The 231,174-nt window shown below is 28.8% G+C and overlaps 14 protein-coding genes, 1 long non-coding RNA gene, 1 other non-coding gene and 3 pseudogenes across 29 annotated transcripts; 11 read left to right on the top strand and 8 right to left on the bottom strand.

The window, feature by feature from the left end:
* Positions 1–13,231: 13,231 nt before the first annotated feature.
* LOC107169804 (sodium channel protein Nach-like) lies at positions 13,232–23,376 on the top strand. The gene is made up of 11 exons (XM_089220668.1): positions 13,232–13,317; positions 19,094–19,288; positions 19,904–20,048; positions 21,641–21,774; positions 21,998–22,082; positions 22,149–22,247; positions 22,329–22,512; positions 22,597–22,650; positions 22,804–22,915; positions 22,988–23,112; positions 23,180–23,376. Exons 1-11 carry the CDS (start codon positions 13,232–13,234, stop codon positions 23,359–23,361), a joined length of 1,401 nt encoding a protein of 466 aa, XP_089076794.1. The 3' UTR covers positions 23,362–23,376.
* A 23-nt stretch (positions 23,377–23,399) lies between these two features.
* On the bottom strand, positions 23,400–38,769 carry LOC149059052 (uncharacterized). Of its 2 annotated transcripts, none has more exons than XM_089220666.1 (10): positions 38,617–38,769; positions 37,454–37,594; positions 36,511–36,699; positions 26,527–26,694; positions 26,205–26,372; positions 25,909–26,153; positions 25,761–25,851; positions 25,535–25,651; positions 23,862–25,184; positions 23,400–23,714 (listed from the first exon to the last, which is right to left on the bottom strand). In XM_089220666.1, the coding sequence occupies exons 2-10, from the start codon at positions 37,506–37,508 to the stop codon at positions 23,500–23,502; spliced, it is 2,571 nt and encodes an 856-aa protein (XP_089076792.1). In that variant the 5' UTR covers positions 37,509–37,594; positions 38,617–38,769; the 3' UTR covers positions 23,400–23,499. The 2 variants fall into 2 exon arrangements, with proteins under 2 accessions (XP_089076792.1, XP_089076791.1); XM_089220665.1 differs by having other exon boundaries at positions 23,862–25,187; positions 38,617–38,768.
* A 1,113-nt stretch (positions 38,770–39,882) lies between these two features.
* LOC107169809 (uncharacterized) lies at positions 39,883–54,420 on the bottom strand. The gene is made up of 12 exons (XM_015519693.2): positions 54,300–54,420; positions 51,222–51,416; positions 46,912–47,079; positions 43,405–43,649; positions 43,246–43,336; positions 43,023–43,142; positions 42,706–42,951; positions 42,399–42,649; positions 42,247–42,337; positions 40,914–41,033; positions 40,355–40,822; positions 39,883–40,276 (listed from the first exon to the last, which is right to left on the bottom strand). The coding sequence occupies exons 1-12, from the start codon at positions 54,352–54,354 to the stop codon at positions 40,107–40,109; spliced, it is 2,220 nt and encodes a 739-aa protein (XP_015375179.2). The 5' UTR covers positions 54,355–54,420; the 3' UTR covers positions 39,883–40,106.
* A 210-nt stretch (positions 54,421–54,630) lies between these two features.
* On the bottom strand, positions 54,631–66,787 carry LOC149059051 (uncharacterized). Its single transcript, XM_089221327.1, has 11 exons — positions 66,701–66,787; positions 66,444–66,527; positions 66,312–66,374; positions 66,181–66,232; positions 64,897–65,071; positions 64,742–64,828; positions 64,436–64,644; positions 64,301–64,349; positions 64,024–64,178; positions 60,510–60,754; positions 54,631–54,772 (listed from the first exon to the last, which is right to left on the bottom strand). Exons 1-11 carry the CDS (start codon positions 66,785–66,787, stop codon positions 54,692–54,694), a joined length of 1,287 nt encoding a protein of 428 aa, XP_089077453.1. The 3' UTR covers positions 54,631–54,691.
* A 6,977-nt stretch (positions 66,788–73,764) lies between these two features.
* On the top strand, positions 73,765–74,595 carry LOC107172774 (zinc finger MYM-type protein 1-like). Its single transcript, XM_015523071.2, has one exon. The coding sequence runs from the start codon at positions 73,765–73,767 to the stop codon at positions 74,593–74,595; it is 831 nt and encodes a 276-aa protein (XP_015378557.2).
* Positions 74,595–76,064, top strand: LOC149059050 (zinc finger MYM-type protein 1-like). Its single transcript, XM_089218533.1, has one exon. The coding sequence runs from the start codon at positions 74,595–74,597 to the stop codon at positions 76,062–76,064; it is 1,470 nt and encodes a 489-aa protein (XP_089074659.1).
* Positions 76,065–80,515: 4,451 nt separating this feature from the next.
* Positions 80,516–81,934, bottom strand: LOC149059049 (uncharacterized; annotated as a pseudogene).
* A 1,890-nt stretch (positions 81,935–83,824) lies between these two features.
* Positions 83,825–86,981, top strand: Dus4 (Dihydrouridine synthase 4). Of its 2 annotated transcripts, none has more exons than XM_015519689.2 (6): positions 83,825–84,105; positions 84,226–84,347; positions 84,421–84,496; positions 84,558–84,741; positions 86,052–86,256; positions 86,328–86,981. In XM_015519689.2, the coding sequence occupies exons 1-6, from the start codon at positions 84,020–84,022 to the stop codon at positions 86,705–86,707; spliced, it is 1,053 nt and encodes a 350-aa protein (XP_015375175.1). In that variant the 5' UTR covers positions 83,825–84,019; the 3' UTR covers positions 86,708–86,981. The 2 variants fall into 2 exon arrangements, with proteins under 2 accessions (XP_015375175.1, XP_015375176.1); XM_015519690.2 differs by having other exon boundaries at positions 83,826–84,105; positions 84,558–84,737; positions 86,048–86,256.
* Positions 86,982–90,532: 3,551 nt separating this feature from the next.
* On the top strand, positions 90,533–92,907 carry LOC107169808 (heat shock protein 68 pseudogene; annotated as a pseudogene).
* A 1,484-nt stretch (positions 92,908–94,391) lies between these two features.
* LOC149059048 (uncharacterized) lies at positions 94,392–98,538 on the top strand. The gene is made up of 3 exons (XR_016190519.1): positions 94,392–94,768; positions 95,024–95,232; positions 95,930–98,538. It is a non-coding gene; the product is annotated as an uncharacterized LOC149059048 (long non-coding RNA).
* A 1,860-nt stretch (positions 98,539–100,398) lies between these two features.
* On the top strand, positions 100,399–100,810 carry LOC149059047 (uncharacterized; annotated as a pseudogene).
* Positions 100,811–103,929: 3,119 nt separating this feature from the next.
* On the bottom strand, positions 103,930–104,002 carry TRNAN-GUU (transfer RNA asparagine (anticodon GUU)). The gene has a single exon. It is a non-coding gene; the product is annotated as a tRNA-Asn (tRNA).
* Positions 104,003–119,421: 15,419 nt separating this feature from the next.
* LOC107169806 (uncharacterized) lies at positions 119,422–123,711 on the top strand. 2 transcript variants are annotated; one of them, XM_089220514.1, is made up of 4 exons: positions 119,422–119,627; positions 122,469–122,572; positions 122,649–122,807; positions 122,878–123,711. In XM_089220514.1, the coding sequence occupies exons 2-4, from the start codon at positions 122,510–122,512 to the stop codon at positions 122,983–122,985; spliced, it is 330 nt and encodes a 109-aa protein (XP_089076640.1). In that variant the 5' UTR covers positions 119,422–119,627; positions 122,469–122,509; the 3' UTR covers positions 122,986–123,711. The 2 variants fall into 2 exon arrangements, with proteins under 2 accessions (XP_089076640.1, XP_089076641.1); XM_089220515.1 differs by lacking the exon at positions 119,422–119,627 and adding an exon at positions 121,616–121,637.
* Positions 123,712–132,073: 8,362 nt separating this feature from the next.
* On the bottom strand, positions 132,074–135,687 carry LOC107169805 (uncharacterized). Of its 5 annotated transcripts, none has more exons than XM_015519684.2 (5): positions 135,210–135,686; positions 134,988–135,143; positions 134,789–134,929; positions 133,820–133,890; positions 132,074–133,064 (listed from the first exon to the last, which is right to left on the bottom strand). In XM_015519684.2, the coding sequence occupies exons 2-5, from the start codon at positions 135,141–135,143 to the stop codon at positions 133,043–133,045; spliced, it is 390 nt and encodes a 129-aa protein (XP_015375170.2). In that variant the 5' UTR covers positions 135,210–135,686; the 3' UTR covers positions 132,074–133,042. The 5 variants fall into 5 exon arrangements, with proteins under 5 accessions (XP_015375170.2, XP_015375171.2, XP_089076484.1 ...); XM_015519685.2 differs by having other exon boundaries at positions 133,820–133,887; positions 135,210–135,685; XM_089220358.1 differs by having other exon boundaries at positions 132,074–133,890; positions 135,210–135,687.
* Positions 135,688–137,447: 1,760 nt separating this feature from the next.
* LOC149059045 (uncharacterized) lies at positions 137,448–138,995 on the bottom strand. Of its 2 annotated transcripts, none has more exons than XM_089219938.1 (6): positions 138,690–138,995; positions 138,408–138,626; positions 138,247–138,342; positions 137,962–138,172; positions 137,713–137,866; positions 137,448–137,614 (listed from the first exon to the last, which is right to left on the bottom strand). In XM_089219938.1, the coding sequence occupies exons 1-3, from the start codon at positions 138,727–138,729 to the stop codon at positions 138,263–138,265; spliced, it is 339 nt and encodes a 112-aa protein (XP_089076064.1). In that variant the 5' UTR covers positions 138,730–138,995; the 3' UTR covers positions 137,448–137,614; positions 137,713–137,866; positions 137,962–138,172; positions 138,247–138,262. The 2 variants fall into 2 exon arrangements, with proteins under 2 accessions (XP_089076064.1, XP_089076065.1); XM_089219939.1 differs by having other exon boundaries at positions 137,449–137,614; positions 137,962–138,141; positions 138,690–138,994.
* Positions 138,996–145,857: 6,862 nt separating this feature from the next.
* On the top strand, positions 145,858–156,409 carry Gmer (GDP-L-fucose synthase-like protein). Of its 2 annotated transcripts, XM_089218251.1 has the most exons (7): positions 145,858–146,009; positions 146,144–146,278; positions 146,335–146,449; positions 149,514–149,642; positions 154,446–154,659; positions 155,683–155,811; positions 155,927–156,409. In XM_089218251.1, exons 2-7 carry the CDS (start codon positions 146,145–146,147, stop codon positions 156,169–156,171), a joined length of 966 nt encoding a protein of 321 aa, XP_089074377.1. In that variant the 5' UTR covers positions 145,858–146,009; position 146,144; the 3' UTR covers positions 156,172–156,409. The 2 variants fall into 2 exon arrangements, with proteins under 2 accessions (XP_089074377.1, XP_089074378.1); XM_089218252.1 differs by lacking the exon at positions 155,683–155,811.
* On the bottom strand, positions 150,226–205,836 carry LOC149059043 (uncharacterized). 2 transcript variants are annotated; one of them, XR_016190068.1, is made up of 2 exons: positions 173,292–173,410; positions 150,226–150,549 (listed from the first exon to the last, which is right to left on the bottom strand). XR_016190068.1 is itself a non-coding variant. In XM_089218253.1 (2 exons), the coding sequence occupies exons 1-2, from the start codon at positions 205,742–205,744 to the stop codon at positions 150,263–150,265; spliced, it is 327 nt and encodes a 108-aa protein (XP_089074379.1). In that variant the 5' UTR covers positions 205,745–205,836; the 3' UTR covers positions 150,226–150,262. The 2 variants fall into 2 exon arrangements, 1 of the variants encoding a protein (XP_089074379.1); XM_089218253.1 differs by lacking the exon at positions 173,292–173,410 and adding an exon at positions 205,705–205,836.
* LOC107163348 (serine/threonine-protein kinase NIM1-like) lies at positions 168,844–229,249 on the top strand. Of its 4 annotated transcripts, none has more exons than XM_089218249.1 (9): positions 168,844–169,300; positions 169,447–169,588; positions 220,173–220,248; positions 220,398–220,550; positions 221,685–221,796; positions 222,109–222,265; positions 222,353–222,458; positions 224,584–224,823; positions 227,608–229,249. In XM_089218249.1, exons 3-9 carry the CDS (start codon positions 220,197–220,199, stop codon positions 228,024–228,026), a joined length of 1,239 nt encoding a protein of 412 aa, XP_089074375.1. In that variant the 5' UTR covers positions 168,844–169,300; positions 169,447–169,588; positions 220,173–220,196; the 3' UTR covers positions 228,027–229,249. The 4 variants fall into 4 exon arrangements, with proteins under 4 accessions (XP_089074375.1, XP_089074374.1, XP_015366214.2 ...); XM_089218250.1 differs by lacking the exons at positions 168,844–169,300; positions 169,447–169,588 and adding exons at positions 211,757–212,090; positions 217,156–217,243; XM_089218248.1 differs by lacking the exon at positions 169,447–169,588.
* On the top strand, positions 182,847–186,606 carry LOC149059044 (uncharacterized). Its single transcript, XM_089220041.1, has 2 exons — positions 182,847–184,387; positions 185,434–186,606. The coding sequence occupies exons 1-2, from the start codon at positions 184,034–184,036 to the stop codon at positions 185,965–185,967; spliced, it is 888 nt and encodes a 295-aa protein (XP_089076167.1). The 5' UTR covers positions 182,847–184,033; the 3' UTR covers positions 185,968–186,606.
* Positions 229,250–231,174: the final 1,925 nt, after the last annotated feature.

Raw genomic sequence — 231,174 nt, 5'->3', positions numbered from 1 at the left:
ACTTTTGATTGTTATTTTTGCCTTGGTTTCCTCCTTTAAGTATTCGTTGAGTCTCTTTTGATGATTGGTAAATTTTCTGCTCTTCAAGACTTGCCTTCATTGCATCTTCCAGTGTTTCAAAGTTTCTTGATTTAATCACTGTTCTTAAATGAGGTAATAATCCTTCTACGTACGTCGTTAATGTAATTTCTCTTTTTTATATGTACGTATTGCTGTGGCATCTGTGGTTGGTTTTCCCTTTGTGCTCACATTACATAATTCATTGAGTAGATTTTCAACCTTTGTAGAATATTCATGAATTGACTCTCCTTGAGACTGTCTTGTTGATGTAAGTTCAAGTTGTAGATACCCTGGTGTACGTTTAGCACAAAAATTTGATTCGAGTAAATGTTTAAGTCCTGCCCAATCTTCTACATCGCGATGTTGAGTTATCGCAAAAGCTTTTTTACTTAATTTTGTACGAATAGCTTGTAACAAAACTGGCTTTATATTGTTATCGACATTAGACATTACGAAATCACATGCGCTAAGATAAGGATAGATATCAGCTGAATCTTCACCATTGAAAAAAGGAACCAATTTAATGGCTGTTTATAATGAAAGAACTGTATTGTTCATTTTGGAAATGGTACACGAATTATCCACCCCCAAAATTTTTAAACCTAGTAGTTCGGTATTTTTATTTAATTGTTTTGGTGGGTTATCTTCACCTATTTGATCCGAAGGTACTGAAGTTGAAATATTACCTCTAGTATCCGAGAATAATGATTCTACACTTCTAGTTTTTCTATGGTATCTTTTATTTTGGTGTGTTCGCGACCTAGTATTTGGGCCAGTATATATTAAATTATTGTCAAAGTTATTTGGTATAGGAGTATTATAATCTTTATTTACTGTAGATGTATCTGGGCTCCTATCAGTGCTACTATTACCACTACTTGATTGAGTAGACATACATTAAAAGTGTCAGTTTGTTATTATAATGTATAATAAAAACAAAACAAAACGATAATAATAATAAAAAAAAATTACAATTATGTTACTATGTCAGTAGGTTAATAATAAAAAAAAATAAAGAAATTTTATTCTATTATTCAAGTTAGTGATAATAATATTATTATAACATAAAAATATTTATATTTTTTTATTATTATTATTATTTTTTTTTTTTTTTTACTTACAGTATGACGGTCTTTGTTATTACTCCGAACTGCATAATAATTGACTTCTTTGACAGACTATCTGGATCCCTTGTTGAACTCGCCACGTCTCTCGGTGTCGTTCCCACGTAGTTTTCAAGTTATTTCGTTTGAAGTTCTACGCTCCGAAACCGGTATGCGCGGAGACCACACTGGTGGGTTTTGTTTAATTTGAACGATTAATTAATTTATGTTTACTAATTAATCGATGTAGACGAGATGTAGTGTAAGTTATTGTACAAGTGTGCGTATTTGTATCGACAATACGTGTTGATTGTGTATTTATAATGAAATATTATGTTGATACCGTTTTTACATAGGTGATATAAAACAAGTAGCACCTCCTACGGTGTATTTGTAGATGCGTGTGGCGTAAATATCGGGGACTATAGAATAGTTTCCTCACCAATCTTTAGGTAAAAGCGCCTCCGTGTGAATTTATTCACTCGTGTTCACTTTTTTTTTTTTATTTATAAAAATTATTTGAATATATTACTCACTAGACAGAATTTCTTTCAAAAGAAATGAAAATTAAAACGGCTACCGCTGCCACCAATGTTATGAACGCCACCGCGTACGCCTGTGATGTCCCGTTATATTTTATATTGTGTCTCCGGTTGTATCCGAAGACGACAATTTGTTGAAACCGTTCTCTGTGTAGTGGATGATAATCAGATGTTATTAAATAATTTATTAATAAAAGAACACACGTTTTAGATTTAAATGATATTGATATTATATACTTTATTAGTTTTAAATTGACATGTAATTTATACTATAAGCAAGCACACTACTTAGCTCGAATGAGTCGAGTTTCAGACTGAACTGCCGACAGGACTGATACTATCGTCTTGTCGCGCAAAAGCAAAATAACTAAGATAAGACGCCTACTACATACAGGCGTTATTATATTCTGTAAAACAAACGTCTCTATAGTCTATAGTGTGGGCATATAACAATATTATAAATAAATACTTGGTATATATCTCTCTTAAACGATTATGTGATATTTCTCCTATTAACATATGTGAAACAATAACATACGAACTTGGTGGCGTGATAGCTTTCCGTCAGGGAAAATCAAAACTGAGACATCATACAACTTACGCAAAACGTGATTAAAAAAAAAAATGGGAGTTATTGATGACCTAAAAATTAAACCTGTACTAGTTAAGAATACAACTATAGTGCCATGTGAATTTTTATTATACATAACTTAAATCTAAATTTGTACAGTTATTATATATTTCAATATTCATGACAATGATTAAATAAGATATAAGTTATATGTTGAATAAGGATTTTGGTGATTATGTATAATATATTGGAAATATGTTTTCTATATTATTGTTTAATTACTATGACTACTTATTGGATATAATATAACACTAATATAATACCAATTATAATACCAACTTAAAATGTTAGCAATTGCGTGCGATGTACGATTTAAAATATGCATGCTAATCGTGTGCAATAGTCCTATTAAATGATGGATACACCTAGAATCTTAATAATAATTAGAATCCCTAATCTTTAATTTTGACATACGTCTCTGACTGTATTTTATTTCATGTTTCTATTACCTATAAGTATATAAAAAAAAATATATTTAATTTACTGAATTAATAATTAATAAAATGTTCGTACTTACCAAATTGAAGGATGAGTACTGTGAAATTGTGCATTATAATGTGAATAAAATGTTTTAAGTCTATAAATAGTTTTAGTTAGAGTTCATGGGATTTCTGCCCACATCTCTGGTGTAAATAAACAATTTTCTTAATAGCTTTTAAACGATCGATTTTCACAATGTATAATCCAAAAATCGAACGATGCCCAACCGGTCTATGAAAAAAGTCAAAGAAAACCATACGTCTAAGATCAAGATTTTTAGTAATTTTAATATTAATTTTATTTCTATTATTTTTTAATAACTATAAAGCGGAAACACCTTCAGTGTGTTGCTAGCTCCCGGAACTTTACATTTATTTTATGTGATCTAAATTAAAGTAAAAAATTTATAAACTCAATATAATTTTAAATATTAAAATTTGATTTTTAAAACAAATATTTTTGAAAATTTGATTTATTCAAGTACCTACTTTTTCAAAAGTATTAAAAATACATACTTGGCTACTTAATAAGTATTTGAATACTTTTGAAATTTATTTCAAGTACTTTACAAGATTGCTATGAGTGAATTTTACTTGTAAGTTTGTAAAAAAGTGATTATTTCCTTTTTGAGGGGGGCTGGGGTAATGCGGGAAAGTGAAAACCAGGTTTTCCCGGGAAATGGGAAAACTGTCGGTTCGGCGACTGTCATGCAAATGCGTGCTAATGGCGTGCTAAAGGTTGGTAAAAAAAAATTAGTAAAAAAGTGATTATTTCCTTTTTGAGGGGGGCTGGGGTAATGCGGGAAAGTGAAAACCAGGTTTTCCCGGGAAATGTGAAAACTGTTGGGTTCGGCGACTGTCGTGCAAATGCGTGCTAATGGCGTGCTAAAGGTTGGTAAAAAAAAATTAGTAAAAAAGTGATTATTTCACTTGGTAACGTTACGCCAGCCCCCTCTCATAGTTTTTTATAAATAACTCGTAAAAAAAAGTCGTGCAAATTCTAAATATAGTCATGCAAATACATGCTAATGGCGTGCTAATTCGTGACCTAGTTTTTTGGGTAAAAAGTTCAATGGGGGGGGGGGGGGGCAGGGTAATGTACGTGTATTTTATGATAAAAGAATCATCATGTATAATAATAATATTGTATAATTTTTTCTTAGTACCTTTGCCGCTTGTGGATAGACTAGGTACATTCATAATTGATAGCGCATGATGTTTTTTCCATCGCGGAAAATGCCCGTTTTTTAATGTTGGTAATAGCAATTTGTGTTTCAACTTTAGCAGCATCAGAACCATGCGGTTTTAAATTTTCAGATTTTTTTAAAATCGTTAAATTGTCAATACTTGTATGAATTCTTGCCAAACAATCATTCTTTTGACGACATTTCCTAAACTTTTTTTGTTTGTCAGCACTAAATTTATCAAAAATATACATGAAACCGTCATTTACAAGTATTTCTCGATGACGTTTCGATTGAATTTTCTCCATTTTTAAATTTGTTTAACTGTGTAGAGACTTTATTCACTTCACTAAACGCGTGCTTGTTTACTGTATTATACAAAAATGATACCGAACTCTCAGGTGAACATCAAATTTTACTTTTATTGTTATATTATTTTTATCATCACGATTTAGATAACGTGCTAACCTTTCTTTTCTAATTGACGTTTTAGATTCTGTGCTATATAATATGATTTAAGGGTTTTGCGTGTGAACACTGAACAGCATAATTTGCTTTTATCGTTATGCTTTATTACAGTCACAATAGATAACGTACGATCTTTATTGTAGATTGACATTTTATCGTCTTAGATTATATGCCAATCATTTATATTTATACATTATTAAAATATATAAAAATTCATGTTTAGCTACAATAACTATTTTAATGTTTTAACTATTTAATTTTATACTATATTATATTTACATTTATATTTTTACAATATCTTGTAGTCATTTTTAAGTACATTTTTATAACTAACTATTTACTATATTTTCATTTATTTATATTTCATTAATTGTAATATCTAACAAAATTGTAATCTAAAATACCTATTGGCTATTATATAGAAGTATTAGTTGGCGCCAAAACGTCCGTGTCCGGTATTATGGATTATGATGATGCCACTATTATAGTTATGAGTGGTTATCATTATATATATAATATATATATATATAATTAGTAAGTCGAATCCAATTTAAAATAATGATGGATAATTGATTGCATTAGGGTTGCATATATTATATAGTTGTATTTAATACATAATTTTATATAATAATATTAACAACAATAATATGCATGATTTTTTTTCAAATAAAATATTATTTTCATATCCAAATGAACACAATATATAGAGACATAGGGTTAATTAATTTAGAATTTGAACAAATACTGTGTAGGTATTTATGTCCCATTTTTCCACATAATTTTTAGGAGCTGATAAATTTGTGGTTCTAGGATCTGGAAAACCTTTTCGACAATTTATTTATTCACTGGATCTTGCCAAGCTGTTTGTTTGGGTGTTAAGGAATTACAATGATGTTGAACCTATCATCTTATCAGGTATTTAATGAAAATTGACCGTATCTTCCCACGTCGCCGAAAACCAATTTGCCGACACCCCAGTTCGCCGACTCTCAATTCGCCGACACCCCATTTCGCCGACTATTTTTTACATGTTCCCAATTTTCCGATCCCAATTCGTCGAACATAAATATTATATAAAAAAAATAAACATTATATTATACTAGGTATATGATAAAAGTCATCATAAATTAAATTTCTTGTAAATAAAAAAAATACATTACATTATTATACTAGTTATATAATAAAAGTCAATATAAATTAAAATAAACAATTATAAATTATTACAATAATTATTGTATGTATATACCTATATGATATTTTATTATATCTATGTAATCCAATGATGAAATTTCTTAATCATTGAACTTATCGACAACATACTGTGTATCGCTGTCATAAAATCCGTTTTTGATAAAAATTATTATCACCTGTCGGCAGGGTTCGAAACTGGTTTTTCAAAAACCGGTTAAAACCGGTTAGAACCGTGGTTTTTTCATTATTGAACACCGGAACCGGAACCGACACCAAAAGCTTTAAAACACCGGTTAAAAAATCATAACTGAAACCCGAGGCCTTTAAAAAACCGTTTATAAAACCCAAACCGAAACCATAGAATTGAAAAACCGTTCTTGATCAGTTCTTGAAAAACCGATTAAAATTTAAAATCAATATCGGTTTCTTCAAATTTTATAAAGTTAATTATATTATTTATAATTCTAGTTAAAACGAGTATTTTCATTCGAAGAAAATAATATAATGTTGGAATTTATTAATAAAAATCCCGATGCTCTCAGGTTCATATTACGAAATATTAATATCTATTGGTAATACGAATATTGTTCTATTTATATTTTATATTATTCCTATACTTATTGTATTGGTTCTAAATTAAAATATAATATAACTACTGTTATTTTGTCCGCTCCTATGCGGTTATACATGTGTGTAATCACTAATCAGTTATCTGTATTGTTGTTATATTATATTAATTGTAATATTATTATTTATTGCCTATTGAGTATTGGTAATAAAAACGACACATGTTATTAAAAAATAGAAATATGAAAATTTCTAACAATCTCTTGGATTAAAAATGTGTGTTAAACGTGTATTTATACCTTTTTAAATAACAGAATTGTCAATACTCCAATAACCTTTTTTAGCAACTATCCATTTAAATTTAAACTTAATATTTTGTTCAAATATCATAAGCATAACATGAGATGAGATTTAACATGACATATCATGAGATTTATTATACTGTAGTCTGTAATATAATGCAATATTATTGTGAATTACAATTAAATATTAATATAATGTAATCGAATAATGATCTCTATAATATGTTGTATGCAAAAGCAGAGGCACCTACTACCTACGTTGTTGAGAACACGAAATTAGTTCTGTTGATCATAACTTGGCATATTGTATGTACATTGTACATTCAACACATAATTCAACAAAGCATAGGCGCATCGTTGTAACCTATTAGCTGCGTAAATTTGGATACCTTTCTTATCACCGAAAATACATAACGGTTTGTGGTGGGTTTCTAATAGAAAATGCCTACCATGCATATAAATAGTCATACAATTTCGTAATACCGTAAATAATTGCTAAAGCTTCTTTTTCAATTTGTGGAAATTTACATTCTGACTCAGATAGAACTCTTGATACGTATGCTATAGGTTTTCCAGTACGATCTAGGTACACATGGGAAAGAACTGTGTCTAGTTCATAAGACGATGATGTGATGAGTCTACAACGAACTTAATCGGAATATTATGATCCTAATATGCCAATACTGGTTTCGAAATTAAAATTTGTTTGACTTTATTGAATGCTTGGTCACATTCTGGTGTCCAATTCCATTCACTGCCGTTACGTAAAAGAGTGTACAATGGTTTTAAAATCTTTGCAGCGATTGGAATAAATTGTATATAATACGTAACTAAACCTATTAATTATTTTAGCAATGTTTTATTTTCTGGGACAATGGCATTGTTTATAACATTTGTATGTTTTGTTAGTGTGTGTAAACCATTTTCGTCTAACCTGTGACCCAAATAATCAATTGACTTTTGTATAAATTTGCATTTATTCAACTTTACTCTTAAACCTGCATTTGACAATACATTTAGTAATTTGTCTAAACGAGCATTGTGCTTTGTGATAGTAGAACCTGCAACAATAATGTCATCTTGGAATATACCTATGCCCTCAAGACCTGCTGTGGAAGTTGCCATAGCTTTTTAAAAACTCCCCTGCTGACGACTTTATTCCAAGAGGGTTACGTGTATAGCTCAATAAACCTTTATGTGTGTTAATAGTAGTATATTTGCGATCAGATTCTTTAATAATCATTTATTGTTATGCGTCTTTTAAATCTATTTTCGAAAAATATTTTGAACCACTAATCTTTGCATATAAATGTTCTATTTTTGGAAGAGGGTATTCAGTCCCTTCTAATACCGGATTTATTGTTATTTTACAATTACCGCAAATTCTAACCATGCCGTCTGGTTTTAATATTGGTACTATTGGAGTAGCCCACATTCGCTATGGTCAACGGGAACTAAAATGTTGCTTTTGACTATTTTCCCTTTAATGCTAAAGGAATAGACCTATGTTTGTAAAATTTAGGTAGCGCCCCCACTGTGATATTTAATGAAAATTCGTATTTGTTAAAAATGCCTATTTCATTTTTAAAAACATTGTTATATTTTTTTATAACACTATCGACACGTCATTTTCAATACTAAACAAGGTAAAACATTTTATATTTTTTTATCATTTAGACCTATTATTGGAGGAATACCATTGTCGATAACATAAAGGCACATCGTAATTTTTTTATTTTGGTACACCGAATCGATAAATATTATTCCCATCGGTTTAATGTCGTTGCCGACGTAATCAGATAACGAAATGTCATTTTTTTTTAATTTGATATGACTTAACAACTGTGACAGTTAAAACGTCAACTTTAACAGTTGACGATATAATCTTTTTGAAATTACGCTGTGTTGTGAACCGGTATTAATTTCGAAGCTTACATTTTTGTTTTCTACTATTAAATTTACTGTAAACGGTTTCACCGCACTATTTTGAGAATTTTGATGAATTAGGTATGAAAAAAAAATTAGGTATTCAAAAGATCATATTAACTGTTTCGTCATCATCATTGTTATGATACAAAAATGTATTTTGTATTTTGTGTTTTGTTATTTTCCTTTCTTTTTACATACGGTGGACAAATGACCTTTATCACTGCAATTGTTGCATTCGAAGTCCTTGTATCTGCAGTCTTTTTGAAAGTGATTGGAACGGCCACAAATCCCGCATTTGATTTTTGATTCCTTGTATGACGTGTTAAACTTCTCCTTGGCACAATGTCCATTTTTTTTTTTTTTGGTACTTCAAGACTGCGTATTCTTTTTTTTTCAGCCACTCTTGTCATTTATTGCAGCTTCTTTGGCTGTCGCAATTTCTATTATAGGCTATCAGATTAATGTGTTAAGAACCCTAAATATTACATATATCTGTATAATAACACAGAAACATGGCGGAACATACAACACTCATCTTGTTAAACTTCAGATTACAATAAATGGATTAATTAAAATAATTTTACACAAGCCAAGCTTACATTCTACTGTAAACTTGTCTAATGAATTTAGAATATTTAATTTAAAATTACTTTACTTTAAGAATGCATTATATAATTATTTTATTATATAATTGTACTATAATTTCTCATTTAACTGACTGTTTTGAACTCACCCACCCTAAGAACAAGCTCTGCTTTTTGGGGAGGTGTCAAATTTTTTTATTGTATACTTTATAGTATATCTATTATTTTAATCTATGTTATTCTGTTATGTAAAAATAAACTATTATTATTATTAATAACATATATAGAAGTATTTAATTACAATCATAATGCAGAGTGTGTGTCGGATGATGCTGCGGCCGAGGGATCCACTGAATTAGCAGGTACAAGCAAAAAAGAAATTAGACGCCTATATACAAGCGTCTATCAATTTACTATATTGAGCTAATATAAATACTACATCTATTGTAAGTTTAACGTAGGTAGTGGTGTCTGGTGTATCACTATATCAGCGTGTGAGAAAAATGACAAAATATTCAATTAAAAACCTAAGAATAATTTTTCCTAAAAAATCTGAATAATGAATATATTATTTATATTAAACCATCCTTTTGATTTCCATGCATATTTTCTATGTAAAATAATTTCGATGTTTAACATCTGCTAAGCATTCATCTTCTGATCACTTTTTATTTCATTTTTAAATTCAAACAAATTTTTATTTATAATTTGCAGTTAGATTTGACTAGTTTTAGTTAATTTTACAATTGTCTATTGCCTATAGCGCCCATTAAAAGCTTAATTAATTTTTTAGTTAACTATGATAGTAGTAGGTACTAAACTCCACCACGTAGGTTAACATTTTTAAACGACATCGTACTCTATAATTACGACAAAAAGCTGCAGACGTGGGTGTCGCTTTCGGATCAAGAGTAAATCCGAAAACATAGGTCGTGTTTGTATTTAATTTTAGTTTTCAAGTTTAAGTATTAAATTGTAACTCTCTATCTTCGCTACAAGCATTGCTTACAGAAGATAAATAGTTTAAATGTGTGATGTATGATTATATATTTGTTTTTAAATAAATAATTCCTGTTGACTCAGGGGAGTCAGATCCTGAGTGCTGATAGAAAGTGGTCTCTGCACTGTGTCAGTGGTGCCCATAAACAGCGGGTAACGTACGTAACTTTTAAATGAAATTTTAAAGGTGCAGCTTGATGAGCGATGATACCGTGGAAATTGACTGTTGACAAATGATGTTCGCTCACAGGTGACGCCATACCCGGAAGTCATGGCCACTGAGTACTAACCTGTCAATAAATAAATAAAAATAATAACCAATATATCCTGTCGAATTCTGGTTGCACGTTTGTAAACCGTTGTGAAATTCGGATGTCCACCAGTGATGGATTATTCACAGAACTCGACTAACGGAACGGCTGCGCATGCACATTTTCGCTGGAGGTGTAGGTACGATTAATGTCAAAATCGACAAATCACCAACATCAATCATAAACGCCCACTATACACCTTAAGTTTATTTTTGTTTCCAGATACTTCATTGCTTTTAATAAAAACAACGTTTTTGACAAAACATTTGTATATTTATTTTTAATTACGACTACCCTATATATAGTGTTTGTAGTTTGCAATGAATAATATTGGTGTTGTTAAAACCGTTTTTCCGTTTTATTTAAATCGTATATGGTTACGCAAAGGTTTGACATGTAAAACATTTAAAAAAAAATAAACTTTATTTTCTCCTCTCATTACTGACTACTTGTAATAATCGTTACCTATAATTGTTATAAGAAGTATATCAAATACCGTTGCAAAAATTACAAAAACCGAATTCGGTTGTATAGTTGGTATATTAAATCGACTGTCAAAAAATATAAAATGATAAAATAAACATTTAATGAAAATATCATGTAACCCTGGTCGGTGTTCGTCAATTGCGCCGGAGCATTTGACAATGACACAGAATTAGTTAGTTTTAATTTTTATAATAATTATATTATATTATAATATATTAGTTAAATATTAATTTATATTATTATTAATATTAATTATATTATTTTTATAATAATTTGTACAACAATAAACAAAAATACAAGGCTGGGCATTAATGAGTTAAAAAGTTAAAGTTAAGTTACTTTTAACTAAGTTATTTAACGAGTTACTTTTATTTTCAAAAGTAACTTCCAGCTTAACGAGTTTCTTTTTTTTTAAAACAACTTCTAATTTAACGAGTTAATTTATTAATTTGTCCTAATATAAATTTTATATATTTAAAATTATATTTTGATTTTTATAACTTATTGATATTATATATATAAAAATAATAATTGTGGGAATAACCAAATACTTTACGATATGAATGGGAGTGTTTTGCATTATTTCTATATTTGAAATTTCAATAGATATTAGAATAACGTGTATAAGTACAACTATCTACCTATATAAAATTTGGGAAACGATTTACGAGCAATAATAATAGTATTAGATAATAATATTTTATTTTATTCTGCTTATTTGCAGAAAATATGTATATATATATATATATATATATATATAATATATTATTATAAAACAAAAATGTTACAGGACCATAATAGGGGTAATCATTATTTTGAGAAAAGAAAAACATATTATTTAATTTCCTTGTATGCAGAGATAATATACTCTTACTAATTTAATGTTAGATTTTATAATTGATTGAAGTATGTAAGTAGTACTTACTAAGTACCTACTGTAATTAATACAATTACATATGTTTATTGAAAATAGTTAGACTTCCATTATATTGTGTTATTTGTTAAGCTTTGATAAAAATGTATGATAATTTATTGTACATGAAAAAGAAAATTAACTTATTTTTTACTATGTTAAGTTACTTTTTTTTCAAATTAACTTTTAACTTTTAACGAGTTAAATAAATAAGAAAACTAACTTTTAACTTTAAACTTAACTTACATTTTTCTGTATTAACTTAACTTAACGAGTTAAAATAATTAGTTAACTTGCCCAGCCTTGCAAAAATATATATATTACACACAATTTAAACAATTTATAATCCAAAAGTCGATGACTGTAAAAGTTTTAAAACATTTAATATTATAAAAGTGACTTATCTGGCAACATCAGCTTCATCATATTGTGAGGCAATTAAAAATATGTCGAACAAAATATGGTCAAATATCATATTTCATTACACACGTAAAAACCATAGTTGCAAAACCTATCTGTAAGTTCCTTATTTACCAAATATACAACAATGCTAATCTTTAAGTTTTGTAATCAATAGAAATAATAGGTATTACACATGTTTATATAATGATGTATTTAAGAATCGATCGGCGCGATTGACGTACAAAATTTATAACATTGAAGTATTGATCGGCGCAATTGATGTATACCTTTTTCCTATCCCATAATTTTTCTTTTTTTACCTGTGATTTACGGCGCAATTGATATATGCCCACCCTAGTTATTCTTTTATGAATTAACAACAATTTACAAAAAAATTAAAAAATCAGTCGATGATAAATCGTTAATTTATGGGTGAATTTCCTACTCCACGAAGATTTTTTTTTATAAAACAATCGTTTCATAATCGTTAAAGAACAACATTTTAAGGTCTTACCATCAATTCACCGAGAATTAAATTTTAAAACTGATAAAGTGATTTTTGAATTAGCAAAGAAAAAAAACCTTAATTTTATTTTATATTATTTATTATACCTACACGACAAGAAAGAATAGATTTAATAAATTTTTCAACCCAAATATTTAACGATTTACGATTAATGCTTCTAATGTATACTATAAAGGTATACAATATATACTGGCGCGAAAACGTAAATACAATACACATAAACATTATACGATTATAGGTAACTATTCTAGATATTATATTATGATATTACGTATAAATAATAGTCTAAATCAGCATTAATGCCATTTAATATTCACAACGATTAAATTGCAGAGTTCTATTTAAATAAAACTACATTATACTTATTATATATAACAAAACGGTATTGGAAGGTAATGGAGCTGAAAGACAATTATATTTTTATTTGTACTCTGATAAAAAGCATCGATAGGCTACTAACCTAGATGTGCACTGTTATTATAGTACGAGTGGTTAACTATAATAATATATTATCCGATACGAAGGTAGTAAAAATGTATCATTGTACCACCACTATGCGTAGAATATGGACGTATTTCAGCAACAGCACGATACACGGCTTCAATTACATTGCCGACAAACGCCTTCACTGGACAGAGAGGTGAGTCATCAAAGGCTAGGTACTGTAATTAAAATTCAGTAAGCCAACATGCTCAGCATTTTTTGAATAAACAAGAGTGGAGGAGATATGAATTTATACTATTCTTGGTACACTCGTATTTCTCCGGACCGCACACAAATGCAACGTGATGAATTGCGAAACGTTTATTCCAAGCTTGAAGAGCGTAAAGCAAGGTGGAGAGACAGACTTAATCGTCAAGTTCCTAAAAGGTATCCCTACTATCTCAAAAAACTGGTTAACGGCCCTGTTTCTAATAGCTCAAATACCTACTATCAAAATGTCCGCAGAATAAATACTAAACTTAATGTCTTAATGCACAATGTATGTATCTGAGTATGATATTAGTCTTTCTGAAACTTTGTTATCGCAAAATGTTCTTACATAGAATACCGATAATTAGGTTTTAATAACTATACTACTTATCGCTATGATCGTAACTCAAATACAAGCAACTGTTCTATTATCTGTAAATAATAAATATTATTCTCGTATGTTATCTGTACCCGCCAGTCCTGTTGATTATTTATTTGTACTAATTCAAATTAATATTTCCTATATTCTAGTAAGTAATGTTTACTTTCCACCTCGTTCTAATATCGATAATTATAATATCCATTTTAATATCATTAGTTACCTACTATCTAGTTTACCATAATATATGTAAAAAATATAATAATGGTTGGTGACTACAATCTTCCAAAATTAACTTGGCTTCCTAGCCCTATAGGTTTTTCCTCTAACTTATCCAACTTAACTTTAACAGAGTCGGAATTTATGTCTAGATTATCTTTTTTAAATATTTTTCAATTTAAGCATATAGTAAATAACAATGGTTCAATTTAAGATTTAATTTTATCTGAAGCAAATAACTTATCAGTTAATAGATCGGATTACCCGCTCGTTCCTTGTGATAGCTATCATCCAGGCTTACTCATTTCTTTCCCTATTACCGTAATTAATCCTATTGATTATAATTTTTATAATTGTAACTACTTTGATATTAATTTCACCTTAACCTCGGTTAATTGGTGTAATCTGTCTAAAAACTTAACTATAAACGAGACTATAAATATTTTTATTGTATTATTTATGAAATTATTGATATATTTGTTCCTAAAATTATTAAACGTCATTCAAACTACCCTATTTGGTTTTCAAAAAATTTAAAGGCTCTAATTTTTTTAAAAAAAATTGCTCATAAAGTTCATAAGAGTACCGGTTTGGTGAATGACTACATATCTTTTTCAGAACTTCGTGCCAAGTGTAAGTTCTACTCAAAAGCAGACTATCACCTTTACATTAATAATTTACAAAAAACTTAAATGTCTATTTTAAACATTTTTGGAAATTTATAAATAATAAAGGCAAATCCAACTTTTTACCAAATTACATGTACTTGTATAACGAAAAATTTGATTCACCGAATGATATTGTCAATGCTTTCTGTAAATATTTTTCTAGCGTATATGAAAATAACAATGATATTAATTTAAATAATAACCTATTTAATCAACCTAATGTACTCCTATCTCCTTTGCACTCTTATACAATACAATTATTTGATATTTTTAATTCACTTAACTTACTTACTTCTAGCTCATGCCCAGGACCTGATTTAATTCCAAGTTTTTTTTTCAAAAACTGTACTTATGCTTTTTCTACTCCCTTATTATATCTGTTTAACCTGTCACTATCTTCTGATATTTTTCCCGATGCATGGGAAACTAGTATTATTCGACATGTACCAAAATTATCATCAGACCTGTTTAATGTCGCCAATTACCGACCAATCTCACTACCTTCTATTATACCCAAGGTATTCGAATCTATTATTGCTGCAAAAATCATACCTATTCTAGCAAATGTTATCGTTGATGACCAGCATGGTTTCCGGAGTAATAAGAGTACCATTACTAATTTGCTCGTCTTCCAAAATTTCTTATCTGATGCCCTTAAGACTTGTAGTAGTGTTGACGTTATCTACACTGATTTTGACAAAGCTTTTGATAAAGTGAACCACCAGATTTTATTTACAAAATTAGGACAAATCGGAGTATGCGGTCCCCTCCTAAACTGGTTAATTCTTTTACCCAAAATCGTTTTCATATTGTTTCTTACAAAGGTTATAGTTCTACCCCAACGCGAATTACATATGGAGTTCCGCAAGGATCCCACTTAGCTCCAATATTATTCAATATATTTATTAATGATTATATACAGTTTCAAAATTGCTCTACGCTAATGTTTGCAGATGATATTAAATTGTTTTGCATAGTTAATTCGCAATTTGATGCTGATTTACTTCAATCTGAATTAAATATCCTATTTGATTGGTGCACTCAAAATTATCTATCACTTAATATTAATAAATGTCAGATAATGACTTTACTAGATCTAGATCGATTACCAACTATAATTACTCTATAAATGGTTTAACTATTCTCCGTTCTACTGGTCCTATTAAAGACCTTGGTATATTATTTGACCCAAAGCTAAAATTTGATTGTCATATACTCGTAAACATGATTATTAATAAATCGCATCGACTTTTAGGTTTTATTAGTCGTAATTGTAGAGACTTCACTGAAAAACTTACTATCGTAATTAAATTACTTTGAGTACATTTCAATTTATTTATTTTTTAGTGAATTATACCAAACATAATTTTCATTATTTTACAGTATTTTCTTTTACAATACATTTATACTCAAAGAGTTTATAATCAATATAACGTTATCATGGGTTACATAAAAGGGTGGGAATCAAACATAGAACTCACGGTTGTGGTCCGGTAGTTGATCGAAGCGGTTCCCGACGTTGCGACAAAATGAGTGCTCGGTGGTACTTTGCGGCGTACAGATGTCGTCCTTCGACGGGTTGTATGGTGGCTATACTCCTCTGCGTAGCTGTGGCTACCCTCTCGGATAGTCTCACTGTCCTTATCCTCTGCGAGTCGATGTTGGTAGTGGCTCATCTCGGGTAGTCTCACTGTCCTGATCCTCTCGGACAGTCTCACTGTGTGGACGGGACAAAGCCTGTAGCACATCCGTATCTAACAGCAGTTGATTAACGTCCGGCTTGTGCAGGCTAGGGAAAGAGGCTGTGGTTAGTTCGGTAATTGCGTTCGTGTCTCTAACGGCAGTCGATTACCGTCCGGCCCGCAATATACCGCACTCAGCGGGGACGAAGGTAGTTGACCAGCGATTGCCGGCCTTGGTTTAATACGCAGTGTTTGATTTGTGATTTTTTTGGCGTTCGGTAGTTCTAAAAAAAAAAATAGTGCCGATTCTAAGCATTCCGTCGTTCGAGATATATATAGATTGACAGGCGCTGATTCCGAATCTGCATCTTTTAGGCTTCTATCTCCTCGGGTTTTCCGGTGAAAACATATTTCCCGGCGGTCGGCGCGCTTTCTGATATCGGGAGTGGTTAAGCGCTATCTATGTTGTATTGGGGTATGATTTGGTCGCGTTCCGTGGTGTCGTGAATTAATGGAGTAACGAGCAACGAGAGTGCGCCACCTCCGCCACACTCCGTTTTGTCTCGTTACACTACGAGTATTAAATCGATTTATTGTTCGTTAATACGACCGATCTGCGAATACGGTTCTATATGGTTAGTTATAATATAGTTATAATAGTCTATATGGTCTCCCTACCAGGCAGGGAAAAAAACAAGATTGGAAAAAGTACAGCACAAATTCTTACGCTACCTCTCATTTCAATGTTCCATACCTAGAGAACCTCACACATCTTACAATCCACTCCTATCTTTATTAAACCTCCAAACGTTGGAACATAGACGACTTTGTTTCCTATATAAGCTTTTGAATGGCAATGTAGACTGTCCAGATTTGATAAGCCGCTTAACCTTCTATACTCCCACTTTTAACACTCGCTCGACAAACACCTTTCGTTTAAGCATACAAGTTACGAACTATACAAATAACACTCCCTGCAATAGATTAATGAAAACTGTTAATAAATTTAAAACTGATATGTTCAGCTCACCAAATCTAGACTCATTCAAATCGTATTGTAGTTATTTAATTCTTAATACTTAAATATGTATAGCTATTGTACATTTGTTTATTGTTATTATTTTCAACCAATTTCCTTAGGCATATTTAATTATATGTCTATGATTATTACTATTAATACTATTATTTTTATTGTTATTATTATTATTATCATTATTAATTTTATATCCTTATTTTGTTATACATTATTATAATGATTGTAATTTGTAATGCTATTGTCTATTATTGTAACAGGGCCTTGCCCGTTTGATACTTAATAAATAAATAAATATAGCGATAAATAAACTTTCATACATTTTAATATTTTACAAAAATAATCCAAAGTGAATAAGACACATTTAGCACCCCCCCCCCCCCCACCACCCCAACAAGAATACTCCTGCAATATAAACACTATTCAATGAAGCATGTTATCGGTCATTATTTTCCTAATTTATAAATATAGTATATAGTACATATACTATGAACACACACCGCAGTATATGAACAATTTTGAATACCTCTGCTATAGCCTATAAGTAATGATAAGTATAATTTTTTCATCAGTATTGCGGTAGGTTGAACCAATTTTTGCAAAATCAGATCACACATATTGTTCGAACGCGGAACGAGTGCCGCCAAAAACAGAGATGTTCCAAGTTGTGTTCTATGTCGAAACTCCGAGCGACGTTTCCCCCCTCCGCGGACCCGTGCTGGCGTGCTGGCCCATCGGCCGTCGTGAACACTTTTTCGTAGAGCTGTCTTTTTCCAACGGCTGAACGTAACGCAACGTCCGCGTTACCGCTATCCGTGTCGTGTGTGTGTCCCAAAAAACCTCGTGTGAGCGCGAGATGTGTGAATCGGTACTGTGATCAGCGGCCACATTTAGTATCTACAAAAGCTTATATTTCGTTTTCTTTTTATTCGTTGTCGATATACGCGCCCAGTACGTTGCGTTAAGTAAAAGGTCGCGTGTAGACATGACTGTTTGTCCGTCGGTTCCGTCGTCCGACGCCGAGCGATGCATCGCGTGATCGCGAGTGGTGGCTAAGTACCGTGGCACTTAAATACATTGGTGTTCGTGTTCGCCACACTTCGCGCCCGGGACCAAATCACGTGCTATTTGCGCCAGAATACGAACTACGCCGTGTCACCGTTGAGCGACGAGCCGAAAATTATTGTCCGCCGTCGCCGTTTCGGCGAAGGACCCCCATTGGTCATCTACCCGGAGCATCGCCGAGCCTACAGTCGCCAAATCAGGTCAATCCTTTACTTAGTCCCCCACGTTGGTTGGCAGTGGGTTGTATAAATTAAAATATTGTTTCCCAGCTTTATATTTGTATTTATATTATACATACCTATAGTTTTTAAGTTTATAACTTTGGGCGCCCGCTATTATTATATCTATCATATGGTTATTGCAAATATACGTGTTTCCGACCCTAAATTGTGATCTGTGAGTATATATTGAGTAACCTGTCCCCGCTCCAGCCTTCAACACTTAACGCCAGTCGTTGCCGACAACCGCACAAATCGTTGGGATCGGCATCGACGTCAACACATATTCTACTCTAATACATAATAATAATAATAATAATAATATTAATACCTATTAATATTATTATTATATTAATTATCAATTCATAAATATCAATAGCTGTTATATATTAGTAACTATTATACAATTTATAACTAAATGTTCAATACGTATTTTAAAAATGTTTTGTTTTTCACAAGAGCGTTTTGGGTCTTGACATGTTTCATATCATGTCTTGCTACCAGAGAATATCTCCAAGCTACTTGGTATGCTTACAACAACAACGCTGTTAGTTTTGTTACCGACACCACATATCTGGATTGGAACACGAGTTTTCTCTCACTATCAATTTGCGAACAAGAATCGCCGGACAAGTTATATGACTTGGCTTCCAAGTGCGAATTTCATACAATTACAATATTGAATATTATACATAATACTTACATTTTCTAACAAAGAGGATCGGTGGTAGAGATTTTCAAGGAGTTAGATTTAGGCAATTTTAAATTGCATACCTACATGTAGATCTTGTAAATGTATGCGTAGTAAGTGATTAGTGTATGTGACTGGCGGCTGTGTACAAGTCACCTCCTGGGCGTAGTACGTGTGAACCATAAACAAATTATATTAATTTCTATGTATTTTTTGTCTATCCTACCGATCGACCTAATAATACGAAAAATATCAGACAATTAATCTGAATTTATTATGATGGCTACTTGAGATCGGTCAGTTCACATTTTAAAATGTCTGATTTAAATTGTGATGAAATAATCAACAATTCCAAAATCTCATAATATTCAAATTGGGAAAATCGTACTGACCGATCTCAAGTAGACATAATGATGAATTCAAATCAGTTTTAAAAAGTATAATTGCATTAGGTACTAGCTTGATCAGTATGAAGGAAAAAATATTAATATGTGTTGGTTGAAATAACTGCATGTCCATCACCGAACCTCTTTATAAACATTATTTTTTACAAAAATTATTCATAATCATAATTTCAGGATGTACGGCACTGATCGAGATTTAAACATTGATTTTTATCTACGGGACATAGCTTTCTACGATGGCGCATGTTACTCATGCGTCACGCACTGTCAAAAAGGAACGTTAAACTGCACTATAGACTACGACCAAATCATACGTGAAGTATATTTAAAACATAAACTTATATAAATTATGTTGCCGTCGAAGCCAGATTACTTAAATAGTCTTATATTCATCAATATAATGATCGGCAGTTAACGTCACATATCATGCAATTGATAACAATATCGTGGCTTATGTACCTATAGATACATAATATTTACGATGACACGTGAATATCGTAGAGAATATGACAATGTATAATTAGAACTTTTGAATTAATTCAACTACGGCGCTTATTTGTTATACCTATCTAATAATTTATAGATAGTATAAATTGTATAGCTTTGACAATAACTTCATGACCTTTTTTATTTTATCATAGGTATTCCTGTAATCATTTATCTATTTTATGAAAACTCCGTTCACAATATATTTTTAGAAGTTATTAGTTGATTAAATTAAAAAATAAAGATAAAATATTGTACATATGATTAATTAAACAATCGTATATCAAATAGCTTACATTAAGTTTTCAAATCATTAAGAGAACAGTGAAAATCAAAGTATGTTTAATACAAAAAAAAAAAAAAAATGGCAAATGTAGGTAACCACTCTACTGCATATTTATTAGGAGTGCTTCTCGTTATTGAGTATAAGCATTAGGCAGTTACCGTAATGGACGTGTTGAATTTCAATTCGTTGACAAATCATTATATACGATTAAAAATAACTTTATACAACGACAGTCTATGTGGTTGATACTTAACCAATATGTTACCAAGTAATTATTTTACTAATAATATTAAAATGTTATTAAATGTCTGTATTCTTAATTTGCGTGCCATTTTTAAAGGTACTTCAGAACTTTACGAAGTCTTATATCGAAAATGATTTATCAGAGCATTTTTTCTAGTATAATATAAAAATAATTTTAAAATTTTAAAATCAATACGTTCATCTTTCTGAGTTGAAAGCTTACATAAATGATGATAAAATCATATATAATTTTTCTTATAGGGGCAGTATATAGATAAGTTATAAAAAAACATTGAGTTATAATAAGCTTTATGTCATTTTATGTACACCATCTACTAAAACTATTTAAATACTTACTTATGAAGACACCATCGCCACAAGGGTCATCTTGTACCTAGTCATAATTATTTTAAAATTTACAAAAAAAAAGGTCATAACTTACTCAAAAATAATATCAATAAAATTCTTCGAAATGCCTTAGATAATTCATACCTTTAAAAGGTAAATTCACTCTAATTTTAAAAATTACAGACCAAAATGTATTATCGTGAACATAAAATGTATCATGTTGTACGTTAGTAACACGAGACAACAAATACTAGTTTAGCATCCTCTTAAGTGTGATAATAAATATATAAGGCATCTAAAGTTGAAATGTTTTATGCATTTTTGAGTCATCTGAAAGAACTAGGTAGTAATTTAAAATGTTCTAACTTTTAAGGAAGTGGACTTGTCGCTAATATTATATGTACAATAAAAATATTAAATACGACATATTGTTCAGTTGCATGTGTCCTTAAAAAATCTTCGCTTTCATGATAATCAGGCTAAGACGGTGGTAAGACCATTCATCATGTCCGAGAAAAATAAATTTGTATAACTCGTGTGATACATAGATTCGATCGGAATGTAAAGATCTGATTGGCGACTGTTATTGGAATAATGAACCATTCGAATGCTGCGATCAATTCTTACCGATAACAACTGAAAATGGTGTATGTTTTATTATAAACTCCTTACACACAAAAAAGTGAGTATAACAAAATGTTAATAGCCCGTAAATACCTATACTATGTATAATATTATATTATAATAATAATAGTATCATTTATTTTTTTATTATTATTTAAAGTTTTCCTGACAAAGTCATCTAACCTATTGATATCTACAATGTTTTTGTTACTAATTAAAACATACTCTTGAAGTAGTCTTAAATACCAAGTTTATATTATATTTTGATTATGTTTATATAGAGAAGATGGAGAAAAATTAAAAATGATATCAAACCGAAAATTGGGACCTGGCAGCCTTGCTTTTACGGCGTATGAATCTATAAAGGTAAACTTATTAATTATTTGAAACCATTCGCATATTATTTTACACACACCGTATATGTATGTACAGCTATTTATACACTCACCAGAAGATTTACCTTACGTAAATCATCCGCAAGAAGAAAAATTTTTACTGAGTTGGGGTGTATCGTTTCTAATGAAATATCAAGTAAAGTATACGTGTAAATTATGTCCAAATCTTAATTAGTTTCTTACACAACAACTTAACCATTACATTTAATTATACTAGATTAAAGAGATCGAGAATGACCCGCTGTTAAAACAGATAGATATCAAACAGAGAAATTGTCGGTTTCCTGACGAAAACAATTTAAAAGTGTACAACGTATACAGTAATTCCGCGTGCATTGTGAACTGTAGAGCTGAAGCGCAGCTCAGAATGTGTAATTGTACACCACATTATTTAAAAATTCGTACGTGTCTAAATAAATGAACTAATCAAATTTTTATACTCATTTATATATTTTATTTAATAATTTAAGTATGTGTGTTTATAGCGAGGACGCCAGTTTGTGGGATCGAAGGTCTTGGTTGTATAACTGAACATTCAGGTTTATATTTCGTATACATAACAATAACAACACTATACATTATTCAATAATATTTAAAATTAGAAATTGAAATTGAAGATTTGAAGCTCAATCCCAGTACAAAATAATAATATTATGTTATTTCATTTCAATAATATGAAAAAAAAATTGTAGAATATTTCAGAGCACTAAAAACTCAAGATTTCAATAAGTTGGGGTTGGTGTGTAATTGTATATCTAGTTGTACTGAACCAGAATATAATGTTTTAAGTAAAGAAATTGGCTCGTAAGTACAAAATTTAACTATAATATAATGTATTATAACATTTATGTTAAAAAACTTTCAATATACTGTTAGATTAACTAGTGAAGAGCAAGATAACGAAGGTGTTAAATATGGATCAAAAGTAATTATCGCATTAGATAGACTACCAAATGAGAGACTTAAAAGAAATGTAGTAAGATCTCGTATGGATCTCATTGGTAAGTTATAAAAAATAAACTATTTAAAATAATGATTTATACGTAATTAATGATTTGTTCAATATAGTATCAATCGGAGGAACTTTAGGTCTATTTCTTGGAGTGAGCCTGTTAAGTATTGTTGAAATAGTATACTTCTTCGGTGTTTGGACACACAAAAAACCACATAAAATCACTAATAACGTCAATAACAAAAAAAAAGTTCATCGACCAATTCAAAACATTAATAATTTATCATTTTTACAGTGAATTACTTTATGTACATCTAAAAATTAATTCACTGTATATATATTAGTCAAATATTAAACACAATTTATTAATTTGAGATAAACTTTACATCATTATGTATTAAAATAATCGATCAATAAACTTAAAAACATAAGTGATTCATTCCTTGTGATTACTAGTCAGTTCCATGTTACAAGAACTTTCATTATCTGTTCCAATAAAGCGTTCGTCCATTTCATCACTGGAAGTTTTATTGAAACGCAACAATATAAAAGACAAAGTGAACTTGAATGTAAGAAGTACGACACCGAGTGCAACGATGTATTTAATAATGGTAATGGTATTAAATATTGTGTAAGAAGATTTCGCATTTGCTGTAACATACAAGTTAAAAACACGTTTTAAATTAAAAATTATTTTATAATAATATCAACACATAGGTTTATTTATTTATTATTTACATATTATTTATCATTATAGTACCATTTATTAAAAATTAAATTTTTTTCGCTTTAACTTACCATTTTGTTTCACGTGCTCTGCCAACCGATTGTCAATGTTTTTCGATGAACGGTTATGAAATAACTTGCTTAAATCTGATTTCTCGTGAACTTTTAAAACTTTTGTTTGATTTTCATTTTTAATGGGCATACTAGCATTTATAAGATCCAAAATATTATAAGATTCGGTTGTTATATTAAGGAGATCTTTGTTGCTTAAAGTTCGATTGTATTCAAATTGTTTTAGGTTAGGATTTGAATCAGAGATGTCGAAAACGACCATTTTTTTTACAGGAACAATGGAGCCGTTTAAATATTTGACAGTACTCGGTATAAGAGTCGTTAAATTATTTATCGTTGTTTTATTTTCGTTAATTATCGTATTCTGTTTGGTTTGTTGAGTATTAAGTGATTTATTACTCAACTGTTCACCACTGTTTGCAAGTATACTTATTGGTTTAATTGGTAATTTATTAGAGTTATTAATTAATGCTGTAGTGGATGTGGAATTGACAGTTATACTTTTAGCCGTTGTACTAGATGAATTGAATTGTTTTCCGGTAGACAGTGTTGAATTCACGTCAAGTGATTTAACGGTTGAGTTAGACGAATGAACTAACGTTGAAGTCACTAAAGGAGTATTCTCCACTACAGATTTAGTAATTGTAGTAGGAATAATAACAACCTTCATAGAAGGATTCAGTTTATCTAGTCTGGAATATAAGCTAGAAATATTAGGAAATGTCGTAGTCATAGAAACAGTGGTATTTACCATCAAAGATTTAGTGATCACAGTAGGCGCAAGTGTAATATTTAACTTTTTGGTAGCCAAAGTTTTGTTTATTGTAACAGGTTCGATTGTTGAGCTAGAGATATTAGGGATTATCGTCATTAAAGGTGTACTGATTATTTTTGAATTATTATTTTGAATGTCCATCACTATTTTTGGAATAATCGATGAGACATTAGGACTCGTGATTATTACATGGGGGTTGATGGAACGAGAAGTCGTAGAATTCACAAATAAAGTACTTTTTGGAACTTCAGTAGACGTTGTTGTCAATGGGATTGATACAGCCATGGGTTTCGTTATTAAATTCGTCATAGATGCGGATGCAAATGTAGATGTGATGTTCGAAGGTTTATCAGTACTTGCTGTGGTGATATTCTCAACTATAATCGTATCATTTTGTCCGTTTTTGGGAGTTGTTATTACGGAACTAGAAGACGTTATATTCTTTCCAGTTACATTTAAAAATGTATTTTTTGCTGTAGTCGTCACCGTGGTTTTTGTGACAGTAGTTGCAGTAGTTAAGTATAATCTAGTGATATTATCCATTGAAACTACTGTAAATTAACAAATGTTATATTAATGAATACATAATAATAAGGACAGTGGTGCCCACGTAGGGTAGCTCAATTGTACTGATTCTATGTGGGTCTCAGGAACCGGGGCCAAATTTAAAATAAACACTATAAATGCATAACTACTCATCTGGATCATTAAATCGTTGGATGAAACGTTAACTGTTAGCAGTGACGCAGTGTGAAATATGTAAGCAAGTATATAAGATATAACTAATATAACCATATAAATTAAATAAATTTAGGGGCTCGAATATAACTAAACTGGTTTATAGAAAACCTGTGGGCACCACTGATAAGGATACAAATGAAACGCAGTTAATACTCACTATACGGACATTTGATTTGTATATCTGGGCAGCAGTTGTTATTATTAAAACAATCCCAATCGCATGAACACCTACCGGACGTTATTTTTCCACAATTATCATGACAACTGTTTGTCTCTATAAACAATTAAATATTACTTGTTATGATTATATTGTAAATTTATGTTTGGCTAATTCAAAATTTAAGTTGAATAGCTATAAATCATTATAGATACCATAAATATACCTTCTTCGTACGGTGAATTATTACAACTATCGCCTTCTGTAATAATTATATTATCAATGGCTGCTTTACAACTTTTCCCTTCAATTACGATCTACAAAATAATAATATTAAACATACTATTTAAAAAATACAATTTGAATCTACCCACTCTAGTTGTAATATTAAATTGATACAACCCAATTATAACTCTTCCTTCTCCTTCGTGAGATTCCCAGTGAGGTATGCCACCAAAAGTGACTTTTAGAATAGGAATACCGTTTGAATTTCCTGACATTACTCGATAAGCGAATATCAAACACCTTTGTTTATTTTTAACTGGGAGAAGTGTTGGTGATAATAATTTTCCTGTAGTAGTAGAACCGTAATTTCCAGCATCCAAAGATATATAATTACCTGATAAAAAGATTCTTACATTTTGTTCAAACTAGTCATATTCCTACTGACTTTTAAAATACTGAGAAGATCCGGGCGGTACGTGACGTCTGGTAGTAAACAAAATGAACGTCATTTTATCAGCCAACCAATCAACATCATTAAAAATATCGTTTTTCCAACCACAAAATCTTTCATCTGACGATTCAAAATCACAGGATAAAAATATTTGATCATGTTCTGTTCAAAACAATTTAATATTGGATTAATCAATAATATTTGTTACACATAATGGCATAATATATTAATATACATTGTATAGTAATGTATACAAGTTTTAAGTTGGGATGTGTTTAGGTAAATACTAATATTAAGTACACACAAGTTTGCTCACCTTTACATCCTTTTAATTCTTCATTCCATTCCAAATCTTCATTGCAATAAACATAACTTGGACCATCTATTGTATATCCAACATCACATATTACTTCTAATTTAGCACCTTGATAGAGAACATCTAATCTTCCATGAGGTACAAGATCCTGAATGGGACAACCTTCTCCTGTTATATTTAGAAATAAAAATTTAAATAAAAATTAATACTTAGATAGACTACAATTAATCACAGTTTAATCATTTAATGTCTATAGAAATTAAACTAATTATTTTATAATTAATATTAAGAGAAGAGGTTGGTAGATGCTAATTACTATTAAATATTTACTTCAGCTATGACGATAACAATCAGATTTGATTATTCTGTATTTTATGTACTACTTTTAGATTCTGAGTGGAACGATGAATGTATTGATTATACAACGATGTATATTTGTTTTTTATCCATGCACAATGAATGGGTAGTTTAATTATTACGCTTCGATTTTCAACATCAGTATCTTTTCTGATGGGTAAGTGGATCTAGTTGGTGCATTCGAGGGATAAAAATTTAGAATCATCAGTAGCTTTCAAAATCGTTGGGAAAAAACAATTTTGTTTTTGGTATGAAAAATAACCGTAGATAAATGTTTACATTAGAATTGCTTATACATCCTAAAATTTTTAAAATCTTTAAACCTTTTTTTAAACTATTTACGGCCATAAGAAATTTTGTAAAAGTAAACATTTTAAACATTTTCCAACAGTTTTCAAAAAAATCGATAAAAACAAAAAAAAATTGACAGAAAAACAGGAATTTTTACGCAAAATAAGTTTTCGACCAAATCGATTTTTTATATGGTTGTAATTCAAAAACTAATCACTGTAAATACTTGAAATTTTAACCAAATTTTAGTGTTATCTACATACAGTTTAATATTCAAAAATTGTTGACTTTTGTTGAGTTATTTATAGACCACTGAAATTTTCAATTTTTTTGAGAATTTTTTTTTGAATTGTCGGTAAAAAAATGTCGGACGACCAAAAAAACTTGAAAATTTAATACAAGGTTCCTTATGAATTGTTCTTATTGTAACTAAAAAAAATTAAAAATCGTAAGTCACAATTTTTTTAATAAGCGTTTAAAGTTTAAAATTTTACGAAATCTGTCGAAAACGCGAAAATTTGCAAGTAATTTTGAAGTTGAAATATCATAAAATTGTTTGCGTTTATAAATAAGGCAGAGATTCCCAACCAGGGTGCCGAAATTTTTTTAGGGTGCCGCGAAATTATTTGAAATATTTTTTTAGAAAAAACAATTTCATTAAAAATATAGCATTGTGAGTAATAAAACGGACTATAATAATATAAAACCTATCGTGTTTCATATATTTTGTAGAAATATTACGATGTTCGATCTATTTTTATGTTCATATACCAGTTTCATTGCTATCGCTTTGATGTCTTTTGCTTTTATCTTATATTAATTTTTGTAAAACATGTATCGACAATAGTAATTTAATAATATAGGCATACTAACAATTTCAGTACAATCAGTCTGGTTTTAGTCATCATTGCGAAGCATATATATTTCAGTCGTGTCTAGATATTTTATAATTTTATATAATTAAATTTTAGTTAAAATAATGGATAAATTTATTTGATAAAAACCTAACCCATTTGATAAAAATATATGTTTAACTGAATTTAGCCTTGAAGAAGAAGAAGAGCTCGCTGAAATACGAAACAATCGAACTCTTTTATTAAAATACAAAAATGTTTCATTAAATGAATTTTGGATTCAGGTTGAAAAAATTCACGCTGAAATTGGCAAAAAAGCTCTAAAAATATTACTGCAGTTTTCGACATCATATTTATGTGAACAAGGATTTTCCACTCTTGTTAACATAAAATCAAATAAACGAATGAAAATGGAGTTCATTGAAGAAGAAATGAGAGTATGTCTTTCAACTATTCGACCACAAATAAAAGATTTGTGTAAAAAAAAACAAGCCCAAGTGTCACATTAGTTCCAATAATAAATGAATAAATAAGTTCCCTAATTTTAAATTAATATTGTAAATTAAATAATAAATAAAAATAAATAATAATTAAAAATAAAAATCAATACAATGTAATAATTTGTTTATAAAATGTAATATGTATATACAGTCGATTCCGTTTAATAGAGACACCGGTTAATAAGGACAACCGCTTAATCGGGACAATTCTAAAATTACAAAAACAAATGTATACTTGTAATGAAAAAGTACGCCGCTTATCTGGGCCGCGAATCCGGATAATTGGGACATTTTTATCGAGTATAATATTAAATATTAATAGATCAATAGTCCGACAATCGCAAACGACTCGCGTAATCCGACTACAGGAGGCAAAGAAATCTTTGGAAACATTGAGATTATTTTTTCTTCAACAAGAAAATGAAGAAAGCCCGATAAGTGCTTTAAATACTTGTTCGGACTACATTCGTCAACAAACATTAAAATGTAAAAAACAAGGTAATATTCTTAATTTATTTAAATAAGATAAAATAATAAAAAAAATAAATAAGTGTGTAATTTTATAAATAATTAGGTTATACATAATATGTACTATGTTTTTCTTTTTGTACTTGTAATAATAAAAACAAAAAATCAGTTTTTCAATAAATTTATATGTTTTTTTTTCATTTCGGATTATTGGGACAACCGCTTTATTGGGACAAAATAACACGCAACCAATGTGTCCCAATAAAGCGGAATCGACTGTAGTATGCACCTACGTCCTACACCTTACTACTTTTGATTATAATTATGCACTAATAAATAGAAACGAAGTACTCTATAGTATAGTATAGACTATAGAGCATAGGGTGCCTCCAGATTTTTAGAAAATGTCCAAGGGTGCCACGAGTCAAAAAAGGTTGGGAACCTCTGAAATAAGGATTAAAAATACAACACTTATTTTCCATAAGTTTTCCTTCAAGTAGCTATAGAGAAAACTCGAAGCATCATTATAGGAAAAATTTTAAGTGCGTTTGAATTTTAATTTTTTACGAAATAGCGTAACGATAACGATTTATCCTTAAACGGTTTTAAATATTTGTAATTATTCAAAAAGTATAAGTCGTAGAAACTTGAAAATTTCACAAGTTATTTAAATTGGCATTTTCTTTACATGATTTTTTGAGATATTTATAGACGACTGAAATTTTCAATTTTTCTGAAAATTCTTTTTTGAAGTGTCGATAAAATTTTTTTGGCCCAATCAAAATACTTGAAAATTTAATACAAAGTTCCTCATAAGTTATTCTTAAGGTAATTAAAAAATTATAAAAATACATAGGCACAATTTTTTTTTATTAGCAATTGAAGTTTAAATATTGACTTAATACTTAAAAATTACGGCAATTTTCAAATTATCTTAGATAGAAATTCATAAAAGTTTTTCTTTTAAATCTAAGATTTGAAAATTTAATACAAGGCTCCTATAATATTTTTACAATAGCAGTTGAAAAATAAAAGAAATATATATGAATAATTTTTTTTTTAAAGCATTTAAAGTTTGAATTTTGACAAAATACATAAAAATCACGAAAATTCGCAAATTATTTTAAACTAGAAATTCATAAAGTATTTTACTTTTATATTTAAGATTTGAAAATTTAATACAAGGCTCCTAACATATTTTTACAATAGCAGTTGAAAAATAAAAGAAATATATAGTCACAAATTTTTTTTATAAGTATTTACAGTTCAAATTTTGACTAAATACATATAAACTACGGAAATGTTCAAATTATTTTAGATAGAAATTCATGAAAGTTTTTCTTTTTAATTCTAAGATTTTAGAATTTAATACAAGGTTCCAAAAATATTTTTACAATAGCAGTTAAAAAATAAAAGATATGCATAGTCATATTTTAGATTCTGAACGAAGTGAAGATTTTACAATGATGGGTGTTTTTTTTTTGTGTCTGTGTACAGCATAACTAGTCGAAATAATGCTTTTATTTCAAACTTTGGGGGTGGTTTCCGATGTAAAAGTGAAGATCCTTGGTGCATTATAGAGGTCAGAAGTAAACATTTTCCAACAGTTTTCAAAAAAAATCGAGAAAAACAACAAAAAAAATTACAGAAAAACGAGAATTTTTACGCAAAATCAGTTTTCGACCAAATCGGTTTTTTTATATGGTTGTAATTCAAAAACTAATCACTGCAAATACTTGAAATTTTAACCAAATGTTTATGTTAGTGTTATCTATATACAGTTTAATTTTAAAAAATTGTTGACTTTTGTTGAGTTATTTATAGACCACTGAAATTTTCAATTTTTTTGATAATTTTTTTTTGAAGTGTCGGTAAAAAAATGTTGGACGACCAAAAAACCTTGAAAATTTAATACAAGGTTCCTTATCAGTTGTTCTTATTGTAGCTAAAAAAAATTATTAAAATCGTAAGTCACAATTTTTTTTAATATGCGTTTATAGTTCAAAATTTTACGAAATCTGTCGAAAACGCGAAAATTTGCAAGTAATTTTGAAGTTGAATAATCATAAAATTGTTTGTGTTTATACCGAAGGGTTAAAAATACAACACTAAGTTTTCTATTAGCTTTTCTTCAAGTAGCTATAGAGAAAACTCGAAGCATCATTATAGGAAAAATTTTAAGTGCGTTTGAATTTTAAATTTTTACGAAATAGCGTAACGATAGCGATTTATCCTGAATCGATTTTAAACATTTGTTATTATTAAAAAAGTATAAGTCGTAAATACTTGAAAATTTCACACAAGTTATTAAGATTGGTATTTTCTTCACATGATTTAATTTTCAAAATATTGTGACTTTTTTGAGATAGGTATTTATAGACAACTGAAATTTTCAATTTTTCTGAAAATTTTCTTTTGAAGTGTCGATTAAATTTTTTTTTGGCCCAATCAAAATAGGTACTTGAAAATTTAATACAAAGTTCCTCATAAGTTATTCTTATAGTGAATAAAAAATTATAAGAATACATAGGCACAATTTTTTTTTATTAGCATTTGAAGTTCAAATATTGACAAAAATTCGTCAAAACCATGAATATTTTTGTCATTACGTTTTGGAGCAGTAAAAATGCTTTGACTTTTCTAACTTCAGTACCTTGTTAAATCAGAAATTAAATTTAGTTGATACTTTGGGGATCAAAAGTAAAAAATTCTTTATATTTTTCTAAATAATTGGGATAAACAAACTAAAAATTAACGGAAAAACAGGAAATTTTACGTACAACCAGTTTTCGACAAAATCAATTTTGATTTTTTATGTAACTTTAAAACGATGGACCATTGATACATGAAATTTCCCCCGAATGTTTATATAAGTACCTATGTTCTATCCACCATGAATTTTTTAAAAAAATTTTACTTAAATTGAACTATTCATAGGTATATTAAATTTTCGATCATTATTAGTTTTTTTTTTTAAATTAATATCGATAAAAATTTATTTTTTGAGTAGAAAATATTGAAAATTTAATAAAAGGCTCTTAACATATTATTACAATAGCAGTTGAAAAATAAAATAAATTCATAGTTACAATTTTTTTTAATAAGCATTCAAAGTTTGAATTTTGACAAAATACGTAAAATTCACAAATTATTTTAAGCAAGAAATTAATAAAAAATTTTCTTTTTTAAACTAAGATTTAATAATTTAATATAAGATTCCTTACCAGTTTTTCAATCTTTATCACAAAAAACATGTCAAACGGAAATTCAAATTAAATTTTTATTAGCATTTGAATTTCAAATATTGACAAATATTCGTCAAAACCATGAATATTTGCGAATTATTTTGTAGATCAAAATTCATAATATTGTTTGTTTTTTTATTTAAGGTTATAAAATTCAACAATAAGTTTTCCATAAGTTTTGTTTCAAATAGCTATAGAGAAAATTTGAAGCGTCATTATAGGAAAAATGTTTTGAGCGTTTGAGTTTTAAATTTTTATGAAATCGCGTAACGATAACGATTTATCCTCAAACCAGGTATATGTATATCTATGATAATATAAGGTATTATGAATTATGATAACTACATAATAACTACACTAATTGATTAACCATGCCTTATGCAAAATGCGTCTTAATTGAAAAATAAAATATTTGTTTCAAAATAGAATATATGACAATATTAAAATATAATATATCCTAGACTGACAAATCATCTCCGTTCAGAATCGTTTTTCGTATACAATGTTACCTATCATTGCATTCAAATTTAATCCCGCATCCATATCCATTACAGTAACCTACTGTACAGCAGAGCGACATCCACGACTTACCTGCTTTTTTTTTTTACAAGCATTTAAATTTTAATTTTGACAACATACGTAAAAATCACGAAAATTCGCAAATTATTTTAAGCTAGAAATTAATAAAAATTTTCTTTTTAAATCTAAGATTTGAAAAATTTTAATAATCTATAATATATCCTAGACAGATAACCTGTCTCCGTTCAGAATCGTTTTTCGTATACAATGATACCTATCATTGCATTCAAATTTAACCTACCCTAGTCAGAGGTCCACCCCACCCCCAATGTACAGCAGAGCGATACCCATTTACCCGCTTTTTTTTTATTATTGTCTGAAGTTAAAATGTTTATGAAATCCGTAAAATATCTAAGATTTGAAAATTTAATACAGAATTCCTCATAAGATTTCCTAAAACTAAATCTAAAATAAAAATTTACTAGAAAATCAAATTAAATGAAATATGAAAATTGAAAAAAAGAATTATAACAGTATAATATGATAGAAATATTGACTATTATAGTATAACAATAATTTATTATTAATTAATATTAATATAACAAAATATACTTTCGGCAAAAATGAAATAAACCATTCGTAATATCTACTCTAAAAGTGAAATAAGTTACGAGTACTTTAATAGCAATACCAAAAAACTTAAAAAAACTTATCATGAAAATATTATGTACTTGACATAGGCTGACACTCTGACAGAGCATTTCCGTTCAGAATTGTTTTTTGTACAAATACAAATACGATATATCATTGAATCCAAATTTAACACATTCATTTCATCAACCAATTGTACAGCAGAGTGGTATCTCGCAAATGGTTTATTGCAGCGGTTCCAAAACTGTGCACCTCGGTGCTCTGGAGGCACTGCGAGCACATTCTAAGGGTATCGCGGTCAACGATTCATAATATATAATTTAAAATTTGTACTTAAATTTTACAAAAATTCGTTATTAATGAGTATTTTTTTTTTCATCCTGACTTTCATGGTAGGTATTCACAGCAAAGCACCATATAATACGGCTATATTTGGGAACCACTGGTTTATTGTATATTCATCGCAATAAAAAAATACACGTAATAGGTATTTAGTTATTAATTTCCCAAATTATTTGCACTTGGCTTTCGGTAGTGAAAAAAAGCAGATTAAACATTAATCAATATAGAATTTATTTTGAAAGTGGATTGTAAAGTTACATGAATACAAAATTAAACGATGAATAAGATGAAAATATAATTAAATTTTTATACAAAAAAAAAAAAGCAAAATAGATCATAAATGCATATCATATTACACGAAATATTAATGTTTATGTTGATAAAAAAAAATTGAAAGTACTCTACTATACCTCATGTTATATCATGATAATATTTAAGTGCTAATTAATCAGTACCTATCCAATTGTCTTCTGTTATTTGTAATTATGTAAATGTCCATTAATGCCTGACTTCATACTTTGACCTTAATGTAACGAGCAATAAATTTATAATATTACATGATTTTTGGACTCACACATACCCATGTAATTATTATTGACACCGAATCTTTAGTTAGTGAATTATGAAAATAATAATTTTATTTTACAGAGTTAATGTGACTGTAATAAATACACTTATACACGCGTATTCTTGTTTTTTTTATAGTAATGTAAATAATATTTATAAATATTAATGTTTATAAATTGTTCAATATAATTCAAGAATTAATTCATTAGTAATTTTTTATCACGTGTTTTCTTTCCTCTCGTGGTCTATGACATATACTTTTAAAATATTTAAAACTAATAAATACTTTTAAAATAAATAAATGTACTGTCTAGTTCAGAGGTATTCAAACTGTGCGTCGTGGGAGTTGTCGAAGAAAGCCACGTTTTATATATGTCATATAATAAATAAATTATTATTACAACTACATAAATATAAATTATAAACATTGGTTTTTGTAATAAATTATAATTTCGGAGCCGTCAACATTTTGCGAAGACACAAAGGAGCCGTTGGATGATTATTTGTCTGGTTGTATAATTATTTGTTTAGTATCAAAGACTTATCTAATTAATGATTATTATTTTTTTTTACTTTTGTTTTTAATACATACAATCTATAAATAAATTTTACAATAAGCATATTTGAGGATTTACATAATATATTGGCATAGTTGACATGATGAAGTAATCACCCAGCGGCAACACTTTATACTGGATAGAGAGTTAGAGTTGTTTAATGATTATTTAAATAAGAATAATGATATAATAATATTATAATGTTATATATACACATGATAGTAACAAGTATAATTATTATGTCTGTTTATATTGAGATTTACCTATTGACTTGTTATTATATTATAAAGTATTATACATGTGCTATCAAGACATCAAAGTTATCTTCGGTTAATACATGATTAATATTATATAATATGTATATATTTTTTTTAATAATAACTTAACAACAACAATTGTTTTCAATCAATACACTATATTTGTATCGAAATATAATATTTCTGATTAATAACTATGCAAAAAAACTGCTAAAATCCAACTAAAACGATAAATACCTAGTTCTTAGTGAATGGTAAATCGGTTGGCATGTAACATTCTGATAATAATTTTATGACATCTGTATTCAGTATTATATACATTTGCAGTTTGTACTGTCGTCCTATTTATAGATAAAAAACGGAAATAATAATGTTCACTGTTCAGGAAGTATTTGTATATTACTCTAAAACTAAACACTTCTATAGATCTTACGCTATGAACACACGTTATGCCCTTCGAATCGAAATGATTGAAATACACTTGCTAAAAAGTAAAAACAACCCGCTATGAATTTTAAAAAGTTATACCTATATGAATGCATTGCGTAAGTACGTAAAGTGATTTATTAGTGTCTAATATCGGTATACCATTAAAACAGTTAAGTGACACATCACACTATCATGCAAGTAATTTGTGGCCACTGGCCATAGGTTGGGAAACCGGGGTATTTTTTTTTTATATTTCAATCAGTAAACTGTATTGTATTAATATAATTTATGCATTATAGACCTTCAGAAACGTCTGCAGGCTGAGCTTTTTATACAGTTTGCTGTGTAATCATGGTTAGTAAATAGTAAGAAAAACATATTTTAGTGAATTGTCGAATGACATTTGCAAAAAATATTTCTTATAATATAGAATAATCAAATTGTTATCATAAATATAAAAACTCAAGCGATTCAGCATTTTTAATTTTTTATCTCCACTAATTATTTTTTATTTATTTTTATTTTATTTTGACTAACTTAGGCCCAATTAGGCAATTATAGAAAGAGTACAGATAAATATACAATGTTAAGTACTTATGTAATAATTAACAGAATTAAGTAGTTTTAAAATGGACACAGACGATAAAAAATTAGATATATAAATATACATAAATGGCCCAAGAAGTAAGCAACAGTTACAACGCATTATTTAAATATCATCGAGTAATAGTTAAATATATTTTAATATTACCTACCTACTATTAACTTAAAAATAAATTAGGTACCACGATTAAAGTCTATTTGTTATTTGTACAGTCTTCTTTCATTATTCGTTAAATTACTAAATGTTTAGCTTGTACATTTTTGCTTCTGCGATTTGCATATACTTAATTTTTTATTCCTTGACTACTCTATACTATAATAGTGAATTGATTACGTCAACTTACTGGCACAAATAGGATTCTCGGTGTCCCATTGCCCTCGAACACAATTCGCCACCTCGTTACCACGAACCAGCTTGAACGACGGCAGGCAAGTAATCCTCGCTAACCGTCCAGACGACCGCAATCTTACTCGACCGTTGTCCAGTTCAATGGTCGGACACCGACTTCTCGATAGAGAATCGCATTCTAATACTGAAATCACACAAATAATTGTTATTTTTTACTTCGTCAAGTTCAAAACTTAATTGTTGCTGTAATTTACCACCCATATGCCATAATAATCACAAATAGCATAACATAGGTGATGATAGCTTACATTTTTATTAAATAATCTCAAAACCATAATTAAATCATAAAAATAATGTATATATATATTTTTAATAGTATTTAAATGATAGTAATAACTATGTGAACAATGCTAAGTAAAATAATTATATATACTATATTTAACTATCGATAAATCGATTATAATTTTATCATGGTGGAAAGATAACAAACTCGAGTGCCGAGGCATAACTAGGTAACTGGTATTGAACGTATTTGATAAAAAATAATCTAATTGTAATTAATTTGAAAATTCGTAAAAATATTAGGTTAAATATTTTTAATAATTACCAATAGAATGCCAAACAAGTTAAATTTAAATTAAGTTAGGAAACAAAAACAAAAGCAAATTATTGTTTCAGATTTATACGTTAAAATCGATTTATTAAGTACTAACAATAACTATAAGTATATAAAGCTTTGCTCAAAACTGATCAACCCGGTTGGCTCTGAGCAACAAACGTCGCAGGGTCGATATCGACTTTTTTACAAATATTTTGTGTATTTGCTGAGTTGTTATGTTTTCAGCAATTGTATATAGTGTATATCAACTCACAATTTATTCTTAAAATATATTATATTATATTGAAATAAGATCTGTTGCTAATTATATTATACTAACCTTTACTCAGATAGAAGTAAACGGAAAAGACAAAAATGACACTGAATTCGACCATCGTGAACAGCTAGGTTTGTGAACTGCTCACACGATAACTGAATTCAAAATTGTCGTGTATGTGTGCTGCGTACACCACTACATCCTCTTTATCACGGACCGGAACACCATCAGCGATAAACAAAAATAACATTAAAGGTCAATATTGTGGATTATACATACATTATGTTAATAACGAATTCCCATTCCGTGAAATTACACTTCTCGAATGATCGATGAAAAAATCTCAATGTTTTTCTTTTTTTACTTGTCTGGATGATAAGGTTTGCGTACGATTCACTTCTAATAATATATCATCAGTAATATAAAATTGTGTAAAATTTAACATTTTCACGCGACTCTCAATGAAATATGCGGTTTGACGTAATAGTATAGTGATTGTCAAACGCAGCGTGAGTTCATAATATTATTATTTTTTTAAGTTTTTTTTTTTACTTTAATTAGTTTACAACTTAGATAAACATTTCAATATAACGTAATATGGCATTATTTAAATATAATATATAGATATCAATAAGGTAACAAATCATATTTAATCTATAGATTCCATAAGTTATAACAATAATGATATTAAATTAATCAATTATGTGTTTTGCCGTAATTTTTATCGGTTGTAAAGGAGCTCGGGGTGGTCCATATCTTTTTATGTTAAACTTAAATTTAAAAAAGCAAAATATTATAATTTGCATGTTATGTAAAAACATGATCATTAATTATTATTTCTATTTTGTATGGGATATGCTAAATTTAATATGCGTATACCTAATACCTATATTTTGTGAGGAAAATTAAACTCATCCGATAAAATAACCTATAAAATTTTAGGTATACCTACATGAAAAAACATAATTACACTTGAACTGCGTAATGCATCAAAACAATCAACAAACTATTGATAGAAGTTGTTGTGGGATAGAATATTTGTATTAAAAAGACGATTTTGATGATTATTGCTAAAATATTATTTTGTACAACTCGTAAAATGCAGACAAACTATAATGTAGTGGACAAAAAGAAAAAATTTCCTTTTGGCTTGTCGTATCAGTTGTATCATTGTACACCATACTGTATAACTTTAAATTAGTTAATGACTCTCGTCGGACTCTCACCGGTTACCAAAGACGATTGGATCAGCGTTGTTCCTTATATAGACCGTCGAACGGTCTCAAATATAACTTGAACAAAATGTTGGTCAGAAATATTTATATCGATGTAAGTATAAAAACAATCATAAAACATAACAGTCCGCACTACGGCCGTCACTTCATTCGTATGATATAGTCGTCGTACCAACGAGTTTCCCAACAGTAGCAGGAATGTCCGTGCCTGTGCATGCGGCGATGTTCTATAGTCAAAAATGTGCCTCTGCACATTCTTTAATTGTTGGCCAGTTGGCCTGACCTAGTTATTTTTTTCAAACACAGTTCTACATAAATATTCCATATACAAATATAATATATATATATTATAATTTACAACTGTGATGGCTGTCTACAGTATACGATATACAAGTGGCATAATTAGGAATTTGGCTGGGGGGGTTATATGTTATTAGCAAAATTAGCCAAGCTATAAAAAACCCCACCAAATAAAAAATTTTAGCAGTAAAATAAAAATTTTTGGGTATCTATCACCCTTATCCCTCCCTTAATTACGCACCTGCGTTAGACTTTATTCGTTCATCAGACACTGCTAGGCGCAGGGACCAGAACGGTCTTTTAGTAAGCTAAGCCAAGTATAAAAAATTCAAAAATTAATTTTGTTTACCCAATGCATTGTAATATATTTGTATACTATATATTTAAAAACCAATTCGATAATGTAAGTATTTTTAAGAAAATTTAAAATAGAAATGATCAGTATAGAATATAAATGTATTTGCTGATCTGAAAACATAAAAAAAATTTGGCTAAAAGCAGTCATTCCGTTGATGACACTTTTTCTTTGCTAAGATATACTGGTTTAAAGACAGGTATAGACCTATTTTTGTAAAATTTTACTACACTACTCATTGCATTAGGTGAATTACGAAGACTACCAGGCTAGACTTTAGATCAAAGGAATTTTATGAGAGACTAGATAAAGCACTTTAATTAAAGCACTTATAAAATGATTTAGATTCTTTGTTAATTATTTTTATAAAATTTAAGTTAAATAATTTATAGAAATTAAACGAAAGACAATCAAAATGCGAGGTTTTTTCAACATAAATATTTTAAAATTCACAACTTCAGTGTTTGTTTTCTTATCAACATAATGTATTTTTATACTAATTTTTACTATTTCTTTTCAATTGATAATACTAACATAACATTATTTACAAGCGTAAAATAAATCTTTATTTGATTAAAAATAAATGTAAACTAAACCCAGGAAATCATGATATCTTAGGTGTGTATAATATATATACGTACGAAAGTTTATAAAATAAATAAAAATTTTGGATTATTAGATTGTTTAAAATTATTGACAAGTAGTTGAATACACACAGGTACTATAATAAATCAGAATAATCAATAATTTTTTTTAGAAAAAAGGCACCCAATAAAAATGTAAATATTCATTATTGTAAATTAAATATCAATTCAATATTTCTAGATCATTCATTCTTCGTCTCAACAAAAGTCTGGTCTTTCACATCTGTTTGTTTCTTGATAAATGACTTTATTAAGTAAAAAGAGTGCTTAACAATGAAAAGTATAAGACCTGCTGCAGCGAGGTATCCAATAATATAAATGGCATCATACACAGAAAAAAATCCCGCAATCTCTATACAAACAGAAATTTTTACAAGTTAATATCAAAACATGTAAAAAAATACGTTACATTGATTTTTGAAAAACTCACTTTTTACTTTCAGATTCTCTAAAAGATTAGTAGACTCATTGGCTAAGGTCGGTAGACCACTATAATTGTTTAACGAAAATGCGTTTGTTTTTAAACTTTGATTATGTTGTAAAGGTATTACCGAGTTTTCAGAATCTGGTTGAATTATACCAATCAAATTTTTATCGGAAAAAGTAGATATATTATTATTTGAAAAATTGACAATATTTGGTGAACGGCGGGTTATAAAGCCACTTAATGTTGGATTTGATTTGAGGTCAATGACAGTTGAATTAGAAGGGGTTTGATGCCTTAATACAGTAGAACCATAAACCAAAGTAAGTTTGCTAATTTTTATTGTTTTTTTAACTTTATTTTTGGGAATTGTAAAATTTAACATTTTATTTTTTTCTGAAGTCGTTATTATGGTTGGTTTGGTGCTAGTTGTAGTGGTTAAATATAATCTCACGATATTGTCCATTGATTTGACTGAAAATCAATACATGTTATGCATATAAATTCTTATTAATAAACCTTTTATAATATTATAATAAGAATATTAATGAAACGCAATACTCACTATACGGACATTTGATTTGTATATCTGGGCAGCAGTTATTATTATTATAACAGTACCAATCACAAGAACAACCTACACCATTTGATATTTTTCCACAGTTGTCATGACAACTGTCGATTTCTATAAAAATTAAATTAATAACTTTATGATAATCTTCTTCTATATATAAAAGAAAGTGTACTTTTTAATAATCAACGCTCAGACCAAACCACTGGGTCTAGAGACTTGAAATATTATATACGTGGTTATTCTTAAGGAATGTAGGAGCGCACTAAGAAAGGATTTTTGAAAATTCGACATCTAAAGGGAAAAATAAAAGGTTGTAAGAATACAACAGTGGCGCCATTTAATAAGCAAAATCAAATTGTAATATACAACATTAGTGTCAGGATATACAACCTACGAACTTGATATTTAGAATAGTGGTCGCCCTAATGTAAAATAATCTTAGAGTGCAACAAGAAAAGATTTTTCGATATTTGCATTTTAAAGAGGGGGTCAAACAGGGATCCTGAGATTTTTGTTTCTAAATGGTTGCCATCGGTTACTCGGGTAGATCAAGTACAAGCATGAATTAAATTGTCACATTTGTATGGCCTCGAATAAAGAAACTATAATATCTTAAAACCAAATGTATGTGTGTAGCTACCTACTCAAAAACTACTGAATTGAATTTTAAAAAATTTAAAGAGTAAAGTAGTTTAAGCCACGTAAAAAATTATAAGAAGTGCTAATTCCATTCTACGACTTGGAGTTGCATATCTATATAGATCGAATTATTTCACAAAGCTAGAAACACTGACGCCGATATGCTTGTGCACTTAAGCACACATATAGCGTATAAACCATATATGATTTGTCACAAAACAAAACTGCACAAAGTCGAAACCGGGATATAGATATAGATATAGATACTCAATAGAAAATCGTGAAAATACATAATATAATATTCAAAATTAAATGCATTTTTGAGTCTTTGTATTTATACTTATATTATATTTATAATATTATTGTCGATGTAAAAATCTTTATTTTGTCCTGAGGTGACTTTGCCCGGTGGGAAAGCTATCTATATATGCATATAGGAGATTGTACCAATTTAAAAATTAATTCAGTTTTACAAAGCTAAAAATACAATAAAATATTACGATTGAATATACTTTTAGTAGAATTAACCAAAATTTTGAATCATATTCATCATAATCAATACAATATTTTAACGGGCGACGAAGTTCACGGGAATCAGCTAGTATATTTTACTGTATGTGACTGATTCAAAGTTTTAGTTAAATACCTAACTATAAATCATTAACATTTAATGGCGTATATTTACCTTCTACGTACGGTTGTTTATTACAACTATTACCCTCTGTAATAATTATATTATCAATGGCTGCTTTACAACTTTTCCCTTCAATTACGATCTATGAAATAACAAAAGAATAATATTAAACATATGTTTATACACAATCTGATTCTACTCACTCTAGAAGAAATATTAAATCGATATAAGCCAATTATCGCTCTTCCTTCTCCCTCGTGAGTTTCCCAGTGAGGTATGCCACCGAAAGTGACTTTTAGAATAGGAATATCATTTGAATATCCTGACATTACTTTATATGCAAATATCAAACATCTTTGATTACTTCTAGCTGGGGAAATTGATGGAGATATTAATCGACCGGTGATAATTGACCCATTATTTCCATTTCCAGCATCCAAAGATATATAATTACCTGATAAAAATTAACTTTTACTTTATCACAAATCAATTGTATTCTTATTCACTTACTTGAAAAATGGTTAAAAGATCCAGGCATTACGTGATACTTAGAGAAAATGGATGAAACTTGATCAACCAACCAATTAGCGTTGTTAATAATATCATTTTTCCAACCACAAAATGTTTCAACATCCGATTCAAAAGTACAAGAGAAATTATACATGTTATTATTTTTTACTGTAGTTAACACCTTAATCGGTTTGGCAGTAGAACTAGAAGTTAAATATAATCTGGCGATATCGTCTATTGGTTTTACTGTAAATTAACGAATTTAAACTTGATAAATTATAAATATAATAAGAACACAAATGAAACGCAATACTCACTATACGGACATTTGGTTTTTATATCTGAGCAGCAGTTATTATTTTTATGACATGACCAATCACACGAACAACCAACACCATCTGATATTTTTCCACAATTATCATGACAACTGTCGATTTCTGTAAACAGTCAAAATATATGTCACTTTATGATATTATTAATGTTTGTGGTGAATTCAAAGTAGAGTTTTATATAAAATAAATATAAACTATATTTATTTACCTTCATCATAAGGTCGTTGAGTACAACTATTATCCTCTGTAATTATCAAATTATCAATAGCTGCTTTACAACTACTCCCTTCAATTACGATCTACAAAACAAAATGCATAAAATTTAACTTACGTTTTTAAAAACTGTTTGACAGTTGAATATTCTCACTTTATTAGACACGTTAAATCGATATAATCCAATTATAACTCTCCCTTCCCCTTCGTGAGTTTCCCAGTGAGGTATGCCACCAAGAATTACTTTCAATGTAGGACGACTGTGTGAATCGCCTGACATTACTTTGTACGAAAACTTTAAACACCTTTGTTTAGTTGCAACTGGAAGAAGTGATGGAGATAACAATTGTCCAGTAGTAGTGGAACCATAATCTCTCATGTCCAAGGATATATAATAATCTAATGAAGAAAAAAAACTTGTTACAAAAAACAGTTATAATTAAAAATTTTAGTGCCACGAGTCATGCTAAATTCTTAAATCGAATCATCCCGACAGTGTCTATTAAGGAACAGATATTTTTTTTATTGCTGCAGAAAAAATTCTAATTTAAGAATTATTGATGAGGTTTTAAATTTCATTTTAGATTAATATTGTCGAAATAATGATTTGATTTTCAACTTCAGTAGCTTTTACGTTTGGAAAGTTAATCTAGTTGGTGCGTGAGGGAAATCAAATTTTGAAATTCCCAGTAGTTTTCAAGTTTTCAAAAGCGCCGGAAAAACTAAACAAAAATTGAGGAAAAACGGGAATTCTTATGCAAAATCAATTTTTGAGAAAATCGAATTTTGATATTGGTGTAACTCTAAAACAAATAACGGCACATAAAATTTACACTTAATGTTTATATTGGCATTTGCTATACTTGATAAGATTTTCAAAACCTTTCAAATCTTTTTAAGTTGTTTATAGATATTTGAAATTTTCAAAATATTTTTATATATTTTTTTTATAACTGACAATAAAATTTATTTATTTGGTACAAAAACTCTAACATTTAATACAAGACTCCTAATATACTGTTATAACGACAGTTAAAAATCACGAAAATTTTTAGTTATAAATTCATAAAAAATTATCATTTTGAATCTAATGTTTAAAAACTCAATACAAGATTCTTCATGAAGAATAAATGTCAACCGGAAAATTAAATTAAATTTTATTATCATTTGAATTACAACATTAGATATTCACCCAATATATTTTGTATAGATATTCTTATTTTATTGTTATTTAAAAACGAATAACTGTAGAAACTTGAAATTTATAACATATGTTTATTTTATTAATTCCTATACTTGATAAAATTTTCAAAATAATTCAACAATTTTTAAAATATTTATCAACATTTAAAATTTTCTGTTTTTTAGTTTTTTATTCTACAAATGTCAATAAAATTGTATTCATTGGGTCAAAACACTCAAAACACTTGAAAATTTAATATAACGTTTCCTATCAATTGATATAATTGCAGTTGAAAGATATTAATAATACATAGACACATTTTAATTTTATAACCGTTTAAAGTTAGGTTAGAATTTTTTAAAACGAAATATATAAAACTTTTAACTTATATAACTAAATATTGAAAATTTAAAACAAGGTTCCACGTAAGTAGTTATTTCTGCAGTTAACAAAAAAAAACTAAAAACTATACAAACACAGTTTTTTTAATAGTTTTTTAAGTTCAAATTTGGATGAAATTACATATTAAATAACCAAGAATACCAATTATAGTTATATTGTTCAATTGTTGTAATTTAAAAATATTATTCATACTTGAAATTTATAGAGTAGGTATACTTTATATTCTAATTTCTAGTTAATGTTGTTAATGACTTATATTAATATTTTATAATAAATTGCATATACTATGAATTACTTAGTGAGTCGGGTACATGATGAATCTGATTTGATTAATTTGGATTTTATTTTATAGATAGGTGCCTACATTTTTTTTTTTTTTTTGAAAAAATAAAAATATAATTAAATATTAATATAGGTAGGTATTACAAAATATCCTAGACCGACAAACCATCTCCGCTCAGAATCGTTTTTTGTTATAAAATTATATTATATCATTGAATTCAAATATAATACCATCCATTAAAATAATAACCCACTTCACACTTGTAAACTACTGTACAGCAGAACGACATCAACCTACCCCCCTTTTTTTTGTTTTATGGTTTGATTTTAATTACTGTTATTATTAGCATGAACATAATAATATTATATATCAACAACAAAATAAATATTTAAATAATAAGACAACAATTTAAAATAACACTGTAATTTTATAGTTTTAAATGTTATAAATTATGAAACATTTTATTTTTATACTTATGTAGTAAAAATGTTTGCAAAATGTTCTATCTTCATGAATATACAATATATATTATTGAATAATAATTATTCCATATCAAAAGAAATTTAATATAGTATTTAAACTGATAAAACTTTAATTATAAATTATAAATAAATAAATAATTTAATAAAATAAATTATAATAATATTTAACAAAGCAAAAATGAAGACCAATGTATAAAATTGACCTAGAAATATTCAAAAAAACTTTAAAATGTATAGAGTAATGGATATTTTCTCTTCTCATGTGAACTCATGCCAAAAATTCTCCTCATCAAATTTTCTTATGATCTTATTAAATATAGATTGTTAGTAGTAAAAAATAAAATTTAAAAAAAAAACTTTAAAATAAATGTAATTTATAAGTTTAATTTGGGCAGTGGCAAGACAAGCTATTATTAGTATAAGTCATGAGGAGTAAAACATAGTCTACCCCTACCCAATATTTACTCAAATATATCAGAAAAAATGCATTTAACATATCTTTGTAGATAGGCGATAATGATTAAAAAATTAATTTAACAAATTACATTTATTTTACACTGCACAATGAGAACTTCTTTAATATTTTAAAATTTAAATGATCGAAAGTGAAGTGACAGGATATAACCATAAACCAGATTACCTGATGTTATATAATTCAAAATATAAATGATTTATATAACTAAGTACCTATTGTGTTACTTCTTATGTTTACATTTCAATGAAGTCAATTTTTTAGTCATAATACAAGATATAGGTCAAAACTGCTCCAACAAAAATGTTGTGGTTACAACATGGGTGTACTTGAAACACAAAATTTGTAACTTAGAAAGCATCGTGTAAGACATTCAAATAAAAAAAATTTAAAAATGCTAATGCATTAGAATTCGAGCATTACATATTAAATTAAATAAACATTTAACGATTGAACAACAACTCGCATTATGTTTATTATTTACTTATCACTTATTTAATAACAACATATTTCTTAAAACGTTTAATATTAACACATATTCATTGATAGCTTCTTCCAGATATCCAAATCATCTTGTTGATGGTTATTATTTTATTTACATAATATTTTTATAGTTTTTTTTTTTTTTTATATATTATATGCTAAATATTAATATCCACCCACCCAAAATTTGGAGGAGCTGTTGGTTCTTTAGACCCTTTCACCTTGTCACTGAAGTAGAGTATATTATAATAAGTTCTGAATTAATTACCTAATTCTGACTTGTCAAAAGATAATTCAGCATGCAATATTCAAAAGCCTTTTACTTTTTAAAATTTAAGGTATTGTTAAACACTTACTTGAAAAATATTGAGAAGAACCTGGTGTTACATGACTTCTTTTACTATTTGGCAAAACTGGAATTTTATCAGCTAACCACTCAATTTCGTTATACATGTAATTTCTCCATCCACAAAATCTTTGTTCTGGTGATTCAAAGTTACAAGGTAAATGTATTGGATCATACTCTATAAAAAAATATACATTCGTTTCAACTATTAAAACCGTAAGATATTATGTATTGGTACTCATTATTAAATTTTTAAATGGCTTATAAGTTGAAGTGTTAAAAATATATTTTAGAGGCTAAAACCTTTAAAGATTAAATCTTTTTAACCAAGCACCGACAACTCGCAGTCCCCGGAACTTTTTTATGCAGCTCTCTAAATAATATAAATCATGGTGTTTAAAATTTTTATTTTGTATCCTAAATTGTAATAAATACAATTGAATCGTGAGCGTGACTATTATATTTTTATTAATATAAGCGTCGAGTTCATCTCACCTTGTTCTCAAGTTAATCAATAGTATTTTTTTTAAATTTTGTAAATTTTCTCTGCTTATGAATTTAATTCAATGTTAATTTATAAGGACAATCTCGCAATGTGAAACTCGTAATATGATTGTTGATATCCATAAATATATAAGTATTATATGTTATAATTGTATTCTTAATATCCTCTATTTTAACTTTTGTATGTAAATGTAACCCTCAATGTAAAACTGATAAACTATATGGCTCACGTAATTAAAAATGTTACTGACTCCTACTTTTGATTATTAATTTCAATCTTAATATTAATTATAATACCTAAGACTAAAAGATGAACCCTCGTCCATAAAGATACGTCAACGTCACTTCTAAGTTTATCGTATAAGACTTGAAACATTCCACTATTACCTACATAATATAATGATATATGAATTAACCTAACCCAGTGGTTGGCAACCTTTTTTGACGGAAGAGCCAAAAGTTATAATATACAAAATTTTTCTGACTTTAAAGAGCCACTAAAAGTTTTCATAATATTTTTAAAATAATTTAATTTTTAAATTTTAATAGCTATAATAATACAATTTCACGGTTATTAATTAATCGGTTACATCAATAGCGATACATTAAGATCAAAATATATAAAGAGTTACATCAATGGGAATATTGGCTTTGCATGTCTTTTGAAAGTTTTGTTCTGGCTCATAAGTTATTGTTTTAAGTATCAAATTATTGTTATGCATTATTTCATATTTTCAAAAGCACCAAAACTAATACAATATAAATTATATTATAATATTATAAAATATTGTTTTTGAACATGAAATATTAATTTTTACATGGGAACTGGAGAGTCGCGGCTTAAGATCCAAAGAGCCACGTGTGGCTTGAGAGCCGCAGGTTGCCGAACCCTGGTTCTAACCTAACCTAACTTTATTCACTTTCTAATTTTCTATACTCGATAAAATTTTCAAAATCTTTAGATAGAAACATAGATAAAAACATTATCCAATTTATAAGCATTTGAAGCTATTGTATTTTTAGTTTTTGTTTTTAAGCATTGATAAAAAGTTTTAGTCTCGGTCAAAAAGCTTCAAACTACAAGATCTCACATCAGTTGTTCTTATAGCAATTTAAGAATACTAAATGTACACAAGCATGATTATTTTTTTATTATTGTATAAAGTTTCAATTTTCGATAACATCTGTCAAATTTTCGAAAATGTCCAAATTATTTCTTAAGTACCTATATAGCAGTCGGCGAAACCTAGGATTTACCGGTAAATCCTAGGTTTAACCGGTATTCGTACTTTTACTGTAACATGTATATATATATATATATATATTATATTATAATTATAATATATAAATGTACTTTATTATAATTATTAACAATATTAATTTAGAAAAAAATATTGTAAATAATACATCAATTTGTCAGAATTATACCATAAAAGATCATTCAGAATTACACATTTACAGTTTAAAGTTAAAATGTAAAATAAATATAAATAAATATTTTAATGTCTAATATTGTATATTTATTAAAAAATAACCAAGCAGTAAGTAAATCAACTTATTAGAACAAACTTAGATGTATATATTATAATATCCAATATCTTAGGACTATAAAGTGATCCATAAATCTATTTTGTTAATAATAAACGATTATATAAATCTAAAACAACTATAAATATTGTTTCATCTTTAGCTATTACTTTATGAAAACTATTGATGTTTATTTTATTGCCCTTCTTTAGTCTTGAATGAGTTTTATCATTATATATCACAGAGATGAATTACGAGTAGCTCAGCTAAATAATATTAATAGTTAATGAATTAAGTTCAATTTACAAATGAAAATATTTCCATAAAATCTGTACCTATTTATCATAAAAAAATAGATAAACTTAAATAACATATTATAAAGAAAAATTTAAATTAAATTAAAAGCGCATGCTTTTTTGAGCGATAATAACATATTATAACAGATCAGCGGCATATTAATCAAGTGGGAAAAATAAATCCTATTGTTTTTTTTTTCGTTTATGCTATAAATAGTTAATGTATTAGGTATACTTTTTTAGAAGTATTAAGTTAGAGAGAGGAAATAAAAAGTGACATAATGTTATAAATAAAGGTATAATATAAAGCATTATTGAAGCTTCTTATGACCTAGACGATAAATAGTATTTTATGCTATTAAAGAGTACCTATTTATCAATAATAATAAAAAACATAAGAATCTATAGCCGTATTAGCTATAATGTATGAAATATAATTTAAAATAAACGAAGTTTTGGTGGTGGTTTTGTTCAATTTAGAAAAACATTAATAATAAACACAATATGCAAATGAATAAATGTTGAATACTACTGAAACTCCTCAACTTAATGTATATGTGTAGGTACAAGGTATATTTTCATCACATAATAGATATTATAAAATTGTATGGTAGTATATATTTTGTTTGTAAAAGGAAAATTGGTATTTTTAGATGAGTATTGCATACAAAATTACTATATTTTTATCTTAACCTAACAGTGAATATAATTATATTATATTAACACATAAAATCACTTCATAGTTACTGTTCACTATTTATCATGTAAATTAAAAATTTTAAATATATTTTAGGTGAATCGATTATATTACATATAAACATTAATATTTAAATCAGAACCGTTAATCCATACTTAGCTATTACATATTTGTCATGCAAATTAAAATTTTAATATATTTCAGTACTCAAATTTCAAATTATACAAAACATGTCAGAGGTATGATAATATATACTGAAAATTATGACTTTATATTTGAGTTAGTTGATATCCTATCTCGTGTATGTAATATAATCAATATTCAATACAGATATACAGCATTAAAAACATCGAAAGTGATGTTTTGATACACTGCCTTGTCTCAGCCATCATTCCTTATTCGTAAACTATAAACGTGTCATGTCTCATATGTGCTGAACGAAACTGTATTAATATTTAATTGTATAAGCTTTAGAAAAACGAGTTCTTTAAAGTTTAAATACTTATTGAAACAAAATATTCGTAATGTTATACGAATAAACATACGCCTTGATATTTTTTTATAACGCTGCAATGTACAAAATATTGTTAATCAATTGATAATAGCACTGAAGATCAAACAGCGTGTTAATAATTTTAATTCCATATCAAATTATAATTTATTTGTATTTACAAAATTAAACAATGAAGTATGAACGTTCTTTTTTTTAAGCTTTGCAGACAATATAACTATACTTCCAATTTTGTGACCATGAAATAGTGTTCTAGAACATATTAATTATATTACCTAGTAATTATATTTTCTACGTGACCTACTCAATAACTAATAACTAATAAGGCTATTAAAATACATAATGTAATATGTTCAATGGCTTACTCAATCTGTTATTAAATTTATAGGGCTAACTGATTAGTTTGTGTCTAATGTACAATACTATGTAAAAAGTAAAAATTATTGTAAATGCCACTATGTCAATGCCCCGTAGCCAGTTTTTTTTTTTTTGGGGGGGGAGGCCTGAGAAGCACTACATTTTTTTCTCGAGCTAATTTGAAGAAAACCATTTTAATATTTTACTAAGGGACATCAACAAGGTCGCTATCAAGTAATAGAAACATGTCAATAACTAACGTTATGTTTTGGCAAGACTGTAAAACACCTCACGCCCTAACAATGATATTTTTTGGCCTAGTAAATTCTAAGAGCGTCCTTGAAGGGCATAAGACTTAACATGATTTGTCGTTAAATAATGTGTTAATAATAATTCATAAATTCATAATTATATTATACAGGACTTACTACCACATATCGGAAATTCACTATCCCATTTTCCTCCGACACAGGTCATCGTCTCGTTGCCATTTACCAGAACATACGGCTGAAAACAGATTATTTTGGCCACAGTTACACCGTGTACTAATAGTAATTTCGCCTGGCCATTTTTGAGTCGTAAATGACATTGATGTTTAGGAAGTACGGAATCGCATTCAAACACTAGAAATACAAAAAAAAATCTCAGGCTTTGTTCACAATAGATTGTTCAATTTTCATAAAAATAATACTCCCTGAAGAAGCTGTACACTATAAGTGTATTCACAAGCGCAAATCGGAGAGTGCTTGAGGACTTAACTCCCCCCTCCCCCCAACAAAAAAATAAACAGTTATATAGTTGTTTGGGATCGAACCACCCCACTCACATTTATTTAAAAATGTTAGCCCCTTGACATTTTAAGGCATCATTTCCAACTATGTATACATATTACATATACTAACAAGTAATCAACCATTTTTGACATTCATTGAATTGAGTAGAAATATAACTACAGCTAATAGCTTTGAAAGAATATTGAGGCATTTAAGTGTTATACCAAAACCACAAATTAAGAAAGGTAAAAATAATGGTAGAATATACACATTTGATATATGTCTTTGCCCATATAGGTACAATAAACATAGATGTTTTACATCTTACACATCTATGGTCTTACACACATATAAATATAGAATATATTTAATAAGAACCTGTTTTCCATATTTAAATCATTGTGATTACTAGGGCGTGGATTTGTATGAAATATTCAAATATATACATATATTTTTTGAATATGTACCTATTAAAAATATTAAATATTAAAAAAAAAAATATAGATACTAAATTATTAGATTGCATAAATGATATTGTGATATTATAAGAATTCTTATTAACCTTATCATATTTAATACAACAATAATTAACGGTTTACAATAAATTGAACATACTTATATCCCGCAAAATATTTATTAGGTACTATTAATATGTTTGTGAATCAGAGTTGAGATGTTTTAAACATTTTGTATGTTTAAAATATCTAAATTAATCAAACATGGTTTTATTTAAAACGTTTAAAACAAATGATTTAAACATCATAAAAAAAAACAATTGTTTAAAACAGAAGAATATAATTGATAATTCATGATAATTTATATAATTTAAATTGGAAATAAATAAACAATTTAAACAAAATAAAGATGAATAAAATTGACAATTATGTCTTATATATTGTATTATTATTTATTAATATAACTTGAAATAACGTTTCATAACAAATCTTCTAATTAATATAAAATGACATAGGTAAGAATAAATAACATAATAATTAATAATTAGTTATACTCCAACAAAAATAAAAATAAAAATTATAGCTGTACTAATTCTAATGGTATCCAATGTAAGTAGACATCAGAATGTCGCATCGTGTTTGGTTATATTATTGGTAACTGACATATTTTAAGTGGGCAAATACCAATAAATGAATAAAGTATACAATTTTCTAATTGTTACTTATACAGGGTGTTTCACGATGAACTGACAATTGCAATAACATTAATAAAATTTGATCTATTTAACATTTTTTACTTTTTTTTTTTAAAAAAAATATAAATTGTCGTCTGCGCTACATTTAAAATATTTTTCGATTTTTTTTTTAAACATTTTGTACGTAAAATTAAAAATTAAAAAACTTGCTATTTTATAGTTAAAAAAATCAAGATAGCTATTTTGTAAATCCAATTTTTAGAAAAAATATGGTGTTCAAAAATTTTACTAAGGTTGAATCAATAATTTTTAAAAAATGTTTAAAGTTTGTTTAAATTCAAATTTATTTCTTATTTATCAGTATTACAACGATTATCGATTTTGAATTATTTTTTTCCAAGAAATTTGGTATCACGAATAATAAAAAAATATGATACTAAACAGTAATACAATATTAGGTACAATTGGTACAATGTATAATCAACACGTACGTATGCGAACACGACGTGATTCATATTTCGATGCTTGTCAAGAAAATATTATTTGGTGTTAACACGTTAAGTGCTTATAAAATAATAATTTATGCGTAATAATATAATATCAATATCAATTATAAGTATACAACAATAATATGATCATTAAATATTATTCAAAAATGACTGACCAGTTACCACCTCCATATGCGCTGGACTTCAATATTACTGTAATAATTTTGACAGTTATTCATCCAGCAAATGATGAAATCATGTTTAAAACAGTTGAAAAAAATCATTTAAAAAACATATTTTAAACGATTAAAACAGTTTTTTTGATTTTTTTTAAAAAATCATGTTTTTTATCAACTCTGTTGTGAATATGTAAATATATAAATATGAAATAGTTAACAAAATATGTAACTATTGGTAAAATATTTAAGAATATGATGTATTTACTTGGAAATAAGTTAAAAATGTGATATGAATACGTTTTGTTCAGAACGTTATGAAATGTGCTGATTTTTTATCAAATTAAGAAATCTGCATTTAATACATCTATGTATTTACAAAATAACCCTCGTCCTAGTTATTACTTTATTTAAATTTAAGAATTATACAAACCGTTCTTCAATGAAACTTTTGTAAAGTTTTGAAATATCGTGGTAAGAAGAAAAAATTGATTGATAAAATTTTCAGGTCAACATAATTAAAATAATTACAATTTAAAATAAAATGTGACATTTTAATAACTTGTAAAAGTCTAATACTATTATTTTTATTTGGTTATATATATATATATATATATTTGGTTATCCGATATAGCTAACTTTGAACACTACAAACTACTCTAAATTGTGTTCATTTTATTCTCCTCTGCTTTCAAATTGTTAACTTTTAACTAATAGTAAATAAAAAATAATTTTACAATATTCGTAAATTTATTTGACATGCTGTTTTTTAGTAACGATTTTAAGTAAAGTATGTTAAACAATTTTAGTACAAAACAATGTATTTAGCCATTAGTCTTAACATTTAAAGATTTTTTTATGTAACTTAAATGATTTTATAATATATGATTAATAATATGATTAATAATTATATACTAACCTATGATCAAATACAAGTACACGAAAAAAACAAATAAAACATTAAATTCAAACATTATGAGCAGATGTATGAACAATTACTATGACAATTGAACTTAGAATGACGAAGTATGTTCAAAACCTTCGCGGGCGTAAATTAGATATATATTATTATTTCAAACCAAGAAATTTTCTTTATCAATCATTTTGCGCAAGCGCACTGGAAAATCAGTGATACACAAAAATAACAATAAAAATCAATTAATTAAATCAATATATTTAATTTAATTTATTTAACTACTTGATTAATTCATAATATTAAACATAAACAAAAATAAACACCTTTATGAAATCATACATGATATTCCTCTATTACACGTGAATTAATATCTAACCTATTTACATTTGTTATTTTTAAAACATTTTTTTTCTATAATATTTAAAACTATCTTCTGAGCTAATCGAACTTGATTTTAGCACGTCATCTTTTGATTTCTGAAACATACAAAATAATATGTTTAGATATAGTGTTGTATGTAATACAAACCTATTTTTCGATTTTGTCATAAAATATGTACAATATTATCTTTACTAATACCTATAAGTAATAACTATCTAATACTTCGTGGAGTTAGTGAGTTACCCAAAAACAGATAACTGACAATGGATTTACGCCTTCTTATGAAGATTATAAGCTGCGCTTTCTGACTGTGGCTAACATACACAATACATATAAGAATTTAGACGTGTTTTTATTCCAACGTACCGATTTATCTATAGTGAAACATATGAAATCTAAAAATGAAGTGAACTTGTTTTCAAGTATTTTTAAGATCGACATTTCAACATTTTTTATTTATCCCCCTAACTCCCTAAAAAAAGAGTGCTTAAAAAAATGGAAGATTTAAGTATTCAAAGAAGTTAAAATCTAAAAATCTGATCCCAAGTACAGTGGACCAAAACTTAAAATCTGTTTTTATAATTCATATCGTTTTACTATATCCATTGGTACATTGAGTAATAACATACCTAAATTCCTTTGTTGCACAAGTGTTAGACAAAAATAGAAAATCCCGCTTCCAAACCTAAACTGCAGAGATTTTTAACAAAATTATTTGAGTTGTTTTGACCAAATATAAATAGAGGTCTAAAATTACGCTCAATTTATGGTTATAAATATTTTATTTTCTGCAACAAATGACAATAGAATACATACAAAAAAATATTCGTTTTCATGAGCAAACAAATCCCTGAGTGATCCTCTCCGGGCCATTCTCGGGATTGCCTATATGCGTACCAATTTCAGAACCATAAGTGCGATAAACTTGGATTGATTTGAGCTGTAACTTTAGAGTTTGGACTGTGTCGTATAAACCCGAGGATGTGCACCACGGAGCCATTTTTTTTAAAATTTTGTATTTCAAGTAGGAGCATCCATGGGGAGCTAATTTTTTCTCAAGAAATCGAATATTTTTTTGTTAATTTAAATGTTTACCTTTAATTTTAGATAATATTACTATAGAATGAGTAAAAATAAATGACACATAGGTACCTAGGTTAACAGTTTTTATAGATACATTTTTAAAAATAACATATCTTAAAATCAAGTACTCATAATAAGCACAATTACAAAAATTACTTCTATGATTTGCAATTAAAATTGTTTATCTTAATATTCTCGATATGTTTTTTTATGTAAATACATGAAAAAACATACCTGCAGGCTACAATCAACATTATTGGATTTACTATTTATGATATATTTCAATCCTTTATTTAACTCATTCCCAGTTTTTTGTACTATCGTACAGAACTAAAAAGTGGAAAATCATAAAATTAGTTTTTGTAATTTGTAATTATATTTTATTTCGTACTTAAACTGAAAAAAAAAATGAATAACGAGAGAAATAGATTGATAGAATATAAAATGAATTTGGTAGAAAAAATGACAAGTGAAAAGGGAGAATTAATTTTAATAGTTAATAAGTTTAAATTTAGCTACCATAAGCTTCTCCAAAATGCATTTAAATGATTCAAATGTACTAAACGAGGATGCAAGGCTTATTTGAGAATTTGTAACCAAGAAAATGTTGTATGGGAATCGTCCAATCTTAACCATAACCATGATCCAGATGAAGAAAACAAACTTGAACGTCAAATTATTAGTAACAGACTGAAAAGAAAAGCTGTCGAAAGTTTATGTGAACGCCATTCCAAATTGTTGCATTCATACTTAAGGGAAAATTCAACAAATTCAATAACAACGCAAGATGTTAAATACATCAAACACAATATGCTCCAAGCTCGAGCTTCAGCACGTCCAAAGTTACGCAAAAACAGACAAGAAGTGCACGATATTTTACAAACCATGGATGTAAAAACATTTGATGGTGAAACAATTTTACAAACGAATGATGCGGAAAAGAAGGTCTTATTATTTAGCACAGAAGACATTTAAAATTTTTAAGTAAGTCGACTACAATATATGTTGATGGTACATTCTCGTATTGTATAAGTACAATATTTTTTTACCAGTTTTTACACAGTTTTTACACAGTCCACGTAATGAAAAATAATCACTATAACCTTTAGTTTTTACTTTCCTCAATGATAAAAATCAAGAATTGTACATAAACATTTTTCAAATAATCAATAATAATTGTTTAACTTTTAATAATCAATTCGAAATAAAAAAAGTATATGTTGATTTTGAAGTTGCTATACACAACGCAATACATGAAGTTTGGCCGTTGAGTGAAATTCGTGGTTGTCGGTTTCACCTAGGACAATCATGGTATAGAACAATTCAAAAATTGGGCCTTTCAACAGAGTATGAACAAAAAACAGAAATTGGTGAATATTTGACGTATATATTTGGTCTACCATTTCTAGATCCGCAATCAGTCGGCGATTGCTTTTCATTTGAACTAGCTGAGATACAACCAAATAATGAAAAAGTTAGAAAATTTATGGACTACTTAGTTGAAAATTATATTGAATATAATTCTTTATTTCCATCTCTAATTTGGACAGAAAAAAGCAGTAGTGTTAATCGTACCACTAATTCATGTGAATCTTTTCATTCAAAATTTTATTCCCAATTTTATTCTGTGCACCCAAATATTTTCAATTTCATAGATGTATTGTATGGTATTCAAGCGGATACTGAAATTATTATAAGAAGCTCTAATGTTGAAAGACCGCACAAAAAAAATATACAAGAAAAAATACAATTTATAGACAGTCAAATTCATAAATATGTATAGTATCCAGATTTGAATATGTAAAAATTCTCGCACACAGATTTAAGCCTACTAAATAATATTAAAACAGTGCAGGTCAGTGAATATTTTTGATGGAATATTTGTATTTTAAATTATTTTAATGTATAACTGAATTTATTTTAATTAAAGTCGCGTACTTTTTGAACTTTTATATTTTGATGGAATATTTGTATTTTAAAATTTTAAAATTATTTTAATGTATAACTGAATTTATTTTAATTAAAGTCACGTACTTTTTGAACTTTTATATTTTGAGAACCACTTGTTGAAAATTATATTGGGAGCCAATCCAAGTCTTGACTAGGTACCTAACCTAATATTGGGAGCCAATTCAATGGTCACCTGATTTGAACAATATTTAATAAACTTATTATGGTATCTATAATATATAAAATCAAAGGTCTAAAGCAGATGACCTGTTTATAATTCCACAGTCATCGTCCGAATTTCAATAAAAGTATTCATCAATAAATCAACAAGAGTAATATTATAAAGTGTTCAGACTACTTTTTATTACTTAAATGTTTAACTTTTTAACACGAAAATTTTGGATTAAGTTGGTTCATAAAGAATAAAGGCTATAATTATTTTGTTTAAGTAATATGCCGCATTGCCGTAATGGTTATAGAAGATAAAATAGTAATTTTATTGAGATTGGATATTATAATTTTAAACCGGTATTTTATATTTTATCAAATCCAAAATAACTGCAGTGATAAAAATCTTACAGTCTACATTTAATGGAATTGATAATATTAATCTTTAATATTTCATGGGTAACGACGTATAGTATAAGCTAGTATAAAGTACATAAATAATACAATTATTGCAATATAAAAAAATGCGGGTAAGTCGGTAAGTGGATGTCGCTCTGCTGTTCACAAGTGGGTTACTCGTAATGGATGATGGTATTAAATTTGAATTCAATGATATATAATCATTTTATACGAAAAACAATTCTGAGAAAGGACGGTTTGTCAGTCTAGAATATTTTATACTATAATAATAAAATTGTTATTAAAAAAAAAAAAATAGTTACCTATAAAATGAACTCCAAATTAATCAAATAAAATTCATTATATCACCGACTCAGTCAGACAGTCAGTCATATATACAATTTATTATAAAGTAATAATGTAATTGATAATGACATCAATTATTACAATTTATTTGAATAAAAAGTTTACTCTAGAAATTTCAAGTACCCACGAATAATATTTTTAAATTACGACAATATAACTAAAATTGTTATACTTGGTTATTTAATATATTGTAATTTGATCCAAAATTGAACTTAAAATAACTATAAAAACTGTGTTTTTATAGGTTTTAGATTTCTTTGTTTCAGAATTGACTAATTATGTGAAACCCCTTGTTTAACATTTTCAATCCTTAACTATAAAAGTTAAATGTTTCATAAAATGATAACAACAAAATAATTTGAAAATTTCCAATTAAATAAATGTTGTTACAATTTGAACTTGAAACGGTTATAAAATTAAAACGAGCCTATATGTATTATTAATATTTTCCAAATGCTATTATATCAACTCATAGGGAACTTTATATTAAATGTTCAAGTGTTTTGACCAAATTAATAAAATTTTAATGACATTAATAGAATAAAAAACTAAAAAAAAAAACGGAAAATTTAAAATATCGATTAATATTTTAAAAATTGTTGAAGTATTTTGAAAATTTTATCAAGTATAGGGATTGAAAAATAAGCATATGGTGTAAATTTCAAGTTTCTACAGTTATTAGTTTTTGAATAACAAAATAAGAATATCGGTACAAGATAAATTGAGTAAATATCCAATGTAATTCAAATGTTCATAAAAATTTAATTTGACTTTCCAGTAGACATTTTTTATTTAATAAAAGTAGAAAAAATTCATGAATAATCTTTTATTGAATTTTCAAAACTTAGATTTAAAAAGATAAATAATGAATAAATATTATATGAATTTCTAACTCAAATTAAATTGCAAATTTTTGTGATTTTTACGTATTTCGTCAAAATTCGAACTTTAAATGCTTATTAAAAAAAAATTGTGACTACGTGTTTTTAATATATATTTAAGCTTTCGTTGTAACAATATATTAGGAGCCTTGTATTTAATTTTGAAGCTTTTTTACAAAAATAATAAAATTTTACTGTCATTTATAAAAAAAAAAAAAACTAAAAGTATTGATAATTTCAAATGTCTATATACAACTTATACACCAATATCTAAAATCAATTTTGCATAAAAATTTCCATTTTTCTTTGATTTTGTTCCCCCCCCCCCAACGGTGTTTTTGAAAACTAATGGGAATTTCAAAATTTCAGCTATCTAACGCACCAACTAGATCCACTTTTCAAACGGAAAAGCTACTGAAGTTGAAAATCGAATCATTATTTTGCCAATTTATCGTGTACACAGACACAAAAAATAAATTGATAAATAAATATAAAAACACACATCATTATTGTAAAATCAATACATACATTGCTCTGCTCAGAATCTAAGATAATAAAATATTTGACAACAAATTATTATTTTTATTTTTTAAGTACTTTGTATTAGGTAAGTAGACGCTTTTCGATAACTGTTCACGTTATTTAAATTATCAATTTAACGGAAATATATGATAATTATTAAATTTTATCATATTCATATAAATTTACAAATTGTAGGTACTATATCTCATGTATGATATCGCTATTGTGGTGGGTTGCAAAATTACGAAACCCACGGACCACTTAATATATCAACAACCCATATCTATTGCCTAATACCTACACAACATGAATCAAAATCTCAAGAATTTACAATAAATATTTAATCTTCAGTGATATGTAATTATTATTTAAAATATATTCAACAACAATACTAGCATTATCAAATATTAATAGTCTGATTAACATATTTTGTTCCTTATTTATGATAATAATTTGCACATACTTGAGTGCTTTTCTCCAAAGACCTGTGATATGTGAACTGTGATAATCTTGATTGATAATCGTTTGTTTTTATTTGACACATATTTTTTGTACTTTCATTTAAACAGATTTCTGGAGAAGAAAAATAATCATTATTTGCTTCTAGCTTAACTTCATTTATATTCATGGAATCATCTGAGTTAGTAAATAATATTTCTTGTGTTGAACAAGCAAAACTGTCTTGAGAAAATGTATGGGTGCATAATCCTGTAATAAAATGCATTTAATAAAACAGTTTTATGCTTTCTACTTCTTAGTAAGTTATAAGTAGGGCTGTGAATTCATAGGAAAGTGAATTTTTTTTTGGTGATTGTAAAACATAGCTTTGTGAGTACATAATTTGAATTATGTAATAACGAATATATCTATGAAACTTTTATTTTGCATATTTTTGCATTTTTTGACGTTTTTAATTTTTTAGGTCATTTTTTCGCATTTTTAGGTCATATTTTGCTTTTTTAGTTCATTTTCTAGTATTGTTAATCAAATTCCGTCAATTGACTTGTTTGAAAACATTTTTTATTTTATTTTACATGGGCTATATATATTATGTCAAATTTATATTTTATTAAATAATATTTTACACAAGTCACACGCTATATACGGGTTAGGTAAAGATATTTATTTTTTTTTTAAATACTTTTTAAACACTGTTTTGTACTAATGTTTAATATCCTATATTCAATATTAATATAAATATAAAAATTAAATAGGAAACCATTTTTAATAAATTTTATACTATAATTTTTGACATTTTATATTCCTTTTTTTTTTCATTTTAAGTGCATATTTTGCATTTTAAGTGCATATTTTATTGCATATTTTTGACATTTTTAATGCATTTTTTAAGGTTTTTTAGTGCATTAAATTCACAGCCCTAATTATAAGACAATAATTTAAAATATTTGTTCTATTAAAGTAATTCATTTTAGAAGCAGTGTATTATTCTCCTTTCAGCACCAAAATAATCAAAGACCAAGCATCTAGTATTTGGTTCACAACTGATTGATAAATATTTTTTTTATTATTATAATTATTATTCATATTAATTTACTATATTTTATTTAACCGGCCAATGTACTACCCTATGTTTTTTATATTCAAAGATTAGTGACTTATAATTACATCCAATGTTAATATGTTATACACTTATACTATTTTATTTACTTATATTTTATATTTGTATTTACTATTTACATAAAGTTCAATTGCATTACCATTTAAGAATGGTAATATCATTCTATTCTGATCTAAAATGCATCAATTTTAGATTCTGAACGAAGTGATGAATGTAATGATTTTACAATGATGTGTGTGTTTTTTTTTGTGTGTGTCTGTGTACAGCATAACTAGTCGAAATAATGCTTCGATTTCAAACTTTGGGGGTGGTTTCCGATGTAAAATTGAAGATCCTTGGTACCTACATTATAAAGGTCAAAACTAAATATTTTCCAACAGTTTTCAAAAAAATCGAGAAAAACAAAAAAAAAATGAAAGAAAAACGGGAATTTTTACGCAAAACCAGTTTTCGACCAAATCGATATTTTTATATGGTTGTAATTCAAAAACTAATCACTGTAAATACTTGAAATTTTCACCAAATTTTTATGTTAGTGTTATCTATATACAGTTTAATTTAAAAAAATTGTTGACTTTTTTGAGTTATTTATAGACCACTGAAATTTTCGATTTTTTTGAGAATTTTTTTTGAAGTATCGGTAAAAACATGTTGGACGACCAAAAAAACTTGAAAATTTAATACACGGTTCCTTATGAGTTGTTCTTATTGTAGCTAAAAAAAATTAAAAATCGTAAGTCACAATTTTTTTTAATAAGCGTTTACAGTTCAAAATTTTACGAAATCTGTCGAAAACGTGAAAATTTGCAAGTAATTTTGAAGTTGAAAAATCATAAAATTTTTTGCGTTTATAACTAAGAATTAAAAATACAATACTAAGTTTTCCATAAGTTTTCCTTCAAGTAGCTATAGAGAAAACTCGAAGCATCATTATAGGAAAAATTTTAAGTGCGTTTGAATTTTAATTTTTTACGAAATAGCGTAACGATAACGATTTATCCTCAAACGATTTTAAACATTTGTTATTATTAAAAAAGTATAAGTCGTAGATACTTGGAAATTTTATCAGTTATTTAGATTGGCATTTTCTTTACATGATTTTTTGAGATATTTATAGATGACTGAAATTTTCAATTTTTCTGAAAATTTTTTTTTGAAGTGTCGATACAATTTTTATGGCCCTATCAAAATACTTGAAAATTTAATACAAAGTTCCTCATAAGTTATTCTTATAGTGATTAAAAAATTATAAAAAACATAAGCACGATTTTTTTTATTAGCATTTGAAGTTCAAATATTGACTTAATACGTAAAAATTACGGCGATGTTCAAATTTAAGATAATTTTTTTTTGGGTAGAAAATATTGAAGATTTAATACAAGGCTCTTAACATATTATTACAATAGCAGTTGAAAAATAAAATAAATTCATAGTCACAATTTTTTTTTATAAGCATTCAAATTTTTAATTTTGACATAATACGTAATAATCACAAAAATTCGCAAATTGTTTTAAGCTAGAAATTCATAAAAGTTTTTCTTTTTAAATCTAAGATTTGAAAATTTAATACAAGATTTCCTTACAAATTTGTCAATCTTTATCACAAAAAAAATGTCCACCGGAAATTCAAATTAAATTTTTATTAGCATTTGAATTTCAAATACTGACAAAAATTCGTCAAAACCATGAATATTTGCAAATTATTTTGTAGTTCAAAATTCATAATATTGTTTGTAATTATATCTAAGGTTATAAAATTAACACCAAGTTTTCCATAAGTTTTGCTTCAAATAGCTATAGAGAAAATTTGAAGCGTCATTATAGGAAAAATGTTTTGAGCGTTTGAGTTTTAAATTTTTATGAAATCGCGTAATGATAACGATTTATCCTCAAACCAGGTATTCGTATATCTATGATAATATAAGGTATTATGAATATGATAACTACATGATAACTACATGATAACTACACTAATTGATTAACCATGCCATATGCAAAATGCGTCTTAATTTAAAAATAAAATATTTGTTTCAAAATAGAATATATGACAATATTTAAATATAATATATCCTAGACTGACAAATCATCTCAGAATCGTTTTTCGTATACAATGATACCTATCATTGCATTTAAATTTAATCCCATCCATTACAGTAACCTACTGTACAGCAGAGCGACTTCCACGACTTACCCACTTTTTTATAGTTATAATAACAATAATAATATTGTTTATTATAAAATCAATTCCTATTATATTTTAAATAAAATAGTTACATGAATATTAAGAAAAATAATAATATATAAATATCAATATAATCAATGGTATTACACTATTACGACATTACGTATTAAAACTTAAAAATAATGTAATAAACATTAAATACATTTTTTTAATTACCTGGACTTTTAAACAAATTATTAACTGGTTTAAATATGAATTCACTGTAACTAGAAATTGATGACGTATTATTAAAATAATTTATTGATGTATCATTATTAACCCAATCTGTACAATCCATCAGTTTCTTATTGTTTACATCCTGTTGATTCTGACTAAAATATATAAATATTAAACATTCATAAACACAGAATTACATACAATTTTAATCTTTTAAGTTTATTTAATTAAAATTTAATTAGGATTAGGTATTCTCGTACAAACTACAAATACTCACTGTTTAAACTGAACTCGTTGAAGTTGCTTTTTTAAATTTACGCTGTAATCTAAAAATTAGCATGGTACACAAACACGAGCTTAAAAAATAATATGATTTAAACAAATAACTATTCATTTATATATGTATACAAACCATTATTAGGATAAACATTCTTATCAATATTTATGATTTCGTCACAATGAGTATTAACAAATTCCAAATATAAACAATATGTTAAATTTAATCTAGCTTTCTCCTCTATACTGATGCATTGGTTTTTATTTATCCCTGGATCCAAAAGCGTACTCATAGTTCCTTGCATATTACTTGTAATAATCTTTGATGAAGTTAATGTTGACGAACTTTTAAACATCAATAAAGTATACAAAGATTATCTTTATTATTCATACACATTACATGGTTATAAAAAAATCGTAATTTAGTATTAAATTTACATACCTAGAACGTTCACTACCATGTTTTTTTTCACTCTTTTCATAGTTAATATTTTTAACTGCAATTGGCTTCAAACTTTGTTTTTGAGAACTTAAAAAAATAAATCAATGTAGTATCAACTAACTATACGTGTGTATTAATTTTGTATAATATATTACAATAAATTAAATTCTGTTTGTTCGTGTTTTATTGTGGAAGTAGCATCCGGAGGACCAAATTTGATTTTAGTTTCTGGCTTATAGTTCACTAGCTTCCGCTTTGGTTTTATGAAAGAAATTATATTCTCTAAATTATCTACATCACATGACGTCTTATGTATAATATCTAAGTTATCTGAAAACATAAATAGTTATTATTATTAATTGTACCTTAATCATACATTCATACCTAATTAGGGGATCGGTGGAGGACAGATTTTTTGCCAAAACATACCAATCTTTTGTCCATCATACTGATCGATCTATTAATGCGATAATATATTTTAAAACTGATTTGAATTCCTAATTATGTCTACTTAAGATCGGTCAATCCACTTTTCCCAGTTTTATTTCCTCTAACAACTAAAATTGCAGTTTGAATATTTTGAAATTTCAGAATTTTCAAACATTGATTATTCGAAATTTAAATCAAAAATCTTAAAATGTTAACTGAATGATCACAAGGCATTATAACCAATTCATATTGGTTTTCTGAAATATTATCACTTTATATTTATTAGGTCAAACAGAAGGGTGGACAAAAATTCTATGGAAATGAGCATGATTTATTAATCGTTCACGTTCGCTTGCCGATGCAGTGACTTCTACATGACGTGTCCGTGGGAACGCCATTTCTTTTACGGACAGTCATCCCATACGCTGTATAGTGATCACATACTACACACATATTTACAAGATCCACATGCATGCAATTTGAAAATTGCCTAATTCGAACTTCTTAGAAACTGTTCACCGCCAATCCCGTCAAAAAAAGGGGTTGATATGTGGTAAACCAGGTACAATAAATCTATTCTGTACTAAGTGAAATATGGGTGTTTGGGTGTTTAGCTCACGAAGTTTGCTCCTGGAGTTTTGCAGACTCAAGCCGCCTCTAGTTGGTACTTCTACAATACATTATTCGTCAATAGACAATAATAATGTTATTGAATTGAACAATATCGTTAACGTTGGACAACTTGGACATTAAATCAATAAAAGCAAATAAATATATTTGATAATAATAATAAACAAGCACAGCAAAAATTACGAGAAAGGCGAAGAAAATTCTCGAATAGTTAATGTTGTTCGTATACAACATTGCCATATAGGTACGAGTAGTGAATAGTGATGAAAACTAAAAAGTGTGTGACGGGTAGCAGTGTTGTAGTAGCTGAAGCTGACCCTCAGCAGGACGGCCCGCGGTGGTCTACCACCGATTCCCTTATAATAAAATTGTTTTCTAACTTCTATTTTTAACATTCGACACAAGCCCACGTTGGTGTAGACCTCTCTTGACCTGAAATTAATTAAAATTTTAATTTGGTATTTTTATATTATTATTACCTATTGCAAAAAATAAATTATAAAAATCTTACAGTTAGACGATTCTTAGTGATGTGAGACGTTGGATTTGCTCTAATATAACATTCAACTTTAGCCTGATTTGTAATAAAAACATAAAATATTTTAAAACAATTAAACAATAATATTATATTAAAACTACTTACCAACAAATCATTAGGTTCGCACTTTGGTTCTACGTAATTTTGATGACTTTCATTGAAACATAACGAATTATCATTTTGAATATTCTATTTTATTTATTATAATAAATAATAATATATCAATAGTATTAGGTATTTAAAATCAGATAAAATATAAATCAATATTCAATATCAATAGCCATAGCCATAAATATTATTATAAATTTACTATATATGGTTATAATTAATTATTACAAATTATGGTTTTAAAATATACTCACTAAGACTCCTGTGGATTTGTATAACCCTTTTGATGATGTCTTTTTCAATTTATCAAGATATTTTTGTTTACTCTTCTCATAATCCATGCCTTATAAATATATAAAAAACGATTTGTATATTAAGAACAAACATTATCATTTTCTAGTCATTAACTATTGCTATTAGTAAACTCATAACTCATTAGTTATTAGTTTATTACCCATGACTTATAAAGTATTACTATTATAGTATAGTATTATCATTGATTAAATAATTTATGTATAAACTAGCTGAACCTGTGCACTTCGTAGCCCGTTAATTAAAACCTCTTTTATGGTTCATAGTTCATATTGTGTGTTAAATTCATTTCATGTGATGATGCTAGCAGTATATTTTTATACATAATGATAGATAGCGATTAAAATATATTATAATCTTACAGTGATATTCAATTTCATAAATCAGTATGTAATTTTCTTTGTTTTAGATTCTAAGCGGAGCGATGAATGTATTGATTTTACCATGATGTGTGTTTACTGTTTATTTTTGTGTCTGTCAACCCGTTTTGGAGCAGTAAAAATGCTTCGATTTTTGACTTTAGTACCTTGTTAAATCAGAAAGTGAATCTAGTTGATACTTTGGGGGATCAAAAGTAAAAAATTCTTAATACTTTTCTAAATAATCGAGAAAAACAAACTAAAAATTAAGGGAAAAACGGGAAATTTTACGCACACTCATTTTTCGACAAAATTGATTTTAGTTTTTGATGTAACTTTAAAACGAATGACCATAGATACATGAAATTTTCACCGAATGTTTATATACGTATATTCTATCCACAATGCAATTTTCAAAAAATTTTGACTTAAGTTGAACTATTCATAGGCATTTGAAATTTTCGATCATTATTAGTTTTTTTTAAATTAATATCGATAAAAATTTATTTGTTAGGCAGAAAAGCTTGAAAATTGAATACAATGCTCTTAACATATTGTTACGATAGCAGTTGAAAAATAAAAGAAATTCATAGACACAATTTTTTTTATAAGCATTCAAAGTTTGAATTTTGACAAAATACGTAAAATCACGAAAATTCACAAATTATTTTAAGCTAGAAATTCATAAAAAAATTTCTTTTTAAATCTAAGATTTCAAAATTTAATACAAGATTCCTTAAGAATTTGTCAATCTTTATCACAGATAAAAAGTCCACCGAAAATTCAAATTAAATTTTTATGAGCATTTGAAATTAAAATTTTTACAACATTGGATTTTCACTTTTAGCGATTTCCTTATTTTAGTGTACCTAACTCTGAAACAAATGACCGCAGATACTTGAAATTTTCACTGAATGTTTATATAGGCATTTTATATATTTGAAAAAAATATTTAAATTTGTTTGGAGCTGTTTACTGACATTTTAATTTTTCAACTTTTTTAGTTTTTTTTTTCTATAAATTTCGATAAGAATTTATTTGTTCGGTAGAAAAGCATGAAAATTTAATACAAGGCTTCTAACACATTGTAACAATAGCAGTTAAAAAATATTAAAAATTCGTAGGCACTATTTTTTTTTATAAGCATTTAAAGTTCAGATTTTTACTAAATACGTAAAAATTACGGCAATGTTCAAATTATCTTAGATAGAAATTCATATAAGTTTTTCTTTTTATACCTAAGATTTGAAAATTTAATACAAGTCTCGTAACATATTTTGACAATGGCAGTTGCAAAATAAAAGGAATACATAGTCACAATTTTTATTTATGAGCATTTAAAGTTCAAATTTTGACAACATATTATATAAAAATCACGAAAATTCGTAAATTATTTTATGCTAGAATTTCATAAAAAATTTTCCTTTTATATCTAAGAATTTTAAATTTTATATAAGGTTCCTAATATATTTTTACAATAGCAGGTGAAATATAAAAGAAATATATTGGCACGATTTTTTTTTACAAGCATTCAAAGTTTGAATTTTAACAGCATATGTAAAAAGGCGGGTAAGTCGTGGATGTCGCTCTGCTGTACAGTAGGTTACAAGTGGGTTACTGTAATGGATGGAATTAAATTTGAATCCAATGATATTATATCATTGTATACGAAACACGATTCTGAGCGAAGATGGTTTATCTGTCTAGGATATATTATAGATAATTAAAAATTATCAAATCTTAGATTTAAAAAGAAAACTTTTTATGAATTTCTAGCTTAAAATAATTTGTGAATTTTCGTGATTATTATTTAATATGTTGTCAAAACTCAAACTTTAAATGCTTATAAAAAAAAATTGTGACTATGAATTTTTTTTATTTTTCAACTGCTATTGTAACAATATGTTGAGAGCCTTGTATTAAATTTTCAAGCTTTTTTGCCAAACAAATAAATTTTTATCGATATTAATTTAAAAAAAACTAATAATGATCGAAAATTTCAAATGCCTATGAATAGTTCAATTTAAGTCGAAATTTTTTGAAAATTGAAAAGAATTTTTTACTTTTGACCACCAAAGTACCAACTAGATTCACTTTCTGATCGAACGAGGTACTGAAGTCAAAAATCGAAGCATTTTTACCGCCCTAAAACGTGATGACAGACACAAAAAAAAACACACACATCATGGTAAAATCAATACATTCATCGCTCCGCTCAGAATCTAAAATCACAAAAATCACGAAAATTCGCATTTAAACTAGAAATTATTAAAAAATTTTCTTTTTAAATCTAAGATTTGAAAATTTTTAATAATCTATAATATATCCTAGACAGATAAACCGTCCTCGTTCAGAATCGTTTTTCGTATACAATGATATAGTATCATTGGATTCAAATTTAATTCCATCCATTACAGTAACCCACTTGTAACCTACTGTACAGCAGAGCGACATCCCCGACTTACCCGCCTTTTTTTCAATATAATTTTGACAATTTAAATATTCAGTTCAATGATATTTTAGCATAACACTTTCTAACTTAGCATATCGTCTGCCCATATGTCTAATTAAATTATGTGCCAAATTTGGTCCAGCTGTTAAAGAATGTAGATAGGACAAACAGATATATATATATACGTAATTATAATTGCAGTATTTATCCATCTACATAGCTATATCTCTATATCTATGATGTCTGTTTATTCTTTATTTAAATGCTTTATAATATATGCATAATTTTTACGTTTTTCCAATAATCACGCTTGGATAAATATTGCAATTATAATTAGGTAAGTATTTCAAATTTCGTCACAATTGGTCTACCAGTTGGAATTGGAATGCATAAAGGATAAACAGATAGAAATCCATTTTTATTTATTTTATTTTCATATAAATTGCCTATTAAACATACTGACGCTTGTGATTTATTAAATAAATTAAATAAATTACCTAATCAATTAAATAGAACACTTTCAGTTATTCTTTACATGAATTAGGCAACAGTGTAGATCAAATAACAACCCTATATAATTTAAAACAGTTTTATAACAAACTAGCTGACCCGGCAAACGTTGTTTTGCCTAATTTTTTTTTTTAAATTAAGTTTACCCGGTGAACTTAACGCCTTCAAATAAAGTCTAGATTGATAATAAAATTCAAGTATTCCATTGTAATGAATTGTTACAGAATTCAATATATTGCATTTTGATAAACAATGTCTTTCGTTTTGTTTTCTGGTGCAAAAATAAACAACGATGACGGTTTTCCAACACGCGAACTGGCAACGTACAGCTGCGTGCGAAGAACATGGAAATTCCAAATTGATCCCACAGACTTTCAACGATTGGCCTTGCGATTTATTGATTGTCTTCGCAAAAGCCAATCTAACGGGAAACTGAATCCGCTTAAACTGAAATGGAAGATCTGTTGGAATGATCGGAATTCGTGGGATAAGGATTTCCTCCCCTTTGAAATTGCCCTTGATGATCGTTGATTGTATTACATTGTTCATCAGTTTCTTGACGGACAATCGTGTACCATTACACAATTTAGGAGGATTTAGATTCCGCAACATAATTATGATCGATCCCACTTTTACCTGTAAATTATGCGGTGGAGTTCCTGGCACATCAAGCGAGTTCAAAAATTCTGTCGGATAGTTGACCGCTTCGTTTTCGTCGGTCGTGCTGTCAACGGATTTGTATGAACGCAGTTCTCCAGCAATTTTACTCTGAATTGTAAAATTCAAGCCATCGACGTCCTTATTCCTCGCTGCTATAGTATTTCCCGTTCACTCATCCAATCAAGATTGTTACAATAATTGACCTCAATGCTTGGGAACACTTTTGTAATGAGTTCTTCCTTCGACGATGTGAACTCACAAAAATTTGCCGGAAACGATATTAATCCAGTCAAAACATCAATCGGAATGTGTCCATTACCAAGCGCCAGCAGTTGTCTCGAGAATTCAGCAGCCGATGGGTCGTTTTGCAACGCAACTCTCATGTTCGTGGTCAATTTCAACTTCTTGACATGCCGCCACAAAAACGACGATTTCAGGCATGCATTAATTTCATCGGCAGCAGTAGATTTCGGAATGACGGGAAGTGTTTGACGAAAATCTCCGGAGAGCAATATCATTGCCCCACCAAATCGTTTCGAATTACCTCGTAAATCTTTCATCGTTCGGTCAACTGCCTCCAAAGCTAGTTTATGTGCCATTGTGCATTCATCCCAAATGATGATTTTGCATTCTCGCATCAATTTCGCTGTCGCTGAATTCTTGGTCGTTGTGCACGTAGGCTTGTCAACCATGAGAAGATTCATTGGCAGCTTCAAAGCTGAATGTGCAGTTCGACCGCCTTCCAACAATGTGGCAGCAATGCCAGAGGATGCGACAGCCAACGCAATTTGTGATCTTGACCGAATTGTTGCCAGGATCAACGAAATGACGAACGTTTTGCCTGTCCCTCCAGGAGCATCGAGAAAGTAAATGCCTCCCGTTCCATCATCAACAAACTTCATCAGCGAATCGTATACATTCTTCTGCTCGGCATTCGACAGCGGCCCATTTTTTCGGACTCTTTCAGCCTGCTCATCTAAATCATAGTTTTTCTCCCGCTGTAATTCAAGATTGAATGCAGCGTGCCTCGAACGATTTGGCGCTGGCATTCCCAAAGTTGACAACAGACTGCCACACATGAGCACGCACATGTCTTCGATCAGAACTAATGCTTCGTTGCGCATAAAAATAAAAATTCTCTACAAAAAACAATAGTCGTTTTTGATTGATAAAATTCATAAATAACATAAAACGATAATGTTTCAAAATAAAATGAATAATATGCCAACTATTATTATTATTATTTTACTCTAAAGTTCTAAGTGTCTATAATAAAAAATGTATATCAACCAGAATATAAAAATATTTTTTTTTCGATTTTTATCGATATTAATCGATTTCAAGTCCTGCTATTATCGATATTTGTATTATTATTTATATTATATTTTTATTTTTATTTTTATCTGCTAGAGGGCACCACCGGTATAACTCAGTTTTTGTCTCTAAATCTCTAACTCACAGGAGTTAGATCCATAATTTATGCTATAAACCCGCTCCCGACATTCTCTATCATTTAAAAAAAATTTGAGCCAAATCGGCCCAGCCGTTCTCAACTGATGCAATTTCGAATTTTTTGTCACCATTTTTATATATATAGATTTGTCTTCACTATGAACATTGAATTCTAATTGGTAAAATAAAATAAGTAAAATAATTTAAATGGTTTCCATTGATTAAAAAAAATATTATTATTATTTAGCTCATTATTTGCTGGACAGATGACGCCACTGTCATTTCATCACCACCTCGTCATATTCATTTAATCCGGTAACTTTCTCTATTTTTTCATCCATATGGATCTTATAAGATCCTTCTCCTATCAATTACGAACCCAACAAAAAAAGAATGAGCCAAATCGGCCAGTTGATGATTTGTTATACATTTTTGGCTCCATTTTTATACATCTATGTATAAATAATATAGGTACAATTGTTTTTAATTTTTTAATTTTTTATGAACTTTATCCTTTTTTTTATTGAACAAAAGTGGTACTAAAACCTTCAGCATTGTGGGGTATAACAGTAAAAAGAAAAAAAGCGGGTAAGTCGTGGATGTCGCTCTGCTGTACAGTAGGTTACTATGTAATGGATGGGATTAAATTTGAATGCAATGATAGGTATCATTGTATACATAGGCGGATCTACAGGGTGTGCTGGGTGTACCAAGGCACACCCTTATGTACAAAAAAAAAAATTAATTAATAACATAACACATTAATTGAATTTCAGTTTTTAAATTAAAGTACGAGTGTTCAGATAAGTCTAAAATAAAATAATAACTAAATGTATTTTTTACCAATAGTTATTTTACATTATTAACGAAGTCTGGATATTTAGTTTTAAATCACTATATTATCGTACTCTTTAAATTAGATTTATTGTTATTGTCGTCGACATCGACATGAAAACTTAGACTAATAGACAATAGTGGTTACTGCTAACTTGTAACTATTTTTAGCGCAAAAATATTGCCTTTTTTCGGAAACCGAGACCGCGCTGATAACGACGGTCGACGATTAAGAAATAATAGTTTGATTGTTATTGTTATTTCATTTAACATTACGTCGTGTTTCAAGCAACTCTCATACACTAGGTAATAATATAATATTATTGTAAGTCGTTAATTTGGTGTACAACAACCTCGGACGACGGATTTTTAAATATTAAATATAAGTACTATATTATAAAATGTCGGGTGGCCAGATATTAAATACGAAAATACGGGACTTAATATTAATAAATAAATTATCATCTATTTTGTATAAATAATGCCTAAATATTAAATGTCTTGATAATAACTGAATATTATTATTATTATTATTATTTTAATCATTTTTTGGTTATTAATAATAAATCAAATTTTGATCACAATAGTACTATACTAGCCTATACTATACATTGATACTTGATTATACAATTTAAATTAAAAATAAATTACTAAGGTATATTTTGCGTTGTAAGTATGTCGTTTTCTTCCAAATCAGTTCAAAATAGTTTTTATTAAAATTTGCTATTGAAGATAGAAAATGGATAAATTTATATTTAAGTGCAACAAAAATGAAGATCTAAAAAATACTCCAAACATTGCGTTACCAAATAATGAAGTTCTTAACAAACAGATTTTCGGTGATACAGATGACCCTATAAATGAGATACCCGTTTCAAGATTAGAAAAAAAAGATAGAATTGACAAAGGTCCCTATCAACCAAAATTTGATTTTCCTAGAACAATGATTGGCTCAAAATATAGGAGTTTCCAAATCGAATGGTACAATAAGTATTCGTGGTTAGAATATAGTAAAGTTCTTGATTCTGCATTTTGTTTTTACTGTCGTGTATTTTGTTTAAACGATCCAGCAACAAAAGGTCATATTGATTTTGCTTTTATAAAAAAGGGATTTAAGAATTGGCATAGAGCAAACGAATGTTTCCGTAACCATGAAAAATCTAAAGGCCATCAACATAGCGTTTCTTCTTGGAGCAGTTATATAAAAGGCAAATCGGTTGATATTTTGTTAGATGAGCAAAAGGAGGTGTTTATTTCAAAGCAAAATCAAGTTAAAATAAAAAATCGTCAGATAATGGAAAGGCTAATTGATATTGTTATTTGTTTAGCAAAAGGAGGTAGACCATTTAGAGGCCATGACGAGTGTAAAATCAGCATTACACGAGGACTGTTTTTAGATTTAGTAGATTTAGTGTCGAAATATGACCCTACTTTAAAAGATCATCTAACAAATGGACCTCAAAATGCATTATACACTAGTGGAAAAATCCAAAACGACATTATTATCAGCATAAGCAACATAATATTACGAAAAATATCACATTCCGTTAGAACAAACTTGTTTCAATAATGGCTGACGAAACTAGTGATTGTGGACACCACGAACAAATGGCAATTGTTTTGAGATTTTTTGATGATAAGCTTAATTCTCCAGTAGAACATTTAGTAGCTATTCGCAGGCTTACATCTGTAGATGCCCAAGCTATTTTCAATGAGTTAAAAGTTGTTCTCTCCGTATTGAAAGTAGATTGGAAGAATGTGTTATCAGTTTGCTTTGATGGCGCGGCAGCCATGTCAGGAAGTCTATCAGGAGTTCAAATGAGATGTAAAGAATTAAACAGCAATATTGTATATGTGCATTGTTACGCACATTGTTTGAATCTAGTTTTAGTCGATGCTTGTTCACTAGACAAAGGAAATAGATTAATTTTCGATTTTTTTGGGATTGTACAATTTATTTACACATTTATTGAAGGGAGTTGTTCACGACATGCAACTTTTGAAAAAATATCTAATGAAATCGGTTCAACATTGAGGACATTAAAGTCTCTTTCCACGACTAGGTGGGCTTGTCGCGCGGAAGCTGTTGCCGTGATAAAAATTAATTATTCAGCCATCCTTAGAGCTCTTACTGAAATTATTGAAACAACTAAACAAAGTGATGTTAAAGTTAAAGGAATTGGTTTATTACATCAAGTAAAATCTTTTAATTTTATATTCGGGTTAACAATGATGCACCCAATACTTCAATTAATTGTTAAAGTAAGTAAATTGTTGCAAAGTCCTGATATTAATCTAATTAATGCTATGGCCAGCATAAAGTCTCTTCGAGCAGCTTTTATAAATTTAAGAAATGAAACTGAGTTTCTAAAAATTTTTGATGAAGCAAAAAATGTGTGTATAGAACTAGAAATAGATATTCCATTAGTTAAAAAACGGATGGTATCAAGTCGCTTCGATGAATTTGCCAAAACACAACATAATTATGAAAATAAGGAAGAAGAATTACGAAGTTTGTGTTTTTACCAAATGTTAGATAATATGGTCGCGTCATTAGATTTAAGATTTCAGCAGGAAACAATCAAAATTATAAATGCTGTGGGAAATCTCTTAAATCTAACATTAAATAATGAAGAAGCAGCGGTTTTAAAAGAAAAATTCAAAATTTCTCAAGATGAATTAATGGCAGAAATAAAATTGTTAAAAGCAAATCAGACTGTACCAACTGGAAATTCAGCAACAACATTAAGTGGATGGATCCAGTGGATGCAAGAAAATGAAAAATATAAGATATACACGGCTTTTAATGCAGCAATTCAAACTTTTTCTGTCATCCCTGTAACAAGTTGTTCATGGGAAAGGGCGTTTTCTAAACTGACTCACGTGAAAACGAAGTTAAGATCAACTACGAAACAAGATCGGTTGGAATCACTCATGCTATTATATGTCGAACAAGAATTAACTGCCAATGTTGAAGCTTCTGAAGTTATAGAAGAATTTAAAAGTATTGTGCCATTTCAAAGACGATTGTTATTATAAAATAATACAATAAATTATACTAGTGTGGTTTCAGTTTATTTATTAATAAATATAAAATAATGATGTTTGAACTAATGTATTATAAAATTAAACAATAAATTATTATAATCACTACCTACTAACATATTACATAGTAATATAGTTATCTTACAGGAGGTAGGTAATCAAAACTGTATTTGTTTAAATTTGTAAATTTATAACCATTTCTTTTGATTTCATGAATAATAAAAAAAATAGTATATTATGTATATCGCCAATAGGTAGGTACATTGTTTTACATTATACAATAAGTTATAGTATTGGTAAGTAAACAAGTGTTGTATATTTGAAATACTTTATTTTTACATTAATTTATACATATAGATAAAAAAAATAACTACAAAAAAAATCCGGGCACACTCAAATGTAAAACTCTGGTTCCGCCTATGATTGTATACGAAAAACGATTCTGAACGGAGATGATTTGTCAGTCTAGGATATATTATATTTTAATATTGTCATATATTCTATTTTGAAACAAATATTTTATTTTTAAATTAGGACGCATTTTGCATAAGGCATGGTTAATCAATTTTTCCAAAAACATTGCATGTAATTATCATAATTTATAATACCTTATATTATCATAGATATACATATACCTGGTTTGAGGTTAAATCGTTATCATTACGGGATTTCATAAAAATTTAAAACTCGAACGCTCAAACATTTTTCCTATAATGACGCTTCAAATTTTCTCTATAGCTATTTGAAGCAAAACTTATGGAAAACTTAGTGTTAAATTTTATAACTTTAGATATAAATACAAACAATATTATGAATTTTGAACTACAAAATAATTTGCAAATATTCATAGTTTTGACGAATTTTTGTCAATATTTGAAATTAAAATGCTAATAAAAATTCAATTTGAATTTCAGGTGGACATTTTTTTTTTGTGATAAAGATTGACAAATTCTTAAGGAATCTTGTATTAAATTTTCAAATCTTAGATTTAAAAAGAAAATTTTTTATGAATTTCTAGCTTAAAACAATTTGCGAATTTTTGTGATTATTACGTATTATGTCAAAATTCAAAATTTGAATGCTTATAAAAAAAAATTGTGACTATGAATTTATTTTATTTTTCAACTGCTATTGTAATAATATGTTAAGAGCCTTGTATTAAATCTTCAATATTTTCTACCCAAAAAAAAATTTTTTATCGATATTAATTTTTAAAAAAACTAATAATGATCGAAAATTGCATATACCTATGAATAGTATAACATAAGTCAAACATTTTTGAAAATTTCATGGCGGATAGAATATACTTATAAAAACATTCGGTGAAAATTTCATGTATCTATGCCCTATGGTCATTCGTTTTAAAGTTACATCAAAAACTAAAATCGATTTTGTCGAAAAATGAGTGTGCGTAAAATTTCCTGTTTTTCCATTAATTTTTAGTTTGTTTATCCCAATTATTTAGAAAAATATTAAGAATTTACTTTTGACACCCCCCCCCCCCAAAGTACCAACTAGATTCACTTTCAGATCGAACGAGGTACTGTCAAAAAGTCAAGTCAAAAATCGAAGCACTTTTACTGCCCCAAAACATGATGACAGACACAAAAAAAAATATATTCATGGTTTTAAAGAATTTTTGTCAATATTTGAACTTCAAATGCTAATAAAAAAAAAAATTGTGCTTATGTATTCTTATAATTTTTTAATCACTATAAGAATAACTTATGAGAAACTTTGTATTAAAATTTCATGTATTTTGATAGGGGAAAAAAAATTTATCGACACTTCAAAAAAAAATTTTCAGTAAAATTAAAAATTTTAGCTGTCTATAAATATCTCAAAAAAAGTCAAAATATTTTTAAAATTAAATCATGTAAAGAAAATGCCAATCTTAATAACTGGTAAAATTTTCAAGTATCTACTACTTATACTTTTTGAATAATAACAAATATTTAAAATCGTTTAAGGATGAATCGTTATCGTTACGCTATTTCGTAAAAATTTAAAATTCAAACGCACTTAAAATTTTTCCTATAATGATGCTTCGAGTTTTCTCTATAGCTACTCGAAGGAAAACTTATGGAAAACTTAGTGTTGTATTTTTAATCCTTAGTTATAAACGCAAAAAATTTTATGATTTTTCAACTTCAAAATTACTTGCAAATTTTCACGTTTTCGACAGATTTCGTAAAATTTTGAACTAACTGTAAACGCTTATTAAAAAAAATTGTGACTTACGATTTTTAATTTTTTTTTAGCTACAATAAGAACAACTCATAAGGAACCGTATATTAAATTTTCAAGTTTTTTTGGTCGTCCAACATGTTTTTACCGACACTTCAAAAAAAATTCTCAAAAAAATCGAAAATTTCAGTGGTCTATAAATAACTCAAAAAAGTCAACAATTTTTTTAAATTAAACTGTATATAGATAACACTAACATAAACATTTGGTGAAAATTTCAAGTATTTACAGTGATTAGTTTTTGAATTACAACCATATAAAAATATCGATTTGGTCGAAAACTGGTTTTTCGTAAAATTTCACGTTTTTCTGTCATTTTTTTTTTGTTTTTCTCGATTTTTTTGAAAAACTGTTGGAAAATGTTTACTTTTGACCTCTATAATGCACCAAGGATTTTCACTTTTCCATCGGTAATCACCCCCAAAGTTTGAAATTGAAGCATTATTTCGACTAGTTATGCTGTATACAGACACACACACACAAAAAAAAAACACACACACACACATCATTGTAAAATCAATACATTCATCACTTCGTTCAGAATCTAAAAGTTATTCAAGTTTGAAATAATGAATTTTTAAACAATAATTTTTTTTGCATTTGTGAAATAGAAAAAATAAAAACGATGTTGCACAATAAATAGATTCCCTAATATTATACTAATTATAAATAAATACATTATTATTTGGGTACAATTGGAGCATACTTATCGTTTATCCAATTTGTAAATGTAAATTAATTTAAATTTTGTAGTTATTAAGTATTGATTATTATAGTATAATATGGACTTGTGACTATTACCTATGACAGTAGACATTATAGTTAAGTCAGAGACGTCTGGGTGGGTTTCCACTTTAACACAACCTAAGTTTTCCAAAAAAATTAATTTTTTTTATTGGTACCTGATGCAATTCAAAATTTTTCACGAAATATTTATATTAGAATACTATGTACTTTGTATAATTATACAAATTTTAACATTTTTGGACTATTAATTTTTTTTTTCTGATGGTTGTCGATAAAAAAAAAAATTATAATCGGAGTCAAAATGATTGAAAATGTAACACAGGGCTCCTAATACGTTGTAAATACTGAATTAAATTTAAAAATGATATTGATAAAAAAAACGCTTAGGTCCGAGTCTGTGAAATTAAATTTGCAATGTTTGTGTTTTTTATTGTAGGTATTGCATTGTGTTAGGTAGCCAAGTTATAAATTAAAAGATAACTTACATTGGTTTTATAGGGATCTCACATGTGCATTCTCCAAGTCCATATTCAGTTAATATATTTTTTAGTATAACTATAAAAAAATATATGGCTAAAATGCACTTTACCACGCACCTCACAAATTTCGATTTTTTTTTTTTAAGACGTGTTTTTCAACGCTGATTTCGAAACTGTTTGAATTTTTGCGCGGAGACAATTATTTTGGAAGTTATAGCCCCTCAAAGCTTGCGATTTTACGTTTATACTCATGCGCGACATACTACTTTACTGCCGCGCAGAGCAACTCGAGTTTGGCGACCGGTGCCGGTAGACTGAAGGTGGTCCCATGAGTTAAGTGACCGGAGCCGATAGACGACGGAAGCTATATCATACTTGTGTTACTATAACTAACAGAGTTAAGTTTACTTGTTAGGTCACCCGTCTGCCCGCAGGGCAGGTATGCTCCCCCCCCACGACCCCGAAGAGGCCACTTACCCCCTCCCCTACCTACCAGGTTTGCTATTTAGCCCCGGGGGGTTTGGGGGCCGAGCCCCCATCCAACGAGAGGTCCGTAGGACCTCGAGCTAGGCGACCGGAGCCGGTAGGTGAAGGGAGTGACTATACACATATTTTACTCATGTTATTTTAACAGGTGTGATTACAATATAGCTGATAATAATTGCAAAATAAATTAATATAGCTTATTCTATAATCATAGAGATAATTTAATATGCTATATGCATATTAGTAATAATACCTATACAATTTGGTAATAAGATAACGGGGTCGCGGGGAGGGCGAGCATCCCTGCCCTTCGGGCAGACAGGTAACCTAACTTCACCGCCCTTATCCCTTAACTTAACCTAACCGGCCGCCAGATTCAACCGCCTAATGCATAAAGATTTTAATTATCCTACTTGCTGTTTAAAAATTCAAAAAATTGAAGTCAAAAATGTTTTTAAAATGTTTTTTTTATTTCAATATTATACATTACAAATCTTCGTCACTTCCATCCGTTTCAGAAGACTCTTCACCATCACTTAACAATAATAAATTGTTGTCTTGTATCGCTTTTGGGTCATACAGCTCACCAGCAAGTTTAAAAAATTCCGTCAGAGGTTCAATATTTAGTATACGACACCTTTTAAGAAACATAAACTTGGCTAAATATCCACCATAAAATCGTTTTTTGCGACAATATTGGGAAAGCGAAGCCTTGGAGTGACGCCACATTCCCTCAACATTATTTGTGTGTACTCCTGTTTCCGGATTTTTGAATTGAATAGAATGATTCACCGTTAAGTGAACAAATCCTTCATCTTCCAAACATTGCTAATTCTAATAAAACAAATTAACACAATATTACAACTCGATATCATAATTTATATGCCTCGACAGTGACTGCGCGTGTATCGTCGCTATACGCTCCTCGGCGCCGTCACTTCGCTCCGCACAAATCAAAAATATCCCTCGATTTGTTATGCAAAACCACCTCATGTAGGTCACAGGGTAAAAATTAAATGTATTAAGGTATTTATAACTTTACCTTCCAACAATCGCTGATAATTATAGTCCCTGGCAAGATCCAATCATTGATTGCTCTTAAAAGAGTATCTTTATCTCGCTTTTCTACAGGTATTAAAAAACATGCTCCAGTTTCTCGCTGAACACCACCAAAAATCCATTGCCCATCTACACGGTGCCCGCGGTTATATTTTCTTCGACCAAATTTGGACTCGTCAATTTCAACAACTTTACCGACTCCACCTATCACATTAATTAATTAATTTAATGGTGTACAAAAAATGATTTAACTTTTAATTTTATAAGATAGTTAATTTTAAACATACCTATCTTATTATGATTCGTAATTATAGCCTCAAAGACGACTTCTCTATGAAATGATGACCAGTCTACAGCCGTATGTTGAGCAATTTTTATTTGTTTTATAATAAATGACAATGACACATTTTCTAACCACAAATATGCCAACGATACTATTTGGTATATAACGACAAATGCGATTTATGAAAAAATGTATCTACGCGAATTGATCGATAATAGTCGCATTTTTATTTTTGGTTTATTTTTAGGTGCCCTACATCTCCAACTAAATCCGTCTAAAGAACGCACATCGGAGTATAATTTTAAATAATGACCATTATTACATTATAACACACCTTCACGGACCAACAAATTCCACGATTGCAATTTTTCTATTACACTTATTGATACGGGGCCATTGATTTTATGTTCAAATATATCATACAACTCAATAAAATTAACAAATAACATTTTAAAATGATATGTTGTCGTAACTGCAACAAAAACTGTAGCGATCTGGAGTACGCATGTACTCACTAACATAGTAATCGTCAAACAGTAATATTTAATACGAAAATAAAACATTATCAGTTCTATTACCTTTTGAAAGTCGTTAATTATAATAATCTTAATAATAATAAAATAAAATAACATAATTAATAATAGGCGACAATCCAATACGAAAACGTAGGAAAGCAAAGTATACAGCGTTTGGCGAATGCATGGGCGTAAATGCGTAAAATCGTAACCTTGGGTAACATATAACTTCCAAAATAATGATTTGCGAGCATTTTGGAATAAGACTTTAGTGTTCAGTGCTTTAAAACACACATTTGGGGGGGGGGGGAAATCGCGTGGGAACTAAACTGCATTTATACCAAAACCCGTTCTAGCCCGAGTTCTAGGGGGCTATAGCCTCTTTAAACCCTCCCACCCTATGCTTAAAACATTTACTAACTAAAAAAACTATATTACTAACTCTACAAAATAATGACAGATTCCAAGTAGTTGGTAAATCATATTTTACAGAATATTTGTTATAATATAATATTATTTATATAGGTATACGTACCAATATAATATTGAGTTTTTGTTGGTAAATAACTCTTTAAGAGTAAAATCTCTTTAATTCTTTTAACTTATTAATAATCCGAAATTAATTAATTTGCAAAAAAAACATTTAAATTGTTTGGATTCTTTGTTAGTAATAAATTACAAATACGTGTACGTACCTACTAGAATAAAACGATCGTTTTCTTCGCGAACTATAAAATAAAGTGACACAAAAAAGAACACGGCTTAGTGGTCTTACAATATTAAAAATAATCAAAAACCAAGGTTCAAACAAAGTTTTTAATCAATCGTGGTTAATTGTATAAAGGTAACCGTTTTAGAACATATTTAACCATGGTATAAATTAATTAATAACCAATTTTCTAAGGTTTTATTTTTATACAAATGAGGTTTGCGCCTCTAATATATTATATTAATGATAGGTACCCATAATTATTTACTAATAATTTCAGAAATAGCAGTAATAATATAATATTATAACTATTTATAGCGACATACCTAAGTTTTTCTTGCGTTCGTTGTTTTCTTTTTTGTGTAGTATCATTTTATAATTATTAGATTAGACGTCCATCTACGATAAGTCATTATTATAAGTAAGGTACCTATCGCAATTTATTGCGAAATACTAAACAAACCTGACCAAATTTTTTGTTGATTATTTTTTAATATCTTACCCTAGCTACTATAGCTACCCGAGGTACGAGTCGTTTTGGGCTGGTTCAATAAGAACCCCATTGGCGAACCTAAAGAAAGGAACTTCATTAAAAATATTTCGATAAAGTTGATTTTTATCATAATAATTGAGCAAGTTATGTTAAATTAATGAATTATTATATTTTATTATTTTTTGACAGAAATATACTAATATCACAGAATAAATTAAATTATATCTATTCTATGTTAACATCCTTAAATCACATTCTTAATCTCTTATGTGACCATGCCTTAGATCAGCGTTTCCCAAACTATGGGTCGCGACTCGCGATTATGATTACAGTTATTTTAGCCGTAAATTGATAAATGCTTATGTTATATTTTATTTCATACTCTATAATTCTATAATCTATATTCTATATTCTGTATTTTATAAAAAACTCAATGATAAAATGGATTATAATAAAAATCTTATTTCATCTACAGCATACTTTTTTTTTTTGCGTGGGATCGCGTACATAATAAAGATTAAAGTTATGGGTCGTCATTGCAAAAATTATGGGAAACGCTGCCTTAGATTGTATCATATTATTATGAAATGGATTATGATCTAAAATCTAAACAGTAATTAATTCTAACTAAACTTTCAGCCAGTCTCATGTGATGTAATGTAATATCATTACTCATTATAATTATTAATTACCTACTTGGTATTTTTGATAATTGATAACAAAATTTGATAACAACTGTAGCCCTCTGCGGCTCTGCTAGCTAGCTTGCTAGCTGTCGCTGTGTGATTGTCATGCACATGCCTGTAAAGTCAAAGTGTAAATGTAATATTTTAATGTCCTGCGACCTGCATGTTAAAATGTTCATTTGAAATTTCGTTTCATGTTTCATGTATTACATTTTATCGTTGAAATCTAAGCGTTTCAAGTAGGTATGACTAATAGTCCAGTTATTGATTTATTTGACGATCCAAGTAAAAAGTTTGTTAAGATATGTGCACCTATGGTCCGTTATAGCAGGTAAATATACGCAAATATTTGTCTTAAACATTGTGTTATAACTTGCAAGCTTATAACGTTAATGTATTTTTAACATTAATGTCATATCAAAAATAATTAAATAGTTTCTTATTTGTTTAGACTACAATTCCGGAAATTAATTCGTATGTATGAATGTGATTTATGTTTTACACCAATGATAATGGCCGATTGTTATGTCAATTCAGCTAAGGCTAGGGCACATGAATTCCAAACTGATACAGGTTTGTTTAGATGTGTTAGTTAAGTTCAAAATAAATTCTTATTTATAAAATTATTTTATTTTTTTATGTTTAGATGATAGACCTCTTATTGTACAATTTGGTGCCAATAATTCATCTGATTTTGTTAATGCTTCTAATTTGATCATTCCGTAAGCTTTATCTGTATTTAGTTTTTTTTAAATTAAATTAAATGTTTTTATTTTTATTTAGATATTGTGATGGAGTTGATCTTAATTGTGGCTGTCCACAAAGATGGGCTATAAATGAAGGATATGGAGCACAGTTACTAAAAAATCCAGAAATTATCAAAGACTGTGTCCGTCAATTACGCAATCACTTACCCGCTAACAAGACTATATCAGTTAAATTACGATTACTTGATGATCATAGGCAGGTATTAAAACAAATAACTTGATTTTATAGTATTAAGTGTTAAACAAAATTTTCAATTGTTTTCTAGATTAAAAACAGTTTCGAAATTTAAAATTAATCCAAAACCACGAATGTTCATAAATTATAATTTTTAAATTTTTAAATTGATAATTTATTTTTTTAATTTTAATAGTTAATTTTTTAATAGTTCTATGAGCGTTGTTATTTGTTACGTATTTATAGATCATTAACTTAATATACCTACAATATTTTACTTTTTTGTCATGAATGCATTGTTATAGCCGTTATAGGTCTATAGGGCATAGACATCTAACAATAATTAATCAAAAAATATTCCTTTGTGGAAAGTAAAATCTAAAATACATATTTTTATTGTTAAGGGTTAATTTTTTTACCTTTAAGATTTTATGATTAAAATTTTAATCATTTGATTTTATACTCTTATAATATGTATTATTGTGTTATAAATATTGTCTGTGCTACTAGTAAGATGTTATAATATCTAAGTAAATAGTAATATTGTAGTATTTTTCAAATAATATCTACATATTTTATATTTAAAGTAAATCAAGTGATATTTTACTTAAAATTACATCTAATAGCAACTAGGTGTCTAGGTATCTTATATCTCAGTTTTTATGGTTAGAGGCCGCCCCTTTGGTATAAATTGCTATAATGAATATGTTAATGAATAAAAAACGATATAGGAATAGGTTAAATATAGGTAATATAATATATCCTAGACTGACAAATCATCTCCATCTCTATGACTATTCAGTTTCTTACAGCTAATAATATAATAAATAATGAAACAAAAATCTTTATTTTAGTAATATAAACTATGTTTAGCATTTTTTTCAAGGTAACACAATGATTTAAATAATGGCAATAATTAACTTATCCCCAGTTACTTACCCACCTTCTAATTATAACTATTATGTAGGTACTCATTTTAATGACTCACTTCAATTACTTGGATATTTAACCAACATAAAAATACCTCTGATCAAAATGTATTCTTCAATACTGTTAATAAAATAATTATAAAGATAAGTACAAAAATAAGAGGGGACGTTAAGATGAAATGCTTTTAATGATTTTTGTTTCACATTGATACTTCTTTGGATATTCATTTTAATGCTAGGAAAATATGTGATATTTAGAATAAACACTAGAATAAATATGACTAGATTAATTAAATGTGTATTGTCTTATAAACTATAGATTATTCATATTATAATTACCATTATAATAAATAATAATACACCTTATAAAGTCAATATATTTTTAATACTATTTTTTTTTAGAAAGAGTGTAGATCTTTGTCAACAAATTGAAGCTACTGGAGTGTCTTTTATCACGGTTCATGGACGAACGGCTCTCCAAAAGAACGAACCTATTGATCAAGAATGCTTGAAACTAATTAACGAATCTGTAAATGTTCCGGTAATTTTAAATGGTGATATTAAGAGTTTATCAGATGCTATCACAATGCAAGAATATACTGGTTGCAGAGGTAATAAAATAATTTAAATAATTTACTTATTGTCTGATATGTAATATTATGTATTTGTTTGTATATTTTAGGAATGATGAGTGCAAGAGGCATATTACACAACCCTGGTTTGTTTGCTGGCTATCAAAATACTCCACTCTCAGCTGTTCAAGATTGGTTAAATATCAAACATACTAATTTCTTGTGGTTTCATCATCATTTAGTATTTATGTGTGAACGTTTACTTACTAAAACTGCAAGAAAAACTTTTAATCAATTACGTTCAGCATCTGATGTAATATCATTTTTAGAAGATCATTTGCATTTATCAAATGTACTTCCTAGCAATAGAATATTAGGAAAGGAACTTGGTGGAACTAGTGGTGCATATTATGAAAATATTGATGTCAAAAACACAGTTTCTTCTCAACCTGAAGATATTGTGGACAGCATAATCAATTTATTTGATTGAACATATGCTAATTTATAGGTACTCATTAAACCGTTTTTACGTTAAGCAAAATAAATATTAATAATATATTATGCATTTGTATTGTACCATATTGTATGTTTATTTTGTAAGGTAAACTTTTTAATAATAATTAATAATAGGTTCCTTACAAATATACAAAATATTTTTTCATTGGTATTGTAAGAGAAAATTGTGAAAATTAAAATTATGAAATGTTCAAATGTTTGAGTTGTAATATTATTCTAAAAATAATAAAACAGTAAAAAGTGTGGAATTGTACACAATTTATATCAGTTAAATAATTAAAAAAATTAATCTGTTAATTTATTAATAAATATATAAAATATTAATCTAATTTCACTTACCATGCATGTAAGTAAATAATTTTAATAAAGTTCCCGAAATTATACAAAGGAAGCTCTATTAATGATTATTGTTTTGATAGTTGGTGTTTTAAAATAGAACTTAAAGTCAATACTTCAAATGTCGGTTCATGACATTCACTCATTCTCTTACTACTACTCTTTACGACTACTATATCTCAATTTATTCTCAGGTCCAAAAATTGTACATGATTATTTTTGGTTTTAAACTATCTATAGTACCCTTAGTCCAAGTCGTCACAATTCATTGATTTCTAGTAAAGAATTTGAAGTTCATAATGCTTCCATCAAAAGACTTCAAATTTGCTAAATTGCTAAAATCTTTATATTGTGCTTTACTTAGTCTTATTTTAGAATACGGATCAGTAATCTGGAATCCCTACACTGATTCTAATTCTGGTTAATTTGAACAAGTTCAACAAGGATTTTTGGGATTTGCTTGTTTTGTTTTAGGCATTCCTAATTTAGCTCACAATTATACCAATATGACTAGTACTTGACCTGCCCAGTTCCCACTGTCGCTGAACAATGAAGAATATAAAATATAAAATTTATTCGTGGACAAATAACTAACCAAATTGATCCTCCAAATTGGTTATCCCAAATTAATTTTAAAGTCCCTTTTCATCCATTTTGTTTTTTTTGTCTCATATAACCTTTCATATTCTTAGCATCAACTCAAATTATTCACTAAATTAGCCTCTAAAATATTGTTAAGTAGTTGCTTATCACCTGATCATATGATATCACCTATATCTACTTACGTGAAACCTTGTTTTAAATTTCCATCCTTAGTTTTATAAGTTTCTGACATCTAAATAATTTGTAAATTTTCAATTAAATAAATTTCCTTAGAATTTGAACCTTAAACGATTATTTAAAAAAAAAACTTGACTAGGTATTTTTAATATTTTCCAACTACTATTATATAAAACGTATGGGGAATCTCGTATTTAATTTTCAAGCTTTTGTATTGACATTTATAGAATAAAAAACTTTCAAATTTCAAATGTCTATAAACAACATAAAAAGAATTGAAACATTTTGAACATTAAACCAGGTATAAGCAGGCCCGGATTAACACTATCGTAGGCCTAGGTTCAGTGCTTTATTATCCATGTGCTAATACGGCCCTGTAGTGTCCAGTATTTAAATGATTAGTTACGGGTTGCATGAAAAATTAATTAATTTAACAGTCCATTAAAATGTAATGGACCAATCACGGGCCACTAAATCTTATTTAAGGGACCATTAGACAGGCGCGGTTCCAGCCCGAGATTACGGGGGGGGGGGTATATTTTACATACAAAATAAAATATCTAATAAAATATAATATGTGGGCAAGCGCACATATTTGTGTTCAAAAATAACTTACACGAAACATTTATGGTTAATACAACTTTATAATCAATAATTATTATTTAGTATTTGAAATAAAACTATACTATAACGTCTATAACTTTACATTTACAAGATTACAACTGTATATTATAAGAATAATATATTAATATATTTATGTATACAATGATTGTCGTGGTCGCCGTTATCGACAGTTTTCTGGGTAAAAATAACCATTACTTTGTTAAGAGGACGCTACACCCGCATGTGTTGTCTCCGTCTTACAAGTGCGTAACATTGCAAAAACTGTTTCGCGCGGGAAAGAACCGAGAAGGCTACAGTTATGACTAAGGAACAAAATTTTTAACATATAATAAGGAGAACATTTACTGTGCAACGTTGTTTTCAATTTTTCGATATCACAAATACAAAAAAAGTTCTTAATGTTTCAAAATTCATTATTTTTGCGTTTTTCAAAATCGAATAACTTTTTTTTCAGTTCTAATATCAAAAAAATAAAAACAACGTTGCACAGTCGAAATTCCCTTTTATCTGTGGTGAGAATTTTGTTTCTTAGTTATGGCTGTAGCATTCTCGGTTCTTTCCCGCACGAAACAGTTTTTGCAATGTTACGTGCTTGTAAGACGGAGACAACACATGAGGGTGTAGCGTCCTCTTAAAAATGAACGAAAATAAAATCCGAATACACCGTTGAAAAGAAGACGTTTCACTGAATAACCACGTTCACGTATATAAACGGAAGAATTGCTCTGATAACCGAGTAAATTATAAGACCAAAAATAAGCCTATACAAATTGACAATTGTCTACTACCCGTCGACCGCGGCACTCAACGTATTAAAATTAGTTTTAAATCTTTTTACTGGGCATTTTTCCTAAACAAAACACAGCTTACGGGGGGGGGGCGCCCCCTCCACCCCCCTACTGAATTCGCGCCTGCCATTAGATCACTATTGATTCGTTAAATGTTTAATGGTCGTTCATGCAACTGTTCCTAAGAAACCTAATGTTTGGGAGGGGTAGTGTAGAATTTCAGTGTTTTAACCCTTTAATAAAAACAATAATATTTTAATTTACAACACAAAAATCAAATTTTAACTTTCGTAACAGATTATAAAGATCTACAACAGGGTTTCCCAACCGGTGTGCCCCGAGGCCCATATTGGTGTGCCGCGAAATTTCACGACTATTAATAAACGTTTATGTAAAATTTCGGTAATTGGTTAAAATAGTTTTAACGATTCTCTTATCGGGGATATTGTTCATTTCTTATTAAATAATTTAAAATATTAGTCAGTTAGTCGTTTGTTGTCTGCTGTGATTAGTGTGATTGTAATGTTATTATAATGTATATAATGTATAATGTATCTTGTTTTTACATTTCAATGAATTAAATATTTAGGATAATTATAATAATATTTCTTCCTATCTTACCATTTTAAACTGATTGTTAGTAATATTATACTGATATACAACTACTTCGGCATTAATATTTAATATGACGAAAGTCTGGTATAAAAAAAAATATGTATAAATATTATATAAGTCAGTGACAAGTGTGCCGCGGCTAAATATGGGTTGGGATTAGGGTGCCGCGAGGGAAAAAGGTTGGGAAACGCTGATCTACAACATGTATTTGCATTAAAATCAAAGGCACCTACGTTAAAAATGTAAAAAATACATACGGATGGAAATAGTAAGTGTGGGTAGGTACCTCTAAAATACAATACATTATTCGTCAATAAGAATATTTTGGAATTATTGATCAATCTCGTAAACGTATAATACGTATATTATATAATAACTATAACTATAGGACATTTGATCAATAAAAACAAATATAAAATATGCGTTTAATAGTAAACAAACGCTAACGAGAAAAGCGAAGAAAATTCTCGAATAGTCTACATTTCTACATTGTCGTAGTCGTATGAACAGTGGTGAAAACTAAACAGTGTGTCACGGGCAACAATAATATTGTTATGGATGGTCCGCGTGCGTCCCGGTGGTCACAGCAGCGATTCGCGAAACGTACCGAACCTTCTAGAACGTTCGGTCCGGCTATATATACGAAAACGGCGCACTATCAGTCGTCAGTTTGAATTCGTGTTTCGTGAGCGTCGTCAGTGCGATTAATACAACGACATATTATTATTATCCATAATTTTTACAAGTGCGACACTCGGTGTTATACACTACATTATATTTCACTGTGCGTGTTTTAACAAATCTAAGAGTGAAAGAAAATCGTTATTGCGATCGAATCGTAGTACCGAAATATCAAAACTTGCATTCCGTTTTTTTGTTTCGAATATTAATTGTGCGCGAATAAAACGGACAATTTAGTCGAGATGACCGGACGAACAGCAATTGGTATCGATCTTGGCACCACATATTCTTGTGTGGGTGTCTGGCAACACGGCAAGGTGGAGATCATCGCCAACGATCAAGGGAACAGGACCACACCGAGTTATGTGGCGTTTACCGACACCGAACGGTTAATCGGCGACGCGGCCAAGAACCAGGTGGCAATGAATCCCGTCAACACGGTGTTCGACGCCAAACGTCTGATCGGCCGTCGTTACGATGACGATAAGACGCAAGCGGACATCAAGCACTGGCCGTTCAAAGTGATTAGCGACGGCGGCAAGCCCAAGATCCAAGTGGAATTCAAAGGCGAACGGAAAGTGTTCGCGCCGGAAGAAATCAGTTCGATGGTGTTGACCAGAATGAAGGAGATCGCTGAAGCCTACTTGGGCCGTAACGTGACCGAAGCTGTCATAACGGTGCCAGCGTACTTCAACGATTCGCAGAGACAGGCTACAAAGGATGCGGGCGCCATAGCAGGTTTGAACGTAATGCGCATTATCAACGAACCGACGGCCGCGGCGCTGGCTTACGGTCTGGACAAGAACCTGAAAGGTGAGAGGAACGTGTTGATATTCGACTTGGGCGGTGGCACGTTCGACGTGTCGATACTGCAGATCGACGAGGGTTCGATATTCGAAGTCAAGTCTACGGCGGGTGACACACACTTGGGCGGCGAGGACTTCGACAGCCGGCTGGTATCTCATTTGGCCGACGAGTTCAAGAGGAAAACCAAAAAGGACGTGCGCTCCAATCCTAGGTCGTTGAGACGGTTGAGGACGGCTGCCGAACGGGCCAAGCGAACGCTGTCGTCCAGCTCGGAAGCCACCATAGAGATCGACGCTCTGGTCGATGGTATCGATTTTTACACTCGGGTGTCTCGGGCCCGTTTCGAGGAACTGTGCTCCGATCTATTCCGGTCGACGTTGCAACCGGTGGAAAAGGCGTTGGCGGATGCCAAGTTGGACAAGGGAGACATACAGGACGTGGTGCTCGTGGGCGGCTCGACGAGGATCCCGAAGATCCAGGGGCTCCTACAAAACTTCTTCTGCGGCAAGCCACTCAACCTGTCCATCAATCCCGACGAGGCGGTAGCGTACGGCGCAGCGGTGCAGGCAGCCATCCTCAGCGGTGATACGAGTTCTGCAATTCAAGATGTGTTGCTCGTGGACGTCACCCCCCTGTCGCTCGGCATCGAAACCGCGGGCGGCGTGATGACCAAAATCATCGAACGCAACTCTACCATTCCGTGCAAACAAACGCAAACGTTCACTACGTACTCGGACAACCAACCGGCCGTCACCGTACAGGTGTTCGAAGGTGAAAGGGCCCTGACAAAAGACAACAATCTGCTGGGAACGTTTGACCTGACCGGCATACCTCCAGCGCCCAGAGGAGTGCCCAAGATCGAAGTGACTTTCGACATGGACGCCAACGGCATTTTGAACGTTTCGGCCAAGGACAACAGCTCTGGTCGCTCCAAGAACATTGTCATCAAAAACGACAAGGGCCGTTTGTCTCAAGCCGAAATCGATCGTATGCTCAGCGAGGCCGAACGTTATAAAGAGGAGGACGAACGTCAAAAAGCGAAGATCGCGGCCAAAAATCAGTTGGAGAGCTACGTGTTTGGTGTTAAACAGGCGTTGGAGGAGGCTGGTGACAAGTTGACCGAGTCTGAGAAGCAAACCGGCATAAAGGAATGCGAAACGGCTATCCAATGGTTGGATAGCAATCAGTTGGCTGAAAAAGACGAGTACGAGTTCAAGCTAAAGGAAATCCAGAACAGCTGCTCAGCTCTGATGCTGAAGATACATGGCGCAGGAGGACAAGCCGGAGCAGCTAACATGCCTCCCGGTGCTAACGGTTTCCCTGGAGCCGGTGGCCGAGGACCTACCGTTGAAGAAGTCGATTAATTTCGTAATTATGTGACCTGGTAATTATTAATGGCATTTTCAACTCTATCCTATATTTTTTTCCTACTATATATTATAATGTTTTCACTATAGATTTAAGTTAGGATTTATTAGTTTATTGTACCTCATAATTATTATTATGTTATCGGCAAAATAAATGTCAGTTTCTTATTAGAATACATTTTGTGTTTTTATTTTACCAGGTATTAATGCAATACTATACTGGTAATTGTTCTGTTTACACGTATTATAAAAAAAATTGTGTAGTAGTAAGTGTACCTACCTATTAGCTATTTGTAACAATTAACAATAATTACCTACAACTTATAAGAAAATAGTAATAAATAATTATACTTTTAAGCATAGGCGTGCGCACAGGGGCAGCAAGGTGTGCTCTTGCTGCTCCTGGACGGTTTGAATATATTTGTATGGGCCGAACTATTACTATATAATAATTACATAACATAATAATAAAGAATAATGTGTTATTGATATTTGATGTATTTTTAATTTTGATTTGGTATACCGGTGTTGAGCAAAAACAATCTATGATTAACCAATGATTATCGTTTAAAATATTTTTATTTAAAGGTCAAAAGTTAAATTTTGATTTTGAGCTTAAAAATGTTAACTTAATACCCATGTATGGGCCGGTACAAATATTCGCTGCCCCTGACTTGAAACTCTGCGCACGCCTATGCTTTTAAGCATTGAGTTCTTATCAGATTATTGAAGAATCGATAAGTAGGATCTGTCGACTGATGGCATTAAAATATATATTTTAATGTGTATGCAATGAAAATTTGCTGTGCAATTTTAAACATCGTTGAAAATCGAGATAAAACGTTATACCTGCTAATTACTAATATTGCACGGCTGAAAGAATAGTGACACAATTTAAAAAACCACAACTTTTGGAAATCAGCTATTTAAGTTGGTTTAAATAAGATACAATAATTCAAATTAGTATTAGATTTGTATGTTATTTAAATAATATAATTACGTTAATTAACATTGTTTTTATTTATTTAATAATACTTGGTAGATGATAATATGGATGTATTATAATTGATTTTATTAACATAAGCTTAAAAACATTTTGACAAATTCGTGAATGACATAATCATTTTTTATCTATAAAATATGTCATTCTTTCGATTAGCAAATAAAAATGTTACATGTAAATTATAAATTTAAATTATTTTAATTACAATAAGCCTGTTTTTTAAAACTCGACCATGCATTTATGTTAGGTAATAAGAATAACTAATAATAAAAAAATAAATTAACAACAATAATGTCAACAACAAATTGTACATTTTAATTTTAATTTTAGATTCTGAGCGGCTCGATGAATGTATTGATTTTACCATGATGTGTGTTTACTGTTTATTTTTGTGTCTGTCATCACGTTTTGGAGCAATAAAAGTTCTTCGATTTTCGACTTCAGTACTTCGTTCGATCAGAAAGTGAATCTAGTTGGTACTTTGGGGTATCAAAAATTAAAAAATTCACAATGATTTTCTAAATAATCGGGATCATGATAGAAATAATCAGATATGTCACGCAGCTCTGATACGCATAACTCTGACGTCATGTGCGCAACAAAAATTTTATCACCTATGAGGCTGTTATCTAATAACATGTTGTCATTCTAATCTAGTAATCTGCTATTATTAATTTTTATTTAAACATAGTTAAACATTTGTTAATTGTTGTTTGGGATTCGTGTAAACTGTAAAACTTTGAAATTATACAATATGTTTGAAATTCCAACCATGATTTTACCCTGTATCAGCGAATCTCCAAATCCCCTTATTATACAGTCTCTACATTTCATCGACATACTAGTTCATGTTGTTCAGTCCAAATGGAAAACATTTTGCATGGATCAACAATTCCAAGTCTTAGATTGATGTTTTTTAAAAATTTACTAAGTACTAACCAAATATTTTCTGTAAGGGTCGTAGTTGTTAAAACCTCTGATTGGAAGACTATTGCTGAAGTTTACTATCCAATAGCTGTACAATTAGGATATAGGTACCTAGCAGTAAAGGAACTGACTATTGTATATTAATGAGCAATTTTTGAGTAAATAGATAATCATATATTTCTAAACTCTAAACTAAACCATAAATTATTATCTTTTTATTTATTTTAAAACACCAAATTTTTTTAGTTTTCTTTGTTTTTCAATTTTACGTAGCATCTCAGTGACTGTCTTAATAATTTTTGGTTCTTTGCTTAAACCATTCCCATGAAATTTATTAAACAGATCTTCCAATCTTTTTGTAGATTTGAACAACTCATCGAAAGGTATTGCTAAATTTCCTTTAGAGATTTGTTCTGACCAAGTTTTAGAATTTTCATTATCTGCTGATCAACATGTACCTTTTGCCAACCATGGGAATTCATTTGACAAACGATGAGCAACATAACCAGATACTCTAAGTAATCTTCCTCGGCAATGCTATTACTCTGTGTACACTAAGAAAAATATTATGGTAAATAATTATAAGATTGTCTAAGTTAAGTTATTAGGTTTGTTTTTTATTATTAATTATATTACCTATTAAATAACACTTAGGTAGGCACTTTAGATTCAAAATCATTTAGTAAATCCATATTTTCTGAAGGAATTTCAATTTGAGTACAATCTAACCCAGATTCTAATGTAGCCAATTCTTCAGCATTCTTAAAAGTGCTATCTGGTAAATCATCTGAAGTAATTGCAGTTCCGTCTTTAATAATATTACCTGATAAACAATGGACTAAACATTCTTCATTACTATCCTCTACATTGTGGTTTTCAGTAAATACTGCTTTTGAATGTTTACCAATTACCTAAGTAATATCTTAAAATAATTTACAAAATAAAAAAAAAAATTATATTTTGAAATTATTGATTAGATTAATGTACATATTTGAACTGACCAATATTTAAATTCAAGCAATGTTAGTTGTTATGCTGAATTGCTGAACACATCATCCCTTTTAAAAAGCTGAAAAGATTTTCCAGGACATCTTATCGGTTAAGACGTCTGGTCACTATATATTCTATGTCATCATATCTATTTTTTAAATCTGGCAGTAAGAGACTTAATGATGTATTTGATATAAGTATACCTAAAAACAGTTCATTGTTATCTACCTACTTATATTATGTTATTGTTTTTTCTAATAATTTCTTTTTGTCCACAGTACATGATTGCATTGGCTAAAGAATTTGAAAATAATTGTGTTGCAAGTCTAACATTCTGCCTTTTAAATGCAGTTACATTTAAATGTCTCTCCGAGATTTTATGTGCATAACCAAGATCATGTTTATTGTGTAGAAGATATTCTTCAACTATACTTTTACCTATTCATAAATCGTCAAATAATAATTATGATAGTAAATTGCATCTTTGTTTTATAATATATCAGTATAAATTACTTTAAGACTTAAGTACAAATATTGTATTTATGTTTTAGTTTTACCTATGTATTTTCATCTTTTAGAACAAATCTATTGTCAATAAAATGGTTTCTGGCAAGTTTTAATAAGTGGGGTACATCAGCAAATACATAAATATTATTGTTTGTATTAGGATGTTTGAAAAATGTATGTGAAACTGATACATCTAATAATTTCCATGATCCAATATTTGTCGGACCCATGTCGTTAACTGTTGCGACCACATCAAATCCACAATCATGCAATTTATTTATTATTCCCAATAATAACAAATTTATCATTGGAGTGTCATAGTTATAGAATATAGGTTGTTTCCATTTTGAAAAAAGACCTACAAGAATACATTCAAATAAATAATTTATGTTACAGGTTATTACAGATGGATATCCTCTATACAAAATATAATTAATTATTCTATACTATTGACTAAGTACTAAGTACTAAGCACCTCTGGCTATAACTGTTTGTACAGATTTAAATGGACCTAAAACTTGCTCATTTTTTTGTCAAAACAGATTTAGTTGGATATTTATGTTTTGTCAAAAGAAATAACTTCTTTCTTTTGGAGACATTTCCAATCCTGAAAAATATATTAAAAAGAACAATATAATCAAAAATGTATAATGGAATGAATATTGGTAATAATTACCTTTATTTTTCTAAATACTTAGTACATCTGTCAATATACCTCTCTCAATATTAAATGTTGATGCCCAATGACGCAAAGTGGATAGGCCTAAAAAATATATTTTGGATACTATTTTGCTATAATATTATTTTGTTGTGCACAAACCTGGCAATGGAAACTCTAGAGACTGCCTTAAAAACCTATATGCTTTGGGAGAAATACTCCTTTAAGTCATTGAATATGCAATGTTTTCATTAGTCAATTTTTGTATCTTTTTGTATCTGTGATACATTTTCTCTTACACCAAGTAAAATCGCATACAAGGATACTTGATTTAATTAAATTTGTAAACCAAAAACTACTTTTTCTTGAGTGCTGTGTTTTCCACTATTCCTAATAGTTGGTATAACATTTTTCTTCAATTTTCTCACTTGTATTGGAGAGTAGTTTAACATTTTCTGTATGAGTGGCTTTTCAAAACAATCTTTTTCAAAGTGGATAGAACACATGTGGGCTGTGTGTTTTTTTTTATTGTATTATAATTATATTTATGTAAAATTAAAATTGAATATTATTAATTATATTTTATTATTCTTACCGTTTTTTATATTTATTTCTTTTTTTTTATCACAGAAGTTAACCCATAATTGTTGTATGTGTAAATCGTCCTTAGGAAATCTATGAAGTCTAATTCTGTTATTTGTAAATACATTTTTACCTCTACTATTTTTTTTTTTATAGTATTATATTTACATCCAAATACTTCACATTCCGGCATTTTAAAGTAATAATAATATAAAATATGTACTTTGTTAAAATTACAGGTAGAAAAATTACAATTTTATAGTTCACTATAAGGCTAGTCGCTGACTGGCAATTTTCAGTTGCACGATAGTAATCACGCAATCAAACAATTTGTGGCAAAACACAAACTAATTAGTTAGTCAAACTGATTAGTATTGCATGTGAGCTGATTTTCATATATCACTGTGGAAGTCACCCATGCAATTAAACTATTGTGCAACTGAAAATTTCCAGTCAGCGACTAGCCTAAGTTACTATTTTATCTATAATTATTAAAGTAAATTCATAAGACTATGTTTAAAAATAGAACACATAAAAAACACTGTGATAATTAATGCTTGTTTATATTTGTTTTAAATGTGATATGGTTGATATTGTTCAGAAGGGAATAATTCTCAATCTTAATCTTAATGATTAAGTAGGTACCTACCTAATACCTATTATGAATAAGAAGGTTTTATATGATTGTAATTCTCTGTCTTTCTGCTCAGGCACGGACTGTCTGGGATGCTACAGCATCCCTTGCCCTAAAATATATTTATCTCTACATATATATATTTAATATTTATATCTACATATTTTAAATTTGCCCCAAAATTTTTTGTTATTTTCCCTTTAAATTATTAGCATCCCTTGCCCTTTATTACCAGTCCGCACCTGATTCTGCTAACATCTGGAGATTAAATAAAAAAAACTAGTTGTAAATAAGCTCAGATATAGCAGGTATTACTTATATATTTAAACAATTCAGCGTCATCAGCTAACAGACACACATACACAAGTCAAACAAGTGATGTATGGGCTTTGAGGAGTATTTCTCTCAAAGCATGTAAGTTTTTTGAGGTTTTTGAAGTGGTCAAGTAATTGTATTATAATATTATATATTTCAATAATTTGACAAACTAAATAAATAAAAAACAAACAAAACATGTAAATAATTTGTATTTATTTAAAAAAAACATGTAACAATGTGTTATTCAAGTAACCCATCTTCTAATATTGTTATTAATCATGGTTTGAACATCCAAAGAGGTAAATGGTATTGGTATAGTAACAAATAGCAATGACAAAAATAAATATTCAGTTTGAAGCTTTTCTAAAATTTAAATACAATTGTTTACTAAACATTTTAAATAAATAATAAGACACTGAATTCCTTGAATTTTGAATTTTCCGCTTAGAAAGTTGCGCAGTTGACGTCATTTTCCCTGGAATGATTGTGATTAAATTGTTTACTCCATGGTGCTCAACAAATACCATAATGTCAATCCGATGATCATACCTGAATATTTCTATCATGATCAGGATGAACAATCTAAAAATTAAGGGAAAAACGGGAATTTTACGATTAGTTTTTGACAAAATCGATTTTAGTTTTTGATGTAACTTTAAAATAAATTACCATATATACATGAAATTTTCACTGACTGTTTATATAAGTATATTCTATCCAACATGCAATTTTCAAAAAATTTCTACTCAAGTTGAACTATTTATAGGCATATGCAATTTTCGATCAATATTAGTTTTTTTTTAAATTAAAATATCGATAAAAATGTATTTGTTGGATAGAAAAGATTGAAAATTTAGTACAAGGCTACTCACATATTTTTACAATAGCAGTTGCAAAATAAAAGAAATACATAGTCACAATTTTTTTTTATAAGCATTTAAATTTAAATTTTGACAACATACGTAAAAATCACGAAAATTCACAAATTATTTTATGCTAGAAATTCATTCAAATTTTCCTCTTATAGCTAAGATTTGAAATATTAATACAAGATTCCTTACAAGTTTGGCAATCTTTATCACACAAAAAATGTCCACCAGCAATTCAAATTAAACTTTTTATGAGTGTTTGAAATTTAAATTTTTACAACATTGGATTTTCACTAGATTTCTCATATAGCGATTTTCTTATTTTGGTGTAACACTAAAACAAATGACTACAGATACTTAAAAGTTTCACTGAATGTTTATATAGGCATTTTCTATATTTGATAAAATTTTCAAAATATTTAGATTTGTTTTGAGCTGTTTACTGACATTTTAATTTTTCAACTGTTTTTAGGTTTTTTTTTTCTATAAATATCGATCAAAATTTATTTGTTGGGTAGAAAAGCTTGAAAATTTAATACAAAGCTTCTAACACATTGTAACAATAGCAGTTGGAAAATAAAATAAATTCATAATCACCAATTTTTTTATAAGCATTGAAAGTTAAAATTTTGATTAAATACGTAAAAATTACGGCAATGTTCAAATTATCTTAGATAAAAATTCATAAAAATTTTTAATAATCTATAATATGTCCTAGACAGTCAAGGCAGATAAACCGTCTCCGCTCAGAATTGTTTTTCGTATACAATGATAATAATGATATAATCGAATAGGGACAAATGGACGTAGCCGTTTGGAGGTGTCTGTTTGGTCGTGGGGACAATTGGACGTAAAAGATAAAATTTAAAGAAAATAAATAATATAATAATAGATCATCAAAATATATTAAGATAAATTCAAAAACACTAAAAATTAATAGTTCTGGTTTATCTATAGATATTGATAAATTATAAAACCATTGATATTATAATATGTCCATAATATAACTATTATTATCGTATCATATCAAATATTATCGCTTATTATTGAATATTACATACCTATAATACGCGTATTACTAATTATAGATTGAATTTTATCGTTTAAGTAATAGAGGTACCTATAATATTAAAATAACATATAACTAATTGGTTATTACAACCCTTTTTATCGGTTAATATTCATAAAAATGATCGTAGCTCTTTCATTTGTTCCAATCGACAACCTAAATGCCTCTATACAACAATTAGGAGATGACTTACCAGAATGCTTACAAACTTTACTTGACTGGTTTAAGGACAATTATGTTGGAAGGGTTAATAGAAACGGAAGAGGTCGTCGGACAGCATTATTTCCACCCCATATTTGGAATTACATCAGCGAGTCTTGAATGGTCAAGATAGGACTAACAACCATGCTGAAACAGCTAATAGACGACTAAATTTCGAAATGGCAGTTCAACATCCTATAGTTTGTGATCTTTCATCGACTGTTTACGAAAAGTACAAGCTGGTCAAGATGTATTTTACAACCAACTTGAAGCAGGTAAGAATCCCTCCAAAAAACTAAAGAAATTTATTTTTACGCGGATAAACGTATTTTAAAAATTGTAATATTGTAAAATGATATTATAATATTAGTGGATTCAAATTTAATTCGATCCATTACAGTAAACCACTTGTAACCTACTGTAGAGCAGAGCGACATCCACGACTTACCCGCTTTTTATATTTTAATTTTATATTATTATTACAAATATAATGTTATTATATGGCGTGCGGAAAAAAAAACCAAGGAAAAAAAACCACGAAAAAAAAACCAAAACATAAAAAACCAAATGAAAAAAAAACCATGAAAATAAAAACCAAATTTCATATTTTGCTATCATATATTTTAGGTATTCTATCTGTTGTATAATACAGAACAAAAATTAATGAGTTAGTTAATAAATCAGAAAATTACAAATAAATATTTTGTCAGTAGAATAGAATATAAGTATAAACTGTAAATAATTGTATAGGTACTATGTTTTAGGAAAGTATTATTGGGGTGTGTGTATGTACCTATATGAGTGTGTATAAAATGCACAAGTATTTAACCATATAAAGATAATATTTTATATTATTAAAGATACCATTAAGATAAAAAAGGTACCTACAGCTTATGTTGTTCATTTATTCATTACATAGGACTTATTTAGACTGTTTATAGAGTTCTAGACTCTAATACAGTAGATAATACAGGCACACATGCATCATTTTGTTATAGTTAATAATAATATAGGTATTACCTATAGTGAGTGGTGGCTATAATTATTATTTAGTTGACCATCTACCTATTTAGTTGTGACACAGTGTAGACGTCTAGAAAACATCGGTTTTAAAGCATTAAAGTTTTTGTGATTAATTATGGAAATAATAGAATCAAATAAAGGCAAAGACAAATTAGCGTTCAATGGCTATATTATGTACGTAATGAAGCACGCAGTAAAAAATTATTACACATGGAAATGTAATAAAAAGAGTTCTCTAAACTGTCCAGCTATTCTCCACACCTCAATAAAAAAACAGACCCCATTCTCGAATCGACTTTAAATGACGAAGAACGAACAAACAATTCTACAGAAGGTTGGAACCTCAGGTTCAGTAAACTAGTAGGACAAACACATCCAACAATATGGACTATTATAAATAAAATAAGGTTAGAATTGGCATCTGATGAAACTAAGCTGGCCCAAATTGAATTAGGTGTACCCCAATAGAAGCGACAAAACACGGTGTATAAAAAATTACCGGAGTTTGTCGTTTGCGCATCATTAGTACTACAGGTAATAAATTTGGTTGGTCGTTTGCGCATCGCGCATTTTAACAATATAAAGGTACCTAATGATAATGGTAAAATTAATTTTTATAACGATCGAACAAGTCGAGCCCAGTACTATAATAGTGACATGATCGAATGATATACCGATAACATTATATAACATATTATGATAGTATTAAGCACTGATAATTTATCAGTTGTACAAGTTTAGGAACCACGGTTGTAGATTTATACGAAAATCGTAGTTCTTATAAATGTAAATACCTAATAAGTTAGTAATTAATTATAACAAATCTAATCTCATTAGATGATAGTATACGTCCAAAAATATTTTATTTTTTATTTTTGTAAAGCGGAATATAACTTAATATGAATATTGACGATTATTTTTGTATACATTTATGTCTTTTTTAACAATAACGATAACAATAGATATAGGAAATCACCCTATGCCTTTTTTAACAATAGCAATGCGCAAACGGCCTATAAAAAAGGTAATTCGTAACAATAGCGATGCGCAAACGTCCTACGCCCAAAATTACAAATCCAATTAAAAAAGTTATGTGAAGATTATAATAAAGGTACCCGTGACATTGAAAACTTTTTAACTGCAATTTCTTATACAATAAGGTATCGATAACTTTTTTATTTATATTTTATTCTACTGACAATTGATGAGATATTTATTTGTAATTTTTTATGTAATTTATTAATTAGGTAACTTATTAATGCGTGTTCTCTATTATACAATGAGGTATCCATAACTTTTTTATTTATATTCTATTCTATAATGACGAGATATTTATTTGTAATTTTTTATATAATTTATTAACTAACTTATTAATGTTTGTTCTGTTCTCTATTATACAATGAGGTATCCATAACTTTTATATTGTATTTTATTCTACTGACAATATATTTATTTGAAATTTTCTATAATAATAGGTACCAAAAATATGACAGAAAAAAATGATAGCAAAATATAAAAATTTGGTTTTTAATTTCATGGATTTTTTTTTCATTTGGTTTTTTTTGTTTTTGTTTTTATTTTTTGGTTTTTTTTTTCGTGGTTTTTTTTTCCTACAACCTATTATATAATACCTATAATGTTATTATTATCAACCAATTGAAAACGTATGATAAAAAAACTAGATTTTTTATTATTAGATATTTGTTACTTGTTTTTATACCGCAATTATTATAATGGTTATTATTTTACATACATTTTAGATCATCATCGACCACTGTAAATAGATTAAATTGTGAATTGTGATTATCAAGATGTTGATAATACAAAATCAATGATACTATAAAATACAAATTGAAAAATGTGAATTTAACGTACTATATAGTATTTTAGTATTATTGTAATAATATTATTATATATGATTTAAGGGTATTTATAAGATTTTAAAATTAAATTTTCACAATTGATGATAAGAATTACATATACATCTTATATTATGTCTACCAAAAACTCGAAATAGTATGAATAAAAAATAGAAAACTATAATGTGTTGTTTTGTTGTAAATAATTTTGTGTAAAAAAAATCAGGAATAGCGTCAAGACTCAAAAAATAGACACAAATTTTGAATTGTGACGATATTCTTGCACGAAATTAATGAACGTCTTTAAGAATAATGACACATTACAGTTTTTAAGTCAGTTCCAGTGAATTAACATATTTTAATCACATGAAATAAAATAAAGAGCAGAACACTTCATAATAGAATGAACGGAAACTCGAAAATCAACAATTTAGAATTGTGTCACTATTAATTACTTCTTAAAAGTAATGTGCTCCATGATCACGTGTTCTTATCGGCCTTATCGACACGCTCGTGTATACTATTGAAATTTTCTTTGAAAAAAAAGGAAAAGCTAATCGCCCCCGGGTGGGCTCGAACCACCAACCTTTCGGTTAACAGCCGAACGCGCTAGCCATTGCGCCACGGAGGCTACATGTTCAAAATGATAAAAACAAATTAATTTAATCAATAATTATTTAATATAATATGAATAATTAATCTTATACGATTATAATCATTAATCGGAGCTCTTGTTACCTTTCAGTGACGCAACAAACGGGGGTGTTGGGTGGTACTTACACCAGGGCAGCTGACATTTTAGGGGGCACCATTTGATGCCTGTGTTTTTAGTACTTATTTTATTATAACATAAATTATCAAGATTTGAATAAAGGTGGTATTGAGGTAATAAAGATTAATGAAGATATCAATATGTGTAGAGGACAAGGTTATGAGGGCGATTGTGAACTCCACCGATTTACAGGTAGTCGATTTTAGGGTTGGATTTATAGCATGTAAATTCCACCGATACATTTTTTTTACCTGAAAGCACGTAAATTCCATATAAAAATCCAAATATACATCTCTTTACAAAAGCTCTATTAGATATTCAATTACTATTATATTATTTATTTTAATATTGTGTAAAAAAAGATATAAGTATCTGAATATAATATATATAAATAATAAATCTGTACATAAATTATGTATTAGGTATAGGTACGTACTATACTTACGTAATGGTATACTTACGGTGCACCAGTGGCGTATTTTGGTTGATTTCTCGGGGGGTGTCAACATTTATTGAACCTCAAAAACAAAATTTTTAGTATTATTTACTAATGTAAAAATACATTGAATTAATTTTTTAACAAATTAATATATTAGGATATGACAAGAAGTTTTACATTTGATAAAAATAGTATACTATAAAATAAGTGAAAACACTAATGTCCAATATATTAGGACTTTTTTTAAATTTTAGGGGGTGTCAAGACATGGAGGACATCCCCCCAAAATACGCCACTGCGGTGCACAACGCCATCTCTTGAGCGTTGCATAAGTTTACCTTTTACCACGACGGCCTCTTAATAATTATATACTTTTCTATTAGTTCTATTTGATTTTTATATGATTTTTCTTTTTATAATTATTGTAATTAAATGCAATAGATATATTATAATTAGGGCCCGGATTTAAATGTACTCAAAACCATACAAAATATATGTTCTAAAAATTAGCCAAAAATGTCCTCAAAAAATGACCTTAAAAATGCCATTTATATTTATTTTTTTATACAATTTGTTATTTTAATTTGTAATTTATTATTAAAATATATTTATTACTTTATTGAAGAAAAAAAATTGGAAAAATTGACTTGATGCTGCTATGAAAAGATATACCGGTGGTCCACCGGCGGTGGAGTTTACATTTTTTTTTTCAGGTAAAATACCTAAACGTACCGGTGGAATTTACATGAAAAAGGTCTAAACGGGTCGCAATCTGTGGAATTTACGGTTAGAACACGATTCCGCACGTTCATTATTGTTCGATATTACCTTTTTTTCTACCCAAATGCCGTATTGTATTTGATTGCGACGTTGCCGTGAGGAATACGATTCCGCACGTTTTTTCTTGTAACGTGAGATTGATACAATTAGTATATTATTTAGGCACCTGAACTTTTCTACTTCTTTACCACGATATTTCAAGTTCAAACTAATTGAAAATAAGATAATTTGGGACTTTTGATAAAGTCGATAATGTCGATAAAGATAACAATATACAATAAATATACGACAAATGGACATCGTATGGTGCGAAGGCGAAACTATAATATTTTAGGTATATATACCACAATTTACTGAGCATCCTAGTCAATATGATATTTTGATTAATATTTGATATATATATTTTTTTTGTAATGACGGCTGACTATGAGATAACAAGTTTTTTAGATTTATTTTTATTATTTATTTTTTATAATAAGATTTATTCATATACATCATGTTTATTTTAATTTTTAATAAATTTGACAACGTTGCGCTCAATTCCTATTGTATTCCTATGAACAATTAAGTGTGCGGAATCGTGTTCAAAAAAAAAAAAAACGTGCGGAATCGTATTCCTCCCGAATTTACATGCGCCCGGTTATGACGGAGCAGCTGTAATGAAAGGATTTTACTCTGGCTTGCAATAACGAATTAAAGATAAAGTTCCAACGGCATCTTATGGTACACTGTTGTGCGCATAATCTTAACTTAATAATATCAGATGCTGCAAAGAGTGACCAAAAAGTGTTAATGTGTTTTGAAACTGTTCAGGCTGTATTCATTTTTTTTAGTTCAAGTGCATCAAGGTGGGCAACTTTAGCTTTTGGTGAAATAGATGCAAATAAAATAAAGCAAAGAGTCCTAACAAAGTATGCCCCACTCGCTGGGAATCGCGACACGTATCTATTTATGCCTTAAAGTAGGGATGGCACAATGTCAATTGACCACAAAGATTTTGACCAGTTAAAATCCAGTGAAAAAAAAAAACTTCCATGGTTATACTATGTTATACATGGTTATTTTATTTTGAGTTTATCATAACTTATTAGTTATTACTAACTATTAAACTACCTAATAGAAAATAGAAGACTAATCATTTTAATTTATCTATATTGTTATTAATTAGTAATCACTGTTGAATGTTGATTATTATTAAAAGTTGAAATTTATGTTCTGTCAAAGATGCCGACATTTTATTTTCTGTTGACTGTTTATTTGCATTATTAATAAAAACTAAAAAGTAAAGACTGATATTTTATTTATTTGTAAACAAAATTGTATGTATTCATTATTTAATAGGTGTAAAAATGTTTTTTGTTACTATTTGATGGTTTTAACTTTTAATAAATTTTATCCATTTAAATTAAGGACAGGACTAAAAAAAGATTTTGACAATTTTGACGAGTCAAAATCTGGTCAATTGTCATTAAAAGATTTTTACTGGTCAAAAACCCAACCATACTTAAAAGTGAGATTTATTGATGTTTTGAATATTTCCTTAACAAGTCAGAAAAAAATATTGCAAATGCTCTAAAAAAAAAATTATAAAAAATTGAATTTGTTTTGTTGTTATATGCTTATGGGAAAAAATATTAAGACCATTATATGGAGTATCACAGTCTCTTCAACGTAAAAATACCAATTTACATAATGCTTGTCAAAACTTACAAGAAGCTAATTGTATTATGATTGTATTATGTTGAAGATTTAATGACTATAATATCTGTCCTAAAAATGAAAAACTACAGAATACTGTGCCTATTTAACTGATAAAGTGATAACTATATATCCGATGAAAGTATATTCCCATCAAAGCTTTTGGCAGCTAACTCGTATATATATATATATATAAATATAGTGAACTTATGGAAAACACACAATCATACGACTATACGAGTCACAGGTCGCTGATGAATCGATAGAAATTATATACTTCATAATATTATAATATTTTATTATGATTCTCTGTACTTAATATTGTTCCTATAATGTGTTGATTGTTGTTCAACATACAAAGTCCACATCGAAATCATATATTATTGTTTTGTATACATTTTGAACAGTTATTCAGTTGGTATGTTATGATTATTAATTATATTATTTACATTTTATCATCACACCAATTCGAATGTAGGTTACTATAGCGCTACTATATTCACGATTGGCTGTTGGTATGCTGTATTACCTAATCATATACCTATAATATACTTCTTTTATAAGTCTGTGCGACTGTGCACCTAATTAATTTTTGTATGTTATAGAACATTTTTATGATAATGTAAAGTATATATTTTATGTTTAATTTGTCACTTAGCCAGTTTCTTTAGTATGCACTATATGTATGTCATATTAGTCAAGTTTATAAAGTCACGATTTTAAAAATATTGTATTTTCTTTAAGTGCTTGATTGGCAATTAATTCACGCAAATACATGCAATATTTCTAATATTTTGGTCAAAAAAAATTACTAAAGCAGTTACACATTTTTATATTTAATGAAATTTCACTGCAAGAAAAAGATAATGAATGTAGAAATGTTCTGTTAAAAGTGTATGTAAATGTATGTACCTATAAACACAGTAGACATGTTGAATTAATAATAGCCTGCAGTAATAGAATATTATATATCCGGGATGGGCAACTGGCGGCCCGCGCTACATTTTCAAATTTTCATATAAAACCTCATCCTCAAGTCCTCAAGTATCACATTAAATAATAATTGTAAATATAAATAAATAAAGATAAAAAATAAATTTTAATAAATTTGAAGGACCTTTTTTAGATTCTGAGCGGAGCGATGAATGTATTGATTTTACCATGATGTGTGTTTTTTTTTTGTGTCTGTCATCACGTTTTGGGGCAGTAAAAGTGCTTCGATTTTTGACTTCAGTACCTCGTTCGATCAGAAAGTGAATCTAGTTGGTACTTTGGGGGGTCAGAAGTAAAAAGTTCTTAATACTTTTCTAAATAATCGAGAAAAACAAACTAAAAATTAAGGGAAAAACGGGAAATTTTACGCACACTCATTTTTCGACAAAATCGATTTTAGTTTTTGATGTAACATTAAAACAAATGACCATAGATACATGAAATTTTCACCGAATGTCTATAAATTATATTAATATAAAGTATATTCTATCCACAATGCAATTTTCAAAAAATTCCGACTTAAATTGAACTATTCATAGGCATTTGAAATTTTCGATCATTATTAATTTTTTTTAATAAATTTCGATAAAAATGTATTTGTTAGGCAGAAAAGCTTGACGATTTAATACAAGGCTCTTAACATATTGTTACAATAGCAGTTGAAAAGTAAAATAAATTCATAGTCACAATTTTTTTTTATAAGCATTCAAAGTTTGAATTTTGACAAAATACGTAAAAATCACAAAAATTCACAAAATATTTTAAGCTAGAAATTCATAAAAAAATTTCTTTTTAAATCTAAGATTTGAAAATTTAATACAAGATTCCTTAAGAATTTGTCAATCTTTATCACAAATAAAAAGTCCACCGGAAATTCAAATTAAATTTTTATGAGCATTTGAAATTTAAATTTTTACAACTTTTAGCGATTTCCTTATTTTGGTGTAACTCTAAAACAAATGACCGCAGATACTTGAAATTTTCACTGAATGTTTATAAAGGCATTTTATATATTTGAAAAAAAAATTCAAAATATTTAGATTTGTTTTGAGCTGTTTGCTAACATTTTAATTTTTCAACTTTTTTAGTTTTTTTTTCTATAAATATCGATAAAAATTTATTTATTTGGTAGAAAAGCTTGAAAATTTAATACAAGGCTCATTATATATTTTTACAATAGCAATTGAAAAATAAAAGAAATATATAGTCACAATTTTTTTTTATAAGCATTTAAAGTTCAAATTTTGACTAAATACGTAAAAATTACGGCAATGTTCAAATTATCTTAGATAGAAATTCATAAAAGTTTTCCTTTTTAATTCTAAGATTTAAAAATTTAATACAAGACTCCTAACATATTTTTACAATAGCAGTTGCAAAATAAAAGGAATACATAGTCACAATTTTTTTTTTACAAGCATTCAAAGTTTGAATTTTGACAACATATATAAAAATCACGAAAATTCGCAAATTATTTCAAACTAGAAATTCATAAAAATTTTTCTTTTTAAATCTAAGATTTGAAAATTTTTAATAATCTATAATATATCCTAGACAGATAAACCGTCTTCGCTCAGAATCGTTTTTTGTATACAATGATATAATATCATTGGATTCAAATTTAATTCCATCCATTACAGTAACCCACTTGTAACCTACTGTACAGCAGAGTGACATCCACGACTTACCCGCCTTTTTTTAATTTTATTTATTTATTGTAATTAAGTATTTCTAAGTATCTAAGTATTTGAAAATATATTTCTTAAGTCTTAAGCATACTCATAAATTGCTCACTAAGTCACTAAAGCCTAGAGGTATAAATGGGATGAGTATTTTTGCTGAATGGTGTATCACTGTATATTATAATTTTATTTTTATTATAACCGAACAGTCCCCGCCATATTCCCCATTTTCCCGCCTCGGGTGATTAGTTGGCGGTAGGGTTGCGTCCAGAGACGAATAATGTATAATATACTCTACACCACGGCCATGGACGACGCTGCTACCGTCCGGGTGTCCGATCGGACCAAGGACAATTTATTATTTATTATATTCACGAATTGAGTTTGTGTACGAGCGCTCCAGACGATCGCTACCCCCTCCGTAACCATACTACATTATGCCGTTTTATGTGCACATGTGGTGCATTTCGGCGTTTTTCTCACATCTGTGCAACATGGGAGCTACAGACTAAATAATAATAATGTATTCTTCTATTGTTATTATTATTATAGTTATTATTATTGCTTATACAGCACTTTTATTCGTGTTCGAATATTTTCTGTCAAATGTCGTAATAATTACCACGCACATTTAATAAAATATAAATGACTTACACATATTGTTATATTCATATATTATTAACAATATTTTATAGACGCCGTGACAATCCATGTCTGTCTAAAATATAAAATATACACTATAGCGACCGGCCTTTCTGAATGTGGACAAGAGCGCCATGTAAAGCAACTGTAAGTCCTGGAGGCCTTCATGAGGGACGTAAAGACTAGAAGACCCTCTCCTATTTTTTAAAAACAGATTGACCACTATAATTTTATATGCACTTAGCGTGAGGTATGACAGGTCTGACATTTCTGAAGTATTTTTCATTTAAACCATAATGGAATTAAATACATTTATCATCATTTATCGTTCCATCTATTATTGCAGCATGCCCAGCATGGAAGATTGTTTTTAATTTAAAATTTACATTTAATAAAATTTATAATTAATAATTTTGAACTTTATCACCATCACTGTTAAGTGTTAATATATATGAATTGTCATGATTTTATACTTATAGTAAATGATATTATTAAAATTAAATAATCTAAAACATTCTAAAACCATTCAATATCCCAATGGAACATTGAAAATTAATTCTATACCTTTTTTCAACGAAATAAATAACTAGATATAGGTATCTATATTGTATATGTTATTGTTAAATAGTTATTAAATAGGTTTTCATTCAAATAAAATCCTAAAATTTCTCCTAAGATTAAAATAAAACTATATTTTAACCTATTTACTATGATAAATTTCAAGTGCAGTATTATATAAGAATAACTATGAGTTACTTTACTATAGAGTATAGGTAATTATAATTGTTCGCAAAATTGATAAATTTGTAATAATACCAACTCTTTTGGCGTTTATATGTTTATAGTTTATATTTAATATTACTCATAAATTAATTGTATTCATGTTTAATTATAGAAAGTATAATTTAATTAATATATATATATATATATATATGGTAGTAATGTTCTAATTAATGAAGTATGGTAAAGGTTGATACGTAATATTATAAAAGAAATTAAAGAAAATAATGTACGTTGATCTTTTAATAAAAATCATATCTTAGTGTGACCACAACTCACAAGTTGATCTTTACATCGGTATACTTTTACTAAAATTTGTATCATCTTTGGAAAATAAGTTAATTAAAGTATGTAAAAAATATATATAGTTTATAAAATTGATCTTTGTACTTTGTCCATTCTGAAAGTGTTGAAAACGATCTAGATATTGTTTAAGTTTGAATTATTTGAAGTTTATTACATAATTACTAGGGTTCGGAAGTTATAGGAGCAAAAAAGGCAAAATATGCATGCAAATATGCAATAAAAAATTATAAAATATGCATGAAAAAATGTGAAATATGCAAAAAAATAAATATTTATTTACCTATTAAAAGTTTTACTTATTTATTAATATAGGTACACGAAAAAAATTTTAAAGATATAATATATTTAAAAAAAATTGTGTTATTTAAAACTCTTAAATATAAAAAAAATTAAAAAAATTAAAAATATGGTGCGTTACCGATTGGCGTTTGAGATTTTATTGAACTGAAAAAATATTTTCATTATTTGTGAAATACGAAATAAATATATGTTTAATAATACCTGTTAAGTTGCTTTCGCTTTACTAGCGTTATCTTATGTAACATTATTTAAAATAAATTGGTGAAGAATGAAAAAAAATTTAATTTTTGTAGAAAATATTAAATATGCATACAAATATACGAAAATCAATGAAAATCGACGAAATATGCACTTTTTCTCTAAAATTATCGAAATATGCTAAATATGCATTTTTAATTTTCAATTTTTAAACTCAACATCTCGGAATCCTAGCTTGGTCTGCTATAATTCGACAGCATACGGAACAATATGCAACTCCTATAACTTCCGAACCCTATTAATTACTGTTTTGTCGTAATGTTTTTTTCATGGAATGGCTTCAAATTTAAGTTTTCTTAATTCCACTTTTTGTTTATTTTCTTTCTCCTTAATTCATTAAAAAATAAAATGGTACCAATGATATTTTAGATCGCTAACGACGCTAACAAACCAGTAACCACCATATATGCAGTATGCATATTGATTATCATTTATAAAAATAACTAACCTAACTAATAACTATGAACTATAAACTTAACAAGCAATGCACAGACAGAAGACCTATTCAAAAGTATTATTAGGTTACTGTGGCCTCTATACTGAAACCTGACATATATCTAGTAATGTATAAAAAAATACAATAAATAATATTGTAATCATTAATGTAATAACATTACAAAAAATATGTACTTACAAATTATCATATTGTTTGAAAATATAGAACCCAGGCACCTTATTTGAACCTTTATTTTATATTATGGTGTTCATTATTAATAGATGGCAATTATATTTTATTTTTATTACAAAACATATTACAATTAAAATTAAATTAATATACAGTAAATACTAATACCACTCATCGTGGATCTAACGGGGGGTTTTAGAAATGTTATATTTTAATTATTTTACGCATATTATATTATCTTAAACCAATAAAACCCATTAATTTTAAATATAAATAGGTACCTAATAATGTTAATACCATGAACTATGATTAATAGTTAATTAATCATAGTTCATGGTTAATACTGTCACCTATCAAATCTTATCTAAACTTCTAGAGCGGCACCTGATACTGCTGTATGAAATATATATTTTATATATTATTTTAATATTAATTCATATTTTATGTATTTGGTAGTTAAATTAAACATAATATGGGCACTACATTTTCATTCAACAGCTAGCAACAAACAAAGCTATTTTTGTTTACCTATACATTCCTATTATTATCTATACTTTATATAGTCAGTCTATATTTTATGATGTGATATGAATCATTGGTTTTTAAATGTTTGGACATTGGATAAACTAAATATAGCTATATTACTGACAGCTATATTACTTTGACCAGTTTTATAAAAAAAATTTTTTGTTTAAATTAAGCCTCATCGGCAACTATGGTCATTGGCAACAATGGGTTTAACTCTACATTATTTACATGTTATATAAGTTACATATTAAATACTATTGATAAGGTTGGACTTAGTAATAAAGGTTATTATTTGTCTTATGTTGTCTGGGTGGAGGGCTTCTGACAGGATGTTTGAGATGCCTGCTTCCCGTCTATCCGTTTCGTATGAGAGGCATTCAGAGATTCAGACATTTATGATATAAAATTTGTTTAGTGCTTTATTATGCACTACAATATACATAGGCATGCCGCATGCGCTGTCCCGCAGACTTTATTCGCAGGTTATGCAAAAGAAAAATATGGGCCCAAAAAAAAAAATCACCTAACCTTTATGGCTTTATTCACGAACGGCGCTAGGATTTGCGGAGCCCCGGGCAAAATAAATAACAGCCACATTACATATCATCCAAACTATATAACTAACCTCTGAACAGTATAAAATATCATTTAAGAACTGCGGGGCCTTGATTATAATTTTAAAATCGCGGGGCCTCGGGCAACTGCCCCGATTGCCCCCTCCCCCTCACGCCGTCCCTGGCTTTATTGCATCTAAGATAGGTACTCAACATAATTTTATTGACTTAAAAAAAAAGAGTAAATAATTTATTCTAAAAACGATTCTGAGCTGTTAAACATTTTCTTTTACCACACATAGGATTCAATCTACAATCTAAGTTTTTTCAAATATACTACTTAGCTTCTTGCTCCCTCAGAATCTAAAACCACACATAGTTTTACAGTAGAATATTGGGGGTGTAGTGGCCGGGCGGATTAAGGCGTCGGTTGCGACGTGCACCGTCGCCCGTTTGAGTCCCGCCAGTCCCGGTCACGGGTAGCATCGCTTTCCGGGCAGTTCACACTGTCTGGAAAGAGAGGCCGCCGCCCCTCTCCCGGGCATGGCAGAAACCTACGGGTGTCCCGTGTCCACCATTGAACTATATGATAACTGGAATGCTCATCCGCCATAAGACCAATGTAAACATAACCGAGATAGCCTGTTAGAAAAAGACAGCATATAAGAATGGTGTTGCTATCTCTTTTTATCACACTTATCAATATGATTGTTTATCAATAAATAATAATAATATCGTTGTTTTGTTCTTTGTTTTAAACTTATTTATCATAATTTAATGCTGTTAATTTGTGGTGTATGGTTATGCTTTAATGGTTGTATGAATGCTTTTAAATGTAGTAAATCAACTATTATTTTTCACAATGATTTCTTATACAGTTGAAAATTTTGCTATTTAATTTTATGTAAAATATTTTTATTAATATATATAGTTTTATTGCCATTACAGGAAAAATATCCAGCTGAAGTCAACTCAAAAAAAGTTACCTATAATAAGGTTAGGTTAGGTAACTTAACATTATATTATAACTTTAAGGTTAAGACTATAGTTAAATTATATCTACAATTTCTTATAGTATCTTTAAATAATTACTTATTTTAGGAAATTTTGGCCAGCAAGAAGTATAACAAAAATCTATTGAAGATTCTGTTTACTGGATCTTTCCAGTAGTAATCGTAGCTATATTATACATATATGTACAATTATACAATATTAAATTAAGTTAGGAAAGTAGTAAGAACAATAATTGAGTTAATTTGTAGGTACAGCTTCAGGTAAGTAGTGTGTAAGTAACTTTTCTTTCAATTATGTATAATATTATAAATACACCTACTATGTTTTTATTTTAATAAAAATCAATTTTTCGTAATTTTATATGCTTATAGTTATGAATTAAACCCTTCTAACTTTAAATTTAAAACTTAATATTTTATTCCCAACATTTAACATACAATTCCTCGCAACTTCCTTAACATTTATATGACAAATGTAAAAGTCCACAAGAAAAGCATGTTTCAATACTTGTTACAGGTATTATAAATTATAATTATTTATATTCTATCAATTTAATCAAAAATATTTTGTGGAAGTTAAAAAATAAAATATAAAGATACCAAATTTTAAGAACCAAACTAAAGTCTAAAATAATATCGCGGACCGTGGTAAATTAATTTAAGATATTAGCGCAATGTGTAAGACAAAGATAGTAACACCATTAGTAGGTATGTCCCATCTCGTTCTAACATTCCGTTTCGGGCTGCAACACTGCTTGGTGAGCATTCTAGTTATCATATAGTTCAATGGTGCCCACTAGAAATTCTGCAAAATAGGCGTCCGAACTAAGGCCTTCGTGCCTACTCCCGGACATAGCGCCATACGAAAAAAAAAGTAGAAAATTAAACAATACTTTGTAGGAATGAGTAGTTTGAAATTTGAATTATATTTGTTAAAAAAAAAGAATTATTTCTTAAAAATTAATTATAAGTATACATATAGGTAATACTATATATTGAATATTGAAAACTGCGTCAACTGATTTGAATATTCTAACTTAGATTAAAATGTAAATCTGTAAATCTAGATAATAAGTAGAAATAAGTATGTAAGAAATTAATGTGAATTAAATATGTAACGCCGGCTAATAACCTTGTAGTTGATGGCGTTGATGCCTCAAACAATTAAAAAAAAAAAAAAAAAAACTATGTCTATTATTTTCGATATTTTTGAATCACTATAATATTATGTAAAACTTATGAAAAACCTGCTGCTTGTATTAAATTTTGAAACATTTTGACCTAGTACCTATATGTATACAAAATATACTACAATTACTTGTTTTTTAATTACGAAATAAGTGATATAAAAATAGATTTTTCTCAAAACTGCAGGGTATTGTTTAAATATTCCTATTTCTGCAGACGTTTCTGTTTTCTACAATTCTTTTAATTTTTACCAATTACTAAGAAAAGTCGGAGAATTGTTTACTTTTGAAAACCGTGTACTCAAAGTATCAACTAGATTTGGTTGTCTACCAGAAGCCACTCTCAAATTGGGAGAATTTGAGTATCGAAAATAAACTGTTCGCGTGTCGGCAACTCGGGATGTTAATAAATTTGTATTTCAGAGAGTTGGTTTTCCACGTAAAATCACTACGGCGGCGTATTAGTGTACCTTTAGAATGTAGTAAACTGCAACATCGGTTACACATATACACACCCTATAAGAGTATTACCTATTTTCTGCAGCTGCCAGCTGCCCTTTTATAGTCACACAGTTTCGACCCGACCTCCTGTTTCAAAGCATCAAATAATAGTTGTAATAATACCTATAATAAATGTAAAATTTTAAACTCTGTTTAGAAAATATTATTCTATTATATAAAACAAATAGTATTCGACTACGAGAATATTGATACGTTATCGTTGGATATATTTGTTGAATAACATAATGAATCACAAATCTGAAATCTATTTTTTAAATTCTATAGATGCCTATATAATACCTGTCACAGGTTAGGTAACCTGTGTATATAAATATAATTTAAATAGCTTAATCAATAAGTATAGCATATCTTTAAATAATAAATATGTATACATTTGACAATTTTAGTGATATTTATTTATTTGATCTATACTTTTTTCCGATAAAATAATCTCCATATTAAGTTGATCTCGTAAAAACAGCAATGGAAAGAAAACAACATACTATTTCGTTATTTATGTAATTTTTACTATCTATTCACCACTTCACCCTCGTGGTTTCATTAAGCTGAAGATTGTCCATAATGTATACATTTTATTAAAGGGTTAGATTGTTGAAATTGTTTGATCGAGGGGTTTGATACGAACCTATACGTAGAAATTAAGATTTTAACATTAGAACCCGTTAAACTGTAAATAAAAACCAAATTTCTAACGCTTAAATGCTAAAATTAAATTATTTGGCATTCAAACAAAAACGAAATTGGTTTTATTTTTGAATAAAAAACAAAACGAAAAACTAGTTCATAATAATATATAACAGGGATGGGCAACTCAAAGTAACTAGCGGGCCACTTTTAAGTACTTTAAAATCTAGTGGGCCGCAGTGCATAGGAAAAAGCAACAAAAAAAAAGGCGGGTAAGTCGTGGATGTCGCTCTGCTGTACAGTAGGTTACAAGTGGGTTACTGTAATGGATGGAATTAAATTTGAATCCAATGATATTATATCATTGTATACGAAAAACGATTCTGAGCCAAGACGGTTTATCTGTCTAGGATATATTATAGATTATTAAAAATTTTCAAATCTTAGATTTAAAAAGAAAAATTTTTAATCATTTCTAGTTTAAAATAATTTGCGAATTTTCGTGATTTTCGTGATTTTTACATATGCTGTTGAAATTCAAACTTTGAATGCTTGTAAAAAAAAAAATTGTGCCAATATATTCCTTTTATATTTCACCTGCTATTGTAAAAATATATTAGGAGCCTTATATAAAATTTAAAATTCTTAGATATAAAAGGAAAATTTTTTATGACTTTCTAGCATAAAATAATTTACGAATTTTCGTGATTTTTACATAATATGTTGTCAAAATTTGAACATTAAATGCTTATAAATAAAAATAGTGACTATTTATTCCTTTTATTTTGCAACTGCCATTGTAAAAATATGTTACGAGCCTTGTATTAAATTTTCAAATCTTAGGTATAAAAAGAAAAACTTTTATGAATTTCTATCTAAGATAATTTGAACATTGCCGTAATTTTTACGTATTTAGTAAAAATTTGAACTTTAAATGCTTATAACAAAAAAATAGTGCCTACGAATTTTTAATATTTTTTAACTGCTATTGTTACAATGTGTTAGAAGCCTTGTATTAAATTTTCAAGCTTTTCTACCGAACAAATAAATTCTTATCGAAATTTATAGAAAAAAAAACTAAAAAAGTTGAAAAATTAAAATGTCAGTAAACAGCTCCAAACAAATTTAAATATTTTTTTCAAATATATAAAATGCCTATATAAACATTCAGTGAAAATTTCAAGTATCTGCGGTCATTTGTTTTAGAGTTACACCAAAATAAGGAAATCGCTAAAAGTGAAAATCCAATGTTGTAAAAATTTAAATTTCAAATGCTCATAAAAATTTAATTTGAATTTCCGGTGGACTTTTTATTTGTGATAAAGATTGACAAATTCTTAAGGAATCTTGTATTAAATTTTGAAATCTTAGATTTAAAAAGAAAATTTTTTATGAATTTCTAGCTTAAAATAATTTGTGAATTTTCGTGATTTTACGTATTTTGTCAAAATTCAAACTTTGAATGCTTATAAAAAAAATTGTGACTATGAATTTCTTTTATTTTTCAACTTCTATTGTAACAATATGTTAAGAGCATTGTATTCAATTTTCAAGTTTTTCTGCCAAACAAATAAATTTTTATCGATATTTATAGAAAAAAAAACTAAAAAAGTTGAAAAATTAAAATGTTAGCAAACAGCTCAAAACAAATCTAAATATTTTGAATTTTTTTTTCAAATATATAAAATGCCTTTATAAACATTCAGTGAAAATTTCATGTATCTATGGTCATTCGTTTTAAAGTTACATCAAAAACTAAAATCGATTTTGTCGAAAAATGAGTGTGCGTAAAATTTCCCGTTTTTCCCTTAATTTTTAGTTTGTTTTTCTCGTTTATTTAAAAATGTATTTAAAACTCAGAACTACTCGTTCGTATCTTTCAATATCAACATTTTCAAAACAGTTATCTACGTAAGACATAACAGTTTACTACAATAAAAGGTTGACGATCATTTGAAAAGTAAGTTTATAATATTAACATAGGACACTCCTTAAATGGTGTACAAATCTAGGTTACAGGAAATATGTCACTAAAGTTAAACTAAAAGACTCAACCATGAATCAGAATTTAAATAAATTCATTGCAAAAGGAAAAAATGTGGGTGAGCATATTTGGTAAATCGCCCTGTATACACTATATGTCTATACCTAAGCTTAACTTGAGAATTTATTCGAGTGGAATAATATTATGCTTTATATTTTATAATAACAACCCACAAACCACCGTTGGCGTGCGCGCGCGACCGCTCAGTGTTACCGCGAAACGGTTTAGTGTTTACGGTTTGCGCGGCGACCGTGGCGGCACTGCACGCCGCTGCCAACAACGATGGACTAGCGGCGGGATAACTGCCATTCACAACCGCCATCCGCCGTTTGGTAAACCTTATAGTGTGTTGTGTTTGTATATACTCTTTTCTCTGGTCCGCTTCTGGCTTCTGGTCTTCTGTTCTTCATCCTCTTGCCGGTGCTGTAAATTTTGCTGCCGACGACTTAATTGTATTTTATTTTTACGTCTTCAACGCACACCGAAGCTGCCCGCGTTGCTATCTCAAGGTACCGTATGGAACAACGTTTATTAACAACAATTATTAATAATATTAATTCGTATGATTTACGGGGAGTTTTTTTTTTTGTTTACACTATATTGCCGCGGCGCGGTTTTCTGTTATTTGTAGTTACTTTTTCGTCGTACCAATTGTGGGTTTTTAATTCTAGTGTTTTTATACGTCGAGAAAAATTATTCGAAACTGCGTATTTTTCGCCGTCATCGTTTTACCGTGGCAGCGGCGGCAATAGACGTCATACGAAGCGCGCGCCGCCGGTAATTGCGCGCGCACTTTGATTTTACAATATTATTAATTTGGACGGCGCCCTAACTGATACCGTTTTCGCGGTTTCCCTTTCGGCTGTCGCGCTGATAAAATAACAATATCGCCGATCTGGATCTAAGCGACGGCTGTTCTTATTTATCATTGTTGTTAGTTGTTATTCCTCGGCGGATCACAATTGTATGTTCCTTTGTTATTTCCTTTACCCGGTGCAACCATCAAAATGGCCGTGCTATGTGTTCTCTTCTCCTTTATTTTCATAATTATTATTAATGCCTCGATCGGGGCGATTGTTCAATCTTCGATGGCGTCCGTCGATTTGCTGTAGTGATCTTTACAGTTTACGCCGTTTACGGTGACCCGAGTTTTTGTCACGACTCTATCGACGGCGGTGGCGGCACTTAAAATTTGACGGCCGCCGACGTTGACGAGCTACCACTGCTACCAGATTTCTGGAGTGGACCCCCCCCCCCCCCCATATGTTTATTAGTACAATATATCCGTGTACGTATTGATTTTTTGGGGGCGGGATGTTAAAATTTGTTTTAAACTTACCTGCTTCATCCGCCGCAAAAAGAGATGGTGCGTTTTTTTTCCTGTTTAGACAAATTTTCGACGATGAGTCCGCCGTCACCGATTTTAATAATTTTTTTTCAAATATAATTTTAATTTTGTACAGTTAACATTTTTAATTTCCATCGATATCTAGTCTTAATGGGTCATTGAAATATTCATGAATATATATGATCATTTTGCATATTATCAGTTAACATTAAATATAATGATAATAAGTAAACTGTGCACGTGTTGGAGATCACCTATTCAATTTAATTTTTAACTTAGTAAAAACGATATTGTGGGATTTTACGAGATATAAATAAACACGTCTATATCAAAATATATGAATATTGAATACCATCATTAATACGTTTTACTCTAAAACCACTAATGTTTAGATTTTTCGAATTATAGAGAAAAAAAGCTCCATACCAACTAAATATAATATTATAAAATACTACTTTAATGTTTTATGTCATAATAATGTTTAATAAACTAATAACCTAAGTTACTCAACATAAATCAACCAATGTTAAAAATTGTTATAATTATTAAATTATTTTATTATATTATTATGCATCGAATGTATTATACTAGCCAGTAGTCACTAGGTAATACATTTATTTTATTAAAAGGTAACTATACAAAAAAAATTATCTGTAGTCTATGACATAAAACAATAATTAATGTGTCAAAAAAAGTGTTAAATAATAATTAATTATGTTGAAATATAGGTATGTACCTATATTATATATATTATATAAAATATACACTATAATAAAAAATTGGTGTTTATTTAGTTGTTAGGTATGGAGCTTTTTTTTCCTATATGCGGCCCTTTTTTTTCTATTACCATTTTTGGTCTATATCACAAAAGCCGTTTTGTTTATAAAAAAAAATATATTTTTAAGGGGGAAAAGTCGTTATAAGTACACCCCCCTTAGTAAATTGTGTGGATGAATAACGAAGTATGTGATATAATGATACTTATGTATTTCACATGTCCAACGGGCAACGATGGTAGTAGGGCGAGAGGAAAATCCCGATTGTTTGTATTCGAGGAAGTCGAACGTGCTCCTCCCTCGCGGGTGACGCGGGGAGAAATGTATACACCGAGGGTCGAAAAATTTCGCAACGCTACCCTACTTACTGGTGTATTATTCTCCTGATGCCCCACGTAAGTTGTAGTTTTTGTTTATATAACGTTGGATAAAAATTTTATTCCGATTCACCCAACCGAGTATCGATCGAGGCTTGGAGAAAACGTGTAATTATTAGGTGTAATTTATCAGAATTATAAAACGTGTTTGGGAAGTATTTTTAAATGAATAATTTAAGATTGTTACCTAGACGAAACGGAATGACGTCTTTTGACCGAGATTAGCAATAGTTTACTTTGTTTCCGTTTCTGGAATATCATCGACATATAGCGTCCACTTAGGCATTATATTCAATAGGTTTAATAAAAAAAAATATTAAATTATAACCAAATACGACGGATTTTTAATTCAATGGAGTTTATTGATCGACGCGTAGTGTACATACAATGATATTGTATTCATCGGTCTCTAAAAATTATCATTAGAAACCATTTTTCTTGTCTAGGTAAATTTATCCTGGTCTTTATCTACCTATGTATGGTTTATTTTACTTTAACATTGGTATGTCTAATAAAAGGCAAAACACATACCTAATATGGTTCTGCTATAGAACTACCATGTATGTTTATAACCCTTAGATAACATTTTGGGTTTAATGGGTTTATCGTCCTAATTTATTTTAATTTTGTATAATACACACGATGTCAGTGCTGAATTATCTTAAAAGCTCGCTTAAAAGTGAATCTAAAAATGTTTATGATTTAATCTATTAAATAATTATCTGTGTTAACTTCTGCAAAACAGATACCTACCTATTTTAATTAATATTACATTTCAAGCTATAATTTATTAGACTGTTCTCTATTTCTGTATTTATTATTTAATGATGTGTTAAATGTTTTTTTCAGAATATTGCCTACTTTGATTCCATATTTTAAAAATAAGCATAATGTCTGACGACGGAGTTGTTGCAGAAAAGAGGAATCGTGGAAGAGCCCCAAAACTGAATGATGTATGTTCTGTTGAAAGACTTGCATAATGTATACTTGTACTAGACAATTATTAACTAAATATGTGGTAAATTGTAGGTAAACGACAAAGACTCTAAAGAAACTAAAAAACGAGGCAGACCAGCAAGCAAAGTACCAGCTAAAGCTGATAAGAAAATTGAAAAAGAAGTCGAAAATGGTGAACCAGCTGCTAAAAGAGGTCGTGGAAGACCAAAGAAGGGTCCAAAAAAGGCTAAAGTAAGTTTAAAAATTTTTGTAATATGTTTTACGTTCTGATCATTTGCTAATAAATGTATTCGTATTACAGGCTCCATTGTCAGGAAGAGGACGAGGCAGACCACCAACAAAAAAGGTAGAGAAAGAAGAATCTGCAGAAGAAAATGATGATGAAGAAGAGGTAGAGGATGAAGATTAAATTCAAATTGTATCTCATACTATATACTTCGCCATTAATATTACATTTATTTAATAAGGATCAAGAATAATTTTAATTTTTAATTTATTGATTTCGGAACAATTTATAGGCTTAGAATAGGTTTATAATTATTTTGTTCTATTTCGTGATTTAAAAAGAATTAACAATTAATTGGTAAACATTGTTTTTTCAAAAAGAAACATTTTAAGAAGAAAAAAAAACATAAAAAATGTAATGCATTTATATTGTGTCAACTGTATGATTGTTAATCCAATTTTTCATTTGTCATAAATATGATTTATTTTATTTAATGTTTGCATAGATAGTAGCCTACCCTACAATTATTGAAAGTAATTTTGACTACTTTTTATACATATATTTATATTATTTTTTTTTTTTTTATCATTTTCTATTTGTCTAATTTCTACCATTATATTTATACTATAAAAACAGATTTAAACATTCTTAATATTTATTGGTGTGTACATTCTGAGTTACTCTTTCATTGCATTAATAACGGACTTATGAATTATATAATCTGTATAGATTTGTACTTACCTACTTACGTATAATATTTAAAAATGACTATTGTACCTGAAAGTATTGTGCAAATAATAAAATAATGTAGGACTTATAATTGAGTAATCTAATTTAAATTTTTGTGAATTAGAAATAAACATAAAATAACATTTTGTTTAAATAAAAGTTCACTGTACTTTCTCTTAACTCTTAAGTATACTGTCTACGTACAGAATTATTAAGTCTTGGTCACAAATGAGTTGTATCATCTAAATTATTTGGGTTATTTAGTGTTATGTTATTAACATGACTCAACATAACTTTTAAATTCAAAGCTCAGAGTTTTAAAAACAATTGAATTCTTTGAAGGTAGTTTTATTAAGAAAGTATAAAATCTTAAGGTTAACAAAGTTCATTATGTAAAAATCAGGTATTTAGATGCATAAAATTAAAATTATTGAACATAATGTCTGTTAATGTACTCAATCTTCTCTCAAAATATCAACTCAATTTGATTCAATATGTGTGTTTAATTTATTGCTTAATACCCAGCTTGTCATGTTCAAAACTCATGACAAATTCCAGTGGATTTTAGCACATTGTAGTACAATCTTAATCTTCATTAAAGATTTCTAACATTGGCATATAAAATACAGGACTAAAATTATATTCAGTCATATTTTCTTGCACTTTTAGCTTAATAAAGGTGAAACAATTTTTAAAATTATTACCTAATAACAAATTGTCAATTTCTAATTCATCCATATTAAATTGTTACAACCCTATAATAAACAAAAAAAAAATAAATATATTTATATTTATTATTATTTATTTTTCTATAAAAAAATCTTAAATTTGCAATAAAAGTATGAAGGAAGGGCCCCCTATCAAGATAAAATATAGGTATAGGTCAACATATCCATGTGATAGTGTAGCTTTCTGATGGTAAGAAAAAAAAATTAATTGGTTTAATACTCGTAGTTCTAGAATTTAAATAACCGAACAAATAGACGATTTTTTAAATTTAGCGGTAGGTAAATAATAAAATATACTATTTTTTTTATCAAACCATGATATAAATCTTTAATTTAAACTTTTTAATGAATTTTCTTAGGTAGTAATTAAATTCAATAACTATAAATTAATATTATAATATTCAGTGAAAACCCTAACGAAAAGTGAGGTAAAATAAAAATTAATGAATTTATAAGTAGAAATAATTTATTAATTTTCGTGATTTTGATGAATTTTGTCAAAATTTTTACTTCAGATGCTTGTGGATTGACACATTTTTTTTCTGCGGATTGACATATTATGAGGAATGTTTTGTTATTTACATTTTCTAGTTTTTTGACCGATGGAAGGTCAAAATTGAAGTTTTTTACTGTAAACCATAGCCGCGCATGGAAATTCCGTACAAAAAAAAAACAAATACAGGTAACAAAAGTACATGTAAATTCCGCCCAAAAAATTTTTTGAATTTGTTGACTGGTTGTATTTTGTTTTCTAGGTATTATAAATATATATTTCACATAATAAGTCAATAATTACTACATAAGTCATGTACATAAATATATATTTTAAATCAATCAAATTTTAATTATTTCCATATTATTTTTCGGTTTTATATATTTCATCACACTTTACTACTGTTTGAACATACCTATAACACGATTGTAATAAATGAAAGCGACAACCATAAATTTGAATATTTGGCGAGATGGATTTACATGCTTATAGCTTTTTCGTAGTCAATGACAACATTTCTTTGGCTCAAACAAGTACCTAATTATTATGAATACAAAGATCAACTATTAATTTAAAACACCGCAAATATTATTATATTTTGAGTTTTTGCTTTTAATAAACAAAAGATTAAAGGTATATGATGGCCATTAAAATAGCCATGTATAGATGACGCATAGTAAACAGCTGTAAAAAATTTATAACTATATTCAAATGTACCATCCATTCTGCAGTTGACAAGGCCGGCTCAAGGCACGTGCATACGGTGCATTACCACCGGGCGACAATTTTAAATGGGTAATTAGGGGCGGCAAAAATATTATGGATTTATTGTTTTTTTAGTTATTATTTATATAATACCTATTAATAAATATAATACAAATTACTGCATGGCGATCACCGCTCGTATATCACTATCACAACGATATTTTAAACCTCGCATGTTTATCTCGGACGACTGACGAGCAATGGGCATAGGTACGGAATACGGCGGAATTGCCAGAATTATTTTCGTCATTTTCATCATCTATAGGTATTATGACGAAGCCATTAAGTGAAACAAGATGGGAGAGTAGAATTGACGCCCTTAAGCGGCATAAGCCTTTTCATCACAGTGGCGCACACCCTTTAGCCACCCACCCACTCAATTTTTTATTTATAACAAATATTTTCACTTATTATTCACTGTAATTCAAAGAAATCAATTAGTATAGACTATAGTTTATGTTATAAATTTTTTTATTTCCCTGTGAAACCTGCAGTAGTACACACCCACACCCCTCGAGAACACATGCAGTTGCATTCCTTGCTAACCTGTCTGGGCGTCATTGCTTTTCGACATAACGTAGACCAGTGGTCTTCAACCTTTTTGGACTTGCGACCCACATTTTTAGGCCTACATTTTTCGCGACCCACGGAAGCTTTATAAAAAATCGCAAATTGCTTAATGCTTTGCAATAGTACTATTAAAACTGAATAAATAAAAATTACATTTTAATAGGTAGAATGTTATTATTAATTGAAAATGTATAGAATTCATATGAAAATATAAAATAAAATGAAAATATGATACAAAAAATTTAATGTGAACTTTGTCCTTGAGTGTTTTCACATAATAAATTCCATCTTGGCTCAATTTGACTAAGCGCGATCCGTAAATCATCTTCAGTTTCAAGTCTGTTTCTCTTTGATGTTTTCAAATTTGCCATAGTAGAAAACGCCTTTTCACATAAATATGTAGATGGAAATATTAATAAAATTGAGATGGCTTTAGTTGCTAATTCTGCAATGTTGCGTTGATGAACAAAAACAAAACGTCGTAGACGAAAGTTATATATCTACAGGGTGTAACAGATAGAACTGACTTTTAGAATAACTTTTGTTCTAATTAATATTTTTAAATTTTTTTTTTTGTTTATGATTAAGAGATCCTTCAGCTACACGTACAATATAAAAAAATTTAAATTTGATTAAATTTTTGTTGGAAAAATTCAAAATAGCCAATTTGTAAATTTAATTAAAAGAAATATTTTGATGGTAAAAATATTTATCTAAATCAATTAGTTTATTTTTTAGAATTTTTTAAAATATCAATATTTTTTTGCATAAATTACTTTGGAGCGTTATAACTTCTTTCACATATTATTTTCAATATTATTTCTGAAATGAGTATATTTCTTAAATTAGTTATTAATTATATAATTTTCACAATTTTTGTTGTACGTTTAATAAGCATATTTTTTTTTTTTTAGTCAGTTCTATCTGATACACTCTGTATATTATGATGCTTTATTTGATATATTTGATAACAATAATTTGGATGCAATGACCAAATATGAAGCAGAATGCCTTTGTAAGCATATCAAAAATTTTAAATTCCTTTTTTCTATTGTTTTCTGGTATGATTTGCTTAACAAAATTAACCCAGTTAGTAAGCTTATGCAAAAAATAAATGTTGACATAAGTGCCGCATTAAAATTATTGGAAAGATTATTAATGTACTTTGCAAATTTCAGATCTAATGACGATGAATCATTTGAGAAGTTTATACTAGAGGCAACAGAACTAGCAAAAGAAATAGATGTAGGCATGAATTGGCAGAACAACTAAATGACGTTGACATGGTAAAAGATTTTGCTAATGAAAAAGCAAGAAAATGCAGTTTCAATAGATAATTCATTTTTATGTACTTGTTATGAACCATGTATACGAGTATAACTTTGTTTAGTATTATATATAGTTTAAATACCTAATGATTACGATAACATTTGTATTTATTAATTTATTAATTTATTTGTATGCAAATGTAGGTATACGTATTATAATTTAATAATTAATGGACAAAAATGTTTAAATCGCACCGGGCGGCAAAATACCTAAGGTCGGCCCTGGCAGTTGACAGTTGTACTGAACATATAATTATACTATTATAGACACCACATAATTGTAAACGAAACGATTCAAACAATTAATAATAATAATTCTATCTGACATTTCCAATTATTATGTCTACAATATTGTAGTCAAAGTTGAAAAGATATGACATGATTGATGATTGTCTACAAATCTACAATAAAAGCATATGTCTTTTTTTTTGTTTAGCAAAACGTGTAATAATATTTGTGAGTTTATGAGTATACAGCGTTTATTATATTTATAATCAGGGGTGGACTGAGGCCCTGAAGGCCCAAGTGGGTATATTAAGTTTTAAAACTACCAGACAAGAGACTCATGTTACAATGTTTATTTTAAATAAAATAACTTTTTAAGGAACTTATAAAAAAATGAAAAAATTCTGTAGGTTTATACTCAACAAAATTTAACATAATAAAATAAAACAAATTACTTCAATATTAAAATTTTTAAACTTTATTATACAAATAAAATGAATAAAAAAAATTGTTTTTATATAACCAAGTTCCAAATAGTAAAACAACAAGTTACTTCAATATTTAAATCTTAAATCTTTTTCAATACAAATAAAATAAAAAAATTCAAAAATAAATGTATTGTTTTTAATTTAAACACTATTTTTAATACTAATTACTATTATTGTTTTAAAAAATTAATAAATTACACATATCCCAAAAATGAATCTAAAATAACTTTCATAGCCTTCACGGCTGCAGTCTGACTGTTCCAGTTACTTAATTTTTGTAAATAGTACCTATTGTAATATTGTAGTCTTTGTTTTCGACTTTTCGTGGTAATGATTACTGTGTGGAATAGAAAAATTATTAAACTTAACAAATATAGCTCGAGGCCCAAACATAAACTGTCTAGAGGGCCTGGGTGGGTAAGGCCACTTACCCGCCCTGTCAGTCCGCCCCTGTTTATGATATTAAATTTATATTATATTATATTTAGATTTATATTAAGAGGACGCTACACCCGCATGTGTTGTCTCCGTCCACGGATTAATATATTAATCCGTGTCTCCGTCTTATACAAGTGCGTAACATTGCAAAAACTGTTTCGCGCGGGAAAGAACCGAGAAAGCTACAGTTATAACTAAGAAACGAAATTTTCACCACATAACAAGGAGAATTTTGTCTGTGCAATATCGTTTTTATTTTTTCGATATCCGAACTACAAAAATAGTTATTCATGCTTAAAAAACACAAAATTAATGTATAATAAAACAATAAGAATTTTTTTTGTATAAGTGATATCGAAAAAATAAAAACGATATTGCACAGACAAAATTCTTCTTTTTATGTGGTGAACATTTCGTTTCTTAGTTATAACTGTATCTCTCTCGGTTCTTTACCGCGCGAAGCAGTTTTGCAATGTTACGCACTTGTAAGACGGAGACAACACATACGGGTGTCGGGTGTAGCGACCTCTTAAAATTATCGTAATATCAGAATGGGAAATCCTCAAATCCATTACATTAATGAGATTATTCCTAGCAGCCATATATAATATATATACTATATACATATATAAACAATGACACGTGACGTTCCGAATAACATAATACGTACATATATCTACTATGATAACAAAAATTAATAAAATGTACTACAATAATTATTTGAAAATATACCGTATTATATTGCGCAAGACAACTTTACAAATTGCTGACACTATTTTTATAAATTAGAAACACAAAAAAATAGTACCATGATTAATACTTCTTTCAATAATTTATTATAAAATTTCAATAATAATTTATTAGGTATAAAAAACACGGACCAAGGGGGGGGGGGCGATCCACCTATCACCCCCCCCTTATAACCGCCACTAGTGCTCGAATTGGGAAAAATTAAGTAGAGGAGCTCAATTCAACAATTCAAAAACTGCGTTCCAAATGCAGTGGCGTAGCTAGGATTTTCTGAAGGGGGTTGTTAATTATAAATTTTAAATATTATATATAATACGTACAAACTAAAACTTTTATTTTAATTAATTAATATGTATTCATAATGTCTGTATGGTATGGTCAGTATATAATAATGAAAAAAAATAATATATTATAAAATAAAATCCGTTCGTCGTTTTTGATTGAATGACAATTTTTGTATTACTTCGACTTCACGATGACGGATGAATATTTAAAGATGCTAATCCATTAAGTCTTAACTGGCCAATAGAATTTATAAGATATGTTTTTATTCATTTTAATGTAGAAAAACTTCTTTCAGGTTCACATGATGTGACAGGCAATATTGCAAATATTTGAAGGAGTTTAAAAACATTTGGAAATAGGTCTTTATTGTACTTATCAAGAGCGTCAAGAACACTTTTTATGCTTAGATTTTTCAAATGTGTATGCCATAACTTTACCTCTGTTTCAATTACTTCTTGATCAATAACATTAGAATAAAACTCACTTAAATCTTTGATAGCTTGTTGATTATAATTTTTATTAGAAATGAGAAAATAAAAGCCAGCTATATAATAGTTTTTTTGGTTTATAAATCGGTCATTTAATTGTTGCACTAAATTGTCCAGAAATGAAAGGAATACACTTATTTTTAAATATTTTAATCGCCGCAATCGCGATATTGTTAACCTGTATATATGTAATTTAATTAAAATAATAATTAGTATTGTGCATTATTTTATATTTCATATTGTATTTACGATTTACCTATGTTCCTATTTTATTATATATAATAATGTATATTGTAATATATATGCAATAATAATTTAATATATGATACGGCTCAAGGGGGGTGTCATATCCACCAAACACCCCCCTTGTATACGCCACTGTCCAAATGCATAATTGGGTATTTAACACAGACCCCCCCACCACCATCGCCAACCTTACTTTATTTTGAATACTACTTTTAACCTACACAGATTTTGATCAACACGACAACACATTATATCAGTTAACAGATGACAGATGTGTACAATAAATTACCTGTATAAAAAAACATTGGGATATTATAATTAAATGATAAGCAAATAATAAAAATAAAAATATAGCACCACAGAAAAGAAATGATAGTAAATTAAACTATAATAACAAAAATAATTTTAATACCAAAAACTGCAAAATTTATTATCGTTATACAATTGAAATCCACATTTTAATGAAAATTATTTTGGACACAAGTTTTTACCATCCCCCCGCTCTTGTGAAAGAATATAATTGTGGTATGCAAAAAATAAATTGTAGGAGAGCTCCGTCCCCCTGTACACCACCCCTAATTCAAGTACTGATTATATTATTATCATGATTATAATCGAATTAAGATTGACAAAATAATAATAATTAAACACATATTTTCACCAATTGAACAGCACAGAGAAAGTGGTTTTTAAGACTATTATAGTTAGAAATTTAAATCTTAGCAAGAGAACTAAATATTGATTAGCATCCAAAAAATTACAGATCTAACAAAACACCAAAAAGATTTATTCAAAGCAGTGAATAAGATTTACCTCCACCAGTTAAGGACAAATTTATACATAATATTTATAATGAAATAAAATATGTTACTGTATTAGCAGCACTCAATGCTAGATTTTAACAAAATGTAATCGAATATTTAAGTTCATTAGTGAAATTTGTAAAAGGCTATGAGCTTATGACAGAAATTAAAAAACATTCATCACTCGGAATAAAAAAAAAACAGGAATATTATTACTGTAACATATATTTTAGACAAACATGAATAACCGTAGAAACTTCAAATATACTTTTAGTATTTTGTAGAAATGGTATAGTTTTTAAAATTTGTTGGCTCTTTTTGGAATGTTTATTTGAAATTTCAACTGTTTAACTAAGAATCATTTTTTTTTATACTTAAATGATTTAAACATTGAATTAATTTGAATCTGTTAAACTAATTGAGCAATTTATTAATTTACTGAACAACAAGGAAAAGTCTTCACCTATACTATATAGCGGACTTACTTCCCAATTTTTCCAAATTGTTCCTAACCTAACCTGTACATATTAATCTTGTACTGCTTACTAAATAGTACATATAGTTTTTCACTCTTAGAGATTAGAGCTTGACTTTTTAGACTTAGCAATTAACATCATGATTTACTTTGTCATTACTTTATTATGAAGTATTACAGTTTTACACTATTTACACTGTAAATTTTACAGTAGTTTTTTCTTTTAAATTCATTGTATAGTGCATACCAACAACACACCACTATCCCTTTAGGAAAAGTTAGCCACACAAGAAAATATCACACATTATTTCATTATGATTGTAGGCGAGTAATAATAATATCTATAATAGAGACAAAATATATTGTGATCAGCGTCATTGAACATAATTGCGTTTATCAGCTCTAAGAAGCACCAGTTGAAAAAAAATTTTATCTTAAATAAAATTAAAGAAAACAGACATAAGCAAATAACGGTAAAATTTAATCAAAACAATACATATTTTTATAAAAACATTTAGCAATTTAACTCCCTATGATAAGTGACTAATAAACTAATTCAGTCATTTTTATATTTATTTAACTAACAACAATTTTTAATCAGACATGAATTGTTTGTTTTGTTACACAGACTTATTATAATGTTACGAGTATACATTTTGAATTCATATAAAAAAAAATCTTGCAGCCATTAACTTAATGTTTGTTAAACTCATTAACTAACATGGTTGACAACATTGTACAAAATAATCGGTACAAGACATGTATCTTTTATCTGCAATTACATATTTAAGTTGATTATTACTATCAGAAGACTGACCAGTTTTTAAATCAATAATGCAAGTATACAATAAGTAGGCATAACACATAAATATTATAAAAATTATAATATGCTTATGAAAAATAAATATAAGTAGTGAGAGCACGATGAGCAAGTGCTACCAAAAGCCATAAAATTAAAAATATTTTAAGTATATGAATATATTGAGCATCAAGCTTGTGGTTGGTGTGTGTATGTGTGTAAACTTATTAATTATATAATTATACACAGTTAAGTATATTTTAAAAAATTCTAACAATAACAACAACAACAATAACAACAACAACAACATTACCACATTAAAAAATTACAAATTCAATAAACACAATTAATAATCTCACACATTAGCGTTGTCCGATCATAGTTTGAACAGATCATCCCAATATAAATGGGATAAGGTTGTATTTTAAAGTGACACAGTGATTGTCATAAGATTTGAAATTAGGTTTGTGATGGATGGAAAGTGCAAACTTATACTTTACCATGGCCAGACAATATACCATTTACAAATAACTAATATTAAAATTGTATGACACAGATGGTAAAAGAAACAGATACGTTTTCATCATAATAATCATCCTTTTTTGCTTTTTATCTCTGTAGCCATCATGTTTAGTTCGACCGATCCATAGCTCTGAAAATTATTAAATCAAAAAAATTAATTGAAAAAAGGAAATGGCATCAATATTAATATTTTCACAATCATATTGAATCAAAGACGATGCTAGATGCCAAAATTAACTCAATTCAAAACTACAAGCAAACAACTGTATCACTGGATTACAATCAAATACAACACTTTTAGCTACATCTAAATTATAACATAAAAGCTATTGTTAGATACAATTTATGAACAATTCATCCCATTAAATAAAAATAAAATAAAATAATTGTATTATTATTTTAAATTAAATATAAAATAGATATTATAAGAGTAAGAGTTAATTATTATGGTTTGGTTAGCCAAATATGAAAAATTAAAGTTAACATTTTTTCTTTATTTATAGTTACCAAAATAAATTGAATATAATTAACTGAAAATAAAATAAAATAATATTAAATCAAAGCAAACAATGTTTATGGTGATAAAATAGAAACTTTTATGAAATAACAAATACATATAAACTATAGACAAGAACGTTTTAGCAAAATTGAACTATACTACTTACTATAAGTCAGGCTATTACAGTGGTATATCTAGTGAAGAAATAGAATATAGTGTACTTTAATATTATCATCTACTCATAGATACTATAGGTGATTCTACTGAGAATAGATGACTAAAATGTGTATACATGAAATCAAAATCAATTATTTTGTTATTTGATACAGTACAATATCAAGCAATTGTTATTATTTTATTCTTTTGGAAAAAAAAAGTTAAAAAACCTTTGAATCGGGCTAAATCTCTCATGCCAGCTGTGGAAACTGCCCTCGTGTCTAAATGTTTGATTATGCTGCTAAAAGATATCCAATAAAACATTATACATAACAGTATAACGATTAAATGTTAAGAAAAAATGTATACAGTTTTATTAAGTAATATATGTAGTGACTTGTAATCAAAGAACCTCTGAGCTCTGAATAACTTGTGTTTAATATAAAATGAATTAATTTACATTTACATCTTACATCTTACATAATATAGAAGTTACTAGTTATGTTTGAAAACTGGAAGTAATTAAGTTCTAGTATATTTCTGCTACAAAATATAAATTATAGAAAATATAAATAATTCTAAATGCTACGGGTTATAATTAAAAGTAAATTATCAGTATTGTTTGTGTAAATGTAGCATCACTAATTATATTACAGCAGCAGCTAAAAAAGAGTAAATAATATTATATACATACAATCCTTAACACCATAGGCGTGTCCATGGGGGGTGCAGGGTATGCACCTGTGTCCTGCATCCTCTGCAATTTCAAGTGGCACCATGAATTATTAAGAAAAATTATTCAAAAAAGGGAGCTAGGGCCCATTAGTCCCTTGGGTACGCACCAGGTTGCACCCTCTGCATCAAAGGTCTAGACACGCCTATGCTTAACACAGTAAAGAAGTATGTAATTTTGAATTTAAAAGTTTATAAAATATTTGACAATAAATGCATACAGAACAAATAATCAGTAAGAACTATTTTATATGACTATTAATAATTTATAAAACTTATAATTATTCAAATATTTCAATTATATACTTAAGACCAAACAACATAGTTGTTTCAGTTTATTTAATAGTATTTGTGAAAAATTATCAAGGTATATGTTTAGAACACTATTTTTAATGAAACAATATGTTTAGGTGGTACCTATTTAATTATATTGAAAATTAAAATTATGAATATTAGGAACCACTTACACGAATGGACTGAGTTCCACCTTCATTTTGTAACAGATCAGAGTCCCAGTCTTCCTCTTCGTTAGCATCAAACGAATAGAAAGGTATCAATGAATGCCGTAGCCTGTCAAGTCTTCTTTTCCTTCTAATTACAATTATTACCTACAAACATCACTGTCAAGTAATTAAAACAAATAGACCAGGGAAGAGAGGCACTCACACCAACGAGCATCAAACAAGCAACAATAACAATGATAACAACAGTAAGTGGACTGAATTGGACAGGCGGATGTGGAACTGCCACAGACTTTACTGGCGCTAGTGGAGTGGAAGCGGCATTGTTAGTAAGATTAGTTACTGAAACGTTTATCATCATCTATAGAAAAACAATTGTTAAGTATAACAATGATACCTACTTCATAATATGTAATACAAACATTACCGTAAATGGTTGATGACAAGAGTTTACATAGATAATCTGTGGGGTAGGACTTCATGCGATGGCATCTCAGCACGGACACAGCTAGATAAATGCACCAAGACAATGAATTTGATCTCCCTCAGATTTGTCTGCACATCGATCGATCAAACAAAACAAGGGAAGTCAACATCATTATCATCGGACCGAACAATGAACAGTGTTTGTCAAAGACAACTAACTAAAACTAAAGTAGTTACACAGCGAGCATAAACGCATATTTTACAAACAAACACACCCACGCGCACGATTAACTAAGTCGTAATAAATCAGAAATAAATCAAAATCATATAAATATTATGTTTGTAAAAGTATTATTGTAACGCGGAGATAAATTTCAGTTCCAAAATCTGTACGACCGTACAGCCGCGGTTTTGTGATAATATTTAATAACAATAATAAATTAATAATAGTCAACAGTCAACTACCAGACAGTAAATAAAAACGGTTTATATCACTAGAAAAAAAAATGTTTATATCAGTATCATGAAAGAAATGTGTCATATCTATTCGGCTTGGAATAAACAACAAATTATAAATATCTCTGGCCGCCAAGTTCAAATATTTATTATATTTTTATAACTCAAACAATATTCGTTGATTCATTAATTTATTCAAATAGATAATTTTTAAGTACGCTTAGTTAATATAAATAATTAAAACTAGTAAGATATTGCATATTTGCATCCTAGAATTAATATTCTATAGTTGCATGATAAAGTTTTCAGAGGATAGTTTAATCTAATTAATTGTTTTGTGATTTAATGTTTCTCACACCTTGCAGCTCCAATAACTGAAATATTTGTAATTAACTGTTTAAGTTAATACTAAATTATATCCTATGAGCTATGGGCTATTAGTTATTACCTACCAGGGTACAGTGGTTACACCAAGTCATAAAAAACTCAGAGGCAGCCTCTTGATTACTCCCCTTGATACACACACAACTACAAATACACAACTGAATAAAATATACATATAGGTTCTTAATTTCAATGATATTGGATACTTAACCATTTAGCAATTAGTTTTATTTATAACATATCAAGTGATAAATGACTGTGATATTTAGATTACCCACGATTTTCTTGCATTTAATTAATAGCTCTGTAATCTTTACCTGATCTTGAGTAGTTTAAGACTTAATTTATCTATTGTATACTTTTACCTTAACTATTAGGCCTTCTTAAAGTTATTTTTTTATTAATTACGTTAATGCCTTAATGGGTAATCAGTAAATACAATAATGTACATTATACCATGCTATATAAAATATATTGTTAAACAGAATACAAAACTAAAAATTAAGGTAATGATTATACAATAATATCATGTAGTATTAATAGTATTATATATAATGCCTTGTTCTTTAAAATGATTTAACTGTCATAATAAATATCAAATATAAGTATTAAACAGTTACATGAAAGTAGGTAGAAGGCAGTTACATCAGTAGAATAGTTATGTTTATTTAACTTAAAAGAAATTAAAATGTAAAAGGTTTCATATGGATTCTTTTTATCAAATTATTCTCTATGAATCGGATGACAACCAACAAATAATTTAATAATGTTATTATATTGTTATTTGTTATAATAATGTTATTGTTTATGTTCACAATAAACACTTCAGTATTAGACCAAATTAATGTGTACCACAAATTAATTTGTATTTAATAGTCATCTATGCAATCAAGCCCGTAACTGGTGGAACTCCGGTCCCTTAGAAATATACATTTATGCTCTTATTATGTGGAAATATATCTTATAAAATAGTAAATATGCAAAAATAAAATTTATTTTATCTTAATTATTTTCAACATTACTTATAAAGTATACATGATTGCTATTGAATTACAGTTTTTATCCTAAAAATCAATATTATATACAATTTTTTAAGAAATAAAATTTGTGTTAATACGATAATAAATACATAACAATTTAATGCGATTAGATAATTCACGACTATAAATAAGACTAAAAATACTATTTTACTATAAAATTTAACTAAAAAATAACATAGTTTGCATTTAAAAACCATCACTTATATATGCTATGAAAAATCACAAATACAAAATTAACATAAGGTTATCAAAATTAACATTAGAAAATTAGTATTTTTCAGTTATATTAGTATAATAGCATACATACCTTACTGTATACTGTATACATACATACATACATTCTGTCTTTTTACATTTAACTAAGTACCTATTTTAATGGCTAAGAATATACAATTATGGTTTTGTTTCATATTTCCCCCTATTTTATTATTAATTCTTGTTGGCTAACCTCCACCAAACTTTTTATTTTTCTTACTACTTTTTGTTCTGTATCATTGTCCGTTGAGATGCTTAAACATGGCTGTATCTAAAAAAAAAAATATATTAATATCTAATTTTACAGCAAAACAATTTGATTATTTAAATATTTTTATATGTAATTATTATTATAATAATAATAGTTACCAATAATAATGCCATGAATTGTTTGATCCATAAAAGCAAATTTGTTTGAATTTTTCCCCTCATAATTATATAATGAGCCACATTGGACAGTAAACAATAATCTAAGCATTTAAGCAGTAGTATCTTCAATTGTGAAACAACCTCATTGCATGAGCTGTTCAATCAAATAAAAAAAATCAACAATTATAATTATATTGTTAATTCATCAAATGTTAAACTCATATAAAAAATTATTTAATCATTGCATACAATTAAATATCTTGATGCAGCTCATTTTAAAGATTCATCTAAATGTTGAATGTCATTTAAAGTGACAGCAGTATTAGTAAATTGTTCTCGGTTGAAATTGTGAGATACCGTAGCATGCTTTTCTGATCTGGTCAACAACAATTTATTGAGCAAATCATTGGTTTTCCAATGTTCTTGTAACTGTAATATCATCAGTTGTTTTATTACCAATCTATATTTTATGAATAAATGTATTATTTATAAAGCAATACTTAAAAATAATTAATAAATATTTTTGTTAATTACCTTATAAATTTTTTGATTAATCACGGTTATTTGACAGAATTTGATATGATGGGAAATTTGATAGTGAGGCAAATAATGAAGGTGAAAACTGATCATCTATAAAAAAAATTACTTTAAAAAAATTTGAATTGATAATTATTAAATATGGAATTAAAATATACCTGCAGATGGTATTGATTTTGAAGTGTGAGCTTTTGGAACATCAAAACTAGGCAACTCTGAATCCCTTAAATAGTGGTTAGTAAATCCTTCCTGTGCCACTTCCATGGTTTCCTGAAGGTGAATATTGCATTTATGATAGATTATTGATATTTTCTCGCTTTTCAATTTGCATGCTCTTGCTCTCATGAATATCTTTATAACAATGACACCATAAATAGCTAAAAATACCAATAACAATAATTAATTAGGTATACATAAATTATTATGTATAAGATATTTACTCATGTATAAGGATTTTGCACCAGATGGAGAATTTGGCATATTATCAAATAAAGGAAACTCTGAATCCTTAAATCATAAAGCTTCTTTCAATGTCTGAATATTAATGAATCCAATTGCCATTACTACTCTAAATGTCTGAACTAGATATTTGTTTCCACTTCCCAATTCATATCACATGTCCTGGCCCTGTGTACTATAAACATTGGCTATTACTTCAGCAGTTATAACCTATAAATTATGTTAAAATATACATTTTGACAACATATTATATAAAAATCACGAAAATTCATAAATTATTTTATCCTAAAAATTCATAAAAAATTTTCATTTTATACCTAAGATTTGAAAATTTAATACAAGGCTCCTAAAATAGTTTTACAATAGCATTTGAAAAATAAAAGAAATATATAGTCACCAATTTTTTTTATAAGCATTTACAGTTATTATTTTGACTAAATACATAGAAATTACGGCAATGTTCAAATCATCTTAGATCGAAATTCATAAAAGTTTTTCTTTTTAATTCTAAGATTTGAGAATTTAATACAAGGCTCATAAGTCATAATATAGCTTTGCAATAGCAGTTGAAAAATAAAAGAAATCTATAGCTACATTTTTTTTTTACGTGCATTCAAATTTTAATTTTGACAACATACGTAAAAATCACGAAAATTCGTAAATTATTTTATTCTAGAAATTCATAAAAATTTTTCTTTTGAAATCTAAGATTTGAAAATTTTTAATAATCTATAATATATCCTAGACAGATAAACCGTCTTCGCTCAGAATCGTTTTTCGTATACAATGATATAATATCATTGGATTCAAATCTAATTCGATCCATTACAGTAACCCACTTGTAACCTACTGTACAGCAGAGCTAAATCCACGACTTACCAGCCTATTTTTAATTGAGGTAAGTATAAGTAACCTGATTCTGGACGCGTAGGATCCAAGTAAAACACACATCCCAAAATGAAGTCCATAATAGATAAAGTCCAATGATTACCTTCAGGATTGATCGGTAAAAATAACACACAGTATTTAGTCCAATCAAATTTAGGTATTTCAACTTTGGTACTACATCAAATTGTATATTGCTTACTTTTAACTTAAATTTCAATTCTTTTTAAAACGCACAATTTCAATATAATTGATATTAATATGTGGGGATGGCCACATTATATTATAACATTTTTAAAAAACTTTTTACGTTCTACATTAATAAACTAAAACAAAATAAGTGCCTATATAAAAATATAACAGGTACATTTACAAATGTACAGTTATCAAACATTTGTTGGTTGGTGAATATTGTATTTGGATAACATTGTCATAGTCAATTTTCAAATAAAGTCAAAGTCAATTAAATGTGTTTTTGGTCGTCTATACCTACTTCTAATGTGGTCATCACCACCTATTAATATAAATTATATTGAAATTGAACGTTTTAAAAATAATTGAAATTTTAAGTTTAAAAAAAGCGATTTGTATTTGTATTTGGTGATTAAAAATACCTGGCACTAAACGTTTCATGGGTAGCTAAATAAATACTCGCATAATATACTAATAAGGTATATTATTATTTATTAGTATATGATATTATCCGTGAAATAAGTATACTAGTATACATAATTATTCATGTGGGCCAAATGTCCTATTCTAATAATAGACGGGGACGAAATGTCCGTGGACCATAGACATATTAAGAAATAATATATTCTTAATACGTCTATGCCGTGGACTCGTTTTTTTGACGGGGATGAAACGGTGTGTGCGAAATGTCCTTTTACCATGCTATACATCTAAATATCCAATATATTATTTTCTAATATGTTTAGAACTTATACAGGCAATCCGATGTACACATTCTTATCAAAGACTGACTAGGTCATTAATATTATTGTTTATGTTGATTAATGAACAATGACTATAGACTATATAGTGTTAGTAGTCTTTATAGACGTTAGACTTGAGCTGTTCACGGTAGTGATACTCACGAGTCACGGTACACATAAGTAAGTAAATATCTGAGGTCTCTAAAATTTTAAATGTTTGTTAAACGCCACTTAATAGTTAACTGCATGTTGTCTGTTGACTGTTACTGTTTTTAGTTCACACAATGTATTATATCATGGTTCTCAAAACTGAAATACATGATGTACCACCTACTAGGAATTAGGAAGTCCAGCCAATGAATTGACAATTTTTCAGATGATGATTTTCTTAAAGGCAATTCTACAGACAAAGTATACATTTTAAGGATTCTAGTTCAAGTTATAAAAACATTAATATTAAAGTGAATTCTAAAATTAAAAGCTAAAAATGTTATTGTGGGAACCATAGAGAATTTTAACGATATTTTAATTTAAAAATGAGTTATTTGTATGGTCATATTATTATATTGTCTGATATTATGTGATACAGTTTTATTATGGTATATCTAAATGTGTGCGTGGATTGATATTTGTGTCCAAAGTGCTCAGCCCGTTTAGTCATGATAAATATATAAATAAATAACAATGTAAAATATATGTTACAAATTTTAAATACCCATAACTTCATTTAAAAATAAAATATAAATAAATATTTACTTGAAAAACATTTTTTCTTTCAATTTTGATTCTATGTTAATTCTAATATTAAAGCTAACATTACAAAATTGGATCTGCTGTGCGCAAATTTGGTTGTTATGTTTATCTTAGGTCTGAGAGAAAATATATGGTGCATTGAAATATTTTTAACAAGCTTTTAATTTGTAGGTGTTAAAATTTTGTTGAACCAGTATCCAGTTTTAATAGTACAGACAGCTTGAACATATTTATTAAATTGTAAAGAAACACTTAACAAGTATTAAAAATTCAATATTTCGACAATAGAACATTCGGAGTTTGCACTCTCGTTAGCGGTTGTTAACTACTAGCCAATCACAGCAGTCCTATCATCAGAGGCTGCACAGTTTTTCCAAACTTATTTGGAATATAGTATAATAATATAGAAAGTATAGTAATATAATTACTTATGACCAAAATAGCCTATGAAATAAAAAAATAATACAAGTTCACACTGTACCTAATATATTATGCATACAACTCATAGGCGTGCGCAGACTTTATTCGCAGGCTATGCAACAAGAAACATAGGGCCCCTCACAAAAATTTTTTCAATTTTAGATTCTGAACGAAGTGAGGAATGTATTGATTTTACAATGATGTGTGTTTTTTTTTTTTTTTGTGTCTGTGTACAGCATAACTAGTCGAAATAATGCTCCAATTTCTAACTTTGGGGGTGGTTTCCGATGTAAAAGTGAATATCCTTGGTGCATTATAGAGGTCAAAAGTAAACATTTTCCAACAGTTTTCAAAAAAATCGAGAAAAACAAAAAAAAAATGACGGAAAAACGGGAATTTTTACGCAAAACCAGTTTTCGACCAAATCGATTTTTTTATATGATTGTAATTCAAAAACTAATCACTGTAAATACTTGAAATTTTCACCAAATGTTAATGTCAGTGTTATCTATATACAGTTAAATTTTCAAAATATTTCGACTTTTTTTGAGCTATTTATAGACCACTGATATTTTCGATTTTTCTGAGAATTTTTTTCGAAATTTCGATAAAAAAATTTTGGATGGCCAAAAAAATTTGAAAATTTAATACAAGGCTCTTTATGAGTGGTTCTTATTGTAGTTTAAAAAAATCGAAAATCGTTGGTCACAATTTTTTTTTACAAGCATTCATAGTTCAAATTTTTACGAAATCTGTCGAAAACGCGAAAATTTGCAAGTAATTTTTAAGTTAAAAATTCATAAAAATGTTTCTATTTATATCTAAGGTTAATAAATTCAACACTAAGTTTTCCATAAGTTTTGCTTCAAATAACTATAGAGAAAATTTGAAGCGTTATTATAGGAAAAATGTTTTGAGCATTTGAGTTTTAAATTTTTTTGAAATCGCGTAACGATAACGATTTATCCTCAAACGAGTCAAACAAATCATCTCCGTTCAGAATCGTTTTTCGTATTCAATGATACCTATCATTGAATTCAAATTTAATCCCACCCATTACAGTAACCTACTGTACAGCAGAGCGACATCCACGACTTACCCGCTTTTTTTTTAAAATTTATTCTAAAAAAAACGATTCTAAGCCGTTATTAATATTTTCTTTTACCACATATAAGACTCGATCTAACAATCTTAATTTTTGCAAATATACTACTTAGCTTCTTTACTGCAGCGAAAATTTAAAAAAAAAATGTTATAATTTTTTGTTTTTAATACCCGCCATAAAAGACATTATTAAAAATGCTTTGATGGTATGGTAAACATGGGCCCCTTACATGAAGCCGCAGACTATGCAGCGGCATACCCTGCATACCCCGTGCGCACGCCTATGATACAACTACACATATATTAACTATGTCAGTATGTCATATTGGCAATATACTGTTTGTCCTCCAAGGAGTTATCAAAATAAATCAATAACACATAATTTGTGGTAGTTGAGTTACACAATATGATCTATATGGTTACACTTAAAATATATTTACAAGAATTACAATTAAGTACATTTGTTTCTTTGTTGTAAATAGCAAAGGAGGGGTTCCAAGCTCCAGATAGACCAAGATAGGCAAGATATCAATGTATAACATGGACACTCAATTAAGTTTTCTTCAGTTCATTTGTATATTTCATCTTTGTCAATTTCAGATGGATGACATACTGAGTGATATTACTGGATAACCATTTGATCATTTTTGAAATTAATTATGATTGTGAGAAATGAAGTATAGACATTAAATTATTCGGTGAACCACGATTGCGCCCGGCTTACCTTTTTCCATTCAAAAAACGCAATACGATTGCGCTCGACCAATTAGCAATATTGTGCCCGTCTATAACCTTTTTTACCTGTATAAAACGCAACACGATTGCGCTCTAATATATATATATGTGTTTGTCCCGTATATGTATATGTTATATAACAATTTTCTAGTACACTATTTAAAAATACAGTCGGACTTGGTTCTATTGACATTTATAACGGAAACATGGACAAAATTAGAAAAAAATGAAATATCTCTGCTAGAATATTTGAAAGTAATGGGACCAAAATTTTGTGCCACAAAATTGTAATTTATACATTTGTATTATTTTTATTCTTATTATTATTATAATTAATAAATTTAAAAAAATATTTAATTGGACATTTTTAATTAAAAAGAAATATCTATGCTAGAGTTACTATTAGAGTATTATTATTAAAAAAAAAAAATTGTAACTCAAAATTTTTAACCAAGCCAACAATTTAATTTTGTTGTCAGTCCTAAGCCTGTAAAATTGGGAAGGAAAATTATTAAGAGCGCAATCGTGTTGCGTTTTATGCAGGTAAAAAAGGTTATAGACGAGCGCAATATTGCTAATTGGTTGAGCGCAATCGTATTGCGTTTTTTGAATGGAAAAAGGTAAGCCGGGCGCAATCGTGTTACACCCAAATTATTGTTAAGATTGTATGAAACAAATTTGTTTATTAACATGTTATAAATTAAAATTAAATTAAGTTTTGCATTTGTTTAATATTGTAATAAATTAGTAACAGTTATAAAATATATTGGTTTAAATTTATAAAAAATAAAAAATAATTTATTTTTATTTAGAATTAAGCTCACCAGAAACTTAGGTCTTAAGTATTGAAAGTATTATAAGATATTTCAAATATTCATGATATTTTAAATGTTTAACTACATAAATCCGACTCTTTAGTATAATGTGCAAACATTTCTATTTGCTGTCTAACAATTTGTCTTAAATATATCTAATGAGATTTTATATTTAATTTATAATTAATACAACTAATAACTTATCTACCGATAGGTACTACCTTGAATATTCAAATTAAAAATGTTCTTGATAACTTTGCATGTCAATAGAGATTTGGTTACCAGCTTATTTGTTTTACATTATTAAACATACCATAAATTATTATATTTGTATAAAGGTGTATAAATTATATTCATATGTTTATATAATAGTTTAATGGAATTAATTATGAATGTTATGATGTTAGAAATGTAAAATTTTTTAGTTGTATGCAAGAGACTTATACAGTATTACAATTCACACAACGAACATCTTAATATGTTATTGTAATACACAGTACTTTAATAAAATAAAAAAATCACTTGTGTTTAAAAATTATTTCTAAATATATTTATAACACAGAAAGATATATTATAGGTACTTAGGTACATATTACAGTATCTTTATAGGTATGTACTATGTATAATGATTTATTTACATTATTTCTTCAAGAAATGTATTTTTGTATGGTCCTTTATTTAAGTTTGATAATTTAACCTGTACATAGGCGTGCACAGACATAGCTTGCAGGTGGTCCATTCCTATTTTACAATTAATCACTATATTCGCTACTATTTTTGCCACCATCCAAAATGTTTTCCTATCCACAATAATAGAAATGCTTGGCATGGTCTATAAATGCAGATGTACCTAGCAAGCCTATAGATACCTTTTATTATAATATGTTCATGCCTATTGCCTATGATAATTGATAACTATTAAGAAAACAAATTTTAGATATAATTTTTGATTGATTTATTACAAAAGATATACTAAGAGTAACATACTTGAATAAAAAAATAGTTTTCAAGATTCAGCAGGTGGTGTATTTGCATACCCTGCACCACCCATGCGCACGCATATAGAGCATAAGAGATTAATAATGAATAATAAATTAACAATCTTATATCATGCTTACCTGTTTAAAGCCATTTAACATATAAATCCAATACAAAATACATAAATATAAAGTTTAATTCTATTACTTTTTTTCTTGCTATGTTAATAAACATAATCTAAATACCATTGTAATGTATGATTAAGAAGTTATAAATAAAACTATTTGATGACATTATATTAAACTCATATGAAACTACTATGTGGACATTAATTAATCATTGTCGATTTATAATTAACCAATTTATGAATAATATAATATTAAACAAAATAAAAATTTAAATATTATTCCATTTGGCGGCCAGCAATACTATAATTTGTTATTTATTCCAAGTCGAACAGATATGACACATTTCTTCCATGATACTGATATAAACCGTTTTTATCATAGACCTATAAACTTAGTTGATAGGTCTATGGTTTTTAATTTTTTATTTACTGTCTGGTCCATTCAAAAGTATGCACGTAATCTGTTTATTAATTTTAAAATTCACAATACTAAAAAGCCAGCTGCCCCTAATTGAATATTGATATTTGATAATTATATAAAATTTACACGTAAGTGTTCTAACATATGATCCCGTCTTAATTATGTTTTACACATCTTATGAAATGTTTTGATAAGTTAAAGTTAATCGTTGGTTTTTGACTGATATAAAATACTTAATAATATAATATAATATTGTTTTTAGAATGACCAAAGTAATTTTAGTTACTGGTGGATCGGGACTAGTGGGCAGCGCCATCAGAACAATTGTTGAAACACAAAACGAAGCGTTACCTGAAGAAAAATGGATATTCACTAATTCTAAAGAAGCAGATCTCAAGTGAATAACAGATAATGATGTTTATACAATTTTATTTCCTGTTCAAATTTTTTCAGTGACGTTCAAGCTACAAGAGATTTATTTGAAAAATATAAACCTACCCATGTGATACACTTGGCGGCTATGGTTGGCGGTCTGTTTCATAATATGGACAACAATTTGGATTTTTTGGTATATAATCAAATTATTATTACCTAATACAAATTTTAATTTTTATAACATCATAGAAAAAATCAAATACAAATCATAGGTATGCCTTAAATTGTTTTTTACTTAATAATAATATATTTACTATAGGTAAATACCTATTGTTGTTAATTATTATAATAAATATTATTTTTAATAATATCTCCTAATATGCAAATGTAGAGTCCTCGAATATTTTTTTTTAGAATTTACTTAAGAGATATCAATTTTTCAAGTGTTTTTCTCTTTCAATAGTGCTTAAACAATTTAGCATTTGGTGTATGGAAGTATTAATCAAAGTATTAATTACTAGTATTAATTAAATAAAAATTATTTTTAATGAGGACTACACTTGCATGTGTTGTTCTGTCTTATAAATGTACAAAATATCAAAAATTATAATGCATAGGATAGAACCGCTTAAACTGTGGTAATGGTTAAGACTTCAAATTGATTTACATTATTGTTGAGAACAATAACTGTGAAATTTTGTTATTGTTTTGAGTAGTTTGACAGCTTTTACCTATGATTTGTATTTTATCAATTTAGGGGAAGTCTTTATTTTTATTAATTTTAACATCCCATATGTCTCAAGACTAATACTTGTTTGTGTTTATTTTAATTTATTCAGATTAGAGATGTTCATTAACCTCTATTAATCTTAATTTAAATAATTTAATAGGTTATGAAATCAGTTTTATAATGTTTCTTGTTATATATACTAGGTGTGTTCAAAAAATAATGGGAATTTTCATTCTGCAAAAAAAAAATGTATTTATTTGTCTACATTAATGCTGTTGCCTCCAGAATAGTTCCCATTAGGTGTTAAGCACTTGTGCCATCACTTCATACAATCCTCGAAACACTTCTCAAACTATCTTTGGGGGGTGGGGTACATGTCTTCGAATGACGAGTGTTAGAAAAGTTATTTGTTCGAATAGTAATGTAATCGAAAAATTATTTGTTCGAAAAGTCATATGAACGAACATTATTTATTTAAATTAAAAAGATATCTAATATTATAAATAAAATAGAAAAAAATATTTGTAAAATTAATATACCAATGTAGTTATAAATCATTAGATATATGTTCGAAATAAAATAGAAAAAAATATTTGTAAAATTCATATACCTATACAGTTATAAATCATTAATTAAAAACTTAAATTATATGCAATCTCTTTTAAAAACTCCTATTTACAATAATTAGGATTGTCGTTTATTCATTGTTGAATTGATTGCAATTTGAGATTGCGTTCCACACCATATTTCTTCTTCTTTATTTGATGACCGGATATTAACAGTTAAATCTGTGATTCAGTTTCAGCTTGAATTTTTTGCACGATTGTAATAAATTTGTGAAGCCCTGAATAAAATATATAAAATAAAATATTTATGATTTATATTTTCTTTAATTTTTTTTGCTTCAATAGCAATTGGGTCCGCTGCGTGAGAGTGTTGATTTTCCGAAAATGTAGAAAACTCGTCGATTTCGTGTTTTCCGTTCAATGTTTCAACAGTACAAATTTTTGCTCCACATTAAGTTGAACACGTCCAGTAAAAAACGTTTTGGTCATCACATTTTTTTTTATAATTTTTATTTAATATATATAAAAAATTATTTACTCTTAGTACTTTACCTCCATGTATACTTTTTATAACTTCTGTAGAACACATTTTATTAAATTAAAAAGTTAAATTACATAAAACGTATTAAATTCGCAACAAACTAAGCTTCAATTCAGACTACAATCGCATTTTGTTGTATACCAACTTACTAGACAACACCACTGTAGGTATAGTCATTACCAATAAGGTATAACTGTATAAGCAATGTTATCTACTATCTACCTATTATCTTTATTACTTTTATTAAACGATATTACTCGAGTGGGATGATTGACGATTGAGTTTTACTCATAACAGACTCACCATAGGCCTTCGTTAACATTTCACACACATTACTACACTTATTTCATTTTTACTCTAAATTTGATACAAATTTGTTGATTCATCTTTTTTAACAAATGAAAATCACCGAGCTCATTAAAACACGTGACACCTTAGTGGCTGCCATAAACAACATGAAAAATTAAAATAGCTGAAACTTATATCATACTTCAGGGGTATGTATATCAACATTATAAAAAAAAGTTTAAAAAAACAAAAATAAACCTAACCCGTGCAATTTTAAAATTCCTGTTTTTTTTTAACACACCTCATATGCTATTAAGACAAAAATAAAAAAAGTGTTTTCACTGTTTTGTATTCTCAATAATTTTGATGATTTCTATTTTATCATGATCATAAGTTATATATCATATTATCAAATATCCAGAAAAAAAAATACTGTATAGGTTAAGTAAATACTATACCTATGATGATATATGAATCTATGCCAAAATATCCAAGAATAAAATAACCAATTCTAAAATTACTTTATTATTTTTATTAGATACCTAGGTACATTATTGTTCATTTTTATATTAAATTTAAAAAAGTTAACAATATATCAAATTAATAATATTATTTTATGAAAAAAATTTCATAAGTTGATAATTATGTTATTAGTTAGTAGTAGGTACACTAAATTTTAGTGAAATATTTTAGTTTTTCAAAATTTAAATTGATAATATATTCAGTTCTGGATAACAACACCAAATTCTCTAGTAAATTTAGCGCAACACTTTTTGAACCGCAGTGAACAATCTACAGTATTTATAAAGAATGTTACTACCTAAAAATATAACAAAGTATTTAATATTAATATATAAATATTAAATAGTAAAACATAACGTTTTACCATTTCATTTATTTTTCAAATTCAAGACGATAATGGATCATATTTAACAATATTGAGGGTCTCTGAATTCACAATTTGTCATATACATTTTTTACATAGCTATAATATACCTAATTTAATGTAGTATAATGTGTATAAAATGCTGTGTGTGTAAATCTTTAAATTATATCTTATCTAGCAATATATTTAATTTTATAAATTAATTATACACTTAATAATTAATATTGATCTTTAATTTTATTTCAGCGCAAAAATATACATATAAATGACAACGTACTAGAAACAAGTTTTCAGTACAATGTAAAAAAAGTAGTGTCATGTCTATCTACATGTATATTTCCAGACAAAACATCATATCCAATAAATGAAACTATGGTATTATTATTTATAATTTTAAATATTTTTAAATATATTTACTTAATATGATAGAAATTAAATAGATATTATTTATATTAAAAAAAAAATAAATAAATAAATAAGTATTAATAAATAATGGTATAGTTCCAAACTGTCATACATCATTCAAACTTTAGTTTGGACACTTTTGAAGTAAATTTAGTTGTTCAATCATTCAAGTTGTATTGATATTTTGAATAATTTGAATAATATTTTATCATTTGAATAATATTTTATCATTTGATAATTTGATTATTACATTTAATCAATCATTTAAATTAAGACTGAATTCAAATAATTGAAATTGAGTTTTCAGTTTTGGATTCTCTCCATTAATTTAAAACTCGCAGTGGCGTAATTACAGGGATAGGATTTGGGTGTTGTATCCTCTCCCCTTGCTATTTTTTTTTTAAACTGGCAAACCATATTTAATTGTATATATGTTACGGGCAATTTTTTTTACCAACTAATAATATTTACTGAATAAACAATAATTAAATATATTCATATATTATAATGACATTACAAATATTTTGATGGAATAACAAAAAAAAATATCAAATATTATCATTTTATTTTTATTATAAATTATACTATTATTACCTATTTATTTGTACACAACTTAGAAGCATGGCACTTAGAATCACATAATCTGTATGCTTTTCTACACTTACATTTATTTGTTTGCAACCCTGTGTACTACACTGATCATATACCTGTCCACCTAAATTAGAAAAGGAGCGGGCTGCTTCTCGCAATAAAATTGAATTTGCCGGTATGTCTTCAATTTGTACACATTTTTCTTTGCAAATCGTAAATTGATTTCTGCTGTACAGTAGTTGCAGTTTTTCTTCAATCGTACTGATTTTGTAGAAGTTATCTTTCTCTGAAATATAGGTATTTTAAAATATTAATATTGAAAATCTCACTATTTATATTTAATTTACATATAACTTTAATCAATATTTAACTAAATAATATTATCTGATAATATATAGTTAAATATTATTATTACTCAACATAATTACTCCAATAACACATCTAAGATCACTCCGTGCTCTATCTACATCAGGAATTTTAACTCTAATCTACTCCCAATATTTCCTTGGCAAAATCGTTTTTCGGACATTTCCGTCATTTTTTTGGAATGAATTTCCAGATTATTTAATGACTCTTTCCTGTTTTGGTTAATTGATTTTGTCTTTTTTTTGTTTGTTTTCGATTATTTGATCTTTATTATTTTTTTCTATTTCACTATTCACTTCTTTATTTTCGTTGTCGTTAGAAAGAATCTGTATTGACTCTAAGACAATCTGAAGTTCTTCTTTGGATTTCAATTTTGCAATAATGTTTGCAGGAAGTAATAACAACGTTAAACCAATTTTAGGGGGTGTACCAAACATCGCTTGCTTCATATGGTGAATATTATATAGGTACACATGGTGGTAAGCACGGTTTTTTATCAACTGTTCGAATCTTAAGCCATTGCTCCATTTGTTTGTTTTATTATCTTAGAGCCTTGTTGCAAGCATATTTTCGACATCTTGGTTTGCGCTTTCAACTGAACCATGGCTTTGAGAGTGTCTCGACTTACCATGAACTATTTTTAAATCCTTCCACATAGTGCAAAGTTCAGATATTATTTTATTTACAAATTCACGTCCGTTGTCGCTTTGTAGTATAGCAGGTGCTCTAAAAAGGGTAAATATATCCAACAAAACATTAGCAACTGCTTCGGCACTTTTATGTCTTAAAGGCCTAAGTGGCTAAGTATGACGAATTTGTAAACACATATAAATTTATAATTTCCGTCTGGTTACGCTTGCATATCAATAAGGTCTGTTTGGCACTCATTTTCAAAGAAATAATTGGTTTAAAGTTTAACCACTAATCCTTTTTTCGCTGTATTCCCTTTTCTCTCACACGTATCGCAAAAATTTAAATATAACGTTATTGTTTCCCTAGTTATACAGTAGGGTCTCGATAATCCGAACGAGATTGGGGAAAGGGGTCGTTCGGATTAGCGATTTGTTCGGATTACCTATGGCTTAAAAAAAAAACATCAATTTTATTTTTATTTAAAATATGAAATTTTATTTTTATTTGTATTAATCGTGTAAAAACTCGTTATTTCAAAAGACATTGAATACATAAAAATATTAATATTAATTATGAACTTTACCATTTAAAATATTGATTTTTTTTTGTACATTGGTTCCCGTTATGAATTGGTAGCCTTGTCCCACATAATTGAAAAACTTTATTACCGGAAAATATTATTTATAAATACATACATAATATGTACATATTATGTAGTATGTACATATTATGGCGATAAGATAATTCTCAAGCCCGTTCGGATTACCGCGTCTTTCGGATTAGCCTGTGTTCGGATAATCGAGACCCTACTGTATTTTTTAATTATTTTTTTATTTCGTAATCGTTGACTGATTTTATCAAGACAGCTATTTCCATATGGAAAATGTATGACTCTTAAATAGGCAGTACGGACGTACGGTAGGAAACAAAAACAAGTTTTTACAGCGTGTTTCCAAAATTTCGTAGTCTATTGTGAAATTTCATTGAAATTTAATAAAATTAATAATGATATTATACTTTTAAATACTATAAACAATTATAAATGGCTAATAATAAAATTACAATTTATAATAAAAACAAAAATAATATTAGTAGATAAAAAAAATCATCGTGGTTCATATTGCCCGGGCAAGGACCACATTGACCGGTATTCCACATTGCCAGTAACATATATTATATTATTACTAGTTGATCCTCGTGCACTTCGTTGCCCATTAAAAATACAATATGATATAATATATCTATATGATTCAAAATTTGTATTTAATTCGTCATTTAATACTCGGCGTAGCTATAGTGATCATAATATTGTATCGCATTTATTGCTTTGTAAATAAGGTGAAACAATTTTTAAAATTGATAGGTATCTTAGAACGAATTGATAATTTCTTATTCATCCATACTGAATTGTAAAACCAATATCAACACTATAATAAATAAAATTATATTTAAATTATTATTATTATTATATATCTATTATTTCTATAAAAAATCTTAAGTTTGCAATAAAAAAGGCCACTTATCAAGATAAAATATAGCCAATAAATCCATGGGATAGTGTAGCTTATTGTAGCTTTCTGATGGTAAGCAAAAATGTAAGTACCTAGTTCCAGAGATGAAACCGAAAAAACGGCAATAATTATATGAAAAATAATATGTAAAACAACATTTTAATATTTATAAATAATAACTGACATTTTTGTGTTACGATGTGCACCAAACGTTATCAGTCAACTAATATTATTATTTAATAGCTTGTTATATAAATACACAATATGAATATAAATATACAATTTACACAAACAAATTTATTTTTGCCTATTTCAACCCCTTAAAATCAAAATTTTGAAAAATTCTTATTGCTCGGTGAATGTATTAAATAAACCACTATTCCAAATTTTAAGTTTGTACGTTGAGTAGTTTTTGAGATACAGTGATCAGTGAGTCAGTGGTATTTGGATTTTATATTTATAGATTAAGATTATAGATTATTATGAGCAGGGCTGTGAATTTAATGCACTTAAAAACTATTAAATATGCATGCATGTATGCACTAAAATCTGACAAAATATGTTCTAAAAATTCTTAAAATATGCTAAAAAAACTACAAAAATTAAATTTTTATTTTTATTTTTTTCATTAGTAAATGTTTTTTTTATTAATTTTAGTTTAAATATTAGTATTTTTACTTCTTGATATGAGTATATGAGTTATTGATCTTAACTAGTCTTGGTCTTCGTCGAGTTGATATCAGCAAATTAATTTAATCTCGACTTCAATAGTACAATAGGTAGTCAATAATATTATACATTAAATACCCGAGTAAAAATAGAATTATTTCGATAAAACTATAAAAGTTATAGTTTATACCTACTATAAGATTAACCGAAAAAATGTAAATATTACGAAAAAAAAAGCATTTAAACAAAAATATTATTAAAACATGCATTTGTATGCCCTAACCCATGAAATATGCGAAAATATGCAAAATAAAATTTAGTATATGAATTACAAATAAGTCAAAACAAATTTTGACCGAATCCATTTTTTTATAAAGTGTAGCAAAAAAAACATGCAAATGCATTAAATTCACAGCCCTGATTATGAGTATTAGGTAAATTATATTATATTTTATAGAAATAATACATAAAAACATGATTGTACATAACTAAGATAATATTGCTTTATAATAAACACTTTAATCACTATTGAGTAAATAAATTGTTATGCCTACAGCAAAACAATACAGTGTAGTTTGCAATAAATTTCACCGAGTTGTGAACAATGATGAAATCAGAATTTACCAGTTGGACTTAGTTCCAAAGGTTTAAGTGTTATAACCTTTTAAAGATTTATGATGCATTTCAACTTGTTGCTATGGATCACAATGGTTGTACTAAGAGAAAGTTATGATATAAACCAATAGGCAATAGGTATTATTTTTAGCTTGGTGAGGGGCTAAATGTTTAATTTCCCTATGAAAAAAAAAAAAACATGACCATTTTACGCCACTAAATCATAATATTTAAACTTTGCCCAATATAATTTTCATTAAAATTTTATTGAAATATAATAATAGTTACTGTTTAAAAACCACTTTGTTTTTTTTTCAAATTGGTTGTACATTATTCAATATTATGAAAACAGTTCTATAATATAATGAATTCATACAATATATTTTAGATTCATAATGGACCTCCTCATCCATCCAATTTTGGTTACAGCTATGCCAAGCGACTATTAGATATAGCAAATCAAGCATACCATCAAAAACATGGAGTAATATTTACTTCTGTCGTACCATGTAATGTGTTTGGACCGCATGACAATTTTGACTTGCAAAATGCCCATGTTGTACCAGCGCTTATTCATCGATTTCACATAGCTCTAGAGAAAGGTAAGTTACTAAAGATGGAACTTACTACTGTAATAGATCAAATAACACTATAAATAGGATATGTTAATAGTGGTGCATTAAGGCAGGAGATTAGTAAAAATATTTATTTCCTACCTCATCCAGATCTATGTATCACTATATAATATATATAATGGTACTAATATGTAATATTTGTTAAGAAAATACTTTTAAAACATACCAGTTATTAATTATTATATTGTAATTTATGTTTTTAAATTTTGTGATTTGTACAATGAAGGTACATTTCGCAATTTGTACAGTGATTATTGTACACATCACGAATTGTATAATGAAACTTGTACAATTGGCGATGTGTACAAAAATCACTATACAAATTGCGAAATGTACAATTCCGGATATTGTATGTAACATAAATACACAGGGTGATTTTTTTATCAAAGAACACTCATTATTTAAAAAAAGTATTGACTTTTTTCAAAATATTTTTCTACATAGTTTCAAGTTAATTTAAAACCAACGTTTTTATATAAAAAATTATATTTTTTATCCTTATAATTTTTTAAGTTTTTACTTTTTTGAATGACAACATAGAGTTTTAATTTCATATTCCAAAGCAGAATATTTTTTTAAGTATTTTTATTCATAAAAATCGAATTTAGGACAAGTAGTTTATGAGTTATAAGTATTTAAAGTTTAGACAAGCGGAGTAGTGGACAAACATTTCGCGGGGTAACCCTGTACCACTCACTCTGCAAATCTAAACTATAAATACTTATAACTAATAGCAACTTTATTTTAATGTACCATTACAAAAAGCATACAAAAACACACATTTTGCAAATAAAAAAATTTAACTAGAATTGTTCTCATAATTTTATATAATAATATTTACAACAGTAATATGCATGATTTTTTTCAAATAAAATATTATTTTCATATTCAAATGAACACAATATGTAGAGACATATAGGGTTAATTAATTTAGAGTTTTAACAAAAACTGTGTAGGTAGTTATGTCCCATTTTTCCACATAATTTTTAGGAGCTGATAAATTTGTGGTACTGGGATCTGGAAAACCTTTGCGACAATTTATTTATTCATTGGATCTTGCTAAGCTGTTTGTTTGGGTGTTAAGGAATTACAATGATGTTGAACCTATCATCTTATCAGGTATTTAATGAAAATAGACATACTTTATACAAATAACACATATTAATCTTTCAACAGCCAAATCTTATCTTTATAACAAAACAATTTATCAATCAAATCTTTTTTTTTTTTTTAGTGGATGAAAAAGATGAAATCACAATTCGTCAGTTAGCTGAAATGATTGCAAAATCTTTTAATTTCCAAGGAATTCTAGAATTTGACATTAGTGCTGCAGATGGCCAGATTAAAAAAACTGCTAGTAATGTAAAACTTAGAAAATTGTTACCAAATTTTAAATTTACCAGTTTAGAAACAGCTATAGCTGACACTGTTGAATGGTTCAAAAATAATAATAAACAAGCAAGACTGGTCACTCCATAAATAATATGTTTTTATTTATGTTATGAATTTGAATTTATCCTGAATCATATTTTTGTTATAGGTACTGTTATCTAATATCTATATTCTATATTATGTAACAATAATCTTAATTTAGTCAATTGTTCTATGTCTTACTAAAAGTGTACCTAATACATAAGTACAAAATAAGTATTAAAAATATTTTGAAATTCTTCATTAGTTGTAATAAACTAAAATAAAATATAATTCTGCCAGTGTATTCTTATAATTTTTTTTATTACTATAAGACTAACTCATGATGCACTTTATATTAAATTTTCAATTATTTTAACTCGGCCAAAAAAATGTTATAAATATTTATAAAAAAAAAAAACTAAGCAAAAACGAATACTGTAAATGTCTATATAGGCATTAGGCATATAGCATTAAAATAAGTGAAATATTTTGAAAATTAAATCATGTAAAGAAAATGCCAATCTATATAACTGGTGAAATTTTCAAGTATCTACGACTTATAATTTTTGAATAATAACAAATATTGAAATATATTTAAAATCGTTTGAGGATAAATCGTTATTGTTATGTAATTTTCCAAAAAATTTAAAATTCAAATGCTCATAACATTTTTCCTATAATGAGGCTTAGAGTTTTCTTTATAGGTATTTAAAGAAAAACTTATGGAAAACTTGGTGTTGAATTTTTTAATCTTAGATTAAAAATAATAAAAGAGCCAGGGCCCCACAAAGAGGAGGTGGTAGTTTAACCTAGAGTACAGGGGCCCTTTAAAATTAATTTATGATTTTTAATTTTAATAGGAATATTAAATATTGTTTATTATTATATAGTACGCAGATACTCGTATCACATGTTATTGGTTGTATTTTATTGGAAGTGATATATTGGAACTTCAAAAACGTTTAGTATAGGGGCACAAAATTTGATAGTACAACCAAAGACAACTTCTCTCAAGGGCGTCAAGGCCCTAACTAATACACGGATTTGTATAATTTTAGATAATATTTAATTTCTAAATAGAAATATTTATTTATTTATCGTAAGCGTGTTCTTTCTACATTTATATTTTTTTACACTTAATACAATTTTTAATTTTTTTTTTTTTATTGCATTTTTTAAAGATGATTTTTTTCTGTATACTATAAGTATAGCATATTCTGATACTTTTTAGTGCTTATTAACCTTTTCTCTAATTACCTATTACTTATTAGTTATTACATATACTTACTTATATGTATATTATCTTTATATTATGAAATGTGTTTAAGAATTTACTTATTTAAAATATTAGCTCGAAGTAACATATTATTATTATTATTTTACAATATATTAATTTTACCCAAAGTATTTGACAGTTTTTGCCAGACCATGGTACAGTATTTTTTAAGTGTAATAACTAATGTCTACTAATTCTAACTAATTACTTATTGATTTTAATAAATACAATACCACATTAATTAAATGTTGACATCTATCTAATTACTTCAATCTTATATCACCACAATATATTATGATTGTTAAGATAACATTTGAACTTTGATCATAAAATGCTAATGATAATTAAATTTCATCATTTAATTTTATTACTATAATAGTAGGAAATAAATGCCTATTTTTCTGTAGCTCATACATTAAGAAAAGTGAAGAACCATTAATATTACTTTTTTGATTATGAAATTTAAACATTTTATATTGGATATGTATTAATAAACTCTTATATTTTTATAAATAATAGGTAATTCGTTTAAATATTTAATTAGATGGAACTTATTAAAATTTTCTAAGATGTTAAAATACAAGAAAAGCATAACAAAAGCCTATATTTTCACTGGCTGCTAAAAACCTTTATAGTAAATAACTTCTGGTTTTGTTTTGGTTATACAATATATTTAATATAGATATTAAGGTATTTCAATATGACGTATTCATCTTTTTATTTAGGTCAATGACAATAAACCAGGAAAATGTATATTTTTAATTACAATTGAGCAAAAATAATATTGATTATCACTTGTATACTACCTAGGTAATATAGCACTAACTTAAAACAATTAAAAAATTGAATACCTATAATATAATAATTTTTAAAAAAGGCGGGTAAGTCGTGGATATCGATCTGCTGTACAGTAGGTTACAAGTGGATTACTGTAATGGATCGAATTAAATTTGAATCCAATGATATTATATCATTGTATACGAAAAACGATTCTGAGCGAAGACGGTTTATCTGTCTAGAATATTTTATAGATTATTAAAAATTTTCAAATCTTAGATATCAAAGGAAAATTTCTAATGAATTTCTAGCATAAAATAAGTTATGAATTTTCGTGATTTTTACGTATGTTGTTTAAAATTCAAACTTTGAATGCTTGTAAAAAAAAATTGTGACTAAGCATTTCTTCTATTTTTCAACTGCTATTGTAAAAATATGATAGGAGCCATGTATTAAATTTTGAAATCTTAGATATAAAAAAAAATTTTTTTATGAATTTCTAGCTTAAAATAATTTGTGAATTTTCGTGATTTTTACATAATAAGTTGTCAAAACTTAAACTTTGAATGCTCGTAAAACAAAATCGCGACAATGAATTTATTTTATTACTGCTATTGTAAAAATATGTTAGGAGCCTTGTATTAAATTTTTCAAATCTTAGAATTAAAAAGAAAAACATTTATGAATTTCTATCTAAGATAATTTGAACATTGCCGTAATTTTTACGTATTTAGTCAAAATTTGAACTTTAAAAGCTTATAAAAAAAAATAGTGCCTATGTATTTTTAATATTTTTTAACTGCTATTGTTACAATGTGTTAGAAGCCTTGTATTAAATTTTCAAGCTTTTCTACCCAACAAATAAATTTTTATCGATATTTATAGAAAAAAAAAACCAAAAAAGTTGAAAAATTAAACTGTCGGTAAACAGCTCAAAACAAGCAAATATATAAAATGCCTATACAAATATTCAGTGAAAATTTCAAGTATCTGCGGTCATTTGTTTTAGAGTTACACCAAAATAAAGAAATCGCTAAAAGTAAAAATCCAATGTTGTAAAAATTTAAATTTCAAATGCTCATAAAAATTTAATTTGAATTTCTGGTGGACTTTTTATTTGTGATAAAGATTGAACAGCTTTTAAGGAATCTTGTATTAAATTTTCAAATCTTAGATTTAAAAAGAAATTTTTTTGTGAATTTCTAGCTTAAAATATTTTGTGAATTTTTGTGATTTTTACGTATTTTGTCAAAATTCAAACTTTGAATGCTTATAAAAAAAAAAATGTGACTATGAATTTATTTTACTTTTCAACTGCTATTGTAACAATATGTTAAGAGCCTTGTATTAAATCGTCAAACTTTTCTGCCTAACAAATAAATTTTTATCGATATTAATTTAAAAAAAATTAATAATGATCGAAAATATCAAATGCCTATGAATAGTTCAATTTAAGTCGAAATTTTTTGAAAATTGCATTGTGGATAGAATATACTTATATAAACATTCGGTGAAAATTTCATGTATCTATGGTCATTTGTTTTAATGTTACATCAAAAACTAAAATCGATTTTGTCGAAAAATGAGTGTGCGTAAAATTTCCCGTTTTTCCCTTAATTTTTAGTTTGTTTTTCTCGATTATTTAGAAAAGTGTTAAGAATTTTTTACTTTTGATCCCCCAAAGTATCAACTGGATTCACTTTCTGATTTAACGAGGTACTAAAGTTAAAAGTAGAAGCATTTTTACTGGCCCAAAACGTAATGACAAACACAAAAAAAAAATATTCATGGTTTTGACGAATTTTTGTCAATATTTGAACTTCAAATGCTAATAAAAAAAAATTGTGCCTATGTATTCTTATAATTTTTCATTCACTTATGAAGAACTTATGAGGAACTTTGTATTAAATTTTCAAGTATTTTGATAGGGCCAAAAAAATTTTATCGACACTTCAAAAAAAAATTGTAAATTTCAGTGGTCTATAAATAACTCAAAAAAAGTCAAAAATTTTTGAAAATTAAACTTTATATAGATAACACTAACATAAACATTTGGTGAAAATTTCAAGTATTTACAGTGATTAATTTTTGAATTACGCCCCAAAACGTGTTGACAGACACAAAAAAATAAACACACATCATGGTAAAATCAATACATTCATCGCTCCGCTTAGAATCTAAAAATATAGGAACAAAAAATACTAGGATTCATCATATATTATTTAAAAGGCCAGTGTCCGTCTGCCCCCAGGGATTAGCGTTATTGAACGTGAGGACGCTAGAGAAGATAATTAGAGCAGGCCTGTGAAAAAAATCCTAAAAAAGCGGGTAAGTGGATGTCACTCTGCCATACATTAAGGGGTGGGGTGGACCTCTTACTAGGGTAGGTTAAATTTGAATGCAATGATAGCTATCATTGTATACGAAAAACGATTCTGAACAGTGATGATTTGTCATTCTAGGATATATTATATTTAAATATTATCATATATTCTATTTTGAAACAAATATTTTATTTTTCAATTAGGACGCATTTTGCATAAGGCATGGTTAATCAATTTTTCCAAAAACTTTGCATGTAGGTATCATAATTCATAATACCTTAAATGATCATAGATATACAATATTCATATTATACCTGGTTTGAGGATAAACCGTTATCATTACGCGATTTCATAAACATTTAAAACTCAAACGCTCAAAACATTTTTCCTATAATGATGCTTCAAAATTTCTCTATAGCTACTCGAAGGAAAACTTAGTATTGAATTTTATAACCTTAGATATAAATACAAACAATTTTATGAATTTTAACTTCAAAATTTTCACATTTTTTTGCAATTTTCAAAAATGTTCGACTTAAGTTGAACTATTCATAGGCATTTGAAATTTTCGATCATTATTAGTTTTTTTTAAATTAATATCGATAATAATTTATTTGTTTGGCAGAAAAGCTTTAAAATTTAATACAAGGCTCTTAACATATTGTTACAATAGCAGTTGAAAAATAAAATAAATTCATAGTCACAACTTTTTTTATAAGCATTCAAAGTTTGAATTTTGACAAAATACGTAAAAATCACGAAAATTCACAAATTATTTTAAGCTAGAAATTCATAAAAAAATTTCTATTTAAATCTAAGATTTGAAAATTTAATACAAGATTCCTTAAAAGCTGTTCAATCTTTATCACAAATAAAAAGTCCACCGGAAATTCAAATTAAATTTTTATGAGCATTTGAAATTTAAATTTTTACAACATTGGATTTTTACTTTTAGCGATTTCTTTATTTTGGTGTAACTCTAAAACAAATGACCGCAGTCCGCAGATACTTGAAATTTTGACTGAATATTTGTATAGGCATTTTATATATTTGAAAAAAATATTTAAATTTGTTTGGAGCTGTTTACTGACATTTTAATTTTTCAACTTTTTTAGTTTTTTTTTTCTATAAATTTCGATAAGAATTTATTTGTTCGGTAGAAAAGCTTGAAAATTTAATACAAGGCTTCTAACACATTGTAACAATAGCAGTTAAAAAATATTAAAAATACATAGGCACTATTTTTTTTTATAAGCTTTTAAAGTTCAAATTTTGACTAAATACGTAAAAATTACGGCAATGTTCAAATTATCTTAGATAGAAATTCATAAATGTTTTTCTTTTTAATTCTAAGATTTGAAAAATTTAATACAAGGCTCCTAACATATTTTTACAATAGCAGTAATAAAATAAATTCATTGTCGCGGTTTTGTTTTACGAGCATTCAAAGTTTGAATTTTAACAACATACGTAAAAATCACGAAAATTCATAAATTATTTAATGTTAGAAATACACTAAAAATTTTCATTTTATATCTAAGAATTTAAAATTGTATATAAGGCACCTAACATATTTTACCATTATATATTTCACCTAAATTAGATGAAACATAAAAGAAAGATATTGGCACATTTTTTTTTTTACAAGCATTCAAAGTTTGAATTTTGACAACATATGTAAAAATCACGAAAATTCGTAAACTATTTTAAACTAGAAATTCATAAAAATTTTTCTTTTTAAATCTAAGATTTGAAAATTTATAGTAATCTATATTATATCCGAGACAGATAATAACCGTCTTCGTTCAGAATCGTTTTTCGTATACAATGATATAATATCATTGGATTCAAATTTAATTCGATCCATTACAGTAACCCACTTGTAACCTACTGTACAGCAGAGCGACATCCACGACTTACCCGCCTTTTTTTAACCTTATAGATATAAATACAAACAATTTTATGAAATTTAACTACAAAATAATTTGCATATATTCATGGTTTTGACGAATTTTTGTCAATATTTGAAACTCAAATGCTAATAAAAATTTAATTTGAATTTCCGGTGGACATTTTTTTTGTGATAAATATTGACAAATTTGATAATATTTTGATTACAATATACATATAGGTACCTAGTTTGAGGATAAATCGTTATCGTTACGCTATTTCGTAAAAATTTAAAATTCAAACGCACTTAAAATTTAATGATGCTTCGAGTTTTCTCTAAAGCTACTTAAAGGAAAACTCATGGAAAACTTAGTGTTGTATTTTTAATCCTTAGTTATAAACAGAAAAAATGTTATGATTTTTCAACTTCAAAATTACTTGCAAATTTTCGCGTTTTCGACAGATTTCGTAATAATATTCTATAAACGCTTATAAAAAAAAAAATTTTTAGTTACAATAAGAACATTTCATAAGGAACCTTGTATTAAATTTTCAAATTTTTTTGGTCATCTAAAATTTTTTTTACCGACACTTCAAAAAAAAATTCTCCTAAAAATCGAAAATTTCAGTGGTCCATAAATAACTCAAAAAAAGTCAAAAATTTATAATTAAATAAATAAATTTATAAATTAAACTGTATACATATAGATAACACTAACATAAACATTTAGTGAAAATTTCCAGTATTTAAAGTGATTAGTTTTTAAATTACAGCCATATAAAAAAATCGATTTGGTCGAAAACTGGTTTCGCGTAAAAATTCCCGTTTTTCTGTCACTTTTTTTTTGTTTTTCTCGATTTTTTTGAAAACTGTTGGAAAATGTTTACTTTTGACCTCTACAATGCATTATTTCGACTAGTTATGCTGTACACAGACACACACACACACACAAAAAAAACACACATCATTGTAAAATCAATACATTCATCACTCCGTTCAGAATCTAAAAATCTATAAATCTATAGATAATATTAGTTAATCGTCACCAGCTTTAAAATACGTACCTATCTAACTCTATGTCATGTAGGCAACGTAAACAATTTATAAATTATCTTTTCTTTATTATAGCGTTCTCGTTATTCCTGTCTGTCAGTAATGTATGTCTCTAATATTATAACTTATTTAATTTATATATCGTATAATGTATACTATATAATATTATGCTCGCAATGATCACATCGTTATCGTTGAATATAAACGAAAGTTTCTGAAATAAAAATTAAAAGTTTCCTTACAATGTATTCAATTATTCTATCTGATAAATCTGTTGTTTTGTTTTATCCTCGGTTAATTATGCCAACATTTAATGCCAATTGCTGGCGATCAGCCCATCATAAATAATATTCGTGTCGGGTGCGTATTATTGTTGCTTATATTGATTTAAGCATCCCGCGAGAACGTTTTACTTACAGTACTTATAATGTGTAAAAAAACTTGTTTTAAAAACAAACGTGACCTTGACCATTTCAGACATTTATTTTTTTGAAATCATGTTTCTAACTTGAATTATTTGTATTTGAGTAGCAAACCGTATTGCATACTGCATGGCGTAATACCTAGCCAAGCCAAATAATTAACAAATTAATATAATTATTAAATAAAGTATAGTTATATTGTAGCTATACTTAATGCGATCGAACACAACAGTATTACACGTCATCACAGAACTCGTTCGAGCACTTTCTTAATGTATAGCAATTCACTATTGAGTAGTTTTATATGGTTAATTAACAGGAATTTGATTTTGTTCATTACTTAAAATTGTCTTCTGAATTCAACGTACAAGGTCTTGACATCAAGGTACGTTTTACTAAAAATTTGACTGTGTATAATATTAAGGTTCTTTTAAAAATGTTGTCATTGTAGTCAATACAAATAGTCAAGTTAAATTATCATAACATAAAATACTTTTAATCTACCGATTAAAAATTTCTGTCGAAAAAATAATATTAGGTACCTAATATAATACTGTACATTCGGGATTTTGAAGTAATATATTTAATTATTCAGTTGAAATAAATGTTGATTTTTCTGTTTGATTTATACAACAATATAATGTACTTCTAATATCCTATAATAATTTCTTAAGTATTACCTATATGCAAAATGTATACCTAATATAAAACGTTAAAATAAAGTTTATAATTATTTATGTTCATTGTTCAAATTTTAATATAAGCATCAACCATTTATTTCGTAATTTATTCTTTGTTTGGCTTATGAAATATTTTACAAGTATATATAGTGGTGGACGTGGCGTTTTAGTTCGGAATTCAATTAACTATCAAGACCTTGTAAACCTTTTTAGTAGCATCAAAAGCTCTGGGTCCACTTCGTTGTTTCTCCTATAAATTATAATGCGTTTTGCCTATGTGTTGTCTCCCTCTTACAAAGTGCGTAACATTGCAAAAACTGTTTCGTGCGGGAAAGAACCGAGAAGGCTACAGTTATAACTAAGGAACAAAATTTTTAACATATAATAAGGAGAACATTTTTACTGTGCAACGTTGTTTTCAATTTTTCGATATCACAAATATAATAAAAGTTCTTATTGTTTCAAAATTTATTATTTTTGCGTTTTTCAAAATCGAATAACTTTTTTTCAGTTCTAATATCAAAAAAATAAAAACAACGTTGCACAGTCGAAATTCCCTTTTATCTGTGGTGAGAATTTCGTTTCTTAGTTATAACTGTAGCCTTCTCGGTTCTTTCCCGCGCGAAACAGTTTTTGCAATGTTACGCACTTGTAAGACGGAGACAACACATGCGGGTGTAGCGTCCTCTTTACAGTAATGTTGTCTACTGTGGGTCCTCTTCCGCGTTAAAATATACTACCGATTAAAAATGGCCATCATCAACCACATCCGGTTACTCAATTAATTTAATCAACATTTCAACCAACTATAGATATGTAGTATACATATGTATAATGTGACTATATACTATATAATATATATAGGTATTATACAATATCCAATATTTACGATCATGATACCAAACTATTAATGTTATTATAAAAACATTTAATATTTTTATATGTATATGTGACCATCACAGGAACTATGACGTGCACCTGTGGGTGAATATTGTAAAAATAAGAAATCAGATTTTATATCAGAGACTGACAGAGAGTGTAATTATAGTTAATATATTTTGTACAAGTATTTCAGCAGTCCAAACATTGGGAAAATGAATAAGACTCACTATGTGAAATATTAGTCTACAGTAGTTATTTTAAATATAGAAAATGTGATGTGAGTATAGAAATGTGTACACAAAAAGTTCTGGCTGTCAGGTTGTTGACGTGTGTGGTATAAATGTACATTTTATGCGACTTCTTTCGATATATTTTCGACGTTTTATTTGCATCATAATATCATAGTAAACATCCAGAATTAGTTTTTTGTAAACCAAATAATCGGAAACATAAAATAATTACGGTGATTAAATAGGTAGCATATTTTAATCTTCCTTTCTAGCTATATAATATACTCATCTTATCCGTACGCGATATATGATCCCCAAACACGTATGCATATTTTATGTAGGTATAGCTTTTTTTTTCGTTCATCGTTTTTATTTTTTATTTTATTTGTACTTTACTTGTTACTTGGTTTGCGGCGACAAAAGTTAAGTCACGCAAAGAAGACAAAAGATAATATTTTAGGTTTTTTTTTTGCCCGCTTTTTGTCTCCGGATACAATTTTTTTGGCATACGTCATCATGTGGATACACTGGCCATTGATTATATTATGTACAACCGCCGAAGGTCACATTATAAGAAAACACTGTTTAAGGTCGCATTATAAGGCTTGATGTGGCACAAGTTTTGGACAAATGTTTATAGAGGTTGACATCGTAAACACAAACATAATCCGTTTTTGTATCCCCACACTCAAAACAAGCCCCTGTACATCCATTAAAATGTTTTGTATTTATTAATGACATAATTTCGGGAATATCATGTTGTGTTTTAATGTGTCTATAATACTTTTTCCCTACAGTTTATATATGGGACACGAAACCGTATTGCGCGTATTTATTATTTAATTCGTGTTTTGTAGCGCTGAATGAATCACGTGTTTAAGAATCACCACGCGACGACGAGTCATAGACCTAGGATCTGACAATTTAAATTAGCTATTTTCAAATCCTCTATCCATAATACGATTTTTATACTTATTATATACTCTATTGGTACTGTTCTATTGTATATATATTACATGATAAACTCGTAAAGTCTTAAATATACTAGAATAGAGAGATGAGCGATGCTTTTGTACGATGCCTCAATATACACAATCCAAGTATACCATCGTGATGAACTTTGAAAGTATTGAATATTATAATTTATAATAAACTAAGGTTTATTCACTTTCACCACGACTTGTAAAGTGGATTTATACTGTTTAATTAAACATTGACTTACACAACGTAATTACAACTCTATAACGTATTTCCACGTATGATACGATGACAAGACACAAAACATTATTAATGGAGTAATTATTATAGGAGTGAATGTAATAAATAAATGTATTGAATACCTAAATATCGACCCACAAAATATGAGCTATATCTGAATCAAAGCTGTTAAGTGTTAATATTGCCTATGATATCAATTATAAGAATTTATATATTATTATCTGTATGAGCTGAACGTGGAATATAATATTTGTTTGTAATAAATAACAATGTACTGACTGAACTATTAGCTCGGGTCCAGTTTTTTAAAAATTATACACCTAGCTATTTGTTAAAATGAACATAAAAATTTTCTTTAATTTTCCTATAAGAAAACTTTTAAAATTAGAATAAATTTGCGGTGGTTTTTAATGAAATCGTGGATTTCAGATCAATTTAAACAGGGTTGAAATTATTTAAGTCATCTGGAGTGTCCAATAAATGATAGTTTCATCATTCAAATCTATTAGCTGATGATTATTATTATATTAATTATTGTAATCTGTATATTGTTTGATCGTTCTTCCCAAACTGTATTAAAAGCGAGATGACTAACGCGCGGTTGGCAAAGATTTTCCTATGGTATTATGGTAAAAGCAATTGTTGTATTGCTTTTTCATTTTACTGAAAAAAAAACATTCGGTGCATAAAAACTAGTGTTCGTAAATCTACATCGACATAATATTTAAATACTCGAACTTAAACGTTGTGAGCTATCACAAAGAAAATGCTAGTCTAATCAAAAATTGATGTCTTTTTAGTTTTTAGAATGACAGTACTGCCAAATTGAGCTTTATCAGAGTGTTGACTATAATTATCGGAATATGCTAAATTCTACTGTTTTTATACAATAAGACTTTTCCCGATTATTTTCCAGTAATTATAATAGCTTCAATATAATATTAATACATAAGTACGTTCATTTAGTACCGTTACATTGTCCTTCTGAAATATCTAAGTCATCTCTAGTGTCGCTCTGACTACCTATACTTACCATCACTGAATTGACGGTAGGTATTATCAATACTCAATATTATGTTTTCACGTTGGCATTACGCACTTGTTTCGTGCATACCATTATATCGTTAAATAACATACCTAATAATCATTCACGAGGCGTATAATATTTTTAATTATTTATTTTACTCCTTTATTTATGGCGGCTGTCACGGTATAAACACTCTCGTAATTGACATTATTTTCAAAATCGACTTTAATAGAAACACAATATGTTTCGAATATTTTATGTTTTCCGCGGAGTAACCAATTTGCGATATAAATATTTTAAACTTTCAAAATGTCGAGCATAACCCAACAACGCGAATTTTCCCGGTGACGAGACATCCACCACCAAATGGAGGGATTTGTTTTATTCGAAAAAACCCAGTAGTGACGAAATTCCGACAAAATCCGTGGACCTAATTTTGTAATATTAAATTTACAGACGCACACGCTGACGACGTCGCACTTAGTGTGGTGGATAGGATGTGAAATATTATATTTTGTTAAAGAACAACGATAGACATCCGTGCGACGGAAGAGCTGTTGTCAGGACTGTGGATTTTCCGTCTGTGAAAAACCAGCAGTGTGGTGGTGTAGACCCGTTCGACGACATCAACGCCGGATGATGGGTAGGCATATATATATGGCGAGCAGCAGACTACAATATAATATCATTCCGACGACACAATAATAATATTGTACGACAGAATGAAAATAAAAATAATAAGCCTTTTAATATAAAGTACCTATTATGGGTACAGCGCATCATAATTATTAATACGTACGCGACCGATCGTCGCTGCAAAACTTCCGCCAGTGAACCGTTTTTTTTTCCACTCTTTTCCCCGCCAGAACGAGCCTCCGCGTCGCGCCGCCCGACGTCGTTTCCTGCGTGCATCGGCGGCGCGCTCGGCAGTAGTGGCGGCGCGTGGAGGTTTTTGGTTTTTTTTTAAACGTTTGACCGCCGTCGGTCCGACAACACGGCCGTCAACGCGTTGCCCGTCCTCGCGCGTATTTTACTGTAATAATATCATAAAAATATCGTACACGATTTTAATTCGGTTTTTTTCGTCCACCGACGCCCCCGATTATACTCGCAGTAAGCTTTCATGCTATTATTTATATTATTATTGTTTGTCACGACGATTAAATATTATAACAACAATAATACGTCCTGAACGCGAACGAAATCGTTTCGATCACGTGTTTATTGTTTTACGCGATTTTACGACGCTGATAGTTTCTTTTCGAGACCGATACAAGACTGAAGTCCAATCGATTTTCAACATTATATCTTTATTACTGGCACTTAGATGAGTGCGTAGGATAGCTTCAGAGAGAATTCACGTCGACCGCGACCACCAGAAAAACGAACCGCGACAACGACGTGCGTCATATTTCGTAAGTCGCACTGCAGTTTGATTATTATTGTTTATTTATCCACTCGTGTACAAAATGTCCCGTAATCTATGTACAGTGTCTACATATTATTATTATATTGTATTTGTGTGTCTTATATATTTTTTAAATTTAAATATTAATAACAGGTATTGCAGTATTGCTCATGCTTCGTATACTTTCGTAGTATAGTAGACATTTTAGTGCAGCCGGAAGAACAGTATAGTCCCGCTCAGATTTAATTCAAAATCCAGATTTTGGTATCGAAAGTTTAAAAAGAAAATTTTTTTGGTAGGTACCTGCTGTTATTATACTTGATCTTTTTTTTTGAGGGGGGGGGTTTTCAAGGAGGGGTGAAGTTTTGTTTATCCATTCATGTTAAGAGAAGCCCAAACTGGCATGGGAAGGGTTATGAAATATTTATTCTTTTTTTATATGCACGACCATTCAATAAATCACAATATCGTTCGATGCATTTTGTCATTTTCGATGAAGTTTGGTAACTTTGATTGGGAATTATTGTTTAAGTTATTCAAACCGATTGCACTGTGACTGATTATCTCTGGATTCCTTTGTATGGATTTGTTGCTTTATAGGTATCTATATTCATTATAGGTACTGGGTTATTGATACTTTGATGTGTTTGAATAACTACCTGAAGTTAATTAAACGCATAACTGCATAGTGAATTTTATTATTACATTAATATATTATTGTGTACGACCGTATAATGATAATCATTTAATCACGATATTATATTCGTAGTGATACTGCGTGTGTGTAATGTGTATGATAATATTATGATATATCTATATTGTTGTTTATATCTGTGTTAAAATATACCTATTAAATAAGTCAACGTAATATTACGACGTATCTATAACTATAATCGATAATGTGTGTGTACCTCAATTGTTGATGAATGTCGTTTTCTTCTGAATTCGTTCTTACCAATAAATATAAAACATATATTATATTACTTATATATATAGTGATATAAAACATCATTGCTACGAATACGGTGGTTATAATATAACTATATAAGCATTGACTGAAAATGACGACATTTTAAAAATACGTTGACTCTAATGAAGTTATGAGCTTCATTTAAAATGTTAGATCTATTTACGTGTATGCATAATAATTCGATTATATAAAGGTATGTAAAACAATTAAATGTAATAAAAATAATCTATAATCATCTATAATAGTTATAGGCCTATTTACTTTGTAATACAACTGGTGGTCGGATGAGCAAGGGAAAGATTTTCACTAAAGTAGGTACTATAAGACAGCATTGCCTTCGCGTTGCAGAGGCGTGTTTGCTCCCTCTTGATGTTTATATTTTATATCTATCGAGTATATTACTATACATGCGTCTATGTGAACCAGATCGCAGCTTTATTTTTACCTATAGCATTTAGGTATATATTAGGTATATATATATAAGACCTACGTAACAACTACGATTTATCTACTATTGCACATAGTCAATAGAATATATAATTACGAAAGACTGACATATTGATGATTTGAAAAATAAGGTCAGAGTGCAATTATTATTATATTATCTACGCTAACATTGCTGCAGTAGTGCAGTCACCATCACAGTTACGCCTCTTTTGCTGCGATTTGGTTTGAATCTCGTGATCATCGTGATTCAAACACAAAATCATATCTGACCTGTGTTTATTAAACTATGAAGTTGAATTACGAATAGTATATGTATTAATTTATAAGCTCGTGAAACACAATCATTATTTAGGTAGGTATTTAAACTTTAAAAACTACAATAATTCAACTTTAAATGACAAAATACGTAACGCGTCAATTTAAAGCACCTATAATTTAAATTCGTTTCGTTTATATATTTACTTTATAATGTATAAACTTCAAAAATGTTACAAACCAAACTATTTTTTTTTTGTTTTGAATAATTGTATAATATTATGTAAATTTATAGTTACACATTTAAGCAATTATTACTGTAATCATTATTGATTAGTATTCATTGATCAAGTAAACAGGTTAAAATCATATTTTTGTTTATACAGGGTGCTTCAGGTTGTTCCGTAATTACATTAACAGATTAATCTCAGATCAGAGTGGAATCGAAATCTTATTTAGTATTTTGTCAATTCGGAGTTTTTAAGGGATCACAACTACGAAACTTGTGTGTGTAAATTAATTTTTTAGTAACATAAAAATGTGAGGACTTTTTAAAGAAATTAAAAAACTAATGCTGATTTACCTTTAAATATATGTGTAAAATACTTAAACCTGAGATAAATACTATAAGTATATTTTTGCAAATCTTGAAATCGCTTTCAATTTCGTTTCATTTCACTGACATTAGATTATTCTTTAAGTTTGTGCGAAACAACCCGATATACACTCTGTATAAGTATAGTATTAGCACGTCCTATTACGATGTACGATTTACGAGGTACTGACCTCAACAGATAAATAAATTTTAATTGGTTTAGTAAACCAATTTTTAGGTTTTCGAATTTTTATAGATAATAAATTATTGCAGTAGAAAGTATTACGAATTGGACACTCTTCGCTCAGAATTGTATGTACTAAATTATTTCTATTACGATAAATCAGTTTGCCAATAGACAAATCATTTCACTTCGATACGCTATTAAAATGATTTTAAAAGTACTCTGTGAATTGTACAGGAGATACCTATTTATTATATTATAATATGTATGAGCAAAAGCAGTATAAAATGAAAAATTCGATACATCGATTTAAAAAAAAAATTAATTTAAACTAATTATTCAAACAATAATATCGTAGGACGGTAGGTAACGGTTGTGCACAATTAAAAATGAGATTTGTCGGTAAAAAAAAATCAAATTCAAAAATTAAATTAAATTCTACTATTATATAGTAATTAGGTGTATAATAATTCATGACAATAATATTATAATATATTGTTGGACATTTCAAATTATTACAATAATAACATTTTGGTCGATGTTTAATGCAAATCGCCCGTATATATGCGTTTATGGGTTGTACAATTTATAGTATCCGTAGGTAAATCGGAAGTAAATATATCATATTATAATATCATTAGGTGACTTTTTTAATTGCATTTTTTCGATCAATAACACTATACCTACTATAATATACGTATACAGTATATACACGAATAAAAATGTACTATAATATATAATATTATGAGTATTATGACAGTCCTAAACAATTCGGCTGTGGTATGTTAGACGGAAAAATAGATTTGGCAGGCTGTCAAGACGAGACCGAAATTATAATATTATAACGATGTCCCACGAGAGTGTATTTTGCTACAAGCGATTTGTGCTGTGTGGCGCGTGCGACCTGAGGCGATTTTTTTATACATATAATTTAGAATCCTAATCGTATATGGCGATTAACACGTCGATGTATTTTTTTGTAGAATATAATCCCTTGCGAACACACATGGCAAACGGACCATCGAGATCTCAATTTTATACGCACTATACGTAGTGCTTACACACATTAACATATCGACAGACGACAAGTCATGTTTGCATATTTCAAATTAACGACGACGACACGCACACGCGAATAATATTTTATAATATACGGTTATTATATAGGTAATAATAACGATAATAACTACGACTGACTGTGTGTAGATTGTTATTTTACTTATATTAGGTAGTTATATATTATTATTATTTAATTATTAAAAACTCAATAACTAAGGTTATTGGATTACATTATGATATTATAATATTGTAACGTGGTCGGGGAACGACCAGTTAAATAATATAAGATATCCAGTGAGAGTCGTAGGACTCTATAGATATAATTACCGTAGTCAGGGGTAGATAAGTTATATATAATAAGATGTTATATATATATATATATATTATGTATATAACAGGATCTTAAATATATTTAAATAACTAGGATTCCGTTTCAGTTATCATTAAGTTTTATTATAGATTAAACATTTACAAATAATAATACTCACAAGCTATATGAATTATATTCTATCCAACTATTTGACTGTACCCATCGTATAGTTATAAGGAGTTCGATATTTATTGAGTGTTGAGGTCTAAGGTACACAGTGAACTAACTTACTTCATACATGGTGTGTATTGACCATAGGCCTTACAATTATGAGGAGTGTGTGTTAATATTATTGTATTGGTCAGCAGTTAATCGTACATAATGTTAAGTGTGTAGATCGTCTACACTAGACGTGTAGTACATATACATATATACGTACTTAAGTATCATGTAACATATTATAATTGTTACAATATGATTACCTTAAGTATGTAATAAAAGGTATAAAAAAGGACACAACATAAGTAAAAAATAAAAAAGCGGGTAAGTCGTGGATGTCGCTCTGCTGTACAGTAGGTTACTGTAATGGATGGGATTAAATTTGAATGCAATGATAGGTATCATTGTATACGAAAAACGATTCTGAACGGAGATGATTTGTCATTCTAGGATATATTATATTTAAATATTGTCATATATTCTATTTTGAAACAAATATTTGATTTTTCAATTAAGACGCATTTTGCATATGGCATGGTTAATCAATTAGTGTAGTTATCATGCAGTTATCATAATTCATAATACCTTATATTATTATAGATATACCTGGTTTGAGGATAAATCGTTATCATTACGCGAATTCATAAAAATTTAAAACTTAAACGCTCAAAACATTTTTCCTATAATGACGCTTCAAATTTTCTCTATAGCTAATTGAAGCAAAGATTATGGAAAACTTATTGTTGAATTTTATAACCTTAGATAAAAATACAAACAATATCATGAATTTTGAACTACAAAATAATTCGCAAATATTCATGGTTTTAACGAATTTTTGTCAATATTTGAAATTCAAATGCTTATAAAAATTTAATTTACATTTCCGGTGGACATTTTTTTGTGATAAAGATTTAAAAACTTGTAAAGAATCTTATACTAAATTTTTAAATCTTAGTTTGAAAAAGAAAATTTTTTATTAATTTCTAGCTTAAAATAATTTGTGAATTTTTGTGATTTTTACGTATTTTGTCAAAATTCAAACTTTGAATGCTTATAAAAAAAAATTGTAACTATGAATTTCTTTTATTTTCAACTGCTATTGTAATAATATGTTAATAGCAATTTTATTAACATTCGGTGAAAATTACATGTATCAATAAAATGGTCATTCGTTTTAAAGTTACATCAAAAATCAAAATCGATTTTGTCGAAAACTGATTGTACGTAGAATTTCCTGTTTTTCCGTTAATTTTTAGTTTGTTTATCCCAATTATTTAGAAAAATATTAAGAATTTTTTACTTTTGATCCCCCAAAGTATCAACTAGATTAACTTTCTGATTTAACAAGGTACTAAAGTTAAAAGTAGAAGCATTTTTACTGGCCCAAAACGTAATGACAAACACAAAAAAAAAATATTCATGGTTTTGACGAATTTTTGTCAATATTTGAACTTCAAATGCTAATAAAAAAAAATTGTGGCTATGTATTCTTATAATTTTTCATTCACTTATGAATAACTTATGAGGAACTTTGTATTAAATTTTCAAGTATTTTGATAAGGCCAAAAAAATTTTATCGACACTTCAAAAAAAAATTGTAAATTTCAGTGGTCTATAAATAACTCAAAAAAAGTCAAAAATTTTTGAAAATTAAAATTTATATAGATAACACTAACATAAACATTTGGTGAAAATTTCAAGTATTTACAGTGATTAATTTTTGAATTACAACCATTAAAAAAAAATCGATTTGGTCGAAAACTGGTTTTGCGTAAAAATTCCCGTTTTTCTGTCACTTTTTTTTTTGTTTTTCTCGATTTTTTTGAAAACTGTTGGAAAATGTTTACTTTTGACCTCTACAATGCACCAAGGATTTTCACTTTTCCATCGGTAATCACCCCCAAAGTTTGAAATTGAAGCATTATTTCGACTAGTTATGCTGTATACAGTCATTGTAAAATCAATATATTCATCACTCCGTTCAGAATCTAAAAGCGGGTAAGTGGATGTCGCTCTACTGTACATTAGGGGGCGGGGTGGACCTCATACTAGGGTAGGTTAAATTTGAATGCAATGATAGGTATCATTGTATACGAAAAACGATTCTGAACGGAGATGATTTGTCAGTCTAGGATATATTATATTTAAATATTGTCATATATTCTATTTTGAAACAAATATTTTATTTTTCAATTAGGACGCATTTTGCATAAGGCATGGTTAATCAATTTTTCCAAAAACATTGCATGTATAGTTATCATAATTCATAATACTTTATATTATCATATAGATATACAATATACATATACCTGATTTCATAAAAATTTAAAATTCAATCGCACTTAAAATTTGTCTTATAATGATGCTTCAAGTTCTCTCTATAGCAACTTGAAGGAAAACTTATGAAAAACTTAGTGTTGTATTTTTAATCCTTAGTTATAAACACAAAAAGTTTTATGATTTTTAAACTTCAAAATTACTTGAAAATTTTCGCGTTTTCGACAGATTTCGTAAAAATTTGAACTATAAACGCTTATAAAAAAAAAAATTGTGACTAACGATTTTTAATTTTTTTAGCTACAATAAGAACAACTCATAAGGAACCTTGTATTAAATTTTCAAGTTTTTTTGGTCATCTAAAATTTTTTTACCGACACAAAAAAAAATTTTCATAAAAATCGAAAATTTCAGCAGTCTATAAATAACTTAAATAAAGTCAAAATATTTTGAAAATTAAACTATATATAGATAACACTAACATAAACATTTGGTGTATAATGCACCAAGGATATTCAGTTTTACATCGGAAACCACCCCCGAAGTTTGAAATTGAAGCATTATTTCGACTAGTTATGTTGTACACAGACACACACAAAAAAAAAAACACACACACATCATTGTAAAATCAATACATTCATCACTTCGTTCAGAATCTAAAAGAAAATAGAATTAGATAAGTTATACCAGGGGTCACTAAATGGCGGCCCGCAGACTGAGAGAAAAAGCCAATAGTTTAATTATATTTAGTTAAATAATTAATAAGTGTATATTTTTTTATTTAGAAATAAAATATTTTTGGACGACCGGCATATTATAATAAATATTATGTACTTTGAAATTTTATGGCTCGCGAGAATTTTCTGAATTCTTAATGTAGTCCGCGGAAAATATTAATTGGTTACCCCTGAGTTATACAGTTGGATTATTCTTAAGAAAGTTATTATTTAGTGGGGTTTTCATGATCAAGTATTTCATATAGGTGATCCAGTGTATTTAAGGATTATGTTAGCTTAAAAATTACGAACAATAGAAGGACATAGTTTGATGGTTAGAACTTCCTCGCAAGTTTAAACAATTATTATTGTCGTAAATGGTTATTATTATAATACTTAAAAATTTTCACTGTATGTGATTGAAAAGTAATGTACGATGTTGAAATATTAATTTATGAAGCAACATTTAATTAATGTAGGATTAATTGAAATCGTAAAAATAATTTTATTATATATTTTTGTTTTATTCTAAAGTATATGTGTGTGTGTTTGGAGTAAAATATTTTTAGCTTTTTTTGTGTATCTTGCGTGTACAATAATTATATCGATATAGGGTCTATATTATATATATATATATTTAATTATTTACAAAAAAAAAAAAAAAATGCTCCGCATACCTTTACACAGCAGTATACAACGTTAGTAAGATACATATAATAGGTTAGGTTAGACATCTGGTTACTCTTAAAGGTCATTATAGTTATTTTGTTTGACCTAAAAATGCTTTGAATTTATATAAAATATTAATAGGTAGATGTTTTCTTGATATGTATACATATACAGAGTGTCCCGTGAGGATTTACCCATCGCGATATCTCCAGAAATAATGATGATATAGAAATTCTGGTTTTGTAGGTAATAAAACTCATAGGGATAAGAAATAAAATTGTTTTATATTTTAGTTTATTTTAATGTTTTGGTAAAAAAGTTAAAAAAATATATTTATAAATTATTTCCAAAAAAATTAAAGATAGCCATTTTATAGAGTTTATTTTTCTAAAAATATTGACGTTTCAAAATTTTATTTTCATTAATTTCCTGATTTTTAATAATTTTTTAGTTTCGAGAAAAATTGCGAATTACTTAACACTGTAATGTTATTATTAATAACTTATTAAACATGTGACGCGCATTCCCATACGGCGCCGAATACTTTCCGCGTTCCTAATAATTATAATTATATTTTATTTCTTCAAAACTAGAAAAAAATATTTAAAATCAAGAAATTAATGAAAATAAAATTTTGAAACGTCAATATTTTCAGAAAAATAAACTCTACAAAATGGCCGCTATCTTTAATGTTTTTGGAAATAATTAAATAAAAAACATATTTTTTTAAATTTTTACAAAAACATTAAAATAAATTAAATATTTAAATAATTGTAGTTCTTATTCCTGTGAATCTTAATATCAAACCAGAATTTTGATATCTCCATTATTCCGTGAGATATCGTAATGGATAAATCCTCGCTAGACACCCTGTATACCTTTTTTCTTTAAAACATGAATATATATATGGTTATTACGATAGACGTAGATAAAAACTTACACAATGTAAAGTATATTATAAATATCTAATTTCTATTTTATATTCGATTTAAAAAGCGATAAAAATCGATTTAATTGTTCGTTAAAAAAAAAGTATTATGCTATCCATTTTCTTCTAAAAAAATAAAATATAATATAACTATTTATGGCTAGATCTACCCATATACAAAAATACTAATTGAATCTACTACTGTTCTATATTGCAATTTCAAGAGATTGAAATCTCTGGTCCTAGGAACCTTTTTTACTGCATTTTATTTTAGTGTAATTTCAAATTTGTATTTACATTATTTGCTACTTTTCATTTAAAAACACATAAAAATATTTTATAAAACCAATATAATATCTTTAAACATACTGACATAAAAAAAAAAATTAAACAATGCTATACATTTTTTTTCTTCAAATTAATCATAATAATGTTATGATTTAACTAAAAATATTTATTTATACAGATAGTTGGTTAAATTAGTATCAAATTGTAATAATAGCCATTAGAATCTTTCATAGGCAAATTGTTCATTATGCTATTTGTAATTAATATTGTTCAAGAACCAAATTCAGTTATAGTCCGTCGATTTCTAATTTAAAAGAGAAATATATTATTTATTAACTTTTAATTATTGAGTGTATATTCATACCATTAATGGTTCAATAATATACAATCAGTGGAAGATTCAGGGGAGGGGCACAGGGCCCCTGCCAATTTTATATCGATCATTTTTTTATGCAACTATGAGTATCATCATATAAATGAAAAATTCAATCAATAAGAATATAATACTGCCAACTATTAGTTATTATAATCATGATTTGTATTCAAACTAATAAAACAGGATTTACAGCTTTAGGTCATGAGTGGCATTGCTTTTCGGGCAGTTCACGCTGTCTGGAGAGGAGAGTTCGCCGCGGCGCCGCCCCTAACCTGGGCATGGCAGAAACTTACGGGTGCCCATTAGAAATTTTGCCAAATAGTTGTCCGAACTAGGCCTTCAAGCCTACTAATTATAACCTTTTAGCTACCTATTAATTAAAATTAAAATTATACAATTTATATGTGCCCTCTCCCCCAGTGACAGATTCAAAGTGACCAAGAGAGGCCTGGGCCCTCCCTTGGCCAATAGATGTGTAAGAATATAATTGTGAGGTAAAACTTTAACCTAAACTAAAATCATGATTCACGAAAAATTCAGGTTTCTGATTTTGTTTTGTAATATTTAATACTTATATTATTTAATTATATTATACTTTATATTTATAAGTTAACCGTGAAAGCTGCTATAATGTAACGTCTATCCTGTACTGATGTAAAAAAATATCCCCCCCCCAAACAAAATCCTAGGTCCATCACTGCCCCCCTATCAAAATATCAAAGATCCATTCTGTATACAATATATTGTATATGCATTTTCTTCTTAGCATGTAATCGATCATCGACCATCACACATCAAAACCTCCGATTTTCCTTATTAGCTGCTCCCAGTGGCGGCGCCAAAGGCAGGCCCGTCTTGAAAACTTATGGCCCGCCTTGAAATTTCGATTTTCATGAAAGTTTGAATTTAAATTTTCAAATATTATTACGTAAATAGTTTTAAAAATTTAAAATATATGTATAATGCCAAAGTCTGGTTTTTCTACAAACCTATACCAACGTACACGACAGTGTACGCACACAGTCACACAGACACAAGTACACAACTGTAGATTGTTTACGTATTACACTATTACGTCTTATATTTTGTGTCGGTTGAGGAAATGGTTATTTATATAATATTATAATGGTTATTTGGTTATCAATTATCTTAGTACGAATCTAATTTTAGAACTAGGGACTAGAGTCGTCTAAAAAATACAGTATTTTGGATAATATAATAAGTGAATTAGATAAACGGTTTAATAATAATTCTGATATTTTGTGTGGAAGAAGTGCCTTTAATTCAAAGGGTAACCATTTTTTTGATTATGATTTAACTGTACCTTTAGCAAATCATTATTCGTGTGATTTAGATTCTTTAAAAGCTGAATTAAAAATCATCAAAAAATCTATAATGTATATGAAGAAAAGTTCAAATTAAAAATTACAGATGTTTTTATTTTTCATGCATTTTTATGTGAATATCAAATAGCTTTTACTGAAATGTTTAAACTTTGTTCTATTGCCATAACTATACATATATCCTCATCTGCTTGTGAACGTACATTTTCATGTTTGAAACGAATGAAAAGTTATTTAAGGAACTCCTTGCTAGACAATAGTTTATCGAATTTAGTTTCAATTTATATTGAGTGTTATATCAGTAGAAAAAAGTGAGGCTAAATTACTAGATATAGATGAAATTATTAATACTTTTTTAAATTCCCATAACTATCGTAGAATCATTTTAAAATAACTGCTCAATTATGATGATGATCATGAATATTATGATGATCATGAATATTATGATGAATGATGATCTATTAAAATACTTATTTTGAATTGTATAATTTTTAAATATATATATGTAATGTGTTATATAATATTATATTACTTAAATTAAGAAAACATATTAGTTTACTATTTTATTAATTACATTACCTATATTAATCTTTATTAATTTTATTACCTATTCTTTTTAAATATGAATGTCAGGAATAACTAACCTACCTGCGATCCGAAACTCCTGGTATTCAATATTCACTGAGTTCGGATCGTGGGGGACACCCTACCCATTGCCTCAATTTATGTCCTACGACCATGCGACTGTGCCTGCCCTAATATATCTTGGCCTCCAGGGCCGTATTTAAGATTTTGGCGCCCGTGGGCAACAAAATTTTAGCGCCTTCCCACTTTGCATATAATTCAATTTAAAACTAGTTGGTGAGTAATACTACTAATACTAATTATAGGGATTTGTGTTATATGGATTTAGTATTTAGATAAATAAAATGAAAAATAAAAACAAGCAATTGCAATGGCCTGGTAAATATTATTAATATATTAAAAAATAACAGAATATAGGTAATATACTAATAAAATAAACATATTATTAAATACAATATAATATATAAAATCATTACTTTAGTTTTTTTTTCTTGCTAGGTTAAAAATAACAGAATATAATATGTAATATACTAATAAAATATAAAATAAACATAAAATATATAACATACTATTAAATACATTTTAATATTAATATATAAAACCATTACTTGAGTTTTTTTTTCTTGCTTGTTTTGCTGAAAATGATTTTATCAAGTCTGAGTAATTTAAGCTCTTTGTAAGAGTAGCTCCTATGTTAAGAATTGCAAGACTATTAAGTCTTTCTGAAGACATAGATGATCTTAAATCATTTTTTATTCTACGGAGTGTAGAAAAAGACCTTTCGGTTGAACAGTTGGAGGCCAAATTACAAAGTAACATTCTTAAAGCTACATCAACATATGGAAAAATTGTAACTAATTGTTTTTCTTTTATAAATTTACTCATGTCTAATAGTATTTTAGGAGGGTTAGCAAACCGTAAATACTGTGTCTATGGTTTTACCAGTGGCAGTGATATGGGAAATACAGGCGTACGGCTAAAAATAAATAATACCAGCCGTGACCGAGCTCGCCGCTCGGGAGTCGGAGGCCGAAGTAATATTCCGCGGTTGTAGATTGGGAAACAAATAACAATATTGTACAATATTGTCAATTACTTGATATTTAATATTTTGTATTATAATATAATATTTTAATTTTTAATATAATTTATAATTTTTCCGAAAACTTTTTTATAGTCTCCGTAAAAGTTTTGGCGCCCCTTGACATATTCCAGGGAGGGCTATTGCCCCTTCGAACCACCCCTTAAATACGGCCCTGTTGGCCTCCCTTTGGCCCTCCCTGGAAAAAATGCCTGGCGCCGCCACTGGCTGCTCCTGTTGTCTTGTATGAAGTCAGTGACATCGTATCTGTTATAATTACGTCGTTCCATCTCAAAAAACACGTCTCTCAGGGGTGGCTCTTTTCCTGCTACAAGATTCCCTTCCATAGTTATCGTACGTACATGTCTAGCCCATTGCGGTAATTTTCGGCTTTTGATTGTGTCAAATGCATATAAAACTATGCAGGTTAAATATAATTACGGGTTCGATGAAGGGGCAGGTATAGTCGATTCTGTTTTAAGTTAATTCAAGTATATGTTTATTGATTATAAAAAAATTCTTAAATATTTAGATGTTAATCACAACTATACGGTTCGGTATTTATTAAAATTAAAAAAAAAAAACACATTTAAGATCAGTATAACTAAAATAGTTGTGCACATCGAGCGTGCTATTTCTGAAAACAATGATCACCCGGCTATTTCTAATTCTATATTTTGAAACAAAGTTAGTTTTTGTTAGTATTTTAAAATTTAAATAAGTATCAAACATATTTGTGTTGAACTTTGAGTGAACGACAGCCGGCAGAAAAATACATTTGTACTTTCTAAATGTATGCTATATTAATCTGTTTGCCCAGATGTTAAATGCTTGGGTATAAATTCACTTTTAGTTTGATATTTTATAGTGCCTTATTGCTATATGTACAAATATTCAGCTAAAAATCATCTAAATGTCACCGATGAAATGATAAAATAGAAATCAGTTTTATTTATTGTAAACAATAAATATATATTGTACACATACTACTATAACATTGTTATATCCTATGTATAAATTATTCACTGAATACACACTACAAAATTGACGAACACGAAATAAATACACTCGACATTTTCGACTCCGTGTCTCCATCTAAATTATTAATTATTATTAAAATAACACATGGCAGTCAGTAGTTCAACATTTACCATCATCAACAAGAGCAAACTCAAACATACAATTATTAACAGTCATATTCCGATATTTCTATATAGTAAATTACAATCATTCAAAATATACATTTATAGTTTATTTTAGATTTGTAAATCAAACGTGTATTTTTATTGATAAAAAACTTGCTCAAATCCCAACTAGCTACGAAAAATGTATCCGTAAGAAAAGTAATCTTTCGGGTTTACACACAGGCCACAGCCCACAGGAAAACTAATATCATAGTAAGAACCTTACTTAACCACCGACTACGTTACTCAACTTATACTCTATAAACTATATATTCAATCACACCAGACTGTTATGTATATGTAGATACATCAAAAAGAAAGAGACTTCGAGACTATCGGGCTTAAGCCGGATTGAGAAGTTCAAAGGAAATGATTTAAATACTCAAATCCACCCTAATATTTTTAGAATGTTCGCCTCCACTGAGTACTGAGTGTGACATACATAATATACAGGGTGTAACAGAAAGTACTGTCTATAGCTTAGAAACATATACTTAATATGTTCTACACAGTACATTTTTTATAATTTGTAAAAAAAATTCGTATATAAATTATAAATCAAGGAAACAGCTCACAGTTTTAATTTAAATGTGTATAGATACCGACATATCGATTTTCTTGTATATTATATAATATAATTTTCGTAGATCCAATAATATCGATTAGTTGTAAATTTTTAATCGTAGGTATCTACAATATACAGCTACTATTGATCATTATTGAAGCTCATTATATTTCAGGAAATTTATAAATTTGTTCCAATACTCCAGTGTAGTTTTGCTATTTTATAATAGCGAAAATCAAAATTGAATTATAATTATGAATTTAAATTGTATTAATAAAATGTAATCCTGTTGCGGTATTGGGCATAATCTTATCTACGCCATAGGCGAGTTTTGAGAATTGTCAACAAATTGAAACCATCAACTCAAATCAAAAATATAGTTACATGATGATCTGGTTGTTCAATTTACACATACGCGCACACACAGAACTTTATGTTAAGCGTCGATTACATTGAGCGAGTTTACAAGCTGATAGTTGGCTATTTAAGAAGCGGACTAGTCGGCTAGTGCGATTGTAATGATTACACGCAAAACGTGTACTACTCGCTCAGTAGCCAACTAGCTAGCGAGTAAAAACCACGTGTACTACCCCGAGGCGGTTTGCCGTTGTGAATATTAGGTACCTACGTTTTAATTAAACTAATATTACGATTTTTAATCGACATTTCTGCTTGTAACTACTGTTAAAATGAAGTGGAACACAAGTAATATTATACAATTTCTTAATGTGTACCAACAGTACCATTTGTTATGGAATATAAAAGATAAAGACTATTGCAACACAAAATTAAAAAATGAAATTTTCCAACGTTTTTATAATGAACTTAATGAAAATCAGTTAATTGGAGAAATGGATGTAAAGCAATTGAAGGCTAGAATCAAATCCATTAAAGATGTGTACAGACAAGAACTACACAAAATTGAAAAAAGCAAGAAAAGTGGAAGTGGTACCGAAGAAGTTTATTCACCAAAGCTTGCTTGGTTTAACGAAGCAAATTATTTGTCAGAGGTTTTGAGTACAAGAAATAGCAAATCAAATTTGGTGAGTAAAAATTTTTATTTTTAATGAATATTTAGGTATTTATAAATTAATAATAATTAACAGATCATTTTATATTTATTATTTAAATTGTTATTCCAACTTTCTCCCACTGCCACGGCAGAGGATTTTCTTCTATGAAGTGGGTAGCATATGCTCGTCTGACATCCTCAGCAGCACGTTTGTAATTATTGCTGCCTAAATTATTAATAGGTTGCAAAATGTTTGCATTTTCCCTCCATAGTCCAGGTGTTATATTTCCAGTATTTAAATCCTCTCTATCTACTGCTTGTGAAGGTAAGTAATTTCCTGGAGCAGTCTTTCGTAACCAATTATGAAGACTGCAAGCTGCCCAAATTACTTTATCAGTAGTTTCGGGTTTTAAATCTATTGGTCTTGAAAATATTCTGAATCTCCATGCAAGTATGCCAAAAGCATTCTCAACAACTCTTCTGGCACGTGAAAGACGATAATTAAATACCTTTTCCATATCACTTAGCCCAGTTTTACTATAAGGTTTCAAAAGATTTGTTCTTAAAGGGAATGCATCATCTCCAATAATAACAGCATGGTCAGGTATTCCAAGAGTATTACTTTCCATTGCAATATTTAAAGTACTATCTCTAAATATTGCGCTGTCACTTGCGCGTCCATTGCCACCTACGTCAATATAAGTAAAGCAATAATCGGCATCAACCATGGCAAATAATATGATGCTATAGGTTTTTTTGTAATTAAAGTAGGTTGAACCGGAACAAGGAGGTCTTTTGATAATTACGTGTTTCCCATCAATGGCCCCGACACATCTAGGGAAATTCCAACGTTGGGAAAATTTATTTTCGATTTCTTTCCATTCATCAACTACTTTAGGTACCTGCAAATAATAAGATTAATAAATTAAATCAGTTAACATATTATTAATAAATAATAAATATTATAAAAATAAATATATATGTGTAATATATTATGTTATTTATTAACTCATCGTTGCGAAATTTATTTAATAAATCTACTTTATTTGTGCATTATCATTTTTGTACTATTTCTAGGAGCTATCGCAAAACAGTGAAGAAATAGAGCCAGATGAGGACGGTCAAAACTGCTCGGAATATGATGTGTCTAACAACGAAAGCAGCTGCCCAAAAGAACTCCACAAAGAGAAGCAATCAACAGAAATGAGACCACCAGCAGCATCAGTGAAAAGGGTCAAAAAACGAGTAGTATCCGACGAAAACTCAAATTCTGAAATATCAGTCGCGATTCAGCAATTGGACAAAATTGCACAGTCTGCAGCAGAGGAGAAGCCATATGACCAGTTCGGAAAGTTTGTGGCGGCCGAGCTTCGTCAGTTGCCGCAGCGACAAGCAATTTTACTACAACAGGAAATTCAGAATTCTATCATTCGTTCTAAGCTAACATCTTTGGAGCCTACAGTTAATTTAAATTCCCGAGAAGCAAGTCATGTTCCATTTTCACCAGTCCCATTTTCACCATCTTCTGACTATTCATTGTCTACCTCCTCAAATGACGATGATGTTTTAAAACAGGTTATGTTTCAAACATTTGGACCAAGTTCGCTGTAATACTAAATATTTACATATAAATATTGTAACTATATTTTTATTAAATACATTTCTTTAAAAAAACGTACTGTTTTAGTTCGCAAATTAATTGAAAATCATGTTTTATATATTATTTTCAATGGTAAAGGGGGGCTTAACCTATTTATAGTGGTTTATGTATTTTTTTTAGAATGTAATTTAATATATTTTGCATACCTATACCTGTAACTACCTACAACTGTTTAAAAAAATTCTTAAAAAAAATATTTGAGTAGTATTTAAAATCAATTTGAAAAAGTATATAGAATACTACTAAAAAAAATTTGTGGTATTCGAATATTACTTAAATACTTGTAATATAATATTTGAGACAAATTTTAAATACTAATGTATTAGTTATACAAATATTATTTTTTTTATTTCAGTCTTGTGTCAATTTATCTTACATTACAAGAAATATAGAAATTATTTTAAAATGGCATTTTTAAATTAATTTTTACATACCTCAATGAATGGTCGAAGGACGAAAGAAATCGCCGATAGCACTTCAGGCAAAAATATCGATATAGTCGATTCGGGAACTCGAAAAAGGTATTGCAGAGACTTAAAAGAATCGCCAGTTGCTAGATAACGTAGTGTTACTTCAAGTTTTGTGATTACTGGGATTGCCATTCTCATAACTGTATCTTCTTTTTTGAGCATTCCATCTACCATCTTCAGTAAATCTTCAAAATGGGTACAGTCTAATCTCAAAATATTGCGATAAGCTGAAGCGTCTTCGTCCTTCAACTCTTTCAGTAAACTGCTCGATGCACCATACATCTCGCGTCTGCCTATCCATTGTTTCACCCATATATTTCTTTGCCTTTTCCGCTTTTCTTTTTTTTTTAACTCCTTTTTGATAGCATTAGCTAAAATAATGACACCCGCACGTACAATTTCCGTCGACATTTTGTCGACACTGAAACCATAAACGCCAGCGAGTAGCGAATAAAGTAGACCAGCTTTCAACTTTACTCGCGGATAGTTAACAATCTGCTAGTTGGCTAGTGAACATGATTACACTAGGCGAGTTTACTAGCAGATAGTGAATTTGCCAACTATCAGCTTGTAAACTCGCTCAATGTAATCGACGCTTAATTGCAATCACGAACCATTTTGTTATACTTCGTGTGGCAATGACAGCCCTTGAGTTTATAATAATATATTATATAGAAGAGTCGGTTGTTTTTATTTCGAATAATAACTTTAAAAAAAACAAAATAACCGTTTCTGGCAATTAAGTGTATTATGTTAGCAAACACCAATACGTGTTAAATTTAAATTAATATCGTAATAGAATAATTTACAACATGAACAAATGAACAATATTAATACTTATATATAATACTATAATGTTATGAACATAGAAAAATACAATATCCCCTCTAATTGTTTATTAACGTTATGATTAATTATATCACGCAATTCATATTTATAAAAAATAAGGTTGGTTTGGCGAATACACTTTTTGTGCATGTATAATTTTTTTTTTCAATCGCAAAAAATGTGAATCTTATTTTATTACAACATGGTACAGCGTGGTGGATTTTTTTTTCAGCTTCGAAACGTTTCTTTCATTTAATTTCATATTGAAATGTAGATATTATAAAAGACACTGCATATTATCATTAGTGTAATAGTGTTTCATCTTATTATTAAGCTCGATTCTTGTTGAAACATATCAGTGGAACTGTTTTTTTTTTTGTGTTTCAAACATTTGTCAAGAGAGAATCATATCGGTGTATACAAAAAAATATTGCCGGGTTATCTTCACAAGTGGTATTAATCTCGAGAACGTTTGCACGAGCCATGTTATAATGTGCGCTTATTCCAAAATCCAAAGCGGTATTTATTACAATATTTTTTCTTAGGAATTCTGAGGTTATTATGGTATTGAGGGATCGAATTTATTTTTATCGATTCCGTGACGTACAATCGTCACGACCTTATCGATGATATGATATAACGTTTATATAGGCATTTAATTGACAAAGAACACATTTTATTTAAGAAAAAAACAATTGCCTACGTTGTTGAAATTTTAAATATTGAAAAATAGAGCATTGAAGTTTTGATTTTTTTTACGAGAACGATTTTTTGTTATTTAGGTATTACATTCACGTGACTATATGAATTAACGATTTTTGTTGCTTAATATTAGATATCGCATATTTTAATATGTGACTAGCGTATTCATAATAATATTAAATGGAACACAGATATGATCATATGATAATATTCTATATTATTCATATACAAAAAAGATTTTTACGTTCCTTTGGACACAGAAGAAGAATAGCTAATACGATAGGTTAGCTAATCCATTAACAGTCTCCAATTTGATTTTTTTTCAACTAGTCGTAAAATAGCAGATATCTCTTTCTTACATACAAACTGCAGGTAAACGAACTCGTGTCCTGTCCTCCATCGTTAGAACGTATCCCTTTCCATGTACTTGCACAATATTACTCCTGACCTTGTCCAACATTCCATCTAGAAACCCACCGCACAAATTATGGTCAAAATGGTCCACTAAATCGGCTCCGTGTACGAGGTAACGCATCAAAATTTGATTTTTTCTTTAATAGTCTATCACATAGACATGCGCACGGGGTATGCAGGGTATGTCGCAGCATAGTCTGCGGCTTCACTCGAGGGGGGCCCATGTTTATCATACCAAAGAATTTTTGAAAATATCATATATAGTATTTAAAAAGATATTTTTTAGTTTTAAATTTTCTTGCGATCACCAAGATAATCCAAATTATAGACGTAACAACTTTATAAATATTTTATCATTATTTAAAGACATACAACACAGAATAATATACTTATACTTAATCTTTAAGAAATAATTATTTTTCTTTTAATAATTACAATTCAAATTTCAAACTACTCATTTCTACAATGCATTGTGTAATATTCTACTGTAACACTATGTGTGGTTTTAGATTCTGAGAGAGCAAAGAAGCTAAGTAGTATATTTGAAAAGACTTAGATTGTAGATTGAATCTTATGTGTGGAAAAAGAAAATGTTTAACGGCTCAGAATCGTTTTTTAGAATAAATTATTTATTCTTTCTTTTAAATTCAATAAAATTATGTTGAGTATCTTACGTGCAATAAAGGTTAGGTGATTTTTTTTTTGAGGGCCCTTATTTTTCTTTTGCATAACCTGCGAATAAAGCCAGTGCACGCCCATGGTCTATCAGACTTTAAGCGCCTTTATTCTAAGTTTTAATCGTTACCTTCATTTAGATTTATATTGCCATGCTGGAGTATTTTTTATAGTGTTTTGTGTTTAAATTATATTATAGTCGTCTTTATGAATCTATAAAGACTAAAAGTTGTGTTTGTTTTTAATGTATAATAAAGCGCATAATTAAAATTAAATATAATAGATTGGTTTATACATACCTATTTATAATAATTATACTTATAAATTATAATACAATAAACTTAAAATATGTAAGTTAAAATTAGTTCCACTGTTCCACTATGTTTTTTATATATCTGTGTAAATAACATGCATTGTCGTATACTTATATACTTGAGTTAATAAAAACTAAAATATATTATAAATTTTAAATTAAAAAAAAAAAAAAATGTTAATTCGTAAATTGAGGGTTCTGTCACTGGACAGACTGCCTCCTCACACCAAATCATCTTGTAAATATTTTCAACAAATATCCTATTTGCTTATTTTACATACTGACATACTGTATGTAATAGATTGTAAATTTTCTATAAAAAAAAAAAAAAGTTGTAAATAATAATTATTAATTAATAAGTAATAGGTCCTTAATTCCTATGTATTCATATAGTTGCTTTAGAATGAGCCAATGAATAATAAATTATACTTTCTCACAAAAAAATAGAAATCTGAGTGCAAATCACAACAAAGATCTCAATGGTTTTTCAGATTTATTCTGTTTATCGACAAGAACTGCAAAAGATCGATGTACTCTTAATTTATTAATACAGTACGTTGTACGTCAGTACCTTTGAAAGAGGTTTTACAATGCATCAACACTACACAATAATGTACCACATCGTTCAAAAATGTCATTGACCGTTTTTCGCCGTCTTTACAATATTTGTCTTCAGAAAATAGTGACAAACATAATAATATTGCACTGTATGACGATATAAAACATTACACGCGATTATCGTAAAATGTTTCGATGACCGCGCACGCATTTTGTGTCTGCATATAATGTAATATTATGCAGCGTATAATATTATTGTCTTCTGGGTCACGGGCACTGCACGCACACTGAGATATAGGCACATGCCACATATAGTAAAAATGCATATTATTATAATATAATATTCTATTGATATTATGATGATGATTATTATTATTACACGGGCTAGGGGTGATAGTTTTTTTTTTTTTTTTTTAATCAAAAGAGCTCGCGGGGCCATATCGTGCTTCAACGCCAACAATCGTAAAACGCATTCAACGCGTGATCGTCGTCGTCGGGAATATCGTTCTGTTGTAGAATATAACGAGCTACACATAATATAGGTTTTATTATTATTATTATGTATAGGTGCCGTAGAGGTAGGTAGGTACGCACGTTATGTCATTATTTGAAAGACACACGATATTATACTCTTTACTGCGGTACTTACGACTTACCTACAAACTATATATATATAATGTATACATATACCTTTACAGTCTACGCCGTGAGTTACATTATCAACGTATTATTGTACGGATAGGTATATACATATATATGTATGATGTGTACAATATAATATTATACATCATAATAAGTATAGGGCCTTATCATTTGCGTGTCGTACAACACACGTTCCGTTTCCGGAAAAATATAGCGAAGAAGTAAAATATTATATTGTTAGGTATAGTTGGTGTAATCATCATATAGTAAGTATAAGTTCCACATAGGTAGGTATAAAAGCGATAATGGTATAATGATATACAATATAATAATATTTTATAAAATATTTTATTATTATTCCTGAATGTGATCGAAATGTTTAATAGAAAAGAAAATATATCGGCTTGGTAGAGACCGCGTGGTGTCTACCACTTATCAGTTGTGTACGTGCTCTGAGTGTACGCATCGACTGGCGTTGCTAACTCCCGGATGGATGACCGCCCGGAATTTTTAGCAACAAAATCTTTGGCACACACAATATATACGTGTTTTAAGCCAACTGTTTCTCCCTTAAAACTGCAGCTAATAGCCATAGTTACCGAGCTTAGGATTAATGAAAAAAATAACAGAAAGACCAGACCAAAAAAAAAAATCATGCTAATTCCACGTATGACAAAAATTGTTAATATTATATGATAAGTAAATAATTTAAGAAATATACTCATGTCGGAAAATCATATTTAAAAAAAAGTTATTAGTGTTATTACGTTACAAATTAATTTACCCAAAAAAATATTGAATTCTAAAAAATAAACTACTTGACTTAGATAAATCTTTTTACCATCAAAATTGTTCTTATAATATTATATTTAAAAAAAATCTTTTGGTCAAAAATTCGTGGACTACCGGGTCCTACTTATTTTAATTCAATGCCGATTATTATAAAGAAGAATATAATAAATAAACATAAAAATGTTAAAAAAGCTGTTAACGACTGGTTAATATTGTGCTTAGGGTAGTTATATAATATTCTACGAGCATATATTATTCTTTTGTTTGTATTTATATTAATTTTATTATTATTTGTAAGTAACTTGTCGCTCTCTACCTTCAACACAAGCATTCGCTTTTAGAAGGTAGATAATCTCTAAGCTTACTATGTAAATTTTTGTATTTATATGTAATTAATGGATTCTATTTAAAAAAAATCAGATTCACAAATAGGCTATTTTGAATTTATACAAAATTTTTTAAATTAAATTTAAATTTTCATATTTTGAGTACTAATAAATTATCATAAAATAATTAATTAACGTAGTGCTAGGGTTTAACAGACAAAAAAAATATTAATTTGAACAAAAGTTATCTGTTACACTTTGTAAATATATATATATATTACCTTATTTACCTATGATAAATGTATATCCATACTTAAACTATTCTCAATCAGAGACTTCTATAGATAAAGTGTTAAATTAATTTGGCTATGTAAATCCTTCAAAGTATATTTATAGGAGTATAGAGATATTTTCAATATTAGGCTATATTAACTATAGAGTCATGTTGGTACGTTAAATTCTAAAATAAGGGTTTCATACTTTAACGGTATAACATTTTTGACATACTTCCTGATAACCGACATTTTTCGATTTTCGCGGGTACCTATACGAAATAATAATAATAATACAAGTTCATAGTCTGTTAGTCAAATTTCTAATCTAATATATTATAGCTGATATAGTCATAATAGAGGTATTTTAATAATAATATATACACACTCGAGTGCGATATTCCGATTGGTTATCTAACTACATTAGACATTAGTGATGGTACTCATCGCGAGTTCGTGTGTATAGAGTTAAAAGTTCATTATTATAATTTTTTTTTTTAAATTAATAATAATAATTATTATTATACCAATTTTTAGGTACATCTCATCCCCGACCTCACGTATAGCAGGCGGTTTAATACGGCTATATTATAATAATATATATGTATATATACAGAGCTACTCATTATAATTTATAATATTATACGTAAAGGGGTTAATGTCTTCTATACGACGATAACAAACCCCTTGGCGTGCCCGCTCGTGGAACCCGAAGCTTGTGAGGCCCCCGAGTAACGTCCGACGCGCACTTACACACACACGCGTGCGACACAAATATCGATCCCTGCACCAACACCACTACCGGAGAATACTAATAAAACAGTGTCATGTAAATAGGTAGATAGGATCACTCACACACACATATACACGGCTATAATATACCCACCCTCGACCTTCTCACCACCCCACCAACCACCACAGTGTGCAATTCTCCTCCGTCCGAAGACCTTCGGAGCACAACGGTTTTCGCGTGTTCTAAGCGTTGAAACTATAACAATAATAATTATTGTTATATAACAACAGTTATTAACACTGAATTGTACCAAAACTGGATGTGTGATGTAATAGGACGCGTGTATAGAAATTGGCGCGAACAATAAAATAACAATATATACCCTATACTGCTGTTGTACACACGCAGACCGTTTCGAACGATCGAGAATGGCTGGACGTCTTTTGACGGGTCGGCGGGTTGACGGACACCGATAAAACGTCCTGTATAATGGTTTCCGCAGTGAGCGCTATGTATATTATATATAAAAAATTATGTTATATTACATAAAAACTTTTTTTTTTTTTTTTATTGAAACAAAATTTAATATATTTACAATCTGTATTTACGAGTTATACAATAAGTAAATGGGATGAGATTTGATTGTCGTGAGGGGGAAGTCACCCAGTGGTGGTGGCACCCCTTGGAAAGCGAATTTTAAGGAGAGAGTAGGTCCCTGCACCTGTTCCTTTTCAGGCGCCTGGGTGAATTACCTGGAATTTCTTTGGATGATAGTTGCTTGGTTATAGGATTTAAGTGAGTACTGTATGTTCTGTATGATTTTTTGTAAGTAATCTTGTCAAGATTTTTTAAAGTTGAAATGCAGATGTCTTTATGAAGTGAATCATTGGTGATATACCAAGGGGCACCTGATAATAATCGCTGACATATAGACTGCAATGTCTGAACTGTTCTGACATTTGACGGTTTGGCTGAGCCCCAAATTTGAATACCAGACATTATTACCTATACTTGATTTTCTACATGAAAAACGATAGCGCGTTATGTAGGTATGCAGGGGAGGATCTAGAAATATGAAATGGAGGGGGGCTAATTGATATTACACAAAGACAAAATAAATAATTTTATTGAATACATATATTTATTAATGAGTAACAAGTCCAAAGGGGGGATAAACCCCTGTAGCCCTCCCCCCTTCGACTTACGCATGTGTATTCGACATATATACTGACGAAAATGGGATTTAAAATTAACTGGCGATTGAGCTGCGCATTTTATAGCTTAACGGGAAACTGTCGTGCTGAAATTTCGAATACCAATACAATTTTACCGTAATTATGAATTTAAATTGCAAAATCATTGACGTATAATGAATATCCATCATTATTTATATAAACCTGCAACACTGCAGCTGTTTGTTTTTAATTTTCACATGACCGAAAATTATCAGGTATTTAATTAAATCATTAATATATAATGTCATCAATTATTATGACGGTTGTTTACAATTTGTCTTATGGAAATGCATACAAAGTCGCATAGGGTGTAGTTGAAATATATTGGTGTATAGATTAGGGGGGTTTAATTTCCACCTGGACTAAGCCCCCCTTCCGATCATTTACTCTATTTACGGTTATGATGCAAGGTATACCTTTATACCTATATTACATAGCCGGCGCCTATTTTTTAACCATAATGTCTCCGGATTTAGTGTTGTTACGCGGCGCCGATAGGTTAATTTTATGGCGATGTGACATGCATAATGATGTTATCATTCGAAACGAGTTGACCTGACTAATTTATCTCTGACTTAAAATCCACAATGACGTCACAGCGCACCTATACATACCACAAACGTAGCGCAAGGAACATCCACTATAATGTTACTATAAGGTTACCGCAGCAGTGGCATGGTTATGGGTCGAGGGGGGGGGGTAGTTGATGGGAATAGATCCGCCCCCAGAGCCTTTTTTTAATACATCGATTTATACTTGATATAAAAATATTTTATTATAATATTACCCATTTTATGTTATACATTATTATAGGGCTATAGTGCTTTCATTTTTTATTTTGAAGTATTATTATTTTTAATATTATTTTTTAATTTATAAGTATTAAGTACAATTTATTTTTTTCATTTATATTGTTACAAGAGTGGTGGTGAGATAAATTGTAGACGTTGTACTGACTACAGGTGGGATGATAACAAACAAGTACCAATTTAACTGTGTACCTAAAGAATTATATTAAAAAAAAAATAAAAAACTATTAGGGGAGAAGCTTCCCACCTTATGTTTGTCCAATAAATTATACATCCCCCCCCCCCCCCAGAACAAAATCATAACTACACTGTACCGCAGTGTGATCATATTAATGAGTAATGACCAACGTCGTAGGTATAATTAATACCTAGGTATATAATAAGTATAATAAATATATAAATATAATAAATAATATAACAATAATAAAAAATAAATAATATAATATAATAAATACCTATATAATAAGTACTCTGTAAATACAGGATATTGTGGTCAAATGTGAATGTTATAGGTAGTTAAATTTATTTTTGCTTTTTGTTTAATATGTGTATAGGTACCTACATGATGAATCCACGCCAAGCGTGCTCACCCTCTTTACCCTTTGATATTGAATTCGTAGAAATTCTGGTTCTTGGAGTCGTCTGTATAAAGACCATATTTCAATTATTAAGATTTTTTATAAATTTACATTTTGTATTGATCTTTTGTGTAAGTACCTACTTAGAGTACATTAGATATTTATAATAATATTATATTATGCAAAACATAACCGTATTGGTTAACAATTTAACTATTCGAACTACTTGCACGTTATTAAAACGTAAACTGCACGCATACGTGTAAATGTGTAATACAGTGGACGTCGCTCATTAGACACATGGATATATGTATAATAATTTTCTGTCAATATGACTCAAAATCGATCGGAACTAAATAGATTTTTTAAAAAAAGGTCTGTAATAAGACTTACATTTTGTTCAAGTTCTTTCCAATTTTATCAACAATTAATCGATAGATATAAATTATTGTATTTCAAAAAGTTGTTCGTGTTGTTTAATAGTGTTTTCTGTTTTCAATTCACACTTTTATACAAGGTAAATTCGTATAACAGTCGCTATCGGATTATTTCACATCGCTGAGGCACAAAATTTAATAAGTAGTACGAACGTCGAGCGGCATACATTTCCAAAAATTAATGATCGAAGCTGACAAAAAAAGAAATTTATTTTTATAGATAATATTACTTATGCATACTAAAATAAAGTTAATTAAAATTGATACCTATGTAAATGTTTACGATTCATTAATGATTTTTTTTTCGCTTTTGCCAGAAATTTTGCATACACAATGTATACAAACACAACAGGCTTATTCGGTTTTCAGACTCACTTTGTGCTGGTCGTCGCAAAGAGTCTATATCGTGAACGACGTCCACTGTATAATTATACAGTAAAGTTGACCTTTATAAATGTATAATTATTGGAACTGATAAGTATTATTAAAGTGGCGTGCGTTTGTGCGGTCGAAAAAACATCTGTAGCCTGTAGGTACAATTATATATGACATATATACATATAAATATACTGTATTTAGTATACATATTATATACGTTAGAAAAATATCAATCAACAAAGAGTCAAAAAGATCAATTTTATTATTATTATTATTATTATTATTATTATTATTATTAATGTAACGCTATCATTATTGGAATAAAAGTGTAGGTAGGTATTCATAAATGATAATAATATTATTATCTACGACGTACCTATTTATTATGAAGTGGGCAAAAGTTGCTTAATATAATTATGTCGGTTATAGTTTTTATATAATATACAACGTCTCAACGTTTTTTTTTTTTTTGATTTTATCAATTCCTACTTTTTTTTTACTTTTTTATTTTAATAAAAAAAACTTGTTTATTTTTGATTTAGTTGTGTATGTTTGCTGATAATATACAATAACAAACATTTTTAAATTAGAAAATTAAAAAAAAAACTTCAATAAAAAGTTTAAATAATGATACATCAGCAAATGTGCGGTAGGTTCGGTTTTGTTAAAGTTAAGTCCAATTGCCCATAACTCATAAAAAAAAAAAAATGAAAATGTAAAACACCCAAGTATATTTTTTCATAACTTAAAGAATACTATCATATATGACGCGGGTCGGTTTCTTCTTCCACATAGAACAATAAGTAGTTACATACAACAAACATAATAAATTGCAACAGGAACGAATAGTATATATTTGTAAAATGCAAATTACGATAAATCGCACAATATAATGTTATTTTTTACCATTCTAGGGGACAATATTATAGCATAATATTATTTAATTGTGCGACAGTATGGCTGCAGTGATGTGCACGCCTATACAATGGCCGCATATAATACGCTCAATTGACCAATTATGGACTAAACACTTAAATGTCTATTAACACAAAACAAAGTTCGTGTCCGGTAGTCGCGGTACCGTTATTGTTTGTGTACAACGACGTAAGCATATATACTGAATAATTTTTATTAATTCGTTGAAGTTTAATGAAACTAAATCATACCATTAAATCGATACAATTTTGATATGGTTTACCTCAAAACTTCCATAGTGCATAGTAATGTAAATAAAGTTTTGAAATATTAATAATAACAGCAATATAGTTAAAGTTCTACTTGTGGGTGACTACTTCTCTCAAAAGCTTCATATGTGACTCCCCCCCTCTCTCTCAAACACATTTGATATTGTTCTAATAATAGATTGTGAATACCTTATAAAATATAAAATAACATAACATAGTCTGCATTGTATGATGTTTGAATTTATAGATAGATACCTTATGACCCTGTATAAGACTGTTTAAGTCTAAAGTAGTATACTCTATACGCGATTGACATTATCCGATGACCGATACAAACAAAATGATTTTAATTTAAAAACAAGCAGTACCTACACGTGCAGAGAATAGAGAAGTAACATTTTTATTACAATATTTTCGTACATCTATTTTTGTTTTACCAGCTATTTTATCGGAATAAAATGTTTATAATTTTCTGGTAGATTAATGTGATGACTTATCATAGATAACGCACCGCCACATTATAGCACTTTAATAATTACAGGTCTTGATCGATAAAAATGTATTCAGCGTTTTTTTCTCGGTTATGAACAGGCATTTTTTATTAAATAAAATCTATTTGTTAAACTTATTTGTTTTTCATACTATCGTTGTATTACATTGTTATTGTACGATTTTATTTTAAAAATCGCAATATAATACGTAATATTTATACGCACGCAAATATACGAGTATTAGCGAAAAACCTTGCAAATGCGCGCACGAGTATTTTGAGCATTATGTACACTTCGTGTGATTTGATTAGTTCAATATAATTAAGTATTGTATACATTACTGTCGTGTAAGGCGTAATTATTATTATAAGTGGATATAGTTAATTAATATCATGTTAATTATATTGTGTCCCGCGAAGATGCGCTTTGAGTGGAAAACAATTCACAATATACACATTGTACTCGGAGTTGTTTTTCTGGTATATTTCGATCGTGTCGAACATAAAATATAAATCGAGTTTAGCATCCTTCACGATGACGATAGTGTATGGCGGCGGCGGTGGTGACTTTGCCAAGTTTATTCTTTATCGTACGTGCCAGCCAACTCCTTTACACATCATAGTCGTATTAGTAGGTATAGCGTATATTGTGTGACTATATTGCGATTATTAATTAGCCTGCAATAGTAGGTGTCGTGTATATACATTTTTTTATGCAAAAACCAGTAGTCTAACTACATGAATTTATCGCATTATTATTAAATGCAGTTAAATTGTATTAAATTATTATTATTAATATTGTAATTATTGATGCAAATTCGAGATGGTCACCGGTGGCCGCCACTGCCAATTTATATTTCATTGGTCCAATTTGTTACAAAATCACCGTGTCCCTGTTGTCGTCTATATAATACATGTCACTACTCTGCGCAACTGTGGTGCACCCACGTCCTACACACACACACACACACACACCCGTTGTAATTGTTATACATTACTATATTAAACGACACACGCACAGTCGGGCGTATTTAAGTATCTGACAATACTACATAATATGATACGTATATTGTACGCCTGAATCCCTGATAGGAAAAATGAACGATTTATAACGTAAATGTTATTGAAGTTCTTTACGCACCTATATATTCTATATAATGAATAATAATAATAATAATAATCGACGATATAGTCGTTTGTATATGTCAAAAGAGAGGAGCATCAATTAGAATAGATTGATTGGCAATGAACGTAAATAACGACTCGAAAGAGATATTTTGAAGAAAAAATTAAATATGTTCATCAAACAATGACACACTCTACCACATTGAATTTCGACAATGCTTATAATTAAAGATCAGATTTATATGCATTTTAAATTCTAAAATATGCAAGAAAAAACGCAAAACATGCAAAATAAAATTTCAGTTTGGTTCAAAATGTTTATTTATTTTTGTCATTTAGACGAATAAACTTCAAGCTATAAAAAAAAACGTGGCTATATTTCAATAAATTTAAATTTCTGTAAGAATAACTTATTAGGAGGCAAGTGATAAATAATTAAGTTTTTTGATTAATAAACAAATTTTTTGCCATACATAAATCAAAAATAATTAATTAACGTTAAAAAAAATTATCTCGAGTATTTTAAAAGTAGACTGGGGCGTTTTTTATAAGAACTAACTAGATGTAACTTTTCAGTATAGCAAGTTACGACTTACTAACAGCAATCATTATCGAAATTGAAGATCGAAGCATTTCTTCTACTCTAAAACACAAACACAAAAAAATAAAAATAAAAAATGCATATTATTGTTTAACCAATAACTCAACAATATCCACTCGAATCTTTAAAACGGAATTATTTGAAGTAGGTAATGATGGGTATAATATTTTGAATATGGTGGAGATATTTTTTACGGGAAATTTTACTGAATGTGGAATACTGAAAATGTATTGTTTAAAGCATGGCATATTTTGAGGACGAAACAAATTTTTCAAAGGAAGTTCTTCAGTGGCGTGCAGCATTGGGTGCAAGCGCAGATCCAGGGCAAATCTTTACCGTGAAAATGTTTTTAATTAAATGCCCCCCTAAGATTTTGGATCCATTATTGATCCAATGTCTAAACTCTAGAGAGTATAATTTCAATCTATTAAATACGGAATGCATTAACTTTGAATATGGCACCCAACTACTTAATCTGACCAAATATACATCGAATTAAAAATCGTTACCTAGTGTTATAAATTAAATTTGAGTCTAACCGAATCAAGTTATCGCTCGTGGTTTTTACTTAACAATCTAAGGAATTATAAAATTTTGATTTTATGGATTTCATATTTTAATTTTTAATATATTAGCACACTGTATAATATTAGAGTACTCTGGTATACATATTTATTTACTGGTACCCAACACGGATAATTTTAGGGTCCCAAATCCAAGGCCAATGAACCAATATGCGAATATGCCTAAATTTTTCTGATCTTAAAATAAATAATGCTCACTTTATTATTATTATTTATCTAATACGTGTAAGGTGTATGTCACGACGAATTGTGTTCGATGAATTAGGCATTGGATCGACGTAATAACATTTAATATCCCCGGGCAGTGTTTACGCCAATATATATAATACATATTATATAGACTTGGCATAAACATCGTCTATTTAATATCGTTGATCGTCGGCTCTTGTTAGATTATCTCGAGGTACTGTGCGAAATAACGTTAACTCATTATAATTGTATAGGAAAAAAAAAATAACAAAATTTGTTTTAAAACGTTATTATGACATATTGAATTATATATACATATATATGTTGTACTAACATATAATTGCAGTGATACAATGCGTAAGACTAATGTTGACAATTAAATCTGCTTCTTTTTCTGATTTCAGGGAGGGAATGTTCGGATTTACTAAATATCTACATGCTAGAACTTGACTAAAAATAAATTGTTTAATTGAATTCTGGATAGGTCAATTCACTTGATTCTAAGACAAAATATCAAGGAAAAATATCCAGTAGCTAATAAAATATATATAAGTTCAAATATACATTGTGAAATGTACAACGGATCAAAATCTTGGGCTAAAAGATCGAAAATAGCTCCAATAAAATGTGTATATAAAATAGTAGATTTATAAAAAAAAAAAAATAATAACTAATTATTATTGTCAAATATTTGTAATACATTAAAAATGTATTACAAAAAATCCCAATACATATAATTATTATTTTTTACGTATTTATTTTTAACTCTTAAATTCAATTGGCAACCATCGACGATTTATAAGTTTTGATTTTTAATAATTGGAATGAAAAAAATCTCCAGAAAATTAAAAAAGTCTGAGGCGAATAGGAAATTGTAAGAATGTAACTCGGTAATAATAATGAGTAGGTGATGTGTAATTAAGTCAGCTCTATTATAAGATGTTAATGAAATAAATTCGATATCATAATCCTGCAAGCATGGTATACGCATAATGATTTGAATTCACAAAAACATTTTCCATTTTGAGCACTGCCTATAAGTACAATTGGATTTAATTTCATTGTAATAAAATAAATTCAACAATATCACTTTAGTGACTATGTCTTATGTGAGCTTATACGATAACCGTCCAGGTTATAATAATAATAATAATTATTATAATTATAATTTTAAACCACATACTTAATTGATGCATCCACTGTTATCAACCGGTTATATTATACTTACCCGTGGCATCGAGTTGGGTAAACATTGTATATGTATAAATTATCATGATAATATACGTTTATATAGGTAGTATCATATCTTATATTTTATTGTTATTTTTAACACCAACAACATAAGGAACACGACAGGAAAAAAAAATGTTTTGACACAAAAATATATAGCTCTTGTACACCAATATTATTATTATTATAAGAGAGAGGACGTTGTGTACCCGCATGTGTTGTTTCAGTTTAATTTAACGTATAATCATGGTAATATACGTATATCAAAATGTACGCTCAACACTTCTAATCATTTTTTGTTAGCTTAAATAATATGAATTGACCTATTGTCAAACTTGAAAATGCTCATAATTCAATTAAAAAATTAAAATATCGTAAAAGACCAAAGAGAGAACACAGATATGGTTAATGTTTTTACATTTGAGCAGTAGTTTAATTCACTCTAATATTTAACCAAAATAATAAAAATTGGAATTGCTAGACGTACATTTTGGTATATCGTGTGTTAGAAGTAAGACGGAAACAACATTTGCAGAAAATAGATACAACGTCCTCTTTAAATTATACCTCTTTGAGATGGTAAGTATAAACGAAATATTGACGCTATTCTATACGATAAACTAGCGGAAGTAAAACGAAAATGTAAAAAAATTATAGACGTTTCGTGTTGAATATATAGGTATTTAACATTTTGTACAACATTGACAAGATATAATTTAATAACTAACATGTGGGCTTGGTGTGGCTCGGCGTCTGCTTCAGATCACAAGCGTGTTCTGTTTGCCAGCACCGGCCGATGATAATAGTTCCAGGATGGGTGACCGGTGACCACCCGGGTTCTTCGTGGAAAATCCTTGCTATACATACACGTATTTGAACCAACTGTATCAATTGTACCAATCGTTCAAACCATAACCGTAGTAATGGTAATCTTTAAAATAGCTAATGGCCATATAGTTGCCAAGATCTAGATCAATAATAAAATTAAAAAAATTAAAAACATATATTATTCACGCACGCACATATAGTGTGCCTATGTAGGCTATCTCTAATTTTGAGTTCATTTTATCTAAGATAAATGGTGTAGCAAAACGAAATTGTCTACTACACATCTCGTAATGCAATATATATATTGATCTTGATGACAATATAATCATTGAATTACACTATCATGACGACATGACATACCGCGTAATATTAAAAACCAAACATTTTTTGCTTATCTAATTTTTCCTGCTAAGGTCCACTAAGAGATATTTTTTAAAAATTGTGTGAAGTCCCACAAAGACGTGCAAAAATCTTTTCTCTCTAATCATTATTTCCCTCATATTAAATACAAATTTTGTGGAATTATATTTCGTGCGCGAGTTGTGTGGTTTTACAGAGAGGTATAATTACTTTACGCCATCTATACACATTATAATGACATATTATTATATTACGCTCGGTGAGTGGGCACACACTCGCAAAAGACACAGATAAATCTCGACAGGGAGTACGGGTAATGGGTATATGCGGTAAAACTTAATTAAGTTCGCTCGTCGTTGTAGGTAGAAGCAAACACGAATAATGGGATTATAAATAATATAATAATATATTATAGGTAAACCTATGGTGGGAAACGTCGGCACTAATGTCACGTACCTATAGTAGTGGGGTGGGAACAGTTCGCAATGCGTGTAAGGATCATTTTGCGCGAGTTTCTCATTTTCCATTTTCCATTACCCACAGATTTATATACAATACGCTACACGCACGCATTCACTACTAATGCAACAGCATACCTATATACACTAGGGGTGGCCAAATTTATTTTATTTTTTTTGATTATGATCTAATGAGAACATCTTTGACCATTGAATAACATAAAACTTATTTTTTTATTATTTTCGAGCCTTATCACTAATATTAATAATACAATATACATAATATACTACAAAAAAGGGTGGTTTGTTAAATTTTTTAAAATAGATATATTTTGAAACATAAATAGTTTTTAAAAAAATGAGTGCCTTACGCTTAAAGAGAAACATCAAGTTTATGTATATATATAATTATTACCAAGTAGGTACTTACCAATAGCTGCTGTATGGAAATCAAAAACCACGAACAATTTTAAACACTTACATGGTTATTAAACACGGAATAGTTTATACAATTTCAATATTTTAATAACACTGTAATGGTTAAAAATTAAAAATATTATATGACCAATAAATTAAACATCATAATTAATGTATAGCTCAATTACGTTAAAAATATTAAAATTAAAATGTTTTTTAATGGAGATTAATATTTATAAAAACAAGTTAGCAACAAGCGTATAATAATAATATATTGCCATTACGGAGACAAGTGGCAAGTGTAATAACTCAGGAGTACGTCTGATGTGATTATCAATTAGTATTAACTATTAATTAAACAACATTTAAAAAATTAATTTTCATTATTGATTGGGTTATAAATTAAATATTATGTGTAAAAATCACTTGTAATAACGACGGACCCGGGATAACTGTAAACGGTACCACCAAAAATATAAAATGCTAATTATTCAACTTATATTTTATAGTTATATGTTCTTTTCTGAATACATCAATTGCGATTTAAAATCGGTCACATAATACGAATAATATGAAGTGTGATCAATCTACGAATAACAAAAACGTTATTTATATTTTATCACAAAAAAATTATTTTTAATTCATATAAAGATAGATCTACTTAATAAATACACGTTTTTATATTATTAATTTTTTAAAAGTGTTTAGTTGTATGCGATATCTTGCAGTTTACCCATTAGTGCATCACACATAATTAATTTACTAGATTTTAATTTTAATCGCCCATTACGAGCGCCTGGCGGATATTAATTTTCTTTTTGTCAATATCACTTCAACTATATAGATACTGCGTAAATCCACTCCCATATCATGTTCTGTACAGACAAATAATATACATTCGTATATATACATTATACATAGTTGAGTATAGTTTAAAGACGAGTGGAGAACATAATAAATTTTATTGATCAATTTGTTTAATCAAAATATGTGGTATACATAATAAAATAACATGTACATACGACCTATAATATATTATGTTAGGTATGCATTAAGTAATTTAAGTGCAGTAAAAAATATGATATAGTCACGATATTTGATAATATATTTAACATGCAAATCTGCCATTATTGATTTCATTACATACAATACGTAATAGATCATTTTTTGTTTTACAACCAAGACAAGCAACTTGATATTTTTCCTTCCATAAGAAAAATCTACGAATCATTAATATGTTTTGTTAATAAGTAACCATTACAACGAAAATCTTACGAAAAATCGGTCAGGAATAAAAAAAATCTTGTATTCAACCCAAAAGCATACGTTATATTTATCTTAAAATAAATGTTAAAGTAATTTTTTGATAATAATATGTTACTACGTTGCTACAACTACTATACTTTTATAATATTATGATATTGGGAAGTAGCTGCAGAGCATAATATTTACTGGTTGGAACGTCGGTAAAATATTCTACTAAAGGAACATAGATATTGGCGAAATCAACTTTTCAGTCTCAACGCTTTTTTTTTCATTGGGCGACTCTAGTGCCAAGTATTTTATACATTAAAATATGCTCTGCAGTAGAGTGAACAAGATTTTTTTCGGAGGAGGTTGTGCTAGTTTACGTGAAATTACGTGCTACCAATAATACTATAGAGAAGAGGCGAGCATTTCGTAGAAATACATTTTCACGAAGGGAGAAGTCATTAAGTATATACTTTTCCTCCATAACTTAATATCGGAATGAACGGTATGTAAATCATTTTCAGTGCTACGTAGTTCTTGTCTAATTATTTTATTCGGTCTCGTAAATAAGTCGTTTTCACATTTTCTTTTTATCCGGGAATTTACTATTTGTCTACTAACGATATTTTCTGGAATAATGTTATGATTGTGTTCGTTAAGCACGCCAAGCACTTTCGTCACATTATTGTCAAAATAAATACTTGATTGACAATTTTTGTTAGTGCACCGATAGCGAATACTGCCCAAGTTTTTAAGTACTTTATATTCCCTATATTTATGACCATCATCTAATAATATACATGGCTTACCCTTTTCAGTCTCAAACTTTTTTAGAGTAGATGGATCCATTTTTAACACTTTTTAGCTTCACTAGCTCTATGGCACACTTTACAAAACAAAAATATCAACACGTTTCACAACAACCAACAGTCAACTGCAGCTCAATTAATGTAAAATCCGGCTACGGACCTACAGTATACAACTGTATCGCTTGACGTATATACCTACATAGTATGTTATCTGATATATTATATACAGATAAGATAAATTAACAGTAAAATATTATCTCGAGTATTGGAGTGCTTAATACTCGTATTGGCACACACAATATAATGATAATTACTAAAATACCCGGTTATTGCTTATTATTTAGCTTATGCTTATGCTATTGTTTATAAGATATTGATATTGAATTGTATGTCTTTACTCTTTATGTTATACCTGCATAGGCATTGGGAAAATACGTTTATGAAACAAAATACCTATGACAAATTAATGTTCATAATGTCATGTATTATATTAATAGAGTCGAACTTGTTTAACTCGAACTTTTAACTATAACTTTGAGTTTATCACTTCGACTGTATTATTAAAAAGTATATTGGGCAAAGACCTATATTTATAAGGGCAAGACATATATATCACGGAGCGCAATCGTGTTGTGTTTTTTGTAGGTAAAAAGATAAAACGGGCGCAATCGTGCTGATTTGCTGGGCGCAATCGTGTTGCGTTTTTTGCATGTAAAAAGGTAGAACGGGTGCAATCGTGTTTCACCGTTCCATACCATCCCTGTGCGCCGTTGTCGTTAGGTATAATATATTTATAAATTTATAATATCATATCGTTGCTATTCTGATATCATTCTGGTATATCATTCTGTAATTATTGATATATTATACTTATTACTAAATATTGCCCAAAAACGAAATAATGTATATTCATTTCCATGTATATTTTATATATAAGAAACAAAACAAGGGTTTTTTGAAAAAATATTTGTGTTGGACATTTGGAAAATATAACAGCCTTAATTATAGGATATACTTAAACATACGCACACACACACATATATACGCAATATACATATTATATTATTTATTATTATTATGTCAAAGTATATTATTATATCATGATGTATTTCGAGTGTAGACGAAGAAAAATATTTTTGAAAACTAATAAAAACCAACTTTTCGTTTATAATAGGTCGGTCATTCATCTCGGTTTTATTTGTTTGTTAGTTTTATTATTATTATTATTATTTTTTTTTTTTTTGTAAGAGAACCCGCTGTAACATAGGTCATTGGGTGTAGGTTGGTACAGTAGGGGTTATTTTTGTGTATTTGCTTGTAGTTTTTTAAGTGGGTAGGGTTGTAACACGTGTTTTGTGTATGTGTGGCAAGGATATGTTGCTAAAAATCTCGGGTGGTCACCCATCCAGGTGGTAGGAACTGCGGCCGGTACGGCGGTACGTACACTCAGTACGTTTTCCGCAGATTGAGCGTACGACCGCGCCTCACCAAGCCACTTTATTATTATTATTATCATTATTATTTTATTTATGTGTTACTTGTGATTTGACACTTTGGATATCTACCAAATGCTTTGTTACACAATTGTAGAAAAATGTACACTAAAGTAGTAAAGTGAATAAAACAAACCCAGTTGTGTAGTATTATTGATACTTAACTTTGCGTGACGTGACTATAAGTGTTTGAAAAGGTCAGTTCTTGATGAAAAGTTTCTTTAAGTTATTCAAATGAGTGTTTATATTATTATTATTATTTTTTTTTTAGACAGAATAATTAATTTGCTTTAGTTTGTAAATAAAGTCAAATACAAGACAATTCTGCTGTCTTAAAAGTTTTACAAATTTTAAATTATTGTTTTTTTTTCTATTTGTTCATTGAAACGACCGCGACCTAAGGTCAATGCGTATCACAAGTGGGTAGTTGGGAGATCATATTGTGATCTATTTATGTATGTACATATATCACTATATATACATGAAGTAACTCTGCTTCTCCAAGAGGATACATGTGCGGTCTTTCACTCCCAGTGGAGTGGAACCTAGTTGGTAACCGAATGACGCAATCAGACAACAGCACGAGAAATTGGTAATCGCGTAAAACCACCCAATTTTTTTTTTGCACTTTTCTATGAATCGAACCGATGACCGTATGAGTCGCAATCAACTGCGTGACCACTGCGCCACTCTGGCCCCAGAAATGATTGCCAAAGACTTTTTTCTGAACTTCTAAACCCATTATTACGGTGCATATAAAATACTAACTTAAACATAATCATTTTGACATAATTAGTATTGACAAAAATGGTAATATAAAATCTAAACTGCCGATTAATAATTTGCATCGTGCATGCATTTAAATATAATATTTTAAATAATTATCTAAATTATCCTGGAATTCAAAAAATCTAAATTTGATATAACAAAACAAGAAATGAAGTAAACAAAAATATAAAACAATCAGCCGCGTGTACAATACGTATTTGTTGTTGAATATACGTTTAATGAATTCTAGACTTTGTAGCAAAACAATTCTGTAATTGTTATCGATGGTATCATATAGCGCGTTAAGGTTTCGCATTTTGGCCTTTGCACGAATACCCATTAAAAAAATATTACCGAAACATGTAATCACTGAGCAGTGTCACAACAATTTCCGAAAAAGATGAAAAACCAAGTGAATTGCGTTACGAGTGATTGTAATTGAATCGTTTTTCATACTGTCTGGTATATTATGCAAATGTCGCGATCGATAAAAATCGACGCTCGGAAAAACACATTGTTCACCACGTCACTATACCGCCCACCGGTCACGGTCATACTTGTATAGATCACTCGTATTCTACTTGTCTATAAATTATTGTTATATTATAAAATACATAATATTATATAATATGGGTGGCCAGTTATAAGAGAATAATCGCGATTTAATGAAAAATAACACGAAGAGCAGGAAAAGGAATAATATCATAAATTCCATGATATTATGTAATTTGTTTTTTTATGACCCTCTTAAGTTTGATGCTATACCTACATCTTTCTAACAAAGTTGGAACCTCTCTTTCTGTGATCAGTTCATTTATTAATAAGATGTCTACGAATAATGCCAACTATTACTATATCAGTAAAATAAATAAATATGTTAAGAGGACGCTACACCCGCATGTTGTCTCCGTCTTACAAGTGCGTAATATTATAACAAATTTACACTCGGCAGTTCACGTTTTACTCCGTTAGCTTAAAAATTTTAGTGAGTAAACCTATTATGAAACTTGATGGTAAGAATATTATCTCAGATAAATTAAAATCCATTCCTTAATTATCTGTGTTTTGTTGGAAGTATTTTTACGATCATTCAGTTTACTAAATGAGTTATTCACGTATAATAAATTATGAAATAAAAATGCTCATAACTCACTTAAAAACAGAAATATCGTAAAAATACTCCCAACAAAATACAGATAATGTTCTTACCATCAAGGTTCATAATAGGTCTATTCACTCAAATTTTTAAGCTAACGGAGTAAAACGTGAACTGCTGAGTGTAAATTTGGTATATCACTTGTAAGACGGAGACGACACGTGTCATGACAGCACATGTATATGCGGGTGTGGCGTCCTCTTAAGACGAGAACCACTGTTTGGTTCGGTCATTATTATAGTGTAATATAAATGCATATTATAAATCGTATATATAGCGTTGTAATTATGACGACGACTACACGTCTAAATTCGAGACGACGAAGAGCACCAATTTAAAAAATCTAGGTCTATATATTGAAAAATCTGTAAGCTCGTAACCTATACAGTACAGTCCTTGGTTGTGGAAAGGGGGGATGCAGTCCCTCAACTTAATTTTAAATAGTAATTTTTCAACCCCCTCTCTTATTTTTAGTTTAAAATGTTACTACATTCCTGACATTCCTCTTTGTTTTTGAAAAATAAATTATTATTTGTTTTCATATTATTTTTAAATCTTATAAAAACAAATTATAATAGTCCGCTCTGCGCGTCGTCTGAATTCTAGGTTTCTAAATGTACTTTATTGGACGATAAATTATAATTCCATGTACAATTTGGAAAGAATTTTATAATAAATATTTAATAATATGTTACAAATAATGTTTAATTCCTTCCTGTTGTTGACCAAATCAACAATCGTAATTATATGTACCAGTAACTAAATAGGCATATACAATATACCAACTCAGGTCCGGATAGGCTAATCAAGCATTCAAGAAAATCTCGAAGGGTCACTAACATTTTGGACTAGTATGATAAATTTTCCGCAATGCCAACGTAACGATTTTAATGATAGCTATATAAAAGTATACAGTCAACATACGTGATAAGGTCATTAGCATTTTTTATTAATATTAAAATTCGTCCAATATGGGCTAGTGTAACAAATTACGGACTGATTGAAAAATATTTCCCGAAGGGCTGAGACTGCTCAATCCAGTCCTGTACCAGCTGATATATTTATAACTAAATACGGTATCTAAACTTATGTTTAATATATATTAATACAGTTAAGACCTGAAATCTGTCAAAGCTAGTTCAACACTAGTTTTAATAACCCACAATCGTCAAAACTGATTTTAACTGATTAAAACTAGTTAAAATGCAAGTTTAAATGTCATAATGAAAAAACTAGTTTTAATTGAAATGAGAAGATATCAAAAACAAAACGTAAAACGTACACAACCATAAATGACCGATAACGTAGGCAAACATGGCCATCAAATTGATTAAGAAATAAGTTGTGTGCACATCAAGTTATTTACGAAGTAGTCTTTGAGTACGTCCTATTGTTCAGTTCGTATGGTGTATATGGTCAAAAGCGGTTCCGAAGACTGTTGGGGGGGAGGGGGGGAGGACTATCATAATAAGCATAATACTTTCAATAGAAATATATGATTTTTTTGTGTAATTTTGTACTTAAAAATTTACATTTTTTTTAGAAATATGGGCTTGGTGGAGGGGGTGAGCACGGCCCCTGTTTATGGAGACCCGCGTAATCACTTGTCGAGTATAGTCGCTAAGACGGCGGCACAACGAAGATGGTTCAGCAAGTTTTTTTTTTTATCAACCAAGTCCTGATCGGCTGGTGTTCCTATCAGCCGGATAATAATTATAAATATCATAACAATGCCACGAACTGCGGTGCACTTTGTGTGGAGTAAAAATAGCAAAACGAACCGACGCTAATAATCCACCCGTACGGTGTGTCGCCGGTATATTATATTATTATTAATAATGCTATATGACAATCGTAGAAATTTCGAATTTGAAAATATAAAATCACATTTCGTAACTTCATGTTGGTACTCGTTCCAAAATTAATATTACATTTTTTATTATTATTTTATTAATTTTGCGTTTATTTAGTTAAGCAATAGATATAAATGTATAGTTTGTACACATTTGTGAGCAGAATTATATTGATATAAAAATTGTATTTTTTTCTCATACCTAATATATTTTGTAATTGTTTTAAGATGTTCATTTTTGTTTTTAATACACAATAAAAAATTTTTTTTTGCATATTTTAGAATTTTTGAGTGCATAAATATGTGCATATTTAGCAATAATTTTTGCATAAAAATCCGGGCCCTAATTATTATTATACATTTTGCGCGAATAATACCCCCCCCCCACCCCGACCCACCTCCCACAATGTCAATATAACATCTTATTTATCGCGTGGGTTACTGAATATACCATTATTATATAGTTATAGTTATCACCAAATGTACCTACTAACACTAATATGTACGTGGGCCGCGATAAGACGAAGGACCCTAAAGATGTGAATAATAATATAATAAGTGCCTCCTATACAATATAATATTATTGTTATGCACATGCACAGTGACGCGTTTTTAATCTCGCCAACCAACCGAGAGGCCGAACATTTAGACGTTTATTCGTTGCTCTCCATCGCGGGAGTGCGAAGTTCACTCGCTCGTGGCTATAATATTTGCTATGATAATATTATTATGTTATCAAGTGTAGGTACATTACCGCGTGTTGTTCTATACCGTGCGAGGTGCGGAGCACACCTATATGGTACGCGTTGTTATTATCATCTTCCTTGTTCTGATAACTTTACGTGCATATTTAATAATATCATGATGATGATAATAATGTATTAAATCAAATATTATTAATATTATTATATCACTTTTGTTTTCCGACCGTGTCGCGACCACCTGCGCATTAGGTAACGAAGCGTTGTGATAGATTCGCGGTGTCGCCAGAGAGCTATTAATATCTAATTATTACGTGTTTTATAATCATCCGACGATCCGAATATATTATAGTCACGTAACACGTATTCCGCGGCGACAGACGAAGATGTCGAAATTTTGCTGGAGGAAACCCGTCGTGAGTACCGCCTATCTTTACACCTATATATCATACTTCTTACATTTTACGCGGTATCCCGTGATAATACTATATCAGCTGTGCTACGCGCTTTATACTCTTCATAGTGTAGAGAATCCAGGCATGCGGAGGGTGCAAATTATTTCCCTTAAATTTCATTCGCCCACCTAACAACTGTCAGAATCCTGTCACTGATGAGCGATGAGCGTTAAACAAAAATTGTTTTGTAACACTATTTCTAAATTTAAAACTTCCCTCTTATTGTAATTTGTAATAACTAATTATATGATTCATAAATCCAAAATTTATGACCGACAAAACAGTGAGACACCCCTCCCCCAGAAAAATAATCGTCTTAATTCAACACTGCTCGTGATGTGTATTTATATTGTATACTGCATAATATATCTAGATAAATGGATATTTAATTCTGATTTGTGACCGTTCTGTCCACATCTTTTAATCGCATGTCCTCTTTGAGTACAACAATATCATTAGATATACCTTGAATCATTTTTTAATGAGTAATAAATGTGTATACCGAAAGTTTTAAAAGTTTATAACTGCCGTCGATTATCGAAATGAATGGTGAAAAAACTGATTGAATTCTTTACGCATGGTATTTTCCAAAGTTCCGTTTAAAAAATGAATACGTCTTATTCCAAACCGCTTACTTATCTTTTCGTTTATAATATTTCAACCTAGCGAGTTCGAGTTAAAAAAATTATATTTGTATATATATACATGGGTTTCATGTATATATGTGTTGCGCTGTACCCCATCGTCGTATGTAATCTGTGTTGTATGTATCAATATTAGCTAGAACACAAATTAAAAACGGAGAGAAAAAATTATTGTAAGATTAAAAAAACGTTACCATAACCTTAGATAAAATGTATTTTTTCAGATAAATGTTAAGAACAAAACACGCACACGTAGGGCATAAAACATCAATGTTACAACTTACATTAATATTTACAGTAAATATTTACCTGAATATCCACATAGATTTCGAGCGAACTTAATCAATATTGACGTATAGTTTGTGTACATAACTATCGGAAATATTGTTAATAATTCACTCTTACCTATAATACATTAGTGTCAGACTATAATACTGTCTTGCAGTATACATTGCATAATACTATAATAGTGATACATTTATTTTTAAGATTTGACGAAACGTTGGCCATTATGCGTAGTAGGTATACACACAGTAAAAAAATATTAAAGTTCACATAATTTTTATCGTAGGTAATAGAATAATTTAGTGACTACGACAACCTGCTCGATCATTCTAGGAAGACAACCTACTATACCTATACATTCTCTGTTAGAATTTTAAATTTTTTATCGATCGCTGAGTTGTCGGAAATTTCGAACGGAGAGCGCGGTAAAAATAAAAATAAATTCTATGATATATTCTATTATTTGTATAAAGTTATGAAAAAATAACATCTCGATGCTTTTACTCGTGTAAACTCGGTCGCAGTGTTCATCAAAACAAAGAATAAAATCACCTAGGTATATATGACACTCCAAATTTCCAATTAATCAAAACGTACTCGTCAGCCGAGTAGTTTAGTACAGCAATATGACGTACTTTAGTACTTACATAAAATATAATATTATGCACTATTAATACGCACACCGTGATGTTTAACCGGTAACCACTAACCAAGGTTTATTTTGTCCGTGAACAATTTTCCTCGACAAGTGGTGTGCTTCCTGCAAAATTACATAAGTTGATCTTTATATATAATATTTTACTAGGCATTCAATATTTCCGAGTAGAGTTAACGTTTATTGTTTACATAATAATATTTATTTATTCACATTATACACAAAACGGGCCACGCCAATTATATGACATATGTACAGTGGTTTTATTGAAGTTGAAACTTGAAATAATAGTATAAAGAATGGTAATATAATATGAAATAATAAAATTATGAAAAATAATCCACAGATTCGATCGACTCCATTTATTATAATATTATGATATAATGATTTAATGTGTAACACGCAGTCGTGACGTATTTATATAATTTTTGTTTTTCATCTTAATTACTCTTAAACACATAATAATAATATGTAAACATACGTAAACGATAATACATTATTATATTGTTCTTCACACGACCTTGAATCGCAATTTAGAATAGGTAATACAAAACGGATCCACCATAGAGCTAATCATCACACTACGTTACGTTGTTGTTAAATTTCACTTTTAAAACCTGTTTAGTGTTTTTAAGAAAATTCTGAACATCTCACCGTGTATTCGGAAATGTTCGTACATGTGTTTTCACTGTCATGTGTGTCGGATTTTTAGGAAATACTTCCTTGAGTAATTGTCAGTAAGTTTTGTGATGTCCGTATCGAAATTTATATTCGGAAGGGTTGCACAAGAGTCAAGATTCTGCAAAGCGTTCTTGAGTGAGTGGTGCGGAGGGTAGCGTTCGTCCCTCGCTGATGTTCATTTAATATCATTTTTAAATATTAAAAACGACTTTCCTCTTTTCGACCAAATATAATAAAATAGTTCCCTAATTTCACCTAAAAATAATTGCATTCTTTATGCCCATCTTTAATGTTTAAAATTTTGGAAAGCACTGTCTCAACATGATTTATGTTTGATATAACGTTATAACGTATAACTAATATCGATACTAATTGATAATATGGATTGTGACAATCTTGTCTATGTAAATCTGATATCAGAATTTTTATCAACATACGGACGTAATACAAGGGCGACTAATGCACGACTAATGCATGTGAGTCCTTTCATGCATTCTTTAACAAAAGTTTTTATTGTATTTCTCCACCAATTGGTATGTAATTGGGTGTTATAAAAGAAGTCCAAACTGATGTCTACATCAAATTAAATAGTATCTATTTACAACATTTTTCAAAGATAGGAAAGTTAAAGAACGACAGCTAAAAAACAAAGACAAATCCAACAGTACCATCATAAAGAAGAGATAAGTTGGTATAAATTTCTTAAATCTATATCATTCAACTATACAAAACATTTAAATTAAATATTTTTTACTAAACATTTTTACATTTTTAACATTTTGACGTCGTAACAATTAATGACAAATACCTATATCTTATATTATATAATAATAATTTAACGTTCACAAACAAAAAATACATTTTTTGAGAGTAAAAGAAGCCACCTCCTCGTGGTGCTCTCTGGGTTATGCTAAAATGCTAAATGCCTTTATTAAATTAATTTTAAAAAAAGCGGGTAAGTCGTGGATGTCGCTCTGCTGTACAGTAGGTTACTGTAATGGATGGGATTAAATTTGAATGCAATGATAGGTATCATTGTATACGAAAAACGATTCTGAACGGAGATGATTTGTCAGTCTAGGATATATTATATTTAAATATTGTCATAATGTCATATATTCTATTTTGAAACAAATATTTTATTTTTCAATTAAGACGCATTTTGCACATGGCATGGTTAATCAATTAGTGTAGTTATCATGTAGTTATCATAATTCATAATACCTTATATTATCATAGATATACGAATACCTGGTTTGAGGATAAATCGTTATCATTACGCGATTTCATAAAAATTTAAAACTCAAACGCTCAAAACATTTTTCCTAAAATGACGCTTCAAATTTTCTCTATAATAGCTATTTGAAGCAAAACTGATGGAAAACTTGGTGTTAAATTTTATAACCTTAGATATAAATACAAACAATATTATGAATTTTGAACTAAAAAATAATTTGCAAATATTCATGGTTTTGACGAATTTTTGTCAATATTTGAAATTCAAATGCTAATAAGAATTTCCGGTGGACATTTATTTTGTGATAAAGATTGACAAATTTTTAAGAAATCTTGTATTAAATTTTCAAAGCTTAGATTTAAAAAGAAAATTTTTATGAATTTCTAGCTTATAGTAATTTGCGAATTTTCGTAATTTTTACGTATTTAGACAAAATTTGAACTTTAAATGCCTTTAAAAAAAATTTGTGACTATATATTTCTTTTATTTTTCAAATGCTATTGTAAAAATATTTTAGGAGCCTTGTATAAAATTTTCAAATCTTAGGTATAAAAGGAAAAGTTTTTATGAATTTCTAGGATAAAATAATTTACGAATTTTTGTGATTTTTACGTATGTTGTCAAAATTAAAATTTGAATACATTTATAAAAAATTTTTGGCTATACATTTATTTTATTTTTCAACTGCTATTGTAAAAATATATTATGAGCCTTGTATTAAATTCTCAAATCTTAGAATTAAAAAGAAAATAATGATGCTTAGAGTTTTCTCTATAGCTACTTGAAGGAAAACTTATGGAAAACTTAGTATTGTATTTTTAATCCTTAGTTATAAACGAAAAAAATTTTATGATTTTTCAACTTCAAAATTACTTGCAAATTTTCGCGTTTTCGATAGATTTCGTAAAATTTTGAACTGTAAACGCTTATTAAAAATAATTGTGACTTACGATATTTAATTTTTTTTAGCTACAATAAGAACAACTCATAAGGAACCGTGTAATAAATTTTCAAGTTTTTTTGGTCGTCCAACATTTTTTTACCGACACTTCCAAAAAAAAATTCTCAAAAAAATCGAAAATTTTAGTGGTCTATAAATAACTCAAAAAAAGTCAAAAAATTTTGAAAATTAAACTGTATATATATAGCACTACCATAAACATTTTGTGAAAATTTCAAGTATTTACAGTGATTAGTTTTTGAATTACAACCATATAAAAATATCGATTTTTTTGAAAACTGTTGGAAAATGTTTAGTTTTGACCTCTATAATGCACCAAGGATCTTCAATTTTACATCGGAAACCACCCCTTAAGTTTGAAATCGAAGCATTATTTCGACTAGTTATGCTGTACGCAGACACAAAAAAAAAAAAAAAACACACACACATCATTGTAAAATCAATACATTCATCACAGCTTTTAATACTCGTGGCGCCCTTTAAGAACTGAAGTTTTCTCATGGCGCCCTTAATAAAATTTACGCCCCTTTTTTTCATCGTAAAATATCGTTGTTTATTTTTAGACCAGATAACATAGTCGTCAGCGAGGCACAGCCGCGGCTCCCCTGACAACACACCGCGGCGCACAGTTTGGGAACCTCTGGCCTAGAGGTATATGAAAAAAAAGAAACAATATCAAAATAATTGTCAACGCTCAATAATGAGCCTTGGCAATATTTTAAGCAATACCTGCCAGACTTACGAAAGCATAGTACACACTATACGTCTCGTACATCTTCTGCTGCACCTTTATCACAACCAATATGCGTCACATATTCGATGTTCTCTATTATCTATAACGACAATAAAATACAATGTACTACACGTACCTCTCCCCCGCCTACCCGCCACACATTTCTTCGTTTAAAAACAGCCAACAATCAAAGGCCATCGTGGACAACGAAAACAAATATAATATAACCAATTAGAATATAATTGGGGGTGGAGTGGCCGAGCGGACTAATGCGTCGGTTGCCACGCACGGATCGAATCTCGGTCACGGGCGGCATCGCTTTTTGGGCATTTCGCGGTGTCTGGAGAGAGAGGCCGCCGCCTCCCAACCGGGCATGGCAGAAACCTACGGGTGCCCATTCAAAATTCTGCCAAAAACCCACGTGTTAAAACCTACAGTACCTTCCCCTACAGTTCCTCAGGCTAATGACCTCAGTTGTCGAAGCCTTAATCCTATAAAAAAAAATATAATTATTATAGATAATATTTAAACGGGAGAATTCTAAAATAAAAAATTGTCGAATGATTTTTGTAACGGAATCCCAAATTAATATATATATAATAATATATACCTAAGTGTAATTTTTCAATATAATATTTAATTCCCGCCCCCTTCTATTGGAATTGGCCTTGGGACGCCACTATTCTGTAAGGTTTTAATCGTATGTTTAAGGGCAAGTATATCGCGAGCTTCTAATGATTAAATTATAAGGTAGCGGAGGATATATTTTATTTAAGAACCATATTATAAAGTTAGGTTATTACTAAGTATGCACTTACTATTTTAGAAGTGTAGATATTAGATAATAGCGACACTGACACATGTTGTACTATATTCGTCATCGTTAAGGTATACGTTATGAGATAGAACATTTTATATTATTTTAATGTTTTTTTTTTCAATTCGAAACATACAAAATATACAATCTACCTACATTATAATGTTTATACTACAGTAAGCATATATTATGCGATTACATAAAGGCATTGTGACGTGATTATCGTTTCAAAAATGCCACACACCCATCGCGATGACACTTGCACGAATACATGACGAAATTAATTTACTTAAATGGTTTAGGATATCTGCAGTGGCACATTCCATTAGACGAGGACGATAAGAGACTATACAATAAAACGACTTACGGGGTTGTATCTGCTGTGATTTTTTTACACCGACGCATACTTGCGACGTTGCGTCTCGTGCACCTTTTCACGCGGTGATGAATATCCATCGACGGCTTCGAAGTGATGTAGTAATTTCATGTTGCGTCACGCTCAAGTTATTCGTTTTTGATAACCGGGAGAAGGGGGTGGGGGCTTTTGCTTCAGGCTTCCAATCACGCCGACTAATTAGATTTCCACTGCGGAATAATGCGACAAGATTTGTTATTATCGCTGCAGTAATAGTACAGTGTTCTATATCACAAAATATATGATATATTGTAATTTGTAGTCTCGAGAAGAAATTATATAAATATGTAAAACATTCGCACCCGATTTCGATTTAAACGTTGTACCCATTAAATTACATGCAGATGTATTCATCTATTACACCTGCACGAGTGCAATTATTGCGTTATTCAGAACGAGACTAGGAATGAGCTGAGCTAAGTGTGATGGAACAACCGCGATTTGCGGAATCTATAGATTACCTAGGTACATGAAAAATTCAGTGATGGTGTCGACGACGACATAATCACGCACATTCAATACGTCAAGTTATCGTTATAGCGTGCATAATAATATGCTAAAAGCGAAAAGATATCATATTTTATTTTTCATGCGCATCGCGTCAGTGCGCGTTATTAGAATAATATATTATATGAGTACGGAAACCATAACAATATACACAATACAGGCATACAGCATATTCTTATGGATTTTGCGGGTCAAAAATGTACTAACTATTAATTGTGATCGCAATTCGAACAGATCGAAATTAAAACTGAAAATAATTAATTAAAAAAACAGTGTTCAACGTCTTCGGTACCAGCTGTATACATTTTTGCGCACCAAAATAACAATTACAATAATAATAATAATAATAATAATAACAATAACAATACTGATGATACTGTCCTGACCTGTCATAATATATACGAAAAAAAAGACCTTTTATCATTGATTATAATAACATATAATCATTATATTCATTATAATTCATTACGTCCGTTGTAATAATCGTCATAGCAGAGATTGTATACGCGTCGCACATAATTCGCGTGGCAGTCGCTTTTCGCCTTTACAACGTCGCGTGTTCGTCACTATATGTATGCATTAAAAAGTACCTTATGTAAACATAATATTATATACATGTTTGAGTATGCCTACAGCAGTGCGTGTAGTTATTAATATTAATTTTATCTATATATAATATTCTTATAGACTCCATAGGTACATACATTATCTATATTTACCTTTGTATAATATATATATACGTATATATGGAGTCGTATAGGTATTCTTATATACGCGTACAAACTATTTTGATGGGTATTTAAATAATGTGAAATGCACGTCATACATACATCAATGGGACTTGTCTGTGTAGTGGTACCTATACAGTACAATAATATATTGAGAGTGGTGTTTGTGTATTATATTGTACTGTTATATACTGCACTAAACGTCATAATATAATATTATAATATTGCTCTGCTCGTCAGATACCTCTATATATTACGTATATTAATAACAAAAACAATAATAATTATAACAATAAGTCAATGTTGGGGTAGTGAAGGATCCAGCGAAGAGCGTATATTATATATTAACATTATTTATCAAGTGCGTCGGTATGTTTCAGAGAACACGCGATGACGTTACGACGATGACCTTGTGCGAGTCTTCCGAGGAGAAGGCGTCTCCAACAAAGTTAACAGGTAAGTCGACCGTCATACGAATATACCACATGCAGTTGACACATCATGAAGTATAAGCACCTCTGCCATACTAAGAACTCTGTATACACCTATAATACGGCATTTATTAACTTAAATTAACGTTTTCGTTTTTGATTGACCGATTTTAGCTTACCGAAAGGCGATCGACAACTTGAACAACGACCGGAAATGGCAGACGGACACGGCCGTGGGAAAGAGGATCGGTCTGTACAAGCTCAGTGGAGAGTTGGGCAAAGGGAATTTTTCACAAGTGAAAACTGGATACCACGAGTTGACCAAAGGTACATAAGACCACAACCTTGACTGATTAAACGGATCAAATGAAACACTTTAACGATATTTATAAACGACACGATAGAATCAATAGTTTCAAATTGATACGTCTTGTTTTTATTTTTATATTATGTTTAGATAGCCCATAAACATAATATTATAGTTTCCACTTGGAGGTAAAAGGAAAATAATATGTCCAATGAATAATTCACGAGTTGCATTTTGAAACGTTCGATTAAATTGTTTTTCAGTATCACATTTAAGATATTGATTTTTAACTTTCACTTTTTTATTATTATTATAAGTTTTAAGTGTATATTTTCTTATATACATAAATTATATTTGTGTATTTAGTATAAAATTACTGTATTTAAAGTATAATTTTATACCGCATATACCTTATACCTACTACCAAGTAAAACATTTATAATACCTTAAGACCTACAACTTAAACCTTAATACTCTCTTTAAATAATATATATTGTTTACTTTATAATATTAATAAAATATTGATGTAAAATTATTACAGGGACTGTATAATTTTATTGTGGGGAAAAAATAATGAAATAACTAATGATTATTTAGATATCAAACCAATAATTTTTCTCGTATATTACGAATATAATTATATTATTAAACATGTTATTTACTAACATTTATTAAGTCATAAAAAAAAATTAATTTAGAATTTAATTTTTATATTATTATGCAATTGTTAAACATTGACTGTCAGTATTCAAAAAACGTGAACAATAACAGTGTACACACAAATAAACCATAATATAATAGATAGATAGAGTGAAAATAATACGCAAAAATCATAACAAACTAATAAAGAACATTATTATAATATACCAAACCACAATTAATAATCTAAATATTCGTATACCTAATAATTATTAATATTTTACTCTCTCGCTTATTATAAAAGTTTTCTAGTAAATGTTTACTGCGAACTCGTTTACTACGACTTCTCATTTTTTATATAACACAGCAGGTCCACTTACGAAAAAAAAATGAACAATAAAAAAAATGTATATTACCTTTTATTTCGTACGACGCGCCATCTTTACAGCCGGCGAATGTATGTTATACAAATTTCGTTTTGATTCTAATATAATATTATATCATTATATTTTCAGAACGAGTGGCAATCAAAATATTAGACAAGACCAAATTGACGGCGAAAGCGAAGAAAATGCTGTCCCGAGAGATCTCCGTCATGGAATCAATACATCATCAAAACGTTATTCGGTAAAACCGGCCACCGAATATTTATTTAAACACACATTTCACGTGTTTTAATAACGTTGAGCGTGTGATATTGTTTTCATAACTGCAGTGTGGTGCCATTCATTCGCATATTTCCCTTCTTTCTGTTTTCATTTGTCTCCACCCAATTCATGCACAAAATAACAATATATATATATATATATATATTATTATATTATAATAAATCTATAATCGGTTTCGGGACGTTGCTTCCTCTTCATCGTCACTATTTACCACAAAGCAAATTTGTGTTTTATCATATAATATTTGAATACCGAGTAAACTCCATTTCAGACTGTTCGAAGTGATCGAGACATACACGAAATACTATTTGATAATGGAGCACGCGGCGGCTGGAGAACTGTTCAAGAGGTTGATATCCGAGGGCCGAATGCACGAGTCGGAAGCAAAAAATATTTTCTCTCAGATCGTTTTGGCCGTCAAACACCTGGTGAATAATTTATTTTTCACCGTCCTACACCGTCGTTCGTGTAATAATTATTATTAATTAGTTATTTTCTTTTCGTCCATGCTGCAGCACGACCGCAACATCGTTCACAGAGACATCAAAGCGGAGAACGTGTTCTTGAGTTCCAGAGGCGTCGCCAAATTAGGAGACTTCGGCTTTAGCATCACAGTCTCAAGTACCTATTCAGAAATATTAACTTATTATAAATTTTTTTTTTTTAGGGGAACCCGCGTTATTGGGATGGTACGGTAGGGGTTATTTTTGTTTATTTGTTTGTAGGTTTTTAAGTGGGTAGGGTTGTAACACGTGTTTGTGTATGTGTGGCAAGGATATGTTGCTGAAAATTCCGGGTGGTCACCCATCCGGGAGCTAGCAACTGCGGCAGGTACGTACGCTAAGTGCGTTTCCGCAGATTGAGCGTACGACCGCAACTCACCAAGCCACACTTATTAAATTATTTCTAACAATAACATGTTTATACATGCAGTTTAGTCTCGTTAATTCGAATATCCAAGGGGCACGTGAGGAATAAATACAAATTTGATTTGTGTATTTTCTGAGTTACAAAAATCAAACACAACTCGCTTAAAAATACTTCTAGGGTCAAAAATGAAATCTTATAGTTACCACGAGACTCGACTTTATCTAACGTGTTTGGCGGGGCCAATTATTATAATTTTTTTCTTTTGTTTTAAGAATAAATAACTAAAAATCAAAATACTATTCAGGTACGAATATGCATGTCGTTGTCGTCTTCCGCGGAATGGATAAAATATGATGAAAACTCATTTATAGAACGAAAATAGGAATATTCGCTAATATATTGGATTTATCGGAAGCGATCGAAACCGATGATCGAGTTTTTGGATTAGAATACTTTTTGTCTTTATATCCATCGATATGCATATTAATCTCATTTTAAAGCTATCGTGTGTATTTAATGTCGTTAAAACATGGTTTCGAGACGATAACATAAATTATAAGTGAATTCGATAAAAGCTCTGCAGTGGCGTCATAGCTACGTCATAAGCATAACACATTGTTATAGTATTCTAATGAATTCCAATTGGACTTAATATATTATATTGATCAAATTATAATATTATTATAACAGCCGTTTACAAACAAATACATGTTTTTATATATTATTATAGTATTATTATCTGTGCAATGTCGTATTACAAGAGCATTATATTCGGTATCGTTATAATATGACATACTTAGTAATATAATAATTAATAACTAATAATTATCAATATGATAAAATTCTATGTCTACAACACAACCACTGACTTTGAACGGCGGCGAAATTTTAATTTTCCAAACGAATTTATATCGACACATAATTAAATAAATAATTGATTGAAAATCGAGATTATTGCAATTATTTTATTATTATTTTTTTTTTACTCCCGACACTGATATAAATTATAGATTGAAATATGGAATTATAATAATGTGAAATGACTCAACGCATATTATATAATATTATTATGTGCTTAATTTTTATGTGTGTAATTGGTCTTATGGAAAAATAATAAAATAAATCACGTACTTAATTAATTCGAAGATATGGACCAGTTCGATTGATATTTTTAAAATTTCGCAATAGCTCACTGTTCGGTCAAAAGTATGTATACCTACAGTATTTACATAATTTACGTACGTGTAGGCACAATCAAATATTGCAGCCAAAGATTCATTTTAGGTTGATGGAAAATCGCAATAACGGAAAAATGAGAATTTTTAATTGATATTTTCATATATTATTAATGTATATTAAAGGTTGAAAATACTTAAAATAAAAATAATAAATAATAATTAATACTTCAATTATATTTTAATACTTAAAATTCGTTCTGATATACCTAGTATAATATTATTTTAAGGCTTTAAGCCCATTATTAAGAGTATATTCTATATAGTTCCTCACGTTTATGTGAGATATTTTTTTCAATTTCTAAGGGAATTTATTAAAATATTGAACATCAAACTATTTTATAATATGTTCTACCAATATTGATATTATGTTGATCACGTATTCGATCCGTTATCCGACGATAACCAATAATGATGTAACTAAAAAATATTTATTTTTTTTGTGGGGGGAGGGTCACATTGTTTGAATATTATATATACATTAGAAATAACATGCTGACAACCAAAAACAAGGTGAAGAAATAAGAATTCTGGTCGTGAGCTAGTTATAATTCTCAAACCCCTCCCAGGCGTATTACCTATCTATAATTATTATTATCGTGTATGACAATGTCGTATAAATCCGTGTTTTTGTTTTATAGACGACGAAAAGTTGGAGACGTTCTGCGGTTCTCCACCGTATGCTGCTCCAGAACTGTTCTTGGACGAGCGTTACGTCGGCCGTCCCGTGGACTTGTGGTCGTTGGGTGTGCTGTTGTTCTTCATTACCACCGCCACGATGCCTTTCCTCGGAGACAACATGGCAGGGCTCAGACGGTCAATACTGGCTGGGCACGTGGAAGCACCAGGGTATATGTCCCAGCTGTTAAAGTCACTCATAGGTAAAGGCTAGAAATTATTAACAAAAAAAAAATAAAATAAACTATCGCGATTCAGTGACAATTATTGTTGAGGAAATAATTAAAAATAAGGTTTTGTATATAATTATAAGAATTTAAATTTCGGTTTTCTGACGTGCATCACTTCAGCACCCTCCCGCACACCCACTATTAAAGAAATAAAAATATTGAAGTCTTATTTTTCTATTCTTTAGTACCTAATAGCTTTTGTACGAAAACGATTTCATACGCAGTGGTACAGTCGTAAAACATTGTGTCCCACGAAGGGGCTAACGACACCCCCGTCTTAAAAAATCTGTCGATTAGCGGATGATAATCGCGGAATGTCACGTGAATCATACAATAATTATCACATCAATTATGATAATGATGATAATAATATTATATTAATATAATCGTGTCCGATTTATGCGCAACACAAAATATTTACACGTGTTCCTACGCCATATAATATGTATATATACTCGTATGTATAATATCATATACAATTATGTCAATTGTGCATATGTGTATGTGTGTGTGAGTGTGTGTGTGTGTGTGTGTGTGTGTGTGCGTGTGCGCGCGCGCACTGATTTACGATGAACAGACCACACAATAATATTGTACTTTGTAGTTGGTTTGTATTATTTATAGTACAAAATAACAGAATTATTCGTACCATTAACATATTGATTTAAAAAAGGAGTTGTGACGGTTCATGGCACAAATGAACTTCCAACCATCAACACGATTTCACAGACACAGAAATACATGTGTAAATAGAGTACTTTGACCTGGACAATATGAGTACTACAACGTGTATAACGAAAACAACAGCATTATAATGTTGATATCTGCTGATAATATTTCGGTGTTACGTTTAAGGCTGCTATATTGATTATAAAAATACATATTTTATTCACACCTGTTCCTAATTGGCGTGCATAAATAAAAACAATACATCTTTAAGAAACAGGCGAAGGCCGTAGGAACGTATAATAAGTATTAGTTTATGTATACGATATTATGACTATTATTATATTATAATATACATTATTATTATTATACACTACACGATTCACTATACTGTAAACACAATGCTCGATTATGTTTTATGACGGCCACACAATACCCGCTGATGACTTTATTATACCCACCCCTCTAAAAAAGATGAGCTGCGAACACGTTTACATGTCGCATAGACGTAATAACTCTGTATAATATGCGTTTACATAATACACTGCACTCGCTACTCGTATATTATAATATGTTTTCGCACAGTTACATTCATTAAGAATATTGTTTTTTTGCCAATCAATACTCGTATGCGTACATGGAAGGACTGTAAGTTTTGTATTTAGACTTAGAAATCCGATCGTCTATACCTAGTTATTTTAGAGGTGTATGCTCCTTTTTTTTCCGTTCAAAAAACCAGGAACGGGTGGGAAATGTTTAGCACAATACTGCCACCTGGTCCCGTATCGTTTATTCGCCGTCAATTATCGTAGTTATTTTACATACGCGGGGGTCTCTAATCACCCTGAAAAACCCACAAAATAATAAAGTTTACCCTAACTGTCCACCCGCCTGTCTGGAGCGCTCTGCTTCCTCCTTTAGCCCAAGTATTGTCTCCACCATCATGCCAAACGCTATCCTCTGATTATCCGCCAATGTCTCCTTGACCTGTCATCTGGGAGGAGCTCCTGCTCCGGCCCCAGAATGATATCAGGAACATCCTCGGGCCGTAGTCGCCGACCGATGCACTGCTCCATCCCGTGCCTACACTCCGCCCAGTGCGGACAATGGAACAGCGTATGTTCTACTGTGTTCTCCGGTTCTTCGCAGTGGTAGCAGCGGGGATCAGCTGCCCTCCTATATGTATCTATATGTATATTGAATGCAGACAACGCGGTGCACTTAGTTAGGTTTTGTTAGCGAAGCCGATTGTTGTCTTAATTATCTCGGCACATCGTCTCTGTAGTATTGTAAAGTTACAAATGAAAATTCTGAAAATGTGGTAAAAAAATTGCTGACATGCTCCCATGGGAGCCGAGACCAACAGTTTGAATACCTCTGCTATTATCAAATGATACCTCCCTATGTGAAAAAATGGAAGGTTCGTACATGCATTTCTATAATATGCTTAATATTATTAATTATTTTCAAATACGGTTCATCTAAATGCAAAACAAAAATATAAACATGTTTCAGTTTTCTATTTAGAAATTTAAATATTTTTTTCGTATGTCTTATACTTAAATTTATACTATTAGCTGATAGATGAGTGTAATTTATTGTTAGGTGGGCAGGAAGAAGTTGGATAAATTCAGTCTATAAATAGGATGATCGTGCATTAAGAAAACGCTAAAGACTTATATTCGCGGATTTGTAAATGCCAATTCCGATACTTATTTTGTAACTGTAAAAAATAAACTAAAATATACCCTGTATATGTTATATAACAAGGGTTATATGCAACTGGCAGACCACGGACCGAATCCGGAAGGCAGAAAACTGAACCTTCAACAAATCTTACAATTTATTTTGTCTTCATATTATTACTATGGTAAAAATATAAAGATTTGATAAATATTTTTTTCTCTTGATGTCATTTGCTTGTTATTTTGGTCTTTCGGACTCCAATAGAAACTTATTATTTGCCAACCACTGTTATTATAGGTCACTAATATTATTTATCTTCATAAATACTCATAATACGATGTTTATATTATATATTTATATTACTTATTATTTTGTTTATACGAGTACGTCTTTCGCATTCCACAGAATCCATGCTCAACACGTCACCCGAACACCGGTTCAACATCGATCAGGTGCTCAAGTCCGACTGGCTGCGGGAGGCGTCCGCGTACCAGATACGGTTCAACAACAACTCGGTATACGGTCAGTGGTGCGCTTATCCGACGGCGGCTGGCGCCGATCTCACAGACACCGAGACGAACGCCAGACGGGCGCTGGAAGGTCTTGGCATAACCGACGTCATGCTTGACGAACACAGTTCTCGGGGGTCGAGGAGCAACGTGGTGGCCACTTACCGGATAGTGGTCAACAGGTTGTTGCAGCAACGCAGGCTCATGGGGCAGCAGCACCACATGCAACACCAGAACTCGACCATGCAACATCCGCAGACCGCTTCCGGCCGGAAACCCACCAAAACCAAATCCCGGTTGTGCGCCATTACGTGAACACGGGAACAGCGATCGCCAGTACCCTTAGCTCAACATTCACACACACAGACACACACATATGAAACACTCCCCCCCCCCCGACCATTAACACGACTCGATCAACCCCTCCCCCACGGCCGCGTGTCGATGCTCTTATGAACAGAACGCGATCGTCGAAAGTATATAATAATAATGTGTATACTATCGCATGCAATATTATTATGAATTAATTATTATATAATTACGCAACGTATTATATTATTGTACGATACATTTTTTTTTCTATGTAGAATCGTGCAGAGTTTAATATAAAATATCGAGTAGTTCGGTATGCGATTATTAAGTATGATATATTTTATATACATTTGTTATATTACGCATTATCGTACCAGCGGTACAGTCGTACCACTATATACATAATATTATAATATTTTAATGTACGACGGCCGATATTGCGTTCGTAATTAATTTAATATAATATCAATGTATAATATTATACACACTCTACGTGCCATTTACACATCAAATGTAGATATATGTACCTATTATAAATTATTATCGCCTATACATATAATATTAGATCGATACGAATATACGTCTTATATATATATATATATACCTATATAGTTACGTGATATTGTCACGTCAAAGTCATAAACGTTTTACTGTTTTAGACGTACGACAATTGATGTGATACTGTTATAGACTTAAGTGTATACGATTATAAGAAACCATAGACATATATAGTTTTTAAATAAATACTACAATTATTATGTATAATGTTATAATAAAAATATGTACCTATATATAATCGATTTAATATTATACAGAACTAACACAATGTAATATATAATATAGACTGTTTTTGACGCGCATAAGACGTCTCGTTATATTATTCGACGGCCAAATAATACTACCAACGGTTTTTTTTTAAATTGAATTTCATCCTATATTTATATATAATATTATAATCATTATGTTATTAGGCTTAAGCATTGTTATACGATGTGTTTGGGCATTTCGTGTTTTTAAATAGTTTTAACGAATATATATTATTGTTTGTGTACCTATATATAAAATAATATAGTATATAGTTCTTCAAAAAAACTGACACTTTGTTGACGACATTATATTATTATTATTATTTTATCATACGAATTTACTCGAGACCGTTTAACTATATATTATATGAGTCAAATACTCGATTGAGAAAATATATTGACCTGATAATAGACACCTAAGCTGGAGTGTATTTTATTTATTTCAATAATTATTCTCCTTTACACTGCAATATATAGGTACAGTAACTGTTTATTAATGTACTGTAGTTGTACAATATGCGATACATTATCGCAGTGATCGATTCATAGTGACATATACTCATACGATATCAGCTAGGGCCGAATTGGACAAATTATTCGGCCCACCGAACTTACAAACTTAATATAAAGGTTAGGTCTCATCTCGGTTAGAACCAGCTACGTATCTATATGTGATATGTCACCGTTTTATTGCGTGTTACAGTGCTTCTCAACCTTCTTTGTTATAGAGCCTCCTATATATTTAATGTAAAACTGTCAAGGACCCCTAACAATTGTATTATTATTTAATAATATAGTAATCCAACATTAGACTTTATCGACAATGATTAATCATTTGATCGGTTATAATATAACTAAATAACCAAAAATGTTTTAAATGAAATAAATATTTTAAGGCCCCTAAGTCATATATCCATGGCCCCTAGGTTGAGAAGCACTGCCGTATATTACAATATATTACTTATACTCTATAGCAGGGATGGGCAACTGGCGGCTCGCATACCTTTTTTATCTGGCCCGCGCTACATTTTCAAATTACTTCATATAAAACCTCATCGTCAAGTATCACATCAAATAATAATTGTAAATATAAATAAATAAAGATAAAAAATAAATGTTAGTAAATTTGAAGGACCTTTTTTTTTTTTTGCTTTTTCCTATGCACTGCGGCTCGCTAGATTTTAAAGCACTTAAAAGTGGCCCGCTAGTTACTTTGAGTTCCCCATCCCTGCTGTATAGTGACAAATATATACTCACTACGGTCACTTTTTTAAGTATCTGAATTACTTACTATTACCAAAATGCGTGGTTGATTCGCTAAAAATATTATCCTCTATAACGTATAAGATCCATATAGCAATATACATATCTCAAAGAATGCTTCACTTCTATAAGTTATAGGTAATTTGACTCATAGTTATTAGCTTTTACCAGTGATTGTATGCATTATGCGATTTCGTATCGATCAAAGTTTCACTGCTTCTCATCGTATTACTGCTGAGCTTATCCACCGCTATTGTCAATATTATGTTGCAGTCGTAAGTTACCATCACATCATTAAGTCACGGATGGGTGTGGTTAAGTGACGGGCCGACCGGACTTTCGGGTACTTCCGGCCGTATATGCGTCTCTTCACACGGCAAAGCATATAATCCAAAAGTATACTGGCCTGGAAATCGGCAGAGGCGTGCAAACTTTGTGCATCTATCATGACAAAGCCGCTTCCTGCACTGCAGATGGCCGGAAGATGACTGTCGATGACGCCTCGGAGGCTCTCGTGATGAGTAAGTGGAACCATTGAGTTCCCAGCCGGAACTATATGATATTATAACGGTTAATAGATCGATCGAGCAACCGGATGACATCTGCCGATTGCATATGAGTCTTCTTGACTTATTGCCGCGTGTCAAGGATCAGCGGCGTGTGTAATCGTTGATATTATATAATGTGGTCTACTTGATGTTAACTGAAAGTTTAGAATTTTTTTTTTTTTATTATTATTAGCTTTTAGTATCAACTATTACAGCTCGACAGTTATATTATATACATGAATACATCGTAGTTAAATTAACAATACGATATTAAATCATAACATTGAGTATACAGAATAGGAGAAAAAATAACCAAAGAATATAATAATAGTAATAACATACAGATAAGGATGTGTGGATTACAATATTACATAAATAGGTTGAATGCGTAATTGTTGGTAATTGGTCGTGATAACTTGTGGGTAATGCGTTGTGAGTTTGTTTATTTGGACTTTGAGAAGGGAGAGTAGAGGGTTTAGTAAGATTTCTAAATCTATCAGGAATGTATAGATATATAGTATCAGAAATAAAATA

Source organism: Diuraphis noxia, unplaced genomic scaffold, assembly GCF_037042655.1.
Source record: "Diuraphis noxia isolate RWA-SAM2 unplaced genomic scaffold, SU_Dnox_SAM2 contig0002, whole genome shotgun sequence".
Classification (NCBI taxonomy): Eukaryota; Metazoa; Arthropoda; class Insecta; order Hemiptera; family Aphididae; genus Diuraphis; species Diuraphis noxia.
Note: the sequence above shows the minus strand (reverse complement) of the source record. Positions and strands in the feature narration are given on the sequence as shown.

Coding starts and splice junctions, on each gene's coding strand:
- LOC107169804 (XM_089220668.1), top strand. CDS start 13,232: ATGCGTAGAATATGGACGTATTTCAGCAACAGCACGATACACGGCTTC. Junction 20,049..21,640: donor ACGACCAAATCATACGTGAA/GTATATTTAAAA, acceptor TGTGATACATAG/ATTCGATCGGAATGTAAAGA. Junction 22,248..22,328: donor CGTTTCTAATGAAATATCAA/GTAAAGTATACG, acceptor TAATTATACTAG/ATTAAAGAGATCGAGAATGA.
- LOC149059052 (XM_089220665.1), bottom strand. CDS start 37,508: ATGGTCGAATTCAGTGTCATTTTTGTCTTTTCCGTTTACTTCTATCTG. Junction 26,154..26,204: donor ATCTTCTCAGTATTTTAAAA/GTCAGTAGGAAT, acceptor TCTTTTTATCAG/GTAATTATATATCTTTGGAT. Junction 23,715..23,861: donor AGAGCACGTGAAACAAAATG/GTAAGTTAAAGC, acceptor TGTATGTTACAG/CAAATGCGAAATCTTCTTAC.
- LOC107169809 (XM_015519693.2), bottom strand. CDS start 54,354: ATGTTTGAATTTAATGTTTTATTTGTTTTTTTCGTGTACTTGTATTTG. Junction 43,337..43,404: donor GATTTAACGTGTCTAATAAA/GTGAGAATATTC, acceptor TTTGTTTTGTAG/ATCGTAATTGAAGGGAGTAG. Junction 43,143..43,245: donor TCAACGACCTTATGATGAAG/GTAAATAAATAT, acceptor GACTGTTTACAG/AAATCGACAGTTGTCATGAT.
- LOC149059051 (XM_089221327.1), bottom strand. CDS start 66,787: ATGGATTATGAGAAGAGTAAACAAAAATATCTTGATAAATTGAAAAAG. Junction 66,528..66,700: donor ACAAATCCACAGGAGTCTTA/GTGAGTATATTT, acceptor TAAATAAAATAG/AATATTCAAAATGATAATTC. Junction 64,829..64,896: donor CAAACAGAATTTAATTTATT/GTAATATATTAT, acceptor TATTTTTTTAAG/TTCTCAAAAACAAAGTTTGA.
- LOC107172774 (XM_015523071.2), top strand. CDS start 73,765: ATGGATAAATTTATATTTAAGTGCAACAAAAATGAAGATCTAAAAAAT.
- LOC149059050 (XM_089218533.1), top strand. CDS start 74,595: ATGGCTGACGAAACTAGTGATTGTGGACACCACGAACAAATGGCAATT.
- Dus4 (XM_015519689.2), top strand. CDS start 84,020: ATGACTAATAGTCCAGTTATTGATTTATTTGACGATCCAAGTAAAAAG. Junction 84,497..84,557: donor GCTTCTAATTTGATCATTCC/GTAAGCTTTATC, acceptor ATTTTTATTTAG/ATATTGTGATGGAGTTGATC. Junction 84,742..86,051: donor TACTTGATGATCATAGGCAG/GTATTAAAACAA, acceptor TTTTTTAGAAAG/AGTGTAGATCTTTGTCAACA.
- LOC107169806 (XM_089220514.1), top strand. CDS start 122,510: ATGTCTGACGACGGAGTTGTTGCAGAAAAGAGGAATCGTGGAAGAGCC. Junction 122,573..122,648: donor GAGCCCCAAAACTGAATGAT/GTATGTTCTGTT, acceptor GGTAAATTGTAG/GTAAACGACAAAGACTCTAA. Junction 122,808..122,877: donor AGGGTCCAAAAAAGGCTAAA/GTAAGTTTAAAA, acceptor TTCGTATTACAG/GCTCCATTGTCAGGAAGAGG.
- LOC107169805 (XM_089220358.1), bottom strand. CDS start 135,143: ATGATGATAAACGTTTCAGTAACTAATCTTACTAACAATGCCGCTTCC. Junction 134,930..134,987: donor CTTGTTTGATGCTCGTTGGT/GTGAGTGCCTCT, acceptor TGATGTTTGTAG/GTAATAATTGTAATTAGAAG. Junction 133,891..134,788: donor GTGGAACTCAGTCCATTCGT/GTAAGTGGTTCC, acceptor GATATCTTTTAG/CAGCATAATCAAACATTTAG.
- LOC149059045 (XM_089219938.1), bottom strand. CDS start 138,729: ATGCCAAATTCTCCATCTGGTGCAAAATCCTTATACATGA. Junction 138,627..138,689: donor TGCAAAATCCTTATACATGA/GTAAATATCTTA, acceptor TGGTATTTTTAG/CTATTTATGGTGTCATTGTT. Junction 138,343..138,407: donor AAAATCAATACCATCTGCAG/GTATATTTTAAT, acceptor TTTTTTTTATAG/ATGATCAGTTTTCACCTTCA.
- Gmer (XM_089218251.1), top strand. CDS start 146,145: ATGACCAAAGTAATTTTAGTTACTGGTGGATCGGGACTAGTGGGCAGC. Junction 146,279..146,334: donor TCTAAAGAAGCAGATCTCAA/GTGAATAACAGA, acceptor AAATTTTTTCAG/TGACGTTCAAGCTACAAGAG. Junction 146,450..149,513: donor ACAACAATTTGGATTTTTTG/GTATATAATCAA, acceptor ATTTTATTTCAG/CGCAAAAATATACATATAAA.
- LOC149059044 (XM_089220041.1), top strand. CDS start 184,034: ATGAAGTGGAACACAAGTAATATTATACAATTTCTTAATGTGTACCAA. Junction 184,388..185,433: donor GAAATAGCAAATCAAATTTG/GTGAGTAAAAAT, acceptor TACTATTTCTAG/GAGCTATCGCAAAACAGTGA.
- LOC149059043 (XM_089218253.1), bottom strand. CDS start 205,744: ATGGATCCATCTACTCTAAAAAAGTTTGAGACTGAAAAGG. Junction 150,550..205,704: donor AAAGTTTGAGACTGAAAAGG/GTAAGCCATGTA, acceptor CCTATATTTCAG/AGAAAGATAACTTCTACAAA.
- LOC107163348 (XM_015510728.2), top strand. CDS start 212,061: ATGTCGAAATTTTGCTGGAGGAAACCCGTC. Junction 220,249..220,397: donor GTCTCCAACAAAGTTAACAG/GTAAGTCGACCG, acceptor GACCGATTTTAG/CTTACCGAAAGGCGATCGAC. Junction 222,266..222,352: donor TTTTGGCCGTCAAACACCTG/GTGAATAATTTA, acceptor TCCATGCTGCAG/CACGACCGCAACATCGTTCA.